The 288,358-nt window shown below is 40.8% G+C and overlaps 10 protein-coding genes across 20 annotated transcripts; 4 read left to right on the plus strand and 6 right to left on the minus strand.

The window, feature by feature from the left end:
* The first annotated feature begins 38,183 nt into the window (after nt 1-38,183).
* Nucleotides 38,184-43,980, plus strand: ifi44g (interferon induced protein 44g). 4 transcript variants are annotated; one of them, XM_069702399.1, is made up of 8 exons: nt 38,184-38,284; nt 39,975-40,144; nt 40,443-40,485; nt 40,577-40,802; nt 41,007-41,156; nt 41,996-42,167; nt 42,701-42,801; nt 43,673-43,980. In XM_069702399.1, exons 1-8 carry the CDS (start codon nt 38,271-38,273, stop codon nt 43,865-43,867), a joined length of 1,071 nt encoding a protein of 356 aa, XP_069558500.1. In that variant the 5' UTR covers nt 38,184-38,270; the 3' UTR covers nt 43,868-43,980. The 4 variants fall into 4 exon arrangements, with proteins under 4 accessions (XP_069558500.1, XP_069558502.1, XP_069558499.1 ...); XM_069702401.1 differs by having other exon boundaries at nt 38,212-38,284; nt 40,080-40,144; XM_069702398.1 differs by lacking the exon at nt 38,184-38,284 and having other exon boundaries at nt 38,787-40,144.
* A 724-nt stretch (nt 43,981-44,704) lies between these two features.
* On the plus strand, nt 44,705-50,263 carry LOC138623094 (interferon-induced protein 44-like). Of its 2 annotated transcripts, XM_069702384.1 has the most exons (8): nt 44,705-44,771; nt 46,011-46,548; nt 46,996-47,044; nt 47,393-47,588; nt 47,698-47,850; nt 47,949-48,120; nt 49,446-49,546; nt 49,660-50,263. In XM_069702384.1, the coding sequence occupies exons 2-8, from the start codon at nt 46,077-46,079 to the stop codon at nt 49,852-49,854; spliced, it is 1,338 nt and encodes a 445-aa protein (XP_069558485.1). In that variant the 5' UTR covers nt 44,705-44,771; nt 46,011-46,076; the 3' UTR covers nt 49,855-50,263. The 2 variants fall into 2 exon arrangements, with proteins under 2 accessions (XP_069558485.1, XP_069558486.1); XM_069702385.1 differs by lacking the exon at nt 44,705-44,771 and having other exon boundaries at nt 45,994-46,548.
* Nucleotides 50,264-50,860: 597 nt separating this feature from the next.
* rabgap1l (RAB GTPase activating protein 1-like) lies at nt 50,861-165,109 on the minus strand. Of its 4 annotated transcripts, none has more exons than XM_069702390.1 (26): nt 165,019-165,109; nt 158,535-158,741; nt 158,001-158,148; nt 155,134-155,341; nt 153,226-153,400; nt 150,838-150,995; nt 150,037-150,147; nt 148,304-148,370; nt 147,998-148,100; nt 146,060-146,226; nt 141,880-142,009; nt 135,842-135,935; nt 134,370-134,520; nt 94,171-94,284; nt 86,788-86,862; nt 84,927-85,052; nt 82,756-82,899; nt 77,899-77,940; nt 71,777-71,905; nt 59,888-59,980; nt 57,237-57,347; nt 56,635-56,739; nt 56,193-56,276; nt 55,753-55,824; nt 54,693-54,893; nt 50,861-53,977 (listed from the first exon to the last, which is right to left on the minus strand). In XM_069702390.1, the coding sequence occupies exons 2-26, from the start codon at nt 158,670-158,672 to the stop codon at nt 53,822-53,824; spliced, it is 3,102 nt and encodes a 1,033-aa protein (XP_069558491.1). In that variant the 5' UTR covers nt 158,673-158,741; nt 165,019-165,109; the 3' UTR covers nt 50,861-53,821. The 4 variants fall into 4 exon arrangements, with proteins under 4 accessions (XP_069558491.1, XP_069558492.1, XP_069558493.1 ...); XM_069702391.1 differs by lacking the exon at nt 165,019-165,109 and adding an exon at nt 164,690-164,739; XM_069702392.1 differs by lacking the exons at nt 77,899-77,940; nt 82,756-82,899; nt 84,927-85,052; ... (13 more) ...; nt 158,535-158,741; nt 165,019-165,109 and adding an exon at nt 73,092-73,228.
* Nucleotides 117,287-122,878, minus strand: gpr52 (G protein-coupled receptor 52). The gene has a single exon (XM_069702397.1). It carries the CDS (start codon nt 120,664-120,666, stop codon nt 119,548-119,550), a length of 1,119 nt encoding a protein of 372 aa, XP_069558498.1. The 5' UTR covers nt 120,667-122,878; the 3' UTR covers nt 117,287-119,547.
* A 581-nt stretch (nt 165,110-165,690) lies between the features above and the next one.
* fam163ab (family with sequence similarity 163 member Ab) lies at nt 165,691-187,623 on the minus strand. The gene is made up of 5 exons (XM_069702402.1): nt 187,171-187,623; nt 169,296-169,395; nt 169,119-169,140; nt 168,552-168,666; nt 165,691-167,956 (listed from the first exon to the last, which is right to left on the minus strand). The coding sequence occupies exons 4-5, from the start codon at nt 168,642-168,644 to the stop codon at nt 167,558-167,560; spliced, it is 492 nt and encodes a 163-aa protein (XP_069558503.1). The 5' UTR covers nt 168,645-168,666; nt 169,119-169,140; nt 169,296-169,395; nt 187,171-187,623; the 3' UTR covers nt 165,691-167,557.
* A 12,134-nt stretch (nt 187,624-199,757) lies between these two features.
* On the minus strand, nt 199,758-209,805 carry tdrd5 (tudor domain containing 5). The gene is made up of 17 exons (XM_069702226.1): nt 209,569-209,805; nt 209,244-209,449; nt 208,556-208,853; nt 208,302-208,477; nt 207,817-207,900; nt 207,241-207,297; nt 206,728-206,890; nt 206,475-206,644; nt 206,036-206,250; nt 205,642-205,851; nt 205,470-205,536; nt 204,759-204,950; nt 204,209-204,334; nt 203,363-203,428; nt 202,483-202,668; nt 202,206-202,389; nt 199,758-200,197 (listed from the first exon to the last, which is right to left on the minus strand). The coding sequence occupies exons 1-17, from the start codon at nt 209,795-209,797 to the stop codon at nt 200,064-200,066; spliced, it is 2,763 nt and encodes a 920-aa protein (XP_069558327.1). The 5' UTR covers nt 209,798-209,805; the 3' UTR covers nt 199,758-200,063.
* A 3,286-nt stretch (nt 209,806-213,091) lies between these two features.
* On the plus strand, nt 213,092-217,382 carry nphs2 (NPHS2 stomatin family member, podocin). Its single transcript, XM_069702212.1, has 7 exons — nt 213,092-213,407; nt 213,683-213,786; nt 214,370-214,442; nt 215,208-215,290; nt 215,395-215,654; nt 216,203-216,281; nt 217,173-217,382. Exons 1-7 carry the CDS (start codon nt 213,092-213,094, stop codon nt 217,380-217,382), a joined length of 1,125 nt encoding a protein of 374 aa, XP_069558313.1.
* Nucleotides 217,383-217,746: 364 nt separating this feature from the next.
* axdnd1 (axonemal dynein light chain domain containing 1) lies at nt 217,747-229,574 on the minus strand. The gene is made up of 25 exons (XM_069702213.1): nt 229,355-229,574; nt 228,467-228,618; nt 227,940-228,043; nt 227,502-227,595; nt 226,988-227,073; nt 226,802-226,858; nt 226,487-226,595; nt 225,844-225,965; nt 225,583-225,723; nt 225,348-225,452; nt 224,713-224,833; nt 224,238-224,339; nt 223,946-224,112; nt 223,735-223,804; nt 222,951-223,185; nt 222,048-222,258; nt 221,415-221,508; nt 220,846-221,036; nt 220,388-220,481; nt 220,154-220,276; nt 219,690-219,722; nt 219,195-219,296; nt 218,996-219,087; nt 218,335-218,474; nt 217,747-218,240 (listed from the first exon to the last, which is right to left on the minus strand). The coding sequence occupies exons 1-25, from the start codon at nt 229,422-229,424 to the stop codon at nt 218,125-218,127; spliced, it is 2,931 nt and encodes a 976-aa protein (XP_069558314.1). The 5' UTR covers nt 229,425-229,574; the 3' UTR covers nt 217,747-218,124.
* An 829-nt stretch (nt 229,575-230,403) lies between these two features.
* On the plus strand, nt 230,404-251,463 carry crb1 (crumbs cell polarity complex component 1). Of its 4 annotated transcripts, none has more exons than XM_069702386.1 (14): nt 230,404-230,607; nt 233,140-233,376; nt 234,197-234,392; nt 234,521-234,660; nt 234,980-235,162; nt 237,054-238,019; nt 239,116-239,666; nt 240,073-240,238; nt 241,796-242,729; nt 243,779-243,823; nt 244,468-244,590; nt 245,727-245,853; nt 249,792-250,057; nt 250,206-250,293. In XM_069702386.1, the coding sequence occupies exons 1-13, from the start codon at nt 230,538-230,540 to the stop codon at nt 250,029-250,031; spliced, it is 3,978 nt and encodes a 1,325-aa protein (XP_069558487.1). In that variant the 5' UTR covers nt 230,404-230,537; the 3' UTR covers nt 250,032-250,057; nt 250,206-250,293. The 4 variants fall into 4 exon arrangements, with proteins under 4 accessions (XP_069558487.1, XP_069558488.1, XP_069558489.1 ...); XM_069702387.1 differs by having other exon boundaries at nt 234,527-234,660; XM_069702388.1 differs by lacking the exon at nt 249,792-250,057 and having other exon boundaries at nt 250,206-251,463.
* Nucleotides 251,464-253,302: 1,839 nt separating this feature from the next.
* Nucleotides 253,303-284,194, minus strand: LOC138623013 (DENN domain-containing protein 1B-like; the record flags this gene model as incomplete). Its single annotated transcript, XM_069702228.1, has 11 exons — nt 253,303-257,109; nt 257,855-258,077; nt 258,425-258,510; nt 267,038-267,127; nt 268,682-268,738; nt 269,293-269,328; nt 270,693-270,733; nt 271,995-272,085; nt 278,641-278,742; nt 283,241-283,366; nt 284,125-284,194. Coding segments are annotated over 11 exons (1,765 nt in total), but the record flags the coding sequence as incomplete, so codon positions are not given.
* Between the last annotated feature and the right edge of the window lie 4,164 nt (nt 284,195-288,358).

The raw sequence follows: 288,358 nt of genomic DNA on the forward strand, positions 1-288,358 counted from the left end.
AATAATTTTTTTTGCTGACAGAATATTGATCCGATATCTATATCTTATTGTGCAACATGACTCATACGACCAAGCAAAGAGAGAAAGATTTCTAACAAACTTCCTCTTTCAGCTCTTCTAGTAACTGTCCAACTGTCCGAGTTGTTCTTTGTATTTGTAATGTGTTGAATTGGCATCAGTCAGTCAGGGTACATTTGGCGTCGCGGTTACCCGTTTTTTCTGTAGATAAAACTGACTACAAAAAGTAACATATCGGGTTACATTAGTCAAGGTTGGCGGGAGGAAGTCAGCTGTTCTGATTTCTTTTGTTGTTGTTTAACATTTAAAATCAACCAAAATTCTGAGCAGATCACAACAGGACCAGATAAACCAAAACAAGCTGCTTTTCCTTCAGCAGATTTTACAGAGCTTTGTGTTGAGTTTGAGGGGATTGCAGGGAATTTGTTGGGTGTCTCGGAATGAAGGTTCTTCCGAGGTGAAATACAGTACGTTTTGTCTTCAGGGCCAAACAGTTGACTGCAGCCTCTGTCCTGTCTCTGCATGTTTTTCTTTGCATGTGTCAGAGAAATATACAGCGCTATGAAAACAAAGCTAAAACTTAACCAGACAGTGATGACTAAAGGATGAAAACAAAATTCTGACCTGCAGAATGATGATGGCCGAAATGTTATTCAAGAAGCACTTTTTGTTTTGCAGGAAAGTTTAAATATGAAGCAGATGCTCTCAAACCTTTCAGATCATGTACAAAAACAGCTTCCCAAGCACCACTTTGTGTCGGTTACATGAAGGGAGGAGAAACAACATTGCCATGTGATTTTAATAATGTGTTTTACTAATACATACAGCCTGGCTATGAGGACTTGAAAAACAAGTTAATCCAATTCATCAATTAAACCATTAATCCATTATTAATCCAGTTATTAGAATGGCACATTTGATAAGCACATCGGAAACAATAGCTGAGGAAATTATTTGTCTTTTATGTTGATCACCAGTAAATTGTATTTAAAAAAAATTAAAAAAAATTTATGGAGTGTTGACATTTGTATTATCATATTGTGTATCATAATCACATAAAAAAAAACCGAGAACAAATGTTATGTCTAAAACTTCTCAGCAGATATTAATTCCTGCTCTCTCTGCTGTGGGTGAGATAATTGGGGTATACGTTAGTGAGTATTGTGTCATGAATTAATCCTTTGATGTCAGGACAAGCCGATGAGCTGACCAGAGACGGCCACATTCCAATTTATCTTGCTGGGACGTGGGCGTTGTGACGTCAGCGCTGGTTCCAGATCAGCACCTTGTTGACTCTAAAGAGAGGGGGGCGGATCGGATTGCAGCTCCCCTCCCTTCTCAAGATTTCATGGAAGTCAGTGTAACTTCAGAGGGGTCACAGAGTAGAAAGCACAGAGCTGCACGCCAAGCTGCTCCCCCAAATATTCTGGAAGGGGGGGAAAAAAATAAAAAAAAAAAAAAAAAATCCCATATAGGAACAAACAACATCTCCAAACAACATGCAGTGAGAGCAGCTTTGTTGATGTCTGCCCCGCCTCCAGTTGTAACCCGGAGTTCCACGAAATCGACTTGCCTCTTTGTGGAGCTTATGATCTGTCTTTGTTTAGGCGCTCTGCACGCTCTTTGTTTGTGAATCTTCCTCAGTACAATGGAGGCTCCATACACAGAGCCCAAAATGCCTGACGTGATGAATTTTAACAAATAAATAAATCTTCAGTATCGTGAAACGCCCATTGCCACAAAAAGCAGCTGGATTTGATCAGATTGAGAACAAATTCTGATGATCTCAGGGCCAAAACTCTCTGAAATAAACAAGTGTGACATTTGGAGCAAGTATAGTTCCTTAGTTTACCGGCCAAACAGTTTATTTTAGACTCTGTCCAGGCTGTTTTTGAGAGTGAATTACTGCTTCGCAGTTGTTCCTCTTATGAGGGCAACCATTGATCCATTTTTATTCAGTTCCCAGTTCTCAAAGGGCAGTATCCATTTCTTTTAACATGGACTGAGACTCGTTTAATTTGCAGTTGCGCACAATTAAGGTGTTTACTTAAATAATGTCAGTGTGTAATTGTGATGCATCAAACTAGATAATTTATAATGATGAAGATCATGCATTATAAATGAAAATAATTAATTAATAGTGCATAATTATTCAATAAGAGAATCTGTGCTGTTTTCTAAATATTATTGTCACTGAAGCAACATGTCATCGCCTGTGAAAACCAAGACTTTTTAAAACAAACTTTTTAACGACAAAAGAATAGTTGCTCTGTTTGAAGCTTTGCATGTCTTAAATCCAATGTTTGGATTTTCACTGGGCTGGAACATAAATTGTAATTCAGAATATAAATGAAATCAATAGAATTAAACCTCAACCTTTACTGTCTGGGTTCATTTGGGCCACCTCTCAAGGGTATAGATGAACTAAGTGTAAAGTTAGTCAGCTCCAGCTGTAACCTAAATTTGTATGAGAGTGCAAATGTGTTGCCTCTGTGTTGCATGGTATGTGTATGGCATTTGCAAGTTCCTTCCCCTCCTGTCCTGTGCAACGGTGCACGTGGCTGAGTTGTTTGGTTGGGAGAGCTGGCTTTCTGCCAGGTCTGCAGGGAGAAACTTTCTCCTCCATAATGTGACAAACATGAAAGCAGCGTTCAGGAATGTATTTTTCTTGGAATGAGCTCAAGATTAGCACATACTGCAGAGCTGCAGAGGAGGAAAACAATGGCGGGGGTAAGCTGATGAGAGGAGTGCGTTTTGACTTGAACGTATTGCCCAATCGTCTTGCTTTCCAGGGCCAAAAGAACATTATGTCCCACGAAAGCAAAACAGGTCAGATGTAAATACTCTTAAAGCAGAAAAAAGGTGTGTGGTTATATATATATTTAGGCTTTTGACTCCTGCTGACCTTGATAGAGAAGTTTATAGATCCACACTGTTAGCTCGACAGTATCTATCTCAAATCCCATCAGAGCAAACTGTCAGATGGTCTGATGCTACACAGCAGCTGGAACACTCAGAAAAGCATTTAATCAAATTTACACTCCCGTATTGCGCTGCGCTCCCTTCTAGGAGGAGGGAAGGGGTTTGTTTTTACACACCATATCCTTGATGTGTCATCTCTTGACATGTGGATGGGTGATTATTAGCTGAACTCAACCCTCACATCTTAATTTCAAACTATATGTGTGTGTTTACACAGCAGAAGAAACTGCCAGCTGCTGTTCTGGACAGTCATGATTGATTGGTATAGTTCTTTTTAATGTACCCTTGAAGTAACACTGACTGTGTTCAGAAGGCTTATGCTGATAACAACAAAGCGACTGAACTATTTCAACAATCAGAAGTTTGACTTCCATGCGGAGCTACGAGAACGACAATGATCACTGACTGCATGAGTGCATTTTATTTTTCAAAACAGTATAATTATTTTGTTAAGTTAATATAAAACACGTGAACAATCCAGAGCATGTGTGTGAATTTCTTAAACACTCTCTCCTTTGCTGAAACAAAGTGGCTGCAGTCTGGACAATCAACAGGGTGTAGAGAAAGACAGGCCTGAGCCAGAGGCAATGTTTTAAATCTGTTCACAGACTCGGATAGGAACTGCAAGCCGATATGTTGGGAAAAATAAAAACTGAAATAGCTCTGAAAACTAAAGTGGAAATAAACAAAAAATGAACTATATCCAGAAAGCAAAGGAATTCTCTTCTAAAAGTGAAAGTAAAAAAACTCTCGTGCTCACACAACTGTTCTTCTTGACTAAACTGGCAGTTGTTTCCATTTTCTAGTTTGCTCTTCAGTGTTGTAATAGCAACCACAAGATCAAAAAAAAAATCTCACCACAAGGAGTAAAGTTTGCAATATAAAATCTGTTTCCCACTGCATACATGTATCAAATAAACATTCAATCAAGATAGACAAGAGACAAGGGAAAGAGAAGGAAGAAGCTTCCTCTGATGAAGAGTTTGATGCCGAAATTGTTGATTGCAGACATTTTTAGGGACAGAGCCTGATAAATGGCAGTCAATCAGAGATTAAAAGGCCATGAGGCCTTGGCATTAATGGTTTAATTTTTTAAACTATAGATGAGGGACTTGTGGGACAATTTTTAATTACAATCAAAAAGTCATCTTCTTCATTCAGTCTTCATCACCAGGTTTGAGTGAGATATAAAAAAGTTGACATGTTTACTTTTGCCTCATGAAAACTGTAAATTAGAGAGTAAATAACAGTTTTATTGTAATGCATCAGTAAATGTTATTGAGCTTGATCTCAAACCTCTAGGCAACAGATTTGATGAAACAGAAATGAATGCTATATCCATTTTAGTCATAGCAGTATCAGACAGAATCGTCATTGGACGTACTTCTAAAAACATGACAACACTGATAATATAAACTTCATAGGAGAAGTATTTGGGAACAAATAGTGTAAAATATGAAAAACTTGCATACAATTGCATTCAAGTGTTATAAACCACAGGATGGATGGATGGATGGATGGATGGATGGATGGATGGGTAAACATTCAGTAGTTTATATAAGTTGTACAACAAATAAAAATATAAAGACATAAAAACACAGCAGTGAAGAGACGGTCTAGCCATCAGAACTATTGCAGAAAGTTGTCACTCTGATAGAGTGCATATTATCACCATGACAACTAATTCTCAAACACTCTTTGTTTGACGATAAATATTTTTTCTCTCTCAACATGGACATCACATCCTCTTTGGCTGAGTCTCAGATCATCCTGTCCCGTTGCTATGATGTCCCACAGGCATCACTTTAGGCCAACTTTCTTTTGTTATTGTGCCTGTAGGTTATATAACACATCCGACAACGCAAACACATGTAGAAACCATGTCTCTGTAGCTTTTGAATCATGTTCACTTCTCACAGCTCATCTTCTTATGGCCGTCCCTGGAGAGGAAGAGCTATCCTGGGCTCTGACGTCAGGCTTTATGGGTAAGTAAACAAAGACTAATCGAGGGAAGAGCCTTCATATAAACAGAGCTGTTGTCATTGTCAATAAGATTTAGATGAAGAGACAAACATGGTCTCAGGTCAAATTTGGAGATTTGAGAAAAACAGAAGATTGGCAGCAAGAGATTTAGCCTGGTATTTACTTTTCTTACAGTGAAAACGTGACTATGAATGGGAAAACAGCCTCCGTACTCACTGGACTTCCACTGATTTTAAATACATCAATAAATTAACGTTTAGAAGGATTAAGGTGCTCATGGACTCGACTATTGTAGATTACATAAATTATAAAAGTAACAGTTTTGTAACTAAAGAATTATCCACGTTCCACAATTTACACTGCAGTTTTGAAGTGACATTTCTTTCATGAAATGTTGTTCATGAGACCCGAACATTTGGCTCCTCATGCAGGCTCGTTAAAAAAAAAAAAAAATCATAAACTGGAAATGTGACACAAGCAGGAGAAAATGGTCCCGCTCAAAACCTTAACAAACAATTCAACTTAAAGTAAATAAAGCAGTTTCAACGGTGTGTCAGGAGCCTATGCAAAGATGTCAGGGCAGGAGCCCTCCGGCATGGACACATGGTCTTCAATCACTCTGCAACTTACTTAGATGATTATGATAGCTATTTATACCCCATTTCCACCTTGTGTATAACACTGTTGGTCACACCCTATTTCCTATTTATATTTATATTTTTAATTGATGTTCTTTTATAATAAATGGGCTATTATTTCTATCCATTACTTGCACTTACACATCAAGATTGCTGGGAAATGCTAATTTGTTTATCCAATGACCTTGCTGCCCATAATTTTCAACCTTATTTGCAAGAAGCTCTTCCTCAGTGGACAAGGAGTTTGCAACATAAGTTAAACATGTGCTTGAGTTCGGGGCAAGGGGAGGGGCCAAAGAAAAATGATAAGATAATTAAGGAGGATTAATGTGGTTAGAGTACAGAATCAATGTCGCTGTTCATCTGACCTGCATTCATACCGTCTCAACAGTCAATGCTTTCCTCTTGTCACATCTCCTCCACCAGATTCTTGTGAATGCACTGGGATCTTCACACACATTTAAAGTCAGTGTGTGACAGGTTGGGTCATAGTTAAAGGATACAGTAGCTGCTTTACTGTGTTTATTGCTTTGCTCTGCTATACTTTCCACACTCAGGCCCAGTTGTGTGTTAGTTTAATGTTTTCTATGCATTGTGGACTTTTTGAACTTAAACAATGTGCATCTCTGTATTAATGCTTTTTTATGTGACGTGTGGCAGACAGCCACCCACACTGAGTCTGGTCCTAACAGAGGTTTCTTCTTGTTAAATGGTTTTATATTGTTAACACGTGTTTGTTCCTGAGGCTATTGTTGGTTTTCCTCTCTATAAAAAGTGCCTTGAGATCAAGTCTGTTAGGATTTGGTGCTGCATAAATAAAACTGAGCTGAAGTAAACTGAACTGAAACTTGCATGATAAAGATAGGCATGAGTCAACACCTTAAGAAATCAACGATGGAAATGTGTTAACAAACATCCTGGGTCCTCTTTTAATCCCAAAAGATACTGCTGTGTTACTCCCCTGTGTTTCCTAACTCCTTTCTTACGAGAAAACTGATTTACGGCAGCAGAAATCAAAGTTGCTAGTTAAAATTCGGACGTTGTAAAATCTTTGCAGTGGAGGTAAATGACCAGCACTCACGGTCCTCTATGCTTATGAGCAGCACTTTTAACCCTGATTCTGGTCTTTGGTCTCATCCACCAGTTTTTACCATTAAAGCTGTCAATACTTATAAGTCAGGCATTTCTTTTGTTATTTAATTTATCTTTGTTCATGTCACCCTGTGTAATTGTGCCTTGAGAGGTGTCTTGGCTCCTGTACGGGCATGAAGAGGATAAACAAGGGCTCTCTATGCTCACTTATCAACAATGTAAACAAATAAACATGGCACTATAATGTAGAAGCAGTACACCAGCTTGTGTCGTGGATATTCATCACCTCTATGCAAAAGCTGTTCAAATCTTTGAAAAGTGTTGAATCATTTCAGAAAATAAATCCAGTGCAGTAGTGAGGTTTGTCTTGACACAATTATAACTGAATTAAGTTTCTCCCCAAAAACTGGATTTAACAAGAGCACAAATCCTATGATTTCTGCCTGTGAGAGGAATCACAACTTGATCATTCCTTTCACTTGTTCCACCTTGATACTCACTTTGGTTTGGCCCAAAGCAACGTTCAAAGTCACCTTTCTGTGATAAGACTAACAAAATGTTCCGTGACACAGAGCGTAACACAGTACCGAAGGCAGCAGCACTCATACAACAAAAGTAAAAAAAAACAACTGCATAACTGACATAAAAACAAACTCTGACAGCAGTCTGACAATCATAAACCTGCAGAAATCCTTCAGCAAGTTCAAGATGATCTCAGAGCACATTGTTGTTGTCTAATTATCTGATCAGAAGACTGACAAAGACTCCGTCCACGCAGGCAAAAATAAATCTCCCATTTTTTTAGGATGTATCTGACTTCAGTTCACTGAATTTTAAATAAGGTATAGGAAGCTGTAACAAAATATATAGTTATTAAGAAAAAAATCATTACATTATGGAACTGGCTTTTCCTTTACAGTAATTGCCTTTGACTTTCATTTCATTGGTTAAAGATATATTTTTGCTGTGTGTGTTTGCTTTCTGGCCACAGGCAGTCTTGGTATGTGGCGCTCCAGGAGACCAGAGCACAAAGGTGTGTTGTGCCTCACCCATTGGCTCATGTGAGGTGAGGTGGTGAGGGGGTGTTAGTGGTTGCATCCCTGACTCAACCCTCAGTATTTACATGTGCACATGAAGCCTTTTACTGGCTTGGTGTGCAGAGATGTCGCCGGGGTAACAATGCTGCCATGAGGTGTTTAATTAAAGAAAGTTTCCTAATCTTTCTGGTCGTTTTTTTTGCCATGTGACTCAGATCTGTGTGAACAGCAAAAATCTGCACAAAGACACACTGTTTAAAGTCCTCATAGGATACTTGGATCGCACTGGCGTGGATCCAAGCTGTTTTGCCCAGTTGTGGATGAAAGACTCATGAGATGTGATTCAAAAGGAACTTTTGCACGCTAGATTACAGTCTTTTTCCTGACGAATTTGACTCTTAACTTTCCCTGATTTAAATGCAAATATCCAATATTATATACTAAATTCAATAAAAATGTATGCATGAATAATAAAAGCAACCCTCTCTCAGAGAAATTAATTTTCTATCCAACATAATGAGTCAGTGTTTGAACTGAATGTATCTGCCAATTTGAAAAGTGAAAGTGAAAACATTTGATGATGAACATTTTTTCAAAATGTTGACACTGATAACATGAATTATTTAGTTTTTTTTAATTTATTTGTTCATCGTAACTAAAACAGAATTAGCATTTTTATGGTTGATTCTAACTAGTCAGAGCACATGAAAACACAACTTAAAAAGTCTGAAGTAACTTGAAGCAGACAACCAGAAGTAAGTAAATTAAGTAAATTAAATGAAACCATGAAACCTTCGTACACTCCCCACCTACCAACCTCTTCCTCATAACATCTATATAGCACAAAAATGGATCCAACATTGCCACTGAACCCAATCCACTGCAAGATTACACTTAAAATGTAGTTTATAAATGTAACATATGGAAGACAGAGGTGATGAATGAATACATAAAGTAAAAATATAACTGGTCCAAGTATGGACCCCTGTGGCACTCCATCAAGGGACGGGAGACAGGATCACAGAGAAAGTAAAAAAATTCCAGTTCTACTACTAAGACATAAACCCACTTAGAAGTGTAACAGATATGCCAACTAATTCTCACATGTTGATCATCACAAAACTTGAGTCTTACAGTTCAACCCGGAGGAATAGCTACGTGATGTTTTCGCTTTTCAGGATTGAAAAAGACACAAAAAAACACATCTGATAGAAGTGCAGCTGTAGATCCTTCTGACAAATGTGGCTGATGGCATATTAAGTTCTGTTAAGTCTGACTGTCTTATGTTGTCTGATAATACAGTCACACAGTGCAGTTGATGCTTGTATTTTCAGCTTTGCAATGCCTCAGTTTTCACAGATATCACCTGTGTGCATTATTTAAAATAATATATTTATTACAAGAGTAATAAAATACCTTTTATGATCGCGTCCTGCCCTTTGCACCTCCCTAATGTTAGTTTAGATGCGTGTAATACAGCAGTTAAGTAACTGTATTGCTGTGCAGGACACAGAATCCATTTAGCTATTTTCACTGACCTTGGTTTTTATGTCTCAGGTGCTTTCCACATTGTGGGAGGCATGCAGGTAATAAACTCAGCTGTGGAAAGCAGTAAAGCTGACTGATGGATGAAATTTAAACAACCGGTGGAGGGAGGAGAAATAGAAAAAGCACCTATGATAAGGAAAGTGAAAGCAGATTATTTAATGGCCCTTCAATCACATTCCTGCCCTAGAGTCAAACATGTCCTGTGTTTTTATAATTTCCAGTCCACAGACTCTATTTTTAGAGGTGAAGAGAAAACGTGCGAGCTTTGACCTGACTCTGTCGCTCGTCGACATTTTCAATATGTGAGTCTGAAAGATAACGGTGGTTGTTAGCTGTACATTTTGTGCTGTCACCACAGCATGTCAAGGGGAAATAAAGGCACATTTTACCAACTTCACCACATCCGTTTTAATAAATTTGTCATGAGATGGTGATGACAGCAGGATTTAGATTCATATCTTATCAACGGCTGTCTTTCATTTCTTTTCATGTCACACCATTATTACTTATTCAGGATCAGAGATAAATAAAGGGTTTTAAGTTTTAGAATGTAAAAATGGGTTTACAATTGAGTTGTTTAGTTAAATGTCTCAACAACTGCTGCATGGATGAATTGAAATTTATGTGATAACATACTTTTATAAAAAAAAATGTATTTGCTTCAGTCTTTGTTTTTTTTTCAGTCAATACCCTCAAAACAGAGTTTTTAGTACTATTTAGCAAATGCTCGCCTGCTTATACCTTAAACTAAAATGGTCACGTGGTAAACAAAACCTACTTAACAAAGCAGCATGCTAGAATTGTTGTTTTGAACATTTTGCTGAAAGAACTGCTGCTGTGCCACAGTACAGCCTCAGAGACACACTGTCAGTCTTGTTATATAAACAAATGACAAAGCAATAACGGGTGAGCTCAACAGAGTGTCTGAGCATTTTCCAGTTGATAATTTTTGGTTTTACAGCTCGCAATTGACCATTCTGGTTGAGTTTCGCCACTTTTATCAACACTAATTTTACTTGCTCCATCTGTTGTTGAAATCCACTTACCCTTAGCATTAGATGCGTTTAGTGACAGAAATCTATCCTTACAGATGTTGGTGTGTTTACCTCAAATTTAAAGCACCTCAGCCCAGATGTGAAACCTAAGATGAGGCCCAGCTCAAAACACCTTTCATCAAAACATTCTCACTGAGAGACGGAGGAGGCCGATGACACGGCTGTTGTGCTGCTCATACGAACTCCTAAGATTTAGTGAGCGCTTCCCATGGAAAGTACAAGCTCAAAATGGATCCCAGATGATCTTATTCAAAGAGGAACCATCGCCTGAGTCATCTGCACGGAACATGTGACATGTTACTGTATGCCTGCTTACATTTAATAATGTGAGAGGGGCAGCTGTGAGGATCATGCTTCATTTAAAGCAAAAACAAGTTTAACACGAGACGTTTAAAAATATTGTTGTATTTTGGGGGATTGCAATCATTTGGACTCCTTACTCTAATTCAGATGGTTCTTCATCGCTGCTGTTGTTGCTTGTGAAAAGTGAAACTACATGTATTTACTGTCCTACATGCTGATAAGAGATAAAAGATACTGTAAATCTGTGGTCAGCAACTTCATGCAGTGCTACAAAGGGATGTATAGCTTGAGATAAGCTGACTCGTGTTACACAGTGTGTTGAACTGAAGATGCTGCTGGTAGACTTATTGCATGTGGGTGAGATAAGACAGCTCCAGTTCTATTAGAAACTATTCCTAAATCTACTTCAAATCTCAATTTGACCCTCTTAAAGTCAAACTGTGTCAGTCTGGACATGTTTACACAGGTTATCACTGTAACTCAGAGTGAGATAAGGTTTGCTATTGTTCAGTTTACCTTACAAACGTGAGTCCAAACACACTTTTGGGCAGTTTTTAGTGTCAGCTTACTGCAGCTCGGACGCCTACTGTATGTATGTGGGCAGGTTATATATTATTTTTATTTTGAAGTACTTAGCTGATGCTCGATTCCAGAGTGCAGAGATAAAATTAGTTTTTAGTTCTACATTAATACCCCTGCAAAAACGTACAGAAAGTGTGTCTGCCCTTTTTGTATATTCAAGCTGATCAACATGGAAAGACAGATTGATGAATTTCATTTGCCACTGAGCGTTGTTCTGAGAGTCTCTAAGTTGTTACAACCGTAGTGAGCTTGTCTGATGAATATACTTTAACACAGTGAGGTAAATCAGTGGAATAAAGTTGCTGTAGTAACTGGTTGGTATAAAAACTTACACTATCTCTCTGTAGTTGAGAGCTTCTGCCGTAAACAGGCAGCTGTAAAATGACTCCTAAAGGCTCATTGGCAAGAATCACCTTTGACACTAATCACTGATCTAAGAACAGATTGTTTGCAACCATAAACACCATGCTGGGGTTTAAAGGCAACTCCCCAGCACAGTTAGTGCAGATAATATCGGTTTCTTCCAAACAAGCTATTAGCTCTTCTAGTACTGAAGAGGATTGGGTAACCAGTGGAAGACATCCAGTATTTTCCAGCATTCAGTCTTTTTAGACATGCAGCACGGGTTCAAGAACGGTAATATTGGTCTGTCGGTCAATCTGTCAACCACTTTGATCCACACTGAAATATCACAACAACTACTGAATGCATATAAGCATGCTAAAATCAAATTTGAGCTGAAAGCACGGTCAAAGCAAAGCCTCAGCTCTGCCAGTGAAGGCTGCAGATTCTTAGTGTTGTTGGCTTGTGTTTAAGATTATAACCTGCTGTCATACTTATTACTACTGCTCATTTTACTGATGCTCTTTCTTTATCTTATATCTCTGTTTCTACATGGAGCCTCCATGTTGAGAGATTAACAACAACTGGCCGTGATGTCACGACTGGAGGATTGTGGTGTTTTTGTTCAGTTCATCCCACTGGAGAGGATACGGTGTCAGAGGTTTTACACAGAAGAGCACAGCTGTTTTGGGCGAACCCGTTCAGTAACTTCAGACGAGGAACATAAGGATGTTTTTATTTACGCTTATAAAATTTTGACTATTTCAAGTCTCTGTTTGGCCAATAGATATAAAAGCAGAAACTGTATTTTATATGGACACAAAAGAAAAAGAGAAAAAAAATGTGTTGATTTCTGCTCATAACATTTTATTTCTGTTTTTTTGTTTGTTGATTTGCTAATACATTTAACACCTGATAAAGCTCTGCTTTCTATTTTCACACATTGCTGGAAACTTGCTGATTATATTTGCTGTAGCTTTTATCACCTTGATTTATTTTTCAGTTCATTCTTGTCATGTTTTTCTTCTTCGGGCACATGCTGAGGTGTTGATTTCTTTGACTACCACAGCCTCAGACTTTTGAGTGGATGTGAATTTGTGGAATTACGACCTGTTTGCTACCGATGGAGCGGGTTAAGCAGAGGACAACCTCCCTCCTCCCTCATGACCACAACCCATTGGACCACCGCTTTCTTCCCCTTTCCAGCCCCCAACCCTGACCCACCCACACACAGGCTTACAGCAAACTGCTACTTCAGAAGAAGTCATGCTGGTCCCGTGTCAGAGGGCAACCAAACAGGCTCTTCTCTCAGATAGTGAGCATGCAGCACAATCCCTCATCCTCACCTCTCTCTGTCTCCCCCTGTCTCTCGCTCTATCCCTCCCTCCCATTCAACTCTCTCACCCTGTTTGTTTTTCATTGACAGGAAAGCTGAAACCTGTTGGGTTTGTTTTTCTCCTTCTCTTGGCAGTGTGCCTGCTTTTCAAGCCCAGGTGTTGGTGAATGGGGAGTCATCTTTCAGAAAAATATGAGGTGGACTGCTGGGTCATGGGGGAGGAGTGGAGGGAGGAGTGGAGGGAGGAGGAGCTGACAAGTCTAGATTTTGAAGTCTTTCTCATCTTTTGATGATTTCATCTTTCAAACCGGTTGGACAGTCTGTCATCTGCCAGTCAAACAGTCAATAACACATTATTCTGTCTCGTCAGAGCAGTTTGTTTTCTTCCTATGCTCTTGTCATAACAAAGAAAAAAACAAGACAGTACCTTTCTCTGATGTGTGGTGTTTGAAAAAACTTTGCGCCAGAACATAAAATGTGTCCTCCATCATAGACTGTAACGCTTGTCCTTCTATGACAGACAATATAAAAGATTTTTCAAACTTACTGTAAATCAATGAGGGCTGCAAATAATGATTGTTTTTATTAATGATTGATCAACCAATTCTTTTCTTGATGAATCAGTTAGTCGGTTGTGTAGTTGGTCCCAGCATTAGGGAGCTCTTTTTTGTACTTGTGCTTGAAAGGGAATATTTTGGAGTGTATTTAAGCAGAATAAACATGTTTTGCTTACCTAACTGAACAGGTAATGATTTTAATTAGCATGGGTATAAACAATGAATTTATTACGTTTTTACCCTCGACACACACTGGGATATGGTCTCTGACTTTTCATTGTGCATTCTTGGATATATAGGCATAAATGCATCCTTTAAAAGTAGACCAAGTTTAACACAACTGAGTGACAGCAGGGGGTAGGAGGCATTTGTTGTGGGGTGGGAGGGGGATTATTTTGGCAAATTTGTCTAAAATGTGAAATTTAATTAAAAGAACTATGAAAGAAGACTGGGATGACATGAGGTCAACAGACGTTGAACTTTGATGCCCAAAATCAAATCAGTTCATCCTTGGGACCAAGTGAATACGTATGCCAAATTTGAAGCAATTCCCTCAAGGAGTTCCTGAGGTATCACTTCTACAAGCTACGGACCGACGGACAACCCGAAAACATCCTGCCTCCAGCCACAGCTGTCACCGAGAAATCTACAAATATGAATGGACTCTTTTAGTTAAGCCCTCTAAATAGCTACAACTGTCACAGCAGGTTTGTGGCCTGGACAGAAAGAAGAAACTCAGTAGGGAATATTTTGGGGAAACAGAACTGGTGAAACAGATTCGACCCCTGATGTACCCCCTGACACCCATCCACCACAACCCCATGGGAAACCCCAGCGCCGCCGCCTCCTTCCTTTCTTTGCTCCCGCAGCCAAAATCCCAGCGGGAGAGTCATGAGGTCACTCTGCTGGTTTAATCCCTCCTCCAGGTCACATAAACACAAAACACTGGGAACATGACCGATGGAAGTTGACGTGAATGTTCGTTCAGATGATTATAATGAATCTGAATTTGAGAAAAAAAAAAAGTTTGTTGATTATGAAGCAGGCGTCACGGAAACAACAGCAAGAACAGATGACGGTGAAATACACAAATATAAAGTTGTTTTTATTAATCCATCATAACATACCACGTTGCAAAAAAGCAACAAATTCTTTTGATCTGTTTCTCCTGCATTTTTTTTGCAAATTTAAATAGCTAAAATTCAAACATCCTTTTTTATCAATGCACATCCTTTAAGTTTATCTGTATTGTTTACTCTACTGCAGCTTTCCTTTTCAAACACTATTCATCCTAAATCTGCTGTCAGCCTGCATGCCAGCAAAGAGTTTCGTACAGATCTGCAGCATTATATGGAATCTGTCCTGCAATACACAATGACTGCACCATGCTCTTGTCCATCAAATATAGAGAAACGTGTACATTGCACACACCGATCCTTGCAAAACAACTGCTCGGGATTACGTAAGAAGTTTCTGGTCATGCAACGCTGACAGGAAAAACAGGGTAATTTGTACTGATGGTGGAGATAGTAGAAGTAGAGAAAAAAAAAGAGAGGAATTAGGGAAAATGAAAAAGGAGGAAAAAAGGACTTTGAAAGAGAGAATGAGGGAAAGAAAGATGGAGGAAAACTGATGATAAGAACAGAGGGCCAAAGACAAGCAAGTGTGTGTGAGTGAAAGTTGAAAAGAGGTGGAATAAAAGAGTTGAAAAATCATGAGCGAGAACGGGCATGCGTAGCAATAACAAATGTATGGAGGCTGAGTAATTGAATATAAATAGAAACTGTGAAAGCAGCAAGAGAGAGAGATGAGATAAGCTGTAGCAACTGACTTAACAACTATATTATTGTCTTTGAAAAGACAAAAATATCATAAAACTGGTGTTTAATAGAGGAACAAAGTGTAAAAGACAAAGAAGATTGAGCGACCATAAGTAAGTCTATGTAATCAATCTCAAATTACATGTGATTTGAGTTTGTGTCCTGTGTCCGTGCGTGTTGCCGGGGTACGACGAGGACTCCCTGTACCTGAAACCAGTGAAGCGCGAGAATGCCTCTGACACAGGAGGCCTATTGTGTCATATCTGATCTGAAATCAGTAAAACTAGTAACTTAGGAGAAAAGCACACTGGGTCTTGGATGGATGGAGGAAAAAGGGCAAACAGACCAACTTTGAGTTGCAGTGAGAACACACTGTACTCAGCTGCTGAGCTCTGACAGCTGGATTAGCTGACAGTAGATCCTGTCAACAAAAGCTGCTGCAATTTCGGCATATATACTTATAATTATAATAAGTATAGTTAGAATTCATGACGTCAAAAGTAGGATTCTACAAATCTCCAGACTGTACTCAAGATGTTACTCTTACTCAGCCCATTTGTTTAGAATTAGGTGCTGGTTAATATGACATTGGACAAATAAATACGTGTTGACACCCAGATGCATCTTTTTGTAAACTGTAAACAGAAGAATTGCTGCAACACATGACAAGTATTTCCTAAAATTAAATATGTTATAATTACAAATATTACACTGCAAACATTAGAAACAAGATTGAAAGTAGATAGATTATTGTTTTGAAGTTTTCACTTTTGTTTTCATTATTGAAACCATTTTTGGAACTTTTAAACCTTACTTTCAGCCTTTGAAATCTCCGTTTTGATTTCATGAATTGTGATTCAGGTTTGTCTGCATAGAAGATCTAAATATATACTGTGATTAATATCAATAATAATGCATAAATAGGTGGTTGAAGACATACATGGGACTTGAAGGGGGAGAGGTGAATTATATATGTTCCTAATCCTAATCAATACCATGGCCAGCTCTGTTTCAATCAACCAATCAGACACAAGTATTTCCTGTCACTGGGAAATCTGACCTATAAACATGTTAATAAAGTTGTGAACACCATCTGAATGATCAGTACAGTGTGTTCACTCTTATGAGGAAGTCACGTTGAACTTTATGTGACATGACTGTGATCACTGATGTAAAGATTTCAGGTGCTGTGTCAGGTGCGTTCTCCTCGACTGACTTCCTGTCAAGAGGCAAGACAACAGGCCTCAGATGCTGAGTATATAATCAGTTTATATCACAACTATACACGCACATTGGCTCACATGCTTACAAATTCTCTAATCATATTTGCATAAGAGGCACCAGATGAACAAAATAATTCACCGTCATGTGCACACACAGGAGCAGAGCAGGCAGAGTGACAACTGCTTGGTGAATGTCAGCCATGGCCCGCCCCACACACACACACACACACACACACACACACACACACACACACACACACACACACACACACACACACACACACACACACACACACACACACACACACACAGGCATCCTCTGAGCAGCACCAGCTGTGTTGAGGCTCCAGACAATTAAGTGTAATAACATATGGAGGATATGCATGCCAGTGTATGTGTGCTCAAGTGTGTGTGTGTGTGTGTGTGTGTGTATTTCATGTGGGCAGCCCTTCTGCATGTTTTTGCCTGTTTGGGCTGGTGTGCATCTGTGTTCACGTATGTGGGTGTGAGAGTTGTGTTTGGCTTGTGTGCACGCAAACTGTAGCTGCTGTTTAGTCGTCCTGTCAGTGCATGTGGCAAGTTGCCAGTTTAAATATGAATACAGTCAAAAATAAGAAGCTACACCAGCAAGAAGAATGAAAATCTATAGTGCTATGTATAGCTGAGTCTAAAAGCAAGTGTGCAGAGCTCCTCAAACCTTCCTCAGTGAAGTTTGTCTTAAAAACGTAACACAATAAATCTAAATTTCCTTCTAGTGATAGTTGCCTGCAGCAGTCAGCAACAAAAACAAGCTCTGAACGTTGGCCTCCTTACTGCAGGCTGACTAATATTTGTTATGAAGTGGTCAAAACTGATTGTACTCTGTCGTTTATTAGAAGTTGGCCAACAAAAGAGCTTTAAGTGGCTAAAATGCAAAAAATAGTATTTAATTTTTGGAGCAAACAAGCACTGACACTGTCACAGTGCATATTCTCAACATCATATATGTCAAGTCTAATTGGAACCGTTTCAGTTTCCATTCAGTGCCTTCCTGTGCAAATAAAATGCTCTTTGCAGACTTTCAGATGCACAATTCATTTAAAAAAAGACAAAAAAAGCAGCTATTTCACATACAGTGCATGTCTTAATTAACTGCAAATGTACATATTGCCTATTTTTTCATCGATCTGACTGTTGTTGTACATTGTGCAATGGAGAATCTATTTTGCAATTAAGACTCAGTACAACCTACCAACCTAACACTATCCTCTTTGCATTGTTTTGTCTTCTTTAATTGGAATCATTTAATAGATATTTTATGCTCCTCAGAATCCCCTGTCCCTCTTGAAAATGTGAAAACATATGATGCAAACAATACATGATCAAGTGTTTCACGTCGTGTACGAGCTGAATACAGAGCTGCAGAGGATTACAAAGTGCAAGGCAAACTCGCTTTCAGCATCAGCCTCAACAACAAAAGAGAAGTGAAACTCAAAACTGTGTACACGTGTGTGTGGTGTGTGTGTGTGTGTGAGGATGCAGACAGCCTGGAACATCGGGCCACGCCCACTGCTCTGCTCTTATTGGCTATGTTGTCGTCAAGCGCATTCAAGAAAACAAGGTGATGTTGAGCCAATCAGGACAGAGCTAGAATTTCCCCTCAACATGCCACAGCACCTTATCTCTGACATCATAAGGCCCTTTAAATGGCAGATGAACTAGAACACACTTACAACAACAACAAAAGTTCCAGGCTGCCACCACTGACAGAGCCGCTGTGACCGCAGTTTGACCACAGTGTATGAATGTCCCATGGAAACTTCGTAGGTGTGTTTGTTGGTTGTTGTATTCACACAGCTGCAGACTCTCAATACAAATTCAAATAGGTTTGTTTTATAAAAAGTAGGTTAGAAAATTATTTCAAGCAGACGTCCACAGTTCTAGTTACAGTCCTGGATGTGGTAGTTTAATATGTGTGTGCTCCGTCTGGGTGTAGTGTACCCATATGTGCAAATGTTTTACTAATTTCTGTGCTCAAGCCAAACATTGTTGGTCAAGATTGATATACTCTAAAAAAAGCAGCTCAGCAAATGCTCAGAAACAATAAATATCAATTGTGTTGCAGGAGCCTTGTTCATCATAATCGTCACTATAATCCACCGGCGGGGGTAACACAGGATGAGCCCGACTTTTCTTTTACACATTTATTTTCCAACGCAGTGTCATTAGATTCACAATTCCAACAATACGAATTCACATTTTTACTGAACTTCCACTGTAACTATTTATCTATAACAAGAGCACATGTTTGTGGCGTCTTTTCTTCACATCACCAGTAAAAAGCACAGTTTAGTCCACAGTCACTGATCCAAAGGCTCCAGATGTAATCAACATTTTTTTATTTGAGAAATTCCCAAGCTGGAAATAACCCTCTACACATTTGAACAGTCCTCATTATTTAGCAGCCCTAGTGCAGTTTCTCAGGGACCATTGAAGGCCAGTTACTTGGTCAAAAGCAATGAGAGCAGTGTCCTAAATACTGAGCATGCACAATCTGTAAATATCCAGAGACATAAACATTAACATAAGGAAAACATGCAACGGGAATTAAGTTGCAAGGTAACAGTGCTAACCACTGAGCAAACACTTATGATGCCCTTGATTAAACACTGTAAACAGATCATCAATGTTACAAAAGTTTGAAAGTCTCCGTATCACATCTTTGGTACCATATTTTCAACAAAATGTATTTTTTGAGCGAGTAACACAAGTGAGGGGACAGATAGTTTGTTTATGGGCTTGCAGAGGGGGAACTTTGGGATGTCCAGTCACTGGGTGAGAGGTCATGGCCAAGTGGGTCACTGACAAGCAGGACAAACTCTATTGCCTCAGTTTGTCTGAACTGTTCCAAAATTCTATTTATATCCCTTCTGGAAAAAAAAAGAGATAATAGTTGGAACTCATCATGGCAACAGTCCAATTCATGAAACTCTGTTGAGACCTTCAGTTCTATGAGTACATTATTAATTGTTTTTTTTTGTCCTGCTTCCAGGAATGTTTCAGGAAGAATCAATTTAAAGTTAAAGTAATTAAACAATACATTCAGGCATAAAATTTTTTTAAAAAAAATAAAAAAATATCAGGCTTCTGCCATTACACTTATAAGTGTGACAACAACAAGCTTTTTTTGTTTGTAGCTAAGTAGCATCACAAAGTCACATGTATTGCACATTATTATGGGACTGTAACATCTGCTCACACCAAATCTCTTTCCACATGCTTACTGGGAGAAATCAGCATTCAGGATTCCTTTGATACTGCAACATGTCACTGTCTGCCAGATGGCTGCTGGATGGGAATTTTTCAAATACATCTACTTCGTTCACGGCATTTTTCAGTGCCATTAGGCATTAATATTTAAGTGACAGTTATCCAGACTTGACAAGTGTTGGCAGTAGCTCATCTGGCTCTGGGCTGATTCGTGACAAGTGTGCACCCAAGGGAAGCAGAACAATGTTGAATTTGAAACACGCTGATTTTGCTATGTGACCTTTTGAACAGAGTTCTTTAAAACAATCTTCTGCCTGTGTTTCGTACAGTTGGAGCACACACCACCGTGCTGCTGGCAGACACACACTCCTGACACACCAACTTTCTGTGATGCATGTTGCACATGGTGAGAGGAGAGAAGTGTTTCCTGCACTTCCTGTGTTGCTTGGCTCTGAGCATGTGACTGATCAGCTTGTGTGTTTGACAGGAACACCTCCTCCACCCAGCTGTTTCACTATAGTACACTATAAACATGCTGGCTTCTGCCCTTTGTTTTCTCTGTTACTTTAGACTTGACTTATCCTTGTTAAGAAAGTATTCGCTCTTTCGTATCCGTCTTTCATTTAAATGTGTGATTTTATAACTCGTACTTGTTTGATCCGAACAGTTGTGTTTTGATGTGAGATGAAAACAGAAATGAGGCAAATGTTGGCTTACTGCATTTTTATGTTAATACGCATTTGTGGGCACCACCTCATACCAGAAAATGGCACAGCTGAATTAGTGTGAGGTGATAATTTACTGAGGTAAGCCCTTTTTCCATTGCCATCAGTGGGTCATACCATGTATTTTTCTGGATGTTGTCATCCTCAACATGATCACAAACACACACACACACACACACACACACACACACACACACACACACACACACACACACACACACACACACACACACACACACACACACACACACACACACACACACACACACACACACACACACACCTCTCTCTTTCCCTCTCTCTCTACATCCTTTCATTGGCAATAAAACAGAGAAACAACTTTTGCTGGTTGCCTTTAATTGAGTATCCAGTGAATAAAACAAGATTGTGGCCACTATAACAGCTTGACTGGCAGGTTTGTGCAGGATATCCTAGGTCACTCTCTCTGAACAATCTGTGGTTGCAGTGTTTTCACATCAACTTTTAGTACCAGCTCAGTTTGCAGTTTGAAACTCGACGAAGGCAATACCAAAAAAACACACAACTATCCTTTACTTTTTTCCATTGGAAAATTAAAAAAGGTGAGGAGAGTCGAGCTGGTTCCAGCGGCGGAAAAGATGCTGTAGCGAATGATTGTTAGCCAAACGGGTTAAAATTTGTCACTGGTAAAAGTTCACCAAAGCTGACTATGCAAAAGCACTATGCAAGTGAACTTTGCCTCCACAACTGAGTTAACTATTTAGTACCGGCTGACCTGTTTTGGAGAAATATTATGTACTTGCAACTGAAATGAAATAACAGAAGAATCTGATTGGATGCACACACAATTAATTGAGAATTTTCACAAAGGCACAATGTCATGAGCATAAAATAAGGTCAAATGCGAACTACTCCTTTTCTCATTTACAGTAAAAGGTTGCAGGACTAACAAGTATGATCAAATTACAATTTTAAACAAGACACATATAAAACCTGCTAATTCACTAATTCGAGGGAGCTTGTAGGAAAAACCTGAACAGTAAAGGAAATATTGCAGGTATTTTTTTTTACAGTTAAAGCATCTCTGCTAATTTGAGGTTCTGTCACATTTTCCCCTTTAAACTCAAGAAAAAGAGTTAAGCCAAAAAAAAGGTGTCCTTGAGTGGAAACTTAATGGGAAGTTGGCTCACCAAAATACCTCACAGCTCCACAACAACAGGAAAAGGCCTTGTAAGCTTGGACAACTCTGGCAAAACTTTGTTTGATTTTTTTTTTTTCCCACAGAGACAGTTTCTCCCATGTTTACTGTAATGAACAGATACCACTGTATACAGCAGCCCCACATGAAAAAAAGTTTGTGTGCCTCACAACCCAAAACAAAGACCCTGTAACGCTGTTCGGTGATACAGCAAGAAAACATAAGTCCACAGTATATGTAGTGTTCACAGTAGTTAATAGAAGGAGACACAAGGAAGCCATGTGGGATCTTTATTTGCGCAGTTTCAAAGATTTATAATCCAATTTTCTGCCACTGCATATGCGGCGTAAAACAGTCAGGGCTCAGTGTGTCTGGGGGACAGAGGAGGAAGTGTGTGTGTGTATCAGTGAGTGTGCAAAATACCTCAACAGCAAGAACATTTTGTGAAGTAAGGTTATTTCTAACAGACATTACTCAATAAAGTATTTATCTGTCTATCTATCTATCTATCTATCTATCTATCTATCTATCTATCTATCTATCTATCTATCTATCTATCTATCTATCTATCTATCTATCTATCTATCTATCTATCTATCTATCTATCTATCTATCTATCTATCTATCTATCTATCTATCTATCTATCTATCTATCTATCTATCTATCTATCTATCTATCTATCTATCTATCTATCTATCTATCTATCTATCTATCTATCTATCTATCTATCTATAAGAGAGAATACCCTTAGTTAAAATGATTTCAGATTGGATTAAGAGATCATTATTAGTGAGAGTCAGTTAAGATGTAAGAAGTTGCCAAAAGTTTAGATTGACCTGAGACTTGGTTTTCAGGGTAAGACTAGATTTATGATGTTTAGGCTAGGCATAGAGTAATCTGTTTTTAATTGCTGTTTATACTATGTTAAGAGTCAGACACATTCACAGGAACTAAATCAAATCAAAGCACCGGCAACGAAACACAACCAAACTTCTAATCAAGCTTGAATGTTTTGTTAGAAAAATACTTTCAAGCTCACAGAATGATGTTAAACTGAGGTTGAGAAACGACAATGGCAGGTCCTCCTAAGTACACTAATCCAAACGTGTGTGCGTGTGTGTGTGTGTGTGTGTGTGTATGCACATATGGAAGGAAGAAGTTGGAGGAAGGCGGAGGCGAGGGGGGTGATGTAGCTCCCAGCACTGGCTCATGCCGGTTTGCTCTGCTTCTCTCTGGCCCGGCACCACAGCGAGGTTGCGAGGTTAGCGGAGAGGCGGATGTATTTGGGGTGGGGTGGGGTGGGGTGGGGGGGTTACGGGGGTGTGGGGTCACTTAGCACCTCGACTGCCCTTTGCGGTGCTGGGGGCTTTGGCAGGGGTGCCCGCTGACACGTGGGGCAGATATCTGTAAGTCGGGAATGCACACTCCTTCTATGAACAGTAAAGGCTGAGATGCTCCAGCGTGTCATGTGGACACCGGTGTATGCATCTAACTGTAGACACATACAGGAACACATGCACACATGTGAAGGAGATTCATATTCACTTCCCACATACACATGGTCATTGGCATTTGATAATGTTTCATGAATTTCCTGTTTTTGGTTAGATTTGAACTGAATTCAAAAACAGAAGAAGCAGATCTGAAAGTTAAATGACTTCTGATGTGTCAAGTTCAGTCACAAGCAAAACTGATTGAAATTAAAATGAATTAAAATAGAAAATGTAAATTATCAACAATATATTCAACAAGTGCTGCCAACATAAGGCAGGATAAACGTATGATCACTATGTTTTCGTCACTCCTTTAAAGAAAATGCACCCTCCCAGATTAGCTAATCTAGTCTCTCATAGACCATTTTACGCGTAGATTATGATATATGCGTGCGGTAGCTGTATATAATCATGAGGAGAGTGATTATTTACAGAAAACTCCCAACGAAGTTATGCATCAGCGACATATGAATTCTTTGTGTTTCTTGAGTGCACGTGCGCCCGCTGAAATGCTCTGAACTGACTGAGAGGAGGGTCACTTGCACAGCTGTTAAACTCAAACAGCACCGTGAGCAGCAGCAGCAGTGATACCGCCGCGGTCGGTCGCTTTTCGGGGAAACAAGAGACTCGGCTGTTTGTCTTCACACCGTTTTTCAGGACTGCTGTGCAGTGCCGTGCATATATTCAAAGTTTGTTTGTGAAGATGTTAAGTATTTAGTACTCCTTCAGTTCAAACTCAGCCCAAGTCTGACAGCACATCATCACACTATGATGTCTATTTCTTCAAGAAATCTTCACTCATCTGATTACTAGAGAGAAAATACGCTGACACGACACCAACAGTTATTACTGTACATTTGTTTTTACTCCCTCTTCCTGCATAAATTTCTGTCTCTTGTCTTGGCAGGGCAGCCGGTTTTCTATCTGACAAACAGGCTGCTTGTGAGTTCTGGAGGCTATAGTTTACAAACTCTGCTTCACTTGTAATTGCGCAGCTTAAACAAGCCAAGAAGCAGAAATGCAACAAAGCTTTTGCACGATGGTCCTGAGAAATGAGGAGTTGGTGTTGCAGCTTTATGGTCCAAACGAACATCTGCGACGACCTGATTGTTAGTGGGATTAGAGGTCAGCTTTAAAAGTTGTGACGCTCTTCTGTAAGGCTAATAAGATATTTCACTTGTTACTTTGAATGATATATATTTGATAGAAAAATCTTGTTTGTCTTTCGTTTAAAAAGATAACATGATAGAACTTATTTTCTCGTGCAGCCTTTTTTATTGCTGTATAGCAAAGGAAAGTTCATCTAATGTAACATTGATTTAAACGACTATTACTGGAAGTCTGGCAGCTGAAATTAGAGAAACATTTAGTCTTGCAGATGAAAACGCAGCATACAGAAAGTACTGCCCTTTCAATGTACACATCTTGTATATAGGCATTTCTATAACGACAAGGGCATCTCCAGAGTAATAAATAAAATGCAGCTGGAAAGTTATGCAATGGAAAAACTAAGCGGTACCACCTTGCCTCTGTCCAGGTGGAACTGATTTTCAGCTGTGGCAGATGGAAATGTTGCCCAAGTACATTTAACTTAGATTATAGACCATATTTTTCCATTCAATGAAGTGGTAGAGGATTTGGAGATCCAGGATTTGTGATATTTATAATCACTGTTTATCCACTGAACTCACCTGTGAACTTATTCTTATAATTCACACTCAGTTGATAATTGAGGAGCCCCACTCAAATATTCTTGAGTGTCTTCAATGTACCTTAATGATCATATATGAAGGATGTCAGAATTTCAATTTGATTTTGCACAACTGTTCTTAAAAATCATCTTATGGTCAGTTTGGGGTTTTACAAAAACAACTTTCACAAACTTGTTCTGAGGCTTACTGTTATCTGACTCAGTTTGGTTGTGGTCAACTGCTATGTACCACATTTTAACAGCAATTAAAGTCAACCGCATACAAATGCTGGTGGTTTTAACATAAACAAACAAGACCATCACTGAGGAACTTGACAAGATCAAGTGGCCTCAGCTCTCCAGCCTCCAGGTCAAATGTGGACATTTGTTGGATCGTTCAACCAGAGAGAATCAGAAAAATACTGATACTGTCACAAATATTTTAAAAAAAAATATTATCACAGTTTGAGCCATTAGGTCCAATAAAAATGTAATAATCACAAAGAGTTCTTTGTGTGTGGGAGACAGCAAAAAGCTAAAAAAAACCAACAGTTTTTACATGTGCCCACGAGCAAATTTCACCAGAATTAATGGGGTAAAGGGCATTGTGCTTTTCATGCGTTTTTTTTTGGTGATCACTAATACCAGAAAGAGTGAAGAGTCGAAGATAAAACCCCTCTCCCTGGTGCTGTAAATGAAATGTAAACACTAGACTTAGTTTGGCAGAAGTCTGCAGGAAGAAACCTCAGAATGTGGCCTGGACAGACCAGAGCTCAATGCTTCCTGAGTGTGTTTCCACCTGTACTTTTGCCAGGTCGCAAATGTCCGGAGTGAAGTAGCCAAATGGAAATAACCTCAGCGAAAGAAACAAAGATCATTTTAGTGCTTTTGGGACAGCGGCTCTGGGTTGCTCCTGCACTTCACAGCAGCCTTTGGTCACACGTAATAAAGCTTGAGTCAGCACAGAGTGGTTCCTTTCTCACACTACAATGGACTGATGACTGCACTCCATGCAGCGAAGCTCCTGGCAGAGTTATGGGGAGAGGTCAGAGGTGTGGGGTCTGACCTCTGTCACCTCCCCGTTTCAGACATCTAATCTGGAGGCGCTTAAAAGTTTGATGCTGAACTCGCAACATCTACGGTGAGTAAAGAGCTGTTAATGCTTACAGTGGCTACGAAGTCATTATTTATAAAGACAGCTAACGGTATAACATCAATGGCGTTCTAATCATCGGGCATACAGTGACAAATCTCAGTGGGCTACTGCAACTGCTGCTGGTGGACTGTCAAAAATTAATAACGTGTTTTCCAACACTATCTATCTGTTTGTTTGGATGCCATTCAGGATGCGCATGGGAGTCCTCTCGCAGCTGACTGATGAGTTCAGGGCTTATTTGAATTTCCATACACAGTACACATCTGTATCACGGTACTGACGGTGTTAATAGGTTTAATTTGCTTGTTTAGTTTGTCGATACGCAGTTCAGACCAGTTAGAATAGCTGTATGTGAGTAGCTCAATTAGCTCGACATCTAGCTATCTAACAAATTGAGGCAGTTTTATGTATCAAACAAATCACGTCTACTGACCTTGTTTGGACAATTTAAAATGGATCTTTAGTGCAGTGGACAACAACACAAACTGAACTGAAAAATGGCATCGATGTATGGTTTTACTGTGGCTGTTTGTTTGATAATATGGTCTTGCTAAAAAAAAAAGGGAGATAAAGACGTTATAATATAAACGGAATCTGTTGGGTCACAGATTTAGTGTAACACCGAACTCAGGGCGGGCAGACTGCCAGGACGGGACAGCGACTCACTATCGCCCCCTAATGTGCGAAGTGGTATTAAAGGATGGGATTTAATTCTTATAAATGCCACCTTTAAGTAAGCCTTTTTTTTTTTTTTTTAATTTTTTTTTTTAAGTCAGTATCTCCTTCCTAAGAGAGTAGCTCCACTTAAGCAGGAACTTGTTTACAGCTGTTTTGTAACTCAAACTTCTGAAATGGAAACGAAGGCTAGGCGCCACAAATTGCCCGTGGTGTGTGTGCAGTGATTCCATGTCTGCTCTGATGAGTGCAGATGGGAATGTAATGTATATTAATAGATTGTGTGTGATCTCCTGTGAAGACAGAAGCCAGAGTCAGACAGATTATATCACACAGAATTTGTCCCTGAGACCGAGACGCTGCCTCTGACCTCACTGCCCCCATTGCCCCCGGTATGAAAGTTTTATAACATCGGTTTTTTATAATAAAGACTGTTTTGAAACCAATTATTGCTGCATGCATATCCTTTATGGACAACAACAAATCACACCCAATATCTAACATGTTTGAGTCAGGGATACCAAAAATCGACATCTCTCTGAAAACATCTCATGAAAAAATAGCAAGCAAAGTCATTGCTGGTCTCGTCATTAACTTGCTGCTGCAGTGTTTCTTGCAATGAGCCATGTCACTGCACAACATTTTAGTAAAGCATATTCAACTTTTTTTTTAGATTGTATATCTAGTCATTGTTTAAATGTTCGTGTTTCTCCCGTTTTCAACCCTGATGTTTATACTGAATCCTTCTTTCCTGGAAGGCAAACAGGATCCGCTGATCTCTAGAAGTGGCAGCATGAAGAAAAAATAAAAATAAAAAACAGGGGAAATGACTGATTGATGCTTTTTTCCACAGTGAAGTTTATGGAAAATTATTTTCCCCATTAGGATTAACAAATCCTAATTTCTTTATGACATGCAGATTATGTGTAAAGCATTTGTGTAATGTGCTTTTAAAACTTCTCACGCTGACTTTATAATAATAATTTTCCTTGTTCCCATGACTTGAAATGCAACATCAACTATTTTCATGGTATCGTAATGTTTAGTTGGTGATTTTCTTTTTACTTTAAGTGTATTTTTCTCAATGAATAGCCCATTCAAGGTTAAAAAATAGAATAACTGAATAAACAAAACACGCTGTAAATTACTAATTTTGCTCGTGCCACGGGCGAAAGAAGATGTACTTTATCAAAGTGTCACCATTCCATTTCCTCTTTATAGTATCCACATATAGGTCTACAGCTCATACCAACAAGTCCTGATGATCTGGGGTCAGGGAACAAACTGTCCCACTAGAGGTATGTGTGGATGTTCACTAATCCTAAGCATGTCTGCCTTATACACCCAATTTTACTCTCTGCAGACACCTCCTAAGTCCTTATGTAATGTGCAGGGGAACACCTGCCCGTCACTTTTGAGTCCTGGAACGTCCCGACATTTCCACCCCTTCCCTCAGTCAGCTCTGGATCCTCTTGCACTTCTGGGGAATGTGTATCCAAATTGTTCCTGGTGACAACCAGCACATGACGGAGCGCTAAAAGAAAAAGTTCAGTCAGTCTGAGTCAGAGGAAAGATGAGGAGGAGGGGGAGGAGGAGGAGGAGGAGGGACCGGGTATAGCCCCAAGAGTCAGCCTACGCTGGTTCAGACCGGTTTCTGCCCCCTTCCCCTTCTCCATGCTTGCTTCTCCTCCTCTTTAACACTGGTTTACTCTCTATTCCATTTCCTCTCCTGCTTTTCTGTTCATCTCCTATTTTGGTCAAAGTTTCCCTTTTTTTGTCTCTATTCTCTTCTTCTTTTCATAATTTCCCTTCCACATTCTTTTTTTCTTTGGCAAAGGTTTGACAACAGTTAGTCACTACTGTGTCCTAGGGAAAAAGATTATGGTCTTGATATTGTTAAATCTGATTTGCAAGTTTTTAAAATATACATTTTGGAAACACTTTCAGAGCTATTTTATCAGTACAACTGTAGTATAATAAGTGTCTTCACAGAAATAATGAGCAAGGACTGCACTGTGCATATATTGCACACCACAAATTAACAACATAAAAACTGTTAAAGCCAGATATGTTACATCTAAACAAATGTGTTTTCACAGTATCCTTTAAGAAAAACGTCCTTGACGAGAGGGTGAACAGAGAGAAAGCATTAGTGAGGGTTAATCAACTGGAGGCTAGGTCTGATTTTTATTGCCAGCTGTTGATATTCAAAACAGAGATGGATGGACGTCGGTATGCCCCAGCAGCACTGCAGACTCTCATGTCTCCACCGAGCTGCAAGGGTTTATTCACCCGGACGAGGCTGGAGATGTAAAAACGGAGGCTGAACAACGTCTTCTCCTCCAGGCTACCAGCTAGACGGATTAGAGACTGTCATCAATAAGATCTGACAAAGCAACAGCTCAGCCTGCTGAGATGAAGGACTGATGGAGGTCTCTTTAATCAAAAAAAGTACTTTTGTAGCATGTTCTGTTCTGTTCTGAGCAAAAAAATAAAATAAAGGCACATCTTGTACTAAAGATAAAAGCTTTCTTGCTCAATTATCTTTGGTTCCTTTCATATACAACAACTGAAATATCCGAAAACTTATTTGTGGGATCGTGAGGCAAAGTCCCATGCACAAACAAGCAGCTCTGGTGGCGAGGTGACATTTGACATTGACTCACTGCTCAAGGTGTGTTTACAGTCTGTGTAGCAGGCGGATTCACTGAGGTGACCAACACAGCATCTGATCGTCTCATTGATCAATGTCACTTTTAGTACGAGGCCTTCCTTTATCGTACAAGTCATGCTGATGCTTGGTCTGGACACACGTTGGGTTGAAGATGGTGCTCCAGACATGTCTACCTCCAAATAATTTGTCCTTAAACAATAACAATGTGTTTTTCCACCAAAAAAAGTTCAATTAATTTGAATGTTTTTTTTTGTTTTTTTTTTTTTTATAACCACAACTTTTCCCTCATTTAAAAATCCAGAATCTGCAAATATTTGTCATTTCAAAAGTTAAACTGCTAGACAGAAGATATGGTATCTTCTTCTCAGTAATGCCTTTATAAAAGCCCAGGCCCACATCAAAATGTGTAATAACGACGTCCGTACCCAGAACGAAGCAAATTAGTCTCACAATAACAGCTCACAAGTTGGTTCCTATGTTTGTCCTGGCCTTTTCTTTTCTACTGGCCCACGTCCATGTCAGGTCAAAGTGCCCCAGGTTTAGGCACCAAAACCATGTAGTTAGATTAAGGAGTTTGTGTAAGCTGAATGTTGTAACGCTGTTGACTTCTAACTAGCTGTTATGTTAAAAGTCATCTTGTATGTTCATGGATTAAATTAGATTTAAGGTGACCTCAGAGAAACCTCCCAAAATCATCAAGAAGTGTCAAACTCTACACGTACATCACGCTGCACAGTGAAAGTCAGACATTCAAGTGAAATAACAATAAGCAGAGCAGTCAATGAGCAAAACATCAGCTAAATTAGTGGTTAAAATGTCAAATGTGCACATTCCACTGCGTAGAGATGATCTTTTTTGTATAAAGATCATTTTTTCGTATATTTACAAGGTTTCTCCAAACACAAAAGCTCATGTCAAGGTTTCAACCATTTGCTCCTGAGATGCTCCAATAAAGGTTGAAGTCAAAGCCTGGTGTTTTTGACAATGAAGTTATACATCAATAAACTGTAAATGACCCTGCTTTCATTAAATATCTTTGTCACAAGTGTTTGATAATCACAGTTCGGTCAATACATAATTTCTTTCACTTCCTAATAGCAGTATCTGTACTTGCCCCAAAATCAAATATCTCTCCGGTTAAACATGCTAACGTTGACAGGAAGTGCTGTCTTTTTCTCCATTTTTTAACCAACATGTTACGATGAACTCACATTTATTGCAATTATAATTCAGCACACTGTTATCACCGTCTTCCCTCACAGAAATTAAACCTCTGATGCTGAAAGTGCTGGTGCTTTACCACACCTGTTGAACCACAGCGTGGTGTTGCATTGTAAACATGCAGCGACATGTTTACCAGACAAACGCTGACCTTACTCGTCGGGGCAGGCAGTATTTAAACTAAGTGTCTGACCACAACAGGAGTAAAAAAAAAAAAAAGAAAAAAGAATATTCATCCAGTGGGGCCGACACTAGATCGTGATGATAATAACACAAGAGGTGTTTCAAAGTGAGTCACAGGCAGCAGTTTGTCTGAGAGAGACCACAAGAACCCAGCCAGTGTCCGGTGACATCATGAAGCACTTTCTGTCACACATGACATCATTAACTGTCTCATCACAACCTGACAATTTCAATTCTCCACCTAGAAGCAGACTGAGAAAACTGTTATTCCGACTGCCATAAGTACATCAGAGTAATACTTTCTAGACAAAGACGAGAGACGAAAACAAACACGTCAACTAACAACACGTCATCTGTAAAAGAGACTTTAACTGTGTGTAAACGTCCTGAAGTGATCACAAACGCTGACTGGTTGTCATTGCAATCAAGTGCAGGAAAAACAAATGCTGCATAAAGAAAAGATAACAACACCACCACCGGTGATCACAAATTAATGACACGAATATCAACTGAAGATGATGTAATGCTTACAGACAGCATCTGAGTCCAGTCCTGCACAACATGACAAACACTTTCAGACCTTGGGTCACTGGATATGGAAAGTTACAACAGACTACCTGCGGCCTGCAGGGAAAACAGCAAGCCAGAGTCATGTTGACCATTATTACTTCTTCTAGGAGCGGAGGAGGGGTCAGAGTGCATTTACCTGATACTTTTACTCATAGTGATGTACAGGAAATAAACAGGGAGATATTTTTGTTTTGTGCTCAGGGACATTGACTACATTGGCGCTCTGCCAGCACTGAGCCACCCGCTGAAGAGGATTCAGTTACTGTCATACATGTGGATTACCCTTCTGAGTGACAGGCAGAGTCATGTGAATCAGCAGCAGCAGTAATACAAGCAGTTATCAAAAATACCTGGAAACTATCTTCATCACAGAACAGACAGTCCTGGAACACAGAGATGAAATACTGTATGTACTGTATCAACTGTAAAATGTAGAATTGAGATGCTTCAAGAGTTTTGCTCATCAGCACAATGTTTTGTATCCCTCATGGGAATGGAAAAACAAGAAATATGAACAGTTTCCTCCAGACAGTAAATCGCAGCACAGCAAACAAGTTACAACCAAATACACAGCAAAGAAAGCACACAGTCGAGCTGATACCTGCAGAGGCCTTCAGGGCATTTTCTGCCTTTCAGTCTTTTATTCTCAGAAATTGGAAAAACCTGAAAGAGAGACTCCACTCCGTTTATGAGAAGTGCCTCGTTTGATAGAAAGAAATAGCTTTGCAATAGCTGAAAGGCGTTTTGTTGGGGAATGCCGATCTGTGCTTAGCCAACTATTAACTAAATGCATGAAATGGGCCATCGCTATTTGGAGTTCATTTGTGAGGCGCATCACGAGGCCAGACTGACATCTGAAACATTGCAACCGAAATGAAATATCGCAATGCTGCGTCCATTTTAGTCGTAGTAGTACCAGGCAGCCGCTTCACTGAATGTGACACACTTGGCAACCTTTGAAAAATTGCATCTGGTTGCGTTCTAATAACGGACACCGCCTGGCCGCTGTTCCACCAAGGTGGAGAGGCTGAAATGAACTCACCAGACAAACAACTTCGCACTTTACACTGAGGTGAAGTGCTTTCCTCCGAACCCCAGCAGTCTATACATGGCTCTGTGAACATGATCAGAGGCTGCCTGCAGCACAGAACATTATGTGCTGATCAACCTGTAGCTACCAAAAAAAACAACATGTCACATTGTCACTTCCACAGCGCAACAGTGAAGAGTGTAGCAGGAAAATATGTCAGAATGAAGGAAATAAATAGACTTAGATGATTTTGAAGTCTGACAACTGACAACTCCAGCGCTCCGGGACCATTGACCATGAGAACATTAAAGGCCATAACTTCTGTTGTTAGCACTGATAAACAAAGTGACGAGCCTAAATATGATAAAGAACAAAACTAAAAAACAAAACCAAAAAAACAAAAAAATCCTACGAGGAAAGCCTTATTTGGAAAAATATTACATATTAAAACAGTATTTTCGGAGATTAAAAACTTTATGAAATAATTTTATCCTCCACCTAAAGCCTTCACCATGTACTTTTGACTCCAGTGTTTTCCACCTGCCACAATTTCCAGGTTGTTATTCTCCGAACCCTCTCCTCAGCTCCAACCTGTTCCATCCAGATCACTGCAGTGCTTTCATTTCAACCCTCGCTGCACTTTGAGCTATTGAGGCTACTGGGAGGCCTTCCAGCAGAGAATGGGAACTTGCATCTATGTGTGTCATCTAGGATGGATAAGGGTGCAGCATGTGTGTGCGTGTGTGGGTGGGGGGGAGGGGGTTTGCCTTTAAAACAGACTGCTGTGTCACACGGCTACATAGTCAGCATAGCTCCCCGTTTAGACGGCTCACCCTCCTCGTCCCCGTCCTCGTCCTCCTCTTACTCCTCCTCCTCTTCCTCTCACCTGCAGCTCCTCACTCCACTGATATCGTCTGGGGCTGCTGAGTCAGAGCTGAAGCTGTCCAAACCGTCTGAACTCACAGCCCCAGATGATGAAGAAGAGCTGCGGTAAAGGTGTAAACTATCAGTAGATCACTACTACTTTACGTTAATTTAGATATATACAGTACAAAACGTAAAAAAAAAAAAAATAAGAGGCAGGTCAGCCTCCAGTCACCCCCGCAAGTTACGTGACTGTTGGCTGGCAGTTACATTTGGCGGGAAATCTCCTGGTTTAATTTACATAGTTGAGGTCAGTTTGCATGAGTTAAATGTAAAATAGCTGATATCAAAAGCTTATTCTGGGACTTCAACACAAATGGATTGATACAAGGGAGGGAGACGAAGACAAGCTATGATGACAGAAAGTAACAATATTTATGCAACATGTATTCATTTAGAGAAACACAATGCTACATGAAACAACTTTATGATATTATATCTGAGTAAGTTGGAGTGTTGTTTGTACCTAAAATACACTCCTGAGTTTATTACTTTCCACTCACAGAAGTCTCAGCACTTTGTTTTTTGAATTGCAGCAGCGTTCAGGGTCTTAGATGCTTCACTGAAGACCCTGAGGCCACTGATCGAGGTAGAGTTTACACAGTTTCTATTTCACTTTGTATTTACCTTTACTTTGTAATTTTCTGGAAATGAGATTTGGAAATGTTTTGTCAGATGATTAGCGACTGCATTAACTTTTATTTCTAAATTTAACCTTCCACTCCAGCATCTTATAGATTCAGCTTCATGTACTTTGTTTCTAGTTGGGAACGTACTATCCACATGAGAGCGAGTTATCTAAACGTTAGACGAGCAGAAGTTATTTAAACGTACATTACACATACTCATAAACAGATCAAACACATGTTGCAGGACTGTGGAATCATCAGGTCAGCTTCTGCAGTTCCTCCACGCACAGATAACAGCTGAGCGATAGTGTTTGCTGTCAAATCACCCACAGTTACACTCATGTTTAAAGACACCCTGTCATGACCACAAGGCTGTGGTTGGCAGTATTTTTGATTTGGGTGTTACCCTCAAAAAACTAAGCAGCTCCAACTCCAACATTAACTGCTGAGTCAGACTTGTTGGAAGTTGTACGTTTCTTTTTCGGGTCATCAAGTATCCAGAAGGGTTTCTGCCAGGTTTGGACCTCATTATCTACTCTCCATCTCTCCATCCAAACAACAGCTCAGCATCTCTAAGTCTTCTTACAAGGAGCTCCAGAAATGAACACCAACGGTCCATTATTTTTGCAGACACAGCAAAAGCTTGTCATGGCCACAAGGTCATAAAGGTAACTGTGTCTTGTTGTGGACTCTTATTATGCCTGGTCACAGTCACAGGCCGCTGGCCAAAACAGCCCAGATAAAGACAGAATGAATGACAGATGACTGACCAGAAAGAACCCGCTGTTTTTTTCAGGTTTATTAAGCTTAGAGGGGAGCGCGCATTAATCTAACTTTCAATCACATCAGTCAAAAAGTGAGATGACTATTATCAATTCGATTTTAGTTGTTATTTATAATGAAATAAGTTAATAGGAAATTCGATCCCATGAAGTCAGCAGGGCAGTTTATAACAGCGGTGGTGAAACTCTGGAGAAAATCTGGTGGTATTTTACCATGTGAAGTGTGCAGTTCAATCCTGGTCTGAGGCTTCTCTGATAAACACTGGAGGTGCATCAAAATGTACTGAAACAACAAGAGAGAAGAGCCCGTTGAAAAAATAGTTTTAATGTCAGATAACACGATCAGATCATAGGGTAATCCGACAGGTTGAAGTGAAGAACAGGTTCCCCCAAAGATAATACGGTGAATATAAAAAAAATCTTTTGGATTCAGCTTTTGTTCAGCTGTATTCACTCACATTCACATCAATAGCTGAACAGTGTAACAAAATGTTGTAACATTAACAAAATGTGAAGACTCAGTAGTCTCACTGCAACAGTTACAGGGAATATTTTGATTAAACTGAGAAGGTCATGCAACATTGCCTCTGTTTGTAACACAAAAGACTTCATTTTTACCACTCAAATAATTTTTTGTGGAATACCGCGTACAAGATCCAATCTGTAGTAACCACAGCCTGCAATGTGGTGGAAGCTTAACAAATTTGCACTGTGATTTTGTATTTTGTGTTTGTCCTTTCAAGTTTAGTACATCAGAAAACCTCATGAAAACTAAAGTTTGTGGGTTTGTATGGTTCTGTCTGTGGGTTTTGAAGGCAAGCATAATTATGGAAAGTAAAGGCCAATAGTGAATGCTAAATTGATAATAAAATAAAACATTATACTTACAGACGGAATTTCTTCTTAAACAGAGCAAAACAAATAAAACCCAGTTAAACACTTTTATGGCCTACAACAATAGCAATCAAGTGTAAACAATAAAGATCATAATGTTAGTGCAGATAATAGTCTAATATGTATTGATGTAAACTTATTACAATAATAGGCCTACTGTATGTTACATTAGACTGAACCCCGGTTAAGGGTTTCCCACCATGCAGTGCAAAACTAACCTTCTCTCAAACAAGCCAAAGAAACAAACACACACGGGTGCACAAAACAAGTTTCTCATCCAAGAAACAGCAATCACCACCGTCAATTACAGGTGGATGTTCAGGTCAAAAATATTTGTTAATTATTAAAAGCTACTGAGTGATGACAGTGATAGTTTGTCAGGACATCTTTTCCTTGAGTGCAGGAGGAAGTTTTGAAAGTGAAGCTGTGGTAGCTCCCTGTGAAGGAAAAAGAAGACAGTGTGGCCATAGGTTGACCCCTGCTGTCAACCAGTAGCTGAACAACTGCAGGTTCAAACACAAGACTAGAGACCCCTCTAGTGGATTTGATGAGTAACAATAGAAATACCAAAAACATACACGTAGTTCAGCATGTGAATGTTTCCAAATATGTGAACTTTTGTCTTTTTTTAGTCATCATAAATTAACCCGAAAAATAAAGACACTTTGGAGAGAAAGTAGCCTGCACAATCCAATCCCACAGCCTGGATTAATATGACACCTGTTGTTTCCTGTCATGCCTCCGCTGTATTAAAACATCTTGCTTTCCAAACGTTGGATGACATATTGCCATGCACTAGTCTTGGCCATCACCCACTCAAAACTTTTAAGTTCATGCGTCACAAGTACTCAGTTCACCACTGCCACCAAAATCGTGTGTTTCTATATTTAATTTATTTTTGAGAATTACAGACAGTGACTCTAAAGTAAAAATATCTGATGTGTGATTCTGCTTCAGTTTTCTGTTGCACAAGTTCTGTCACATATATGTCAAATTTTTTTTTTTTTTTTTTTAAATCAAGGGTTTTCCTTGTGCTTCTGGAGGGCTTTGGTGCTCAGTGGTCACAGCAAGGAGGTGGGTTGGGGGTACTTAAAAACTATGCATTTTTATATCAGTTTGGAATATCATCAGTATGATATTTATTTTTTGTAAAACCACTGCATACTATACACTGTTCGTTTGGCTTAGGTGGTGTGCAATAAAACTTAGGTGTGGCACGAAATCATTGTAGGGCAAACCCTGATAACATTGTACAGTAAAAACAAATGTCTTTATATACAAGTTTTACATTATTTCAGGCTGTTGATGGTGTTTCTGGCCACAGGATTTGTATCCACCTCACATCTGATGTTTTATTTCAAATCAAATTTCCCATTTGTGTCTGTGATGTCCTCACAGGCAGCACAGTCTGTGTCCTCTACTTTCACATTTACCCTCTACACGCGCTCCATATTCAAAAACTGAGGTGTACATGCTTTCTTTATTATTGTTAGTGATAATCATACCAAATTTAATTGAACTTCATGGACACTAAAGATCTAAAACACAGTGACACCCATTGTAATGTAAATGTATTAGAAAATGCAGGTACAGGAGTTGCCTGAAGCCAACTTGGGTTCTGCAGCAGGACAATGATCCAAAACACCGCAGCAAGTCCACCTCTGAATGGCTGAAGAAAAACAAAATGAAGACTTTGGAGTGGCCTAGTCAAAGTCCTGACCTGAATCCTATTGCGATGCTGTGGCATGACCTTAAAAAGGCAGTTCGTGCTGGAAAACCCTCCAATGTGGCTGAATTACAACAACTCTGCAAAGATGAGTGGGCCAAAATTCCTCCACAGCGCTGTAAAAGACTCATTGCAAGTTATCGCAAACGCTTGATTGCAGTTGTTGCTGCTAAGGGTGGCCCAACCAGTTATTAGGTTTAGGGGGCAAAACACTTTTTCACACAGGGCCATGTGGGTTTGGATTTTTTTTTTTCTCCCTTAATAATAAAAACCTTCATTTAAAAACTGCATTTTGTGTTTACTTGTTATCTTTGACTAATATTTCAATTTGTTTGATGATCTGAAACATTTAAGTGTGACAGACATACAAAAAAAAAATTGGAAATCAGGAAGGGGGCAAACACCTTTTTCCCACCACTGTATATCTTAAATTGCTGCTATTCTCTTCCTTTTCAGAATAGGCAATCATCTTCAGGTGTAAAGTAAAGGTACCATCTTCTGAAGACAATTAACATTGAAAGTAGATTGCTGCACAGTTGTATCGGTACCAAGTAAATATTAATAGTGCTTTTATAAACCACGTGTTTTGGGGTTATTTTCTGTTGTTTACAAATGTAATCAAGATGTCCTTGTTGCTCAATCAATGACATAGTACTGAATTATATTCAGTATTTAACGATCGGGGCAGATAAACTCTTTATCGTTTCATAATTTGACAATCAGTACCCAAGGTCAACTTAAAACAATTTGGAGAGCTTCAAACTGGCCATCTCGTCCAAAGACATCCAACTCGGGGCTTAAATTTGATCATCTCCCCGCCTCTGACAGCTTCAGTTTCACTTTCATTTCCTAAGAAAGGAGTTCAAAAAGTATCACTTTTATTGGAAAACGGAAACAGCCCATTCGTCTCTCGTGAGCTGCTGTTGTCCGCCACGTCTACATTGCTGCGTTTAATATGGAGAACAGAGGGTAGGAATTCACGATGATTAAGTTTAAGTCGGTTTTTATTTAATTTTTTTTTACGAAGTTTGAAGTGACATCACTAACCTGTGGTAGCTTTTGACCCGCTTTGGACTGGATCCTGTGTCGCAGTCGGTCCCGAGCTTTACTTTACTTGGACTTTGTGATATTTGAGAAGCTAAAATCTGTAATTTAGCTCGTTTAACATTTGGTAACGTTTACTACTTGAATTAAGTGATTTTTTTATTTTTTTAATTCCCCCCCCCCCCAACTATGGGGTGTTTTATATACGCTAGAAGGCATGCAATGAGTGGAATTAGCGGATTTAGATTGCAGTGGCCCTGTTGCAGCCTTGCTGTGCCAGAGCGCGGATCACACCTGTTGATGTTTACGTTCACTCAGCCAGTCCGAAGGGCAGACCAATCTGACCAAACCAGTGTCTGAAAAAGCGCCTTATATGCCTCTGCCAGAAAGCCCCAGGCTCCATAGACTCCCATTCAACTTCTTTTCATGATATTTTGGAGTTGTTAGCCAAGTCGCTCTTTCTCATTAGTTTTCTTGCGGTTAATCTGAAAATAATCCCATCAATAATTAGAAAATAAGACTCAAAAAGATGTGTTTTTTTTTTTTGGGGGGGGGGGGGGGGAATGTCTGCTCTATTGACAGGCCCGTGGTGCAAGTCAGGTTGCGGCTATTGGTGGCAGGACGTTGCACTGTCAGGTCTCCAATGAGATCGATTCGGTCTGTCTGTCTTGTGTTGGGCTCTGTGAACGGCGTCCTGTCCAGGATGTACCCAATCCAAAAGTCCGCTGTGAAAGGATCCAGCTACCCCGAGATTCTGTTGAGGATAGAGTCGACATAGACCGGATGGAAGTAGATGCAGGAAAATAACTGCAAAGAAGAAAAGTGGGTTTACTGTGATCTAAAGTTTCACCACAACCTTCTTTCATGTTAACGGTTTCCCAGTTTTCCCTCTTTTAAGTAACCAAACAACTTTGAATTGTAGGAATAAATCCTAACCTTACCCGAGTCATCGTAATGCATATCTGGCACCCGTGACCTCCCAGACTTCTTCAGAAAGATTCATTCTGGCCATTGTTGACTTTAGTGTGGCAATATGTGTGCACAGCCCCAGTTGACAAATTGTTTGAAGTGGAAAGGTCTGGCTCGCTGTAAGAAAAACTTGTTCCAAATCACATTTTATGTTGTAAGACACAGCCAACAGAATTCACTCTGAACATGTTGCTTCTTAGGGTGAGCTCATTCAGAGAGAGGCATACTGGTAGAAAGCCGGCTCACTCCTGAGCAGGTGAAGATGATTCCCCAATGAGGTAGGAGGAGCCAAACATCATGGCCTGAAGAGGGAAGTACAAGTCAGGCCACATAATGTCATTTGGCCCAGGACCCTCTCACGCCCTTCATCGCAGCGGACTTTCAGAGAGGAAGAAATGTCTTTTTTTTAAACGGGGTATAATGCAGTCCAGTGAGAGGTCAGCAGCCGCATTCAGTGGCATTTGTGTGCTGCTGTTTCATTTCTAGGCTCTCTCAATCAGCGGGGCCTCACAAACTCACAATATATCGTAGTTTTGGGTCACATGTAGTGTTCAAAAAGCAGCATCATTTACAGGACATTCCAGTGGATTTCTACCCCTTTGCTTCCTCTGATGCATGTGCTTGTTTTTCTCATCTGCTTGACCAGTTTTAGTTTTACAGTACCTAAGTTCAATAGCCAATCACCTTTTGCAACTGGTCCCAGCACGGTAACTGCTCCCAAGGCAAAAGAGCTTTCCTTCGCGTCCCTCAGCCAAGTTAAAGATGATAGTTCAACAGTGATGGGGGAGGACGAAGAGCCTGCACCTTTATTCACAAGTAAGTTACAAACAGTTCTATGCCAATAACTCTTTTTTTTAACAGTACAATAAATTTGCCTCAGATGCTGGGAGGCCTCCTGAAATAAGCTACAGCTACATTGTAACTTCTGGAAAAGTCAGGATGTTACTTTACCATTAATTTTGTTTGCTTACCCATAGTATTAGACAAATTAAACAAAGAACGAATGCAAACCCACTTGAATAGTCAGGTGTAATTTCTTGCATTTCACTTGAAACAAACAATGAAAATTTCATTAAATCTTCATCAACTCTTAAACGTTTATTTACATTTCAAGCGAAGTTGGCGTGTCAATGGAGGGACGTAGAGTGGACGGAGGAGTGAGTAAAGTTGTGCTATTCAAGAAACTCAACTTTAGACAAATAAATTCCTTCTTTGCCTTTATCCTACTGATTTCGTTTTTTTCTGAAGTGCAAGTAACCATCCTGAATTCCAACCCAGGGAAAAGACAAGCCTGATGAAGACTGTCAGCTCCTACAGACCGAGCTGTGAGGAGGTGACTCCGGCCCGGGTTCTCCTCCTGGGCCCCATCAGTTCTGGAAAGTCCAGCTTCATCAGCTCAGTCCAGTCAGTGTTTAATGGAAGAGTGACCAACCGGGCCATGGTGGGCTCCTTCTCGTCTGGCTTCACCAAAAAGGTACAAGTGGGGCAGCAGCATGTACATATCGGGGTTTCGTCAGATGGAGAAGACCCAAATAGAAAAAGCCACAGAGAAGCAAGACTTGAACAGGAATGGTTGTTGTTACGCAGACAGTGTTGGTTCCAGACTTCATTCTCACTTCTTTCAACCTGGAGGTTAGGGTGCTTTCCACCCAACTAACTTTCTTTTTCTTTTTGCCAGCTGCAGTCTTTCAACATCCGTGGTCAGAGGAGAGAGGATAGCGGACTGGTGCTGTGTGATGTTATGGGTCTGGGGGATGGAGTGATGAATGGATTGACCCTTCATGACATCCTGTCTGTCATTAAAGGCCATGTTCCTGAGGAGCACAAGGTAAGCAGGATTATTATTATAATAGTCTTTTCGACACGCCAGTATCATGGCTCAAAGGATGGCAATGTCGCTGGTCAGTGGACTGGTCCAGCACTTTAGTCCCGACTGCCATATCTAAACTATACTAGATATATTTGCACAACATTTTGTTCATGTCGTCACGGTTTCCAGAGGATGTGTCATTCAGTGATCCTTTGACTTTTCCTAGAGTGCCACGATGACGTTAGCATTTCTGGTTTTATTTATATAGTGCCAAATCACAACATAAGTCATCTCAGGGCAGTTAACACAGTAAAGTCCTTACAACAGAACCTTCAAACGTAATAAAAAGGAACCCAACAGTTCAACACATTCCACATGAGCAATAGATGGAAGGAAAACTTACATTTAACAGGAAAAAAAACCTCCAACAGTGGGAACGGAAAAACTCCTTTTTAAGAAGAAGAAAAGTCCAACAGAACCAGGCTCTGAGGTGGGCGGCCATTTGCTTTGACAAGTTTGGGTGAGGGGACAGCAGAGACAGAAAATAACAGCATAACGAGTGAGCATCTCGACCAGTATCTGACCGATTGGATAGATTGCTATAAAACTTGTTCCCCACAGGAAACATTTTGAGAACTTGGGCGATCTCCTGGCTTTTCATGTAGTGGCATCAACAAGTTACAATTTCAGCTTTTCCAATTAATTGACTGGTGGCTAAATACCAGTAAAACTACTAACATGCCCATCAGCCTGTACTTTGTGTTTAGTGCTATGTAGCAAATGTTGACATGCTGACACCGCACCAGTTGTTTAAAAAAAAAAAAAAAAAATGTAATCCCTTCATTCTTCTCTCTCAGTTTAGCCCAGAGCAGCCAGTGAGGTCTGAGACTGTGGGCTATGTGAAGAAGCCAAGCCTTAAAGACAGGATCCATTGTGTGGCCTTTGTTATGGATGCCTCTAAAATCCTGACCTACCCCAAAAGCCTCAGCACCACCTTCCAAAAGCTCAGAGAGCACATCAGTGACCTGGGTGAGCAAAAGACGGACAGACGGACAGGCAGTGAAACACAATCATACTTAAACACAGACTTACTTTGAATGGAACTTATTTTGGTTGTGCAACCTAACGTTTGCCAAGTTGTAGCCACTCTTTAATTCTGCTTCTTCCATGTCAGTTTCATTTTTATTGGATGAATTAGATCCCTTGTACCCAAACAGAATGGATTTTGAATTTTGAGTGACAGAGAAGTAGTTGAGTCAGACAGACTTCCCCCCCCCTGAATTTGTTTATATTGTTTGACTTTTTTTTTTTATTATGAGATATGCGTTGCAATAAAATTTCACTGACAACTGTTTTTAGGAAGTTTTGCCATGATTAGAACTACAGAAGGACCCAAGTGCATCAACAACTTGGAGCTAGACCATTTCTTTACAGATCACTGGAAAGAATGGGATTTTGATATCTTAGGTGTCATTAATATATTGCTATATAGAGCAAGAAATAAATATTTTTTTAAATTTTACAGTGAACACTTCATGACAGCATTGTATTGTGTCTGTTAGGTGTTCATCAGGTGGCTCTGCTGACTCATGTCGACCAGATTTGTACAGAAACAGCAAAAGATGCCACCAATGTTTACAAGAGCTGCATCATTCGGGAGATGGTAAGTTGAAATGAACCATAGGCAGTTTGAGAAATGTTCATGTAGTTTTCTGTAAAAAAACAAACAAAGAAAAGCCAATACCCCGAACATAATACCATGAAAGTCGTTCTAAAAGCACTTCATGAGAAGAAATAGAAGATATTCTAAATATGCAGGGTGTCATGTAAACTTTTAATCTCAGGGGACACTGATCATCATCTAACTGTATAGAAGTGGTGCATTCAAAAATGGCATATTATATAAAATGGTTACTAAAATCAGCCGGTGGCTTACAGAAAGCTGAGATAATCATGCAGATTACACGGGGAGAAGTTCTACCCAAAATTTAGGCATCACCAAATTACATTAGAAGTCAACAAAGTCTTTGAAACAAAAATCACATGACTAATTAGTAGTATATAATTATTGAACAACTGGACAGATGTTTATTTATCAGTCTAACATGTGAGAGTTACAGCCTCTGTAAGTATCTGAGCAGAATGTGAGACGTGACGGAACAAAAGTTATCGGCTTCAGCAGTGTTTGTTCCAGTGTAGAAAACATGAAAACGCAATTAATTGTAAGCAAGCGTAGATTCATTTTAAAGTTTGGTCCCGGTCCTTACATTACAAGTCGAAGAAATTAAAAAAGTAAACTTGGAAAAAAATGCACCCAAATACAAAAACTACAAAAAAAACAATTCATGTCAAGTAAAGGGAGAAGCAGCCCACCTGCAATGTGAAACCAAAACTAACTGGATGAAATGTTTACAATGTAAGAAAAACATTAATCTTGGTCCCGACTTACAGATGTGAAAACGCCCTGAGACACGCCCTGTTCTCATCGAGCTGAAATAACTGACTGGTAAAGTTGTGCTTGTGTGTGTTTGCAGATGGGTAAAGCTGGAGCTCTGCTGGGTATGTCCACCTCCTACATCGTTCCGGTGAAGAACTACTCATCAGAGCTGGACCTGGACGTGAACACAGATCTGCTGCTACTCAGAGCTGCTGACCACATTCTGCAGTATGCTGACCTGTATTTCCAGGACAATGCACCACAACACACCGAAGACAGACTGAAATTCTGAACTCTGGCAATATTCATGACCAAATATGATTAAAGTCATCGTTTCACTTTTCAATAATCATTTATGTTTCAATTGTCATCAGTTAATGACATACTTTAGTTTAGTTTATTTTTTTTTAAATTTTTATTTTATTTTATACACTTTATTAATTCCCGAGGGGAAATTTCTTCACTACAGCAGGGGGGCTCTCAGGGGCTGCCACTAGCGCGGCGCCAGGTAACCTGACCTGAGGTGCATGTTTTTGGATTGATTCATTTTAAAGCATCTGTGTGTAGGATTTGAACATCTCTGTTTAAGCGGGATTCACATAGAAAACTTGAATTTCTTTGTAAAATGTTATCATCTTTTTATTTTTACAAAACTGTATAATTCAAAATAAAATCAAACAATTGCAATATTTTACTGGTAAGACTGTCCAGTTCTTCTGCGTCACGCACTAGGGTTCATTCAGGAACCATTTGCACAAACAAACAGAATTGTTGTTTTACCAGCGATGAGAGAAAACTTGCTACATTCACTGTTTTTTTGTCATACTTGATATTTTCCTTTAGAGTAGATGGTAATGAAATTTGAAATTAGACATTTTTTAAATAAGGTGGTGAACAAATAGCTGTTACGATGTTAGGGGCATTACGTGAATGATCAAACTCATAACGCTCACCTACTTTTAATAGACCTCACAAGGACAAAATGATGAAAGTGTGGCCAAGAATAGCTGTCCGAGTTCACCTTGAAACTAAAAAAGTGATGCAAAATCTAAAATTCTAAAAGCGCGAGAAACACTTTTATTTTGAAAGCAAAGTCATTCTACTGCGAGACTTCCACTTTCGTTTTCCGCACGGACACGCATCTGAAACATCAGACCACACCATCCTAATCTCTCAACTGCCTGAAGGAATTGGAGGTAAGACTGGAAATAAAAAAAATAAAAAAAGATATGCCCTTTTGCTGAATCAAGATGTCTGCCAGAAGGATTTTGAACTGTATTGATATATTAATTTGTTTAGGCATTACATTACATTTAGCGGACGCTTTTATCCAAAGCGACTTACAATAAGTGCGTTTACAACCGCGAGGGTACAAAACCCAGAACAACAAGAATCAAGAAAATACAATTTCTTCAAGAAAGCCAAACTACAAAGTGCTTAAAAGTAAGTGTCATTTTAAGCGCTACTAAAGTTCTACTGTTCAAGGTGAAGTCGGAAGAGGTGCGTTTTTAGTTTGCGGCGGAAGATGTGCAGAGTTTCTGCTGTCCTGATGTCGTTGGGGAGCTCATTCCACCATTTAGGAGCCGGGACATGCGGGCGGCTACTGGTAACCAGTGATGGGAGCGGAGTAGTGCGAGTCATTTAATCCTGTAGAGGGATATAATATGATTCAGAAAATGATTCACAACCAGTGAAAATGTGTTCAATTGGGTGCAGTGTATAGGCGTGGCTCAAATCAGTCTTTTACCAGACAGGAAACTGAAACTTATTGCTCTGCCACCTTTTATCTTTTATCATCTATCAGTGGTATCACTGTGCATGACAGGTTTTTAGATTTGTTTGTTTCAAGAACAGGAGACAAATTGAGGCGTAAAAAAAAAAAGAAGAGGAATGAATAGGTTTTTGTCTGCTAAAATCTCACTGCAACACTGGGGGAATGTTGCCTACTACAGTATTTTATGTTTCTTTATACTTCTTTCCCACTTCACTACATTTTGTGCTTTTTACTCCACTATATTGTCTTATAGCTTTAATTACTAGTTGCCTTCAAGATTACAAGTTTTCATACCCTTCCTGTTTATTATAACCGTGTGCGTCTCTCCAAATGTGCAGATTTGAATGTTTCTGATAAACTGACTGATTCAGTGTTCCTTTATGGGTTGATAAAGTTCTTCTACTCAAGTTAAATAAACTAGTGTATTTAAAATAGCCTACCTCTGGATTCAGCAAGTTGGATCTCAAAGCTGAATACACAGGACTGTTTTTCTGCGCTTTCTGAGCTCTTGAGCTGTGTGGTACTCCCAGGACAGCTACACTATTTGTGGAACCAGTGTTTATGTACAAACAAATTGAACATCAGGTGCAACTTAGATGATAGTTAGTCCAAATATCCTGCTTTAATTTTCATGCATTTTTTTCTTTCTTTTATACACCAGAGGGGGACGACCAAAGGTTCATTCAGCATCATTTCTACGCTCACCTCAGCTGACCAACCGTCCACGATGAACAGCAAGCTAAGCAGTAGCCAGCAGAAAACCATCTCCTTCAATCTGGGACGTGTCAAACTCCGGCTGCTGTACAAAGCCAGCGTACATGGTTTCACCAACGTAGCCTTCCACCAACGATGTGACACCTGCTCTCCCACTGTGTCTGTGGGCTATAACGCCTCTGGTTATGTGTTCGGAGGCTACACCAAACATCCCTTTAGTCAGTCAGAACAGAATGTGAATGATGACCAGGCCTTTCTTTTCACGTTCAGTGGAGAAAAGCTCCTCAAATATCTAGTTACTAACTCTAATGCAGCATTATTAATGACAAGTGCCTGGGGCCCTTATTTTGGAGGAGCATTGTGTTTTATCAATGGAGCCCAAGCAGTAGTGCACAGCAATCCAGGGTCTAATTACAACTTCAATGCTGCAGAAATGCATGGCAATGACCTCAACCTGACCGAGTGTGAAGTCTACCAAGTGGAGGGTAATTTCACTTTAAATAACCATACTTAGATTTTTGTTGTTGAGGATCAGTGCTCTGATACATTTAATATCTGATGATCTGTACATGCCTACAAACCAGTCCACCAGTATTTGATATTATCAAGTTCATGTTCATTATTGTACAAATGATCAAAAAACAAACTCGCTATCAACTAATTTTGTCTTGGGTAGAGTCTAAAAATGATTGAGGTGGGAAGCAGGGCATACATTTATATTTGCTTGACCTACCCAACTCCACTGATGTTCACTTGGCCTTGAGGTCGAGCTCTGGGACGTCTGTCAATTAGTATTGTTGGCCAACTGGTGAACACCAGAGCATTCCTTCAGAGTCGTCACCACATAAGACCTTAACTTGATTGGGTGGTGGAGGCATACAACCGCTAAGGAGGTAGTTCTAGCTTTATAATCTAATTTTGCTCTTCAACAGAACTCACTGACCTTGAGAGGCCGTGGAGGACAGTGAACTGGGAATCTGGGTAATATGGATAGAGCCCCCATCCTGCACGTGGTGCTATTAATGTTATAATTAGTATACTTTGTAGAATTTGACACAAATGAATCTGAAGTACTTGTAAGAATGTGTTCATCATTTGAATGTAATGAATGTGTTGCACGTGCAGTGACATGCAAGCGGACTAGAGCAGCTATTTATATTACAGTGTCTATGCAAAATATTATGTTAGATATTGTTTGTTATGCTTACCTGCAACCATGGCTGCCGCTTGCAGAGGTCAGCTGGCTGCACACCAATATTCTGTAACAGTCAAAACGACCAACGACCTCTTCGCTAGATGGAAACGTTTTTTATCTCCTTGTTTTTTCAGGAGGAGGAAGGAACTGATTGAGAGCATTAAAGTCTACAAACCCCTCATCAGCTCTGTGTCCCAGACTCGGGTTTTGCTCATTGGAGCTGTTGGAGCTGGAAAGTCCAGCTTCTTTAACTCAATCAACTCCATATTCAGAGGTCATGTCACCAGCCAGGCCATATCTGGCTGCTCTGCCACCAGCCTCACCACACAGGTTAGTGGCTGCCTGCTCATGATTTCTATTTGAGGCGATTGATTTCAATATGGAAATACGGCTCCATCTTTTTTTATTGTCTGTTATTCCATCACTTGGTACACGGCAGTTTCGCACCTATTCGGTGAAAGATGGGCGAGAAGGCAAACCTCTGCCAATCATCTTGTGTGATACTATGGGATTGGAAGAAAACAAAGGGGCGGGGCTTGATATAGAAGACATCAGCTGCATCCTCAGAGGTCATCTGCCAGACCACTATCAGGTACAGACTTTTATCACATTGAGCAGGATAATGAGTGTCGGAAGCGTGTTTGGCTGTAGTTAACTGTCCCTCTCTTTCTCCTCAAACGTGTGACTCAGTTCAACCCGATTGCTCCTCTGCACTCGGAGGCGCTTGACTTTCGCAAGTCTCCGGAGATCAAAGACAAGATCCACTGTGTGGTCTACGTCGTTGATGCCTGCAAGATCGCCATCATGCCTGCAAAAATGGAAAATAATTTGGCTGCTATCCGCAAAAAGGTCAACTTAATGGGTCAGTAGAATTGAGTCACCTTATCGTTCACCATCAAAGCACTAAATTTGACAATTTAGTAGATTCAATTAAATGATCTTATAGGAGAAAGGATTAGTTGTCCTTTGCGTTGAAGGCCTTCAGGAAAGGTGTTTCTAAAACTACTGTCCAGCTATCCATTTTCTGTACTCACTTTAATCTGACCAGGGTCATGGGTGGGTGGGGGTGGGGATGGGCGTTGGAGTCCATACCAGCTGACTTTGGGCAGAGGCAGGGTGCACCCTGTATAGATCGCCAGTCCATTACAGGGCAAACATAGACAAACAGATAATAACTCACATTTACACCTAAAGCCAAGTCAGAACCACCGATCAACTTAGCACGCATGCCATATAAATCCACCATTCAGAAACGCCACCGCCTTCTTTAGGCCCAAGGTTATTTAAGATGGACTGAGGTGAAGTGGAAAACTGTCATGTGCTCTGACGAATCAAAATTTGAAATTCTTTTTGGAAATCATGGACGCCACGTCATCTGGGTTTAAGGGTAGAGGGACCATCCAGCTTGTTATCAGCGCACTGTTCAAAAGCCAGCATCCTTGACAGTATACAGATGCATTAGTGCACATGTCATGGGTAGCTTGTACATCTAGGAAGGAACCATGAACAATATATGCAGGTTTTGGACCAACATATGCTGCCACCCAGACAACGTCTTTTTTAGGGAAGGTCTTGCTTATTTCAGCAAAACAATGCTAAACTGCATTCTGCACGTATTACAACAGCATGGTTCAGTAGAAGAAGAGTCTGGGTAACCTGTCACCCACTGAAAACACTTGCTGCATCATGAAACGATAAAGACGACAAAGGAGTCCCCTGAACTGTTGAGCAGCTAAAATTCTGACATCAGCCATAAAGGGACAACATTTCACTTTTAAAACTCCAGCAACCGGTCTCCTCAGCTCCCAAATGTCTACAGAGTGTTGTTCATAGAAGAGGTGATGCACCACGGTGGTAAACATGCCCGTCCCAACGAGTTGCTGGCATCAAAATGAGCATATTCTCAGTTTCAACATTTGATATGCTGTCTTTGTTCTATTTTTTTTTAATTAAACATGTCTACATTATTTTTTTGTTTTTATTTTCACAATGTCCAATCTTTGCTGGAAATTAGGTTGTACTGCAGATCAAAAACCATTTAGTAATAGACAAGTTTTAATTCAAGTTGCAACAAAATGATTTATCAAAGTAGTAAATATTGAAATTTCCCTTAAAAATGTTACAACCCCAAACATAAGAATCTACAACATTTTGGAAATGTTTTCTTTCTACTCTTGTGTTTTCCAGGGATTCCTCAGCTGGTCCTGCTCACTAAAGTAGATGAAGCCTGCCCTTTGGTGAAAGAGGATTTGGGATACATCTATAAGAGTATCTACATTAAGGATTTGGTGAGGATTTGAGGATTTTACACATTTGAGTGTAAATTTGAGGTTTTTGTTTTGTCGTTAGTAAAATGCATTCCCCTCACCTAAATTCTTTTTAACGGTGTTTTGTGATCCAGATGCAGGAGGTCACCGCTCGGCTCGGCGTGCCCATGTCCTGTGTTGTTCCCGTGAAGAACTACAATGAAGAGTTGGAGTTGAACCTAAAATGCGACATCCTGCTGCTCACCGCTGTTCTTCAGATGCTTCGCTTCTCGGATAATTACTTCGATGAGCTCAGCCATCGATTGAGGAAAATTGACACCAAATATTAGGGATATGTAATGCAATGTCCCTCTATATTGATGAACATTCATGTCATCAACATTGAAAGCGCCTTTATGCCATCGTAGAGTGTTAGCGCTGCTACAATCTTAATCTTATAGTCTCACCAGATATATGCATAAATCCTTACACTAGCTATTACCTTATTGCATTTTTATAGGAGTTGGCCAAGAGTGAAAACTGCTCCTTTTGATTTAGTTCAAAATACTTGTATTAGTTTTGATGTTAGCTTTTGCGGTGTATTTTGGGGATTGCAGAGCACCTCCAGTTTTTGGCCTGAAAAACTCTGCAAGCGGTTCCTTATGTTAACAGTGTTCCTTAGCTACAAAGTTTAAGGCATGTTTTGGTGGTTATTATTGGTTGTTTAGCTTGTTTAGTTATTTAACAAAACACTGCAGAGTTCTAGGTAGGTAGGTAGGTAGGTATATACTTTATTAATCCCCGAGGGGAATTTTTTTTAAGGATGACTACAGGAGAGAAACTGATATTCGTGGCCTTCTTTTGTTCTTTGTCCTGTTTAGAGGTCATTTAGGCTGCAGTCACTATCAGCATGTTGACAGAGGATTTTATTAGAGCACCTCAGTACTTCGTCCTTCAGTCTGATTTGTTTGTCCACATGAAACGGTGATGTTTGTACATTTTTGTAATCAAAGTTCATCAAGTGAACCACTGTGTATTGTGCTACTTATAAGGAAGTCGTTAATCACACTTTGCAGTAGCTGCTAAACAATCTGGATTCTTTTACAGTGTTTTACTTATTGGGTGTTGTTTTTTTGGTCAAGCATAAAGAAAACAATGTTCCATTTTGCTTGTGCTTTGCTTGTTTCACGAATAAATATAAATAAATATATAATTAAAAACTCCTGCTGGAAATCATCTCGAAAAATAATTTTCAATTGAAGAGAATAAACAAGTTTAAATTACTATTTCGATATTTTATCAAACCTAAATTCTGATCAGTATTGTGCTTTTCAGTAAGAGCTCAAAGTACATGAATGAACAGAAAAACTGAAATTTATTAATGCAGCTCAGACAGTAACTGTACAGCAAACAGTGCCAGAGTCGGACCAGCTGAGGCGCAGTCCCTTCCCCGTGTAACAGGACCGTGGTGTTACAGCGAACTGTGACCGACACAACACTCATCACTCCTGTGACTGACTCACCGCCTGCTTTTGCATTATTAAATTAACTGTGAATTAGAGTGGATTATAAATTGGCAGCTGTCCTCTCAGCAACAATAATCATCAGTTAAAAAACAAACACATCTTGAAATAGTGTTTAAAATATCAACGTTGTGTTAGTGCACATAATGGACGGGGAGCTCTCTCCGACTTGGGCCGCAGTTTACATTGAACTGGTTGTACAACTTTGTAACTTTCACAGACTGACCAACAAGAGTGATGCACAATAGCAAAGAAGGAATGTCCTGGAAAAGCAAAACACACCTGGAATTTAATGATATTCAGCCAGTCTACTTCTGCTTTCTCGCTTTCAATGATGCGTGTCCTCCACTCGAGCTGCCCACTGGCTGCAAACGAGAGGATGGCGGTCGTACTGAGAGGTTCCTGGTAGAAATGTGTGAAACGGGCTGCTGAAAGTGATTTTCAGCAGAACTTTCTGTAAGATCAAATGACATGTTGTTGGTGAGGTTGGTACAGATCGTTGGGGGCGCAGAAGGAGGGAGGCTCTTATGGCACAGCTGACGCTCTCCGACAGCTCAAACAGTCTGATGGCTTTTCTCTCATCGGTCAACGGCTTCAGTCATCAACAGAAAAGGCAGCCGCGTGAAAAAGAACTGTTTCAACTTCGACCACATGAATTACAGTGCAGAACACACATGTACATACATACATCCAAACACTCGCACACAAAAAGTACACATGGGACTGGTCCGAGTCCAAAAGCCGATCTTTTTTTTTTAGTGTCAACCAGCGTGGCGAGTCCAGCAGGACAGTTGGCACCTACACTGCAGCTTTCTACCTGTTAACACAAGGCAAACGTGTATTCATGTGGTAGCAAAAAAAACAACTATTTGGCTAATTGTTGTCAAAAACAAAATCATTCCCTCGTCCTTTATATTTACCAAACAGCAATCTGATAAGTAGAAAGGTCTGCGTTTTTTTCTTTAAAAATGAGTAAAGCAGATGTATTCTGTCTCTGTTGTCTTTGGTTCCATCTGCTGTTCATTGTACTTAAACCTTCCCTTGCGAAAGATAAAGTAGACTCTTGGAACTCAAAGTGCAATGATAGTCCAGGACATGTGAAAACAGCTGGACGTACCTGCACATTGTTTAAGACCTCTTACTGTTTACAGTATGTACCACTGAGCAGCACAGCCAACAGCCCTTCATGGAAGCAGGACAGAAGACTTGGGTGTCCTCATGCCTCTCACTGTCTGAAAAGTAAGTTGTTTTTACACAACAAAGAGCAAAGACAGTGTTGGCATAGTTGTGCAAATGGACTTCAGACTGGCATTTGGCAATGATGGAGCAATAATGCAATTTAATCTCGCTTGTTAAGGTTTATTGAGGGATGAAGTGTGCTATGTAATAAACTCTTTATAGCATATACTCTATTATCTGATTTATTTATTTCTCTCTGGCTTTGTGAAAGCCATGTTTTCATTTTGTAAGAGAATGAACAGCAGAAAATGGCATCTTGTAAAACAACAAGGCGGGCTGTGATATCTCCAACTAAATGAGCTGTTTACAGTTTACAACAATGAGATCACCAGGGACAGATTTAACCATTTTTCAACACTAAAAACATGCAACCACAGCCGAAATGTAGATTAGATGCATTTTAAATTTGTTTTGGATACTTGAACTGATCCACATGGTATTCTGTTATATCATCTGTAAGTTGTAACTGTCAAATAAACTGAATTAATAAAAGGACAGAACAGACACAGAAAAGGGACCAAGCACCAATTTCTGTAATGATCACAGCTCACCAACTTTTTCACAAAATAAAGGCTTCACGATCTGCCTCCAGTTAGATTAAAAAAAAAAAATAATTAAAAAAAAATAATCTAATAATTAGATACTTACAGGCCAAATCAGTGACATTACAAACCTTGAATCAGTTCTTGAAACCCCAAGGCTGAAAAAACACATGGGAAAAAAGCTCTCTACAGGTTGTCACTTTGGCTGTTCAGCGTTTGGACTCGACCAGATCGCTCACACACTGTGCTTACGTCAACATCTAGAGAGATGACATTCAATTTCCAAACAGTAGAAAAGAAATCCAAGAACTTTTCCTGGTGTTTTTTTTTTTTTTTTTCCTTCTCTTAAAGAACTGTACAAGAATATTAAAAAAATCCATAATTAGTTATATATATTTATATGACAACATTGTTTACGTTATATTACTATAAAGAAATACAACTTTTGTATTGTTCTCAGTTAAGACTGGATGCAGTATTCCTTTTTCAGAGTGTGGGGGCATTGCTGTGCTGAAGATGGTTCATGTTTTAACAGTAAATGTATAATACCACTGTGATGAAGCTTTACCACTATCATTATAAATAACCTCCAATTCGTGAGACTAAATGCGGGTTTAAATCTCAGCTACCAGGACACATAATTTTACAGTTAAAATGAGGACATCTCTGCAGTAGCCATGTCTGGGCACAGGGTGGAGCTAACAGACCTATAGGACAGACTCCATTATGGATGCTGAGTCAGCAACGTTCGCTGAACTTCAGGCCTCACCGACGCTTCACCCTCACCTCTCTCATCACCTGTGAAGCAGAGGAAGTTATCACACACTTATTAGTTCACTCAGAGACAGGTGGCAGGTCCAGACCGCCCTCTTGCTTCTTCCCTCGTAAGTTCAGATACTCGCAGTCCAGGAAGCCGGTGAGCTCCGCTTCGCCACCTGCTGCAAAAGGAATACTGCATTTCTCCGCTCAGCTTTAGTGTGCATCCTGCAGGGGGAAGAAAGGGGCAGGGTCATCTAGGCGGGCCCTTCCTTTGGAGAGGACGGGGTCTGGGACGTGGAGCTGGAGGAAGAAGACGCAGAGCTCTTCAGAGACCCCAAAGTCTTGCTGAACCAAGAGTTCTTGGCGGCTTGGATCTCGTTCATCAGGACTCCCCGTTGATGCTCGAGCTCCTGCAGAGCAACAAAAGGAGCAAAGTTCAGTCAGCACAGGGAGCGAGGAGGAGAACGAGAGCAATCTCTGGACTTTTTAATTGTCCCTTGTATTATAACACTAATAAAATGACTCTTCCTGGACGATGCATCCTTATAAAGTGTGACATGGTTGTCGGCATTTTTCTTATGGAGTGGGTTTCGTGTTTTTTTTTTTTTTTTAACGCTCTGTATAATCTTTGTTGTATTATGTTTTTATGATTAATAAGTTTCATTTTTCGGATATTTTTTGTTGTTATTAAAGAGTCACAGTAGAGATAGACAGGAAATATGGGGAAAGAGACGGAAAATGACTGCTGAACCGGGGACTCACTGTACCCATGTGATAACGTCCCTAACATCTCAGGCTACCTACCTACCTACATTAGTATGTTAAATTGTACAAGTGAACAAGTTGACAGTCAAAGTACTGCTGCTCACCAACGCAGCTTCACAGAGAAGATAGCACAGCTGTGGAGTCTTACTGTAGTCTTGTTGAGTTAAATTGTGCTTTTTTTTTTTTGGGACTGTTTCTACCTTTTTGTACCTTGTTTTATCAGGAGCACATTGATTGAGAAAAATCTCAACTAAGGGTGTTACAGCTCTGTGACTGTTTCGCTTCCATTTCCTTTAGAGTGCTCCTGCAGGCTTGGTCTGCTGCCCTGGGAGCAGTTACACTTATTGTTTTTTTGCTGACCTGGATGCGGCACTTGGCCTCCACCAGCTGTAGTTTGGTCTGTGCCAGCTCCAGCTCCAGCTGTCTCAGCTGCTCCTTCAGCCCGTCTTTTTCCTCGTCTAGCGGCTCGTTGGATGTCCTGTCGCTGCCGGGAGACGAAGCCTGGAGGGACCCCAGGGGGCTGAACAGGTCCCGACAGTGGTCACAGCCCATTACTTTGCTCTGCGTGAGGATGCAAGAAGACGTACGTCTGTTAGCAGATGTAGGTGTGTGAACATACAGTATACTGTAAAGTCATGTGACTACAGGTAAAAAAAAAATACACGTTTTTTGTACGTTCACGTCTCCATATGACAAACGAGCTGCACCACAGCTGCATTAAATGTTTACCGTGGCACAAAAAACAGAAACCTTGGTCCAAACTTTCAAGTGTGAAAATACTTTGTGACTTATATTAATTATTTGAACTGCATATATTTTTCTTTATATTGTCACTTACTTCCTTCTTTAAACTTGTTATCCCGTTTTTGTTTCCTTTTTCCTGCACTAGTATTAAAAGTTGTTTTTATTGCGTGCCTCGGGACAACAATTTAATATGAACTGTTTGGCTAACACTGGAACATTTACAGTGACGCTGATTATAGTTTATTGTCCCTGAAAAAACAATAATTAATAAACAAAAAACCATACAAGTGGAGGTTTTATATGAACACAGACAGTATTTTCTGTCTCCGGAATACTTTTGACGGTTCCCTGCTTGCGTTATGTCCCACCACAACATCTTAAATCAATGTGATTTGCTATTGCAGCACATCGCCATGGGAAGGAGATCTGAAAGGAATTTATCCAGGTGATACTCTGCTACACCCACAAAGACCAACATTGTGTGGGATTATTGGTGCAATCAAGTACTTTATGGGTGTGACAATGTACAAACCTGAGCTTGTCTGACTCCTTAATGCAACTTAAAGACAGAAAATCCTCCGTTCTCTGATGCAACATATTGCAGCCTTTTTTTGGGACTTTGAAAGTGTCCTAATTTAAATCTGCTGCTTGCTGTGCATTAACAGTGTAATCTCACCCTGACGATGTCCAGCTCTTCTTTTGTTGCCGCCTGCTGTTTTTCCAGCCGGGTGCTCAGCTGGGAGCAGATCTGAAACACAGACAGGAAGTCAGGTTACATAAGAGAAGGGAAACTACAAGGTAGGAGGTATACTGAATATCATTTTTAAACCTGTGTCTAGCCATCAAAACTCTGTACACACTCACAGTCTGCACAGATTAAGGTTTATACAGTGTATTAAAAAACAAACTGTTTCTTAAACTGTACTGGATATTTACTTCAATCCAGATCTGTTATGTTACTCTTACGACTAATGGTATTTATTCAGAGATCACATCATGTAGAAACAGTGAAAACTAACATAAATATGACCTGTACAGCTCTTCACAATTCACTGCTTTATAAATGGGCTAAATTCAAACATGAGCAAACAACAGCTGGCAACTTTTGCATCTGACCTGTTTGTACTCGGCTATGATCGCCGTGGTTTTCTTGATTTCCAGCTCTGCTTTTTCCAGCTCCCTCCTGAACACTTCCTTCAGCTGAGGGAGGCAGAAAAAAGACGACAAAACAATGAAAAAATACATTCATGAGGAGGGTTATGGTTTAATACTGCGCCTTCACGTACATTGGCCACTTTGGCAATCGATAGTAACCACCACTCATTGATCTAAAGTTTGACTAAACAATAACCCTAACAGCTCCACTAAAGCTGTAGATATATTCCGGCACTCTTTCGATTAATTTCTTCCGCTTCAAAGTCAGGTTGTGTTACAGTGTAATATACGTAATAAGAGTTTTCCTGCTCCAAACGGTACGAAATAGTGAGCTTGATGAAAATGCAGTCTTTTTTTTTTTTTTTTGCGCATCAGGGCTCGTTAACCGGAGGACAAATGTTACCTGAGCCGTCTCCTCCTCCTGTCGTCTCTTCTCCTCCTCCGTCTCCACCAGACGTTGCTTGGTGGTCAGCAGCTCTTTGTTCAAAACATCGGCCTTGTCTTCTGCCTGAGTCCATGTAAACACACACAAACACACAGACCCTTCATTTAATACCCAATTTTGAACTGTAGCTCCATTTTCACACCAGAGTGCACAAACAAACACTCAATTGCAGACCAAAACCGCCCGCACTGTTTATTCATGAACACATTTCCACAGATTGTCACTCAGGTACAGCTGTAGTCCAACAGTAAAGCCGCTTGTAAGAAACTCAGCAGAATGTTAGCGGAAAGGCTAACACGTGTTTTTCTGCCATATTTGTCTCTCTATGTTCCCTCTGGAGTCACAGTTTTTTAATTATCTTGCCATCTAAAATGACTCAAAATGCAGATTTCAAAAGAGTGCATGCATCCGGAGCGTTTGAAAAATCTCATTGCGTTTCATATAAAACAATCAGGGTTGAGAACAACTACACGTAAATACAAACTTACTACATCTAAACCATCAAGTGAGTAATTATCGTATTTCCTCTTTGATATGAAACCGAGTTGTGGCTGTATTACCTGGTCCAGGTCGTTGCGAAGGGCGATCTTACTGGTGACCAGCTCGTGTGCCAAGTCGTCATTCTCCTGTTCTAGTCGCATGCTGGCCTCCTGAAGACGACGGTTCTCCCTCTGCACACACAACACAGTCGCAGAATCTATCAGCGTCCAGATGTGTTCATATCATCATCATATGTCCAGAAATTCGGAGCGGTTTCTCAAACAGCAGAGGTAGGTTTTATTCGGATATGAACTTTAATCTTCAATCTCTTTAGTTTTCATTTACTGATGCCGAACTATGAACGCCACACAGGCACCCTCTCCCGCCTAAACACGCGCACACACACACACACACACACACACACACACACACACACACACACACACACACACACACACACACACACACACACACACACACACACACCATCATCATTATCATCATCATCCTCATCCTCCTAAAGTCCCCACTGCAGACCATTAGTGGAGCCTCATGACTTCCAGTCTGCCTGTAAACGGTCTCACATGATGGCAAGGCCTCGACGGGACGAAACAGTTGTCATGGTTGTGAGCAGTCATCTGACCCTGATATCCTGTCGCTTTTACAAGGATGACTTTCCTATCACCCCCACCCACACATCCCCCAATACACACACACACACACACACACACACACACACACACACACACACACACACACACACACACACACACACACACACACACACACACACACACACATGCATGAATGTTACAAATACAGCGGACAGTTAATCTGAATTAGTGCAGCACATTTCATGTAATTATACAAGTATAAGCAGGTCTGAACAGCTGTGAAAAAAAAATCTTTAATACCTACAACAGCAGCCGACCTTATGAGGTGCTGTCATTCAGGGATCTAATGCTGGTGAGTCCAGCTTTGGCTACACCAAGACCTCCCGAGCTGTAGTTTGTATTAAATGAATCACTTCCTGAAAGCAGAGAAGTGAAGTATTTCTACTGAAAAAAAACAGAGAGAAGAGCGACGCCGTCTCCGTTAGTGTGGATGGAAGAGTCTCTTCTGTATCAGCCAATCGTGTGTCATGTTCGAGACATGAAAGATGAACATCTTGAGCTACTTTGGTCAACTCATACCAATCAAATCAAAGTTTAATATCCAGGATCCAGTAACAATCACAAACATGAGAAACTGTACAAAATGTCTCATTTAAAAATCTTTTGTTGGAGCAGAGGCGTCTTACCGAGCTGCTGTCCACACTCACAACAACGTCTTCACATCGAGCCTCCAGCTGCACGGACTAAACTGTAACACATGATCCTGACAGGAGTTTCCCTTCTCCGCCTGACACTTCCCCAGTTTAGCTTCACTCTCTCTCCCCCTCTCCCTCTCTCCCCCTCTCATCTGTTTCCTTTTCTAAATGGTTTTACTTTGTATCCTGATGAACGTCAAAAGCCTGCAGGAAAAGGTTGCACATAGATTTCACAAATACGGAACAAATGAGAGGCGTATAAATACAAACACAAGCCACAAACAATAAAACACAAAGAGTACACACCTAATCCTGGGGTATAACACCATCTATAAATGTTGAACCATAAAATAACTAACACTATGTCAAAATGTTTCCGTGGTGCCAATTTACAAGCAGCAAAATTGCAGTTTTTTTGTGTTGGTGCTCTGTAACAAAGTCTTTACCCCGTTCACGGAGGAGCTGGCAACAGTCCAACCTCTTATCTACAATAAAAGTCTTCCTTCCTTTCTTCCTACAGCAGCAGCAGCAGCTTATACGCCAACATGTCACGTTGGGGAAAACAACTAGATGTAGTTCTGTTGATTTTCTTCTTAAACTGAAAGTTTTTCTGGTCGTTTGTTTGTTGAGATTAAATCAAATACTGGTTCTTTAATTTTACTCTAAAGATTAATAGAGCTAATAACGTTCCTACTAAAGCAGCTAGATATGTTGCTATTCTCATGCTGAGAAACATTTTTTGGGAGCTGTTAAACTTACAGAGAGATGATTTTGGAAAAATAACAATGACAGATTTAAACCAAATGGAATAGAAAGGAACCCTGTGAAACTGGAGCAGGTGAAATGAAGTGATGCTGTCTGCGTCTTTAAATACCTGCCTCACCTGTGCGGTTTGTACCTCATGAAGAAGAGACAAGATAAAGTCACAGCAGCTAAACCTCTCTCTGCAAGCCTTGTCCAAAAATACATTTCAATAGAAGTTTGGATCACTGATGATAAAAGTCAGAGATGCGTGAGAAGTCACGTTTCAAGCCAGTTTTACAAATATTAATGGGTACAGTTTGACACAACAAAGCTGCACTCACAAGAGATCTCCACAGAAACATGGTTAAATTTAACTAAAAAGGCCGTTGGAGAGTAGTTTGAATTGTGTGTCCCCACTGAGAGAAAAGAACCGCGCTTGCATCACAAACTTATCACCTCTAAGACTCAACACGGTCGAAGAAGTTACTCAGTTATTCAATTTAAAACCTTTAAAATTCGCATGAATACAAGGCATGTGACTGTCTAACAAGGGTAGGGTGTATTTAAATTCCCCACCAGGTCGGACAAATATAAAAAAAATATATATCACAAGGAACATATGTGAGAGAAGAAAGATATCTTACAGTGTTTATGTGTCAGCGTATGTGAGTGTCGTACCTGGTACCGGTCGATGGGGTCTTCCTGTTGCAGCTGGCTCTCTCTCAGCGTCTGATATTCCTTCTCAAACTTCTTCAGCTTTTTGGTTGGAACCTGAAAACAACATCAAAGTTGTTGACATCATTTAAAAAAAAAAAAAAATTCTGTAAACTTGGTGCCTGATAAAATGTCGGCCCATCAGTTGTTTGTGAGTTAGGGGGCGAATGTGCAGTCCTCACTGAGATGTCTCGTCCCGCACTCAAATTCCTTCAGAGGGGACCGGCAACTTCTCTCAGCATTCATGTTTTTTTTTCACACCGTACATTCCAAGACACACTTAACACTTGATCTGAGGTCAGCTGTAGGTCAGAGTGAGCAGGATTTTAATTGTCGTGCTCAGAAACACTTCGACAGGGTTTTTAACAACACCCGGTATCACATACCGTAAGAAACATGCTTCAGTTTTCAGATCACCAACATTAACAGGAAGTGAAAGGGACATGAACAGATATTCTGGTAACACCAGGTCAAAACTAAACACAGTAACTGTGAGTACGACTGCTGAGCTGCTGTGTTCTTGCGGTTGTGTTGCCGTTTCTAGTTTCTATTGCACAATGTTATGACCCGCACGTGTTTCTGCATGTTGTTCTCGACGTGCTACTTTCACATGAACTATGATGATAATGCAAGAGACCCACACTGCATGTACACAATGACTATTTGAAGTGCATTTGACCGTAAACCAGCAAGCCATCTTCGTTCTCAGAACTTTTCTCAGACGTTGGAGACTTCCAGTTCACACTGCGACCAACATCTAAGTTCTATTCCTGAGATGAAGCCAGCAGCAGCTGCGATAATGTAAAGACACAGTTGGCTGAACTCTGAAGTGGTCATTGAAAGAGATGAGTACTTTTACCGTTTTATCCTAGAAACAATATGCAGCCCTGCCTGTAAAGTCTGAAATACTACTGAAGTAGAGGCGAGTAATTTTAATAGTTTTCTTCTTCATACCTGTCAAAATAACTTCAAACAATCAAGTCTATCAAACCGACCTGAAAACTTCATTGTGCAGGTTTCTATCTCTTGGAAGTACGGTTCAAGTATTTGCCAAAATAATGTATAAAAATTATGTTAGTAAGCACAAAAATATATTTTTCTGAGTCGTGTGGTTGTTTTTGAAATGCACTTTTGAATCAGCAAGGTCATGTCACAGTGACTCCCTAAATACATAAAAGGACTAAATCTAAGGAGTGACCATTTCCAAAATATCAACTTAATGGTTTGAACCAAACGGCAGTGAAATATGAGATGTCTTTGATGACTGACTGATATTTAAATGCATCTGTGTGTGTGTGTGTGTGTGTGTGTGTGTGTGTGTGTGTGTGTGTGTGTGTGTGTGTGTGTGTGTGTGTGTGTGTGTGTGTGTGTGTGTGTGCACACGTGTATATGTGCGTGTGTGTCAGCTTCAGGTGGGTGGTAATGTTATCTCCTGTGTGGAAACAGCGTTGCCATGGCACCCACCACCAGGGCTGGGGATTCCAGGTCAGTCTCAGTCACATGAGCCCTCCTCTGAGACTGGCACGAGTGTGTGTGTTTGTACTAGTGTGCGTGTCTTTGACTGTGGTGCAGGTGCTTACAGTTAATTATTATTACTATTTTTCTACTTATGTGTTACATCAACTCTCATCTCATTTCATCAAGTCCCGAATCTGCTTTACTTCTTCTGTTGATTCCCAGCAAACCAGAACGATGAAAAGCGTCACTTCTTGCGCTACAGGAGTGTTTAGTGTTTAGTAAGTACAAAAGCTTTTAGAAGTTGGATCATGGCTGTTTGGGAGCAACAAAATATACATTTATCTAACAGTAAAAGTCAGAGATGATTATTTTATGCTTCATTTTAATATTTAGTCATGAAGTTCAAAAATGGCTGCTCGGACAAATAGATTTTTTTGCCCCTCAAAATTCAATAAATATCCTTCCTTCCTCCGTGTCTGTTAAACTTGAAATTAAACTCTTATTTTAGTGTGCTGCAGTCTGTTCCTACGGATGTCACACTATAAATGATAAATGGCACCTCACTTTCCCTTCACTTCAAAACTAACCCTACAATTATCCTCATTTATAATCTACAATGACTTAATTTTGTTTTTATTAGAGCATTATGTTGCAGATTCTCCTCATGAATAAAACTGGTTATTGAGGGGACCTTCCAGGACGGTCATTACCTGCCCTGCCCACTGACCTGTCAACTAACCCTTGACTTTTACGACCTGGGACCCGCTGAGGTGAGTGAACATCACACTATAATCTGTCTGACACAGTGTTCCCAGCAGATAACAGAACTCCGACCCATTCTGTCGTTATCTGTGTGGGAAGAAAGAGCAGCTTGGTCTCTGCAGGCTGGTTAATAATCGCTTTATTGTAACAAAAACAATGCAGACAAATTGAGCACGATGTTCTGCTATAGGAAACAGAACTGCCGGGGTTGGAGGCCTGATTTCAGAAGTTCGCGGTGTTTTGAGGTGTTTTGGATGCATCCAATCTATATATAAATCTAGGTTTATCCTTGGGGTGTGTATAGGTGGACAGTTTAGAGGGTTTTTTTTTCCTAAAAGTTGATATTTGGGAGAATTTGCAACTTACAGCAACAATAAATCAGATTGTGCATAATAACTGTGTTCATTTTATCTTTAGAGTTGTTTAATCTGACCATTTGAATGCCATAAACTTCCATATTTTTACTGTTTTACTATTTTTTTTACAGCTTGGATCTCAGTCCAACCTAAAATGATGTAGTTTCACACAGTGAAATTCGACCAAACAAGGCCTTTCAACATTATTTGACATATTTCAACATTATTGTAGATAAGCTTTACTGACACTCAGTTTTCTTGATAAACAACATGACAAAACATGATTTAAAAGGACCAGTTTCCCCTGGAGCCCACTTGTGTGTGTGCTGAAACAGTTTTAAATGAATGCTCAAACACAAACTGAGTGTAGGAGGTACAAAAAAAGAAAAGGAGGGACTGACTCTTGTTTCCTTCTCCAGATTTGTAATTTTAAACCCACCTTTCTCTCTCGTGTGTCTTTTCACTTCCTATTATTTACTCATTTAACCTGTTTATTTCCACTTGTCATGATTGTGACCACATGTTTCTGGAAGCTCTAAAAAGTGTTGTTTTGGGCTTTTGGAAAAAAAAATGATACTTTTAAAAGAAAAGATATATTGCTTTAATTAAAATGTATCAATGTCACGGCACTATTGTGAAAGGACCATTTTACTTCCTGTTTGAACCTCTGTAAGAAGATGTCTTACTCAAAAGGAAATAAAACACCATTAACAAATATCATATATTGTGCATGTATTCCTTAAAAGAGTCAACTCGAGACATATTTTGAGAATTAAACCCCTGCATATATATTTTGCGCATTAGAAGTATAAATTTGTAAACATTCACTAACTAAACCAATATGAAATGAAAAGGTCTAGGAAGTCAAATGGACTTAAACTATGAGAAAAAAAAAAGAATGTTAAACAAGTTAATCATTTTCCCACAGAATCTACCCAGCCAACTGCAAACGCTGGTTGTGTCATATTTTCCAGGCTTCCTGTATCTAATATGAACGTTTGACACATTTCTGTAGATAAAAAAAACAAACTGCCACTACATATTTCTTTTTCTCCATGATGTTCATTTCTCATCTTACATAGATAGTTATGTTTCCTGAATTAGGTGGAAATTGAATGACCATTGTTATGATGATGTTTTAAAAAATATATATATTTTCTATAAACACAAACTCCATTGCTGTTGTTTCTTCTTAGCAGTTTCCTTTCGCTATGCCTACGACTTTGTTGAAATTTGTCTCAATATAAGAACAATAATAATCACTATTGGTGTAAAATTACTGCACTTTCCTTAAGAACAAAATTAACTAAGTTGACATGAATGTTTAGTGTTGCTCTCTCAGAGTTATGAGGTCTAGCTGCTGATTGAAGAACTTGCTGCTCTCCAACACGGCATGACCTGTGTAATGAAATGCAACCCAAACTGGGCTGGCTTACCTGTAAGAGGCGAGGCCTTTATTCAAACATACAGTCCTGCTGTAACTACAATCACACAGGATCTCAAACTCCATGACCTTCCCTTTTTTTCCTGATGTGTTGATGTTATGAAAGGAAATATATCCATAGAATGACACAATTACAAAGGTCTGTGATTTTTTTCTCTGATACTTCATCCAATTCCCTGTCACTCCCTTCCTTCAGAGAAACTGCAGCCCTCTGCTCTGCTACTTTGTTTTAAATAATTGATCTGATATTTTTATCCACAGCCAGCGTGCAATAACTTGCATTTCTCAAACTGTCCACATTACAAGTTATCGACAGTATTACAAGAAAATGCTCTAAGTATCCTACTCTTTAATATAATTCTGACATCCTGGTTACTTTACCTAAACATCACATACCTCATTCAAACCTCATTTTTATTATTCATTTTCTGAAAGTCCCAGAACAAAGCTTAACGTGGTCTCTCAGTAACACACGTGGAGTTTCAGAGCTCAAAGCTGCAGCATTAAACTTCATGTTCAACTTTCTGTGTGAATATTAGAGGCCAGTTTAGGGACAGAGGGTCCACTCTGATTCAGAAAATACAATTAAAGCTGCCTGGTACTGCAGGAAATGGTACCAGGCCCACTTTTAGATTCCTGACCTGAATCCCTGCAGCAGAAAATGGAATTGGTCCCAAAACTCCAAGCTGAGATCACAAACTGTATTATCGTAAAAGAAAGAGTGTGTGCATGTGTGTGTGTGTGTGTGTGTGTGTGTGTGTGCGCACGCTCGCGTGGAGAAAGGTGAGCTGCTCTTACATAAAGAAGCAGTCTAGGCGTTTGAATATTGAAATAAGGACAACACCAACTGGACATTTGAGGAAAAACTTGGCCAAATAATTAAATTACCCACGTGAGGGATACACACACCCCTGCGCACACACAAGGTCTCCATTGATTCCAAATTTATATCAGTAATTGAAACAAACTGACAGCCACAAACGAGCTCTGCATGGGCTGACTGACAAAGCTATGTAATCTCAAACATCAGACACTTTTTCACAAGGAGCACAACACACACCCACACATTCATACATGAGTGTACACCATCCACCGCATGGAAAGAAACATTTAGTTTCAGTACAATCTGCATTTTCCACCTCAGTTCATTAAAACAAATCCACAAGAGTCGTCTGAAAAAAAAATATGAAACGATAAAAACAAGAAAATCAACTAACAACCAGCAAGATCAGATGAAACAGGTGAATTCCTCTTTCCATTCTTCTCTCATCTGCCTGAAATAATGGGCAGTAGAGATAAAGAGGCATCCACTCAAACAGGGAAGGAGGGAAGAAAAGACAGCGGGAAACAAATAAGCTGAAAGCCGGGAGAACAGACCTACCACCGGTCTGGGAGCTCGGAGAGGTCTGGAATGGGCGACCAAGCGAGCCAAGGCGTCTTCCTCACCCGGCCGGTCGACTACATGAGCGTCGTAAGCCACCATGATGGACACCTCTTGCATCATCTTGACTCCTGCTCACTCCCAGCAGCAAGGAGAAGGGGATGATGATGAAGAAGAAGAAGAAGAAGGAGGAGGAGGAGGAGAAGGAGGGAGAGTGGTGGAGAGGGAAAGGAGAGGAGAGGAGTGCAGCTGACAGGTTTTGTTTCTCTGTGAGAGTGGAGGAGGTGACTGGTTGCCTTCAAGAGTCCCTCAGGAGCGGAGCCCCGCCCACTGAGGAGGAGAGGTGGGGGGGGAGCGAGAGGGCAGTACAACACACCTGTTTGTTTCTCCCTCTCCCTCTGTAACGCTAGAAGTGTGTGACAAAGGAGGATGAGTTTGCTTTTTCTTCCTTTCCAGTGAGTGAGTACTTCCCCCCCCCTCTCTCTCTCTCTCATTTGTGCCTCCCCTCCCTTCCTTTTTAGGCTACAGTTCCTGCTGCTGGTAGAAAATAAAGATAAAGGCTTGTTTACACATCTGCACTCTGTGTGTGAATGTGTACTTTTGCGCGTGTGTGCACATGAGGCTACGAGAGATAGGAAGGAAGTTGTCAGATCAACCACAGTGACTTTTCGTTCCAACGGTAAAACGCAGGAAGTGAAGTGAAAGCTAATTCAAAGCTGTCCTGGACAGTGCCTGAACACTGGAGCTTCCTCCCAAAGGACCCCCGGTTTAAATCTACCCGACAACCTCTTCGTTGCGATGACAGCAGATGCCTTCTCTTCGGAGAGATGCATCAACAAGCTCTAGTTAGTCATGGTTCATCTCTCTGTATTTCTCTCTGTGTCCTCTGCTGCTACCGTTTTTCATTTTCTCCATTTGGAGAATCTTTGAGAACAGTGACAGGTAAAACAGGGAAGGTAGATTTGTCTATAAAAGTACTTTACTTTTTCTTACTGGGCAAGAAAACACTGGTTTCAGCCTGGTGTCAACTTACTCTTTCAGATGACTCCTACTAGTTAACATGAAAAAAAATTGTTTACTAGTCAACCACCCAGCAGCTTGTTTCACAGAGAGATTTTAGACTGGTCTGTCATGTTTGCGCTTAAAACAAATTAGACAGTTCCACAAAAGTAAATACTGACTTCTTTTAAGAAGTTCTAAGAAGTTAGCCACCTTGCCCCAAGGCTAAAACTCCGAACTAGAGCCATGTTCCCATGGTAACAATCAGTGACATTCGTTGACCTCTACGGCTCACATTTTGGGTTTTGCAAACAACACTGCGGAGGGAGTAAGAAGATAGGAAACAAGTTTTAAAAACAGCAGTGCAGACGTCGCCACTGTTTTCTACCCTGAGCCTGTCTGATGAGATAACCGTCCTGAGCTGTGCTACATTTGGAAGTCGCAGCATCTAAGCTCTGCCGTGGGTCTACCCCGCAGTGAAATGTCCTCGTAACCGTTGAATTCTTCCAGCGGGCAAACATTTTCAGCTGCAGCGAGTTTACCCACAATACATGTATTCTATTCCAGATAGTCAGGAGAGCGAGACATCTTAGATGCAAGAGATGACCCTCGACATCTACTTGTAGTGTGACTGTTAAGACTATTACAAGAAGACATATTTCATCTAAATAGTCATCTAAAAACAAAATCAGATGGGCTGAATGATCAGCTCTCAGTCACCCACTGTACAGTGATGAACAATGTCTGCCAATTCTGTTCAGATGGCAGAGTTGTACAATCGGAGATACAATCATTTACTGTCATCCGCTGTTGCACAAAAGTGTTGAAACTTCCAATAAGTCCTTCAACCCGTATGACCAAAGAGATCGTTTATTTCTACCCTCAGATGCGACCCGCAGTGTGTGAGTGTTTCCTCGGGCTCCGAGGGGTTAGGAAAAATAGATGGTTTGGGTAAAATTGATCACTTAGGCCATGTCTTTTGTTAAAGTTACTGCTTACTTAAAGTTATGCAAACTTTGTTGTCATGGCAACACTAAACGCGTTTTTTAAAAAAACTGTCCCGACCAGTGGTTGAAAACGGGAATCTAATCCTCCTATTCAGGAAAAACTCGCATTATATGGACGTCGTCTTCACTGCGTCACTTCCAGAGGACACCGGATTGTTGCTACTTTTACGATTGTGGGTCGTAAAAAAATGTTTGTAAAAAAGGTCACTTTTTGGAAGAGGACTGTTGCTAAACTTCAATATGTAAGTAGTGAGTAACATCATATCACCATTTATCTCTTTTCGTGCCTTTTTTGTGTGTGTGTATCTTTGCCTTTAGATTGAATTCCCTCTGATATTACTTTCTTATGTCATATTATATTATAAATTCCCCTCTCTCGCTGTCTGCCTTTTTAAAGTGTCTTTGCAGCTTCTGGGTTTTCACACATCCCTGTAAGTCTTTCCCGAGGACTATAGCTTTCCTCTTCTACAAATTATTCTGTCAGTCTCTCTCTACGCACACACTTCTCTCCTCTTTCGCCTCAGTTTGTTGAAGTTGAGCTTTTCTGTAGGAGGGATTTGAAAACAACCCAAAACGGATTAATCAGTCAACCCTTCAGCAGCAAATGAATATATGATATTTCTCTCCTTTTTCCTTAAAGTCCTGAAAAGTCATCACTCCAGCTGCGGTCCGGCGAATGTTTAAGGAGGCTGAGAAATTCAAATTCTTCCCGTAATCCCCAGAAGGGCTAAGCCACACTACTACCCGTTGTGTTCATCAAGCTAAGGTGCCAGTGAATTCTTTCGCTGTTTTAAGCAGCTTACAGAGTTCAGTTGATCGGATTTAAACGTTGACAGAGAAAAATATGTAAAAGGGGGTGAGGAGAAAGCAATGTGGCTCGGACAGGGTGGTTTGCCCTTTTTTCATGCGATAGCTGAATATACCCAGACTCTTCTATTTTGTTACTCTTTTTTTTTTTTTTTTTTACTGACTCCTTTAATTGAGAACTCACCATTTAATGACATGAATGAACAATTAGTATATTTTTTTAACGTCAGAAAGAGATAACACCGCCTGGTTCCTTTCTATCCTTTCATCTCTGATCCAGCTAACTGAACTTGATCTGTTTCCGACAAATTCATGTTGTTTAACTTCATCTAAAGATGATTTTTGTCACTTACATGAGAAAAAAACACAGGCAGCCTGGAAAGTCATGAAATCTAAAGATAACCTCACTGACCTGGGAACAGTGTGTAGTAACGTGTGTTGGAGTGTGTTGTGTAGCCAGGTGTAGTGTTAAGTAAGATGATGCCAATCAATTACGTGATCACCATTATTTAAGAATTTTAATTAAGAGTTGGAAGTTATTTTACTGTGTGAACAATAGCTCACACAGTTCACTAGCTCCTCAAGATTTACTGCTTTATTTTCTCTATTCCTGTAGTTTTAATATTATTGGGTTTCATAGGGGGATAATGGTATTTAAAGATGCTTTAAGCTGTTAAAACCCCTTTTTTTTGTAACCATTTTGTGACAGGTTAACGCGAAAGACTGAAGCGTGAAAAAAGTATGTACTGATAATAAAAATAAATATGAGTTTTAGATCTAATGTGAGGCTTTGTGACACGATGTCACATAAGTTGATGTGGCAGAGCGTAATTTCATGTGCTGTCGTGCAATGTGGCACATTACAAGATGATGTGATGAGATGTGATCTGTTGGTGAGCTGGTTTGAGTTGACTGGATGGTCAGAGTGAGGAGCGGTGGACGAAAAGCAAGACTCCTTCTTCTCTTGGTGGGTTTTATTAGTCTCAGCCTCTCTCTTCTTCATCTCCTTCTGAGTGACTGACTCCATATACTTGTATCCACAGGGAATATTCTATTTTAGGACTTAAAAGACTGGTTTAAAAATATGAGAGTGGAAAGAAGATATTTTTAAGGAGAGCTCAGACAAACACACACACATAGTTTTGACATGTAAATCAGATATTAGAATATTTGTATTTGTAGTTTTCTTTGACACCAAGTGAGTGAGTGATAGAGTACGCAATTGTTGTGATTTTCTGTGCAAGTTTCAAATTAAAAGCCCGCTCATGTTTCATATATGGTCTAGCCAAGGTTTTGACCCAGTATTGTTTTTTCTCAGAAATGTTACATTCAAGCTAATGTTTTCTTCCTAAAAGCCTGCGAGAGTAAGATTTTGAATCTCCAGCATTAGAAATTAAATTTTAACTTCACCAACCTAAACTGCAAATTAGAATAAGTAACAGGAATATAAAAATGAGTTAGTAAACACTGCTGTTATAGAACAAAAAAAATTATCATTTGTAACTCCAAACAAAATTTGATACGACATAAAATGAAGCCCCCCAAAAAATGCCAAATCCATTTGAATTATACTAGAAGGCCTCTTCTGAATGTGCCACAGTCCAAAAATGGTGGCGGTTTTAATTCAGCCTGGTCCCGGGACCTCCAGGGTGGAACAGATTAAGGCACTTCCCAGGATTCCTGCAGGGTCACTGAGCAGCAATAGGAACCAAATGAGACTGAATGGAGTGAATTCTCTGAGTTTACTGTACTGAATGTTTGCATGTGTTTGAGACAGGTGCCAAGAAAAGATACGCCAACACAAGTGGAAACTGAAGAGCAGCAGGTCTACCAGGCATGATGAAGAGATAAGCAGAAGGACACACTAAGTGTTTCTCTTTGTCCTGAGGTTACATCATCCTATTAGACAGCTTTCAGCTTACCTCATCTCACCTGCCAGCACACAGCCTCGCTGCTTTGATGATAATTCACTGAGTCTGGTGCTTCTGGTGACTCTCTCTCGTGAGCACCAAAAGTCTCGTAAACATGTTTGTGTGCACAGGAAAGTGACTTATTAATGGAATAACCGGAATAAAAGAGTGGAGGAACACGATGAATACAAATGCGTACGGGGCAGCAGGAGGCACCGAAAGGTTTAATGAGCATGATGTGGATCACACTATTTCAAAGCACCTATTGTGGGTCAACATGTTTGTGAGTGCACTCCACAAAAACAACCAGAAAAGAGAGTATTTTTCAGGAAGAATGCAAAAAAATAGCAGTTGGATTACACTCAATGAGAAGAAGCAGCACTGGAGCTGCTCTGGCTGGTGTTTGGGGCTGACACATTTGTGTGCCTTTGAAGTTAATAGCTTGTATTACTGCAGGATTTTACAAGAGAACCACAATGCTACTGAACCACCAGAGATAAACAGTGAGTCACAGCGCAGGATATCCTGTATGTAGAAAAACACAGAAATACACCAAACATGAGGGGACAGTATGTGTCCTGCCAACACGCCTCTGAGCACGATGCTACTTTACAACCTGCTCACTCTGAGCTTTTCTGGATAAAACATTCAGAAGAAAATGTAAAAACATCCACTGTATAGAGATACAGAGAGACATGGACAATGACACGGTGGAGAGAGAAGGGTGGAGGGAGGCTGATTATCTCTTCCATCTTTCTCTGTCAACTCTTTCCTTCCTCTATCACAACACAGACTGCTGACACAGACACACCCACACCCACACCCACACACACACACACCCCCCCCCACACACACACACACACAATATCACATACCATACACTGCACACTGCTCTCTGGTAACCTCAGCACATTCCCTAGATGCCAGCAGCCTCTTTAAGGTCAGTGGGAGAATGATAAATTGTACGTCGAAAAGAATGTTGTTGAAAAAACCCAGCCAAGAGTACATTTTGAAGAAAACCATCCACGGAAGCAAACTTTGATCTGCTATTTTCAGACTGAAGTTCAGACCAACGAAAGACAAAAGAACAAGAAAGACTGTTAAAAGCCATAAATATGTGGCACAAACTATAAGTTAAAGAATGTAATCACTTCCCCTATCTGTGTCAGGCCTCTCCAACACAGCAGATATCCTCCTCGCAGTGCATCAGTTTATTAAAGCGCTCTTATTTGCTGTTAAGTACTTTGTTCCTTCCTGCTTCACAGAAAGTGATACCTTTTAGGATTTCTCGAAACACCCAGAAGAAGAGAATATGCACAATCTCCATGTCGAAACAGGCAAAGAAATGACTGACTCTGAAGAGAAGTGCAGCCTTTAGAGACGGCTGATCTCTGTAAAGTGCAGAACGAATGAAACACAAGAAACCATCCTGTAACTGTCGGCACCAAATTCACAGACAATCAAGCCAAGCACACCGATAAACGGCTCGGCAGTCAATGAGATGAAACAACCGCGATGAAACAACCATACTAGACATCCCACTCGACCTCTGACCCCTTTGGTTAGATGTATTGTGTGTCTCAGTGGGAGATGCAAAGACAGAAATTCCTTATTGAGTTGTTCATACAATAATCTCCTAGAATGATGTGTGCCTTCGTACGGTTTAGTATTCAAATTGAGAGGAAGGTAAGGAATAAAGGGGTGTTTGTGTGCAGAGCTCCCGTCCTACCTTGATGTTGCAGGCCTGCTCCATGAGCCTCCGGGCATTCTCTGCAGCTCTGTATCGTTTCGGGAGCTGGACTCTGAAGAACTTGAGAGCCCCTTCAAAGTCCGCCTGCAAGAGGTCCTCTTTAGACGTCTGTAGGGAGACATGAGGAGGTGGGAGGAGACAGAACCAGGGATGGTCAGTAAGAGCCAGACATGTTTGTTCATTGAGTGTATCTTCAGGTGCTGGATGTCATTAGATTTCTATATTCAGAAGGACAGACACAAAACTGCTGTGGTCCGAACAGTTTGGTGAATATTCTGTTGATCTGTGTGATTTTGTTTCGTTAAAACGCCTTTAATCTTTAATGTAAAAAAAAAAAAAAAAAAAAATCCTATTTTTTTTTTTAATCAGTAGATTCCATACTGTAATAGCTTGTCCCCTTCAGCCTGAACTGCCCTTCACATTATCTGTAAATGGAGGCTGAAAACTTAGAAACTACCTCACAGTCCTGTCATCTGATTCACATCATATCCTCCCTGTCCTGCTAGCATTCACACTGGGACCAAATTCCAAATTGGTTTTTGGATCTAATTCTATTTTCAGATGTGTGTCCTACATGACCCGTACTTTTTATTCGTTGCTTAAAGGAGTTTGAGATTTACCACATTTTTAGTAGTAAATGTGGAGAGGGATGATTTTAAAGGAAGTTTGGAGTTTGGAGAATGGAGAGACACACTAATACTTCCACCTGGTGGTGTAAAAATGCAAAAACACTTGTGTGAATCTATCATGAGAATGTGTCTGTTATTGACAGGACAGTCTTTTGTGTCCGCTTGGTCCTTTTGCTTTGGCCAGGTTTCATTTCTAATTCTGAAAGAGGTTTAAAAAGCAACGACCATAAAATTGTAGACGACAGAAGAGAAAACAGAAGGGAGAAGAGTCGCATTTTGATTGGCCATTTGGATTCGGACAGCTTCTATTAAAAGGAGTTTTCCACAGTACCATTCATGCAAGATTTCGAGCGCGTGTCAGACGGAAAACAAGCAAGTCTTCTCGTGAATTTTAGGCACATAAATACAATGGGGCGGACATAAAGGAGCAGAATTTGAAAGCTATACTTCAAAAGACATAAAGAGTCAAAGGTCAAGCCATCATCACAACAGATAAACTGCTTTTTTGAGACATGCTTGCAAGGCTCACTTGCTCTTTCCATTTTCAACACAAGTCAAACTTCCACCCCACTCTAACACTCGACCATCAAAGCATGCTCAGTTTTCTTTCATTCAGCATCTGGATCCCTGTCCCCCCTCTCTCTCGCTGTCTCTCTCTCTCTCACCGCCAGCAGCCTGGGGACGAAGAGCCGGTGTCCCATCCCAAGGAGACCCATTACCCTGCAGAAAGAGTCCGCTGAGGCTTCACTGCTGTGGGCTCCCTCTTCCGTCTTTCCCTCTCCATCTTCCACCGCCCTGCGCACTGCTGGAAGGTTCAGGTGTGGGGTCAGGGCTGGTATAGGGGGAGGAGAGGGCGGACGGGAATGTGGAGGAGACGGTGGCGGGGTGGGACAGGGCGAGGGAGAGGGGCGGTCCCACTCCGGGGCCAGCGCGGAAGATGACTCCAGCGTGTCGTCGGAATGTCCCAGTGGGTTTCTCGGTTGTTAGAGGAGAGCCGGAGGACGGGTGCGCTGGGAGCAGGCAGGTTGGAGTGCGGAAACCGAGCTGAGATTTGTTTTGAGGTCAGTGTGCCGCCAAACTGGCTGGGTCCAAGCGAACCCTCTGAGACAGGAAGCTGATGTTGCCACAGTCACAACGGACCGATGTTCAGGAAAGAAACAAAGAGAATCTCAAAGCAATGCGCAGCACCTCAGCAGACGCAGCCGTGGCGTCCAAGCCATGTGACACTTGAGCTGATCCAGTTCATTTGTGCGCCACAGAACTGGGACAAGTGGACAAGACGTTGGTGGAGTCCACTCAGCTTGTACCACTGTCAGAGCCCAGAGACGCCCCCCAGGTGCGACAAAATCACAGTCAGAAAATGATTTATTGACGCTGCCTTCTGCATAATGCTGAGTTTTCCAGCTACCTGCCACGCTCACTTTGAAATCCAATCACACTACCCACTCTCATCTTCCTTTGGCAAACTCCCCCAACCAATTCCAATCCAGTACGCCGTTGCCTAGCAACAAAGCTGCTCAACACGTGGGCTGCTGCTCCGGTGAACAGCAGTAATGGATAAGTACTCCACCTTTTTTTTTTTTTTTTTCTATAATATATTTCTCCTTCGTTGTTAGACTTCAAAGAGGCTGAGAAACCGCTTAAGTGGCCTTAATGCTCAAGGCTCAGAGCATGCGACGCGACACATCAAAGCAGTCGATACGTTTTGTACCCTCTTTCCAAACGGGAGGCCGGCGGCGGTATGAAGCTGACCAGATTTGAGCTTTCTTTGAAATGTAAAATGGCCTGAAATAACAGCATGGATCTTTTGATGTGCTCTCCAAAGCTTCAGCAGGCAGTCCTGGAGACGTGGCAGAGGCAGACAAGACCTGGTCTGTTAGTGCTGGGAATATGGCAGTGTTGTGCCTTCAGGAAATGATGCGCTGCGTGTTTGTATGGCTGAGTGGATGTTGAACTCGTTGAGTCACGCGCCGAGCGGTGATGCATAAAAAGATGAGATGGGGTAGTAAAACGGAGAGAGCGTATCACGACAGCCTCTCTGTATCTTTGCTCTTCCTCTTCACTGATAATAACCCGTTCTTATTCTCTCTGTACAGATCCAAAGCACATGAAGCAGTAAAAGCACGGTCAGCAGCTCCAGCACGGACTCCAGCGTCTGTCCCTCCAGCAGATTTCCATTAGCAGGAGCAGCCTGACATCCGGTCCGTATCGGTCGGGAGATCTTTTCAGATGAGAAGCCAGCTCCCTCAGATAAAAAGTCTCTTCTGCCACTGAACAGCACAGGCTAAATGCATGAGTGACTGCGTGAGTATGTGTTGTTGTACTCTCAGGAGTGCTGGCCCTGGCCAGCAGCTGGGGCGAGGCAAAGCAAAGAAAGCACAGTGTTTCCCATCCACCACCTCTCCCGTTTCTACTCTCCCTTGCCTCTCTCTCTCTCTCTCTCTCTCTTTGTGATGCTAACAGCTAACGGCTAACAGCTAGTAGGGGCGGCTCCGATGCAGAGGTCTGGATGGTGGGTAGAGGTAGCGTGTTGGAGAAATACAGATCCAGACAGCAGTGAAGAGGAGAATGCAGAGGTAGAGGTGCAGGAGGTACAGCAGAGAGAGAATGAGGAACTGAGGGAGAGAAGATCGCAAGGCATCCAGGAAAGCTAAAGATGAACAGAAAAATACAAAAACAAAAACACAGAGCTTTTCTCCTTCAGGTCCAGACAGCTAACGTTATAGCTTATGCTCCTGTTGTGATGTGGATAGCGACTGCTTAGCTGGAGAGGGAGGGAGGGAGGGAGGTGAACACAGATGGAGGGAGCGGGGGGGGGGGGGGGATGAGAGCGGAGGGGAGTGCAGGATGGATGGATGGATGGAGGAGGGAGGAGGGAGCCTCGGGGGAGAATGCCGTCATGCCCGGCCAATGGGAAGCAGGCAGTGGAAGCCCCTTCCACACTCCTCCCTTTTCTCATCCTCATTTGTTCTCCATTTCCGACCATCGCGTCCCACCACATCGTTCTCCCTCCGACACACAGAATACATTATCGCTACAACATAGTGCAGGAGGGCTTTTTAAAACCGACTACGTAGGAGTCATTTAAAGAGGAAAGCCTGGCTATAGCTGCATTAGTATGTACAAGGAAACCACTCTGACTTATATTATTATTATTATAATAATTAATATGGTCCGAAGTCAATATGTGATATAGGTGACTGTTATGTAAGAAAATATAAATATTGGCAGATGCATAATATTAAAAGGGCTGTTTAAGGGGCAAAAAAGGTCATTTTATTCTTACACGTCTCTAATTTTCAGGAAAGCTATTTTTTCCATCTGTAAACATACACTGTGCAACTTAAGGACCTGGTGAGCTTTCTAACATATCGTTCATGTCAGGACAGGCTGGAAATGCCTATTGACAACAACTATTTTCTTTTTAATTAATTGGAAAAAGTCAAATGAAACTGATCATTTGAGAGTTAGAAGCAGCCATGATTTTTTTCTTCTGGGATGACATAAAAGAGTAAAGCACAAAAGTGAGCAGTGAATTTTTTTATAAACCTGTAATTAGCATAGTTACTACTTTAGTTGAAAAAAAACTTCACCTGTGTATCATATTATGACTTTAGTATGAACTAATGTTTGTTTTACCTGATTTCTACTATAGATGACTTAAAGAGGAAGATACTTAAGCTATAAAATCCAGAAAACTGTCAGTTAAAATAATGAAAAATAACTAAGAGGCTAATTGACAGATTTATTTTCTTTCAGTAAAAAGACATGCATGTACACGATGAGACAAGGTCTGCTCTTCATCACTGAGTATTCCTGAAGTTTCAGCTTGACTTCCACAAAGACTGTCGCATCAACTTAAGGTCCGCATTGAACGACCAGACACAGACATGCAATATGACACAGTCATTGCCAAAACGCGTCGATCAGTCCCACCATAAATAGATCTGATAACACAACAAGTATTACGTCTACACCATTCTGCTCTGACAGCAACAACTTTTTTTTTGTATATGTCATATTTCTTTAACTACAATTAAAATACAGACAGCAGCTGCATTTTAGAAAGTTTATCTGATGTTTAATCTTGTGCTTTTCCTTCTTCATTGCCATTAGTCTCTCCGCTACCCCCCTAATCAATATCCTCTTGGCTCAGTCATCCACTTTGGAGGGATCCAGTATGTTTGTGCCATTCACTTTCATTGATAATGATCTGAACAGTACCCGGAGGGACTGTTTAACCCCTCAAATTATTTTTGTATTCTTTTCCTAACTTGTTGCATTTCCACATTTTTTTTTTCCCAGCAGCCCTTTTGAAAGCACCTTTCCAACCATGTGAATTATTTGTGTTAAAAGTTACAATACAAGTAGTAGAATCCTAAAGGAACAACTGCTTTTATTCTGAAGTAACCAAAACCACAACAACTGATGCCAGGTAGCAGGAAGTTAGCCTGGCGTGTTATCAGGAAGTTAACAGGTTAAATCTGGGCAAGTTTAGAATTGTTCCTCTGATCACTTATCCAAACCATATTTGTTTTAATAATTTAATTAAACATTTTTTTCATTATTTTTTAAAAATAAAGTTATTCTCACTCTATTTTGGTGGTTTTAATATGTAGATACAGACTGAATAAAGCAGATTTAATCTAATTTATTTCCAAGGGGTAATGAAAAAAAGTATGGATTTTCTATGGAAGAGCAAGGGGTTAAAAGGTTGTTAACTTTAGCTGAAGGGTGCAAATCAAAAACATTGTTTAAATGTATCCAATCCCTTTACTTCTCATTACATATTATATCATAGAATAGTTTAGCATAATAGTAAATATAAACAGAAAAGTATCCCTTTAATGTGTCTGTGAAGCTTCTCAGTTATCTAGGCTGTGGTCAATCTAGGTTTTTAACCAAAGAAAACTGGAGTTCTTGTGAAGCCTCTCGTCCCAAAGACTTTTTCTCAACTTCAGAAACCTTTTGGAAACTAAGAGAAGTCCAGTTGCCTTTGGATAAAAACTTTGATCCCTTGAATCAAAGACACATGTAATATTCTGATGAGATAGTGAATAGCAGCTGTTTAACAATGAGTCTTCAACTATTTGTCTAAAATGTCTTGTAAGGACTTGTCAGCCTGCTCCCTACCAGATGCACCTTCTGATTTGAGCACTAGGGGGCAACAAATACCAACAAACAAACTGGCTAAAGTAGCCATCAGACCGAGAACTCAACACACCTCACACACACAATGCCTCATTTTGCATCATGACCCTTGCCATTAACTTGGATTTGCGTTTTTTGTTAAATCCAGATGGGTTTATCTTTGGTGCACAAAACCATCTTTCACACAAACTACATATTGTTTGTCTTTTAATGAAGCAAAGATGATCTAACAAGAAAGGATTTGGGTGGGTGTAACCAAATTTGATTTTGACATGAGAGCTGATTTAAAGAGATGGATGAAGGAATGAAGTGAGTACTAACCTTGAGTAGGGCCAGGGCTACGTTGAAGATGATGTTCAGTCCCTGGAAGAGAGAGAATTAGATGTGACTTCAGGAAAAATAGGAACAAATCTTTCAAGTGCAGGTTTTAAGAAAATGAAAACCATTTAAGTATATCAGTGCATTTGTTTCTGAAAAGTTCTGAAAATCTTAATCAGGAACTGAATTTTTACAGCAATTTATAGTGGTTCTTTGCAACTTTGCATTTTTCTAGCTACCAATAGCTAATACAGCGACACTTTTCAAAACGATTACCTAATTCTTTGAGATACTGTAAGGATACCAAAGAGAGGTGAAATATGTGATATTGACGAGAATAATCTCCATTTCTATCCTAAATTTGGATTCGACTTTTAATGTGCAAAAAGTTTTCTATCCAGCAACTATACCGCTACCACAATATACAATTTCATAGCAATGGAATTCTATGGTAACATGATCTGATTCAAAATGAAAAGAATGGACTTATATCTGAATAAAATCTGAAACAACGTTTAACAACAAGGCATTTGGCATTTTCAGTGAAAGATTCAACAGAAAAGTTCTTAAAAATGATAAGGAAAGAACAAAAAAAGTGACACAGAGAATACAGTTCTTAGAAAACTTGACTTTGTAAATCATATTTTACAGACAAGTAGATATCCGACAAATAATGGTATTTCTATTTAAATTACAGTATAAAATCCTCTCACTTTCAAAATAATCTCACTAGTATGTATACACTGATGTAAAAAATGCTCACAGTATCGAGAAGTGCAGTTACTGTACAGTATATCTTACTTGCTTGGACAGTTTACAGCATTATTGCTTAAACCATGAATGTCAATCATTTTGGAGAACTGCGGCAGTTTATCAGTAGACACATGTAAAGGTGTGGTAGCTGCAGCGCAAAGACATTTTCACTGAGCCGAGGTGAAGACGGCTTTTACAGTGCAAAAGAAAAAAAAAAGAAGTAGTACTATAAAATGAAAAAAAAATAAAAATGACATAAGGTGAAACTTCCCTTCGTTATATTTAAGTACTGCCCAGTTTATTGTGTGAAGTATATAGTGCTGAGTTGCTTTGTTGTTGTTTACTGATGCATACGTGCATCAACACCATGACAATGTATTTTTCCTCCCTCATTTATCGATACAGTGCTTACAGTGACACAAGAAGAAACGAAATGTAAAGCTGATGCCAGCTCTGCATGGGAACACCCATCTCCTAGGTCTCCGTGACAACCAGTTCACATGGCAACACAGTGCTAAAAATATCTGGACAGCTCTAAAAATAACTGGAGAAAGAGAAAACGAGGGGGAGCTCTGCCTCCACACACCTATCTTTGTAGGCCTCAAGATGGAGCTACAGTTCTGAGGCAGGATCAAAGGTGTGTATGAGAGATAAAAAGATAATCTCAGTGTGTATCCAAGCAGGACAGACTCATGGGGAAGAAGAGAGATAAACATACAGACAGGGGAGATAAATAATGAGAGTATAGAGTGGGAAGATGATGGTACAAGATACCAAGAGAGAAGTAAAGGTGTCAAAAAAGTTTCAGATGTGAGTCAAATTGTGAGGAATCCAGCAAAGTAGCTCTTTGCCACCACAAATATGATATTCATGGCTACAGTGAAATAACTACTCTGTCTAAAATGGAAGCAATGTGACCTAACAACTCGCATATAATCTGGAAAAACTGTCATGTCAAGGTGTGACAGGGATTCCCCACCAATCACAAGAAAATCCATAAAAGAGTGATACAATAATCAAAGTAAACTTTACAGGAGACTTTATCAAGGAAAGAGAGCAGCTGAGAATGAAAAGAGCAGATGACTAAAGGGATGAGAGGTCTGACAGGGACAAGGAACAAAGACAGAAGGAGATAAAGGTAAGAACAGGAAACAAGAAAAGGATGTAAAAACTTACAAGAGCCAACGAGTTAAACTGGTGAACAGAGTGAGTAACGACACATTGATGTATAAAGAGTAAGATAAAGGGGGAAAAAAAAAAAGAGAAAATAGAGCTAATGAAAGAGAAACAAATGGGTAAACAAATAAAATTGTGAAAATTGAGGAGAGATGGATGGTAAAAGAATGAAAAACACAATAAAAGCTGAGGAAATGGCAAGGGGAGTGCGAGAAAACAAACGTAACGGCAGAAAGAATAATCGAGAAAAAGATGATGGAAAAAGAAAACAAAAAAGGAGCATGAAATGATGATGGAGAGAGCCAGGAGGAGGGCAGACAGAGAGGGATGCAGGATATGAGAATCCTGGTTTAACAGGCAGATTCTCATCATGCGGCTCATTGGCTGAGAAAGACCTGGGAAACTTTTAATTGTTCTGCCGGGGGCTGATAGAGGAGGATGGAGGGAGGAAAAGTGGAAGAGAGGAAGGAGGGAGGAAGGCAGAGAGAGAGAAAAATGGAGGGGTATGGAAATATAAAGGGCAAAGAAACTTTTCAGAAGTTAATTAATGAAGACTCAAAATCCATCACCTTTCTCTTTCTTTTGTACACACAAAACTAAACTAACAATACACAAACAGGAGAGTCAGTCAATCAAATTGTGACTAAATTCTACTAAGCAATGGTGCTGATAATAAGTTCTTGTGTTTCACTTTAAGGTCGGCATTTGACACTGTGGATCATGCTATTTTGCTGAGTCATCGGGAAGAAATGGACTTCTTCAACAGTTAACATCCTTCTGACGGACCTCAAGCTGTTGTTATGGGTAATGTCTGATGCATCTGCTCACGTTGGATAAGGTGTCCCTCAAGGCTTTGTTCTTGGCCCTTTGTAACTTTAAATTTATGCTCCGAATACAATATTTCTTTCAGTGATGACAGAGATGCATGACGGCAGCATCAGTCAGACATTCCCACGGCAGACGTTAATTACATATTTGGCTGAACCTGGTCTGTGTGGCAGCTTAACCTACCACCTGATCCGACTCACCAGCAGGTGGTGTTCAGCTGAAACCTCTGTTCCTCTCTTCACCCGAGTCCCCAAATCATACGGTCACAGATCAGACAATATGATCATAGAAATACAACTTAAGCCAGGACTAATGACTTGGTAACAGTCACACTTATGAACAACCTTATGTTTCAACTTAATGTTTACAACTGACGGTCATTGATTGCCACAGGAGTTCAACGCTCTCCTGGGGCTTTGTTAAACTGTTGGTTAAACAAAAACAGCAAATTGATAGATTCAAACTCCAGTGGAAGCAAATAAGTCAAACGGTTCTGAGACCAGAGTCAAGTTGAAGCTCAACGCATTTATACCCTTCTCCTGCACGTCAGTAACTTTTTGTCCTCTTTCTTTTGTATTTTGTACTTTTTCCTCCCTGTACCTTTCTGATGTTATCTCCAGAGCTGCAGGTTTCTGACCTGCAGTTACAAACCCCACGAACAGGCCCACTGTTTATTGTGTTGTTGCTCAATGCTCATCTTTCTCCTCTCTGCTCTCCTCCCATCCCAACCGGTAGAGGCAGATGGCGGCCCACCTCTGAGCCTGGTGCTGTCAGAGGCTTCTTCCTGTTTAAAGGGAGTTTTTTTCTTTCAGCTGATGCCAAGTGCTGCTCAAGAGGGAATTGTTGGTTCTTTTTGAATAATATTGTAATTCTTGACCTTACTATGTAAAGTGCCCTGAGATGGCTGTTTGTTATGATTTGGCACTATACAAATACAATTTAACTCACAAGGTTCCCACTCTAAGTCAAATGTCAAATTTCCTGAACTTCAATGACTAAAAATGTAATTTCCATGACTTTAAATTAACGGAAAAACATTTTAGCTTTGTGCTCATTAGATAAAATCCAGCCACATTATTAAATGAATGTCCTCAGGCTGCCCCGCCTAAAGATTCTCTTCAACTGGGCTGCAGCAGGGCAGTGATGGGAGCAGCATGCTTCTTACTGGTGGCGTGGCTGCGAAGGTCTCCCTCTCCAAAATCAATGGTAGTTTTACAGACTTTACATCTGGCTTTTTTTTGTCGTCTACGCACCCAATAATTGATGTCATAGTTTTGGAGCAAAAACTCATGAATCTTTTTTTATTTTCCTCGTTTGTCCTTATTAGCAGCTACAGGTTAACAGTTTAACTTGACTGACGTGATTGTTGACAAGCAGGAAGGCCACAAAACCACTCAGGAAACAGGTTAAATAACACAATACAGAAAAATACGTCATAGAAAATATTACAGTTTGATAAATAGTGACTGAAATTTAAACAAGCCACAGACAAAAGTCCATGATGTTCCATGACTTGGCCCAAAAATGATCTAATCCCCTGACACTGATAATTCCAGGATATTACAGAAATTCCATGACCAGTGGGAACCCCGATATGAGCTCCTCACTGATCTCTGTAATTTCAGGAAAAGAGACATGTCCAGATTTTTTTGTCCAGTTTTGTGTTTTTACAATCACACAGCTCTTGCTGGAAGATAAAAATTACTAATGATGGGTATTGAGTCAAGTGGTCCTAATGACATTAAAACTTTGATAGTATCAACCCTAAAAGGCCTGAGCAGAATGCAGATGCATCAGTGATGGTGGTATAGCTTTTCCTTCAGTGCGCTTTACCCGTGGCCACTGATAGCTGGTCAGTTCAACCAACTTCTCTCCCTACACACTTCTCTCCCTCTCTCCACTCTTTGCTGTCACATCTCCTTCCTCATTCAATAATAGCTCCATCCGAACCTTCGAACACACTCCTCCCTCTTCTTCCCTCATGACCTTCTTTTCTATCTCCTCTCTACTAATTTCATGTTTCCAGATGGTTGACCCTTCCCTACATTGTAGAATAAATCCCTCTCCCAATACTCCAAGCATAATGCAATGCACTGATTTTACCTCGCAGAGCAGCAGGTCAGTGATGTGGAAAACCATGCAGAGGGGGAACTTGGCAGTGAAGAGGGTGAGGAACCACTGGGAGGCATACATGTGTGCCTCCAGGTTCAGCTCCTGGAAGTGGGACCACAGGTCTGGAAGCTGCTCCTGTAGGAACAGATCGAGGAAGAGGAGGAGGAGGAGGAAGTTGTGAGATAAAACAGAACTCGCAAGAATATAAGGACGTGCCTCTGCTTGTCATTTCAATTTCCCATGATTTCATTTTTACCCATACGTTATTAAATCATGCTGTTTCCCGAAGATGATAATCTCTATCAAGATGGAAAAGAAAAGACATAAAACGATTCAAAACCACATTGCAGTCGCCAAACAGTCAGAGACAGCGTTCATATAATACACACATTGTTACATTTCCAGTAAATAAATAAAAATGACAAGATGATACATTCTACAAAGCAACTACAGAATTTGACATTTACAAATATATAACAAGGTGCCATTTTATATCTGCAGACATTTACAGCTTTTTTCACTCCTTCTTCTTTTTCCATGCCACATTTTGTTAAAGTTTCACAGTTTTTATACAGTATATTTCTGTTTTGAAACTGGTGTAGCTTTCAGGTAGCAAAGGCTGCATGTGTCTTGACGTCCATGAATGTCCAGTGAATAAAGGTTCCAATTAGCCAAATAGTGAACCACTTTGACAGCCAACACTTACCGTGCCACACGACACCCAACTGGATCAGATAGTGAGCTCCCACTTGTATGCTAATAATTAGCCGTCAATGCTAATGTCATTTCATTGAGCGCGTTTGCTCAATGCTAACCAAGTTGATCCTTGTGCTAACAGACGACTGCTCCAAGCGCCAAGATGGATTTCAGGGCTAAATTAAACTCTACTCAGTGTGGATTTAGGCTTTAATACCTGAGTGGGATGGGAGTTTGCACCGGCAATCATCTCCCTCAACAGACAGCACGCCTACAGAGACTGCAAGTCTCACACACATAGACTTGGAATTCATTCCCGTTATATTCAATTATAGTTTGTGACCAGAAACCAACAACCAACATGTCAGAACCTGCAGATGATGCAATCGCTGGTAACACGCTCTACATTATGAATGTGATCAAACTTTCCTTGCTTTTATGGAAAATGCAAATGCATTTTGTAAGCCCATTTGCACTGTCTGCCAGTCTTTTCTTTTCGGTGTACTGGTTCGTTGTAAAAAAAAAAAAAAAAATCCTGCAATCAATCAGTAATTACATGAAACAGCTCAGATAAGGTCCTTTATCAGGAAAGTAAAAACGTTGGAAAATCAAATCTTGTGTAAATTAACGGTCCTCGAGTCGTGTCTGTATAACAAGGGTGGCTGGATATGGGAAGTGAACTTCACGGCATTTAAACTTATAAAGTAGACAAAATGATTGGATAACATTTTTAAATTTGAGCTGTAATTGTAGCGCCCCCTGAGGCTGAATCATTTAAATTTCTGCCACTAATTGATGAGATGAATCTTTTCTTCAGCTACAGCCAGAGGTGTCTAAAAATCGTGTCATGAATGGACAAAAACGAGAAACACAGATTGAACAAACAGACAGGGAGCAACGTCTGGCCAAACCCTTACAGAGTTGTAGGCGAGAGTGAATTTTATTACTATTCAGCTATCCCGATATAGTTTTACCAAACATTAGGTGACTTACAACTCAGCGGCTTGATGTGCATGATCCTCTCTTGGTTTAATTATCGGTGTTTTTTGAAAACTGAAGGTACAAGCTGGCTCCCAGCATGCAGTCGGGCAAGAAACATTCAATCATAGAGCATAAAATACCACTAAAGAGTAGAAAGCTAACGATTTAGATGTCGAGAAAACTGATACCTATATACTCAAACTGGTGTTTATATCGATTCAGGTATTAATTTGGATAAATTTAGTAACTATGGTGGTGTGTATTGTTCTCAACTGCACTGCTCACACTTTCATTCCTCTTCTTCTCCTTGCTAAAAGTGCCAGAGGCTCGTGGGTATTGTAGTATGACAAGTGTCCATAACATAAACCTGTATAATCCAGCCCATCCTTCCAGTAAAGATTGTGTTCCTAGCATTACGTTGCTTTACATTAAACTGTAATACTTTTAATTTTATTGTAAATATAACAACACGCTGAATCACTAACCTGCATCAGCCGCTCCAGCTGGTAGAACTTGCAGTGAAGATCTTCAAAGTTGTTCTTGTAGAGAGCTCTGAGGCCATATTCATACATGATTTTCACCAACACACTGAAGGCCTGCTCCTCAGGCATCTGAAACAACAGGGACAACTTTAAACAAACAGATCAAATGTGCCTCCGTGGCCACAAAGGAAACCGGGAAGTTTGTTAGGATGTTTACATGACATTTGGTGGTAATGCAGTCTTCAAGACCAGAAATAGATCCATTCTTTTATCTCCCTTTCATGCTGCCGGACCAGGATCAGACTTTAGTTTTCAAAGTTTCGGTAAACCCGACCAATATACTCCTTAAATATGACAGACAACAAATGGCACAATTTATTTTCTGACATTATTGACTGGCTCTAAATAAACAGGAGCAGGTTGAATGTGTGAAGGACACAAAGGGACAAACTAAATTTGCATGTGCATGAAATGTTTCTTTACTGTCCTCAGTGTGTTTCAGTGTGTGTGTTGTTTGGCTGGATGAAGATAAGCGGTATAACAGAAAGCTTAGTACTGTGCTTGTGTGTGTTTGTGTAGGTGTATGGGTTTATTTCTCCTCTCTCACACACAAAAACACTCGGCGACGGTGAGGTGATATTTAATCAGAGTGACAGTATGTGTTTGGGGCTGAATGGGCTCCTGCAGGTAAACCTGAACCCCTATTAATATTCCTGACATCTCCTCTATAACCTCTCCCTTCTTCCTCTTCCATAACCCCTCGTTCTTTTACTGCTGCTGTTACCTTTATCTCTCCTTCTCCCTCTTCCTTTTTACAGCCTCCTTCTTCCATAACTTCCCCCTTTTCCTCCTCCTCCTCCTCACCCTTTTCTACTCACGCTCCCCTCTCCTCTCCAGTAAACTCATAGCTCTTCTCCATGGCTCTTCTACCTCACCCCACCTCCGCCTGACCTCTCCCCTCCTCTCCTCAGTCTCCCTCCTCTTTAACCTCAGCTGCCCTTGTCATTTGGACTTCAACCAAACCAGCGCACTCTCTCCTCATCTTGGGACTCCCGCCTCCCTGTGTCAACTCTTCGGTCTCTCCTCCATCTGTCTTTTAATAACTCCCACGAATAAAATTTCAAGGGTGTTTTACACAGACAAGCGGCAACACAACACCAAATAAAGAATAGAAGAGAAATGTGAAAGATGTGCACAAATATGGTAGGTAGGTAGGTAGGTAGGTATATACTTTATTAATCCCCGAGGGGAAATTTTTTGTGAATATGTATGTGAAAGGAAAGCTGCGTCTGCCAGCGACCTTGAAATGTGTGTGAGTGACTCTCACTCCCTCTATTCATCTACATCATTTTGCCATAAACTGCTTTCTTTGAAGCGGTCAGCAACTTTCCTGTCAGCCAGACATATCCGCCTATTTTTTTGAAACCTCCACAGAGTGTTATGCCACCTTGGTTTTTCTTTGCCTTGTACAAGCTAACAGACTCTGTTTCTGTAGTTGCAGTGAAGCTTAAGAGCAGGAGCACAATGTGGACATTTTTTTTTCTTTGTTGCAGTGTTAACTATGATAATTTGCTTGACTCAAACTGTCTGTGGGAGAATCAATGTAACATTCAAGCAGCTACAGGGAGCTTTTATTTTGAAAGCAAGGGAGAAGCTCATTTGTCACAGGAGAAGAATGTGTATATTGATGTGAATTGAAAATAGTGTCAAAGGTTACTTTACTGTGGTAATTACAAAGGCTATAGTTTGTGTTATATAAGATTACATTATATTATAAAATATCAATGTTTTTTTGTATATTCTCATAAACATTGAAAAGGCAGACTTAGTGAATGGATGGATGGATGGATTAAAGTTTACTCACATGCAGCAGGAGAACAGCAGCGAGGAATGACTGACCCTGACAATAACCAATTTCCTCATCGTAGACAGAGTAGGCCTGCAAGAGAGAAATAAAACACACTGAGGACAAATTCAATGTTGTTGTTCTATCAGAGACACCAGAGGCCACTGATATCAGTCAGGTTGTTTACACTGTACAAATTAATGCTGTAATGTTAGAACCTTAGATTTTCTCCATATTTTCACTTCATTGAAACATTAAAGGAATATTCCACTGATTCAGCAGTGTACTCTAACAGCAGTGACACACTTGGCAAGTAAATTAAAATCTATGCAACAGAACCGTGGATATTTTCTTTTTTATTTCATGTAGCCATCTCCCTTATCAAAGTCTGGAGCCAACATTACCCACAATGCAAATTGTTGGACCCTCTTGAAAATGAAATGCTTCATCTCAAGGGGCTACCCATTAATAAACCTGTTTCAATTAGCCCAACAAAAGTTAAATGAGACGTTCGGGTGTGTTATGCTAATAGCAGCTAATGTGGCCTGGAGCCGGTGGCCTCACGTGGAGATGTGGAGCGGCTGCAGACGTGTGAGGAGCTAACTCCACATGCTCATTTTTTTTCTGTTCATTTTTAAACATGTAATTGTTAGGATGTGATGTCACCAGAGGGAATTGATCAGATCTTGCACAGCTACCTCTGTAGCTGCACCTTTTATCACATATGTTCTGAAACTCCATTACCTCCATAAACACTTACACCATATTCAAAAATGTGTTATGACTGGGATACTCTTAAGTAACCATCACCATATTGCTGATCGGAGTATTACTAATCTCTACATCAATGGGTGGTTAACAGAATGTACTGAGGATAAAAAATATTCCATGTGTACCTCTGCCAAGGAGGTTATGTTTTCAGTGCAGTTCGTTTGTTTTTTTGTCAGCAGGATTATAGAAAACCTTTCACTCCTTGTCTTGCACAGTTACACTCACATTCACACTTCGGGGCTGCACAGTTCAGCCACAGCGTAATACGGTTCACCAGTCAATGAACAACTCCACTCAAGCCACTGGGGATTTAGCGCCTTACACTTCAGCATCAAGGAAGTGGTCAGTGTCAGCGGCTGGTTTAACAGCCAGTCAGTTTAACTCCTACATAAAGCAATTCATTTTTTCTTTTTAGCACACATTTTATAGTGAGTAACAGGTTATCTGTGCATCATAGGGCCTTGTTGATTTTCCATTTAGTTGTATCACTGTAATGTAAATGTTGTTAGAACTTCAGCATGTACAGAAGACATTTCCTGAGAGACCGTTTCTCCCCAGCACTAAAGTTTTCCCAGAAGAATTTGCCTGAAGATTGTCTCTGTCTTTGGTTTTCTCTTTGTCAGTGTCGCTCTCTGTGAAGCTTCCTATTCTCTAAATGCTGAGCTAAGCCCCTGAATCTAATAACATAACACCAATATCCAACAGACTCTTTAAAAAACAGACTTTCCGAGAAAAAGTATAGTGCTGACAGAAGAATACATTATAAGGTCCAGAAGACTTTGCAAATCACATGTATTTATATCTATTCAATAGTAAATACGGGAGTGAAAAGCCTCGTGTCACTGGGGACAGGTCATGATTTTTAAATATTTGAAAAACCATTCAAATATAAAAAAAATTATTTGTATATGTGACTGTCGTTCTTCTTTATTTCCCCCTGGCTGTGTGCCAGCTGACATTAAACAACACAAGAAGAACACATTTCTATCAGAGCTTTGCAGGTGAAACTGTGTGTTGCTGTGAGATTAGAAGTCACAGTGCGAAGATGAGAACCGGCCAAAGACGACTACAGTCATCAAACAATTGTGTGTGCAACTCCTTCAAACCATAAATGAAGACGAGGTGCAGTGCAAATTCTACCATGTAAAGCCAGCGAACATTAAGGTTAGATGTGCAGCGCAAACAGCAATATGCATTTCAAAAATGAAGCCAAAGAGATGCTTCTCCTCAGCTTTGTCCAAGGCTCGGGTTGGATGGTATTTGTTGAGCCCGAGTTCATGGCGCAAGTGAGTCTCCCTTCCAATAGTCCAATAGTTCAGAGTGATTATTTAGAATAGTTTTGTTTTGCTTCAAATGCCTAGTTGTCAATTGGAGGGTGAAGACATGATGTAGTTTAAGTTTGAGTGTAGCATAAAAACAAGCTGTTCACACAGTATTATAGTGACAGATACACGTTCAGCTGCCTGCACTCAGTAACATGGCACCTATACAACATAAGATGTTCCTCAGAATCAACTATCCATATTAAAGGCTGATTAGTACTGCATTACACAACATACAAACTTCTCTCCACTGCAGTAGTTAAGAGAAGAGATGGCCTGTCCGACCATGAGAAACCATGGCTCGTTCGGTCATTAAAGTACGGAGGAATGACCTAGGAATGACCTTCGGATAACCATTCAGGAGACTCGCTGTCTCATAACGGTCTGTGGTTGACACACCCCACCAATCATGCTAATGAGCAAACAGACAGGCCTGTTCACAGAATAAACAAGGGTCCAGGGACATGAAAACGTGTCTAAAAACAGACGAACATTACATCACCCGGCTTGCAGTCTTTTATCTGCCCACATCGTTGCAAGGCATACGTGCTGTAAGAAACACATTAACTCTGAACAGCAAACAGGTTTCCAATACCTGCTGAAGTCTGGCAACTGAAAATGTTTGGGAGGTCAGCAGCACCAAAGCTGAGCGTGGTCTTCCATACTAACAGACAGATGTCCTCCTGATAAGCGCGACATGGATTGTAATTTGATGAAACACTGAATTTTACTTTTACATCTTTAAATATTATGTTTTGTACAGTCTTCATCCAGAACCACTTGAATTGACTAAGCTGGCAATGGTTCAAGATCTTCCCCACAGATATGTTGGCAGGATGCTCACTCTGTGATGGACACGGTGACTGTAACAGCAGTCAAACCCCCTCGTACATTGGGTTAAAAGATTGTCTCCCTTTTTTCCATGTCTGAAAAATGAGTGTTGACGTCCAGACTCCACTTCTGATCTGTTCAGCTAATTTGAGGCTTGATGTGGAGGTAATGGAGAAGGCTTGTGGAGCTGTCATGAGTGTAATCTACAAGCTGACATGCTTGATGGAGTGTGGCATTCACATGTCCCCAACTCGGCTGGGAGAAGTGCATGCTGACAGATGGATGGGGGAGGTCCTGGTGGGTGAAATCTAAATTTGTTAGCCTGAGCAGATAATAGGCTCAGAGAGGTGGATTATTTCAGTCTATGCCTAGTTTCTCATAGCAAACATATTTTTCTATTTCAATGAGTGCAGAATATAACCTTGGGAATGTTTTTAGCTTGTACAAATGTCTTGATAATCAATGTGTGGGTTTCATTGTACCTACAACCCTTAAGCACTTTGCTATGAGCACTACAGGGGTGATGGTATTTAGAGATCTGTTTGAGTGAATATCTTGAGGTCATATGTTGATCCTGCTACAGAGAGCCAAAGAGTAACTAGATCACGAAGTACCAACACTGCACTTGTGCAGAGAGCATACATCAAATTTTGTGTCAAACCCCAGAAATCAGCAACAAAGACCCTTGAAATGCTAAATAAAGCCTATGAAGCAAGGAGCCAGGCGAGGTGTTTTGAGAGGTGTTTCAAGTGGGGCAGAACATCACTCTCCAAGGCGGAAGAAGGCACGTCAGGTCAGGAGCGCAACCAAGAGCAAGCTGGTTTATTTATGCGGTTGTTGTGAATTCGTCTCAAGGTCAAACTGTCAACGGCAAGTTGTACCGTGACGTTCGGAGGCGGCTGAGAGAAAATATTCAGAGCAAACGACACAAACTGTGGAGCGATGGCACTCGAGTTCTCAAAATGACAACAGCACTTTGAAAAAGCTTAAATTCCTCACCTGCAACAGTTAAAAAAAAAAAAAAAAAAAAAGAAGAAGCTCCCCACCAACCCAACTCACCGAATTTGGCTCCCTGAGACTTCCCCAAAAATGTTAAACAAAATCTAAAGTTTGTTCTCTGCTCAAGTTCGAAATCGCAAATACCCATAGTGGTCACAACGACCATCATAAACGCAGAATGTTATTGAAAATCACAGGCCTTATTAAGTTAAAGTTCAGGTTGTGTGGAAAGGACAACAGAACAGATTGTTTATACTGAAATAAATATGAATCTAAAATACAGGTATTGATTTTCTGATTTGGTTCACATACCAGAACCTATACATTTATGAATATCAACTATGTTTTAACCGATAAGCTTTTGTATGTTTTTCTCAAAATTTTTGTGATTAATTATTTGCTTAGTGTACAACTGTTTTTCTCGCTTTTGGAGATTTTTTTGGAGGCAGCTTCAGAATAGGAAGCAGGGAAAAGTTTTATTCTAACAAAGTCACGTATACAGAAATCCAAACGGGATGGTGGAAACCAGGATGTGAACTAGTATCCTGAATAATGTGCGCTTGTAAACACTCAGTGATTACTGGGACACGCAACATTAGCCTGGTTGATGAGGCATGCTGACGTGTTGTCATGTTTGCTTGTTTTTTCCTTTGTTTAATTTCTGTTTCCATGGAAACATAGAAGATATTTCCTTTATCCCTTTATCCATTTATCTCAGAGTCTGAATCTCCACACCAGCTGGTCCCACTGCCTCACTCCTTGTGTATCCTTGACTGAGGTTAACCCCCAACAGCTCCAGAGGGCCTTCTGAGTGACCAACAGAAGATGTGTGAGGTTGTATATCTGAGCCAGAAGTCTGACTGAATGGAACATTAAGAGAACAAAACAGACTATCACCGAGGAGGAGCATGCGGCTCATGTGACCTTCCCCGGAGAGTAAAGGTTAGAAATAAAATACTCCAGGCTTATTAACTGAGTAGGATATGAAGATGAATATAAACTTTGTCCTGGATCCTCTGTGCCTGTACACCACTCATGCCTCAAGATCTAACCAACCTTATCAGCTGCAAATCTACATGGATTTGCATACAAATGAAGGCTGGCTCGCCAATGACCTAGTTGGGTCCAGACTGGATGTTAAACCTTCCTGACAGGTTCTCCCAGAGCGCTGACCAACCAGACTCTACTGTTGCAGCAGTAGGAAAATACAAAGAGCAAAAGTTCCACTTCATCATCTTGAAACAGGCTTTGATTTTACTGAATAAGCTAAATACTCCTGTGATATAGGTCGTGTATTATTTTAGGTCTATAGCCGTCACTTCGCACTACATTTACCGTCCACTATTTTAATTTTGTCCTGATTATAAATGTGAAATTTCTCAGTGTCCTTTATGTTGATCTCTCACAAGTTTGCTAAATTGCTAATTTAAGTAACACTTTTTTGAAAATCAAACATTTCTGATGTCGTTTTTTTGTTTGTAATAAAACTGTTGGGTGTATCAGTGGACAATAGAAAGTCATCTGTGCATGAAAACCGTCTTAGGTCGAGTTCACAGCTGTAGTCAGGCTAAAAGGAGGACAGTGACAGAGATTAAGACTGGCTTTAATACATTTCAGTAGTGCTGACCTTGGCTTTTGTCTGAATAAAATACACTGCGTGTCTTCACAGATAATTACCTCAGGGTGTGAGTCCACTGAGGACCCTCTACTTAGAGCACCTCTTTACTCTCTCATTTTAATGAAAAGAAGGTGCTGCTCGTTCTTTATGGTAACAGGATCGAAGCAGATCCACCAAATGTCAGCGTGAAGGGCTGTTCAATATTTTCTGTGCAAGTTTGTATGGATAGCCTAAAGATTTCAATATATCATGGTTGTATTTGATATTATCCCTGCGAGTACTTTACAAGAGTGTTGTATCTGTAAATCAGTGTAGAGGGAGTGACACGTATTTCAAGATTTACTCACCAAAGACGCTTTGCTCTTCAAAATGTGATATTGTAAACTAGTGCATGCAGGGCCTAACCTCACTCATACCTAAATATAAAATATAGTGATGTACAATGTATTTAATTATGTGTGACGCTGACATTGTACTCCTAGCAATGTTTTCTCTCATATTTTTGGCTACAACTACCACTGACACCAATACATAACAACAAGCAATACAACATAATGCTGTATTTTAATAGAACACTAGGACAATTTGGATATTCATTTTAATGCAGTTTAGTCTTTTATTACCTCTGCAAACTGTGGCTACATCTCACAAGCTTGTATTCACAAAATTTTAGCCTCAAGGTCGACTACTCAGACTTAGTCTGACAGCACAAAGCAAGAATATTTTTTAAAATTATTGAGTCATTAAAATGATGACTGCTACCTCTAAAAACATCCAAAATTAGTCAAGCTAGGCCTGAGAGATGTACCCTAAAGACACAAAACATTATGTACACCCCTGCTTAATTTGCTATTGGTCCCCAATGTGCTGCACAAAATGGCTCCAACCCACTGAAGCATGGACTCTACAAGACCTCTGAAGGTGCCCTTCTGTGGCATCGGGCACCAAGACCGTAGTAACCAACCGTCAAGTTCTGCAAACTGCAACTTGGTGCTGTTGAGACTCGTTCCAGCACCTCACCCAGAACCTGAAGATTCATGGTTCGTCCAAAACTGGATGACTGTTGGCAGGTACTCACCACAGGTGACTGGGAGCCTTGCCATTTGGAGATGCTTCAAACCAGTCCTCTGGTCATACAACGTGCCCCTTGTCCAAGTCTCTCAGGGTTTCTCACCATCCAACATGTTGACTATGAGAACTAACAGTTTACTTGTTGTCTAATATATCCCAGGCCTTGACATGTGCCATTGTAATGAGATAATCAGCATTTTTCACTTCATCTGCAAGTGGTCCATGTTTAGGCTCACTGGCATACAAAAAAAGCATGAAGGATTCTGCAACTACATGGCCTACTTTTCAGAAACCATTTTGAAGCAATATGCCACCTACATAACAGCCACTATGTTATTCAACCTAGAAAATTGGAAGAAAAGATCAAAGACCGTCCACTGAGTGGTGCGTATGTCCTATGGGTCATGTGTAGGAAGGGTTCATGTTGACGTCTCAGTAAAGGAGAGCACAGTCAAGTATACATGGTTGAGCCAAATTGAAATGCCAAGCAAATTCCTACTGAGCTATGCTGCCAGACCACAAAGAAGAAGAAGAAAAAAAGACATCTAAATGCTGGCTTTATAGGAATAAGCAACATTTATCACACATTTAAGAATTAGCTTCTCATCTCAGTGCTTGATTCTCAGCAGGACAATTTCAAAAACACAGTTTAAAAGAGAGTGTAAAGATATTCACTTTCCTTTTCATGATGCCATAAAGAAATTGGGGCAAAATACCGTATAATCAAGGCAGATTTTACCCAATTTCAGCTAATTCTGTTGCAAAATTAAAGTCACATCTCAGACTCACCTTGCAGATCTTGTACAGTGAATCCTGTCCATCTCCATCAGATTCTTTGAAGTAATCGTGTGCGGGAAAAGTGCGGTGGATGTCACGGGTGATGACACCTTCCTGAGCAGAGTCCTGCAATGCACATGGATGACACGCTTTACACATGTGACAAAACGTGTGTAACAGGCTAGTTGAACTTTTATATCTTGTTTGAGGTTGAAGGTAATGCATGCTAAATGGAGGTCATCCCGACTGATTCGCTTTTTGCAAAATGGATTTATAATATGACAAAAAAGAATCATCAGCCCTCAATGACAGTCACTAATCAAACTCTTATATATTAATACACAGTATAAAAAGAAGGCAATGTATTTGTGTTCCGACAGTCTCAGTTCCCAGCTGCGATACAAACAGGCAACACACTGCAATGCTACTGTGTTTGTTTCTTTGTGTTTGTCGCTTTTCTACCGCAACAGCACTCCAAAGGCCTCAATGTACACACACATCAACACACTACATGGTGGCTTGTTTTGCAATGTGCTTCTCACTCTCTAACATAGTACATAGAGGCACTCTGCTACTTCTCTGTCACTTCCTTCTCTTTCTCTCTCTCTCTCTCTCTCTCTCTCTCTCTCTCTCTCTCTCTCTCACACACACACACACTGATATGCACATTGTCACATACACACATATAGTGCAAACACTACCAGAGAGAGGAGGACTGGAAGCACAGCATTCACCAACAACTCCCTGTAAACTGCAGATAAACCAACGCCGAGCCTGCCTGGCCTTGATGTGTGTTTGTGTGCATCAGAGACAGAACTGGAAAGTGTGTGAGTGACGGAGAGGGAGTGAAAGAATCAAATCTTTCTTGCCTCTTTCTTGGTTCCTGACAGGAAAGAGAACAGACTGAGAAAATTTAAGCATGTCAAAGAGAAAAAGGCCATCTGCTACAGGTTTGGTGAAAATGTCCTCATCAAGAGGTCCACAGCTAGCCTGGTGAGAACCAGAACTCCATTTCACTCTGTGAATAAATGGGTCTGGACTCCCTCCATAGAGAATAATTTACAGTTGTTCCATCCTACTTGCCGGAGACCTCCGATTAATTTGAACCAATCAGTATGCGCCGAAACCGGCCAACACTGTCACGCTGCAGCTACCTACAGCCCGTGTCCACCAAAACGTTTTTTTTTTTCTGAGTACAGCACATTTTTTAAATTGTTTAAATGAACGCCAGCAGCTTGACGACGCATTGACCGATTGTTCTGCGCTGAACGCTGAATGTTGACCGTTATGCGTTTTCTTGCGGTCAACGAGAGTTACTCCTCTGGTTAAGATGCATTACTATCATTGCAATGTGCTTGGTTGAGCTCCATGTTTCCTTTCCGTTTCCATTCTATCAATATCTTTTTTTTTTACGTCTGTATATGTAACGTGTCCACGGGTGTCAAAACCTTTGCAAACGATTGTTTATATTTTGGGTTGTAACTTATTCCTCTTACAACTAAAAGCTTACGACAGAATATGAACTGTTCTGAACGGTAATGCCCGACTTATATTCACCAACCTTATGTCACGTCCAAAAAATAAGATGGCTCCCAGTGTATGTGAAATCGCTGCTAACGTAATTATTCACACATTACCTATTATTCACTAATGTATTACAATAGTTACCGATTAGCTAAATATAATTCCTTGTTTCCCACATTGCCAGTTTCCTACAATATTCTTTTTTTGTGTGTACAAATACATACATGTGGTTTCAAGTGCTTTACATATATATCCACCGCGCGCGCGCGCACACACACACACACACACACACACACACACACACACACACACACACACACACACACACACACACACACACACACACACACACACACACACACACACACACACACACACACACACACACGTTTGATAGAAGCTGCTGGCACAACTGTGTGTAATGCTTTAATGAGATTTGTAGTGTGGAGGTGGTGTATCATTCTGTGTATTATGTGCTGGAAATGGAACTAACAGTTTTACATTGTACCCGTACTGCAACAACAAAAACAAGACAGATGCAGCTCTTCAGGAATGTGTTCATACTCGTCTTAACCTGACAGCAAAGCAAATTTTTGTTAAATGAGATGGAAAAGATTTAGAACTTACATTTCTAACATCCATTACATTCAGCCCCCTTGCCAAATGATTCATACAGTATTGAATAAACCTACCACCGACAGATAAATCTGTCTGTATTTTGACAGTACACAGATTTTACATCCGGTGTCTGGTCAGACATTTCCACACTAAGCATCCTTTTGGGGGGAGCACCAGAGACCCCCCCCCCCCCACACACACACACACACACACTCCAAGTTGACTTAACTTCCAGTCTAGCTCTATGCTAACTTGAATAGGGATGAAATAATGAAATCACGTGAATCTTCTTCATTTTCTGAATATTCTCAAAGCTCCGCACTGCAAGACATTCACATAATGGGGTGTGGAATATATGTAAACAATCTTGGCTACCACTTTGAAAAGGTATTTTTTCACAGGGGTGTAAACGTACAATTCCAGTCATCGTAGATGTAGGGCTAAAATGAATCGCTGAATACTCAATAAGTCAAAGGCAAATTCCTTTGCTGCCTTTCTTTGTTTTATGTGGCTGTAAACTTCAAGAAATATCTTTGGGTTTTGAACTGCTGATTGCAAAGAAAAACTTTTTTTTTTTTTGATGACATCACATCACGTTTCGCGAAACTGTGATGCATGTCAGCAGTAGCCTTACTAACATTAAACCGAAACAGTTAAAGACTGAAGTTGAAACACCATGTCCCTCCTCGATACAGATTTATTTTAATTTCCACAAAAACTAATGATACTTAGTGTGAGAAACAGTGGAAATTATTTTTACAGTTTTCCTCGACTTTGACTGTCTTCAGGTAAAGAATACAAGGAGCACTGATTATTTTACATTGTGTGGTTTTGGAGGACAACTACACAAACAACAGTTTAATTAATTACCCATCGATTAAAAGCATTACTTTTAAAATGATTATAGATCAATGATTAATGGATTACCTTTTATTAGTTATCTCATCATGATTACCAAACACATTTATGACACTGTAATTACCATGGCAACATCAGCGAGGACCAGCAAGAATCTGGCTGACAGTGAAAGTTGTAAACACTTTGATTTAATAAACCATGCATGCCTCTGCTAATTAACAGCCTCATTACTCAAAAAACACCAAAAAACAGGGAAAAGGAGAGGACGTCCTCTACTCGGCTTAATCTCCTTCCTTCATGTCTTGTATCCGTTCTTCCTCTTTCTCCTGCATATTTCCTTCTCTCCTTGAATTTGTTGCTCCCAGCTCCTTTGTTCCTTTTTCTCGCTTATCACCTCCTTTTCTACCTCCATATATTCCCCTATTTTCTACTTCATCTCCTACTGTACCATCCATTCTACTTCTCTTTCTATTTCCTCCTCTTTCATCTTTTCTACTTCATTTCCTTCCCTCTCCTGTTTCCACCTCTATGTGTCCTTCTAAATATTTGCCTCATCTCCTCTCATTTTCATTTCTCATTTTGCAGAAAGCAAACATACAGAGATATTTAAGCCCTGTGGTTTCAGTGTGCAGGCTCACAAGACGAGCCATTGACGGTTCACATATTTCATGCACCAATGTGCTCTGCTTGCCATGAAATTAAAAGAATGCAGGTTTTTATCTGACAACAAAATTTGTTAAGGAGCCCCGCTAAGCTTGGAGAACACACACACACACACACTTTACATGGAGACATTAGTGTGTACAGTATTTATATTGTTTACGAGGTAAACCAGTTTTCACGATGATAAATTGTCAAACAATTCAACAGCGTTCGATGCTTTTTTCAGTTACTATTTTAGCATCCTTGTGGGAACATTTTGAATCTGGAAAAGGATGTAATTATCATTTTATCATCATCTCTCCAGTCCTCACTCCAACACTGGAGTGTAGAGACAGGATGCTGCAGGACTATTGTTTCAGCTCGTATTATGTTCAGTCCAACTCAAAGCAACAGTGCTACAGAGCTACAGAGCTACAGCTGCTGTTCTCTCCGAATTTGATTTATAGTGGACAGGTCCTTATATTCATTGTTGACATGAGTGAATTAGTGTATACCTTTTTGTGCTACGAGTGTTGGAACAAGGATTGTTGCGCATCTTACTGTATTTGGACAGTGCGTGAATGTGTGTGTGCGCAAGCAAGTGCTGAAGGTTGCAGCTCTTTGATCTCTGCAGGGAGGCTAAGGTGTTCAGGAGGAACCGCAGCCTCATCAGCAGCCTCAGTTCTCCATCACAGTGCCCCAGTTCAGCTTCACCGCTTCACGCCATTGTGCAAACACAAAACAAACAGAATCAACCTGAGCTCCATACCGTATAACCTTACAATCATGAGCACAGGTAGAGCCCTGCAGTAGACTCTATAGATCTGCACACTTGTTCCTGCATTGAAAAATCTTACGAGTTGAGCTAATGAGGACAGCCACTGTTTCCTCCCAGTACCAGTCGCACTAATAGCTGTCAAACCCAAACCTAGCCATAAACTTAACAAGCAGCAGGGTGACCAGGTCAGAGGACTCTGTGCTTTATGTTGTGTATTTTGCTAAAAGGCTGTATCGGCTTAACAATCCAAAAGTGTCTTTCCCGCATTGCTACGGCTTGGCCAGGGAGCCCAGCACATTATGACACCTCCAGGTCATCATCTCCTGAAACTGGAGTAAGAGCTATATGTCTGTATGTCACCGAGAGTAGCACAGGTAGAAGGTAGTGAACTCAGCATCATCACCACTATCACCATCATCCAAAGAATCTGCGGCCTGAATATCTTTCTCCGGCTGCCACAGGTGAATCAATAGAGGAGACCGTCAGGGGGATTCTGAAGGCTGGGAGCGATTGCGAGCATCCAGACAGGGGTAACAGAAGGACAGAGGATCTGTGGCTGCGATAAGACCAGAGCATCTGAAGAAAAGACAAAGCTATTTTTGGCAGTAGGTAATCCTCCAAAAAAGTAAAAAAAAAAAAAAGTAGAAGGCACTTTGGGCTGTTAATCTACACAACTGGTAACAGAGAGGACTGTTGGATCCTTTCGACAAAACCAGAACTTGCAAATTTGGATGAGCTGCTCCATAGTGAGAAGGCAAGCCTAAAGAGACAGTTGAACAGTAAAGCCTGTGTAAAAATGTATATATACTCAAGAGGGCATGCAGTGTAGTCTGAATACATACACAAATGGATTCATGAAAGCACAGTGTAACCAGCAAACCCAAACACAGAACATTTACTTACACAAAAACGAAAAGTATATCATCGGCATGTTGGAAGTAAAAAGTAAATCTTCTATCGGGAATGTCACACATCAGCACAGAAACTCTCTGGATTTTGCAGATGACATAATAAATATGGAGGGATTAAAAAGCATTAGCACAGGCAGGGGAATTACATCAACACTGTCCTCCATCAGTCTGAATCAAACGTACTCTGTGTGGGTGTGGGTGTGTGTGTGCGTGTGTGTGTGTGTGTGTGTTTTCTTCAGTATTGTGTGTACCTGTCAGATTTATCCCCTGTTGGCTTTTAAACTGACTGAAGGAGGAAAACAAGACAGAGAAGAAGAGGAGAAGTATTGGGAGAAGAGAGAGAGAGACAGAAAGATCAGGATAAACAGAGGGAGAGACAGACTGAAACAGGAGTGAAGGAAGAGAGATAAAGAGAGTGGAGTGAGATATGTACACAGAGGGGAACAAGAGGCTTCCTCTAATTGTAGCCTGGGGGCTTGTTGGGCAGACAGTCCATTACTCAGACCTCACCAACAGGTTACCTACTTAACACACGCAGCTAAAAATAAAAACTGCTGATGCATCTAAATCTGCACTCCAACTCCACATCCCTCCACATCCAACAGCATTTCATTAACCACACAGGCCTGACTGGTGCCACAGGGTCACGAAGTCAAGAGGCTTTCCTCTGCAGAACAACTTTCTGGAGACACGTGACTGTCAGACAGGAGCAACACTCCTGTGGTCAAAATAAAGTTATATATACAAGTCTAATTCTTGGCCGGGCTTTTACATATTCTTTGTAAAGCAGGTTATGTAAGAATAAAAAAAATAAAAATAAAAAATGTAATTAAAAGAGCACATTAAACTAATGTATGATGCATGAATTGAATAGTTTCACATTTTCTAATTCTCCAAAAGTGTTTCCACTCTGTTCTAAACTGTTTATTTACCTAATAACTATGTCATTTTGTCTTTTACTTCCTTTTTATTCATTAGAATGCGCAATGAATGGTTTGGCTTCAACAACACGCATCAATAATCATGTTCAACTTTATTTGTGTAGCACTTCTGTACTGGAGGAAAAAGCAAGGTGAATTTGAATTAAACAAATTATTGCGCTTGCCTTTGAGTGAACTACGTGCGGGCACGTCTACTGGGTAAATATATCTAAATATAAAAAAAAAGTTTCAGCTCAACAGGTAAATATTTGTGTTAACACAAAGCTTGTTTTTGTTTTCACGTCAACATGTCAAGGTGACACGTGTAAGGCATGATGGCTGACAACTGCTTCTGCTGCACTCAGGAAGAAAGAAGTAAAAGTGCAGATGCTTTATGGGGGGGAATTTGAATTGTTAATAACTGCCATGGGAGCTGTATCTTAACTCATATTAGACTTGAAAGCACTACGAGCAAACACCTGTCATTTTATGGTAAAAACAATTCCTTTAGAAGCTGCCACAGCTGAGCTGACACCGGAGTTTTTCCACGTGAAGAGTCTTTATGCAGCTGACGGGTTCGGTCCCCCGTCCCCTTATTGTTTGTCTTGCTGGCTATTAGGCTCTGTTAGCTTTCCCCCCGTCTCTGTAAGGAGGAAAGCTTAAACCAGGCGACCTTCAGGGCCACCAGTCACTCACCTGAGGCGAGCTGATATTTGTGACTAGTGACCTTGATGAAGTGTAGTCATGCTGACTTGCTGCAAGTGTCCGCAGTATCAGGTAGAGAGGTCGGGTTTTTCCACTGAAAGACTACCGTGCTGTACACTGGATCTACTAAATTATAATGTGGTACAGTATCAAGAGTCAGTGAGTCCTTAAAAAGAAGAAAAAGGAGCCGACATTTGCAATTTTAAAGGCATCAAAACATACTTTTAGCGCAGTAAACATCTTATATCACTTGTTATTCATAATGTATTGAAGGGATACTATTACAGAACAGTACATAATGTTTTTAACAAGTGATATTGTTTTCTCTTTGACATTTGTCATAAAAAAAAAATTCAACCCTATGAGATGGATCTGGGGCTAACATTGTTCAAAATTATAGAGGACATACTGAACTTCTTCAAGGAGGGATGAGTGTGTGGATGCAAGTGACCCACTGAGTCTCTCACCAATTCAAGACTTGACACTGAGAACAGTTAGATTGACTCTGTGGGTTTGTCTGCCTGCACTGAGGCTGAGATCAAGTTTAAACATGAGACATGTTGGCAACAAAGAAGAGAAAGCCTAGAAAAAAATTTATGGCAAGACTTATGTGTGCTTCACAGCACAAGGTCAACACGACACCATTTAGCTTTAAAGGTATGAGTCACTCTGTCTATCAACAGCACTGAATCCTGTCAAAATGTCCTTGAGCAGAATAATGAACCACCTACCTGCTCTCACATTCTCAGGCTCTCTGGATAAATGACCAAGTTAAATGCTCTACATGTAAAAATGTAAATGCAGAATCTCAGAAGCAGCTCCATCCATATTATACTATTCTGGAGAGAGCAGTGAGCTCTCCAGTTACCCTTGTCTTCTGACAGTGTTATGTAACTGCAGGGTGTGGAAGGGGCCCACGGGTGCAGGCTGGTGAGCCCCTCAACAGAGAGGCAGCCACGCTCAGCTTAACCGATGAGGCAGGGGCGAAATGTGCCGGGTTTAGACAGATGAACACTCAGAGCCCGCTAAGTCCTACAGTGAAGGCGCAGCCAATCAGAGATGCTGCTGCTAGTGTTAGAACCGCTGGAAGCAACCACGAAGACAGATTGCTGGGTATGAAGTCAAACTGTGTGTTCGGAATACTCTTGTACTTGGCAACTGTGTCCACTGGGTAACACAACCCAAATCTATAACTGGAAAGCTGTGAGTTTGTAACAAACAAAAGGTCCATCTAATACAAAAAGTACGATTGTTCACAGACTGCATTTACATTTTTCTTACATGTGAAAACATTTCCATAATACGTCAGAAGTGAGTGGCAATATATATAGTGAGATTTTCCATTGTTCTTTATATTGTGTGGTCGGCCCTTTAACACCGCTGCATGAATTAACACCTGACGTTTGGGAGCAATGGTCACAGCACTATTAGATTTTTGTGATTGGTCAATGTGATAAAAAAAACTAAAAACGTAAAGTATTCATTCACTGCACTTAATTTTTTTTTAAATAGCTTAATATATAGATTATTTATGTTTATTAATAATTCTTCAGTTGATTTTTGAGGAAATACACGACATCAATATTGTTATGACAAACTCATTTAGGCCATAAGGAGTTTCACAAAGTAATAATTACAAATTTAAATGGATATTGTGATATAAGATTGCATTCTCCACAATAGATTGTACAAAGCTACATTTAGAGCTTTATTTTAACTATATCAGCTCACTGTCTAAAGCGCATGGCTCAAGTGCATTTAGAGTTTGTCCAAATGCACTTTGACTAGTTTAGCGGTAGATAATCTCAGCATAAAAGTTTTGTGTTTTGTTTTGTGGGTTTTTTGTGTGTTTTGGGTGTGACATAAAATAAACCAATCAGAGTGTAATTTCCCATTCTCTTTAAAAGCGCCTTGGTGGATTGTCATTGTAACAGCAGATTAGTGAGAAGGAAAATAGAAGCAAACAAGTCTTCTCCGCAGAGGAAACTGATCCGCTCGTACAGATTGAGCAAAGTAATGTATACAACAATAATCTTTCACATACTATTCTTTTATTCTTTTTTTTATTTTTTTTTTTTTATTTTAAATCGTTTACAAGTCTGTGAGCTGCTGAGGGTCTCTGTGTGTGTAATAAGCAGATTGTATGCATGTTGTGCATCTCTGTATGAAGCCACATATTACTGTTATTAATTAATTAAGTTAGATAACAGTAAAAATACTGCCTTATTGACTGAAGAACAGGTTTTGTTGGTCAGTTATGCATTTGCTTTTCGCTGCCTCAAGACGTGCCAACAATGCACCTGACCACACTTCATTTTAAGACCAACATGTCGACGGGCGCCGAGGTCGGCACAAGTACATTTGCTATTTAAACAACGTGGGCGCTGGATGAAACAATTACAACTGCGTTGGTCTGAAAGTAGCAAAGACACTTGTTTTGTGCAGCGTGTAAATTAGAGTCCATGATCTTCTATTGTGAAGGTAGAAACAAAACCTTAAACAGTAATGAGCATCATGTCTCTTAAAAAAAAAAAAAAAAAAAAGACTAATCTACTTCCCTTGGATGGGCTATCAGCTCCTTCTTACCCCAAAACACACTTCTGAAGCTGATGATAGAAATCAATACAATACTGTTTATGTTACTCATCTCCATATACTGTCAAACCTAGTTATTGATCCTATTCTCAGTGAGAAGCCTCACCCCTCACCGACCCCCCCCTGAGCCTCCTGACCCCACACACACTTCTCACTCCGGCAGAGTGGTGGATCAATTGTATAAATTCTATGCACTTCGACAGCATTGTCCCTGATGGGAATGAGGAAGCAAGAGGAAGCGCAGCCCCGTCTGGGCCTGGCTACAGCCTGACCGGGGAGCGGTGCATTGTGAGTCATGTTAGAGAACAGTCGCTGTGATGAACCGACAGGATGGTGTGTTAAAGAGCACGTCTGTCGCAGGGCTGCACCCTGGATTTCATCCAGCAGAGAGTTGACTTGAAGTCAACGTCTCAAAACTGGCTGGGGAAAATGTCCGCTTCAGAGTGAAGTACCGTTTTTTTGATCTGTTATTAACGGACATATTTCAATGGGACAGATAAGTATTAAAGTCAGAAAAAAAAAACAATGAGAAAAACACATGGCAGTCATAAAAGAAACAAAGGAGAACGTAGAGACTGTAAATTTAAGGATGAAGGAATGACTTCACCAGGCAGAGAGAAAAGAGTAGGCGAGGAGACACAAGGAGAGAGGCAAGAGGTGAGTGGTATCTGAATGACTGACAGCCAGAATATTAGCAGACCTCTTTATCTTTTGGATAGATGGCAGCTCCTTCAATGGAAGGACAGTATTGAAGGTGACAAACTGGCTGTGTGTGGATTAAAAAAAATCTTCCCTAAACTCCAAAAATACAGAACGAGAGGGAGGAAAGGGTCATAGAAGATGTGTTGTGAGCAAAAAAAGATTTGATGTATTGGTAAATAAACACTCACAAATATATACTGTAGTGTATATGTGACAACAATAATAATACTTTTATGCCCCCAATTCTGACGTTGAATGTTTTCTGAATGGCTGCATATGACAAACTACCAAATGAGTGTCATACAACACAAACAAAACATCCTTTAATGTGCTTGCAGAATATATGTGAAATAAAATTGACCTAAATTTAAGTCACTTCACACCCTGTTTAAACGTGGTTTTGTATCCCGCTTACATAACCTTCTTTGCTTCTTTAATCTGCCTGACATTTGAGTTTTTTTTGTCTGTCGGCTGCCTTTTAAAGAGTTAAGATGAATCTTCCTCTGGTGGTATTATTATGGTACATCACAAACAATCACAGACACTCTGGCAAGCATGAACAGAACTCTGTCGTGCTCCAGTGAGCCTCAGAGCAAGGCACCTCAGCACCATGTGCTACAGTGCAGCTGCTCAGTTCCAGTAACGACTGGATGGTGTTTGCGTTTCCTTTTGTTGATCAGTGGAATTGTGTGGCTGTAAAGATGAGTGCTGTTATAGAAAATATGTGTGCTCAGCAAACATTTCTTTGTTGAGGCAAATATAAAATGCTTCCTAAGTAATTCAAAGGTTTACCATTAATTTCCACCGGGACACCTTCTGGCTTCCTAAACAAATGGTTTGAGGAAAATCTACAGGATCGAATGTGGTATAAAATATGTCTTACTAGACAAGAGGATCGACTCAAGCAGCTGCTAATAAAACTTCAAACGCAGTCTGAACAGAGTTGTTTTTTTTTGTCTAACACCAATTAAAAAAAACATCAGATTAAATTTTAAAGTTCCATCTTGGGAAATAAGGTGATACAAGAGATTTAAACACCGAGTCTTCCTAAAAGACTCCCTAAATGCCTGATCAATGTGGTTCCACACTATGGATCTAAAACCAATCAAACAAAAAAAGATTCCAGAGAAAGATGCTAATTGTAAAAGTATGTCAGGCAAAAAAACAGACTATATTGCAACTTCAAAGTCCAGCCTCTGGTCCGAACACATTCAGACATCAGGATGAAACAATGACACCACCTCTCCACAAGCACCCTCTCATTTCTCTTCATTTCTTTGGGATGCAGTGAGATAATCTATTGGTGTGATATTCAGAGGACGCAGCCCAGTAATTAAAAACCAGCTCCCCCCTGAGGCCTTTGTCCTTGGTTGCTGGCGAGGAAGTTTCTGGAGGCTTCCCTGGAGGGTTGAGGATGGGTGGTGTGTGCGGAGGGGGGGGCAACAGCTGGCCCGCCTGGCAAATTGTGAATTCATCTGTCTCTGTATCGCTGCCGTGGCATTTTAATGGTCCGGCTGGTTCTGCATTTCAATAAGTAGGGAGTGCAGACATTATTGTTCAGACAGAAGGCAAAAAGAGAAATTTCTCCTTTTGCTTGCAGGGAAATTAAAAACAAGCGACAACATTTGACACCTCAGTGAGCTAAAGGGGATCAGAGTTGTTTTTAGAATCAGCGGGTTTGGTTAAAGTCTTTCTAAACTTCTCTTTTTTTAACAGATTAATAAGTGCTAAACAAATTTGATCAACTTTCAAATTCATTCAAAAAAAATGCAAAATAGGTGTGTTGACTTTTATGACTTAAATCAAATGCAAAAAATAACTCTGCAACACCAACTGCCTCACTGGAAGAGTCACACTTCTTCACCCGACCTAAAACCTGCACATTGGTTTGTGTTCCACAATCATTTTTCACATGTGGTTCCAGCTCCTGAAATGTGCGAGGATTTCTTTTTTTCTATTTTTTCTGATGGGAAGATGAATATCTTTGGGTGTTTGACAGTTAGTCAGATGAAAGAGGCAATTAGAAAATATCATAAGGCCCATTTTTACCATGTTTATGGTATATAGTAAATATGGTAAATAATACATTTAAGAAAAAAATTAAGATGAATCAATAACGACTAATTGATGATTTGTTAGGATGAAGTCGAAGGGGAAATCTCTTTTCCACTCAGAAACTAAGATGTCAAAGCCTTTTTACTTTGCATGACTTGCTGAATTTCCTCCACAAGTAGACAAACTGTAACACCATCCTTTCCTGCTTGGCACTTCCTAGAGGCTTTGCCCCTCCCTGTGTGGGTGACACTTTCCACAAATCTTTTCAGCATTAAAGCCACTTGTTCATGTTTTCTATGTGAATGTAATGTAATTTAATGTATCTGCAAATCTAAAGTATAGGATACATTAACTTAACTCTATATACAAACAAACTAATGTGAACATGTTGTACTATTGTAGTTTGCTTTTGGTAAGGACACGCACGCACACGCACACAGGCTCACTGAGAGAGGTCAGTGGATAAAGTGCATCCCCCAAGGTATCTGACATTTTCTCTGTGTTGTGTTTTTTACTGGAGGGTATGAGTTGAAGCTCTGTTATGTGGGGACAGAAGACCCCGAGGGACGACAGAGGTGGAGTGGAGGGTCAGACACTTAGTGGGTCCATGAGAAAAGACAGAGACTCATGTATGGAGGTGTATGAAGTTGAATTGTTGTGTCTGCACGTCTTTCAATCCACTTGTTACTCGTCTGAAAAATGCAGCCTGTACGCCACCGAGCTGCAGACAAGACAGACACACCAGCTTATATGCTCGTCTGCATCGTCAAAAATAAAGAAAAAGTGAATGAATAGTGAAGAGGTTTTTATTTTGGAGCTAATGTTAATATCCATTTTAATTGCACCCTATTTATAAACTTCAAATAAACTCTCTGAAACCTTGTTGCTTCCTCAGACTCAGCTGAGAGTTTCCATAGCGACACATAGCCTATTTAGCCACTTCTTCAGTTGGGAAGAAGTACAGAGACAATGGAGACACTCCAACTGTAACCAGTGATGAGGAGCTGGATAGCTGACAGTTTATCCACGTTTAAGCTACAAACACACAATGACAGTCAGACTACAGCTAACCAAATATAAGGTGTTAAATACTTTGTGGATAATATACTAGTGTATACCTGCATCCTCAATCTAATATGATGCCAAGTTTTGAAATACAAAAGTCGCACTGGAGGAGTTTCAGATTTAACAGCTGATGGTTACTGTAATTAGACTTGAAGTGTAAAAACACATCTCAGCTCACAACTACACATGTATAGCATAGATCAAATGGAAGCTGTTACAGACAGCTCTACTGATTGAAACAGAAATGTATCTGTTCTGTCACACACGGATGAGACAAACCATAAGAATATCTTCACTTTGTAAAGGGTAAACAGACAGGCTGAACATTACAGTTGTGTAGTTGTGTTTAATATGCCCCAAATCTTAATCATTGACTTGATTATTAAAACAGTTATTAAAATAAATGATACAAAACCTATCAAAACGGCACATGGGCGAACCCATGTTTGAGTGGTTTTGGGCATATAATACATGGATGGAAATACCCTTAGCTGCATGTTCTTCCCCTGCTCTCTTTCCCTCAGAAAGACTGACTGACTGACAAATTAATTTATTGACTGACTGACCAACAGAGACTCCAATGAGACTCTAGTCAGCCCTGCAAACACCAGACACAGCTACTTTTCTCCTTTTATTTTTCATGAATTCACTCCTCTCCTTCCACACTGACTAGAGCACCAAGGCTAAATGCCACAGAGGAAGAACTAGCCATATCAACAATGGCCTGAGGTGAGCTGCTGGACCATCGCTACTAAATAACTGCCCAACACAGCCAGGCCTGGTGTGCATATATGGGAAACACTGCCTCAGGACAGAAAGACAGAGAGAGAGGAGGTAGGAGGAGGAATGAGATACGCTAAAGGAGCCAAGGGGGTAATTTGACTGTCTTATGGTATTTAATTCAGCCAAAATGCCCTGAGAGAGAATTAGAGAAGCTGGCTGTACATCTGCTGGCAGTGATTCAATACCTGAGGTCTGCAGGGAGGTTAACAATAAAAAACAGGTTTGTCCTCCACTGTCCATCAAGGTGTCTGTCTTTGTCCTCAGTGTATGAATAGCTAGGATGAGAATATTGTTGCAAGTTATGCCAAATCGAATTAGACAGGATAAAAAGAAATCTTTTTCTTTATAAAATCTCTAGATTTTCCTCGAGTACTGCAGTTAGAAAAGTGGATTGAAGCCTTTCCAAAGCCAATACTCCATTATGTCACAATAAAAGCCTTTTCGAACAGGAGGAGGAATGTCTGCGGTTCAGGGTGTCAGCTGTGGCGAGCTCAGAAGGGAGAAGAGATGAGAATCTATCGCAGTCTGAGAAAGATTAAAAAAGATCATTACTTAAAAGCTGCCACAACTCCTTCATAATAGCAGTTTGTTGTAAAAAGACTTATATTACATCAGCACCACTGAATCAGCAGGAAAAATGACCACTGAAAAATAAAAGCTTTTTCATATATTCAGATATTTCATGTTAATGTGATTTTACTTTTTACGCTCAAATTTAGCTTATCTTGTGATTGACCTTTTCAAACTACTCTGTAATAATTTGGCTTAAAATTACTGGACTGAAATGGTCATTATGACCAAATTCAGGTACATTTACTGCTGTTAAAATATTCAGTGCCTCTGACCGTGAGGCATGGAGAGACTGGAAAGGTGGAGGTGTGCATTAGATCCCAGCAGTTTATCAATCACAGATTTATTTAACATTAAGCTGCTTCGAGTGAATCAATAAGTAGCTGCTCAGTTCAGCTCCTGATGTGGGTGCCGTCAATCTGTATGTTTATTCTGTCAGTTTCTTGTATAATGTATAATATATGTTGGGATAACTGTGAACTTTAGGACTGACAGCTCCTCTAAAAAACAATTTTTATATGAACTTAAAGTACCTTCAAAATATAGATGATGAAAAAAAAAAAAATCAACGAATAGCCTAGATTGACTGTACTGAAGGACTGATTGCATGTTTACGCGTTTTGGTGAAAGCGTGTCTTTTAAAAAAAAAAAAACAAGCACCACAAGGTTAAAAAACAGTTTTCTCTCTCGGCCAAATTTCTCCTTCATATTTACAGCATTGCTTGAATCATTATGCTTTTTATGTGTCCTTGTATTGTGCCCATCCACTGAGGATGCTCTCTGAAAGCTTGTGGTGTGTGTCTGTGTGTGTCCACATGCACTCGTGTGGGTGACCAATAAAAGAGCCAGTGTGTGCCAACCTCAGCCAGGGCACAGGAGGCTGGCAGCTGGGTGCGCACACGCACAGTTTTTCATTACTAAATTTATGAGGGTCTGTTTTATTTATGATGTATTGCATTCCCCAGCCCACACCCTTAAGCATCATAGCAACACAGCTACATTTAACCTTTGCCTTAATTTCAACCTGATTCAAATCTGACATTAACCATAAAACCAAGCCACAGCTCTTTAAAATGTCCTCCCTTTGTTTAAAAAAGAAAGAAAGAAGGTTGTCTATTCTCAAAGTCTGAGGGCACAGTTCCGTTATAGAAGAAAATCAGCATCTCAACAGTCATTATAGGTGTTGCAAACGGTCACACTCGAAGGATCATTTCATTATGGGAATAACGGTGGCCATTTCCAGACAGTCTCCCCTGGAAGCATTCACAGCGCTGCACCCAGTTGCACACATGAAAAGTAGCAGATATAGTTGAGTGAAGAATGAAAAGGGAGGTTAAAGGATGACTTCAAACCCTGATTACTTTCTTACTTTCACACACCAAGACAATCACTGGGTTAAAGGATGTACCTGCCAGACTATTGGCTTCATAAAGACATAAATGTTTTTGGGCACTGCCTCTCAATCCGAACATCGAAAAGGTGTGAAATGCTGTTGGACTATCCGACAAGCACTTCTGAAGGAGGATTCTAGCCCCTCATGACTCAGATTTTAATTCACAAAGAACAGGGCCACAAAAGCACTAACCTTCGGAAGCATGAATAAAGTGGCAAGTGGCAAACACGACACACAAAGGTTCCTTATCAGATTTCAAATACCCCACAAAACCTTATGACCAGAGAAAATTCTTCCTGATCAGGCAGACAGAAGCATTACCGGCCAAATCAGCCAAGCAGACAAATAACAGCCCTGACCTACATTGGTCATCATGGTTGGTACTCGCCATAGAAAGGCTACGGTGCTCAGGGGTGAGGTGGGATTTCACAAAGTGGTTTTTGAGACACAAAGTCAGCGTTACTCAAGACAAAAAGAGGGAGCGATGATGCAACAGAGCCTAAAAGAACAATAAGCAAAAAAAACTGTAGAATTACACTTTTTCAAATGGAGAGTGGAGTGCTGAGCGGTACTCGCAACCAGTGAAACCAATGCGCACATTTGGGAGAGTCAAAGCACTTCGATGAGATGGAAGAGAAAGCTCTCAGTTAAAGTGGCCGGTGATGGCGAGAAAGTCTACCTACGGCAATCAGCAGGTCCACCGGTGGATGGAAGTGCAAAACTGAAAAGCAACAGATGAAGGCTGCCAGAAATTCCACATTTTTTACTCCAGGGCATTCTGCAGTGAGTGGACAGGTAAGTGTTCTGTTTCCTGCAGTACAGCATGTTGACATGATTCAGGTCCTCTGTAGGGATTGAACCAGCAACCGTTTTGTCACTGTGGCAGTTAGACAGGGAGTGACATTTATCAGAAATAAAAGACCAGGGTTCCTAGACATTTTTGTCAATGAATTCTAAAAAAAAAAAATTCCATAACTTATCCATAATACTTTAGCCCATTTGTATGACTATTTAAGTCGTTTAAAATGGGAAGCACCTGCATTCCTTGGTCAATCAGCTGTGATCGGTTGTTATGTTGTGGAAAGTTTAAAGTTTGGGTGAGCTGTGTTGAGTTTAGAGCATATGCAGGCCCTGTGAGGGCTTCTCCCACAGCCACAAAGCCTGTGAAGCTATAGATTTTAAAATAAGTAATACAAGTAACAGTTATTTCAAATAATACTCCCTAAAAATGCATTATCAAAACTTTTCCAAAATATTTTCTTAATTCCGAACCATTTCCAAGCCTGGAAAACCCTTTTTCTAATTTCATAACTTGGGATTCATGACCGTGGGAACCCTGAAAGGCATTATGATTGTGACATCAAGTCACTATTGTATGTTCTGTTGAGAGTGTCTCACAGTATTCTTATGAAACTGCAGGTATTTTCTATAGCGTCACCATGTGCTTCCGTGATCAATAACCACATAAAAACAAATACGCAGTTGTACAGATAACTCACATTACACAGCTACACAGCATATATTCTTGTCTGTGATGTTAACTGAAACCTAGACACTGAATCAAATTGTGGAAGTACTGTAGAGATGCAGCAAGGCAATAATGCAGATCGTTCTTCTTTCTCTACAGCAGCGGTAGTTAGGATTGTGTGCGTCTTAACCAGACAAAGTTCGAAAATTCTGATGATGATTTGTATAGATTATGTTACAATCGCATCTTTCTGAATATTTTGCTCCCAAAAACTGAGAAGAAGTATGTAAAAAGTATGTTGTGTACACTAAAGGAGGTGGGGCAGAAATCCCCAAAACAGCAAATTATACCAGGCTTGTAACCAAATAAATCCATCTTAAAACAACAAGGAAAATGAAGGTAAAAATTTGAAAATGGGAACCTTGTCTTCCTACAACAACTACTTTTACTGTGTTTTTGGCAGAGACCAAATACCGTTCATATAGCCGTACTGTGGCCACCAGAAGAATCTGGCTAAAAGGTGAATGTGTGAGAAGCTGTTTGGACCAAACTGAAATATCTCAACTTCTGGATGAATTACAGTGAAATTTGATGTGGATGTTAGCGGTCCCCAGAGGATGAATCCTTCTGACTTTGGGGATCCACTAACCTTACCTTTAGCACCACCATAAAGTTGACATGTTTGATTTTAGTGAAATGTGTTGGCAACTATTGAATGGATTAAAATGCCGTGAGCAGATTCATAAAACCTAATGATGTGATGACAGGGCTGTGGTCTCAGTCTTCCCTAATGGATGAATAAATGTTTAAAAATTGTGTAACACAACAGATTAAATACTATAAGGGCACACAACATCGGCTATGATGAAAAGAACACCTGTCAGCTATCAGACCACAATCTGCAGCCCCTGTTTTCAAAGAGTAAGCGAGTCCATGCAAGATGTATGAGAGTGTGTTGCTGTGTGGGTGTACGAGTGTGTCCTCCTTATGCCATCAAAAGCTTTTGGTGGCTGCCGCGAGGCTCCACCATTAGCACGCAGAGACAGGAACTGGTTTCCCCTCCAATTTTGACTTCCCCACCTCAAAAGAGGGTCAGGTGGTCCTTTCTCAATCAGGACGGAAAGAGGAGGAGGAGAGTGGCAGGATGGAAAGGGAAAGAGGAAGTGAGGCGAGTGCTGCCATTTGTGGAAATGAAAGGGAATTCCTGATATAGTGTTGGCCATGAATATTGAGTGGGCCTGGACTGGGAAGATGCTCTTGGTTTGGCTGAATAGATAGTGTGAATGCAATGCTTTCTGTTGAAAGAACAAATACGGATTTAGTTCCAAAACTACATCTCGAACATAGGAAAAGAAAGAAAGAAAAAAAAAACCTCTTAAAGTGGATGCTGGTGTGAAAATGAAATGCAGTAGATCTACACAAACACAACAAATAGATTAAATTGTTGTTCAGCTTCATGTCAGAGTGAAACCTTTCTTGTGCTTAAATAAGGACTATAACAAAAGTCTAGAGTGCTATAAATAATTTCAGCATGGTTCTGATATAGCTAGACATGCAAACCTCCTGCTAATCTATGAAGCTACTAAGGGCTGTAACACTATAAAAATGTCTTATTTAAGAGAAATACATTTGGTTCTTGATTCTGTCTTGCAAATGTAATTTGAGTGTGTAAATAAAACTATCCTAAACAAATAACTTGATCATCTTTTGCAGCCTAAGATTTTACTGAAATAGATCTTAATAGGATTTCAGAGACAAGCATGAAACTGATGATATCCTCCTAATGATGATTCTTCATCCTCATCCTTACTCCTTCCCTACTTTTTGTTCCTAAACGCTCATCCTCAACCCACATTTTCTTTCCTCCTTACTCTCTCTCCTGATTCTCTCTTTCTCTGTAACCTTGGTGTTCTCATTCAGGCTCTAACTTCATCACCTATCCTGTTCTTTTTTTCTCACTCCAACCAGTTCTTTCTTTCAAACCTCTTTCAAAACCTCCTTTAATTTCCTCTTGCTCTTCTCTCCATGAGCCTACACTACAGGGGGAAGACAGCGGGGTTATGGCTGCAGTCTAGAGGTTGAGTGTATGAATTTCAAATGACAATTTAAGACCAAGAACAAGGGATCAGGCTCTATAATGAGACTACTGTTTCATACCAACAAAGGACATGATGACGATGTGTATTAACTCCTAATAGCAGAAAAGACTACTCTGCTGCAGACACATCACCTTACAAATACTACTTAGTCAGCCATCTGCTGATTAAAAGGAGACTGTAGAGACCAAAACCTGAAAACTAAACATACTGTTTGTTCCCTTCTTTGTTACCATCGGTGTTGTCATTTGGTGTTTGCTGTGATTAGAATTAGAACAGTAATCTGGGATGTAGACACTCTATGGTTCTGCATGTATCTAATGGAACCAGAAAATGTTTCATAACTGAGATGAAGCAACCCTGAAGACAGAACTTACAGATATGTAGTATACTTATTGTGGAAATGATGAGAATCACTCGTATAGGCTTTGTTCCTCGAAGGGGTTGGAGTTGCACTGGGTTTCAATTTTCATTCCATTCTTTCTTACTAAGGAGAAGTCACATAGCTCAAATATTTGATCTACTCATTAGAGAGAAGAAAATACAAAAGATATACATTTGGTTCTTGATATCATTAGGAGGCTCTAACTTCATCACCTATCCTGTTCTTTTTTTCTTACTCCAACCAGTTCTTCAGTTCTTTCTTTCAAACCTCTTTCAAAACCTCCTTCCATTTCCTCTTGCTCTTCTAAGTATGAGAATCACTCGTATAGGCTTTGTTCCTCGAAGGGGCTGACTAAGTAGTATTTGTAAGGTGATGTGTCTGCAGCAGAGTAGTCTTTTCTGCTATTAGGAGTTAATACACATCGTCATCATGTCCTTTGTTGGTATGAAACAGTAGTCTCATTATAGAGCCTGAACAAATGATATGTCTGGATTCATATTATTCATGAATGCACACATGGAAACCATCTTCACTGACTATTTCACATTCATTACATTTCCAACATAACTGGTACATCAAACCGCCTAGATCAAAATCCAAGCTTCTTGCTTAAGGGCGCCAATATTTGCTGAAGGAGGTTATCTAATCACACAGATCCCATCAAGTTTAGGGACTCAAACTGGCAGCCAAAAAGTAACAAGTCCACATCTCCTTCCTCTTCATCATTCCTTTAAATAGCAGCCAAGTGGAGGACATATTTAGGCGACTCTGGAGAGTTCAACTGGTAAGAAATAAAAGCTGAAACACACATTTCACAAAAGCAACTACACAGATGTGAATGTCTACTATTTTCACCTTTATTAGGTTGGCAGCAACAGCAAAACCATAGCCAAAATTTCAAAATAAAAAAATAGATACTGTGTAATTTTAACACACTCGCCTCCTACTCAAAACATCAGCAGCCTAGTTGATTTAACACAAATGGGTGCACAACACCTGTCAGAATTTCTTTTTTTTTTTTTTTTTGGCTGTACAGCAGATTAAAAATAGATACACACACTTTACATACAGTATACTCATACACAGTATATTGTGTAAAGGTTTAAACATAACTTAATAAATAAATACATATTATCCTTAAACTCTTTTTGCTAAAAGCTCCTATCAATGCACTTGAAATTAAGTGACTTGTTTGGACAAGATAACAGTTTTGATTTTCTACCACTTCAGTTTGGTCAGTGTAATACAGACACAAGAACAATTTATTTTTTAAATATTCACTCGGTGGTGCTTGGATTTTTGAAACCCTGTGCCAAGACTCACATTTCACATAACCTGCTACGAAACTACCTATCAAAGGACTGAATAGTTGTGCAACTTCAGACCAATAACTGTAATCTTCACTTTAATGGAATATTCCAACTGGTACATTATATGGCAACAACTGAGCTATATTACTTCACGCTAGGCAGAATTTAGTTTTCTCCTGTCTTATATGTTGTTGTTTGTCACCACATTGTGAGGATTATACAGTACTAATTCAGATCCTATGAATTTCATCTACTACCCCACTGCACTATGCTCCAAAGGAGTACCAAAAGCACATCAAAATGAAAAAGTATATAACTGCAAGTCTAGTATTTGACACGGCTATGCTGTGGTTCCCTACTGTTATTTCTCATATTTGCCAGGTCATACGGCTACAGAGGGGAATTCACAAGACTTGGACAAATCTGCTGTCTCCTGTTATTCTACAGATGTAGACGTCAGATAGTAGAACATGTACCCACGTGAAGGCAGAAGTCAGTCATTGACTGTGATAAACAAGTGACTCGACCCAGTCTTGGTTCAAGTGGAAATCTCTCTGGGCTTATCACAAAGTCATGGAAAACTAAATCCGACAACGGTGTACCCTCGAATGTGTACAATGTCACATGGTACGTTTACATAGCTGGAAAATGTCTTTGAAAAATGCAGCATGTCCATGTAATGGTAGTTACTTTTCAACATCTTTTTTTCCCACTTTTCCTACAAAATACATCTTTAGGCACATGTACAGAACAATCTGTAATGCATTAAAGCTGCATAAAGCAATATTTTTTTTTTAATACTATCACTGAATCAAACAACTCATGGTTGTGTTTAAGGGTGTTGAACGCTGTTGGTCCCACTGAGATTCAACGCTCAATTCTACAACTTAACAGCTGCTTTTGTGACTTTTGCTTTTGTGCCATTCAATTGTTTATCTTAGTTGTTTGAACCGAAAATAAAAACAAAAAAATGCCAGCACATACAACATAAGCCATGGGCAGCCACTCCCGGCACATCATTTCAAATTAACTATAGGCTCCCTCCCTCACGCAAAAGTAGTGAAGAGTGGCTGATGAAGAAGGAGAAGCATGTAGATAACCAAGAGAGAAATATTTTTCTGTTGACTTTAAAAACAATATTGTACTTACATTCATCAGGTGACTAGAAAGACTCTCATGGAGTGATTATGTAGTTTTGTTTCTGCTGGAGGTGTAAACAGCAGATTGATCACCAACATGTCACAAAAATCAAATAAATAAAATGCTCAGAGTCTTCCTGCCACTAGAGGTAAAAAAAATAAATAAATATATATATATTTTTTTTTTAAATCACTTGATGCAGCTTTAAAATGAGGAATGACTTGCACAGGGTACAGTTAAGCAGCATAGAATGGAACAACAGTTACAATATCAAGGAACTGGGTTTACTGTGTCTCTTTGTTTCTTGCATGGACGAATAAACTACAAGCAAGGCCTAAACCACAAATGAGCGACACTACTACATGAGCAAAGAGGGAGATCGGTATAAGTCATTAGCTGGTTGTTTTATGAATTAATTGACCTTTGACACTGACCAAATGAGCAGAGGAATGTACACCATCGAAGGTAACTAGACTGGAATGATTATACTACTGTGCTGTAGCAAAGACTTGCAGCCAAAGGCAGTCTGTTGGCTGCTTTAACAACACACATCATCTTGTATAGCAAATACCCAAAACTGGGGAACAGTCACCAAGCTGGGAGGGCACAGTAAAAGAACAAAATAACTTTATTTTTTTAGCAGAATAAAGTATGAATAAAAGTACGAATAAAATTAATATCTCCAATAAAATCTTTTGAACTCCTCAGCACTCAGCTGTTGCTTGGCACAAACGTCATAAAAACAGATGGGGCATTTTTTTCAAAACCTTATTTTTTCCCTTAAATTTTGCCCAATGAGAAGTGCACACTAAATATTGTGTTCATTCACAAATGCATTGAAAAGTCTGTTAGACATTCAGGCTTGCAGTTTGAGGGCAATAACTTCTCAGCATTATCAACAACAGAATCAGTAGAGCTAAAAGAATAGGGAGAAATTAAAAGTAAACAGCAATGTCTGACCAGTAGTTCAACCACTCAAAACAAGATAAGCTGCTGATAACCTTAAACGTTTACACGAGTTAGCATGTAATTTCAGAGCCGTTAAGATTTAACCTCCAGACAGATCAGATGACATTAGTCTGAGCCCCTGTCCCCTGCTGCTGGGAAATAAAATCCACTAACCATCTTCAACACAGATAACCATGTCACCCAAAGCAGACATCTTCAAGTCTACACTGGCATCACTATAATGTTCTGTACCAAGGCAGGTTCGTGAGTACAGGGACATCTAAAAACAACTAAATCCTCAAATCAACTTATGTAGAAAATTCTGCTTCTTAAGTACTATTAAAATGTTCTCCTGCATTACAGATATCCGTAGTTGGATAATGACATTGTATTTTGCCACTTCTGTTGTGTGTTCACGATCCAGTAAACATGGCCCTCCATATACAAGGACAGTAGGATGTAATATGTATTAGCTGGTTAGAAATGTCTGTCACGGGCACTCGTGCATCAAATTGTTAGCAGAACAACACAGGCACATCAAGAATGCCAGACCAATGGTAGGAATTCTGGAGTTGATGGTCGATTATATAAGAGCAAAGGGGCACCTGGGGGAAAAAAACAAATAATATTGTGCAGGGTAGCTATCTGCTGAGAGCATCAAGTCACTGCCCTCAAACCAGGCTGAGTCCAACACATCTTTGGTCTGAACATTGGAAATAAGGTGCTTTTTGGTAAATGTGCACCAATCAATTGGTGACCAACAGTATTCAGCTGATATTTGAATTGGCAAACAATTGGAAGCAGCTTTATCTGTGGACAATCTGATACAGGTCAGATTACTGCAGTAGGCCATGTGTTGAAAGTGGCAATTTGACTATGCCCATTATAGACTAACAACCATGTTAAAGAACACAAAAAGTTGCCTTAACGTGGTTTTTATTTAGAGGATTTTAACATTTAAAGGTTTCAACACTCCTTACAAGTTTAGATGATTTTACAGTCCTGGGTCCAATGCTGCGATGAGTATGTTTGCATAACTGTCTACACAGCATTATGTAAAGTTGACTTTTTTTAAGATTGCTGCACACGCTTATATATTATACCATGTTTAGCAGAAGGTACGAGTAAGACACAACTTAATTCAAACTTCAACCAGCTGTCAGTTTGGTGGTTGGCCAATCACTCAATCATTAGAGAAAAAAAAAGTGGCAGAACACCTGACATCATGACGATGCATCTCTATCCTGTAGGAGAAGAACTGCTCACTTTCCTCTAGAAAACAGTCAACGACGTATACCGTCTCTTTTATTAGCAGCATAATGGCTGTTGTCATTGTCACTGTATGTATGTCTGTATGATTAAAAAGTTGAATATCAATCTACAACCTTTAAATGGGTTTGTGAGCACAAGTGTAGATTATGTTGTATATACTAATGATAGTCATACAAAGTATGGAGACACCCAGTAAAAGGTTGATGCAATTCACAACCACTTACAAAATGTAACAGTCATGAAACAGCGTGGTCACATTTGATGTTTGAGGAAATGTTGGTGAAGCTTTTGGAATTTACAGTTTTGTCTTCCCACTTGGTCTGGCCTGACTGATGACACGCAGTGAGATGTAAAAGCTGAGAAAGCCTCTACGCTACCACAGAATAAAAGCCATCACAGAACACCCATCTCTCATTCAATATCTCTGTTTAGACACTGTACCCATCTCCTTGAAAAGCTTGCAGTAAACAGTTTATTGTGACCAAGGCAATGTCATTGGTGTCAGCTTAAAGGCTGACACAACAGGAGCTGTTTTCCATGTGGTTAAGCCCCACCAATTTACTGCAAGTTTATGAGCTGCTAAGCTTGTTAAGTTTCATGTTTCCCATTCATAGATTCCGGGAGTATCCTCATCCTGTAAAAGTCTTCCTTTCAGATGGAGCAGGAGTTCGCTCTCTTTCTTGGTTTAGGCTCCCCAAAGTCCCGGTCATCTGCAGCACAATGGCTGAAGGTGCAAATAGTCTGAGAGAGCCTTCGCATGCCCAGGCGGAAAACACTATTGGACAGGCTGTAGATGACACAGTTGCAAAAGCTGTTGCTAATGGCCAACCAGGTGGTGATGAAGGAGAGGGCAGGACTATCCAGCACATGGGAGCTCTCTAGCAGAAAGTAGATTATGTAGGGAAGCCAAAGCATATAGAAAACACTGGTGATGCGGAAGAGCACCATCGCATAGCGTCGATCTGGTCCATGCCCTCCCTGATGCCCACCACTGGTCCCCTCACCCGCCTCCATCTCCTGGCTGGGGAAGCGTGCCCGCCGTTCACTGATCTCCCTGTTGTGTTGCTGGCAAATGCGAAAGATGTGGTAATAGGTAAAACAGACCACAAGAGCAGCAGGTGCATAGAGCAAGCACACCACAAAGCCTGTAAATAGGGCAGAGGTGGGCCAAGAGTGAGCGCACCACTCAAAAATATCCCCATGATATCCCGGCTTACCCCAACCGAAGAAGGAAGGCAGGAAAACCAGGCTAGAGTAGACCCAGATGACGGTGATGCAGCCTCGTAGCCGACACGGTGTCACCAGCTGGTTGTAAGATAAGGGTTTAGTTATGGCCAGGTAGCGATCCACACTGATACAAGCCAAGCAGGCCATTGAAACACTCTTCAAAACAGAGATGACATAGCTGAAAACCTGGCATGTGATTGGTTCCTGGACACCTGCTGGGTAGTGGAGCAAAGACAGGGTGGGCACCAGGCAACTAAGACCCACCAGCAGGTCAGCGTAGGCCATGGTCTGGATGAAGTAGCTGGTGGTGTAGTGGTGCAGCAGAGGGGCACAGTGGAACACAAAGATCACTGTCAGGTTCCCAGCAATAATGAGCACTGTCAGAAGTACAATGACAGCCGTTTCCAGAACGCAAGCCTCGAGGCCTTCGTTCAGCCCCCAGCCCAAAGGACAAGAGTGGTTTGAGGCTCTTTCCGGAAAGAAGTCTCCATGGCTGCTGTTGGCAGTGAGCACCGGGTCCGTTGTCAGTTCAGACTGGTTCATTGTTCTGGGTGCTATCCAGGTGGGTCAGGTTTGTGGTGTGCCACCCATAAGGCAGCTGGCCTGAAACCGGAGAACTGCCCGTCTCCCTCCCCGTTCTTTACCAGGAGTCTGCAGCCTCCCTCAGTTCACAAAGCTCAATACTCTCCCTAGCACACTCACGCTCTCGTTCACCTTACTCTCACATAACTGGGTCTCAATCAAATGAACACTGACTGGGGGAAAATCAATACAGCCTCTGGGAGGATAGGACAACCCGTTCAGCTCTCCTCTCCAATCACGCATGGTTACTGAAAGTAGTGGGTGGGTAACAGTCAGGAGTAGGAGGGAAAAAAACTGTTGTATTCCTTCAGTAAACCAAAAGCGGGGTAGCATTAGTGCTGCGGCCAGCATCTATCCCAAAGGCGAGTTCGCCTGCTGCTATGACTCCCAGTCTGTGGCCTCATCGCCTGATTCTAATGAGAGTTGCCACCAGGAGGCTGGGGGCAGAAGATGTCCTCACAAGGGCAGGGAGCACAGATGATGTGAGGGAGAAAACCACACGAGGTTAAACCATCAAAGAAAGTACAGTGCTCCCTTTACTTGACAGATCCTCAGAGGACATCAAATCAGCAATCAACATCCAGTTCCTATTTCACACCTAAAGAAGAGATCAAATTTTCTGGGAGCAGTTACTTTTCAAAAATACGTTATAGGTAACCCTTGTGTAGATCACAAAAAGCTTCTTAAAAGTAGTCTCTCTTCATGTATAATTACGTCCATCTCTGGGAGTCAACCCCTCAGTACATTCCAGAGTTTCACTTTGCCATGGGTGCTTGTGTGTTTACTGCGTGACAGCAGGCTTCCCTTATTTTGGTGGTCCTCTGGTCAGTGTCTGGAGCCCATGTATGCCCAGCTATTGTCTGAATCAAAACACAGACACAGGCTAGAACAACATGGGGATCTCCGCAGGAGATAATGTCACAGCTCTCTCAGCACACATGGCGGTGGGGGAAAATGTGTTTACAAGGCATCCCTCGGCAGAATGAGCAAAAAACCGAGCGCATCAAAATGTCTGGATGAGTTATGCCAATAAAGATCTATAAAGTTTAAATCCAAATGTGCAAACTTGCCTCTCAGTGCTCTGGACTGCAAGTTGCTCAAGACAAACATAAAAGTCCAATAGCTGATGAAAAGTGTTGAATGTCAGACTCCCATGCAGGCAGGTGAAAGGACTCTCTAGGAGCAATGAATGAGAGGCCAGCTGAATTACTCAGCGCTCCGCTCACTTCAACTCCTCAGCAATCCTATGGCAGACACTTGCAGAGAGGGGTTTGGGGATCCATCGGCAATCCACTTATTTATCCCTTAAACTTGTTACTTGCTTTTTCGTTGTGTCATTGTGGCAGAGGCAGTGCTTGGCAGGGGTTAGTACCTTCTCCACAAGTGCTTAATACAAACATTGATTTTCTTAACTTGTCGTAGTCCTTTCAAGTATGCATTCTGTTTAATTGTAGAGGTATGGGGTCTTATAGCCTCGCCTTTGACTCCTCTGTCAGTACGTCTGCCACCCTGAACAAAACACTGGCAGCACAACAAAGGGGGAATCCACTCTAGCAGCATAAAGAAAAGACCAAGTCCCAGTCGGAGTCCCAGTTTCAAGCACTGTCCTTTGCAAATGCCTCCTTTTTACTTCCGATCAAAAAGGACAACCCACGTTTTTCATGAATAAATCCTTAGGTCCTAGCATACAGAAAGAGATGAATGCAATGCATCTGTCCAAAGCAGCAAGTAAAATGCAAGAGAAAAAAAAGATGACTGCGCTGATGGATATGAGTTAAAACTGCAGCGAGGGAAGCGAGGGGACGAAGAGTCCCTCAGCCCTGGCGCAGTGAGGAGAGATGCTGTGACTGGCTTACACTTCCCTTCCTCTCTCACCACACAATCTCTCTAGCTTGCACACTCAAGTCTCTCTCTCTCTCTCTCTCTCTCTCTCTCCACACACACACACACACACACACACACACAAAGTCTCACACACACACACACACACACACACACACACACACACAAACCCTCCCTCTTTCTCACTCAGCTTCTCGCTCATCGCCCTGCCTCCTCCCCTCCCAGCTGCACCTGAGGCTCCCTGCCACATTATCCTGTCTCTCAGACTGGCTTTCTCCCAGAGGTAAATTTGGATACATTTCCTATTTACATATCACTTATCTCTCACAGTCTATTTTCTATTAACTAAAGCCCCCTCCCCTCTTCCCCCCCTCCTATTTTTCCTTCCCTGTTTCAGTTCCACTTCCTCCTCTCAGTTCCCCTCCTCTACACATCTACCTCACCCAATCTTTAAAAAAGCAGGACTATTTTATTCATCTATAGAAACAACCAACAGAAATAACACTAAAACGATAAAATATTGCAGCAAAACATAATAAAATGTACATGTCATGAGAATATGCGTTAACCATTGAACTGTCTCACTTTATTAAATTGACAAATTAACGTAAAAACATTATTGTATAATGTTCATGTATGCAGGATAACACTAAAACTCGATTATCCAAAGGGACATCTTGGGTGTTTAATTCTTGTAAAATGCATCCTGTCCCCTCTCCAACCAGGCTCCAGGTTCTTCAGGTTACTTTTTTTTATTCTTTATTTAACCAACAGCTTAGCACAGTTATGTCTGCCCCTTAGTTACAGTTGCCAAGCATTTCGGCCAGCTGGGAGCATCCTCTGGCCAGAAAATGATAAAAAGGATCAAGTGACAGCAAATTGGCCAAGCAGAAGGGCGGATGGAAAGAAACTGTCAAGCAACGTGGCTGGTCAGGAGAATCTTGCAACAAAAGGACATTCAGCGCAACTTTGTTAACAATATTGGTTTCTTTTTTTTAATGATTACATTCTATTAGAGCCAGTGAGGAGTGGATGACTACAAGATGGATGGAAAATGACTAGCTAGGAAACAACAATGCACCTAGCTTCTTCCAGGAAGATTACACAAGCTATTTGTACAAAACAATCAAACAAAGAAATCTTTGAAAGGAGCAACCACAACAAGAACTAAACCAATTATAGAAGTACAAGAAAATTTGGTGGCTGAGCTGCACTAAGGAGTCAGTGATGGAGCACTGTTGCTTAAGTGTACAAAACAATTGACATATAGTATACTATTACATATACTTGAGCAGATAATTAAAGAAAAAACACACCATTTACTTATGCAAATGTGTCTAATTTGACTAAATTTAAATCTAGAACAGTGTGTGGTCAAATCGACACTGAAAGTTATATATGAAACCTTGCGAGCAAAACCAAATGTGTTATCTGTTAATGTGCCTTCCAGAGGGAGAGCCAAACGATGGCTTAACCTGGACCTGACTTGACTGTCCTGGATGTAATTGTAATAAGAGGAGGTAATAATAAAGATGAGTTTTTACACATCACCTGTTCCTGACAGCGCATTCAAGGTACAGAACCAACCTAATAGAAATATGTAATTAATTCCTAAGATGAAAAGCATACTGCACATCACGTTTTAGTTCCCATTTTTTATTTTCTCACTTTAAAGAAGCATGGGCTCATGGGTAGAAACAATATAATATCAAACCACATTCTCGGTCTGTGACTGCAATATAGAACACACAGGCTTCACCTTCTCCAAAAAAGAAATGCTTTTTGTTACAGGAGTTACAGTTTGATCATTTTGTCATCAATATAAAAACAATAAAGCAGTGATGCAACTCAAATGGACGTCAGCATTTTTTTAGGTTTAGTTATGACAGCCAATGTTTATGATACAATGTTCTACTAAAGTGGTCATTGAGAAAAACAGTTCAATGAAAAAACAAAACAACAGTGGTCAGAAAAGAGCGGAGAACTAAAAATAAAATGAGACGAAGCCAGGGCTAAAAAAAAGTTCAGGGAGACGGTTCCGCTGTCACTATGGAAGGAGTCAGTCAATGGAGATCTCTCAGCACAGTGCTCTTTACCTTTGGAGGTGGACACTGATGAAAAACACCACCAGAAGGCCACCGTTAATAATTCATTCTGCTCCAAAACAAAGCCAGCAGGGCCACTAGGAAACAAAGGTGGAGGCTGATTCACCTTTCACTGCTTCTCAGCATCCCACCCTCCTCCACCCTTGGGCTCCTGCTGATTTCAGTCTCAACAGCAATGTGTCAGCAAAAGCACAGAGTTTACATCTACATTAAAAGGTGTTTGGCTTGGGGGCTTATCGAGAGCACACAAAATAATGAGGTAGGGTGGTCACCTTCTGGTTCAAAGACACTTCACCAGGAGAAGGTGAGTAATTCATAAATTGATATACTGGCATCATTAAAGCAAGCATTATATGGTGCTCAATCAATGAAAACAAAATTAAATCAATAAGCACAAAAACATCAATCAGCGTTAGTATAAGGTCTCGTCATTCAAGACCTGCACAAGTTTTGTATAAATAATGAACAAAGTGTGTAACAGCTCTTCCTATTAGGCAAGCTGATGTTGTTGTACAGTTGCTGATGGTTGATTACTGCAGGAGAAATATAAAAGTGTGTCCCAGCAGTATGAGATATTACATCACAAGTCCTTGTTCAATAAACCAGCCAGCCAGTGGACCTCTACTGTCACACTGATGGTAAATGTAATGGGAGGTTGCCAAATTGAGACTGAAAAAAAAAAAAAAAAAAAGGTACAGATTTTTTTGGGGGGGATAAATAAAGTCACCCTGGAGCAGGAATGGTCTGAGCGCGTAAAATCTTCTAACTCATAATTTAGATGTGATTAGACTACACTGACAAGAAAAAAAAAAAAAAGTGTGGTAACACACTGTGAAGTCACCCATTGATCAAGTGTCATTTTGACTGTCACCATTTAGATTTTTTTTAAATTTAGATTTTGACACGAGGGTGGCGCTGTAGATGAGAGAAGGGTGGATCTGATACTATGCACGCCCACCTATACCAGTAACCTGACTGTACCCAGCTATGTCAATCAAACAGGCAAGCCCCAAAACATACCTCTCTTTGAGGTCTAATGTCGAATTAATTATGGAAAGAAAAAAACAAACATTCACTTCGTGTTTCGTAAGAGAAGTTGACACTTTTGGAGCCAGCCCCTTCTGGCCCTCAGTGGTATTGCACTTCTGCATTGGCTTTATTTTAAAGACCTGGAGTTTGCATCTATTTATATATACACATTTATATAACACAAATATTCTTCCAATTTTGGGAGAAAGCTATGCTCCATTTCTTCTCATGTTTTGTTTACACAAGTGACTGAGGATGCAGATACAAGTACTGTAAAGTACACTAAGGCCTATTGGATGATGATCAATTACAAAAAGTCAAGTTTTTATTACTGCAGTATCACATTATACTTTGTCAGAAAGGAGACTGCTAATTTCTATGTACAATGTGTTACTCAACAACCATTTTATCGTTTCATTTTGGGAAAGAGATGCAATGGCAAGGGTCCTAATTCTATAGCTACTATTCTTACTATCATTAGTTTATCACAATTACTCCTTTTTAAAAGAAGTTTCTCAATTATTGTTTGCTGTTGTTCGCATGTAGGTGTTTGAGTATTGACTGGTGAACTGGTTCACAAATTGCTGTTTGTGGTGATGGTTATCAAGGAATTTGCTTAAAGGGTCAAATGTAAACACAGAGGTTTCTGCACTGCAGCTCTGATCACTGACAAACCTCATTCAAGAGTCTGGGGGTTGGGATACGGAGGGATACGCTTTTAGTGCAGCAGATTAACACTGGTTCGCTGCCTGGATACAAACCTTTAGCTAGCACCATCAACAGACCAACACTAAGCTTAGCAGACAGAAGCCAGTATTTAAATTTAACAAGAGTGGGCCAAGCTGTGTCTGGATTCAGTTGCCAGGTTAAAGGCCCTCAAGGAGAGGATTTTCAAGCATTGACAGTATTAGAGGTCAGTGACTTTAGTGTGGCTTACTTGCCTGTCATAAAGACTGCTCCAGAAATTTAGACTGACAAAATTTGCCAAAAATGAAATCATGGTTTTCCTGTAGATACTGTGATCCTTTAAGAACTCAATCCAATGAAAAGCCAGAATCTTGTTAGCCCTTCTGCCTCTCTTGGCTCATTGAAATCCTGGAGTAAAAAAGCATAATGGACTAGCATCAAGCTTGGATAATTTAAGAATACTGTGTGCACTTTACTGAAATGCTATCACTATTGTCACAGTCACATCTTTGAGCCATTGGGGACATTGACAACTCACTTCACAAGGTCTAAGGTGTATTCAAAAACAAAAAAAATTGTAACCACCTTAAAAAGTAATGGGTTGTGATGAAATATAACACTACGAGCAAATATCAGCAATAATGTACAACATTGGGAAGGAGAAAGTGTCCAACATAAAGACAGGAACTAGCTCACAGCATATGGAAAGCAAAGTAAGCTATTATTATCGAATCCCACATTCATATTGAGTGGCCAAACAAAATGAAATATCTCAACCATTTTTACTTCCAGCACAATGTCACCACGTTCACTGCTTACAATGGGACTGCAGCAGCTGAATGGCAAAGAAGAGCGAAAGGTCAAAGACAGGCTGCCTACCGAAATCACCATCTATCATCTTCATTTAATCTCACACCACATGGCGGTGAAGACCTGTCTGACTGCTCAGGTTGACATATTTGTATTCATTATCCTGTAGCTCCTAGTGTCCTGCTAGGTCAGGATGTAACTGTCACTGTAAACCTTGAATGTAAAAAAAAAGAAGTCTTTGTACATTTCACAAGATATCGAATTTTTTTTGGTCCAAGAAAAACAAGTGTGACACATTTATATTTTTTGAATAATTGCAACAATATGCATATATTTAGCATTTTTTTACAGCACTAACACGATAGTAATGCAGTTTTAATAGAGAAACATTTAATGCTTAGTCTGTCCTGTATTACGTCTGTATGTTCAGAGATATTCAGTAACATGTTATTATTCTAAATGGGGTTTTTTCTAGCACAAGGGAGTAGCTCTAAGTTTTATCTTGCTTAAACTGCAAATAGACAACATTACTGCTACAGCCTTCCTGGACAAATTGAGTCTAAAATTCATTCAATACCTGGGTGAAAATTCTAACGATGTTATTCATGGCAACAGATTCAGATTTATCGAATCAGGAGATGCAAGCTGGTGCGAGTAAGGAATAGAAAAAGCAGAGCACAGCTCCAGCTGCGAGGCTACAGTCGGTACGAAGACTGAGACACAGAAGTGTTGTGACCACGGAAGATGCTGGAGGCTGGATCTCCTTAATGCGAGCTGTCATATCGGTGTCAGTATGGCTAGGAGGCTATGCTAATGCCCACATACAGTAGTTCATGCACTCACTGCTGTATGGCAAGACAGTTATAACAAACACCCAATAAATCTGTTATGCCACACTTTTGGCATTACATGGTAATATCTGTCTGCACAAGAAACTCCACATTAAATGCCAAGCTCGCAGAGGGCATTAAATCTATTAACATCACTGATAACACCATTTTAAGTACATATACATTCATGCAGGGAACTGGCACGGTGTTACTCAAAATCAATTATACATTGTGTCACTTCTCTCTTGTTAATTTACTTAATTAAACAGAAACTACAGAAATGACCAATCATATTTTTGTTGGTCCATCTTTTTGAGATACAGACTTTTCTGTGACTGTGGATGAAAGGCAGTGTGTCCTTTTATGGTGCCTACTGGGTTCCTGCTGTGGATACTGGGAACTGGAGGGATGCATTATGGAGACCCACACAGACCCGAGAAGGGAGGGCTGCAGTGAATAGGCCTAGATTGTAGGGAGGGGAGAATGGAAGTGGTGTTGCCTGGCTGTATTGTGGACATGCAGTGCAGCTGGTCCCTACAGATACTATAACGGAGGATGGGATAGTGTGCTATGTATGCGTGACGCTTTGATTGACAAGGCTTTAGACCCTCGAAGGGAATTTTTTTCTACCATAAATGATGGGAGACCTCAGACCAGGGGCAGGGCACAAGTAAGACGGAGAAACAATGTTTATCTATGTGCATAATGGGTAACTATACATGAGGGCATACTGTGTTTTCATCAAAGGTCGAAAACCTTGATTCAATGTCAAAATATCAGTATCAAAAGAGCGATGAAAAACAACTTTTGTTTTTAGCTTTGATCACGCAGCATGTTTTTCAACTACACCAGCAGGCTTTTAATGGACTTCTGAGATCTGACAGAGGATCAAACATCAACTTCACCAAAGATAGAGTTAGTCCTGTGACAGTGATGCACATGTCAATGTGTATATACGGCATGTGTATGTGCTTCTACAGAAAATATCATCACATCAAATGACTCATGTTGTATAATTAGTAAAAAAAAATAATCTAGCGCATAAATTATTAGTGCACTAATGGCAAATTAATCAGCAATTATTTCAATCATTGAGTAACCTTTGAATGCAAACCTCAGGCTAGTAGCCAGGCACTATTTGGCACTCTGCATAATTATTTTTTTGTTTTTTTAGTTAAACAATGCGCTTACTTGTATTCCTCAAATGATTTGTCTTTAACAATGTTCTGCTTATAAAATGTCAAAAATGGTAATAAGTAATCCTTTTCTAATATATCTATTTAAAATAAAATAAAAATTATTGGATCACTAGCAACCCAAGGTTGGTAATAACTTAGTGAACTTAGAGAATCATGATTATCATGGGCAATTTTGCAATTTCCAGTTTACTTCATTGTGGTTTTGTCCCAGTGTTACAATGCCAAACCCCAAATACAGTGATTCAGAAGTGTGTTTATTAGACCTGCTGGGTTCAAGGTGCACTTCATGAATTTGATCATTTAAAAAGCTGTACATGAGCAATTCAGAGGACATATCTGGTGATGTGCCCTCTGAATGGCACAACAGTCAAAATCCATCCAATAAGCAATTCCCAGAGAAGTTAGAACTGATGAGCGAACGTTATACACTGTGTTATATACTGCATATAGACTGTGTTGATCCTCCTCCTATAAACACACACGTAGTCTTTGAGGTCAAATTTACAACTTTGGAAGAGAAGGAAAAAGATCCCTTGACTTCCAAATACAAATGAATGCTCTAAAAGATTTTACTTTTTTTTTCTAGAATCAGAAACACTTAAGCTGAAAATCTATAAATTTATACCGAGAGTTGTAATGACGTCATAGATGACAAAACAATTTTTTTTTTATATGTTTGTTATTGTTATTTCTATACTGAAAACAGGTTACAGGCAATAAGATTTAAATATGTGGCACAATCTGCCATATATACAGTAAGTGCAACTGGTTAATAGAGCTGTGTAATAGAAAATGTTTAAATTCAAACTAGTACATACTTATACTGTACAGTGGGCACTGCAGTGGTTGCCAGAAGGCTGAAAAAGTCCTAGATGAAAATTTATAAGTAGCTGGCCACCTACCTGGGTTCCAATTATCCAAATATCAAGTAGTTAATTAACTACAGCAGAATGTTGACACGAAAGGCAAAAGGAGACACAGAATTGTCATGGAGACAACTTCAAGCAAAGAGAAGTCCTTAGACCCTTGCAGTTACCATGGCAGCCCATCTTATGTACATTGTACTCCATGTATCTGTGTGTGGGTTATCAGGCGTGGGTGTAGTATTATTCCAGCCCGAATGCATGGCTGATGCTGCCTTTGATTGTAGACCGACATGAAATGTCATCACTAAGCTGGCACCTGGACTGAATATGACTCAACAAAAAAAGTGCAAAGCGCCACAAAGCCCTGGTATAATTTGCTCTCTGCTTTCATTACATGCTTAGTAAAGAGTTTGTGTGTTTGTTCTAGTCTTCCGAGGGAAGTCCAGAAAAGATAATGATAGTCACTGAATAAAAATGGTTGTTATTGTGTTATGTTTATGTTATGGTTGTGTTTTGTTTATGATTGTATTTTGTTTATGGTCACGTTATATTTATGGTTTTGTTGTGTTGCGTTATTGTTGTGTTGTGTTACGTATTATTGTTATTATTGTGTTATGTTATCATTGAGTTATGTTATAAGTTTAGTTATATGTAAGCTTATAACTTGGACTTATTTCTTCACTCGGTAACAAAAATGATCAATTACATCATATTCAAACTAGACACACAATGTGAGCAACTAAGTGACCAGTAGGATGAAGCACAGGGGCTGGGCCATGACACAGCCAAAGTTCCCACACAGAAGGGATGGGTACCGAGAACTGGATGCTAATTTAAAAAGGCGCCTGGATTTACGAGATTACACCAGAATCCATCTTGTGAGGCTTCAAATTGTGAATTTGAGTCCCGACCGCAGTAGTTCTGACCAATCAGCATCGTGTGATGGACCTACTGGCAGCTACGGGCGTGGTACGACAGTCAAGTATTTTTTTTTTAAAGTGCCAGCCCTTGTCTAAACAGCTGTACAACGCTTCTCAGATGGTTCTCAGATGGTTCTGTGGAACAAAGCATCTACAGCGTCAGGTTACGGATATTGTATAGAAGCACTGAAAAGAAAAGTTAAAAAGAAGAAAAAAAAAAATCAATTCCCTTTGCAAAACAATCTCCTTGGAAGACCTTCAGTTTCATACAGTCCAAGACTTCTTACAGCCTACTGTGGAAGAACCGCTGTTCCAGGCTTCTGATCACAGCCGTTGACCTGAGGAGAGATCCTGACCTCTGTTAACACACTGGCTGTGCTGTGACTGAGATTGGTTTTTGGAAAGGCAGGCCTGGAAATAGCTGGCTGAGCTTTTTTAAGCTGTGGGTTCAAGCGTGGCAGCACACCTTCGGCTTGTTCGACTCTAGGGACACGAAAAGGTTGTTCAAATGTCACTAGCAAACCCCCCCAACCCCGATCCCAAACACTGTGCTGCACCAGTCGAGAAAAAAGTTATTTTGTGAATGTCTCAAACACCCTGAGGCCATGGTGTGTGTGACAGAGTGCGTATTTGTTACCCTGTGTGTGAGGACTGTAAATTAGAGCAGTACAATACTGGACATGACACTTGCGATCTATGATATCAAACTGGCTAGCCATGGGCTACATGCTGCTAAATGCTCAGTAGGTTAGTCTAACCCAGTGCTTCTCACATGAGGACAGGACTCCTCAAGAGGTCAAAAATCTCTGAGGGCCTCGAGCAGAGGACCCATGGCGATACACGGCGCTTATTTACAACACCCATGCCCCTTCCAAAGGGACGACAGTCCAATTATTTAGAATTCAATCAGCATTAACGTCGGCACTGAGCCCAGACAGCAGACATTAATAAGTTCCACATCGCCCTCACCGTTGCTGTCATTTGCCTCCCTTTCCTCTTCCCCTCCCACCTCCGTCTTCCCTCGGTTCCATTCATTTGGTGCAGCTATTAATAGCCCAGCCAACCGCCTATCAATACCATCACTATACTCCGGCAAGACAGAAGATGTGGGCGTGGCCCAGCCATTGGAATGAGAATAAATGAGCTGAACTACAGAAGCTTGATTTTATGTAACCAGCGCGAGGGAGAGAAGGAAGGGAGGGAAAGGGGGAGAGATAGAAAGAGGCGCAGAAAAACATGGCGGAGACGAGGAAGAAAGGAAGAGTGTGTAAGCCATAAAGAGAGATGGCACACAGGACAGAGAACGAGGTAGACTAATGAAAGAGCAGAAGAAAAACTGTCCCAGTATAACAGATAAAGATGGGAGAAACAGAAGGGTTGAGGAAGAGAAAAATAAATTTACACAGCAGTGAAAGACAAGTAAAAAATATGTGACTCAAGAAAGACAGAAATCAGCCAGGTCTCTTGACATTTACGCACATTCCTTTTCTCGTCTTCTCCCCTCGGTCACTACAACCTCATATTTATGGGTCCACATTCTTAGCTGTCTCAATTTTTCTTCTTTCCATCTGCACCCCTTGCTCCCTGCTTATTGATTGAGGCAGGTAGTTTCACCCGCTTCTGTGTGGCAAAGAGAAAGACCATTTTATTATCCATAAAAGGGAGGATCTCTGTCTACTTTCAGTGTTTATATTACCTCCTCCTCCTCCGCTGCTGTCTGGTCCAGAGGGGCTTTGTCACTTTACTTACTGGTTTACAAATGTCTAAGGATGGCTAACAGACCGATAACAGAAAGATAAATACAATTTATGTAAAACTAAGGCAGTAATATAATATCTATGAAATAATTAAAATATCAATGTATCAAGAAGAAATTTTAGATAATTACTGGGTTTAAAAGTTGGATTGTTTATTTTCATCATAGTCGTGCAAATCAATGTGCGATTAACTCTATACGAGTAATATTCCCACAACTGCCCTTACTGATTTGATAAATTGGAACAGTCGCATTTCAGAACTACTAATACTGTAGCTCAGTTCAATATCTGAATCATTGTAAAATTCCTTTCATCTCTGCCCTCCTGACCTTTAATCTTGACTTTCTCATTCGTAGATGGTAATGGAAATACGAGTCTCTGTGTTACTGATTTTAGATGGCATGTTTACCATTACGTGGTTTTAGAGTTGCACATTTTGCAAGTCATTCTGGAGAAAATCATTAAACAATGTGAATTTGTAAACTGAAATCTATTCATATGTTTTTAAGTGTTGGTTGTCTAAGGATATTTTCATACCTAACCTGTCTGGTTTGGTTGAAATTAACTCTGGCATGTTCATATATTTAAACTGGTGAAGTTGAGAGGCAGTCTTGACTAATTATGCTCCCGCATTTTAAGTTCCAGTGTAGTAGTAAAATTACTACATAAACAAATGATCCCCCTCCCACCCCACCCCTTTTGAGCCAATGTAGTGCTGATAATGCTGTTGTTGATATGACTTCATTCCGGCAGCTTTCTTAGTGAGAAGTCACACAAAGTGAACCAGAACTAAAAGGCAACAATTCATCTTTTTTTTGGGGCTTCTGACCAAATGAAATAAACTACATGTTTAGTTCATGTTCTTCAGTACGCAGCAGATCCAAATTCAGTTTGTAGACAGTGTCGTTACAGTAGAGTTTGGTTTGCACCTGTATGGCACCACCTTAAACTCAACTGACCAACCAAGTGCACCGGACAGGTGATATGTGAACACAGAACAGTTAAATCCTAAAAAGGTCCAAAAAATGAACTTTGAACTCTTGCCGGCTCTTTGGGAGGCCAAAGGTCCAGGTCGAGCTGTAATAGTCCTCAGACAAGCAGCGCATGCATTTAAATGTCGATGCTAAATTAAAGTGCTCTCCGACTTGACACGCAGTTCAGAGGAAGAGCTCTAATGAACGGCAGCGTCAGAGATGTTGATTAGACACACTACTGTACACAACAAGGTCAGACATTTTCACCATAAAGACATGATATCGACACAATCCAAACCACTCATCTGGCTTCCACCATGAACACAACAAAAGCTGTCTATACACCTGAGGGAACCACAAAATACGAACCGTGTGCATGTTCAAGCTTCATATTTTGAGGCGAGACTCAGGAATGATGAGCAAAGTACTGTCAGGATACTCTCAGACATATAATAAATACAACCATGGTGAAGAACAACTACATACATCAACATGGTGTGTCAAAGTAACTCTTGACTTTTGTCATTTTTTGACCCACTGTTGAGACATGATGGTAAGAGGAACCTTTAATAACTGCTTTTTTTTTTTTTTTTTTTTTAAAGAAGTTGTCCTACCCTGGTCTGTCTGTTTGCGTGTGTTGTTTACCTTGGTGATGAGGATGCGGTAGTGCTCAAGCAGGTCATGGTTGTCGTGGCAACCGGCCAGCAGCTGCCAGACTTCGGCTCTGAGTGGCTCAGGAATGCCACTGCGAACCAATGGGGGCAAACCCTTCGGACGAGTGGACAGGTTCCCATGCCTGATACATACACAAACATACCTGATTAATGCATTATTTTACAAGGAAACTTAACTCAATTAAATCCACATTAACTATTATTTTGAAGTGCAGCTGGACAGATTTGATAATTACTGTGGGCAGTGACAGAACAGGACCAATCAAGTCAATCCCATAAATGTATGGCTGTCACAGACGTATTCATGTTGCTCGGAAATGAATACTATTTGGTTTTAATGAAAAGTTGTTATTTAATTAATCATATTTTAGAATGTATTCAAGTTTTTTCCTCACTATGTTTGCCAGTTACCTAATTATACAATCATACACATATAGACTGGGAGCAGCCCTGTACAACAGCAGACTGCTGAAAGAAGCTGAAGGGTTCACTGCTTCACACAGAAGCCCTATAATTACATTAACTACATCAGTTAAAGTTCAGATTTATTGCTTTATTAGCTACAGTATTAATTAAAGTAATCCTTACCTAACTCGTTAAATACCATACTGAGTATAATTTTATTAACTACTCCTACCACGTAGTATACTATCGTCTGGAATATTAACAGCAGTGCTGTGATCCCACAAGATAAAAAAAAATCCTGCTTTTGAAAACACACCGTCAGCTCTTTTTAATGATGCTTGAAATCTCATCATTATGTGTTTATTGAGGCCGTATGAAAGCAATTTCCCAATAAACTTCACTTCGTTGTGCTGATGCAACAGCAGGAAAACAGGCTGTGAGCTCAAATGAAAAGCCCGAAACATCTTTTATTCAGTTAATAATGTCTGTATCTAAAGCTCTATGTATCAATGCCAGCTGGTGTACAAGCATTTAAGTATTACAATAGTCGGTTTGTGTTATAGCAGATAAATTAAACGGATATACAGTCCAAACCATGAGAATTTGGACAGGTACATACACTGTGCTCTTCAGGCTCTGAGTTCAGCACATTCCATTTGATATAAGATAATTGACATTTCATCAAAGTGCCAAGTCTCAGCTTTAAGCAGGTAATCTATATAAACTGGGATGAAAAAACAATCAAACTGCAATAATGGAGAGGACCCAGCCCTGTACTGTAAATCACACTCTGCATGAGGCAGAGTGGACTTGATATACTTCTCAGTGCTTTTATAAAGTAGTTTGAAGGGCAAAAACGCTCCACAGTTCTTGAATTGTATGAGGATTTACCCAGATGTGTAAACATTCTCTTTAACCTGTATCACAGTCTTCTCCTGACCACATTCAAAATGTCTGTCCTCGTATAATTTAATCTGAATTTTTATGCCATTCTGAATGTCCACATCTATGACTTTTTTGCATCCTTTGAAGCCCTACCATCTGTTGAGGATTGCACCCCAGGACTCCAGTATTTTCTCAGGACAGTCTTTGGAAACGTCTCCTGTCCCACTGGAGATTTCACTGTCACTATCTGTAAAAAAAAAAGACACAGAAATATGAACACACATGCAGCGCATCAAGTAGATGTCGATCCTGTGGATCCTGATACCCTGTAACCTTCGTCCACATGGGGCATATAGTTACTCAGACACACATTTTGTGGGCAAGGCCTATAACACCATGTAAAATTGTTGTCCTTTCTTTGTACTTACCAGTTAAATAATTAGTCAAAGACCGCAAGATAGGCTGTGTTTGGACTTGTGAGCATTTCATCTTAATAAGAAACCCACATGAAGGCACTCTGATACGCATTGCACATTTTAGAAGCTGTTAATATTGATACCACAGCTAAATGGAGGCAGGAGTGCCTTTGCAGTGCCTACACCTTCCATTATTGCTGTTCTCCTGTCTGGTGCATCATGAAGCAGACAAGAGGCAATCAGCAAAGCGAACCACTTGTGTTTAGATGTAGAAGCACTAATTGACTGTCTGGCCTGCTCTGCTGCTGGAGAGATGAACTGATCCCCACACAGAGACCACCCACTGGAACTAGCAGACACACACGCACACACACGCAGACACACACACACACACACACACACACACACAGACATAGACACAGACACACACACACACACACTGATTCACATACTATGTTCAGAATGAGAACTTGTGGACTTTATAATACTGCTATGGCTCTACAAGTGTGTATGTATTTACTACACAGAAACCAGTGATGCAATGTGTTAACCATGGAGAAAAATAAATAAAAATGGATCGTTAAGAGTGACACTGAAGCACAAATACTCTCTTGGTAGTCTGGGTATTATTACCAAATTGTCCATCTTCTTTCTAAGTTTTTCATTTGAGGTGGATGCAGACAAAGCATTGTATATATTAATTATGTTTACCTTTAGAATACAGGTGAACATAAACACTGGGCCTAAGAAAATCTGTAGTACATTTTATGTTGAAACAATGACACTGATTTACACACTAATCGTGATTTGCACAAACTAAAAACTGAAAAAAAAAGTAGTGGCGAGGAATAAGTCCCACTAGATGTCCAAAAATAATTCACCACCATAAGAAAAACACCCAGGGGGCCAACCGATAGCAGAGTGGTTGGGGTGCATACCACATGGGTGCAAATGCCATGAGCAGTGAGTCCTAGCCGGCAGGACATTTATTGTATCGTTCTCCTGCTCCCACATTTTCTGTCTGGTTACACAGCACTGTCTGAATTCCAGAGGGGAAAGGAAACATGCATACATTGGATGCCTGGTGTTGATATTTTATTAAACAAAAAACTAAATTTGTCAGGTGCATGCAGTATTTATGACTGGTTTTCTTGATATGTTGGGTCAGTCTGTCTGTTTAGCAATCTCATTGTGCTGCAATAAAAAAAAAAGATAAAGTAAAATGAACAGACTGAAAACTCGTTGGTAAATTTCTTATGTTGGTAACGTTTTCCTTTTGGAGACAGAAATTTATATTCCCAATTCTCAGTATAATTCAAAAGTTGCAATAATTTCATATCGTGACTTCCCTATCGTGAAAAAACCTCAGAATAAACTCAAACCATCAGAAAGAAAGAACCAAGCGGCAACCAACCGTGACGTCGCCCATTGGTTCCTGAACTGCTGTTATGAAGCCTCAAGTTTGGAGTTTGGAGTAAGAAGTGACCGATGAGTCTGATTCACACTATGCCCTGCCCACCTATAGCAGAAACTGCGCCACAGGCCTGGCAATCAAACAGACATGCCCTCAAAAACACCGCTTTTTGAGGGCTAATATCTAATTAATGACGGGGTTATTTCCAAATGGACCGCCAGAAAACTAATAAGAAGGAGGGACTTTTGCCAACAACCTCATAATAACTTGCTGAAAAAAAATCTATTGACATTCTATTTCATGAAAGATATTGACTGGGAGTCTATGGAGCCAGCAGCATTTCAGAGCCAACCCGTAGTGGCCCTCAGTGGTATTGCACTTTATAGCGCTTCAGCGTTTGCCTCATTTTTCAGACCAGGAAGTTGAGTCCACTTCAACTTCAAAGAGAGAAAAACACCCAGTCTGGTGTGGCTTATATCCTTCAATCTAATAAATGACTGAGAATATCACACTGTTACAGCAAATGTTTCTTGCTTGTCTTGGTCTTTAAACCAAATGAAGGTGTGCTTGATTAAATCATATCAGGACATCTGAAGGTTTAGATATTAGAAGGATTTGTGAAATCCGGCCTCCTTTTAATCAGGGTATGTGCAAGTTGCACCAAATCCAATGGTACATTTTAAAAAGCTCTTACTGATCTCATTGAGACTGAAAGAGACATTTCACAAGTGACATAAACATTAAAGTAACACAATAGTGGCTCGGAATTTCCCAGAACAGGGTTTAAAGGCATCATTTACTCCCACTGAAGAATTTGCTCAGGCCTTGACATTTAATAATGAGTTAAGACATTTTCTTCTAGAACATGCAGCCACGACGCTCAATGCACTGCTGCTCGTATACATCCTCAGAGCCTCAGCAGGAGCTTTTCAGGTCTTTATAAATGCTTGATGAGTCCTTTCAAATGGTTTAGACCCAGCACAAAGCTGCTGCCTCTGTCCTCAGATTTGCTGAGGCCACGTGGCAGAGAAGCGTGAGTCCAATGCCACTGCCAATTTACCAGGTGATGAAAGAAACTGTGAAGATGAGGGCCATTACGGTTACCTTTTAATCTGGAGAGGGATTGCACATTCACTGTAGGATTACTTTCAAACAGGATCTCTCTGATGTTGAAACCACTGGGGAATTGGTTTTGTCTATGTTATAGCAAGCAGAAATTTCCTATTAGTATCATGAAGATGTTCCATCTTTTATGTTTCACTCTATTTAATGAACCTTCGCTTTGGACTTACACCTCTTCTCTGACGGCAGTGTACTGATTTAATCAAGCTCTATGTGTTTCTTTTTTGTGTTGTGTTATTCAGATATATTATGCAGAATTAGAACTGATAAATCAGAGGGACTGTAAAGATATAAACTTGTGCAGGTCACAGTTTGTGTGAATTTATTTGAAAAGGGAACACTATTTGTCTGTGTGCGTGAGAAACAAAAAAACAACCACAAATCATACTGTGAAAGAAAAAGCAAAGAAAAAAGAAAACGTCGGCTTCCAAGGGGGGGAAAAAAAAAATGAATTGAATGTATGTGCGCGGAGTGGTGCCATCTACACTGCGAGTGTATTCATTTCTGTACACAATGAGACTGACCTCCAGCTCCACGGCCCTGAGCGCCTCCAGTTTGCAGCTCTGGGGGAGGAGCGGGGCGTTATAGAAAAAGCCCATTGAATGGCTCCCACAGTGACAGCTGAAAGCCGCCAGCCCCAGCCTTGGCGGCTGACTCGTGACTTTGGGCGAGTCGGCAGATAGACATTGGAGAGACAATTTTTCTCTCCCGTTCTGTAAATACATTTTAGTTCTGAAAGGTGAAAAATGGGGTGCGGGGGGACCTAACTGTTTACAGCAACAAAGAAGAAAGCGAGGCAACAAAAAGATGAAGATAAGCCTCCAAGATTAGATGTTCCCACGTTGCTGTATCACAATTTTGAAAAACATTTAAACCAAAAAAAATGATTCTACTTTGGAAAATATTTTTTACAAGATATATATTTGACTTCCATAGGGACAGGCTCAATATTCCACTGCAGTGCTTTGACTGCCGTACCAGAAAACTGCAGTCATTGGTATCGTGTTAAAATGTCACAGGTTTTCCATGTAGGTGGGACTAATTAACTTGTATAATACCCACCGAGGTTATTTCTTAGGATTTGCATAAATAAAATGAATAATGCATCGGTTAGGGTGTTTTTCACATATATTTTCATAATCATATTATTTCTGTCAATGACATGATCTCTATTTGAAATCATTTGGCTGCAGTGAAGCGATATTCTACACGCTGTGAAACTTGGATGCAGAAAATCCTCTGATGCGACACAGGAATGTGTGCCTACGCATGTGACCACACACACATACACACACTCCAGCTAAATGAACGCAGGAGTGCGCACCTGCATTATTTTCATGAAGCGTGCAGTCCGAGTCGGCCAGGCCAAATCTGCAACACCTGCACCACCGCGCCCGTGGTCAGTCCTGTTTATATTAGTGGACTGAAACTGGGTCATGTTTGGGAACCACTGGAGTCTAACAGTCAGTGTTAGTGCTGTTAATGTTGCAGCTGTTTTGCCTCCATCCCTTTGGCAATGCTGCCATTACTGATGGTAAAATATCCACTCTGCTCTGGCTTGACACCTTAAACGGGTCACGTTGAAATTCATAGTCCCTCTCCTGGCATCGATTAAAACCCCAAAAAATCCTCACTGTTCATTAAAATGACATGTTTACAAATGTTTTCTTTACCATAATGCGGATCTAATATGCAAATAGTTCCTGCCACTATGTCCACCAGCCTCTTGGCTTACCCTTTCACCTTTGACTCTGCTCATCAAATGCACAAATTTCTGCATGTTTTCCATTTTACTAGCTGCTACTACTATTACTACTACTACTACTACTACTACTATTATTATATGCTGCACAATGGCAAGAGGTAATACTGGAGCTATTCAGCCACTCATGTCTGAACCCAAACAGATTCCGAAAAAAGACGAACACCTCGCAAGTTGTCAGGACTGGTGATTATCTAACCAACATATGACTTACACTGCAGTACTAAAATGAAAATATCAAGCCATGGTGTTGACTGTTTTGTTTTGTTTTTTCCCATTCATATGTCACGTGGAAATGTTAACAGGGTTAAAAACTTGATTTTCATTGCTGGGGTTCTTCAATAGATAAATTTTATTCGAGTTGCCTATTTGCAACAGTGGTCGAGAGCTATGTTTGGAATGAAAAAAATGAGAATTGTTGTTTTTGTATTTTCTGTCATGTCATAGTCTTGTATTTAAACAACAGTATCATTAGTGGCACATGAAAAAAAAAAAAAAATGCTGTAAGATCGCAGCAAACAACCCTCCATGGTTGCATCTCCTTGATGGAGGATACTGTTTACTTCAACCACAAAGGGCATGTGAGAGATGTTTGATGCTGTTGGACACTGCAGCGCTATAAGCCAACAAGCCCTGACAGGGTTGGGCCAGGCTCCATACGCTTGATGCCCGAGCACATACACAAGCGTGCATTATCGCACAAATAACTATGCAAGACCACCGAGGTTGTTCCTGCAGCTTAGAGCTGTGCACGGTGTAACACGTACACAAAATCTGTTGCAAAGCACAGAATCAAACTCATTCCACGCTGACGTCTCATGCTTTGCCACACTCACTTACACGCGACCAACATTGAGAATTTCAAACACACATATGCACATGTATTCCTGCCAATGTTTATGTGCCTCAACAAAATTAAACTTCACTTTTGATGCATGTCTGCCAGGGAATAGTATACGTGTAAAGCTCTATTTCAGACTGCGTATCTGGATATATGATCTCATTTAGATGAGGCGTTCATGCCACACAGGAGGGAAAGAAAAGACTATTGGATATATATATTGCTCCCACCAACAAGCTATTTGTGGTGAACCGAATCTTTTCTTTCTCATGCCCCTGAAGGACCACAGTGTTGTTGGGTTTTTCTCTGATATTAAAGGTGGCAAGGGATTTGTATAGCCCTGAACAATGTGAGGTCACATTTATCAACAAAGCTTTGGAGGACATTCTATGGTGAAGTTACCGCAAACGTGTCTGTGTTTATTTGTGGTAGGCTTTCTGAAGAATTGTGTCATCTCATCACTGATGTACAGAGACAAAGAAAGCCTGCCTGATATCACAAAGATTTAGATTTAAAAGATTTGTTTTTCATTATTACTGTACATGATTAATTCAACTAACATTAAGAAGGGCAGAAACTAAGCAACTGAGAAGAGAGCAGGAAATAAGAAAAAAAAAAAAAGAGAACACTCCATACCTTCATCAACCTCCTCTTCCTCAGTGGGCGAGGCCAGTCGTCCTCTTCCTTCATTGCTTCTTTCTGCCTCCCTCTGAAGACTCACCACCTCATACACAGCATCGCTCTGACCCACTCTGTCTGGTGCCTGCTGTACACACATTCATGCACACAATCAGAATCGGGTTTTTTTCCCAAAGAGGAAACAATTTCATAAATTTAGATAATTTAAAAAATATATATATATAATTCCATAATAAATGAAAAATAAAAAATAATCCGTCTTAAATAAAAAAGTTAGCTTAATGATAATATACAGTATGCAGACATCCAGTATTAGGAAACGTAACGGGGTAACAGACAATAAAATGGAGACCACAGTGTGACTGACAGATATCTGCAGTGATCAGTTCACATTAAAGTCCATTGAACATAGAGTGAAATAAGAGAATATAAACCTGTGCCTCTTGCCTATATTGTCAGCTGCTTCTAGGTTTGTTTCAGGGATTTTTTTTTATAAGCACACCAGTTATTATTATCATCATTTCAGAGATCTTCATTTCTTCCCTCTGTAAAATCAATTATAGTTGATTACATGATAACTGCACCTACAAAATATTTTTCTCCCAACTCAACTCAGTTTTATGTATACAGCACCTTTCATATTCAGTGCCAACCCATCCCAACTGCCTGCAACACAGGCTCAATTCTTAACAATCAAATCAATTAAAATCAACAATGAACTGTCAACCAGCAAACATCAGTTTTTCTGGTGCTGAACTTAGCCAGTATGACGAGACTTCCCTTCTGTTTAACCAGGACAGAAAGCAGCCCCTGATGATGGTCAGTATTGAGAGGGCAATCAGCATGACCAACTTTAGGTCCGAAATCAGGCGACACCAATAAGAGAAATGGTATTTGAAACGAGTTGAAGAACAACGGCATCAGCAGTGGGATGCAAGGAGTTTATAAGCCAAAACATCAATGAAGCCATCAACCAAGTCCAAGTGATGGTGGTGAACCACAAAAGCCATATAAAACCATGACTGGCCCGGAATGGCTAGCTGTCCGAGTAGTACAAAACGATGCCTGGTGATAAAACCTTTGTGAATTTAGGACTTTATCCAACAATAGACTTTGAATCACCTGTAATGTAAATCGCCACCATAATGAGGGATATCAGTGATTACTTTCAACATAACATGTTCAGTTTTAAATCCAAGATGTCTAAATCGCTTAATATTACTTTAACTTCTCCTTAAATGCATCATAATAGATCCAAAAAAAAAAAAAATGTACAAGGGGACAAAGACACATCCGGACTTGATCTTCAGTGTCATAAGCAACTGATGTTTATTTCTGGTCTATTCAATTACTCGAGTGCTGTAGCCCTCTCCTCCACCTGGTAGAATGGATCAATGAGCTGTATTGATCTACCCACTCGCATGGCGTCTAATGACTAACTCAAGTCAGTGATGAGAGCACAAATTGGCAGAGAATATCAAGCCTGGCCTATTTTTAGAGAAAATCAGAGGAGGTTTAGGTAACATCATTCTCTTTGCTGTGGCCTCTGCCAGTGAAGAGTTAACCTCTGGGATGGATTATTAACAGTGATATAATTCTGACAGAAATTTGGTCCAAAGAAGGCTCACTGTTCAAACACAGTTTCATCAACTATGGATATGTAAGACAAGGGAAACACAGAATTACTATTTTGTTGATATATTAAGAAAGCTAAGCTCCCTGCTGAATGTTATTGTGTGAGATGAGGACCAGTTTACTGCACAAAACACTGTAATGGTCTCTATACCTGGTACCACCACCATCTGACTGCTTCCTCTACTTTTTATTTGCTCATCTTAAATGGCAGAAAAAACAATATTTTATATTTTGTTGTCTTCTTATTTCTATATTTTGTTGCATAAAAGAGTTCATTTTCAGAAATGTCGATACAAACTTAATAGTTATTGTTTACACATCTGCTATCTTTTAGAAACTCCTCAGTTATTTTGAAAATAATGGAAAACTCAACATATTTCTAATCCTTGTCTGCACCTCAGTTTAACCTTCTTTAAATCTAATATTGACATTTGAACTTGAATTTGAACTTCAGTCTTGAAATAATAATAAATGGACTGGACCCCACTGATCATAAAGCCTGAGCAGGTTTGTTTCCAAGTAGAAATACTGAATATATTTTCCAGTGAAGCAGACACGGGAAAAATTCTGGGATATTAGTTCAGATAATGACTGTTTTTGGTAAAAGAAGACAATAGGACTACATATTTTATATGTCTGTGATTGCCATCTTCTACAAAAACCTCCACACAATATTATCTTTTAATTAGCTCTTAACCACAGCACCAGTCCAACACTCTTCCATTTACTGAGGAGATAACTAGAGAGGCAATCAGGCGGACGAGTCAACCCGCTGCTGTTAATTACCCGCACGCAAATAATGAGACTGAGCCTCTTATTAGCTTCCACAATCCAAAGCTTCCCCACACTCCACTGCTTTGCCAGCTCCCCACGGCCTACTAAAAGAGATCTGCTTTTTAACAGGGGAGAGGAAGCTCGCAGCTTAACTGTATTTTTTTAAGCACCTGCTCAGGCTGCGTGTGCTTGTGTTGGTGGGAGGTAAGTGAACGTGCACTCTCTCTCAGCACTTTTTAATCAGGAAAGTTGTGAGGAAACTTAAAAGGGCGAACGTTCCAGGGAGTTGGTGTTCGCTATGGCAAACGAACAGTAAGATACAGGAAGAGTATAGTTTAGTGAACTGCGGTTTCTATTATTCAGTTGCCAGACAACAGGGTACAAGATAAATGTGGCATGGAGTTTAGCAGTCGCTGTTAAATTTGAAACAAGGGAAATGTCGAGCTGTGTATAGTTGAGGTTTTGAGTGTTTCCATGTGAACATGGGAAGGGAATGACATGTTGAATATCAATGTGGTAGCTTGATAATTAGAGGCAGGCAGACTAAAAAAAGATGCACAGATGGAAAGAGAGAAACGGAAGTCAGCTGATGAGACATTTGTATCATTCAACACAGATCTGGAGCTTACAACAACCAAGTGTTTCAGTTCTCTGGGGTTCAGCGTTTGACTGGTCGCTGACACACCACGCCGCCTCCAAGCTGCCTGCTTCGACCTCCTCATCCACTCCATTCATCCTCCAAGCTGCCCAGCCACTCAATCCAAACACTCCCTAGACTTTTTGGAAAGCCTGGCCTCGTCTCAGAACTGATGTCGTTTGGGCTGTGAAGCCCTTTGAGACATATGTGAAACTGGGTCACATCCATAAACGCAACTTCACTTGAATAATCTTGTAAAATCAAATTAGTAATTGCAATATGGCTGACACCTTTTACAGCCAGAGATCTCTGCTGAGACTCCTTCAATTCATCCATTAATTTATTTGTACAGCAATGAGCTCTATTGATCCTCCCAGATTATCTTTTAAATATTTTTCCTAAAGTCCTATAGGCAGAGTGGGATACTTTGGATAAATCATGATGGAATGGATTGGCTCTATTACAAACACTGACGAAAAATATCAATGTTGTCATTTCCTTTGAACAATAATAAATCACTACTAAATTATTTGGAGACATCAAAGTGATGAACTGACTGAAACTCTCTTAAGCTTCCTAATCATGCAACTGAAAACTTTCAACAAACAGTTCAGCAGGAAAAGTTCTTCATCAGCGATGCAAAAATCATAAAAAACTCTGAAGTAGCTTCGCTTATTTGATTTGCAATGGTGTAGTGGGTGGAGTAGACCCCCCCCCCCAAAGATATTAAACAGATAGATATCATGTTAATAACAGTATGGACATGTCACAGAAAGTTGACAAAGACAAAAACATGAAAGAATAATACATTTTTTAACAATAAGAGAATAAAATGAATGATAAAGATTCACGGTACAGTATATATTGTTCTATTACGCAACCCTACAACCAATCAGTCAGAAACCATTTGCTAACGACCCCAAAGTGTCCAGCCCATTACAACCTCATCCACAGAGCTTCATCTTTCCCCCTAACGATTAGGTAGCCTCCTGCATTTTACAGTGTGTGGATCATATCCACTTTGATGTCACATGTCAAGTTCAATCCACCCGGACGTTTAAACGAAAACGTACAAAAAGCATGAGCGTGTGTGCAGGTTCTGTGAGGTTTTCGTAGTTTCAGTATATATACCTGTCTGAGTTTGAGGTAGAAAGTCTCACTGAAGGTCTTGCGGCTGAAGTACCAGAAGCGTTCGTTGGACGGGTAGACCCGGGCCAGAGTTTCCAACAGGAAGCGAACCGGCTCCACCACTTCAGTCACTACCAGGTCCACTGCCACTGTCATATAGACCTGCTTATCTGGAGCAAACCAGGAAGTAAAAGCAGAACAAGAAAAAAAGAAAAAAAGAAGCTAATTTTAGTGACAGGTACAAATGCTAACCAACAGAAGGTGCAGTGAAGCCTTCAGAGGATTCAAAGAATAACCAGGTTATAAACTGTCAACCGGTCCAAAACTGGTGAACAGAATTCAAGATGAATTTTTAAATCCATGCTGAAGTGATTTCACCAGGCTTCTGTTTGGCTCCCACTGAGCGGCAGTAAATCCACACCATGTAACCAGTGAGGATGCCACACCCCCTAGTGGATAAACACAAAGTCCCAAACTGAAGCTTATAAATGTATCTGTTTGGTTTATTCTGTTTACCAAACATTTCTTCAAATTACAGCAGATGTTTTGTTTTATACAACATAAAGAAATAGATGTGAGCATCAAAATAACTGATCACTTAATGCTTCTGTTCAGTATAATTATAAATAAAAGAGGAACAAGAAGAGACAGATGGTCTTGAGAATTTCACAGTACGGAGGTTTTATACTTTAATCAACTTGTTTAGAGACATAAAATAAACACAGACTACTATTTACTGATAATAAGTAAAAGGAAGTTCAGTTTTAGTAGATGAAGTATCCTAACTTTTGTACAGATTGTTACTGAGAAAAAACAACAACATTTTGGACAAAGAATTCTATAAACCTCATTTGTGCATTTCACACGCCTCAAAAGTACAATAATATGAGAACCAGGTATGTTTCACATGCTCTATAGTTTGACTCAAATCTACCTTTAAAATAATATTTAGATTTTTTTTAAATAATCTAATCTTTGTGTTTGTGTTAGTCTGGCTCCACACTCCCTGACGTCCACTAGGTCGACTGCTTTGACAGACTCGCCATCCACCTTCAAGACAAACTCTAAGAGACTTTGAATCTGCTCCGACCTCTTCTCAGAATGCTGCTTTTAATTCCATTTCTTATGCGCGTCACCAGCTCTGTTTCGCTTGCTGCACGACACAATGTGTTTATGCTTCCACGTGTAAAACATGCGAAGCTTTGACAAGCTACGCATCACAAGGCCGGCCACGACGCTATAAATTATTCCAGAGAATGGATGAAGGCAATTATCACATCCAAAGTGCGAGTGCAAGCACCGCATTACTCGCAGCTGTGCCCTTGATCTTTTGGTGGTCCACCATGTCACTTTGACAATAATGTATGAAAATAAATCCTGCTGTATTGCACATGTGTGTGTAGAGCCACAACTCCTCAGAGAGCATTTTACTGACAGCCAACAAATGACTGTTGTGTGTTCATGAATAAGAAAAAAGGACGATGAGTATAAACACTGTAGCGTGTTCAACAGTCAACAGTTTTCTGGCTTTGCATCTTTTAGTAACACACAAATGTAACGTTTCAATGGTCTGCACTGCACTTGTACAGCCTTTTATCACCTTATCGGTCTCAAAGCGCTTTTTACACGGTTTTCCATTCACGCATTCTCACGCACATTCACACACTAATGAGCTGCCAGGCAAGGTGCTCGCCATCAGGAGTACATTCACACACCGATTAATATAACATCGGGAGCAACTTAGGGTTCAGTGTCTTGCCCAAAGACACTTAGGAACGTGGACAGGAGGAGCCGGGGATCGAACCAACAACCTTCCAACCTACCATCTGAGCCACAGCCTCCCACAATGTGTCAAAGAGTTTGTAAATATTGATGAAAGTGTAGCTGCATGAACTTGTACCAACTAAAATATAGTTGAAGGAGAAAATATCCCATCCTGACCTTTGGGTGTGTCTTCATTCAGTGCCTGAAATGTTGCCATGTTGGGGTTCCATGTTCCTGTGATGATGTAGGCCTTCCCGTCAGAGCTCTTTCCCATTGATTCCTGCATACATATTAATCATTGACTTATTTTGAAATCAGAAGTTGTATGTTTTATACTGTAAACTGCAACAACATGACTTCAATACATAAATATTATTTTTCAATCAAAAACAATGAATCAAATAGTTGAAGGTCTCCAAAGTGTTCCCCAAATAAAACTGCTAAACTATGATTAGGTACTGTTATGCATCGGGTTTTGCTTACCATGTCTAGTAGATGCATGTCACTGTTGCAGACTTTCTGTCCTGGACTCAGCAGCATCCCAAAACACCTCGAGGGAAGACAGAAGGTATAATCCACAAGTCAATAACCACTAATACCACTGCAGAGTTACAGTCTGCATTCACCAGCAGAGTGAGTCAAGTTAGTCGAAACGGGAAGGAAACTGAACAGTAGAAAAAAGCTCAACTGGCTAAACTACACTCATATAGAGTATAATATAATGTTAACCCATTATGGCCTAGAGTTTCCTCTATAAAACAATCTAAAACTTAAATGCACTGTTTGACAACATCCTAAAACCAGAATTGTCAACGTTCACTAAAACCATTATTTTATATCAAATTTCATATAAAATTAGAGAAAATATATATATATTAGAAATATATATACACACACACACACACACACACATATATATGAAGTAGTTTATAGAAATGATCCAACATCATCACTTGATTCGGTAAAGTCATAAAATGAGTTATATAAATATATATATAATTATTATATGTATATATTATATATATATATATATATTTATCTTTTTATATATATATTTTATATATTTATATATATGTATATATTTATATATATTATATATATTTATTTATATAATATATATAAATATAAGTTCATAGAAATGATCCAGCATCATCACTCGATTCGGTAAAGTCCCTTTAACTTCATGCTGGAGTTTCTAAAGTGCATTACATAAGAATACATTTACAGTTGGTCCATCAATTACGCAGGATGCTTCATAATTATTTCACAAAATGCAGCTCAGGTGTCTTTTTAAGTGACACCTTGGTAATGTGGCCGTTAGCGTGAAGTGTTAAGACAACCGTTTTCACCAAAGGGGTCATCCAGCTGCTCAGTAATGCGTACAGAACATAATGTACTGGGTCCACATAATAGATGATGCAAAACCAAACAGCTTTTCTAAAGAATTAACAACGAAGACCAAGGTTATAATAAAAAAAATGAATATTAATGAAGTGCTGTCAAATAAAAAAAGGATCAGTTCCAAACACAATAGGGGTTTCCACAGGCACTAAAAATAAAGGAGAGGGCAGGTGTCTGTCTCCCTCTGATAGCAATAGGAGGCAAAGGGTGAAGATGAAAAGAGGAAGTGACCTAGTTTTTTTTTTTTTTACTGCTGCTCCAGCATACAAACACATAAAACAGGGGGAGTGCAGGATGTTAGAAGTGATTTATGGATTTCAGAATTTATTTTCTGGCACTTTTTATTTTTCTCTTTGTTTCAATGTTTTGCTGTTCCAGCATTTTAGGTATTGAATGTGTGCACTGTCCTTGAGAGAAAAAAAAAAAACAGTTCAAGCTGTCTGGTGCTGTCCTATGGAAAGTCTGTGTAATTCACTAAAATAAAGTTTATAACAATGCTATAGATTTTGTATGCTGTGTTTCTACCCAGCATGTTTACAGCAGTGTTTTCCTTTAGTTCATTTCTGACTGTGGAAGCGTGACACAATTATAGTGTTCAGAAAATAACTCTCCTGAAGGTAATTGGTTAATGGAAGGGAGGATAATGATGTAGACTTAAAGTGCAACCTGAGTTATAGAGCTGGGGAGATTTATTCCCTCCTGAACAAACAGGGTGAAGAATAAATGCAGTACAACACCTGCGATGGCCCAATGCAACAAAGACACCCGGTGGAAAGTAACCAAGACCACATCAGGCATTATATATTGATCCTCACCTCTCGATGCCCAGCTCCTTGTTGCACATCTGTTGAACCGAAACAACAACTTTCTTCTGGACCCCCTGTCGCAGCTTGAAGTAGAATTTATCTCGGTCCTTAGGCACTGCACTGCAGCGAGGAAGAAGGAAGTGTTAATATATACAGTATAGATCCTGAGGAACTTTGAAATACTCAAATCAAAGTGCAATCATTTCTGAGTACTTTCATTTTACAATGATTTCAATATTGTTGTCTGTCTGAATGCCAGCTCATTCGCTAGATCTTCCATGAAAAAAAAAAGATTACTACCTTCATATGAATGACCCAGTTATAGATGAAATATGACTTGCCTCAAGTCTCCTCCTGAGAGTATTACATCTAACGGGCATCTTTCAGAACAGCTAATCGGCTATTTTATTTTCGTGGAGAAGCAATAGCAGTAAGAAAATGAAAATCCACGCAACAATATTTCATGGCTTGTGAAAGTGGAAAAATTGTGTTATTGTGTTGATAAGTTTTAGGCTCTCTACAAGAGAACAATAAAAGATAAACTACAGATAAAATAAAGTTGCGGCAGCACATTAAACCTTTTCCAAATACGACCACATCCGTCATACCAGCAGTCCTGTGCTGACAAGAAAAAACAAACTGTGTGCGCTCGTTCGTGTGTGTGTGTGTGTGTGTGTGTGTGTGTGTGTGTGTGTGTGTGTGTGTGTGTGTGTGTGTGTGTGTGTGTGTGTGTGTGTGTGTGTGTGTGTGTGTGTGTGTGTGTGTGTGTGTGTGTGTGTGTGTGTGTGTGTGTGTGTGTGTACCAAGTACCTGTAGTTCCCTTTGCCATCATCCTCTCTGATCTCCATTGAGACAGTGAAGGTGTAGAGATCGCTGTCAGGCGGACCGGACAGCGTTGTGTCCCTAATGTCTGCTGGTCGTGAAGAACGCCGAAAGGCTGTCGAGAAACTGTACAGGATACGACTGACCTGGATGGAAGAGGACAAGAGAAAAATATGAAGGAAAACAGAAGCTTTGCAGACAAAAAGAGAAGTAGAAGTGCTTATCAGGAGGAGGAAAGAGATTATAAAATCTGAAGGGAATAGATTTATGCAAGAGCAAAAGGTGAGCAGTTTAAACAGAATTAATATAGATCATGGAGAACATGAAAGAAAAAAAAATAAGACATAAAGATGAGAGTAGAATAGACTAGAGATTATTGAGAAAATACAGCTGAAGACAACAGTGCCCCCTGGTGGTATACGAGTGTTAGTATTTATGGGTCATATTTGCATCAATATACAGTGTATACAGTGTATACAGTGTGCGTGTGTGCGTGCATGGGCGTGAGATTGACAGCAATTTGAGGCACAGGACAAATTGTGTTCATAAGTTAAGAGGAAATGTCTGTTCCTTGATAAAAATCTAGACAATACAGTACGTGTATTGTGTTTATTAGAGCCCAGGGCCTGAAATTACAGCTCTGCCATTTCCGAATGAACACGGATACTGTGGACAGAAACACAGTGAAGGTATTTTGTATCCATTAATGTGAGTGGATTATGAATGAATTATTGCACAGTCCACTCTCCTGGTGTCATGATGGCTTTAAATGTTATCTGTATCAGCAGCAACATCATATAACACGCAAGGCAGACTGTCAAAGACAGTAAAATGGTATTGTCTTTTTTCTTATCAACTTTTAAATGACAGGAAGTGTATGGAAGTTAAAATGCTAATTACCCATTTTCAAAATTATTAATGATTCTTTTCCTGTTCTGTGTGGCCATGGTAATCAGTTACACACTTTATTTCTGACGTGGTTGGACAGCATGACATACGAACCACGTTGGCTCAAACCGAGCCATTAATCATCCTTTTTTGGTAGTCAAAAAATAATGTCTATTTGTTTTTAAATGTATCATTTATTGTTTATAATTATTGTTTAAAAAGGATGAGTAAAACATGATCTGGGAAATATCAGAAATGCTCCTTGTCGCATGTGCGTGTGTGCGTGCATGGGCGTGAGATTGACAGCAATTTGAGGCACAGGACAAATTGTGTTCATAAGTTAAGAGAAATTCTGCTGCAACTCTCACCTTCTTTTAAATCAAGCTTGAAGACTTTTCTGTTTTGCTGGTGCCTTTCATTAAACCAGATTTGAGGATCTTGATTAATTTCTTGCACTACAGTGCAACATATTTCTGTATTTTATGTCCCACAGTGCACCGTAACTTTTATCCTAATTTTAGCTGGTTTTGTTTCTGCTATTTTAATTTTTTAATTTTTTTTAAATGTCTTTCTCTTTTGCCTAATGTTATGATGCTTTTAATGATTTTATGTGAAGCACGTTGAATTGCCTTATTGTTGAAATGTGCTATACAAATAAACTTGCCTTGCCTAAGGAGGGGACTTCAGCAGGATTGTTGTTGTTAAAAGTCTGTGGCTCTTGTGTTGTTTAGCATGCAACCGACTGGCTCAGTGTGAGTGTCTGTTCATGGCAGAACTGACATTACTGCTTAATGCAAGATTTGATTGGCTGTAAACATGACAAGTTGTCCAAGTCCAACCACGTGGACAAACAGGAAATGGTATGGTGTGTGTGTGTGTGTGTGTGTGTGTGTGTGTGTGTGTGTGTGTGTGTGTGTGTGTGTGTGTGTGTGTGTGTGTGTGTGTGTGTGTGTGTGTGTGTGTGTGTGTATATATATATATATATTTCCCCATTTTAGTTGTGATTCAGATTATTTTTCTTAAGAGTGAACACAGGATGAGTTAGTTTACACAATACAGTTTGAGCAGCATGTCCTGTGTGTGTGTAACAAGATTGTGTGTGTTATTCACTCGCCTTTGTAAAACACATTACTGTCTTAATAATACGCCCAACTGATGACAATGAAATACTGCACTATTGACTCAAGACCAAGTTTTTGTTGGTCAATCCCTTCTCACTGTGTTAAAGGTAGCAATGTGCCAACAATGCACCTGGCCGCACCTCATTTCAAGACCAACACACCCATTGGCACACAAATGGATACCAGTATATTTGCCATTTAAACAATTTGGGCGCTGGATATGACGAAGCATTGTTCTAAAACTGGGAAAGATATTTGTGTTGCACCGGTTTTAAGATCGGTTTATAAGATAGCTGTGTGTTGTACAGAAGAGTAAACATCATGTTGAAGTGCAGTTTGTAATGTGGACTAAACGTATCTAACTCACAGCCTCTTTGATGTGGCAGGAGAAAACATGGATCTGGAAGTCTTCCGAACTTCGGTAACTCTCCGTGAAGGAGAAACAGTCACTTTCCACCGAGCCCTCTCGGCCACGAGCACAGAACAACACCTTGTAGATGGGGAAGGAGGCGATCTCTGTTCCAGAGGCCTGGTCCGCAACCCTGAGGAGAGTTAGTTCATTTTACACAGGGAAATGATGCTCTGAGAACAACACTTACAGTCACTGTAACAGTAGATTAAAGAAAGAAAATTTTCATTTGTAAATGCATTTAATATGAACCGGTTATACTGCACTTTATTCAATGTGTGTAATAATATATTTTTAAATGTATTACCATATTTAGATAGATAGATAGATAGATAGATAGATAGATAGATAGATAGATAGATAGATAGATAGATAGATAGATAGATAGATAGATAGATAGATAGATAGATAGATAGATAGATAGATAGATAGATAGATACTTTATTAATCCCACAAGGGGACATTTTTTCACTACGGCAGCATTATAGGTACAGGAAAGCAATAAAACAACAGTAAAATATTACATATAAAAATGCACAGTATATACAATAAATAGAATAAAATAGAACAATTAAATTAAAACTAACTAAACAATAGTGCAAAGATTTAAACAAACAAGAAAATAGACAACCAACGGTGTTATTGTTGTGTGATGGATTTTGCCAGAGGTGATTTATTGTACAGTCTTATTGCAGTGGGCAGGAATGATCTCCTGTATCTGTCCTTGTGACAGCGGAGCTGGACGAGTCTTTTGGAGAAAGTGCTCCTCTGTCCCTGCAGCAGGTGGTGGAGAGGGTGGTCAGGATTATCCAATATGGATAATAATTTGTTCAGCGTCCTCCTCTCCACCACCTTTTCCAGGCTGTCCAGTTTCCATTTATTTTATATATTTCTTTTTCCAGACTGCCTCACCTTAAAAGACCCATAACATTCTGACACTTTTAAGATTGTGTGTGTTAACATGTAAAATTGGTTGTGGATACTGTACGGTTATTTAACACGTGCGGTAATAGTCTGTCTCATTCAATCAGGAGGGAAAGGCCCCCAACCGTCTCCTAGTAGTCCAGAAATGTCAACTTTTTCATTTTGGTCTCATTTCCTCTTTGGTGTATCTGAACATTTCATGTTCCCTTTTCATTGAATGACTCAGGATGGTTGAAAAGTTTCTGTTGAATCATGCTGCAACTGCTGGCTAAAAGGCTTTAAAGGAGGTGGGCACAATAAATCATAATCATGGCGATGTATTTACCCAACAAGTGGTAACGTGGTCATTTTTCTCAGGAGTCATTGTCTTCATATCATGTATTCACCTTATCTTTAAGTGCCTCTAACACAGTTGGGATTTGTTTTTGTTATGACCATAAACTTAACTCCCTGAATATAGTTATGAATATTCTCCTGCATCGACATCACCATAAAACTTTGTCAATTGTCATGATATTTTACCCAAAGTACATGACTTTAAGTAGCTTAAAATAGAAAGAACCTGCATACCCGGGCCGAGCACCTGTGACTGGCTGTTACGTTGCAGGAGGGTTAAGATTAGGGTCACGATTGAGATTAGGAACCAACTGACAAGACAGTACCACAGCCAATCACAGCAGTGTAGAATTTAGAGCATATGCAGGCCCAGCAAGGGCTTCTCCCGCAGTCAAATAGCCGCTACATCTTAAATTTATAATTCAAGAAACATATTTTACAGGGCATATTTAAAAATTTTCCAAAACTCACTATAAATTCCAAACCATATCTAGGCCTTGAAAATCTGTTTTTTTATATTTTGTAAATTTCATTACTTCTCCAGGAATGTCGGTGTGGGAACCCGGCACACTCCTAGACATTGTCTGTCTCATTTGTCTGGCTGACCTGACAGAGCCGTCTGGACCACAGGGGACGTGCAGTGTGATGGGGATGGGGATGGCACTCTCGGCTCGCAGAGTAGCCATGGCCCTCTGCGCCTCTGCCTCGTTGCGAGGGGCCTTCACCCAGGTGCAGCCCAGGTAGGACAGCTTGTTGAACTGGACGCTGTCCTCCTCCAGGACCACGGGGCTGCTGGATGGAGCTGGACATGTTTCTGTGGACAGACAGAAACGGCGTGATATTGTAATCTTTTTCTGAAAAGAAAAAGTATTGTGAAGTAAATGGATGTCTACTTCTCTCAGTTTGGTCAAATTTAAAAAGACTGATAAAATAACAACCGTTTTGCTCACATTCAACAACAACCATGGGTCTGGCTGTCAACGTGTCGTGTGACCATGAAATAACATTCGATTGATAGGCTGGATATGTACTATTCAGTTTTTCCAAGTCAAAAAGAACATTTGAAATACCCACATTATTCCTCTTCGAACAAATGATGTCACTTTTGCCATTCGGGTTTGGGTTATGTCATTACAGATATGTATAATGTACTTGTAGATGTTATGACTAATTGTAATTACATTTTCAGATGTCTACAATTCAATTCTGACTAGTCATAAGTCCCATTAGCGACATCTCAAACCGGAGATATCGTTCATTTTGCCAAGCCAAAATGTAATTACAGGTATTTTCAATTAGCGTTTGGAGTATATATCCATAATTCAGTCTGCAGATATCAGCAAATGTACATAACTGTAATCACACAACTCCCACACGTGGATGGCAAAAGTGATGTTATTTGTCTGAAGAAGAAATGATGTTATTGATATCTTAACTGTTTATTTTTTTAGTAGGAACAATTTTACTACGGATATCTGCAAAACGTATCCAGTCTACTTCTTGAATATTAAACCAGCTTGCCATAGAAACCACAAAAACACCTCTGCGAAGACGTAAAGATGAGAAAAAAAAGGTGAGACAGAAAGACACAGGGAGCTCAGAAGGGTGATCTGTGAATTGACCTTTTGACCTGGAGCTTGCTTTCACACTCACAAACAGGAAGCAGAACAATGAGCGCAGCAGCTGGACTTCCACTGCTGACGGGCTCTAATTCTGTATCATGCTAACCGTTTCCTCTGAGTTCACTGCAGCTTTGCAGCCACAGCAACACTGTTAGCATGGGAAATGTGAAAGTAGTAAGAATGGAAAGTAAATCAGTAAATAAATGTGTTTTGAATTTAAAATATTTTAAAGGTTGAACATAGAAAATGAATGGTCAGTATTATTCTCAAGCACTAACAAACAATATTTTCATTTATTACAATTTTCTAAAGCATTCAGATTGAAACTGTGTCTCAATTTTTTTTTTTTAACTTCAACTGTCTTTGTTTCCCTGCATTCACCTGCTTGAGAATATATAAAAGAAATGACAGCAGTAATTAAACAAAACGTTTACACATGCGTTGACTTTTCAAAGTTTGTGGCGCTGTATGTTTTATTCTTGACAACATTGTTAACTCTGCTATATGTGTCCAGAGGGGAAGGCATGTGCTTCCCTCCACAGTGACACATGATTTAATTTACCGTTTCGTTTTACCTGAAAGTAAAGAGCTTCACAAGAAGGGCTTAAAAAGCCACGCCTACATCATCCAGAAATACATCCAGAGTTTCAGAGCATCAGGTGCATCTGCTCTGAGTCGGGCACTGACATTTACTTTTCTTCAATGCGTGTGTAGTTCAAGTCTCTAGTCTTAAAGTGGGTTTAAATCACAGTTCAGACTATTATATTTGATCTTACACAGTAGTTGGAGGCACTACACATTTTAGACTCACTTAAAAACCAGAACCAGGAATAAACACAGATGGATATGAACCTGAAACATAAGGGCCACCATAATGGTTTTAAACATGATGAACATATGGTTGGTGAGTTGACTCCATAAATCCCAGATAATGAAATATAATTAATAATGAGTGCAGTCTTAATAATGAGAGGCCCCCGAGGGACTGGAACCTGTTAGCATGGCAGTACTAATGCCTTGCACCTGCTATTGAGCTGAACCGTGCAGCACATCGACCTCTGTTAGTCTGTTGCACTGACGTTTGTTGAACCGTCTGGGTCGACCGGTCCTCGCTAAAAGACAAAGCAGTTGAGCCAAAGTCAGAGTTCAGAAGAGTTCATACAGCAGCCTCGCTAGTCTGATATGTCAAAACTGGTTTGTGTCATGCACGGCAACATTTTTTCAAGGCAATCGGGTCAGTTTCAAATGTTTTACTACCAAGAATGTTTACACATGATTATCGCCACTCTGATGTTCAGTGAAAGAGGCCAAACATTATAATAAAGAAGTGCTTCTATGAGGTTTTGCACACACCATCAGAAGATAAACTGAGAATAGAGAGCAGATAATAAATAATAAAAGAAGTTATCGCCATTATTCATGCGGCTCCTAATTTGTTTTCCATTATGGCCAGTGTTCTGCCTCGCTTATGTTGACTCTCCACCAAGAATGTGACCCGAAAAAAAAAAAACAGCCTGCTAATGGCAAGTTTATATTTCCATGCTACATCCAGTGAGTCAGACTAACTGATTATTACACGTTACATTTTAGTAAAATATTGGAAATTCACCTCTCGAGTGAGTACAACGTCCAACGGGAAAACTCGCATGAAAACAAGTGCTTTTTTAAAGTAATATCTTGCATTGAAAGAAATTGCTACCTGGAAAGAACTAAGTGAATTACAGTATATCATACCTGATATTGAACTTGTTCGGTCGGGTGAATAAAAAAACAACAACTGACTGGCAGGTTGAAACTAGATGCAAGTCGACACAACAGCTGCAAATGGAGCTGAAAGGTTCGGAGAATTACCTGCAGGTTGAGCCTCCATGGCTCGGCTCTCTGGTTCGCTGTGCTTCTCCATCTTTTCCACGCTGCCCTTCTCTATCTTCACCTCGTCATCATCATCCAACACCTCCTCCATAGCTTTTTCAAGCTGCTCACTCCCATTCCAAGACATCTGAGAGAGAAATGACAAGAAAAAAAGAATTTGGGAAGTGGAACAAAAGATTCAAGGAGGGTTAATCATCAGTCCATCATCTTCCTGTTGTAGATTGCAGACTGTAATTACACAAAATCACTTGAATTGCATTAATGATAACAATCAACATATACTGGAGCTGTAATTAGTCAAACCAGTGGTAGCTATGAGAGGTCTGGCCGAGTTAACAGAAAAGAGAAATGATTAAATCCAGGACGGTGATGGGACAAGGCTGTTTTTGCTGCATTTGGTTTACATTTTACGACTTCAAAAATCAGGCCAGCAGCTTTTAGGCAGCTACAAAAGAGATGGCAAGGGTGGCCTCGTATTATGTGATTCGATCAATATCCGTGTGTGGTTCTGACCTTGAGTCTTGGTTTGCCCTCAGAGCCTTGTGGTGACCCGGCGGCGCCAGGCTGCACCAGAACAAACTCCTCGCTGGTGACGGTGGCCACGGACTCTGTAGAGCTGCTGACTTTGCCCAGTGAGGAGTTGTCGTCCATGATTACTCGTGGTCAGCTCGGGAGACCAGGGTTAAAGCTCTCCCCTTCCCTCCGGTCTGCCCAGGCAGCCTGGATGCACAGCAAACAGAGCAGCGTTAGATTCTTTAGGTGCTCCTCTGGTGTAAAAAAAAAAAAAAAAAAAAAAAAAGTTCTGTTTCAATAAGTTAAGGTCTATAGTAAAAAAGTGTTCAGCAACAGTTGAGTAAAGCCCGGCAGACGCAGCATTTCTAGCTTTCACAAATCAGATTTACCTCTTACTAAAACACACATAAGTACTATAAACAGACAGACAGCTGATGTCTAATAAAATAATTTGGCAATTTATAAAAGGATTTGATCAACGCTTTCTGGAAAATGACTAAAAATCTATTGAGTCAAGCCTCTAGTTGTACTTTTTTCTGTTTTATATATCATTGTAAACTAAACATCTTTGAGTTCTCGGCTGTTTGCTGAACAAACAAGACCTCTAAAGTTTCCTTAAACCTTTAAGAAATATTTTACTGTTCCAACTTAATTGAAAAGGAAAAATAATCGCAGATTCATCTTTAATAATAGATTCATATACTGAAAATGATGTTTAAAAAGAATCCATGTAATCAAATTAATACAATTTACTAGCGGGTCCAGATGTGTGTAGCCACTGGCAATGCAAATATCAGTGCACCAAGTTACTTCCATTTCTTTTATAGATGCAATTTATTGTTTAATTTGCGTTCTACACCAGCAGAAATGCATGAACGGGGCATTCATTCACACACAGTGACACGATTACAAGCACACAAAAGGCCTTCACACGCACTTAATCTCGACAAATTATATTCATACACGGGATGTGCGCACGCACACAAACATACTTAAGAACAACAACAGGGTCATGTGCTCTATTCGCATTTATTCAATTCCACAAAGGTGGAATTTCTGCATGAAGCAGAAAAGCGAACACACCCACTGATTGGGTTTATGCTCTTTGCAGCACCTTTAATAAGCAAGGCAAGATGCACAGACGGAGACAGGGCATGCTGGGAAACTACGTGATTTAGAGCAAAAAGTCTGCTTTGCCTATGTTGGACCTCATCTCTCGTCTTCTGAATCAGACTGGACCCGAAGTGCGCGGGAAACACGATCCAGTCATACTAAACTGGCTAATAATTACAGTTACTTAATGCCGAGTGTGCAAGTACAGGACATCCCATAATCACCCTCCCACACATACACACTGGTGGAGCTACACTGGTATAGAAAGGCAATGCGGCTCGGTATTTCTGGTAAGAAAAGGGTAAACTACAAGTGCATGTGATTACAAGTGCATGTGATGATAAGGGGGGGAAGGGGGGAATATATATATATATATATATACCAGATTTTGAAATGTTACGTTAACTATCACACTGTCATATCAATCCACAATTAATTTTACTGACATTTGTAAGTTGCCAGTTGGTCATTTCAAACCGGAAAAATACACAGTTACAAAATTCGTCCACACTATCTTGTTTCCGCTCTAACTCTTGCTGCTCTTGTGCGGCCGGACACTCGAACTCCAACTGTAAACACAGCAGAAAACTTGCACCCGGTCATTACCCGCCTGTTCCTCCAGTACGGCGGTTAGCAGCCCTGCTACCCAAACACGTCCCGTATGGAAAGTGTGAGCGGACAGCGGAGTAGACAGACTGCAGCCACCGGAGCTCTGTGAACCAGCAGCATTATATCCATGAGTGGACCCGCTCTGCTGTATGAACAGTACCAACAAGTCGAACACGAACTGTAATCTTTGCCACGAGAGTCAGAGGACGTGCTCCAATTACACCTCTATAAGTTTTACAAAGTGTATGCACGAGAAGAAAGCTCTGACACTTCGTTGGAGGGATGGTTGATAGGGGGCAAACCTTTCTTTTCGGTCATCTTCTCTTCATCTGGTGATAGATAATGCCGGCCACATCCCTGACGTTGTCACTCAAACTAATTCCTTCTTCTGACTTTCCTGTAAAGAACGCGGCTGCTAACTGCATGTTTGCTGCTTCTCATTCAGACATTAAGGGCCATAATTCAATTCAATCTTGTTCTATTTATATAGCACCAAATTACAACACAAGTCATCTGTGGCCACTCTGCATAGAAAGATTGAGACTTAACTATATTATAGCGAGAAACACAACAATTCAACAATTCCCACGTGTCCCACGGTGACAGAAAAAAACTCCCCTTCAACAGGAAGGAAGCCTCAGAGAGAACCGCACATAAGAGCAATGAGCAGACCTGTCTTTGCAACATAGCAAACCTGTTCAATGGGTAAATCATAATAACACCATTAGGGTTAGGGTGGATCTGATTTTACCCATTTTAAAATACGGCATCAACTTCAAACGTTTCATTTATGTGCAGGTTTTTTGTCATGTCTGTTTTCAGATTTTGGCAATGCTGGCCAGTCCACACCGTCTCTGGCATGAAAACAGGCTAACTGCTGGCAATCTATTACAACAACAACTTTGTCGTCCGAATGGGTAACTCCTTTTTCTACAATTAGGGTGTGACAGTAGCACCGACAGGGTCACGAGTTCATTTCCTACTACATCATTTGCATTTGTAAAAGATCCTGGAAACCCTTCTGTGCAGAAGCAGCCAATACACACACAAGTAACCGCAGCTTGAACAACACTGAGCGCGGTGACTCCACACAGACCCGCAGAGAAACAGTTCAGCCTCCTGAAACTGGCTTGATTGTCTCTGCCGCTCAGTGACATCTAACACCTGTCATGGAACCGCTTCCTGTTAGCTCAGGAGGCCACAGCCATACAAATTACTTTCACAGTTAAATACGACTCGGCACCTGTTGTGTTTGTTTAGGGTACAATTAAAAGTATGCTAACCACTGTGAAGAAAGAGCACTGTTCTGACCTCAAGTGCACTGTAGTGACAACATGTATAGCACACTGTGCAACACGGCATACAAGACTAGGAACAGATGTGGCATCGCAGTGAGACTGATGAATCGGTGTGAAATCTAGACTAATTCTTCCTGACACTGTTAGTATTCGGGCTGGCTGTGTAACACCACTTCTTCAAGTAGCCCTCCATGCCAAAGAAACACCTCCACCAAGACACACAACAAAAGGCTACTCTGGTTTCATGCCAGTGCTGAAGCCTGGCCTACATCAGACCAGTACCCGTTTATTCCTGTTTGTTAATACTACCACAGTCTGCTGCCAATTAACTGTGTATACAGAAGGTCCATAATTCAATCAATGCATTGACACACGCAGGAAACAATTAATGTCATCTGCTAATACATCAGCTTAGGGGTGCAATTAACAATTACTTTCATTATCAATTTACTTATTAGTTAGTATAAAACTTAGTATAAAATGCCAGAAATAAGCATTGCAGTTTCTCAACGTTCAATCACTTTAAATCGCAATGAAATAATACAGTGGAGTCCAATATGGGAGGTGTACAAATAGCATGAGAAAATATTTCTTGTTGATGAGCTGGCAGATGTCTGTCTGACTTTTTAAATTGTATCAGGATGTGTTGAACTTTGTTCTTAATCTGTGGACAATAAATAGAAAAGTGCAGGAACCAGAGCACCGACACATCTGGTTTAAACTGCAGCACCACCAGGTTCACTGGTGAAACTAACCAAACCATATTTTCTATCGACATGCTTCCACTCGGCCAAATCCTCCAACGACACGATGTATCTTTCCATTGCCATGCAGACGACACACACAGATATACCTTCCGCTGAGACCTGGTGACCCAAAGAGCCTGGATGCTGTCTTCGATTGTCTGTCTGACATTAACTGTTGGATGGCTCAAAACTTTCTTCAGCTCAACAACTCAAAATCAGAAGTTCAATTCCCCAAACAATAACACCAGTCTCATTGAGAGTCAACTTGGTCCCCTGTCTGCTTATTTAAAACCTGTTGCCAGAAACTTAGAGGAGTAATGTTTGACTCTCAGTTAAGCTTTGAAACACAGAACAAAAAAAATGGTCCAGTCCTGCTTCCTTCAATTAAGAACCATGTCCAGAATCAAACCCATACCGTCACACTGACCTGGAAAAAGTAATTCATGCACTCATTTTCTCTCGACTCGACTACTGCAACTCCCTCCTTTCTGGCATAAACCAAAAATCTATCTCCCGCCTCCGACTAGTCCAGAATGCAGCAGCTCGGCTTCTTACTGGTCTTAACAGACGACATCACATTACTCCAGTTCTGGCCTCTCTCCACTGGCTCCCGGTTTGGTTTTAGAATTGATTTTAAGATTTTGTTGATCACTTTTAAGGCCCGTATGTAGCTACATTATTGAAATGTTAGCCCCGTATGAGCCAACTCGTCGGCCTTAGATCCTCCGGTGGGGCCCTTCTGGCCGTTCCAAAGTCGAGACTTAAATCAAAGGGTGACCGTGCTTTTGCCATTAGGACCCCTCGATTTTGGAACGACCTACCCGAGGAGATAAGGCTCGCAGAATCACTGACTTCTTTTAAATCACTTCTTAAAACCCATTTTTATAGAACTGCTTTTAAGTGATGTCGTCCTTTTATGCAGTTCTTTTATTCCCCTGTTTCTGTTTGTTTATTTGATTAATTTATTTGTTTTCTATTCCATTTGCTCGTTTTGGTTAATTGTTTGGTTTTCTTGTATTCATTACCTTTATGGTATGGTCTTTTTTTTTTTTGCCTCCTGTTGTCTTAAATGTTTACCGGTGTTGACGTTATGTATGACTATGCTTTGCTTCTCTATAGAGCACTTTGTAAACTCTGTTTTTAAAAAGGTGCTATATAAATAAAGTTATTATTATTATTATTATTATTATTATTGGTTAACAACATTTTTCAAACTGAAGAAAGCCTCTGTCCTTTTCTGGAGTACAGTTACTCTGCTCTTACTGTATCGGGCTTAACTAAAGCTAAAATATAATTCATGGAACAACATCCTTTTTTTTTTGTCTGATAACTCGCCACACCACAAGTGTGACAATGCACTCAGATCTTCAACTAAGAAAAAGCAGAACGGGACTTTCAGTTATTTTTTTGTAGTACGCTAATAAACCCACTGAATTGTGTTTAGGATATATTATATCATATCACACAGATTATTTTTGAAACGCTCCAAGGGTCATGCCTAAAAAGATTTTCACACATTCCATCATGGCATGTCAATTTCAAGCATCAAGTTTCTCCTGCCAGACAGAGACTGTGGAGATGATGTCATCCAGAGCCAAATCCTGGAGCTGATCCACCAACAGTGGAACAAATGTTGTGACACCACGACAGCGGCCGCAGTAATTTCTCCCGGGATGAAGTGTGGGGGTACACGTTTCCCCGCTGCACAGCTGTAGGGGCTCCAAACGGAAGCTCAACCGTGTGGGAACAGGTCAAACAAGATACCCCCACGATCCCTTTGCTATATTAAACATGACTACAGGGTCAAATAGCACCATTGTAACACGAATACCTCATTAATTCACAAGGGGATGCTCTGACTTCGACCTGACCGGACTGTTGTCAGTGTTCGTGGTCCAAATGTGCCTTATTCTGTGTGAGGATGAAATCGCCCCACTAATTACTGCAGTACAGTTGTTGTCAGTCTCAGTGATGTCTGCAGGCCTGGACGAAGCACATCACAGTCTCTCCCAGCAGCAGCAGCAGCAGCAGCAGTTTAGCCATCTGTGGCAGCTTCTCTCTTTAAACAGCAGTTTTACGGACATGCGGTAGGTTAAATGACATTGACGAGGTATTCTGTCAGAAACGCATCTCCACAGCTGTCGGACGCACGTAACCTACGGACTTTTTTTTTTTTTTTTTTTTTTAAAAGCGGACAGTTTCCCATCGTAGTAGCCGACTAAAACCGCAAACGACACAAACAGAAAGACAGAGGCACACACACACACAAAAAAAAAAAAAAAAAAAAGCTAGCGGTAATGCTAACTTATCCGTGCAGTCACTACAGTTTTATCCTGATAATAACACAGGGTTGTTGTTGTTGTTGTTGTTGTTGTTGTCACAAGCAGACCTGTAGACGAGAAGGACAGCTGTCAAGAGCAGGTGAGGCTGAGCAGGAAGTACCTGTGTGTGCCTGGCGTTAGCTAACCAGCTCGAAGTCCAAAAAAAAAAAAAAAAAAAAAACACACACACACACACAAAAAAAAAACAGTTGGGGAGTTTACTAATGAAGCTGAGCGACCTCACTCAGCAGCACCCCGCCCGGCTCCGGGGCGACATGACTGGGGGAGACGAGACGAGACGAGGCGAGAAGGAAATACAACGCTTTCTTCTTCTTCTTCTTCTTCTTCTTCTTCTTCTTCTTCTTGTTTAGATCAACAGAGCTCGTCGTCAACTTACTTGTTCGCAGCGTTGTCGGAGTCGCTCGCAGGGTGTCAGGAGAGTTGCGGCGGAGATCGTGTGTGCTGAAGAAGATGAATCACTCGGGAGTTTATGTGACACGCCTTCCGGTTTGGAATGTCGAGCGTCTCGTCGCGCATGCGCCGTAAGCGTCTGTAGATTGTCAACCGCGCGCCTCGCATTCAGTAAGCGGCTTATTACGATTGCGCGCGTTATATATATGTGTGTGTGTGTGTGTGTGTGTGTGTGTGTGTGTGTGTGTGTGTGTGTGTGTGTGTGTGTGTGTGTGTGTGTGTGTGTGTGTGTGTGTGTCTTTTGACGTGTTTAGAAAATGAATGTATCTTTTATCATTTCATTTCCATACAGTTTTTTTTATATATATATATATATTTTCCCATCAGGCTGCATTATTTCAGCATCTCTTCTTTCTTGTATAATCAAAGTGGGAAAATAGGACGAATGTGGAAAAACGAAGCTCATGTTTTACCTAAAAGGGAATCCTTTAAGGTGAAAACATAATGAAGCTTTTGTTCTGAAAATTAATTTCACCATCCGGTGGCAGTTGTTCGCCTCATGACAGTCATTAGCTGGAGGTTTAACTTTTTGCAGCCTTCAGCATGTTTTACATTCCTCTCTCTCCTTTAACATCTTGATAAATAATCACACAAAAAGTCAATTCAAGCAGTTACAAATCTTTAATTGTCAAAAGTTAACACCATCAAATATTACGGTTTCTGTATTTATCATATACGATTTGTTTTAACCACATTTCTAAAAATCTTTTTTTTTTTAATGTTTTCAAAGATAACTGGTTAAGTACGTCTTAAAATAGATAGTTAATACAATGCCTGAATGAATGAATGAATGAATGAATGAATGATAATAAATCTATGGTGTACAGCAACCTGCAGAAACACTGGTTGTACTTCACTGAATCCAAGATGAATTTCCAGTTTGCCAGTCTTCTGTACATGTATTTGCTCATGTTAGTTATGAAAAAAGCAATTTGGAAGTAAATGAAGTAGCTGTTGATAAATTAAGTCTAATTATGCAGACTGCTGAAAAGAGGATGGGAAAGTGGATTTTTGTTAAATGCTTTAATGATAATACTGGGCCTGTCTGAAGATCTCGCAAAGATTATTACACCATGCAAGTCCTGAAGGATTCTTGCACTGCTGATTCAACTTCACTAAATCCGGCTATACGAAGAAATATAAAGACAAATATCACAAGAAATATTACCGTGTATGGCAAGCAATGCTGGGTAAGTGTCATGTAGAAAATGAGCACTGTGAAACAGTTTCCAATCACATAAATGTGTACACAGACTTTCTCACAATATGAAAAAAAAACATGAAAATAAATTACATGGTTATTTGCATTTCACCGACTTAACATGAGAGTAGTACAGGAGTATAGAAGGAGTGTGTAGACAAAATAGCACAAACCAGTAAATCACACTCCCTCATCGAAAATGTATCATGTTCAAATCCCAGCGTGCATCTCTCTCGGTCAAGAACACAGTGGATTCAAGATTCATTGCTATCTGGTTAATATTTACATTTTAAACTTTTTGCATCTCTGTCAGTAAAGAGAAATTCACTCAGTTCATTTCAAGCTTACCACGATTGCATTCAAAGGCTCAGGCATCCTTTCCACATCGGAGGAGAGACGAAAGGTTCAATGTTGGACCGACGAGCCACTGTATCCATGATCCATTTTTAAATGCTTGTAAGTCTACATGTGCAGCATCATAATATCTCACTCGGTGTGCACAGTGCTCACAATATTCCCCCCGATAGAGATGTTGAGATGAAAACTGCTGAGAGGAGATGAAGAGCTGCAGTAGTTTGCTCGACAGCTTGCATAGAGAAATCTCCAGTCGTCCATGTTTTCTCTAACTCTACCGCGCTTCCAGAGATCCACAAAACCACACCGGGGAGGCTGACTTTTCCTTTGTAACTTTTTCAAAAACATTTCAATCTCCATTCCTCTCATCATGACGAAATTGCTTTATACTTGCGACATATTTCATCATATTACATTTTGGCAGTCATTGGGAAGATATGTAGCATGGAAAAATCATAAATTATCTAAGATAGCCCTCGGTCAGTAAAGACACAGTAACAGTCGACAGACAGATTACAAGTGTATAACCATTCCCTTCATGTAGGAGCATAAAGGAGCAGTTTCTTACAGACACAGTTTAACTACCGGCAATCACAGAATTATTACTATTTTTGTGAAGATGAAAACCTAAAATGATAGTGTATAAAGTGAGGAGCTTGCTTTGAAAGGAGTCCCTTCCTGTCGCTTCAGTCTTCATCAGCTGGCTAAAGCAGTGAAATCCCTCAAACCCTAAATAAATGTGATGATGTAACCTCCAAAAACGAGGAGCCGTATCCGGCAGGTCCTCTCTGTCAGCTGCAGGAAGAGTCGAAATTATTTTTGTGGGCGTGCTAGTGGTGGTGCTGGTGTGTGTAAGTGAAGAAAGGAGTGTCTGTGTGTGTGTGAGGGTGATGGGGTGCTTTGGGGGTGGTCACACCTCGGTGCTGATGGCTCGGGTGTTGGTGTAGAAATCAGGAGGCCGGCCTCGCTGCGTCTCCCTCAGCAGGGAGCCTCGGACAGCGGGCAGCGGCATCGCCAGCGCCTGGTTGTCATAGTGCGTGGGCATGTAGGTGATGCGCTCGCCGCCGTTGCGCATCTCATCAGTGGTGCGGATGTAGAAGGGCGAGTTGTAAGGTGAGCAGCTGGGACAGTAGCTGCGTCGCCCCCCGGAGGGTTTGGTGGGATTGGAGGATTTGGGCGGCTCTGGTGGCGACAGGGACAGTGGGGTGATGATCGGACCGTCCAGGCCAGAGACGCTGCAGGCATTGCAGGCAAAGTGTTGCTGAGAGATAGAGCCGCTGTCAGACCCATTCTTCTTACAGCAGTAGTACTACAGAGAGAGATGTCAGGGGAAGCGAATGTTTAAAACAAAAATCAACACAAAATACAACTAGATAGAAGCAGCCAAATATCTCTCTTCTCGATGAGTCTCTGACAATTAGTCCATTACTGAGTCCTAAAATCTTCTTTTCTTGAAAGATCTCATCTTTCTATTAATGAAAAGATGTTCTGCTTCATTTTGGCTTCTTTTTTTTTTTTTTTTAATATACTATCACGTGTTTCTGCGACATTCCTAGTTGAAGACAAACTTCAGAGAACTTGTAGATCTTTTGCTTCATACAGGCATTCAAGGCTGCATAGTTTTAACAGTCTTTACATCTGTACTGCAAATGCAGTATTTTCAAAATAAAACTTTCATATAATTAGAAAGAAATAACAAACATTCCCTGATGCCAGTATTGAATACATTTTTTTTTATGTATTTGATGGGCCCTATGTTGACGTATTTCTCCTATTCTCTAGTAAGTACAGCATGTTAAAATGATGATGTTTTGATTCACTGATGGAAATTTGCTATGTGGTGATATGATGTAGCAACAAGAGTTTTTAACATGTGTTGTATGAAACACAGAGTAAAGGCGTACCTGGAGTCTACAGTAACAGAGCACGGCTATGATACACAGAAGTATCACTGTGGCCAGTATTCCTCCAGTTATGACAACAGTTCCAGCTGTCATCCGACCAGCTCTCCATCAAACTCTGACACAGACACAGGAAGTGACATCATCAGCAAGCGCCTTCCTACTGCTCAACAGATATAAACATTAATCAAGTCATACAAAGGTCAACATTACACACTGATGCAATGTAATAATATGTGCGAGTGTAGTAGCATAAGAGAGAAAACTCCAAAGGTCATTCTATGATTATGTGAATAATGCTGTTGAAATCTGCAACAAAGTGACGACACTTACAGAAATGAACTGCCATCAGAAAGACAGCTGACTACACATTATTATGTACACTATTATTGTAAACTACATTTGTTTTCATTTATATCCGTTGGTACCAAAGTGCTACTCTAGGTTTTGCAGCTGAAATGTTTATCTTAGTTTCTCCCAACATAAATATGAGCTTCTTTGTTTTACTTTTATTTAATGCACTGATACAAACTAGGAAAATTTCACATTCATTGATGTTGATATACTCACGTTCAGCAAAGTTGCTTAACACCTGAAAGCAGAAAAATAACAAAGGTAGTTTTATCTAAGGACGGGCAGACAGATATAGATACATACATACATACATACATACATACATACATACATACATACATACATACACAAATACAAACATACATAGACAGACAGACAGACAGATTGACTTACATCAGAAGAGTGTTTGAAGGTTGTATGGGTGAGGAGAATTCAAATCAGAGCACAAAAGTGAGAGGTCAGACTGCTGGATAGCCACACTGTATGAACATCTCTGAGGAGAGAAGTAAGCAGCAAAGATGGCAATGAGACAGAGGTTTAATTGAAGTACCCTAAGCTTTTTTTTCTCTCCACAAGGTGGCACCAAAAGAACAGAAAAATATCTCACTGAATGATGCATTAAATTCAATTTACTGAGTAGAAAAACTGGGAGTGAAGAAGAAAGAGGAAAAAAGACCCTTGCTAGAAATGAGAATAGTAGAATGGAAGAAAAGAGGGTAAGAAAGTCCTGTTTGTAACACACTGTAAATGTGCAGTGGATGAAATGTATAGATGGCAAACACAAATCATAACAACATATTTAACTGAAGAGTAATGCAACCCCATTCAATGTTTTGTCCTCCAGCAAAGAACATGTATAACAAACGCAACAAAGCCTCAAAAACACGAGTTGAATCAACTCTGTATATGACCGTGTTAAAACTGTGTCTGCCTGCTGTAACTAAACACAGTACTACCATATTTAAGGACTGCATGTAATGTCTTCTCTCTTTGATATTATGTTAACAATCATTAGTCCATTTTCTTCTCAAAACTCTGTTTCACATCAGAAAAGTAAAAGGAGAAAGGAACAGAACACAGTCGTATTAAAATGAAAATATTGACATTTACTGTACACATAAAATGTTTCAAAACCTCAGAGAGGCATATTGTTGAGCGAGGCCTCTCTCTCACACACTGAAACACACACAGACACACACATACAGCATGACGGGTCAGCTGCACTAAATGTGATTTATAGCGAGGGACCCAGTTGGTTAAGGGTTTTAGTCTGCAGGCTGAGGTTCACCCAGGTGAAAGGAAATCTATTCCTGCTGATAAAAACATGTCAAACCTAAGACTAGGGTGGAGGCGGTTAGCGCTTCGGTGTAGGAAGATAAAGGAAAGCTTTAATGAGAAAAAGAGTGAAGGAATAAATGAAGTAGCATCATGGGAACAGAGATGTGCGCAGGTTGGTGTACACCTTTCTCTGTGCACACACAGTTAATTCCTCAGCCTGTCAATTATGATTTCTGCTGTTTGACATCTGAATGGACTGATGTGGGCTTGCGTGGGATGTTTTCCTGTTTATCTTGTAAATGTAATGCGATAGATGACGTCTGACAGAACGCCATGACAGTAGAGGAGAACAGCAAACACGTCAGTGGGACTGACCACCTAGGGCAGGGCTGAAGAACTTTAACTGTGTGATTACTGCTGGAGTGCAAGACATACACAGCAACACATAAATAAAACATTCATTCAGAGCAATTTGACTTGCATCTATGTTATATTGGATTTATGTTAAACATGAGATGCCTGCAGAGTTTGAAGCGGAGATGGGGAGCGGGGCCACAGACGTCTGGTGAGCAAACTACTTTCTGTATGTGCAAAAGTGGCGAGTCCCCTTTAAGATTGTCTTTGGATACCATGATGCACAACAGGCACATAAACTGACTGAGCCTCTCAAATTTTAATACAGCGGGGACATTAAAGTCTTTCTAGGGCTGAGCTGTCTCAATGATGGCTATCGACACGTATGAAACGTATCCATATGACACATCTCAATCTTTACCGAACACAGTGTATCGAAATCTTATCAAAGTGTTGACCAGAAGCATTTTTTTGTTTCTGTTGTCATGACTGCATATGACACAGAGCTTTTGGGCCAATACGAGTCAGTGTGTCCGCCACACTACGACTTCCTCACATCCCAGATCTGTGTCTTGTGGTTTGCAGCACTGTGTCTCACTGACAGTACTGGATGAAAGCCATCTCTTTACTCTGTGTGTGTTTCATATTGTTCTGATATTTATTTTATTTTATTTTTTATTTTTTTATTTTTTTTATTTTTTTATATTTCAGTTATGTAAAGGAGAATTTTGAATATAAATACCATGTTTAGGATTCTCTTTTAAGAGAGCAGGCAGGCATTCCTAGATGATTATTACTCCTTTTTTACAGCAAAGTAAACTTCATCTGGTTGCTAAATGTAATCACAAAGATGTTTAAACAAAAATATTCATTTCTGTGATACAAAGGTTTGGTTAGTATTTCTACCTATGTGCATTTTCTGTTTGTTGTGTTCTTGGCTGATTGTAACATTTGAAAATGGATCATGTATTTTAAATCATATCAAAGTTACTGCATTGCATGCTCATGATCTCTATGACAACTGGACTGATGGCTGTGGAAGTAAATTAGGAGGGTTAAAATTTACATGATATCAGTGTTAATCTAAACTGTAGTACACAAGGACTCCTGAAGTGTGTGAAACATCAGTGTCAGCTTCTTCATCTAAAGCACAATGACCTGGAAATGCTGTAAAACTCTCCACAGAGGAGAAAAAGAAACGGTGCTGCTCCCACAGGCTGCAATCTGAACCACGACACTTGCACCAAGCTCATAAACCATGTTTCCGTCAGAAAGAACACAAGCCTTCAATTATTTGTGGAGACCAAACAGGATGGCAGCTGACAAATTCTTCTTAACATCATTCATCATAACTTTCTCACTCGCCAGCGCGTGCAATCTCAAGTTTGGCACAAACCAAACTATTTTTCATAATTAATGCCAGCACCGTGACTTGTACTGCAAGGAGGAAATTGAAATGGAGTCACCGCTGTCACCACATCATCCTTTATTCAGACACAAAATAGCACACAGATTTGTTTTTGTCTCCTGTTTACATGTTGCACTGCAAGCACTTTGTGACAAACTTATTGGGTAGATTAATTTGAGTTGACTTCGTTTGACAAACTGTAGAGGAATATTAGATAAACACACACACACACACACACACACACACACACACACACACACACACACACACACACACACACACACACACACACACACACACACACACACACACATATGCTGAGTACAGGCTGAAAGAAAGCTGGATCAGTCACTACTGGGTCCAGATTAGAGTGGTCCTCAAAACCCCACACTGCCTGAAGAGCCCTGTATACTGATAAGACTCTCTCTCACACACACACACACACACACACACACACACACACACACACACACACACACACACACACACACACACACACACACACACACACACACACACACACACACACACACACACACACACTGCACACATAGAGTACAGTATTCAAACAGGCAAACATGTACTACAGCAATACCAAATAAATCAGAGGATCCTCGTAAAACATCCATTAGAACTGACAGTGGAGTCTTCATAGCACTTAGCAACAGTGTACGACAAGCATGATCTTTTTAATCTACTAAATAACTGATACGGCAGTTTAATACCTACAAAGTCTGCCTAATCCCACTATATATGAGGAAACTTAACTCATGTTGTTTTCAGTATTGAACATACATAATGCAGGAAGGTAATAGCAGCTCAGGTCTTTTTGGATTCAGAAATTTGAGAAGTGCTTTTAGTTAGTTTCTGGATATTATTTTTTCTTTATCTCCTATGACACTTTACGCGCCTCATTGCAGCTGTCAGATGTGTGGTGAAAAAGCCACAGCGCCAGGCCAGAAACGATCTTGTGTTGAGTTATTCGATGAAGATATGCATTAACTGTGTCACCTTGTTGTGAAGCGAAGCTGCACTTTACTCTGGGCTCAGCACATTTAACAATAGATGAATTTAATAATTTTTTTTCCAGTCCAGTATCACACCAAAGTGTGTAACACACCCACCAGTCCACAAGAGGACAGCGTGCCAGTGTGACTGTTGGCCTTGGCTCTGCATTAAAAGAAGATGCACATTATATGATGCAGGTCATGTTACAGAGATGATGGGCCAAGGTCCAGTGATGAGGTCATTTAGTCACCATCACAGCTTAAATTCCTACTCTGATGCCTGTCAGTCATTTTGATGGGCTTATATCCATGTGTCTGTACAAGTCTAGAAGAAATACTGATGTGTGTTAATGTTGATATTGTGTCTAATATTGATGTGTTGAGTTACATTATAGTAAAATCCAGGGTCGTTATGTCCTATTAAATGTTTAACAATATTATTCTTATTCAGTTAGAATAATGTAATAAAGCCGTCACTGCAAGATCCAGACATATTTTAATTTGTTCTGATATTGAAATTGTTTTATTATTGTGCGCACCGTTGGCTGCCTCACCTGACAGGAAGCACCTGACTAATCAGAGCTTTTGGGGTTGAATTCGGAATAGGCACATTATCGTCATGCATAGCGACATCCATGTAAAATAGAGACAGAAAAAAACGCTCAAAAACATGGACAAGCATGGATAATTCCTTTGCAGAGACATAGGTTTTTGTCAGTGTGGAGGAGTCAGGTTGTCATTTGTGTTTTGATCGGGGGCGACCTCTTGGAGTCAGGTCTTACGTAACATCATAATCCTTTGACTGTTGGGAAAACTATTAACCACTCCCAGCAACCACGACTGTGCAGCGTCTGTGTCACCTGAAAATGACATCGGCTGGGTAAACACATCACTCGCTATTGATTGGTTAGGACAAACCGAAACACACCATCAGGCTCGGTCTGAAACAGAAACCCCCTGAGAGCAGGATGTCAAGCTGAGTGAATTAAAAGCAAATAAATGGAAGATTAGTCAGACTATCAGAGTGTATAATAGCACACTCATATACATTATAACGCCCTTGTCACAGGAATACTGTGTTTATTGTCAGTAGCAGTGCGCAGTCGCTTCTGACAGCAAGAAAAGGGACATTTTAATACTGGCAAGCATAAAATTCACGCAAAGATCAGTTTAAATATAATATATGTAGTCATGGCTGAATTATGCTGCTCTGTTTATGTAATTATGCATCCCTCCACTTCGCTGTTATATGACATTATGTTTTATGATACATGTCAGTATGTTTTGTTATGATATACAGTATACGCTACACTCTATGATGCTACATTATACCAACACAATGCAGTGCAATGCAATACACCAGGTTTTACACCTGCAATCATTGGTCTTTAATTTTTGTGGGTTTTATCAGCCTTTTTACTATGTTTATTAGCCTGTTGACGCACCATTGTACCCACTGCCATTATTGCTTTCCTTTGTCTTTGTTCTGCAAGGTAGGTAAGCCGTTCATGTTGTAAAACTATATAGGTTCCCCAGATGTTGTTTTTGGCAAATCCGAGTAATGAGAATATCTCACGAGCTCACTCACTCTCTGATGGAGTGTTCCCACTTCTCGGCCATCAGTCTTCAGGAGCATATGAAGGACCTCGACTGCCCTGGAGGGTTTTTACAAGATTGATTTTTTTTGGGAACTTAAATTGCTCAGACCACCAGTCACTCAGTGTCATTCTCTGCTCCTCCAAACGCACTACAAACTCCATCCGTGCCAGTTACATAAAGGCCATAGGTTTGATCCCTACAATGTGTTCTGCAATACTTAATATGTTTGAGCAATACATCAACCTGATTGCTCATCAGTCAAACGTCCATAAAGATTTAACCACCTATTTGTAAGACATGAATCAGTGACATCATCTGAGTATTTTAAAATATTTGTAATGTCACATGATGGACAAATAAATAACCCCCCTGAAAACCCATTAAATCCTAAAAAAACAAAAACATGCTGTAGTCATACGAAAACAAAGACTGCTTTTACTGGTTGACGTGCAACAATGCACAGATTTCACTAAAGAGAAGCATCCCTCACCTGTAACTGCAAAGACACCTCCTGTTCTGTTAACTTTAAACTCTTTTCTATTCCTAATGGTTTCAGGTGTCTGAGCAGCAGCATCTCAGAAACAAATCCCATCTATCCAGGCAATAATTCATGCACAATTTCAGCACGTATGTTATCCAAACTACAGCTCTGTGACTGCGGTTGTAAGTGAATAGAAAACAAGTCACACATCCAAACAGGATTCACAGTCACAGTTGAAATGTAATTTGTCTAATCCTGTTATCTGGTGTTCCAAAAGCTTTCCTCTATCTGCTCCCTCTCTCCATCGTCTATGTTGCGGCCCGGTGTGGGTGTGTGTTTGCATGTGTGTGTAAAATCAGTGACATTCAGTGGGTGTTTGTTTGCATGTGAGGATGTGAAGTAAACACAATTGGGGGGCGGTTCAGAAATTGTGCTACAGTATGCCTTTTTCAGGAAGATTATTCGCCGTAAGAGTAGAATCATGGGTAAAATGTCAAAACAAAGAGAGCATAATCTGTGAAAGCTGCACTGGGAAACTCGACACGGTGACAACTCCAAACGAAATCACGAGATAACTGTTTATATTATCTGATTTTTCTTAATGTTGCAAGGTCAAAAAAGCAGACAGTACACAGTTCACCTACGTTTGCTGGTTGCAGTGCAGCTCTAACTTTACAGACTTGTAAATGTAACACATGAAACAAGAGACAAAAAGTATTTTTGCACTGATGTTTTACTTATTGGCACTGAGGTGGTATATTTAACTGTGAATCAGATGGAAAAATATTGGGTGTCCATGTACATGAGTACATGTAGGAACGTGTGCTGTCCATGGTGCTGAAGTGGTATGATGAACAAACTGTTTTCTGTCTTACTGTGTGAATGTGATCTTGTCCATGTTCTTAAAACCAATACATCCTTTAAAGTTTTACATTTTATACTCATTTGGTCATAAATGTTGGGCAAATACAAATTTTGATGTAAAGATGGTGCAAGGTTAAAAGTCAGGATGAAGGCTCAGGACCGATATACGTTAAGTGAAGTTACTGTCATTCATCCCAAAAAGGATATAAATGTATTTACCAAATTTCATAACAATCCATCCAATATATGTTAAGATCTTTCACTCAAGCTTTACTGTAGTGCGAGAGGAAAAGTCACAGGAAAACTTACTGACTTCTCCATGTACAGTAGATATTAATAACAGCTAATCATTTTTTTTGTTAAGGTACGTTTCAATGGATTGGATGCAGGTATACTGCATTTACACTCTGTTTACTAAAACCACTTAATTGTTACTATTTGGTGTACAGTTTCCCAATTCAATACTGTATACAGTATACCGTTAAGATGGGCACCAAACAAAAGCTAGAGTATTTTTGTTTGTTTGCACTTGTTTGTACAAATAAATCATTTCAGTTATACGATTCTATGAAGAAGCAAACAAAATACGAAATATGGAGAAGATTAAATCATATATACAGCAATGTCAAAAAGAAATTGTGACCTTTTTAGACTTAATGCCAGTATTTAAAAAAAAAAAAGTACTCTAGAATAACAAACTCTTTTTATTAATCTCTGACTACATGTTTTAGTTGCAGTAATTCTCCTGTTGATAAGTAGATTAACTTCCTGGGTGTGAACACTTACATGTGACCTTGAAAACCTTCTTCATGTACTGAAGGGCCTACAGCAGCTCAACCAACCGTTATCCCATTTTCCCTCTTAAGCTGTCGCAGCAGTTACGGCCCAGTGGGCAGAGATTGATGACAGAGAACATTTTAGTTCAATTACTTGATTTTGCTCGAGGTCATTTGGGGCAAGGAATGCAATGAATGTGAGGAACCACTCTGCAGAATGATCCTCTTGGCCCTATAAAAGCACATGATCAATACAGACGGTAAAAACGGCTGCGTCCCCGTGAAGACGGAGCGAGATAGGACAACAGAGAGTTGGAACACAGTTTGAGTCTTTTTCTCAGTCCAATCTCGACTATGTTCTGATGCCGTATACACTGCTGGCAGATTTATAACTTGGTGTACATTATGCTATTATGCAGCTCTCCAGGCTACTGTACTCCAGCCTGCCAGCTCCTGATTCAGCCTTTCTACACACTCGCTGTGACTCAAGATGTGGTGAATACCTTTACTCACATAGCAAGTGAAAGATTTATTACTCCCAGTCCATCTGTAATTTGTATACACACATTAAATTCAATTTCCTCCCTTTTCATAAAGGAATATCACCAGATATTCAGGCCAGCGTGATGACCAGGGCTCTCCCAGCTGACGTCAACCTCCACTACACTTTTAACACTACTACACCCACAGCTGCCCCGCTAATACTACTACTACTGCTGTGACTCATATTCTACATCTTTGATAACTAAACTCAAATCTACTATTGGTACTCAATAACTATGGCTACAACTTTTTTTAGAGTTATGTTCAATCTCCTCCACTTATTACATTTTAAAGACTTACTGTCACATATCTCAGATATTTTATTTGCCTTGCAGCTATGAGTGCGGTCAGAGAACAGCAAAATTATTTTATACTTTCTTTTTTAGCCCACATCAGTGACAAAGTTGCTGTTGTCTGAGGCAGCTTTCTGGTAAGTCCATTTAAAACCACTCTGGGCACAAAACATAATCTTCTATAACCAGAAATCTTCTAAACTACAGCAGAAGGATTTTCTCAAACATGTTTAACTAAATAACAATGATGATTTTATTTGATGAGGAGCCTTTCACTACAACTGGGGGACTGACTCTTATATGTTAGAGCATCCTTCCTTTAACTCAACAAAAGTATTTGGAGTGTCCTTTAGCAAGTCATTGAACTGTTTTAAGTGCTGTATCTGCAATAGCAGATTGTTGTTCACACCAGTCAGTCCCCCCCCCCCCCAGATTTAAATGTGCAGATCAGTAAAAGCAGGAAGGTGTCAGTAAAACACACTGAATTCAAGATAAAGAGCCACAAACACATTATGATACCGAACACATGGAGACACCACAGCCTGCAGCACCGCTCAGCAAACACTAAAGGTAAAGCTCCTTTTGTTGTCCACAGCTGCTGCCTGTTTGCGTAGTTCAAACAGGGCCTACAGGGAATCTGAATTTTTTTTTTCTAACATGCAATGATATCATTTTAGGAGACCTTTGTGGTACTTTTGGTTGAAACAAACAAAACAAAAATTCCTGATTGCGGTTTAACCACATCTAGCACCACTGTTGCCCCGAGCTCAGAAACAGAAAGTAAATAGCTCCCTAATGAACAGAAAGGAGAGGAAACCATAGCAGCAACACAATGTGAGAAGGGAATTGTCTCACCTAGTCTCACTTCCAGCAAACAAAGGGCCGTTCTCAATCTGCGTTCTTCGCTGTACTTTTGTTCTTGTGAAATGCACTGAGCCATTTACAGTCCAAATTCCCAGATGTGTTCTTGCTCCATCTATTTTATCGAGGATGCATCGGGTGATGACTCGTGTGTACTCGGAGCAGCCAAGTATCCCAGAAGTAAACCTGTCGACAAACTACCATTGTTGTGTCACAAAATTAAGTTTTAGGTGAGAATATAGTTGTTTAGACTTCAACCTACAGGCGATTTATTAAGATAGAGCCTACTTGAAATTTTTCTCCAACATTTTTGGAGCTGTGAGGTCTGCGTGGTTTCCTCGGCAAGTCAAAATGTTGCTGAATGCTTTCATCCAGTGTGACTGGCTGCAACAGTGGAATCAGCATCATCTTTGAGAACAACAGGTTGAGGTCAGAGATCAAACTCACAGAGACGTATTTTGATCTGCAGCAGACATCGTCAACTATAAAACACAAGTCTGCTACATCACGAAATTATCCACTGAACTCAACCTCAGTGTCCAATTTTCACACTACATACTCCCTGAACAGTGTTTACTTTATACTAATCTTCACTGACACTGTTTTTGCAATTATTATACACACACCATGCCATATATAAAGGACATTAAGACTGTTTACAGTTGTGCAGGACAATGATGCATCAATGTAACTCTCAAAACCATTTTTATTTCACCAACTTTTTGACACATTTGTCATAATGTGTGTTTTCCTGCTTAGAGAAGTAGTATGGAACCAGAAAACTGCTGCATCTAACTTTGGGGGAACAGTTCATACCACAAAGCTACTGACTCACTTGCGCTTCAAACTGAAAGGCTTGAATTGATTTTCGAGTTAATTTATGTCCAGTTCAGACAGATTCACAGGGAGGAACTTGAGCAGGAAAAAGACCTGACATTAAACATGCAGGCTGCTTTGCGTCCCCCCCCCAACTTTACGAGATTTACAGGGATTTCATTATAGTTGCTCAGCTCCTCCCCTGCTGTCCTGCGATATGCCAGCTTCTCCTCACACTTGGCAGAAGAGCAACATCGCTGAACGCACACCCAGTGTAGGGCAGCGGGCAGCCAGGGAAGCTGTAATTACTGTACCTCCATTCTGCTGGTCAGCACGGCAGTCTCATAAAAGGAAATGAAACGGTCCAGCTTCCATTTTTGAGGAAGTAATGTACCACGAATATTACATTAGCATACATTCACGTGAACATTTTATCTGTGACAGTTAATAAAGAGAGGGAGCAGAGCCGAAGATGACAGGGCCAGCACGAGGAAGGAAGTGCTGCTAAGGTGGCTCGCTCCGGAGTAGAGGAGCAGAAGTAGAAGTTAGGGTTCAATGATATCCTTGTTTTTCTATAAAGAATTAAACCATTAACCTCAGATTTAGTCCTTTGTCTCAGCAAAATACTGTATATTACACTAATGACATGGCAGTTAAGAAATAAATATATTATAAATAATGCCGCTTCCACTGCTTCTTCTCTAAGGATTATGAATCAGTTTCCATTTTTAGATGTTGTACTGTAAATACCATTGACTGTATATAAAAGTAGACAGTAGCTTCTGGGTCTCAAAAATGACTCCGCTGCAGAAGTGCCTTAAACTGCAATACCACCGAGGGCCTCTAGGGGTTGGCTCCAAAAAGCCTCCAGCTCCTTAGACTCTCATACAACTTCTCTCGTGAAATACAAAGTCAGCAAAAAAAATTTCCAAAAGTCATAATGGTGTCCTTTGCTAAAGTCACTCCTTCTTATTAGTTTTCTGGTCATCCAACTGATAACAATCCCGTCATTAATTAGATATTAGGCCTCAAAAAGCGGTATATATGGGGGCTTGTTCCTTTGATTGACAGGTCTGTGGAGCTGTCACGCTTTCCACTATAGGTGGGTGCCTGAAAATACCTGAAATTACGGATAAAGGTCCAAACCACAGTTAATGTTTTTGTTACATTTAATCCAGTTAGTTTTGGTTTTACATTGCAATGAAGCACAATCTGGGTAATGTAAGACTTTTTCAAACTAAAAATACATCTGACCGAGCAACCACATTATACTGTTCAGCTCCAGAAGAAAATATTTACCTTTCAGAAGACTTTAAGGACATTTTTCTGGGAAAATTCAGCAAAGAGTGTAACAATAGAAAACACTTCCACATCTCCTTATATGGCAGAGCTCAGTACTCCTGCTAACTCATCAGTCAGGCTTCCTTTAACAAACAAAATCTACAATTAATGTCTTAGCAGTTACTGCAGTATCAAAAACATCATATCTTAACTGATCACTCCACCAAGTTTTTAGCAAAATACCAGAAATATGGCTCATTATTTCCCCTTTTGTTCGTCATTTGGTGCCAAAGGTCAACTGTTGTCAATAATTGTTGCCATGGAATCGATAGCTTAAATTAGTCACAATAAGTATTTATTTTTCCGTAAAAAATCTAAACTGACAGACCAGCCTAAAGCATATTTTTGAAACCAGTTCTTAATCAGTGTGGCGCTGCTGTGCAGTTTTTGCTAACCGTCAGTCCCCACCAAGCCTTTCCCACAACTTTCGAAATCCAAGACTTTGAATAAGACTGAATTTAGGTGTTTTTTATGAAATCCATTTCAACTCATAGCTGTGAATAAAACTGAATGCATGACCTTCATCTTACAGGATGGTAACTGAATCCACTGTGCCGTCTTGCCAACAGTCAGGCAGACACAAAGAGGAGGAAACACTTCCAGGACAAACAACCCACTCAGCTCTCCTCTCATCTCTCTGCATTAGTTAGATTGTGGCTCTCAGGTAAACGTTTTCCCACTTGAGACTGTCATTATGATTTCATATACTGTAAATTGCCACAACAATCCATTGGTTTTCATCAAAATAAATATAAGTAAAACTCCGGAAGGAATTATACAAATTGAATATTATATGAAAGATGCAACATGAAAGCTGTTCTCATCCCAATCTTTTCTTGGGTCAAGAAACGGTGACACAGATTGCAACTGGGTTTAAATTTATAGCATTTAATAAGCAGGAGGAAACAGATAAGAGAGATAATAGACCCTGCGGAAATCTCACAACTTTATCACACAGCCACTTCATCTTGAGAACATCGGTATCGTTACACGCACAGAGATGGGACTAATCAGCTTAAGGCGCATTCAGATTAAAAGGTTTACGTGGTTTAAAGTAATGGGATTACTCTAATATTATATTTTACATGGATTCATTTAAAGATTGGTTTGTCTGCACTTCACCATGATGCATGTCAATGAAAGATCTTCAATTTATTGTGTCTGGTGTCATCTGATGTACATTATTAGGTATTTATCACATGAAAATGTAATTTATTTTTTAAGAGAATCAATGATGTGCGGGTAAAATGTTTTTCAAATGACATCCTTGGATAAATTTATCTTAAAAGAGTACTAAAATAAAATAAATAAAATATAAAATAAAGTTGCAACATTTTCCCTAATGGATGGATATTCTTTAGAAACCTTAGAAACCCTTACATACTTATCAAGTTATGTAATATGTAACAAGCCAATTTTTGTATATATATATATTATATATTGTATATTATATATTTTGTATATATACACAGTAGATACACAATATTATAATTATATATTGTGTAAACTGATGCAGTAATATGTGTGACAGTTCAGCAGAATAAAGATTATTGAAAGATATTAACAGTGGAAGACTGAAGTGAATAAACATGGTCAGATAAAGTTATCAACAAATACATCATTTGTATTTGAAAGTCTTTGTGTCAGCAGGAATTCAGTTACATCTCAGCTAAAGCAATATGTTCTATTTATATTGAATATATAATTTAGCACATATTTCTTCCTTGTTCACCTGAGGTCACAGTAATATTATCTGGATCATTAAACCCTCCGACCTGTTTCCTCCTTACTGTTCACTTTATGCGTAGGGAAGAACTTTAGGGACGGTATTAACGTCCTTCTGAAGCGTGTGAAAGGATCAGAAAAAGTGCTTACTGCGAGTGTAACTGTTGGACCTGAGCTTCACGCTGCATTTGTGTAAGAGAACTGTTACAGGATCAGACCTACGTTTTAAATAATGATGAATAAAACAACGCTGGGGAGCTGGTGCGTGGTGACAACGACGGCCTGAAATTTCATGAAAGGAGATGCTGTCAGATGAGAAAAAGGCTGAGCAGAGAGAGAAAGTGTTTCCTCAGCAGGAAAAACATTCAGGCTTAAAACAGGAGGTACTTTAAAGTTGATACAAGTGGTCACGGTTAGACTGTGACGTAATAGTCACGGGGGAGTGGACCTGTGAAAATCCTGATCTTTAGCTCAAATGACCCGAGTTCAATTCCTAACTCAGGAGCTCAGGTTCGGGTTTTTTTTTTTTTTTACTCGGAGGGACAAAAGGTCAAATGTGTCTGATTTTTGCTTTTACCACTTTTCCAAATGTTGTTTTGCTACATAACTTTTTTTTGGAGGCATGTAATCATTTTTAATAATATCTACATCAAGAAATGTAAAGGATGAAAGTTAAAAGTAATTTCACAAGATGTTATCTGACTTCTTATTCGGTGTAAATGTCACACTGACTCAGTGAGCAGGGAAAGAGTGTGTGTGGTGCTTCACTGTGTCCATGTGCGTCTTTGTAACAATTCAGAGGATTGTATTTGTCTGTGTTTGCATCTCAGGGCGAGTCTCCAACCCTGCGTGAGCTTGTAAATGTCAGAGAGTGTTGTGTCATTTGGAGGGTGTCTTAGTGAGTGCATATGTTTGTCAGTCCAATTATGTCTGGAAGTGTGCATGTCTGTGAGTGAGTGTGTGTGTGTGTGTGTGTGTGTGTTTTTGATGAGTCACCACAGATAGAGCAGCCAGCAGCAGTAGAGCTACGTTAGCAGATAACAGCGTTTCTCTTCCAGAAGCCTCCAGCTCTGCCAACAAGCCTTCCTCTCACTGGCCTCAGTTTCACCCAGCATGACTGTGCTTCAGATCTTATGTTCACATCCACGCGACGCCACAAGGTGTGCGCAGTGTGTAACCGATTGTGATTACAACTCTCTAAGAATGATTGAAAACAAATGTCACCAGATGTTCTTGAACCTTTCCTGCTGTTTTGGAGATTTAGTGCCTTGGGATTAAACTGAGCTGCCAACAAAAGTAAGGCTGTAACTCTAAAAGGGTTTTGTGCTGTAGCTTTAGTTCAATGGAATGAGTTAATGAAGGTGTGAGGTAAGAAAACAAATCAGCAGTGGTACAAAATCCCATCGTCCAAACGTTCCAATCGGGTTTGGAACATCAGCTCCTTTTTTGGGGGGATTTTCCCCCTTTTTTCTCCTTTTCTCATTAGTTTATACTGTAAACTAATAAAAACAAAAGGTTAAATTTTAAAGGAAAATATTTAGTTGTAGAGCAGAGTAGCTGCAGCTGTAGTAGAGAAAAGTAGCGGTAACTTTCAGAATAGGTATTCATCTTCATTTGGGTCAACGAAGAAGGGCCTTCCCTCAAGTAGAATTCACTAAGATACAGATTGATAAATTCGCAATAATTATTGTACCAGCAGTGCTTTTGATGACAGAAGCAGATTATTATAAAGGAAGGGGTGAGCTAGGCTCCGCCAGTTCATTACAATGTATACCAAGATGCTAGTTTGGTGTTGTATAATTCATCTGCCATGCTGAGCCAGAAAAACCCAAATGTTAAATCATCATATGCATCAGAGACTTTTGGTCTATGTGCTGCATGAGCAGTTTGAATTGAAACAAATGAATACCTCATTCTTTGTTTAACACGTCTTTCTCCTCCAGACACTGAAGCCAGAAACCAGCCATCACTGGAGATTGTAACCGAGTTTTAAATTTTACCCGGCTGATCATGATCGATGTTAAACCACACCGGTCTGACAGACTGAGGGCAGTGTTAGACGCTGGAGCTTAGTGTCCCCGTCCTGCTAAAGCTGCTCTGCAGTTTGGACACATCTCGTCTCACCTTTAATGTGTGACTCCGGTACACTCGACTCGCAACTATACGGCGAGATCTACCGTTCCAGCAGCCACGAAAACCTTGAAGGGCTAATGAATAATTCACAACGCACTCCTGAAACACTGAAACACTTTCCCCTTCCCTGGGTAGTTGGAGACTCCCCCCCCCACACACACACACCTCCCCAACAGCAACCCAACAAACACGCACACACGCATGTACTGTATCCACCACGAGCACAACTTGAAAACACTGCCATGCATGTTGTCCCAGAAAATACACTGAGCGGAGTGTCAGCTGGAGGGAGCGAGATGGGACTTTACAACCAGGTTGAGTACAGTCGTCTAAAAGCAAGAGGGACTAAATCTATGACACACAGGCCTTCCCTGTGGTGACTGTGGCTTTACTTTGATTTTTAAAAAGTGGCTACTTTAAATTCCACAAACCGCAGAGCACATTTGAGACTGCAGGAGCTAACTTCTACTTTATCCTAATTACAGTATGCATTATGTTACACACAAAGCCCACAAACCTTCAGATGTTCATCTTGTGTGGACATGATGCAAGACTCTGGGTCCGCTTAACAGCAGAATTCGACCACTTGAGCTTGACTGGATGATAATTTTGACCAGCCTGCCTCGCTCTATAATTTGACGTTTTTTTAATGTATTATTTAGTCGCTGATCATGACTCTTACTTAAGAATGTTGCAGGAACATTTATCCATGAACAGCACAAAACTTTTAAAGTACAGATGATTATACAAGGACAGCCTGATTGCTTGTATTGGGATAAAGAGCAGGATCATAGTGGTTTCTGGAGGCCGTATTCTGATCGATGCATCGATTCTGTCCTGAAAGTTTGTCCAATACGTTTTGAAAATCTTTTATCGGTCCGAATAAGGTCAAACCATCACTGCTCCTGTAGCTCCAGCAATAACGTGAATGTCACAATCATCTGTGATCCAATGGCAAACAGTGATCATGATAAGTCGTAAGGATTTGTCAGGTTTAATAAGGCAGCGTAGGCAAACTGTTTCCTAAATTAACTGAGGTCCATTAAATATTTAGTTTCCCAGCCAGAGAGGCATTTACAGAACTTCGTACTGATGAATCAAATGTTGCTGGCAGCTAGTTGTAATTTCCCACAGTGTTTTGAACTGTTGGCACAGCGCACCATTATACAACCTGTGTATTAAATACATTTTGTCTGTTGCTGCTGTGTTAGCTGTGACAGCCCTGACTGCAGACTCCTCTGGGAAATCAGCCCACTTCCTGTTGTATCACAGCCACTGGAGGTGGAGGAATTAAGAAGCGTGTGTGTGTGTGTGTGTGTGTGTGTGTGTGTGTGTGTGTGTGCGTGCGTGTGTGCGTGCGTGCGTGCGTGTGTGTGTGTGTGTGTGTCTGGGGCGGGTGGAGAAAGGAGGATATAGAGAGGCTGCTCTACAGTTATTTAGTCAGGCTGTATTTTTCAGCCTTCCTCTGTGAGAAATGGGTCACAGAAACAAGGCACCTGCTGCTGAATGTTGATGTGGGAGATCAATGCCCTTCACTCGCTGCACTTTAGCTGCCATGTGCACAAAATGAAAGAACATCTAACTTAGAGACGAAAGTTTGTTCACATTTTAGACATGAATATATTTCCACATGTGGAAAACACTAGTTAAACAGCCGGCTAAGTCACCAACCATTTTGCTACAATGCTGGAGAGCAATGTTTCGTTCATGACAGTCCTTACTGCACGTTTGAATCAGCTTCATTTGAGAGACATGAGGTGGAACAACAACATCATATACTGCATCTTCTCAACAAACTCCACAGGACATGAGAAGTTTTGAACATGTCCTGTTTCATCTATTTTAAAATGACACAAGAAAATAAAAGCCAGGTTTAAGGAGAGAAAACTGAATATTTATTTGTAAAATGGGGTCCTTCAAACAGACAAATTAACAGAAGCTGGAGTATAGCTGGGTGATATGGTCATTTAAACCCGAAAATGTGTCTTCTCTGTTCGAAAAGCTGCATTACAGTTGATATATACTGGATGTATGAACTTTTTACCTAGGTGACATGACATTTAAATGCTGTTTGGTTACAATATTCCCATTTATGATACTTGCTCCTGTGTTTTTACAAAAATATCAGCAATCCTCCTTCCAATAGTGTCATATCATCAAGAGGTGTCGCGTAAAACACAGTCAAGGACTTTAAACAAAAACATTTTCAACTGGAGTGACCCTAGTGAGCATTTAACCTTTAAACCAGTGAGGGAGCATTGCTCAACCCACTGACTCTCTGGACCCTCACCTTTACTCTTTCTTTCCAAAATGCTGCAAGTCTGTTTAAATACAGGTGACTCTAGAAGGTATACTGTACAACCCCTGGCTGTAATCTACACGTCATCTTTTTAATTAGATATTTCCCCTTTTTAATGAAATGCCACCAGAAGCAGACAACCCATATCACACTCAACCAGAGTGAAAGAAGATCACAGCAGCAGCAAAATGGCAAAACCCCAGGACTCCAACTCCTGCTGAGCTGCTCCAACATCACTTCATCTCCTCTGGCCGCCAGACTAAAGGCACATTTCAGGCTGCATTCGGAGTGAAAAGACAGCTGAGGTCACACAATTCTTTGCTGGGCTATGTGACATATTTGCCATGTAACTTAATGGGGGCCACTTCTTAGCATGAAAGAAACATATCTACAACCACCCACAATATACAGTCTGAGGAATTTCTCGACGTTTTCCTCGGGTGTTATACAACAGAAAATCATTCCCCCCCATTTTCATCATTGCACATACCTGATCTAGTTACATGGTCCGTTAGTTGATCTCGGGCTAATCCTGTGGAGTGTGACCATGAAAAGACACCAGCATCCTTATCGCAGCAGGAGGAGAGCAGAGAAGCGCTGTGCATGGGACTGCGGCGGAACTTCTCCAAGGATGAGCCGGAGTCCAGGGCGCACACCGCCGCCAGGGAAAAAAAACACTGCCGCTGTGGTACCAGCAAACTAGAGGTCAGCTAGACGGCTGTGGAGACAACCACAAACAGAGGACGCCGGAAAACGGAGCATAGACACAGTGTAGCGACCGGGGCAGAAGAACAGGTAAGGACGAGGACAAGGCTCCGGGATGAGCGCTTTTTACGCGCATGTAACCTGCTAGAACGTTTTCACCTTCACACACAGCAGTGGTCTTCTCACGACTCCAAGAGGGCAAACAACCGCTAGGAGGCTTGAAATCAATGAGATTCAAAAGGACTCATCCAACAAGTGCGGGACGCGGACGCAAAATGACGGAGTCGGCTGCTGGGCGGACTGGGAGGAGGCGGTGGGAGGAGAGGAGCCGCCCCGCTTCACACGAAACCTCCCTGGGGAAAAAAACGCGATATGGAACATGTCAGGGGCTTTTATAATATATTTGTGGAAATATGAGGTGCAGTTATTAGAGGAAATATTAATATCACAAGAGCTCGGCTGTGGTGATCCCACACATGCTGGTTCCACTTGATGTCTCGTAGAAAATTATAGAATAGTCACTGAACTCCATCAGACCACAAATCATAAAATCCAGTATAACCGCATAATGTCCAAATATGACTGTCATAGACACATCCTGTATACCAGGGGATTTATACACGATATATGAAAGCATAAATCAACTAAATATGTGTGAACATCATTAGAGTGAAACACTATATAACCAAAATCTAACTTTGATGCTTGGTTCAAGATTAAAGAAGAAGTCTGGGCAATGTTGTAGTGCCTGGCTTACAGAAAAAAAAGATTTTAAATAAAGGCCACTGAGCTAAAGTAATTGATTTGCCCTCAATCACCGGTCCCTTAATCTACTCACTGTTGTAACCAATTCGAGGCAAATATCAATGGGGAGGGGAGGCCTGGCTGACTGCACAGGGCTGACACACTCATACAAGTGAACCACAGAACCAGATGAGAAGATGTAGGTGCTGAAAGTCAAAGGAGTCTTGTTTAGAGTTCACACAACACCATATGCTGCAGTGTTCATAAAGCCTCCACAAAAAGGAGCAGGATGAGTTTAGAAAGATACAAATTAACCTCTTGTAAAAGATGCTGCAAAACATTAAACATAAGGAAACTTTTTTCTTTAGGAACAATTCACTGAATTCATTTTGCATGATAATAATTTGTTTACCCTACTTGATACTGCTGATAAATGTTGAATGTTTAACTCTTTTTGTTGAAACCCATCAGCTTACACAGATCTACAGTGGTGTGCTGCCGCAGAGTAGCTGCCTTAAACCTGCTGCTGCACAGATTTGGCTAAAAGTGAAAGTAGGTTTTTATGCTGGTTTGCTTCAGAGAAAAAAAGTCATCGTCTAGCTCCTAGTGCAAGCTCATGTTGTCATCTGGCTTAAAGAGGTGAGAGGTGTGAACAGGAACAGGACAGGAACACAAGGTATCTTTAGACAAAGTGGATTCTGAGCCGACACTCTTCAGCGGTGAAACATATCACTGTATCAGTGTCACCCCTAAAGTTTTTGCTCCAATAACTGCCATTTAACTTAATAAAGTTCCATCTGTTCAGAGGCTTATGTTAAACATTTTTGAACAGTTGATGATTTTGTCGTTTCAGCTACACACAGACTGGTCATGATAAACAGGCCCTGTTTACTTATTATACTTCTGAGATAAGAGAATGACGTGTCTGGGAGGGAGTTTGTGATTCTGAATTATGAAATGCTAATAATGAAGATGAGAAACCTTCCCCTGAAACAGCAGCTTTTAGTCACGATAGTTCACATTTACACAGCGCAGAGAAAACTGCAGGGAGGACTGGTAGTACAGTACAGCTTCACTTCATCTGTGTTCAGTCAGCCAGAAAACTGCCTTTACTGCAGCAGAGTGATTTTACCCTTAGTTGCACAAAATACAGATAAAGATTGGGCTGATGAAAGTAAGCAGGCCTTTTATAGTGAAAATATATCTGGTACAAATGTTAAATCAACTGGAAATATCTTGGGGGAAAAGGTGAATGCAAAATAATCTCTGGTTCCCTCCTTCAAAAGATACACTTTTTCCAAAATGCTTCACACAAATCTTCAAGCTGACAACACAGAAGATAAAATCACCGCAGTTTCAAGGTGGAGACCCGAGATTAGTGTCACCAACCCAGTATCTAACAAAAGAGGATATATGGTCACAATCTCCCCTTCTGATCCAGAAATATGGCTTCACGTTTACAAAAATGGGACAGACAAGACTTCACAGTTACCTTTAACCACTAAAATCAGATCAGTTCATCATTGAGTCCAAGTGAATGTTTGTTCCAAATTTAAAGAAATTCCCTGAAAGAATTCCTGAGATATCACATTGACAAGAATGGGAAGGACCAACGTATGAACAACCTGAATACATAATGCTTAAGCCCACACCCGGCGGGGCTTAAACCTCACAAACACAGACCTTCACACATACTTTCATGTAAAAAGTCAACCAGCTCACCTGGACACGAGAAGGAGAGCATCCTCAGTGCAGACCGAGCTGGTGTAGAGGTATTGCCAGTATCTTAGGGGTGTATTTGATTTAACTGGTGGTATTGACACTGGGGGAAGTGCAGACACTAGATCTGAGCTTCAGATTGCTGGATCAGTCAGCAGTGACCTTCCCTCTTTGCATCCAGGATCGCACTCAGTATTACAGTATTACATTTTAGCCAGACTGGCAGTGGCTGATGCACGAAGATCACAGAAAGTGCAGAAAGGTCAGAGATCACAGTGTCCGGACGATATGGGTGACATTTATTCCAGAAAATATAACAGAAAAATACCTCAAACATTGAACAAGCCCTCAAAGAGAAGATAAAGTGGTGGTTTGACACTGTCAAAACATGTTGGGAAGCAGGAAAACAATTTGTGATGAGTATTAATGAGACTGATTCAAACCATTTATTTTAATGCAGATATGCTAAACATGAGCTTGTTTTAGTTGTTCGATCAGTCAGTCAGACAAGCAGTCCATTACGGTGATGAGCTCGAGCTAGAGGTGTGAGTCTCACTCAAGTTCAATATGAAGACAGATGAGGGGAAACAGGAGACACTGTCACACTGAAGGACTATCTGAGATCCTCTTCTGAGCAAGAAATGTTTTACATCATGTTTGAATTTACATTAAAAAAAAAAAAAAGGTACCTAACAGAAGCAGTGATAGCTGCTATGGCTGAACAGACAAAGACACAAAAGTGTTGTTAATAAAAAAAACACATCAACAGAAAATCCAGTTCCCTCAGACACTGGTTGATTAACTGATGGGTTCTGGGGGGGTGTACGGCTGCAAAACATTGCAATGAGTAGTTGACACAACAGTTGCTGATTAAAAAAAATCCACTAAGTACGGTAGCTGATACTGTATAGATATGAAATATAGCATGAACATAAAGCCAGAAACAATGGTGGAAGCAGCTTTCACATGGCCTGTTTGGGAGGGTGTACAGATGGAGAAGTATCTCTATGGTAACCTGGGGAGTAAGAGTGCACTGTGTGTGTGTGTGTGTGTGTGTGTGTGTGTGTGTGTGTGTGTGTGTGTGTGTGTGTGTGTGTGTGTGTGTGTGTGTGTGTGTGCGTGCGTGCGTGCGTGTGTGTGTGTGTGTGTGTGTGTGTGTAACAACAAAGCTAATGTTATTTCCTGTGCTGGGAGGCATCTCTGACTTGATACTTATCTGGACTTGCCCATCCCCAGTATTTTAGTGTAAGGACTGTTGTCTCTCAGGAGGGCCACACTCACGTGAATTTCTATGTCATTTGTAAGTTTCCCATCCACACAGAAAAACACTGTTTAAAATCAATTGAAGTGGACATTACAATTTCAGTGGAGCCACTTTACTTTATATTGTTGAAGAGAAAGTTGTTTACAAATCAGTTTAGTACTGCTAATGGAAGCTAAGGTAGAATTCTTTGGGAACTACGTATGGGCACTGCATACTAATACAAACTCAGTAGAAGCCGAGTGATGCAGCAGGACAATGTTTCTGAGCATCAAAGTAAATCTACCATAGAATCAGAAAATCGGCACAAAAGCAGTTTTGTAAAGAAGAATGATAAAAAAATTCTTCTGAACATTGTGCAGATCTGATCCTCAACTAATGTGAATTTAAGGCTATTGGGGCCAAAGGAGGTTTGAGCAATTTTAAAATTCAAGGGTTCACTTACTTTTTTCAATACCAATGTAAATACTTAATGCATGTGTCCAATTAAGACACAGAAGGTTATAACTGCTTGTGTGTTATTAGCTTAAGCACAATTTGTTTGTCTATACTTGTGACTCAATGAAAATAACATTTTCACTGAATAGAAAGTCAGGTAATTCATAAGGTTCTCATACATTTTCTTGTCACTGTATTTGTCATATGAGTGACTTAAGGGGTCAACAGTACTCAAAACCTTTTCCGATATATAATGTGACGGTTTTCTGTTTTTTCCCCAATGTGGATGGTGTCCCATCATCGCTACCTTCACCTGGAACATGTAGACAGGTCTTGATCTTCTTCTGTTAGTCATGGAGCAGCCCAAACCCTCATCTTTACCACCTGGCAACGTGCTTCACCAGCAGGGTCCAATTTGTGCCTCTTCTTTTACATTTAGCCTTTCTCAGAGTGCCTAAAATGATCTCGCTATAACAAAAAAAAAACACCTACAAGTTCAACTGAACCAAGGACAATGTCTCTATCCTCCCAATATAGTTTCTTACAACTTATCATGTTGTACAATATTCAGTGCTTTAATTTCCAGCTGGTCAATATCACTTTAGAATATAATTAGGTAAACAGAATGATTACTGATAGCATTTCAATTTCCTCTGTCTCTGCGAAGATAAACCACGAAGAGAGGGATAGAGGAAAAGGAAGGAGTAATTAAAAAAAGATGCAACAGTGGGAAAAGAAGCAGATGAAGGAACCGGGTACACAAAGGACAGTAAAAAAGGACGAGAAAAAAGAAGACAGCACGGCAGGAAGAGAAACAAAGATGAACAGAGGACACCGAGGGAGAGACGGGAAGGAGAGAGGAAGCATGTGTGTGATGATAGATCACGACTAAGCATTACGTTGTTGGCTGTAAGCAAAGCCATTCATCAGGTGACCTGTAGCTCTGTCTGCTCTTCATTCAGTGCTGCTTTCTCTAAATATATCGTTTCATCACCGAACTGAAGAGAGACAACGCTGGTATGAGATCCATTACACATAGCCAGTTAACATCAATATCTATCCATACTAACTCTAAGTGCAGATACGCAACTTCTACAAACAAATCACCATAAATGATTCAAGAACATAGTAAATGATCCGTCATCGGCAATCTAGCGTCGTCTGGAACTGGTATTGATACTGGGCGCTTTTTTAGGGAATACCTTTTTTCATTGAATGAAATTTGTCACCAACAGCAACAAACAAACCTGCCTGTTAACTTTATATTCGCTACCTCTTACCCTCAAGCATGAACAAGACACTCAGGTACTCTTAACTTCGCTGGAGGCAACAATTTTCTTCCAACTACTCTTTTTTGATAGAGTACCATCCCCACAGAGTCAGAGGTTGTGATTCCCAAACCATTTGACTCAAACTTGACTTCAAACCACCCTAGGCTGTGTTGTGGGTAACAGTTTGATAAAGCCTGCAAAGGTACATCATCAGGAGCTAGAATTACCGCCTTGCAGCTGTATGCATCAGCCAACCAGTCATGTTGCAGTTGAAAGTCCTGTTTGTCATGTTTGAAATGTAATCAATTCATCCTTGAGTCCAAGTAAACAAGGGACAGATGTGAGGTCACAGTCACAACTTGACCTTTAACCTTTGAATACCAAAGTCTTTTCAGTTCATCCCTCAGTCTAAGTGAATGTTTGTGCCAAATTAGAAGAAATTCTCTCAAGGTGTTCCTGAGATAATGCGTTCATGAGAACGGGATGAACAAATATGTGAACATATGAGTTCACAGTGTTCTTGACCTTTGAAAATGTAATCAGCTCAGTCTTGAGGCCAAGTGAAACGTTGTACTAAATGTGAAGAAATTCCCTTGAGATGTCTTGAGATACCGTGCTCAAAAAAAGGGATGAAAATGAGGCCAGTGGGACCTTGACCTTTGACCCTCAAAATCAAATTAGTTCATCCTTGGCACCAAATGAACATTTGTGCCAAATTTGAGGGAATTCCATCAAGGAGTTTTTGAGATGTGGTCATGAGAACAGGATGGACGGACGGACGTATGTTTATAAAAACATAATGCTTATCCAATATCACTGTTGTGTCACTTTTGAGACCTTTTATTTGGCTTTTATGGAACTCCACAGTTGTCAAGTTGTACACTGTCCTTCTCCTGGAAACTCTCTTTGGTGGAAACCTGAAGCTGTATGTAACAAATGGCTCAAAAGAAGGTTGAGTCGTGCTGCTGACAGTTACAGCGCTGAAGCTGCTGGACGTCATCTATATGAATGGATCTGAGCCTGTTCATCCCAGATATGTTGTATAGCTGACTGTCTTTTGTCGTACAAATCCTGTGTAATGCACCACAGGGACTGACTGTAGCGTGAGCAGAGAGGGGTTTAACTCCAGACATTTACAGCACACTTACTGGAGGGCAAACACTCCTCACAGAAGCATTTATACATATTGTATACCTTTCTACCTCATGTGCTAATATGTATATTTTAGTATCTATCGTAGAGTGTTTGTTCAAATAGAGAGTAACAAACGAGACAAAGAGCAGGAGGCTGGGGTAAGGAAATGATGACTTTGGAGGAGGAAAGACAGGATGAGCAACAGAGAGAGGGGGAGGGGTCTGTGGGGAAAAACTATATCCAGTGATGGTGCGTATTGTCTCTGTTGTCACTGAGCATGGCAGTTTGATGCATTGCACTGCTGGACCAAAAACAATTCTGTGAATGTGAACAGCCTGGCATATCTGCATATCAATTATTTGTGGCTGCCATAAATACGGTTTAATGGAACTGTCAGTGTGTGCCATCGCATATTAACTGAGTCTGGAGCTCAGCTGCAGCTGCTGGCAAACAATACCGGCCACATCTGCATCCAGGTGGAGAACAACAGGAAGTGAAGCAGGTGATTTGAGGGGCCTGTATGGACTTGAATATGAATAATGGATGTGCAAAACGATTGGTCTTCCTAATACTTCCTGACATTTAATTTCAACAACTGCTCTGTATGTTTCCACCATGCTCACTACGAGAATATGTGAATATAGACTGACTATAGCTCATGTGTTTAATTCCTTGTTACAATAATAATACAGCACCAACTCATTTTTTTCCTTCCTTCCTTTATTCCTTCCTTCCTTCCTTCCTTCCTTCCTTCCTTCCTTCCTTCCTTCCTTCCTTCCTTCCTTCCTTCCTTCCTTCCTTCCTTCCTTCCTTCCTTCCTTCCTTCCTTCCTTCCTCCCTTCCTCCCTCCTGACACTAGAGTTTATATTGGTGTTATACACGGTGGCACACCAACATCTGGAGTAGCTTTTCTGAGGCTTATTTAATATAACTGCACTGGGAAAAATGGTCTCCTCTGAGCTGCTCTGCTGTAGGACTTTATACCAGTAACTGTAAGAGAGGAGGACTCAACACTCAGAAACGAAGACCCCAAAACATTTAAACAGAATATGCGGTCATAGGGGCGGCAGCAACTACGAGAAACAGAAATGCAATACAGCATTAGCCTTCTTCTGTTCTCTACCTCCATCCTTCCAACAGGCAGCCCTGCTCTCCTCCCCAGGGTCTCTTCAAGGCCCCCATTATTTCACACAGTCATAAATTCTCACACTGAAGCTGGCAGAGGTCAGAGCTGAGAGTCTAAGGAGGGGTGTTCTTTCTTATGAATAAAGCCATAATGCAAAAAAAGATAATAAACTACGAGCAACAGCCAAACATATAATACATGATCAACTCAGACTCCCACAGAAGACGGTAGAGCTCAGTGGTTCTATTGGAACAACTTATGATCAGTAAAAGGTGAGTGTCTCTCCAATATATTTAAAACTACGACCATACATTTACAGAGCTAAGGAATGCCACTGGTTATTTAATATGAGAGCCCATTTAATATACACAGATTATAGTTCAAACCACACAGTCTTATGTAAGCTGAACGGCGTCGACTGCACTCTGTCTTCCATAAGGCCCTGATGTGTTTGTTTATGTGGGTTATCTCAACAAGACAAATTCTTGCAAAGGCACTGGTGAGTAACGTACAGTTTGTTTTGAGTCCATATCAGGAAAAAGGAAACTTAAAGTGTGTCATATAAAGCTTCAATGAAGGTGCTCATTCTGCTGGTATATCTGTTTGTGTATGTAAAAGTAACAGAGCCGGAGCCCTGAGGGATGAGCAGGAGAATAAAGCTTCTCTCCTCCAGTCGTCCTGAAATTAATACAGAAGATAAGGCTTTCAACACAGGAATAAAAATGAAAGGCTCCTCTCTTCCAGAAATTATTTTTCAGTTTGTGGGTGCGACGCAATACTCCCTCATTTACATACAGAATAGAAATTCACATGCACAGGCCGCTCTCACACACACACACACATTAACATTCAGAAACACAAACCATGTAAAAGCTATTAAACAAAAGAAGATTTCAGTTTAGGTTTGGACATTATTATAAATCCCATGAATGGACTGTAGAATTGTATTCTTGTAGTTGTTTGTAATGGATATTTAACTACTAAGCTAGCTAACATTATACAGATAGTTAATATGGTTCAGTTGTTGTCAATCTAGGGGCCAGGTCCTTCCAAAGAGTCGCAACATCCACCTGAGGGGTCATGACAAAAACTAAAATCTGCAAAACAATTTAGAAAATTAACTTTTATACTATCAAAACTTCTACAACAAACAAAAGCAGAAATTATTTGCGATAAAATGTTTTTGTTACTTTTGACCCTGCTGACAACTTTCTAATTCCAATGTTACACCACAGTAAAGAAATGACTCTGTGGTTAAGGATTGTGGGTTTTCTTTTCACTAATTCAAACACTACCTAAATTTTTCTAAAAGAACACCATCATCAAGCCTCAACAAAATGCTCCAAATATGGATGTAAATATGTGGCGACAGACATCTAAATTATCCATACTACCTCTCACCTGACCACCAAACCAAAAGCCTGTGGAAAAAAAACAGTCTGGTTTCAGGTCTCGACTTAAAATCAAAACCATGAGATCGTCATGCTTCATTCAGCACACAGATGCTCTGCTGCTGTTGGCTGCTAATTCAGCTGCAACCGCATTACTTCCCTCCTTAATAAGGTTTACCGAGCGTCTGTCTTGCCGAGCTTCACCCTCCTCCACCCACACAAACACCCTAATGGAGCTTGAAACAAGCGAAGTCTTGCAGTATGTATGTGTGTGTGTGTGTGTGTGTGTGTGTGTGTGTGTGTGTGTGTGTGTGTGTGTGTGTGTGTGTGTGTGTGTGTGTGTGTGTGTGTGTGTGTGTGTGTGTGTGTGTGTGTGTGTGTGTGTGAGTGCGTGCGTGCGTGTGTGTGTGTGTATGTGTGCGCGTTCACGTCTTTGCTTTTTGCAGTGTGCTGGTGTTAATAAATGAGTGTTGTGTGTTTGATTATGTGCGTGAATGTTTGAAAATGAGGCAAAGCTCAGTGTATGCAGGCAAATGCTTGTCACTTTGAAATGTGTCCTAAAATATAAGTGAGAATGTGTTTTTGTTTCGGGGTTATTATGCAGTACACTGACCAAAAAAATGAATGTGTGTGATTGTGAGTGGGGATGCAAAATTAGAGATAAAGTTTGTCTATGATGTAACGAAACAAGGACAAGTGTTTGTATACAAAATTCCTATACATCACGTATGATGAAGTTTATAAGTTGCACAGCTGTGTTGTCAAAGAAATAAATGTGCGTGTGCGTGCAGTATGTAGGTTAATGCTCTATATTGAGTTTGAGTGAGAGGAAGAGCCATTCTCGTTATGAGCCTTTTAAAAAGCTAATTGGTTGAGGCAGTAAAGGTCGGGGAGCCCAGCAGGATGCAGACAATGATTCAGGACTCCACATTCCGCTCTGACCTTCATGAATCAGAGCAAACCGAGCTCCAGCTTCAAGTTCGAGCCTCTCCGACGGTTTCAGAAGAACACATACATTATATTATTACCGTATTTACCACATTAAAAATGAAGCGAAGGAGAAGGCGCCAATAACTGTTGGCTCTGATTACTAAACCGCTTTGACTGACAGCAATTAGCGTCCTTGAGAGATGTTGCGTTCTTTCTTTCGACCTGTGTGCTAATCTCTTGGTTTCTTTATTATTTGTATTCCTTCTGAACACAGTTTGGAGCTGCTGCTGTTCACGTGCAGCAGCATTGGAAGAGTGCAAAAAGACTTTACATCCAGAGAAGTGCGAGTGAGTCAGCAGGATGAGGCGAAGTAAGGATTAAGTGCCATGCTGAACGTTATGGTGACATTGTCCTGATGAGGTGAGCGGAGCCAAGGAGGAGCAAGACACTACAGCCGCAGAATTACAGGACCAACAACATTGAAATTACAAAACAGACTGAGACATTTAAGAAACTGAAAGATGTTGACTTTTTGTCCTTTTTGAAAAGACCAAAGTTCAAAAGGTAACAATACCAAGATGCAATATGTTTTGGTGCTCTTAAAATTTCCTGCCGTATTCAGCATGAAAACAAGACTACAGCTACACCAAAGGCTCTGTGAGGCTGCTCTTATCTTCAGTTCAGGCAGCTGGGATTTGAGAAAGTTCCCATTTGGGAACATCCCACTTCCTAGTTGAGAGCGTTCACAAACAGGCAACATGTTTGCCCCCAGAAAATGTGCTCTATTTCTGCTGTAAAAAATACAGAAAAGAGACAAACAACCACTTCATCATCCATATAAACTAACACACGGGTGAAATAAGGATCAGGAGGTCTGGCTATTTGGCCTTATTTTAGGAGCAAGTACATTTCATCCTTTCACCACAAACGCTGCCACGTCAAGTGACGTCAAACCTATTTCACAGAGTTCTCAAAAACGCCCAACTTTCCTGGTGGTATATTCCCAGTTCAACAGATGTTCAGGTGTATCAGGTGTACATGTTGCGTTTACAACAGCTGCCAATGTTACAGTATATGATCAGTACCTTCTTTTCTCTCTGCAAACATTAGGCTGCTTCTTGTATTTTTTTTGTTGAATGGATTCTACAAGGAGAGACTTGGCAAAGGGAACTGTGTGCAATGCATTGTAGGCACTTTCTGTGTGTGGCTTTAATTAAAAATGTACTCTTCTCACAGGTTTTATATTCTTTCTGTAATCATTTTCCAACAATGAGAATTGTCCAAATATTCAACAAAACGAAGCTAAAAGGTTTTGTCTTTATGTTAAGCATTGTGTGTCTACATACGAGGGTGGATCCATAATTTCCGAGACTGCTCCTGTTGCGCGCAAACAGTTCACAGCACTGTGACGAGCACGTAGCAGGAGGAAGGTGTAACCCTAATGAGTAAGTATTCCAAGTTAAAAAAAAAATATATATATATATAATCAAAATTAGCACCCGAGTTACACAAGCTTTTCAGAGCAGTGGTCTGGGTGCGTCTGCAATGTTTTACGTACCTGAAACTTGAGCAGACAGCGCTCATCAAAGCTTGTGGCAAATTATCGGGGAACAGAAATACGTCGTTGGGAGTTGGAGAGGTGGGGAGCAACGATTGTCTTGCTGTGGGCAAGACATCTTCAAAGGGCTGTGATCGGGCGCATTGTCATGTTGGGATAAAGTGCCGTCGCGCCACTGTTTAGGTCATTTGCGGCTAATATTTTCCCTCAGATGACTCACATCACAGTAGAAGCGTTGACAGTCTGACCCTCGGGGATGAATTCACAACCCAGTGAATGTCACTGTGAAACCCACCTAGTTGTGTGCCTGACCTGATGCGGCTTTTCCAGTTTAGGACAACAACCTTCCGCCCCAGGGAAACACAAATGTCACTCAAAACACCTCTCCAGGCTCATCGCTTTACTGCCGCAGATTTTCTGAAGCATTTTCAAGAGTCTCTGCTGCTAATTTCCAGAGTTTGAAACAAAACTTGATTTGCGCCCTCCGGTGTAATGTCCAGGGTGAAATCGCAGATGTGTCTGGACCAGTGCTGACAAAAATGTGTGTAACTCGAGTGCTGATTTCAATCAAGTGACAAAATTTGTAACACTACCTCATTAGGGTAATACCTTCCTCCAGCTCCGTGCACTTCACGATGCCGCGCATCGCTCACACGTAACAAGGAGCAGTCTCGCAACTTATTGATATGTTATTGACACCCTCATATTTATGTCCCACATTGTGTCAAATGAGGTGAAGACAAACTGTGGAAAGAATGATCCCCTGCTAAAAATGACATCCAAATTGAAATGATAAAACATTGTATCAAATAAGATTTATTTTCCAAAATAAAATTACATCCGTCATGACTTACATGTTTTCTTCGTTTTTCACTGTAACAGCATTTGAGATGTTTTAATCCCATCAAAACAGAAACATGTATAGGTAAATAAAACCTTAAAAAAAAAAAAAACCAATAAACATAACTGTTAGAAAAGTGTTACAATGACACTCGTATCAAACTATTAAACAAAGCCTAACATAGAGTTGAACAATTTGTCAACTGCATTCTCAGACCGTCAGATTATTTTATTAGCGGAGAATTTATTAGGGGATAAATCCTCCTTTATCTTCGTTCGGATTGATTCGAGCGGTTGGTTTGGGGGAGGAGAGAAGAGCGTAGGATGTGTGACCCACCTGACCCAAACAGAGGAAACACAATGCCAGAGTTTCGCAGGCAGAGAGGTGAAAAAGGTCCACCTGAGAAACAGAATCAAACACACGTTTAACAACAATTTCATATTTACTATTACTATTCTGTGAAATAGTACAAGGTTACCACGTCCACCATCAACAGTTACAGACTCATGAATAAATAACGTGACCTTGATACTGCGGTTGAAAAATCCGTTGTAAATTACCGGACATAACTCCCTCACTGACCTTCATTACGCAATTCTCAGGTCACAGCAGAATCTCTCTTATGCTACTAAGAACAAACACCCTGTTGGTCTTTTTTGCTACATGTCTCTCTTTACTGTCACCATAAAACAAGAGGAAATGCCCAAAAATTCAACCACCGAAGGTCAGCAAAGGCCAGAATCTCATCTGATGTTAATTTACTCAAGATATTTCCATAATTTTAAATCAATGAGCCTGGAAATTGTTTTCTTCACTTGTTATTTCATATTCTGCAGTGTTTTCTCTGAGGAGCAGCTCAACAACATGCTGAGTATTGGCCCTTTTGTATGAAACAAATCTGCTTCGCTGTCAAACTCGGCTGCAGACGCATCAAGAGAGATACAAGATCATCTTGACAAGGCACAAGTGCAGACTTTGCAATTGTAAGTGATGATATTGGGTTTTTTTTGTTTTGTTTTTTTTTGGGGGGGGGGGGGGTCAAGGTTTTGCAATGTCAGCTTTTTGGGGGGAAGTCAGCAAACAAGTCTCAGGGTATGCTGGGAAACAAAAGACAGGTGAGAAAAAAAAAAAAAGTATGCGGGGAAAGAATTTGCTACGAACTACAGGGAATACCGTCAGGAAGTTGTAAAATTGTGCAGTCTGGATGTAGTTGCACGTTTTCAGAACACAATAATAAATCCTCTAATCTGTCATGTTCCCGTTTCTTATCTTGTGTTTTTATCTGCGCGCAGTGTCGTGTATGCTACAGCGGAGATAAATCTGCCTTAATCCACTCTGCTTTGCTTTCTTCACTAATACGGTGCAAGTGGAATGGTGGTGGAGCAGCAGTGTATCGATGTCGGGACAAACGCAGTGGAAGCAGCTCGTTGGGTCAAATAGCTCTGGTAACAGATCTAATTGAATCTGTGTCAGGTTCTCACTGCAGGTACATCCACCACTGCAAGCAGCAGGCTGGAAATCAATACGCCCTCTCTGCATCCATGGACACACTCTAATTTCATTGAAGGCTTTCCTCTGTGTGTATGGTAGAGAGACAGAGACGGACACAGAGCGAATGAGTGTACATGGTCAGGTTAATGAAGGTCATTGTATAATCCTATTAGAAAATTAGTGTGTGTGTGTGTGTGTGTGTGTGTGTGTGTGTGTGTGTGTGTGTGTGTGTGTGTGTGTGTGTGTGTGTGTGTGTGTGTGTGTGTGTGTGTGCAGGAGTAGACAAGGCTTTGTGTGTGCATTACATCTTTTGTTCTGTAATGTTTGCTTTCTACAATGAAAAGAACGTGTTAACTACTCTTCTCGAAGGTAAAAGATGTGGTTTATATTATAACGTGTAAAATTTTTTTTTTAAAAAGCACAGCTGATTCTGGGTACTTTAATTCAAACAAATAAAAGACTAAAAACAACACGGCTCAAGTTGTTGCCCACAGCTAACTGACTGCATTATTCTACCCGTTTACACCCCTTCCAAAACCTGGAGCATGATTATCCCTCAAATAAGTGTCGCGCAAGGAATAATAGGAGTGACAAGGTTGAAATCTCCTGGTTTACTGGATTCCACAAAAAAAAAATCTAGTGCCATACAAGGTGTAGTGCAAGATTATAAAAATGTTATCCGTCAACAACAAATTCATATGGGAAAATAACTTTTGCGAAATTGGCATGACCCTGAATCAAACTCTATCTACAAACTCTACAAATGAAGGCAAAGTATATGTCTATATGAATCTGCTGCTGTTACTCTTAACATTTCAGCAGACTGGAGTTTGTCTTTTTCTCTATGTGCATATCATGTTCTTATTTTTTTTTTTTTTTTTTTTTAAATAATAAATCGCTATGTGTGTATCTGTACCCTGCATGATGTCCTGCCGTTGGCCCCAGTCGGGATTGTAGAGACTCAGCATCCTCTGGATTAAAGAGTCAGACTTGACCAGTGAAGGAGGGGTGACCTTGGGCCGGTCCACTTCTGGTGGTGTCGAAAAGCAGCGGCTTGAATCAGCGCTGGATGGAGTGAGTGGAGGAGACCTGGTCACTGTCTGAGGACAGAATCAAGTTTCTTTGTTGGACAAAAAACACATACGACACAAATTTTGCTTCCATAAAACTAAATACAAAAGAAGTGCTCCCACTTGAAGGTCGGCTTCACAGAGAGCTGGGGTTGCTTTGATCTGGATGAGATCTGGCGGAGCGAGAAGGCTGCAGGTTGGGCTTGTGGTGCTGGTAGGAGGCGTTTCGTTGGTCAAGGCCGGGCCCAGTTCACTGCAGCTGAGGGTTTGGTCATTTGGCAGAGCGCTCAATGGGTTAGCCTCATCACCCTGAACATAACATAGAAGGAAACTAGTTTTTATTCATTTGTTACCGTCTATCTTTTATATAAATTAGGTCAAACTAAGCAATCCAAAACACGACAGGTCAGTTAGGTTTTACAGGTACCTTTAGATACATATGATTTATCCCTAATGCTGTATGATCAAGATATTATGGATCCTATTGATTTTAGCTCGGCTTATAATGCCATCATTCCACAGAAGCTAATGGAGAAGCTCTCCCTTGGCCAAAAACACCTCCTTTTACAAGTGGATTTTGAATTTTCTGTCAGGAAGACCACGGACAGTCCGGGTTGGCAGCGCCAGCAAGACATCACGCATCATCACACTGAGCACGGGGGGCCCCTCAGGGCTGCCAGCTTCGTCCGCTGCTCATCACTCGGCTCACCTATGACTGTACTGCCAAATACAGCACAAACCAGTTCATTAAATTTGCTGATGATACCACAGCATTGGGACTCATCAGTAAGGACAATGAAACGGCCTACAGAGCAGAGGTGAAACAGCTGGAAGGTTGGTGCAAAGACAACAACCTATCTTGAACAACCTACCAGAAGGATCATGTATAAACTCATCAGAGTGAGACTCAGCCCAGTTAACACTGACAATCAGCTTTTGCTGATATACAGACAGCAGATGATGAACCACAAAAAAACAAAACGTGATGAAGCGCCATACATACCTCGATGTGGGGGATGTCTTCAATGTCTTTGATTAACTCCAATTCAGGCATTTGTTCCTCTTCAAACTGGGACACCAAGAAAAAGACAATTTTATTACATAATTTTGTTTCCAACTTTACTTCATGCAAATAAATTAAACGAAATTTAAAAAAAAAAAATCTAGATTGTGTTTTATGTCGCCTGTCGTGTATGTTCAGTTTTAACAACCCACCACTCATTAACAAAGAGACAAAGAGAGACAATCTTGTAATTCAATATCCATTAAACAGCCCACTGATTGGCTGCCATCTTATTTACTGTCTGGCAACAAGCTGTGACCTTCCAACAGTACGACTATACATTAAGCAGCATTGGACGGCAACTCCCCCTTCAGCGAGATGGCGCGTGTGCGTGTGTGTGTGTGTGTGTGTGTGTGTGTGTGCGCGCGCGTGCTGCAGTGGGCCTGTCTGCATTGACAGTATGGCTGGTAAGATAAGAGCTATGGACATTGGAGAATAAAAGCTTTACAGCAACATTAAAAGACCGGGTAAGAGACATGAGACAAAGAGAGTGCACTCATATACAGAAAACAATGGAGACAAAGCTCCAAATCCACCACAAACATCCAGATAACCCAATACTGACACTAACGTATTGTTTGGCTTAATGATTTTTACATCGAACAGCAGCATTTGCTTCCTAAGAGCTGTGTGTCGACTGGTAGAACAGCTTTTGAAAACCCCAGCACCGAACACCGCGGGGTTGCATCCGATAATTTCTGTATCAGTCAACACTGTCTTTTAAGGCCACCGCCACAGCTGTAACTTTTCGAACAAAACCGTGACCTCTTAGTGGGTTTGGGCTACCTTCAGTGTGGACTGCTCAGGAGTGTCTGCTGGTTTGGGGGACGAAATCATCTCCTGTTCCACCTCTGGCAGGTCAACCATTCCCTCCCCCATGTAGAGACTCACTGGCGTGACCTGGGTACACAACTGAGGGAAAAGTACCAATGAGTTAACTCCCGACCGAGCTTGAATTCAAAATAATAATGATACATGTAACTAATATAATTACCACTCTGGATTATGCAGTACGGTGATATAGGACACTGAAAAAATTGTTGCCCATATAAATGGTCCAGCTTTAACATTTACACATTTTATTTACACCTGCCAGCTCATCAAAAACTTTTTTTTTTATTTTTTTATTTTTTTATCAAGGTACAAATATAATGAGTATCTTAGTGTGTGGCTCACTGCTGCAGGCTGACCCGTGGCCTTGGCTCAGCAAATGGTCCAGCTTTAACATTTACACATTTTATTTACACCTGCCAGCTCATCAAAAACTTTTTTTTTATTATTTTTTTGTTTTTTTATCAAGGTACAAATATAATGAGTATCTTAGTGTGTGGCTCACTGCTGCAGGGCTGCAGGCTGACCCGTGGCCTTGGCTCAGCAGGGCAGTGTGGATATACATGTCTTTCTCAGTGCGTGTGTCACACAGGTAGATTTGCAGCACATCTCCGGCGTAACAATCCAGCGCTCCCACCAGGGTGTGATCAGAGCACAGTTGCTGGAAAGAAGCTGTGGCCTCAGCAGTCCAGATACCCTGTAAGAGACCAACCACAAGTGTCCTATTCTTAAAACTAAATGGTAACAGCAGTTAGCAGCAGCTGGACAGTTTTCACAAGCTATCTACACAATAGACTAGACTAAAGTTTTATGCTTTGGTCAGTGAAAATGAGCTGATTTTATGATTAACCTCACATAAAGGTTTTGTCTCACATAACTCCATTTTAAGCTGCAAGCTCATTCATTGTTTTACTCTGGTCTCTTCCACAGGAGAAATTTTAGGCCCATCGAGTTTGCTCTCAAAGATCACAGGAAGGAATATTTCTCAACAAGTTGCTAAAGAGATGTGATGTGTGCTCGGAAAATCCCACTGATGAGGTCATACATCGCAGGATGAATGCATGCAGAAACATGTCATTAAACACTGTGTAGAGCACTACAGAACAGCTGGATGTAGCTGACACTGTGGCATTGAGAAGAAGTTGGTGTGGTTATTTTTAAGAAGGCTCACATTGTCAGAAAACAGAATATTTTCTTTGATAAACTAAAGACTCACGGTTGTGGGTTTAATTCCAGTGAGTGTTGATGGAACCGCTTGTGCTGGAAGACCTGAATAACTGGATCTGTGAAACAGAGAGATGAATGGAGGGCAGCAGGACACACATACCCATCAGCTCTGTCATCGCACTTGTATTGTTTTACTGCTTAAATGTTTGACAGGTACTTACTTGAGGAACTTGAGGTTGGCCCTCTTCACCACTGCAAAATCACCAAAGTCAACGTAGAACACCTGAACCTGCGCGGGGCTGATAACCTGGTGGATCACCACCCGGTAGAACCACATTCCTTGGGGTGACACGCAGCAGACCTGACCCCGTCGGACAAATTGCTCGGGAAGGCGGTAGCGCTCTGACACCTCAGGACTGGTGTAACATCGTCTAAAGGACAAAGGAAGAGGAAAAGGATGATACAAAAACAAAACAGAGAGAGAAGATGTCATGGTTCGTAGAGTAGCAGGCATGATGGATTGGTAAATATAGAAGGACATAATACAGTTGGCACAACAGAAACAAAAAGTGTTTGGACAACAAACTAAGCTGCTGCTACTAACACGTGCACCACCTCAGATCTAACATCATGTCCTCCATCGCTCGGGCCTCCTCACTCTCGCTGAAGCGGAGGTAGAAATGTCCAGGCGACTCCACATGTTCCACCAAGACTTCCACCAGCTCTCGAGCTCTGTGGCGCGTCGGTGGTTTAAGTCGCTGACTCCGAAGGGCGTCCGGGGGGACAATAGGGCTGCAGTGCACCTGAATGGTCGGGTACATCCCAGCCATCTACAGGCAAGACAAATAAAATGCAATACACTCAGCATTTAGTATTAATCTGTAGCACTTTTACCTAGTGCGAGATGTCAGTGTTGTCCAACTTGTACATAGATAAAAATCTATATTTTACTGTGGGTACTGAGACCACGTGAGACTCTGATCACTCTCTCTCTGAAAGATTGTCTTTGGAATTGAGTATGGTGACACAATATGATGAAAAGATGTTGCCGAACCATTTCATTGGTCGTGGAAATGTTACTCGTCTCCAGCTTCTCCTTCTGGTCCTCTCCTGGGGTATCACCATCGTCGTCGTCTCCTTCCAGTTTACCCTCCCAAGGAGAACATCCACCGCTGAAGTAGTAGCTCCTTCTCGACTTCCCACCATCATTCCAACTCTCAATCTCTTTTGAGCCGAGAAAATAAAGAAAAATGAATTTCCTGCGTAGATGAAAGACTACTGTTACTTGAACATATGCCCACACACACCTGATTCTGTGTTGTCACTGTCCTGCATGTACATGATAATGCAGTGCTGTCCGTTGTCACCTTCTGTTGGCTTTAGGTGGAATATGTCACTCATGGCACCAACCAGTTCTGTGACACTGACAAAGCCGCTCTCAAGCAGAGGCAAGTCCTCTCCAAAAAACCTCTAAGGGGCAAAAAAAGCGCCACATGCGAGATTCCCAACAAGATCCATCATCCATCTTTCGTGACTATCTGAGCTCTACAGTTTTAGCCTGAAACTGATCGTCTTCCAGATAGCCAAGAGGGGCAGGCAGAGTAACTGTAAATTAGTGACTTAATGGCTACTTTCTAGATCCGCAATGTACATCGAAAAACAAAACAAGAACAGAGAAGCCAATAATTTAAACTTCACTGGTTCTGAAAATCCTGGATCAAGTTCCTCTGATGAATGAGGTTTTTGGCTCCCAGTCACATGACTACCTTGTTTAAAATTCATATATGAGCAAAATGTACAGGACAACTTCTTTTATTTACCTTGTATTCAGCAGGCAGATCATGAACTGATATTCCACCAGTCGTCTGAGCTACGACCTGCAGAGGGTTGTTCACATGCAAAGGGTTTCATTACAAGACCAAAATAAGTAGTTTAAATAGTGTAGGACTGATGTGATTGCCTCGCCAACATATATATTCATTATTGTCATCATTGTAAAATTGTAATAATAATTTTTTTTTTTAAAGCACTCATTCTGTTGCACCTCTCTGTGCCAGTCAGACAACAACCATATCATATTTTACAGCAGTGCTGCATTTCTTTAGCTGTTGCTGACATCCATCACTGTGATTGACAGGTGTTTGAGAGCAAGGAGACCAGTGAGGTGATGGGCTGAGAGTAAATGTATTGAATCGCCGCACCTTTTGACTACTTCACTTCACCCAGCCCCGTTGCACTTTGTGCTGCTACATATACATTAACCAAAATGTACGTCCATTTGGAGACACCCCCACAAGATGAGCGCCAATTGCTGACTGCCTTGTGTTTGTTGTTGTGCTTGCATTACCAAAACAGAGCCCTAAGACATATGCTTATAAACCGGTGTGGAATCTGACCTTTTGCAGTTTGTCCTTCAGCTCCTGACTAATGGTGCCAGCAACTCCATTTTCCAGGATTTGCTGGCGCAACTCCTCCTCCAGCTGATTTGGAATTTAAGTGCAAAGAAAAAAGATAACTGGACTTAAAGCAGACGACCTTTTTCCTCGCAGCTGACATAATTCTGTGAGGTGAAACTATTTGTTGTATTTTTGCAGTCCTATGTCGTAACGAATGTTGACCAATTACTTTCTGAAGGTTTGACAAAACAAGAGTCTAAAAGTTAAACCACAATTTCACCAATGTTCTTTTGCTTCTAATATTTATTATAGATACTAGTTTTCTGTAAGCTGTCATCTGACAAATTTGTTTATGTGTCCAGTTTATACAATAAGACCTGAAGATAATGGATTATTGAAAACATGTTCCTATATGTTCTCATGTCTTGTATTAAGCAGCTGTGTTCATTGGCAGATACCAAGTTTGCTTTTAAATGAAAACAAACCTTGAAGACACGTTTTTGAAAGAGCTGACCCTCTTGGCAGTCCACTGAATTAGCTTTTGGGTTCTCCTCAACCATCCCTGGATTGCTACTGACGGTTGTTGGCTCATAAGGGACAGGGTCAAAGGTAGCGTCAGTGGACCGCTGGTTCGGAGGACTCTGCTTGATTGGAACTTTAGCTGGAGAGCACAAGATAACAAGTTTCCGGACACCGATGCATTTACCGCCTACATAAATCCGTCTCCTTAATAACACACCTGAGGGGTTTGTTGGCATCTGAATTAGAACGTGTGGCCGTGTGGAGGCCCGCCGTTCAGGTCTGGGTTTTACTGCTCCGGTCCTCAATGGCGAGCTGACCGGTGTCAGCAGCTGCTTGGGCATCTTGTGTTCCCTCAGCCTCAGAACTGAGCCTAGCCTGCTTTGCTGGATGACGATGAGGTCCGCCACCGCCTCCAGCATCTCTCCAGTGGAGCAGAAGCCATAGTTGTGGGAACGCAGCGGGTAGCCGAAGCAGCGGGAGAAACAGGTCTCAAGGTCAGACAACCTAATTGGACCCTGGGAGATGTGTCGCATCATTACTCCAAATGACAGCATCACGTGATTTGTTCGAAAAAAAAAAAAAAAAAAAATACAACCAGAACAAATTTAGAAACACTAGTCATGCATCAACTTCTCTTATTCAGGGGGTTTGCTTGAAAACTGCAAAGCATTATGAAGATAAAAAAAAAAAACAATACTCACAATAATCTCAGCTCTCATTTCGTTGATAGTTATCCCATTTCAGTAATCAGGGTAAGCTTATACAGAGTAAACTTCAAAAACTAAAAAAAAACAACTTCTGGCTTAAAAAGCTCCGCTTACTATGGATAATACCTACAACGCATCTTAGTGAGAAACAATATATAATGACATAAGAACTTTGACAGGATGTCTTGGAAGTCATACCTGGGAGAGCAGGACACGAAGCTGTGCTCTCAGCTGGGCAGGGAGGGATGGAGGAGCGCAGCCTCTTCTCGGGAGGACCACAGGCGGATGCACATGGCTACTGTAGCAGGGCGAGGCGTGGTTCCCGCTTCCCTTTTTGACCTTCTTAGACACGCGCTGCTTGGCCACCAGCTCCTCAATGTTTCGGGTGGACTCGTCACCAACAGCTGCGACGAAGATACAAGAGGTGAAAGCATGAAATATCCAGACGTGTTCACGTGTTTGAAGGAATGAGAAATTTGGACCCCGCCTATTTTAAACATGAAAAAAAAAAAAAAGACTCTACCTTTTAAGAGCAAGCTACCATCTGCCTGGCGGTGAACAGACACCACGTCGGACATCTCCTTCACCATATCCATGATGTTTTTGAAGCCTAGGGTTTTCAGGGGCATCGGATGCCCCAACATGGTGACATAGTCTCCCCTGAGCTTATCAGGGTCCAGCCCCAACTTAGATGAAATGAGCAAAGAGCGAACATCCCTCTTCAGCTTTGCCAACACATCTTCCTGGTTCATCTTGCCTGCTTATGTCTGGAGAACACAGCAAGAGGACAAATGGAAGAAATCCATTTTTATATTTTAATTTGATTTTGTGTTTAATTTTATGCATTCGATCCGTTCTTATGCTTTTAATCTGTTCTCATACGTCTCGTTATTTTTTCTATATTTTTTTTTTTAAAATCTTCTTTTATATCTATTTTTTTTTCTTTATGTGGAAACACTGCATGTAATGCTCTTGCTGTAAAGAACTTTGAGCTGCATTTCTTGTATGAAATAAAAGTTTATTATTATCATTCAAACATACCAGCACCAGGTGGCACTGTGAGGGCCAGATGTGTGTGTGTGTGTGGTGTGTGTGTGGGTGTGTGTGTGGGTGTGGGTGGGGGCGGCATGTTTGCGTGGGACACGTAGACCAACGCAAAGAGGTAGTCGACCCAATTCACCACGCAAGGTTACAGGTTAGGCCCGTAGCATGAGGAGGACTCGTGTCTTTAAATAACAACGTAAGCAACATAAACAGGAGGAGGCACCGCCGTGGTTGGCTGCCGTAACCAAAGGCTCGTAACTGGTTAAAAGTAGCACAAGTTCCGTTTGAGTAAAAAGTCAAGCTGATTAACAAAACAAAAGTTTTCCTCGGTGGACGAAGCGTTACGTTACCGAAAGCGCCCCGGTATCTTTACGCCATCGTACCGCGGTGTCCGGGCCCGGTCTCCGCGTCACCTCGGCTCTCCTCCACACCTGTCGCCAGCAGACCTCCGAACACGTTGTTGGACGGCAGCACGAATGTGAATAACTTTAAAAAAAATTTAAAAAAAAAATACAACAACAACAACAAAAAGGACCCTTGTCAACGTGCAACTCGTGTTCGGAAAAACCTTTCATCAGATCAAGTTTACATCAAAGCACAACGCCGGTTCAGTTAGTTTGCAGCCAAGTTAAGTTTAAAATTTTAAAACGAATAAAAACTTCGCCAACCTTCGTTTCTGCGGCAGCACAACGGACTCGGACCGTCCGTTGCAGAAGCACGTGACCCGCTCTAAAAAAAAAAAAAAAAAAAAAAAAGACCGCACGGTGATTTCGACAACCACTTCTACATTTGACTTGGTGTTGGACTCAGGCTCCTGCTAGTACAAAGCCAATATGTGTCAGCCCCCAGTCCTGCGTGTTCTTTAATGAGGCAATAGCAGAAGATGTCAGGCTTCAAGATATTTATTTAACAGCACCAGAATAATCAGTTTACAGAGCTCTGGGGTCCAGACTATGCTTCCCTGACCTCAACAGAGTATGTGTCAGTTCTCTGATCTCCTGACTTTCCCTCACCCAGTCTTCTTATAGTCCAGACACCAAAAAGTCATGTGTATTGATGTGTCCTTTGTTGGTTGGTGGAGGTGGTGGTTGTCTTCCTTCACCCCCTGGAGTCCCTGGAGTCTGTTCCTGTTAATGCCTCAAAGAACCACAGTATGCGACCCCACAGGTTGCAGACCCCCTCCTGTGACCTTTTGGTTTTCTCATTCACAAACACAGCCTTTTGTCTACACCTTTATTCACAACCACACCCAGTTGTCTACACCTTCATTCACAACCACAGCCTTTCATCTACCCCTTAGGATTAATAGTTGATAATACGACCTATATATAAGTAATATGATATGGCATATATATATGTTGTATTATTGTAAACATAACCTAGCACAGAATCGCACACTTGTTGGTGTACCTTGACCTTTTTCTTGAACACTGGCATGTATGTCCTCTCCATATCAGGTTAACTTAATGATCTCAAATGAAATGCGTTTCCTAGGAGGCACCAGGTGAGGGGTCACCTGTTCTGGTCAGCATGCTTTTCTCTGTTAGTCTACAACACATAACATTACATACATTTTTCTGTCTGAACATCTTATTTATTGTTTCTCCTCCCTGAAATGTCCCTGAAACACATTACAGGAAGATGTTTAATATCACTGCAGACCCCCGTGAAAACATGTATATCTAGTATCTACTAAGAACGTCTGCAGCAACTCCACTAAAATAAAGCCTTCCAAAAATGCAGTTGTTTACAGAGAATAATAATAACGCGGAACAATAATTCCTTGAAGAACAATGGGGCTTTCGCACCAATCGGCGCTCGGGCCCTAAAAAAAAAATGACTGAACATGGTTAAACTGTGAACATGTTTCCCTTCAGCTTCAGGTGGGGTACCGAAAGAATATTCAGTTTAATTAAGGACACATTAGGGAGGATGCTGTGCGTCTCTCCCTGTCAAAATACAGAACAAACTACATCAGCTCTTTCACGGACTGAGTCTGCACATTCCCAGCGAAGACACAAGGTGACTCCCTGAGCTCCACTAACACAATTAGTCTCAACAGTAAAACCCTCAATGCTGGATTCCACATCTGGATGGTACTGTTATTTTTTTACCAGGGAAGAAATGCAATGGACCCAAAGAGTTAACTTAAGGTTATAAAACTTTTAATGCCATTTGCGTGCATGTTCTCCATGAAACATATTAAAATATCCTGCTCTATGCATTATTCAGAGGTATAAAACCTAAGCCTTTCAGCACCAGTTTATGTCTGTAACTTTGTAACTTTAGTGGGCTACTTATATAGAAATATGTTTCAGGTATACATGGCCCATTTTATACTTGGGGACTCTCATAAGCGGAACATTTGCGGTTCTAAGCTGTAATGGTTAGTGAAAACATTGGAAAGTATGAACAGGGGAAAAAAAATTTATACGGCTGCAATTTCTTTGCCCTTGTTAGAGCTTTTGGATGAATATTGACAAAGAATAATGCAAATAAATAAAAATGTAATATTGTTGAAATAAATGTATCCAGCAATGCTTTCATTTTACGTCTAACAAAGGCTCTCTAATTTTCTGAAAAAGAGGTAGACATGATATTTTTCTTTGCTTGAAGACCAAGACGTGAGCTTCCCTTGATTACCATATTTTGATGTTTTTCACAATATTACAATATAAAAAAATATATATATTTCAGGTTTTTGAAGACACTACTTTAAAAAAAAAGACATTAAATGCCTTGCTCACTAAAGTACACTGACTTGAAATGACTTGAACGTACAGACACGGTGGTAAGTGGCACTCCCACTGCTGTCCAACTCCCACAGTCTCATTACCACAGTAGACAGCGGCACTCACTTCACTTAAAGACCTCCAGCCAGAGGAACAAACTCCCAGTAGGAAAAGTCCCAAAATTTCTTCTTTCCTCCACCAACCAATTGGCCTTTAAACATCCCAACATCTATTAATCCTATGCTGCTTGCTGCAGAGCTTCCAGTCAGTATGGAGAAGTCCTTCAACGTCCAGCCCAATCACCCACCGACATCCAGAGTGATGCCCGGGAAGGAGAGGGAGAGGGGAGCCTTAATGCCGCCAAGAAGTCAACGTCAAAGGGCACCCAGGGCAGCTCGGCTCCCTGAAGCACCATCAGGGAGGAAGGGGAGGCTGCAGAAGGAGAAGCCGGACACAAACGAGGTGAAGGCGGAGCAGGACACAGAGGTGAAGTTGAAATCTACTGTGGTGGACATAGACAGTGTGAGAGACGCCGAGGTCAAGGAGGAGAACCTGGTGCTGCTGGAGGCAGCGGAACAGGAGGACGGTGAGTCCAAGCTTCAGGAAACACCTGGTCGTGTTGTGGAGGAAAGTTTCATGGTGTTTTTATTTTTCATTGGTTTTTATTTCTATTTCCATTATAGCATTTTTATGTTGAGTTTTGAGTTTGTTTCTCTTATGGGTTTTGACATAGCATAAGTAAATCTGTGATTTATAGCGATCCTTAGAGTTAACTAAAGCTTTTGGTCCATTTATGGATGTAAAAATGTCTTTTACAGCTTTGTTGGAATACGTCACATTAACCACTGTGGGTCTCTGCAGGTCTGAAACGCAAGAGCCTGGGAGTGTTTGAGTGGCTGCTGATGGTCTTTGTCTTGGCTCTGGTTCTCCTCTTCCTCCCTCTTTCCATCTGGTTCTGTGTCAAAGTACGAACAACTCCTCAGACCAAATAGACACACGATACCATACAATAACCTTCTTCACAAAAATGAGTGTGATGTCTTCAATTGAAATGAGTTAAAGAATTAAGTAAAGGATAACCTACATATGCCGTCTGTGATGAAGAAGTAAAGGGTGTGGATGTTGATGGAAGGATGAAGTTTATGTTTAACACCAAAAAATGAACTCTGCTTTTTTATTAAGAGAGAATTTCATATTCATTTGTCCAAGCTGCAGTGAAGGAAACCGCTTGAATCCATTTCAGTAGCCCGGTTTGTTGTGGAACGGCTGGATACACAAAATTTCATCATTTCACAATGAGTGAACACTGAGGCTCCGTAGCATGTAAATTGACTATTTTATAGGGTCAGAGTCAGCATTTTCATCTCATCTCTAATACAATGCGCTGAAGTACACAGCAAAATCAACTCTGACTACCTTGTACGATATTATATACATTATTTGATAAAAAGCTGAGCAGTTGTGTTAGATGTCAATTGGACACTTCAGCCATCAATGTCTTCCATTCACGTGTCCTGTTTGAGTGAAGGCTATCATTTCTATTTACAGGTAGTGAGAGAGCACGAGAGAGCCGTGATCTTCAGGCTGGGTCACCTACTGCGAGGAAGACCAAGGGGACCAGGCAGGCAATGATTATCATTATTTATTTTTTGAATGCTCATCCGTTGACAGTGATTAAAAAACTGGAACGAATGAAGCGTGAAATGTAATTGTTATCGATGGGAATGTTTGCATGGCAGCCATTTTTACTTATCATAGCAGGATTAGCGTAACCAATTTCATTAATGGCGGTTCAGACAGTTACATTACATTAATGGTCCTAATGAACAATTACAGAAGGGAACTATTATTACTAATATCAGCACCTGTAAAAGATGTATAATAGTTTGACAAAATTAATTTCAAGTGAGGGTCCACTTGCATTTCCTGCAGCGATATTCACCGATGAAGTGGTTGAAAGCTGTCAACACTATTTTCTTGATTCGGCCGTGATCTATTAGTCAGCCTACATCAAGGATATACCATAACACAAAGGACAGGAAACCATTTGTGAGAATGTGTTCTAGTGTTGGTTTCAAGCGTGGCAAATTTGAGAGTAGTGGTTATCAGTCATACAAAAAAATGTATCAGAGAAATTGTTATTTTTTTTTTTTTTATAAATAAACAAAAGTAATGTAGTTTATGTCCATATGTGTTGGTGAGAAATGTCTGATTATCATATCCACCAAAATGCTGTTCCTTGATCACAATCACTCCCAGCAATCAATAGGAAGGATAGAAAGCATTGTAGGTCCCAGCTCATAAACACTAATGAAGTAAATATTCCTGAGTGAATGTTCACTAAGGGCACATCTAATATCCCCCTGCCCTCTCCTCCACTCTCCAGGCCTCCTCTTCTACCTCCCTCTTCTTGATGTGTGTCACAAAGTCGACATCCGACTGAAAATGTTGAAGGTTCCTCCTCACATGGTACAGGGACACTTTAAAATTCCGAAAATATAAGTGACAGTGATATGTCTGTAAAAAAAAAAAAAGTGAAGCAGACTGATGTTGTCTCGTGTGTTTGCATGCAGGTGGTGACGAAGGACTTGGTGAGGCCCGAGCTGAGTGCAGTGTGTTATTACCAGATAGAGAATGTGGCTCTGTGCAGTGCAGCTCTGTCCTGTCTGACCACAGTGCTGCAGAGTCTGGTCCAGGCAGCGGTCAGAGACGTTCTCGCCCAGCACGCGTTCAGCCACGTCGTGCCGCACAGGCGAAGGATCGGGGAGCAGATACAAGCAGCGGTTGACTCTGTTGCTTGTCGCTGGGGCATCAGGGTGGAGAGAGCAGACATGTAAGACTAAAGATGAAAAAAAAATCTCTTTAGTTGCCTTGTTGTTTTGTGATTATTTGTTGTAATATAACTTTTTTTTTTTTTGCATTAACCTTCCTCCACTGTATCTATCTAAGTTTGAGTAACTATATTTCACTGGAAGTCAAGATGAAAAGTTACTTGATTGCGTTAGATCTTCCAGAAAAGGATCTTGGTGTTTCTTCTTCTCTTGTGATTGTTGAGCACAGTGCAAAACAGTTACGTCCAGAAGAAGTTCTTACAGTCCTGAGCGTAAAGCCTGATTCTAGGAGCTGATGCTTTGAATGAGTACCTAAAATCAAGTTGAGTTTCGCGGAAACATATAAGCCCAAAAGAGAATGAAGCTAATTTATACAATACAATATGAGTGGGGGAGCAGAGCCATTGAGAATTTCATCAGTTCCTGAAAAGGTTTTTCTCCTACAGATAATGATTTTTCCTGGTAAACAGCAAAGAGGAGATTTTTTTAGTGCACTGTGATTGATCCTGCTGACCAGGCTGGGTGGTGCTTGTGTTTGATTTTCTGTCAGAGATGAGCTTAGTTTTCCTGTGGAGTTACAGCAGAGTCTGGCTGCTGATACTGAAGCCAAGAGACAACAGCAGGTCAGAGTAAGTAAACATACCAGGTTTTATAATTTTACAATCTTTGTTTAACATCTTAATGCTTGTTTTTGTTTTTTTTATTCTGGTCAAATATGACATTTAACTAAAGATAAAAACTAACATTTGGAACTGTCTTTTTAGCAGCATTGTTTGTAAAACAGTATGTTCGAAACTGTAAGGCCTAGTTTTTGTTTCATTAGCTATGAGAAATCACCATAAAATCTCCGTTGATTACTTTATGAGGAACATTTTTGTATTGCAATTTTTAAAATTTGGATAGCTCAAAATGCACATGACACGCTATCTAATTATGTAAATATGTGCTATTTTCCATTTTGTTAAATTATTAGTCAATTTTAGATTTTCTATTTATCACTCCATTAATCACAAAATGTCAAAAGCCATAATTATATAAATATTTTCAGCATGTTTTTTTTTAATAAAATGTTGTTTTTTTTTAGATCTGGCTATAAATTATATTTCAACCAACCTCTTAGTAAAAACCTCCATAGTATAGATAGGAATAGAACTAGAAAGTTCGGTGAAAGTGCTTTTCATTAAGGAGAAATTTAAGAATTTAGGAGAAATCCACAAACACGAATACATACCGTGTCGTAAAATAAACAACTATATGTGTATGTTGAACGTTTTCTTTCCCCTAGTCTAAAAGGAGACGTGTGGTGGAAGCAAAACAGCCCCGCAGTAGTGGGTCTAAAAACTTACTGAGTCTAAAAACGTACTACTGCATGAAAAAAAACTCTTTTGCTGACATTGTTTTGCCCGAAGCTACAAAACAATAGTTCTTCAGACATGTCAAGAGACATACCTCTTCCACCTGGGTAAATATCTACATTCTTTGTCAGGAAAACCTGTTTCAGCAGCCCTTCTCTTCTCCAGGTAAAAGCTGCAGAAAGTGAGATAGCTGCCTGGGATGGATTTAGGGCCTCCCTCCGTCTCCTCCATCCGGCCTTGGTCCTTCCTCTCCCTCCAGATGTCTTCAACCTGAACTCAGACCTTTCATTCCTACCACCACCTCCTCCCCCTGCTGTGGAAGGAGAGGGAGGGCTGGCAGTGGGGGAGCCAGAGAAAGACTCACCAATGATGTGACAGACTGTTAAACAGCCGAAATGATGATCATATTATTATTTAAAATATGTAAGGTGAGTGTGAGCCAGTAGTTCTCATCTTTTGGAAGAGTTTCCAGGGATTTTAATCAAAGACCAAAAAAAACTAAATTGGAATTTTTGTGTATAGCAGGCACAATTTTAACGGTTTCCACCAACGAGCTTTAGCACTTAAGGATATGAGTTTCGATGTAAACCAGGCTTATGATTTAAGTTTAGTTTTCTTTTAATTTCCTGTGATAGGTCAAATAATGAAACTCTTATGGGCCTATTGCATATTCTCCAGCCTGATTATATAATGCATCAAATGATTTCACAACTCAGTACTGAAATAAAGGTCCAAAAAAGTTTGACTTCATGAAATATCTGCAGAAACTTTCATTTTTGGTAAGGAAGCAAAAAGCACATTTGAATTGGATGCAGTTAAAAAAAAACATGTCGTGAGGTGAGACAAAGCCACAGCAACCAATACTATTATTGATTACACTTATTTAAAGGGATTAACATTCTCATACAACAGTTGTGCAAGGTGAATGAGGACAGCCGCTCCATACTTTAAACATTCAATATTTGGATGTCATCGCTGGTGAATAATCCTTCTTTCCTTCTTTTTATTCCTGTGTCACTTTGGTAACTCGTCAAACATGCAACACAAAGCTTTACCATTAACTGAACAGTGACAAACATATATACAGAGTTGTGACATGTTGCGATCACACGTCAGATCACCGTTTCTTGGTCTTTTTGGTGCTGGTTATTGGTTTGACTTCAGATATGCTTTTCTTTCGAGGAGCTCGCGTAGGTACAGGTGGTGGGGGAGGTGACAGTGGTTTCTTTGTCTCTGAAACACAAACAGAGAAATCACCTCTTTGCTTCAATATTGTGGCATTGTCTTTTTGCAGTGGATAGAATTTGTTGAATTAGTCACTCTGTACCTTCATCAGTTTTGGGTTCCAAACTGAGTCGACCCTGCAGTTGTCTGTTCAGGTCTAGAATCTTCTCCAGTGCTTCCTGCAGGGCCTCCTCAGCTTTCAGGGCTCGCTGCTCAGCGGTCATCACTCGCACCTCAGAATCACTGGAGGACAATAGATAAGAAATTTGGCTTGGAAGTCCTTTGCATATGCACACATCAATAGAGGCCACTTTCTATTTCTAAGGCAACCATGCAAACGTGGCTGATTTTTGGACATTCAAAACAGCATATATACTGTGTTTCCTTTCCACACTTCTGATGCGAGTTTGCCTAATAAATTCCACTTAAGCCTGCAAGGTGTAAAATATATTTTTGTTTAACTTTGTTAACGGTTACTTATGCAAGCTTCCTGGTTCTTAATATAAACAAAGAGAAAAAGTTGCTTGCCATGTGGACAGAAGGGTTAATAGGCAGAGCCTGTTTAAAAAGTGCTTGGAAATTCTTACAGAACAAGATATACATTACTATCATCGGAAAAAAACATTGACGGGGAGATGATAAAAGAAAAAAAAAGAAAAAATCTCAGATGTTTGCAATAAAAGGTGACATGAGTATATTATCACAGTAATGGTAATATTACAAAAGTATGATTGTACCACACAACAATAAGAAAGTAAACTTACTGCAGTTCTTTCTGCAGGAACCCGACTGTCGTCAAATCACTAAAAGCCCTCTGGGCATCCTCTGTCACTGGACTCACAATGAGCTCATCAGTCTGGTACACAGACAGACAGATGTTCAGAGGGACAGACACACGGACTGTGAAGTTCTATATACAGTGAAATATTAATACTGAGAAAGTGTAGGATTCAATTGTCTGACCCCGCTCAGTTGAACGTAGCTCTCTCCCAGCTTTCTTTGTACGATACTTCTATCATAGCTTATCTGCCTTACCACAGGGCTCACACAAACCGTTAGTTCCCCCTGCAGGACAAGATAAGATAACACTGTTCATTTTTAGTCCGTCTGGTTAATACAAAGTGAGTTGAGCTCCTTAAAAAAATAAAAAAATAAAAAAATAAAAAAATCATTTGTAAAGATAATTGTCTTTAAGTCATTCAAACTGTTCGGTCCAAATTACAAGATACTTCAAATATTTCAAAGCTGAGGGACTGCAGGTGTTAAATAATGTTTTGAATTTTGTGTCTCACATCACACAAAGCTCCATAATGTTTGCAATTACCCATAAATGTCTAATTTACCTGTTTCAGACAACACTGGAATTTTAGTTTTTTTTCAGATCATATTTATTCTTGATGTGCAGAGTATAATTTATCTAAGAACATTTCATAGAAATAATATTAATACTTAACAAACCTCTTGTTGTGTTTCATGTTCTTCAGCAGTGCTCTGATAAGAAAGAACAGTACACTCATCATCATTATAATTATCAGTAAATAATCTGGTGAAATTGGTGAAATTTATAAAAATAAAAAAAATTAATATTATAGCAAATAATAAAGCATGTTCTTTGACGGGAATACATATAAAACCAAATAAAGCTGGCAAAAAGAAATTACATAATATATAATTTTTTATACTTATATTCAATGCCATGCTAATCAACAAAGCATCAATTTCAGTTAAACTAAAAGCAAAAATGATTTTAGCAAAGATAAAAAAAGGACTCATCAACAGCACATGAACATGAACCTTCATCCTCTGGTTAAAGGACATGCCATCTTACCAGAGTGAAAACCTGCTGTCCTGTATCTTAACTCACAATTATGCCCTGTTTCACCAACAAATTTGTGTGAGCTGTATTGGAGTTGAATCCTCACCTGAGTCTCCATGTCGTCTGCTGGACAAACCAGGACATTACTGTCGGAAGTGAGCTCCACAGGACCACCATGAACCCCTGAGAGCAGTATGACACTTGTCTCCACCCACTGAACACGCTCACTCTGTGGACAGGATTAAAGGTTTGTAACGTGTAAAATCATTTCAACAACACTACCTCGATATTACTGGTGATTCTTTGCTATTATTTCAATCTGTGCTAGGTCACTGTCTACCTGTAGCTTTCTGCACAAGTCCATGCACTTGTTTTCACACTCAGGTTCATCTAGGCTGAGTAAAGACTGTTCCTCCAGAATCAGGCTGCATGAGCTGGAATCAAAAACAAAGATTTCCTGATGAGTTATTCCCCCGGGGGGGGGGGGGGGGGGGGGGGGGGGGGGGGGGAGATTCTCCTCTGTTCATATTCCCCTAGTGAGAAATCCGGTGTTAAAGCTACTCTATAAGGAAGTCATTTAGTAGTGTGAAGAGGTTAAGATTGCACTCTGTGGTAAAATTCAACACCTGTGTTGACACACACACACACACACACACACACACACACACACACACACACACACACACACACACACACACACACACACACACACACACACACACACACACCTACCGTTAGTTATTGTGGTAAACAGCATCGGTCTAAATGTAAACTATAACAGCAGGTAACTTCTGGTACCTGCTGATGTAGCTGGATAAATATTCCAGCTTCTCAGACAGCATTTTGGCATCCTCATCCACAGTCTGTCGTAAGATCATTGTAATGTGATCATGTGCCTGTTCCTGGTTCTGCCCCTCACTATGGTCAGGTAGCGTGAGGAGCAATACTTCCAACATCCAGCGAGTCTGAGCCATGTGAATAGAATTGACCTGGTGGGGGAGGAAACAGCACCCTGTTACCTTACGGTTTATCATTTGAAAAAGCAAAGAAGGAAACTCTTTAAACAAAACAAACAAAAAAAAAGCCAGTCAGTCAACCAGAGAGTATCAGTTTCCTGTCCCTCAACAACCATTGCGGACATCAGTGGTCCCTGGTCAAGGCTCTTAGATCACAGCTGCTCTGGTGCAAGTTCTGGTGCTGCTCAGTGACAGTGTAAAGACAACAGTATAAGAGTGTTACTGAGCAATGTCTGAGCAACACATTCATGGAGTGGATGTGTTTGTTCCAAAACACTGATGAAAATGTACTTAAGTGTCCAAATGTGTAAACTTCCCTTGACAGTATTACTGAAGGTGGTTGGTACTCACCTCCTCATGGAGTCTCTGGTTCTCACCGACAGTGAATTCGGACAGGTTGGTTTTGAAGTCCTGCATTTTGTCCTGTGCCTTTTCTATCTCTGCACTGTTTGAACAAAGCCACACAACAGAGAATCAGACTAATGATAAAAAAAAAAAAAAACTGCAGGTAAATATATGTTTGAATACACATGTAGCCTTGATTTTTCTGTAAGTCGTTCGGTTTTTCAATCTGCTAATTAACGAAACTGCATCCCGAGTAATAATTACAATTAGCTTATAAAAGACTGGAGACTTAAATTGTCTAAGAAATTCCCAATTTTATAAAAATTGGTAGACTGTTATCAAGTCCTTTTCCAGAATCCATTAAAGGTCAGAAAAATAACAGTGATAAAGAACAAATTAAGATGGACAAATTTACTTTGCCGAGATTAGCAAACACGTGTGGATGTCCTTCTAATAACAAGTCATAGATCAGTCCCTTTGTCAGAGCATGAATTATAAAATATGCATGAATTTGTTTTACAAACACACATACCTTAGAACAGGCATCAGTTTTTTTTTCATTAAATGCATTATTTAAAACTTTGAGAAACATCAGTTTATCATTTTAAACTTGTTAATACCACTGAGTAAAAAACGTACCATAAGTCTGCGTTGTTTTGGTCCTTTTTGTTTTCCGTTTCTGATATGAGCTGTAAAGCTTCTTCAGCCAAACACAGCCATTTGGTCAGGGCTTTCTCCAGCTTCAGCCAATCAGACTCGGGCATCATTTCTTGTTGTTCAATCACTGCACCAATTTTGGAATTCCAGGACTCCATCATCCTGAGCAGTGACATGATCTTTCCGTGGATCCCTGAAACAGCGTGGCTGGATTAGCACCTTAGTCCATCCATATTTTAACAACCATCTACCACAATGGATCTCTATAAAACTACTGCCTCGCTGTTGTCCTTCATCAACCGCCCCTAAAATCTAATCGTTTGAAGAAATTGCCTCGACACATTCCTGAGATACTGTGGCCAAGAGAACATGACAGGCAGATGGGATGGATGTGACCTTCGACCACCAAAATCTCATCAATTCATCCTTGAGTACAAGTGTACGTTTGTGCCAAATTTGAACACATTTCCTCGAGGAGCTCTTGAGATATCCTGTTCGAAATGTCACAGTGACCTTGACCTTTCACCCGGAAAACTTAATCAATTCATCAGTGACTTCGAGGGAAGGTTTGTGCCAAATTTGAAAAATAAAAAATCGTCGAGGCGTCCCTGATATATCATGTTCACAAGAATGGGATAAAGTGAAGTAACAGTGACCTTGATCCTTGACCCCCAAAAATCGAAATCATTGATTCTTAAGTCGAAGTGAATATTAGTGCCAAATTTGAAGAAATTCCCTCCAGGTGTTACTGAAATAATGTGTTCACATGTGGTAGGGATGGATGGATGGACAACCCAAAAACAAAAAAGACAAGAGACAGACGCATGAAGAATTTGTGAGTATAGTTTGCGTGTGGCAGTGTGTGGATGCTCTATCGGCTCTCACCAGTATCCCCATTGACTTGTGTGTCCAGCTGTTTGAGGAGTTCAGATAAGAGCCTGTGCAGCTCTGTCAGGGCCTGCTGGCCTTCAGGGGCGTCACCATTGGGAGACGGGTGTCTTCTGAGCAGCTGAAAGCTCAATTCCAGTATTCTTCTCTGGACCCTGCTAATTTCTTTCAGCGTCTGCTGGCAGCGAAGCTGTTTCTCACCTTGGTACGGCTCACACCAAAGTGCCAACATCTGCAGAATGAGGGGATACAGAGGCACTTTGCTGTTTACTGCACACATTGTGTTGCCCTAAATTGTCTCATACCCACTAGATTTTTGGAATAATATAGAAATGGGGGGGGGGAGGGTTTAAAAAAATAGCCACTACCTTAAAACATATAAAAATGGCGGCGTGCTGTGTTCAAGGTTGTTTGAATATCAAGCCAATTGTTCAGATAACCTTTACAGTCAATTCCTTTTCATGTTTGAAAACAAAGATTTTCAAACGGATGACAGAGGTGAGACACAGCAGCCGAATAGCAAAACTGACATGAATCAAACTTGACAAGTGATGATAATTATGCAAGATGAGACATATACGATAGATAAAAGTGATGAGATGATGTGATTAGATCAATGATATGACCGAGATGAAACAGATCAAATACATGACAATCAGATAATTGCAAGAATACAGAAAGATGTCAGAAATCAGAAAAGAGAGTCGGATGGACAACGAAGGTGGGATATATCAGACAGATAAAATCCATAATAACAGAGTAAATAAACATATTGTCCTACATCTGACCACTGCTCCAAATCAGCACGAATCTCTTCCACTGATGTGCTGTCATATTTTGGATTAGGACGCCTATAGATAGAGAAAAAGAAATCAGGAGGTGTAAAGTGTCAATAAAATTGCTAAATTAGGTTAATACAGTTTTCCAGAAAATTACATGAAGGTTGTTTTTTTTCACTGATGGCTTGGCTATCATACGTTAGCTTTCCTTACCTATTCTGTACGGTGCAGAAGCAAAGCCACTTGGCGATGCCCTCCCTGGTGGCACTGATCTCTGCACACTGAGTATCCTCAGTCTCCTTCAGCTGGGACATGAAAACGGCCAGCTGCTTTTTCCAGCAGTCAGCAAGCTCTATGACATCATGAAGGTCTTCTGTATCCTACAACAGGAGGGTCACTGTCATCGTCAGACTCTAACCGAACCAGCAGGAATATTTACATTAAGGGATCTGCCTCTGTAGCATTAGGTGTCAAGAAAATGCCATGAAATAAGAAGCGTTTTTACCTTGGACGTGAGGTGGAGGGTGCAGTCCTCTGCTGTCTTGAACCAGCTTTGCTCGCTGACATGCAACTGACTAAACAGCTGCATCTTCTCCAAACTGATCACCTGTCAATCATAAAAACAAACGGAACTCTTTTCAGCATGTTCTTCAACTCATTTTGTTTTTTCCTGAGCATCTTTGAGCAGAAATGAAATCTAAAGTGGTAAACATTTTAACTGAATGCATTCCGTCAATTATGAGCAGCTTTGATCATCCTGTGAAATCTTAGCCACTAACACACGTGGTGTGACGTAAATCTTTGCCTCATCAACTTCATCACTGTATTTTCTAAGCTGTCACCTCCAACAAAGTGGGTCACAGCTATCCACACAGGATGCTACGACAATCCACGTTAAAAACTCTCTCACTCGGTCAATTAATCGACAGTATAACCACCACATGAAACACCACATGAGAGATGAGTCCATCCTTACATACCTTGAGGGCCAGACAGAAGGTGAACTGTGTCCAGTAGTCTCTGTCCTCAGTGATCTGGAGCAGCTGAGCCTTAAGGCGAGCCCTATGCAGCTCATAGAACTTGTGGTAATCCTGGACCACACTGAGAAGAGCACACAGATCATATCAGAGGTCACATTTTGGGCTTTAACACTGCATGCTTACTGGACGGCTGCTGTATTTAAACTCTATGTTTCTTCTTCAGAGGAAGATGTTAGGAAAACAAAAACAAAAAACAACAACAACAAAAACAACAACAACAATAACAACAACAAACAAACAAAAATCGCTTCTTTTTTTTTTGGCTCCTGTTTAAGTGTCTAAAATTCAGGGTAAAAATGAAGGATGCAGTGATCACAGATGTGTCCAATAGGTATGTACTGTTAGCAATACCAGGTATCTACCAAATGTATTTTCTTCTACAGTAAAACATGGCAACATAACTCTGTGTTTTGGGTTTGATGAAGGTGCTTTCACCTTAGGTTGAAATAAATCACTACTATTGACAACATAAACATGGTTCATAATCCTGGCGAATATTCGGATGCATCAACTTGATGACTTTGTGGCGTGAACTGAATAAGCTGCAGTTAATTTCATTCTTATAATGGACCGACTCTGAGTTGTTGTTAGCCTGGTTGAGTGCCTCAGCCAGGTGCCGGTAAGCGTGCTCCGCCTCCTGGGAAGCAAAAGCATCGTGGTCTCTGATTTTGGACAGCTCCCTGTGAAGAGAACAAACATGCGCAGATACACACAAAAGTGAGCGTGTCTGTCATAGTCACACATTTATAATGAGTGCTATTGTTTTATTTTCTTGCATTTATGATTTCCTCTTTACCCCGACCTACGTACGTGCTAAGCAGCTGGAAGTATGTCTTGATGCGTTGAATCTCATCAGTGAGCCGGCGGTCCAGAGCCCGCTGCGCCACTGCCTCACTGTGAAAAGCCTTCAGACGGAGGCAGATTTGAGCCAGCAGGGACTGGTAGCGCTGTCTGGACAAACAAACACACGAGCTGCTGGGAAAAAAAGCCTCATGGAGTCACGACTGGAAAAGATTCTCTGAAATGTCTAATTTCTCTGCTTCAGAAGGTTCATGAAACTCCTTCAACAACCTGAGTTTGGCGAGTAGTTGTCCTCTCTCAGCGCAGCCCACGCTGACCTGCCTGATCACTTCATGGAAAATAATGTTGTAGATGTTCTGTTCGACCTTCACCAGGTCCAGCAGACCCTGCAGCTGTAAGACAAGACATTGCGCTCTTTCTGATATTTACAGAGGGCTTATCAAATACAAATACAAATCTATGTGTCTATGTGCATTACATTATTGATGAGGCAGGAAGAGACGCACATAAATATTCAGATCTGTAGCACAGAAGTCTGATGAAGTACCGAGCAAAACCTTTTACTCTAATGACACTCTAATGATGCGTTTTATTTCCTAAACCTAATCACGTGGTATTTAACACCTATGCGAGGCAAAATCATGGCATTGACACACTGTCCTCTAGTGGACTGGCAGGCACATTACATGCATTCTTGTGATACCGGGTTGATACGCTTCATAAACTTCCTACACAACATATTTATGTATATTATATATAGAGCAAAGGCATGTTGACCTTTATTTTCAGGATCACCCTGGTATTCTCCAAGTTTTGGTACATTTTTCCATTTTTAAGTTGTGCCAGTATGTTTTTATCTCTAGCGCTAGAGTTACACGGGATCACGGTATTTTCCAATCGCCTGTCTGCATACTTGGGAGGCCTCAGTCGACTCCTCAGTCTGCTGATCGACTCCGGCCTTCTCCAGCATGTCGTCCATCATGCTCATCAGCTGGAACACTTCCAGCCGGCCAGTGGGCTTCCTGGACACAGAAGATACACACAAATCTCTATTATTACACATTTATGGGCTTCATTCAACCCTTATCTTACCGGAACTTTATCTACCTAACGGTGCACATTACTTTTACTAACACGCTTCACTAATACAGGCAACAAAATCTCCTACTGAAGACTATTCAACTAAAGCTTCTCTGTCAATTCGATTCATCTATATGTTTGAACTCACATTGAAGGGAGGACTCGTAGCTTCTGCTCTTCATCCTTCACCTGCACTGTGAACGCACTGAGGAAGAGAAGCGACAAGGGTTGACAAAAAAAACCCCAAAAAACTAAGCTCAGCTTTAAAGGACAATGATAATATCAGGCTGCACGGAGAAGATGGACAGAATGGACTGAACATGACGAAGCTCACTCCTCATAGAACTCGAGGCACCGTATCCCTTTGTTTTTCACAAAGTGATATTCCTCTGGGAACAGACTTTCTGAGACACTCAAGTTCTGAAAGACAGAGTGAACATGATTATCAACTCACTGAATACTGTGTGCATGATGAATAGATAAATGGCAATAAACGTGAATTTATAGTCAGTACTAATACAGTAAATTACGGTATTTTAAGGCAGCTGTAAAACCTTCTATTACATAATGGGATTTGACAATTTCAATGTAGTTCAAAGATAGTTATGTTCATTTACGTAAATGTACAACATGGCAAAATAAAAGTGAAGATCATATTTGAACCTTTGGAACAAACTTTGCTGTGAAACTGAAGATCCACACAATATCGTTTTATGTTTGACTTTCTTTTTTGCTTTTGGGGGCCTGAACACCACGCAGCACTGCTTGTGATTTTGTGTTACACCACGTACTGTATGTAAGTTATGATGAATTAAAAGGTCCAAAGCAGATCGGCTGAGGCAGCTCACCTGTGTCTCGCTAATGATACTCATCTCAGTCACGGGTGGGAGAGGCGTTGACCTCCTTTGGGATACCATAGCATCACACAGAAAAGAAATATCCCTGTATGGACACCGACAATAAAGAAAAGAGATTTCCTTTAGTCTCCATAGTTTATTAGCTTTTTGCAGGAAGAAAAATGTAAATCCTGTTGAGACATTTCATGTTGCCGTGATTTAAGATTAATCATCAGATTCAAAAACGCTGCTTGTTAAAATAGTTTTTAAAACACTTTTAAAAGGCCACAATATTGCTATTTATAGTAGTTTGGCTTAAACTGAGTTATAAACAGCAGAATCAAACCAAGCATGATTGGTAGAAGGAAGAAAGACCAAAAAAAAAAACCGCTGACTAAGTTTCCGTCCAAGCTGCATATGAGCAGAAACTGGACAGTCTGCCTAACCGACCTGCCGGCTCCAATCAGGGACATTGGCTGCTCCAGAAGGTGTTTGTATTTCTCGCGTCCGAACGGATAATGCCACACTGCATCTGGTCGTCGGATTCCAGAGTCCTGTGTACAAACTCATCTTAAGAACACCGGTCACAACTGCCACACAGAAAGAAAACGTTTTATGCTCTGTTTTTCAAAGTTAACAAGTGTGATGCTACAACTAAACCTATCTTAATTTATATGAATTATGTAGAAAAAAAAAATATTTTCAAAAGTAACCCAGACTGTATTAATCCACGGTGTTGTGCATAATCAGATAGAAGATTTATAGTCGTATCAGATATTATTGTTTGTGTTATTCCAATTCAACGAAGGTGAATTGAACTCGTTAGTGGTGGACTGGGTTGGTGGTTTGTAGGTCTTCCTATTTACATCTTAGTGTCCTCACAAAGAAACTGAACTGCCCCTTTATGTGGGCATGTGGGAAATGCGTAGGTATAGAAGGATGTAAATTAGTGTCATGTAAATAGAGTTTGAAGGTACCTCGCAGTGCCGATGGTGTGTGGTTTTCCCCAGTGTGCTCCTGTTGCCAACAGTGGAGGTGAGGCCGACCAGGAATTCATGAGGGATCCCCTGGCATTTGACAGGAGCAGGCTGCGTCTCTATGCACTCTGCCGCGACTTGAAAATTGAATTCTGCCACGGGGAAAAATAAAAATCAAACTCAAACGAACCAGCAGCTGTACAACTCTGACCCTGACCGTTATATTGTTTTAAGAAGCTACGCCTCTCACACTTTGATATTAATAACGGGTCTGTATTTTTCTACCTTCACGCACAAGGCAAGGAGATACGACACCGCTGGCTTCACATCATTGTTTTTGGTTTATCACGAGGTCTGACCTCAGAAATACATTTGACTTTAAATGAACGTCAACTTTAACTTTAATGTCAATCCACCATATGGACGAGACATACAGACAAATCAAAATAGTGTTTCTCACAGTCCCACGGTGTGTAAAATAATCATAATAATAATAATAAAAAAGATAAAACAAGAAAAGTATAACTATGTAATAATAAAACAGACAACAACCAGGTAGGTAGGTAGGTAGGTAGGTAGGTAGGTAGGTAGGTAGGTAGGTATATACTTTATTAATCCCCGAGGGGAAATTTTTTCACCACAGCAGCATACATACAGGAGCAATAATAGAAACAATAGAATAAAATAATAATAGAATAGAATAATATAATAGAAAAGCAATAAAATAAAAAATATATATATATATATATATATATAATGTAGTGCAAATACGGGTCCGTGGATGGATATGTTTTGCGGATATGTTTAGACATGGTTTAGTTTGTTTGTCGTGCGCTGTCACGTTAAGCTGGCCTCCCCCGCTGAGTGTCGTGCTCCGGTTCCCCTCACCTTTGGTGTCCATTGATGGCTCCGGCCTCGATAAACTCGGCACCGAAGTGGCTCTTTTGGACGCAGGCATGTTGGACTCACGGCGATGTTTTTCCCACACTAATCTTTTAGCAATAAGACACCGCAACTTTGACAAAGTAATGTGGCCGAGAAGCTGATATTTGTATGTTTAAAATAAAAAATAAAATAAAAACTAAAAAAAACAAACAAACCCGTCTCCCCCTACTTTCCTCTAGGCTTCAACTTCCTGGTTGCGTTGCTATGGGAACGCTGGCGCTTCCCTTGTACACGTTGCTCATTTTAGCGGCAGTCGTTTGTTTTCTGCTCGTAATTTAAGCACAATAAAGACTTAAAACAGCCTACTTTTTTTTTTATATTGAGATGTTTCTACATTTGTTGTAGTCCCAACAGCACAAAGCAATAACAAGAAGTATGAAAGGAACTCATATTTAGTTCGTTTTGGCTCTCTATTCCTTGAAATCTTTATTTGCAGATTGGCCTGTACGCCTCAGTTTCATTGATCGTTTAATATCATAAAATAAATTGAGATACCGTGAATGTAGCTTAAGGCTTGATAAACATTCAAATATATAAAACAAAAATCGATTTGTTTACTTTTTATTCGTTCGTTGAATCAATCTGTAATTCAGTTTTAATCATCGAGGTTTTAATCTGTGAAGTTTTTATTTTATTTTTAATTAATTAATTAATTCAATTAGTAATTGTCTTATTTAATTATTCAAGTGTACAGACACGTGGTTAATATAGGCTATAACCAGATATTTGGCCATATAGTTAGGTAGCGTCATCATTTATTTTTATTTTTTTTGCGATACTCGTTATTTTGCAATAGCCAAATTATTTATTATCTGCCACAAGTTGTCCCTTTTCTTTCTGTCATGACTTGCTGTAACTCCCTCCCACGTAATCCTCCCTGTATGGGTTGGTGGGAGTGAGCAGCCCATTGAATGCACGATGTAGTCTTTCTTTTGTTTGTTTTCATTTCATGTGTGATGGAGGCTCTTGATGGTGCTCCGGCCAGATGAGAAGTGTGCATCAAGTGCATCTGGAGTTGACAACAGCTGAGTCGCCGGCGGCATATGCAGCGCAGTCTAAGAAAAAGAGAGATCCGCGTTACGACTAGACGTGAACACAACGACCAGGATGGTTTCCTGTCGTGAATATGGATTTAATCCGTTATCATCATTTTCTTGCCTGCACAATCCTCATCTCATCACTGCTTAAGATAGTTGGTGAGTGACTGCGCTTTTTAAAAAAAAAAAAAATTAATTTCCTGAGTCTCAGTTTTTGTTTGTAAATATTTAGTTTACTTCTTTAATGTCATGCTGCAGATCATCAGTAACGCATGTGTAGACCTGTGTATTTCAACACTTTTTCCATTTGTCTAGCTTTGAAACCAGGTTCCAAGAAGGCTAGTTCCTCATGCATACTCTCCTGTTTACAAGTGCAACACTAAAGCAAAATAGGCTGCTTTTATAAACACTGCTATGCAAATGTTTCACCAAACCTTAAAAGTAATTAAACTATGCAAAAATGTGATTCTATCTTCTGTGTGTTGAATTTGAGTTCGGCTTGCATTTCGATCAGTCCATGCTTGGAATTTCAATTACCAAGAATGGTGACATCATTGCCAATAATCTCTGCACATTTTCTAAAGACTGAAAAGCCAAAGATGACTAAAAGTGATCTAACAGTGGGGGACAGCATCTTGACCCTGCGGGGACAGTGGGGGTTGGGGTGGGGGGCAAGTTAGGGCACAAAAGGAGGGTGTAATACATGCGTATGTGGCTTTCCAAAACAACCCAATAAGAACATGCGTTCTTATCACCACTGAAACAAACAGGCAGAGACACAAAGCAGCAACATGCATCAGTCTGGAGATGTCAGGTGCCCCCACATGTGCTATTTGAGGGCCTCCAGATAGGGCCGAACAAAGACCCCTTTCGATGTAATTTGCATATGAAAAAAGCCTTACATGCTGTGGGAGGGGATGTGTGGTTGGATGGAGCTGTGCCTCAAACAGGCAGCAGTTCTGGCTCCGAATCTTTCGGACTCAAGGGAATATTGAAAGACCGGGACTCAGTAAAGAGCAAAACAGACACCAACTGTTATGACCTCCTTTAAAATACATGTCAAATTCTTTCCCAAAATAAGATCTGTTTTCTTATGAGCATAAATGTCTTATATGTATGCTACCCTCTGGAAAATGTGCCTCTAATTTGGCGTGAATTTAAAGGCTGATCCTTGTTGTAATAAGTGTTAATATACTGTAGGCATATGGTCAGCGCATTGCCACTGATACCCTTGATCTCCATCATACCCTCCGGGCATATGGCCCATACCTCAGTCACACTGAATCCGAGTCTAGACATTCATAAGCTGTCCAGGAGAACCATGCTGGCTGTCTGTGAAATTGATTGACCTCCACCAATGACAGAAGATTGGTGTCTGAGTTGGGGAAGATGGAGCACCATGTCTAATTGCCCTCTTCTACGTCTTTATAGTCTCTCAGCCTGATTGTGCTCTTGTAAGATGATTACCGCGCATCATTATTGGAATATCTCGCTTTCATCTCAGCAGGGCTACATTTATGGCCTCATAATGATTTTGAGTCTTTTTTGCACCCATCATGCAAAACACACTCCCCCACTTTCAAGTAGGCTACTTCTATATCCAGAATGCATTGCTTTCAAGCTGCAGTCTGATTGTCATCTAACAGAAGCAACACTTGTTCAGTTGATTTGAAGCTTCCTTTTTGTGTCATCACGCCTCTGTGTGCACACTTCAACACGTTCCACGGATTACGAGGATCATTGCCTCTGAGCTGGTCCCATTTGTTCTGCCTGGAGTACGCCAGCTTCGAGATGCCTCGCCGGTAGCTATTTATCTTTGATGTTGTCTGGCATATGTAGGAGCTGTAGGGAGCAAGTCTCAAAGCAGACGTGATGTATGATTTTAGTCTCAAAGAGTAAAGAAAAAAAAAGCAATGCTTCATCATTGGGTTGAGGTGTTCAAGAAGTTTGGCTGTGAAGGTCACAGAGAAGCAGTTTGAGTTTTTGAAGCTCGCCCGACCAGATCCTGCCCAAACAGATTTAGAATTTATACAAATACTATGTTATACTGTATAGAAGTTAGAGACATTTCAGGGGATGTTTAAGGGCTTTACATTTTCCAAAAACTATTCGGAAAATGCATTTCTTTTTTTTTTTTTTTTTTAGCTGTGAAGATTATACCATCCTTGCCAAACTCGATGCACCCATAACGTCCTTAAACATACGATTTCTATTGTTGTTCTAAGTCTTATTATTAATTCCAAAAAACACAAAATTTACGAGACGTTTGTGAGACATAAACTCAGAGCTCTGCAAGTAAGTGTTTAATGTCCCGCTGATTGAAGCACACCACAATGTGTAAAAGGAAAAATGCCTCAAATCTTTGGTTGGATGTGGTCACCATGGAAATAAATTGAAAGCTGAAGCCAAACAGTGGATTCGGTTACCGTGGCAGCACCCACGACGCCTTGAGAGGCCCTTGAATACAAATTCCTTGTCGCAACAACTGCTTGCCAGTGTTTTTTTTTAGTTTGTTTTTTTATCAAAGCTGAGAAATAAAAGAGCTTCATGCCAGACGTGATCAAGCTTAAATAGCAATCAAGAGCAGATCTGCTCCGTGAGGGAAATGGAGGTCATCCGAGTGATTGTTTGGACCTTATGCTGAGCGGTCATCATCTGACATCAATATTTCAAAACATGATCTGTTCTTAGGTGCATCCTCCGACAACCTGCCTCTAACTGTGGACCAGTGCTACCCAAACCCGTGCCAAAACCGGGCCCTATGTCGAATCCGCGGCGACGGCTACTCCTGCTTCTGTGTGCCGGGTTTCCAGGGGGCTCACTGTCAGATTGATGTGAATGAGTGTGTTTCAGAGCCCTGCAGGAACGGCGCCACCTGCATGGACAGAGTGGGCACATTCTCCTGTCTGTGTTCTCCCGGGTTCAGCGGTGAGTATGGGTCACCCGTGAACACCTTCGAAGCGAGACCACATCATTTAAATCCTAAAATAACAGACGGTTTTGTGACGTTTATGGGACTGAGAGATTTCTAGACATTTTACACTATTTGAGAAAACTACACAAGTGTTACCTCAGTTTGTTACATGTTAAAGGATCTAAAATGTGTCAGCTATATTGGCCAGAGTCTTCAATACATGCTCTATCTGAGGGTTTTATTCAGTCTCAATGAGAGTATGATGTGAAACATGAGAACTGAAAGTTCATAAGGGGCCCCCCCCCCACTGCATCTGATAAAACAATGAATTCTTGGGATAATTAGGACAACCATTGTTTTAAATTCATTGATATTTATTCATGTTTTATGTCTCTCTAAATCTAGGCCACTTCTTTTAATGAAGTGAACTTGTTTAACCATTACTTATGAATCAGTCTGCTGAAAGGACCATTATAGTATTATGACTTAGACAAAATTGAGTATGAGGGACTCATTAGTTATCTAATTAATCATGCAGCTAATTTTGCCACATTTAGGTAGCAACATTTTTATCGTACTAGGGTTTATCTATTCATTCTTGTTGTATGCCTCCCACTTTTTTTTAGAACGGTACTGTTGAGAAAAATTGAAGTACTATATAAAATGTTTTTCAAGTTTAAGTGCAGGGAGAGGCCTCGCTGTGAGATTAAAGAACAATCCACACATGATCACAGCTAAGCCACATAAAAGCCGTATTCCTTTTCAACCTCTGCCCTCAGTCTACGTTGCAGGCTCATCTGCCCTCTGACATCTGCGTGGCTTTGATGTTCACAGGGGCCACTTGCGAGGTCCAGATTGATGAGTGTCCATCAGAGCCTTGTCTCAATGGTGGAAGTTGCCATGACTACACTGGTGGCTTCACTTGCACCTGCCTCCCCGGTTACCAAGGACAACGGTGCGAAATCAACACAAACGACTGCCAAGAGGAGCCATGCCAAAATGGGGCTGTGTGTATAGATGGGGTGAACGAGTAAGTGGCCCATCTCTGGTCTTTGAAAATAAGTCTCTCTTGATGAGACTCTCACCTGTAAACACAGACCGAAGGTTCGTAGTCTCATCAATATGAATCATAGCCGTCTTATTGTGTGATTGTCTCAGCTACAGCTGTGACTGCTCTCACACAGCTTTCACTGGCCGAAACTGTGAGACACCTCTACCACCATGCCACCCTGAACCCTGCTTCAACAGCGCCATCTGTAAGGACCACCAGGGTAACTACACCTGTGAATGCTGGCCTGGTAAGTCAAGCAACTAATGTATAGTTTCATGTTATGGTGATTTTAAAGGAGACTGGAGATAAGAGGGAGAGATGATAAATGAGTAAAGCACAAGAGTGAACAAAGAGAGGAAGCAGTTTACATTAAATTTATAGTGACATACAGCTGCTGATAAATTTGTATATTCACTGCAGTATCATAATGATCACCCCGTGTGTGTTTACAGGCGTCTATGTTCACATCACCTTATCTATGTATCCGAATGTATCTGCCCAGGACAATCTGACCACCATTCTTATACATTATTCCTACTAAAACACCATCTGCTTCATCATTCCAGGTTTTGAGGGCCGTCACTGTGAGATAGACGTCAATGAGTGTAGCAGCAGTCCTTGCATGCATGGCGGCAGCTGCATTGAGAGGTCGTGGGAGGCCTTCTACGGCAGAGAGCCTCTGCTGCCGGATCCTTATGACCAGCGACACGCTGCAGGTTTCATCTGCGTCTGTCCTCCAGGAACAACAGGTCGTTTTTTTTTCAGATTGACCAAATTCAATTGATTACTTGTGGTTATTTAGTCCTTGTTAGCGTTTGGACATTCTGCTGTGTGTAGGGACTTGTTATTCATCCTGACACGCCAACAAAAATCACCCAAGTTGTGTGTAAACTTGTGTTTTAATTAGGGGAGTTTCTGATTGGAGCAACAGCAGGGTGGGAGGGTAAACTTAGGCGGCGATGCTTTGATATTTTTTTATATTACATTTTTCAAACGTTCACGTGAATGACAAGTGTAGAATCAGTACCACGGACAGCGGTCGGACCAGAATAACTGTGACAGTGCAGGCTCTCGAGTCTGTCGCTGACTTTGTGATTTTGGTGAAGGGAGCCTTTAAAGGGAATATCTGTCAGGTTTGGAAATTTACTGACCTTTTTGCCCCCTAGTGGTGGTATAAAAAAAAAAAATGACAGGGTGGCTAACTAATTCAGAGTGTGTGCCAATTTTCACTGGAATGTCTCACTTTTTGCAACAAAAACATAAACTATCATATTCTGAGTTTTATAAAGCCGTTTTCATCTTATTACTGTTACAGCTGTGTAATGCTCAAGTGATGAGTCTGTGGGATGATTTTGCACTATCTATTTCATATGAGCAAAGTTTGCATTAAAAAAAAAAAAAAAGCATTTGGTTAGCAGATAAAAATGACTTAAAATACTCTATAAATTAGTATCATTCACATATATAACATACATTTTTGGGGGGCTTTCACGTCCACAGAACCATTGTTTGCAGTGACGGTTCATCAAATACAACTGTTTTGGTTGCAAAAGCATAATATTCTGCTTACACAAGACTTGATCGGCCGGTGTAGGTAAGACTATGAGCTTCTTAGAATTGTGTTCTAAAAATTAACTCTCTGCCAGTTGCAGTGGCAGTGACTCAGTGAGGGGGCCAAATAGCATTAGCTTAATCCGACGGATCTGGCTTTGCTGGTCTCCTGACTGAAGCTATTCAGCCCTCTGTCGTTCAGACGAGTAGACAGGGAGTAAAACCTCCACCAGGAAGGCCTGTATGCACACGCAGACTACTATGGTGCAGCTAGACAAGTTTGGGGCTGTTCTGGGGGAAAACGTGACGGCATGATGTGGACACCCGCACCATGGATTTGGGGGATTTTGTTGCTTGGAACAGGTAACACCACGGCTTGTTGTTTATAAATAGAATTTGTATAGCTATTACACAATACGCATTGAATCACTGTGTTCTTTTATCTTTCTTTCCTACGACATTAAAACAGGTGACTTCATTGAGATGCACCGAGTTCACTGAAGTAACAATACAGCTTTTCCACAGCACAGAGTACTGCAGTGTACTCAAGTACTTAAACTAAATGGCTTAATTAATGCATTCTCTTTGGATTTCAAATCTTAAATCATTGCCAACAGTATACATTTCAAATGCCGATTTGGCATCTATAGCACAATAACGCTTGTAAAGCCTTCTGGAGACAAACATAAACAAACAGACAAACAACACTAAGAGGATAATACATGGACAAGTTGAACGTGTCTAATCATAGTTACTCTTATCTGTGTGGTGTAGAGAGTAGAACACAACAGTGGCATCGAGAACTGGGTTTAATACCTGACAGTTTTAGGTCAGATTGGGCGAAATTGACTATGTTCAAAGGTATTTTTCAGGCGCTAAAGATAAAGAAGATGAATAAATAAGAAACCCGGATACCAACAAAATATCAAAGACGCAAATCTTTTTTCTTACAAGATAAACAACAATAATAATAGTAATCATTTTTACTGAGCAGAATACTCAGTAGCCAACCCAAATTATATCTACAAACTTAAGTCGTAACCAAGTTAAGTGTGTTTGTGTGACTTTACTTTATTCTTCTGCTGACAGGTTCCCTATGCCAGGAGGTGATAAATCACTGTGAACCCAGTCCATGTCAGAATGGGGGTCGATGTGAGAGCCACGTTGGAGGCTACGTGTGCCACTGCCTCACCCAGAGTCACGATGTTATTCTTTACGGCGGTGTTAACTGTGATGTGAAGTTAGTGGGCTGCGAGGGCCATGAATGCCAGAACCACGCCTCCTGCTCTCCTTTTCTGTTGGACGGGACTCACGTATACACCTGCAGCTGCTCACCTGGGTACACTGGACCTCTCTGTAAGACCCCCACCACCTTTTCCTTTGAACGCAAAGGCTACTTGCTGCTGCAGAATCCCCTGGTGGATGCTGAGGTGACCTGCAACATCACCCTGAGCTTCAAGACTGTTCTGCCCCGAGCGGTGTTGTTCCAGCGGAGCACTGGGGGCCTGCTGCTGAGCCTGGAGCTGGAGGGGAGGCAGCTACGTCTTACATTGACGAGGAAGGCCTCCACTGAGGATGAAGCAGGAAGCCAAAGCCAGGTTCTGCAGCTTCAACACAATGTCACGGATGCAGAGTGGTACACTGTAGAGGCTGTGCTCGGAAAATGGGTGCTGAGCCTTAAACTGCAGGGTAATGCTGGGAGCTGTGCGAGCCAGTCATGCCACAAGGTGGCCCCACTCCAGAGCACCCTGGCTTGGCTTGTGACGCCTCCTCAGAACACTTTCATTGGAGGAGTACCTCAGGACTCAAATGGCCCCAGTGAATACTCTGCATTTCCTGCATTCATTGGCTGCATGCGGGACGTGTTCGTGGACGGGCAGCTTGTCGTCCCGGAGGAATGGCTGAGCGACTCTGCTGTTAACGTGTCCCCCGGCTGCAGCCACAGGGACCGCTGCCTGGATGTGCCTTGCCAAAACAGAGGACAGTGTGTAAACCTGTGGCAGAGCTACCAGTGCCGGTGCCCGAGGCCTTATGAGGGGCAGGACTGTGAAGAGGGTATGTTCACAAGTGTGAAATGATAGACTTTGATATGCAGAGAAATTGGTGGGCCAAATAGCAGAAGCACAGTGTATAAATTGGGAGTGGAGTACCAATATTATATATTTTTTTGTGAACACAAACAAATCCATACACTAAAAGCCGATACGAGACTAACAAGAGTCTTTAGGCTTTACGCTAACGTGATTAATTAAGATGGGAGAAAGAAGTACCAGGTCATTTTCACCACATTTCCCAAGTGGGTAATTAAATATAACTATCAGTTGCTGGTGTGTAACTGAAGATAAGGGGCAGAGGTGAGGTCAATCAAAACTCACGCTAAAGGACAGAAGAGGACATCCTCTTATCGTGCTGGATTAAGGATGTAAGGGATTCTATTTTGGAAATCGTCAGCACATGCAAGGAAATGCCACACTATCTAATCGACGACTGGGATCAGCGTGTCAGATGCAGCAATGAAAGAGTTATTCATGAACTAGTTTTAGCTTTGGATTTCACTGCAGTTTCCCCTGAGAATATTGTATACTTCCGTTTTTCCACTGTGGATATATAAAGCCTTTTGAGTCTATCTAAGAAGATTACAGATTTCTGAGGGGATGTTGGCACACATATTTACTAACACGTGAACAATTGCAAAAAGCATGCACACTCGAAATATCCACAAACACACACACACACACACACACACACACAGAATCTTACATAAGGTTTTGGGTTTAAGGACTTGTCGCCCTTTCTGCTTGAGTCTGTTTTTGTTTCAGTGTCCTGCCTGTGTAATAACCCACAGTGGAAAATGCTGACAGCAGACACAGACCTTACACTTCATGGGGGCTGGTGGCCGCTTAAATTTCATCTTCCTCAGCCTGTTCTTTAGAGACCTCAGCAGAAAGTGCTTCAATGTAGTTTTCTTTCCTTTTCCTTAGTTGAAATTATGCAGAAACCCAAATCTATCATGAAGCTCTTTTAAATAAAAAATAGGTTCTGTGGTCAGCACAGATACAAAAAAAAAAACCTTTCCCCCTCTGTTATCAAGCTCTTAATGCATGTTGTCCAAGCTGAAGATGTTTTCCTTCAACCTTCTCCCTTTTTGCAGAACATGTGACCGCTCGCTTTGGGAACGAGGACTCTCACAGCTACGCAGCGTTCACCATCACCGATGATCTGGGTCACAACCTCTCCATCTCGCTCTTCCTGCGTACACGGAGTTCCAGCGGACTCCTCCTGGCGCTGGCCAACAACAGCAGCCGGTACCTGCAGATGTGGCTGGAGGACGGCGGGGTCAGAGTTCGGCTCAATGACTTGGAGAGCCTGAAGGCAGAGAGTGCGATTGATGATGGAGAGGTCCACTTTGTGAGTGTAGAGGTGGTGAACGGTCGTGTGACTCTGTATGTAGCAGCTCAGAAACAGGGTGACGTGGAGGTTAGGACAGTCAGCGTCCAAGCAGGCGATACGGTGTATGTGGGAGGTTTGCTGGAGACGAACGCGACTGCATTGTTTGGTGGTTATTTCAAAGGCTGCATCCAGGACCTGAGGATCAGTGACAGGAGGCTGCAGTTCTTTGGACTGGACACCTCAGTGAGATCCTATCCTCTTGAGTTCATGGAAAATGTGACCACTGGCTGCTCTGGAGACAACGCCTGCAGTGTGAGTGAACACCTGGACACAGAGAGTGTTGGTGCCTCGTACAGAGCTGTTATTTTGTTTTCATCTTGTGTAACTGCTGGTAAATCTGCATGTGCAGACATTAACACTATTAATTCAGGACCTAATCTGAATGTAATTTTTCATCTTCACTAAAGTCAAAGAAAGTACTCACATGTTCGCAAATATTAACTCACATATCACACCAACTAAGAAAATAATCAGAATTCACAATGCATATGTAGTAAATTCTTCAAATGTTGACAAAAAAAAAAAGTTAAAATAACTGCAATACTAATACACCAAGTAATCAAAACAAACAGTAGGTAAATTAAGATTCTTTCAAATAAAATGAAAAAAAAATGAGTAAATTACACCCTAAAACAGACTTTCTCTATTACTTCCTCAGAGGAATCCCTGTCTGAATGGGGGGATGTGCTTTTCCAAGTGGGACGACTTCACCTGCACATGCCCGCCCAGCACTGCAGGGCGGCACTGTGAAGAAGTACAGTGGTGCGAGCTGTCACCGTGCCCCGTAGATGCCGAGTGCGTGATGCTGAACCAGGGATACGAATGTAAGTGACCTCCAAGAATTCAACAGTCACAAGCAGGGCTGTTTTTTTAATAACTCGAAACGGCCATAAATTAAGTCACAAACTGAAGGTTAAGCTGCAAATCTGGTTTAAACCAGAACAACGGTCTCTAACCTTTTTTTCCTCTAAGATCTACTTTGACAAAAGGAAAGTGTCCGAGACCCACTTGTGTTTCGTACCATTTGTTCACGTTGCTGAGCTTCACCCAAATCAGCTCAATAAGCTTCTCTTATGTGAACAATAACAAATTTATACCCTTCACACACACTTTGAAAAATGTCAAATGAAGCCGTCTTATATAAGATCTATTAAGGAAAACAGAGTGTTTCCCCTTCGATTGGTACCCCCTGCTCCAATTCTAAAACACAATTCTAGGTCAAAACCTAGTATACGACTGGACCCTGTTTGAAACTGGAGAGCTTTTAATTTAGAAGAGTTACGTCATTCAGCTAATCTGCGGTGTTACTTTGATCTCTCACTAACGGTGACAAACACTTCCTTTACAGCTCTGACCCCGCCGTTGCGGTCCAGCCGAAAATATTGTAGGCTATTTATCTTCTTTACCTAATTTATGAGCACTGTTGTCTTTCCAGCTCAGTGTGCGAGTCTCTGCTGTATTTGGCAGGCTCGTCGCAGGTCGCTCGAGTTAAAGTCCTCTGATCTCTGTACGTAAGTCACCCTGTGACAGACCTCTGCTGCACTCAAGGGGCGATTATCCACTCGTTAATCGATGGCGTTAAGAACGCCATTTTCTCTGGAAGGTTAAAAAAAACAAAAAACAAAAAAGCTTAAAAGGATCGCCAAATACACCTGGGCGACCCGCTCAAGTATGTCTATAAATGGGAAGCGCTGCATGTCTTTTTGAACCTTCTGCGATCTGCTCAGATCTACTCGCGTCTTACTGGTAGATTGCGATCTACAGGTTGGAGACCCCTGGACCAGAGCATTAACATGGCACAGCATCAGAACATGTACCCTTTGTATTTGTGGAAATTGTTTCTTTTTCCATAATTGAGACATTTGAAGGCTCTGGGGGGGGTATAAATGTGTCGCCTTCTTAGTTACATTAAAGCCCTTAAACCCAAACGTGGAGTTGTTTATCTCTATTTTACGGTAAATGCATGTTACCTAATCCTTCACCTTTCGAGTGTAATCAGTCATGAATTGGCCACTATGTAACCGAGTGATACAACACTGGTAATTATATACCGGCCTCAATCTGTCCACACGGTGCTCTCTGTGTGCTCCGTAAGTAGGTTTGGCCAGAGGCCAGCTTATCCCTTTTTTTTGCTGGGATTAGTGATGATTTGCCGTGTTACCCGTCTGTTTTGTAAGCCTCTTCTTTTCCATTGAGGACCAAATACCTCCTCCTTGACGTAATTCCACTAAATTAATTTCAGAGCTATCAAACAGTGCTAAATAATGTCTGTTGACTTCAGGATCTTTAATTTCGAGATCCCCACTCTTGCCTCATGCCCTTGTGTGAAATCAGATGCCAACAAAGTGGATAAAGATTTTTTTTTTCTTTTGGTTTTGTAGGTTACTCCAATGCAACTTTCCTGAATGACGCCACTGTGTTTTCCTACCGGGGAAATGGCCACATATCCCGCAACCTAACTAACCTCTCCCTAAACCTGCGCACACGGAAGCATAACGCAGCAATCCTACATGCAGAGAAGGGCTCATCTTTCATCACGGTCTCGGTCCAGGATAGCTACCTCTTCATGGAGCTTCAGAGCACCTCTGAGGAGGTGGAGGAGGGACAAGAGGGGGTGTCTACAGTCAGCCTGGGCAGCAGGCAGAGTGTCAGCGATGGTGAGTGGCACAGTATCCACTTGTTTATGGCAGCACCGTGGGTGCAAACCTCTCGGTGGACTTTGGTGCTGGATGAAGAAATAGAGGAAGCCAGTACTTCCAGGAGACAAGGAGGCAACCTGGACTTCCTCAGAGAAGGCGTGGACATCTTCTTGGGGGGCCTGGCCCCTGATGCCGGCTGGTCCCTGGCCGGTTGTCTGGGCACGGTGGAGCTGGGTGGCATTCCCCTGCCTTACTTCAGCTCCTCTGACGTGAACCTGCCGCGCCTGCAGAAGGAGCAGTTCATCCAGACATCGCTGAATCCAGCACTTGTTGGCTGCAGGGGAGCCCCCGTGTGCGAGCCCAGCCCCTGTCTGAATGGGGGGGGTTGCCAGGACCTCTTCAACACCTACAACTGCAGCTGTGCAGAGGGTTGGGCCGGGAGACGCTGCGACTTCTTCATAGACACCTGTGCTTCGAACCCCTGTGTTCACGGAAACTGCAGCGTCAACGGGCTGACCTACGAGTGCGCCTGCGACTTCGGCTACGCGGGCGTGGACTGTGAAGAAGAGGTTGACATGTGTGAAAACCACCTGTGTGCCCACGGAGGCACGTGTCTGCATGGGCCAGACAGGTACGCCTGCCTCTGCCCCGAGAACTACACCGGACCCCTCTGCGGGTAAGTCCACATGAAGAAACAAACCCATTACATGAAGGGGAATCAAAAAGTTCCGAAACGGCTCCCGTTGTGCACGAATGGAGCGCAGAACCGTGACGTTCACGGATCGGCAGGAAGCTTTAACTTTCATAAGTAGCTATTCCAAGTTATGTTGCTTTCTCAGAATCAGTGGTACCTGCACATTTGCAATTTCTCTATGGACATGAGTAGAGACATGCATCAAGGCAACAGAGACCCTTGAAATGTTTTACGCAAAATTTGACGTGCATTCTTTGCTCAAGTTTCAGGTCCGTGGTGAAATTGTGCACGTACCAGTGGTCACAGAAACGTGAATAACAAAAGGTGCCGATGTCGATCGAGAGACGTAACCTGCATGACTTACTCACGAAGATCATTGCCTCCCTCCGTGCGCGTCACTGCGCTGCGCTCAGTTCGCAAACTAATTGTTTGAACCACCCTCGTGAATATTTCACGCTCCGTCGATGGCTTTACTTTCCTACGAACAACACCAAGGGCTTAGTTAGTCGACACAAAATACACAAATGATTGCTCCAAAATTGCAGAGACAAGGGACCCGCGTCACAACAACACAGACAAGATCCTTCACTGTAAATGTCTCCACATCTCTGCCTCTGTTCAGCATTTCAACCACGCCTGCAGTGAGCGCCTCAGAAGCTGCATTTCTATTCTAGTGTCAGCCAGAAAAGGCCTCAGTCTGCCGTGGTGTCTCACTACACAAGGCTCTCTGGTTCAGCGCCAGTTTCTTCCCCCTGTCATCTACCGTTTGCCTCGGAGAACCAGCAGGGGAACGCCTCCAAGCATTTATCCTGTAAACACACAGCCTCTTGCATTTTTGCCTCTTTTGCACATGGAAAACCTTTGCAAGTGTCGCGCTAAGCAAGACACCAGTCAAGCGATCTCCCTTTACTGGGAACATCTCCGCTGTAAAGTTTTCATCAAAATGACTTCCTTGTTGCTTGTCTCTGTTTGCGCCTCTTTCTTCCTCCTTTCACCATGTTTTTTTTTTTTTTTTTTATGTTTCTCTGCAGTGAACGCATTGAAGAGATTCCGTGGTACATTGTTCTCAGAAATATGTGAGTTTTTATTTTTTTTATTTCTCGTGTTCCCAGGTGTTTGTTTCCTCTTTGATATTTGTCTCTCAAATGTCATGTACGATGCCTACTGTTTTTTTGTTGTTGTTGTTCAGTTGTGTGCAACAAAATGCCAAGCAAAGCAAATATTAACACTCCCTGTGATATTGCTTTAAAATTAGCCAAACACTTTTTCAAATGAGTGACAGCTGCAGTTTAAAATGATTCCTATCATCTACATCCAAGCTTCACCTACTAAAATTGTACATTTTCCAAAGTCAGTGTGTATTTTGTAACTATTAAGGGATGAATCTCAAGTTGCCAAAAGACAGAGCTGCTGCGCTTCAGGCAAATATGAGGTTCTAGATGTCGAAGAGAAATAGAGATTTGACATCCTGCTGGTGAACAGTGGCCAGAGATCTTTAATCTTATTATCCCGGTCGCCTCCTAAGCCTCTTTGTCTCCCCTGCTGGGACCAGTAAGAGACCAAGACAAGTACGCTCCTGCCTGGCTGAATCTTCTACTTCCGGCAGACATAAAGCCGCAGAAACTGCTGCACATAACGTGAACATATTGATACCTGCTACAGCTTTAAGCAAAAACACAAACAACACATGTATTTACCTTCTTGTTTTGTCTTCTTCCAGACGGCCCAAGCTTCCCGTTTCCGTGTGCGGAGATGACACCAGAAATTACACCTGCTTCAACGGAGGCAACTGCACCGAACGAGAGTTGACCTGTGACTGTCCACCAGGCTTCACCGGCCACCGGTAAGAAAGACAAAGAAAAAAAAAAAAACACGCAAACAATTGGAAAAAAAAAAAAACGTGAATAAGTAAACGGATCCAGACCAGAGGAAGAGACTGAGAGTAGAGATGTATTGTGATTGATTTAGTACAGTGGCACCTGCATCAGGTGATTGGCATTCACTCATTCACTGACTGACGAGCAGCGGCCATTCATATTCATGCAGTTAAATGTAGACTGTTGCTGCCTTCAAATGGAGTCATACTTACTGTGTTTGCGAGAGGAGTTCGTATAACCGTCTCCCTCTTGTGGTATTCTTAACTTTACCTCGTCATTTTCTGAAAGGTCACGAGTTGTGATGTTTACACAAAAATCCTGCAGGCAATGAAGTTTATTTTTTGTTGGATAATAATCTAATATTGTAATTTTTTTCAGTTTTTCTTTATAATTTAATAATACTGAGGAAAATGTTGACGTTCCGACGGCCTCTGTCGTTGCGCCTTCGCATATCCTGCATTACTCTTGTGTTGCAGTGGTTAGCACTGTCGTCTCAGCTATAAGGTTCAGGTTCGAGCTTTGGCTAAAAGGATAAAGTAGGTATTGATAATGGATGGATGGATATCCTGCCTTACGTTACCAGCCTGTGTTGGATTGCTCGACTGCTGCCGCTGTCCGTGTTGTCGTTGTCTACCGACGTCGTTCCACTTGAAGGCAGCAAGTGTCTCAAATTGCATACTGTATATATTTTGGTCAATTTATTTAAAGATAAAAGTTTATGTCCTCTGTTTCACGCACACTAGAAACATACTGGTGTTTTCTAACTCACAACAGAAAACATAGACGCTTTTGTGTGGACGTGTCCAACTTGTATTTGTAAACTGCAGCGTTCTGCAGCTTCATCGGCCACCGATTTCAGTAGTTTGAATAGGTTGGTGGCTCGTCCTTTTCCGCCACGGAGCCGAGATGGAGACAGTTGAGAGTGAAATGTGTCCAATATTTCACAGATATGAGTACCCCACCCTGGTACCCGTAGCGCACTACATGACTTAACTAAGATTTAAAATGCCCGTTTATGAGGTGGAGCAGAGCCAAGATTCTTTGAGCTCTTAAAGATCGGAGCTGTTCCTCTCAACACTCGGCTGTGCTTCTGTGTCTGCAGGTGTGAGCGGGAGTTGGATGAGTGCAAGTCCAACCCCTGTCTGAACGGAGGCTACTGCCGCAACCTCATCAACAAGTTTGTCTGTGTGTGTGACATGAGCTACGCGGGAGACGTGTGCCAGACGGACGTAAGCGACGTTTACTTTTATGTGGCTGTGCTGCTGTGGCAGAACCTCTTCCAGCTGCTCTCCTATCTCATCCTCCGGCTGGACGATGAGCCGGAGGTGGACTGGGGAGGGAACGACTGAGTCTGTGATTGTGTGTCTGCACTTGTGTCTGGGACTGTTTGCGAAAGCGGGCGCGGAGAGGGATCTGAAAGATTTCTATCGATGATTGATTGATGGTAAAAGATGAAAAAGGCCGGTAAATTTCCATGCAAAGCAAAGCGGAGATATTTATGAGCAGCACAGTAGGGATTTCTCTAGTTTGACTTCAGGTTAACGGTAAAACAGAACTGTTTTGTGCCTTAAAATGATACTTTGGTGATCAGCAGCACCTTATTCAGTATATGTGATGTTAATGCTTAATGATAGTATCTAAGTAGCCATTTAACACTAATCAATAAGCAATTACCTCTTATAAAACCAGCTCATAAGAATTAGTGTTTGCAACTACAGTAAAGGTCAATTTTACTGTCATGTTCATACAACTTATTATATCGATGAAATAGTCCAAAAAAAAAATTCAATTTAAATTGGGGATTTGCTTCAAAATTCAATCAATATAAATTTGTTATTAAACTTGGTGGCGATTAATGTCTTGCAGATTAATCAAATAATCGTTAAAGCACAAACCTGCGCAGGAGAAGTATTATTTAAAGGGAAAGATGGTCTACATTTAATCACTCACTTTTTGGTGAGGAAGGGAGCGTTATGACATGCGAGTTATTTATAATGCTCCCCGCTGAAGATATCCTGTCAGTCTTGTCTGAACTGGATTTTGGGAGCTCCACACGGATGAATTTGTGAACTGTGAAAAACAGTGTTGTAGTTGCAAAGGCACCTGGAGGGGCTGGAAGACGACAAGATGTCTCGCTTTGTTCTTGATGTGCGTTCAGAGCACTGCGGTGACTGACTGACTGACTGACTGCTGTGTGTTGTTTTGTACCAAAGAAGAAGCTCTGCATCTCTAAACCTTCCTGTCGGAGCCAAAGATATTTTAAGCCCATATTCTCCGCGGCTCTGCTTGAACGCTACCTATCGACGTTTACCTCCCTGTTGTGGTCAACGTTTCATACGCCCTAAATCATTGCGCTGCATTGCATATGTGTCTCATGGTAGACCTGTGTGTGTTACTGTTTGTCTTTCATTCTTGTTGTGCTGACATCATGCTGAACGATCCATGTATGACTGTACCTTCTTGCTTGTCCATGTTTCCTCCATCATATTCGATCTCTGCGTCCTGTCTGCCCCGTCTCTGTCCGTCTTAGTTGTTGTCAAATAAAAAGACAAATTATTTCTTATCAGCCTTGATTTGTTGTCTGTCCTCTTTTCATCACTGCTTTTTCTCTCCCGCAGCCACACGCTTGTTTCATTTTCTTCCATTTTTCACATCTAGTACAAACTGCAGATGAAGGTCCAAAATAATTTCCATTGATTTTCGAACTGCGTATCAGTGTGTGCGTGCGTGCGTGTGTGTGTGTGTGTGTGTGAGTGTAAAGGTCAGCTGGCGACATCAAACATAGACACTTAATCCCCTGTAAGAAGATGTAGTGAGTATATCCCAGAATAACCTGAGTTCATAGACACACAGTATTCTCTCTGACACACACAGACACGCAGCGAAGGCCCAGTGCTGCAGTATTTGTTCAGAGGCTATTTTGTTTTATTAGCCAGAAGGCTCCGTCCTTATTTAACGTGACCACGCCCCTGTGGACGAAGCAGTTTTTCTTAAAAGTCTGGTCTTAAAATAGTAGGCAGGTATCTGTGTGAAATTTAAAACAAGTTTTGGCTGACTGTTATCATTTTCCATTTCATACCGGTCAGTAGGAAATCTGGCTGATGCGCTTTTAATTGAAGGGATGGAAAAATGGTATTGTAAAACCTCAGCTGAGGATCATACGAGGCTTCAGCAGGCCTCAACAGACCTTCTAGTATAAAATTCCTTCAGTGTTTTCATTACAAGCTGCAACATTACAGAAATAATAATACAAGGATACAAAAGTTTATACAACAGAGACTGTAATTACAGAAGATATTCTTCTTGATTTGGAGAGCTGAATCCTCTTATTAACTGCAGGTACAATTTAGAATACATTTGAAATTGCAGGAGGATTGATTCTGTCCCCACTCACTTAAATCTAATAACCACGATGAGAAGGGGGAAAAAAAAAAAGGATTCAATGTAACAAAATCACACATTGATGTAATGTACACTTACTTTTCAGAATATAGTGAATATGCAGTGGCATTCGTCCCTTGTACACCTGCCACCTCTCTTCTATCTTGTATTTTTCAGCTTGTGTGTGTGTGTGTGTGTGTGTGTGTGTGTGTGTGTGTGTGTGTGTGTGTGTGTGTGTGTGTGTGTGTGTGCGCGCGTGCGTGCGTGTCTGTGTTTGTCCTTTGCAGGCACAGGTAGCCTTAATGGTGAGGAAAGAGGAGGGAGGAAATGGGGAAGCAGTTTTTCCGTGTTGGCACTGATGTGGCCATCCTTTGAGAGCTCAGGAAGCAGAGAGGAAGAAATGTGCTTTGCCAGCAAAAAAAAAAAAAAAAAAAAAATCAGCATCTGGTGCTGAAGTGCAGTTTCAGCAGAGAGCTGGTGGCATTCACAGAAGTTCGGTCTGCTTCACAGAAACGTATGAGGGCAGCTTATCTGGCGCGCACGCACACGCACACACACACGCACACACACGCACACACACACGCACACACACACACACACACACACACACACACACACACACACACACACACACACACACACACACACACACACACACACACACACAGCAGGTTGATAGTGCTGACAGCAGGGAAGCATTGCTGCCGTCTCCGTGCTGCTCTGCCGAGGCTTCAGGGTGGCCTCTCCGTGTACCTTAGAGACTGGTTAGTTAGACATCTCTGTGTCGGTGTGTGTGGCAGTCAGTGACTGATGGCGGGTCCTGGCTGCAGGCTCCTCCGGCTCGCTCGTGTCACACTCGCTCTGACAGCCAAGTGTGCTGCAGTGACAGGTAAGCACTTTCCAGGAGTCAACAAAAGAACCTGTAGCGAGGTAGAGAAAGTCTAATGTCTACAGCGTCAAGCACGAGTTATTTTCTGCCTCGGGATATGGATGGTTGTATTTTCATTAGAATTATGTTTCCCTGTTGATTGCTCGCTGTAAACTTTGCTGACTTCTAAGATTATTTTTCGCAGCCTTGTGTAACCTGACAAGTTCAGTGAGAAGCTTTAGTTATGAGGAAGCTGTCAGCGAGGACTTCATGTGTTCTGCAGTGAGACTTACAGCTGTTGTAACCTCGCAGCAGCCACTCAGAGCGTCACAACTATCACTCCAACCACGACCGCCGATGTAAGTGCACCTGCTCTGCTCTCTGCTGCCGGCTAATGAACATTAACAATCACTCACCTGCTGCACTCGGAGGCTTTGATTCATCTTGATTCACTTGGGTCTGATTGGTGACAGACATCTGTGTGTTGGGACACTGTAATTGCGTTTCTAGTCGGTGCTGAAGCTGCTCGTGTGTGTTTTGGTTGTGTGTGTGTGTGTGTGTGTGTGTGTGAAGATCAAAGGGCCACAAAGCTGTATGTTAAATATGAATGTTAGTAGGTTTCACAAGTCATTAAAGCGCCTGGATACAAATCAGACACTTCATGTAAAGCAGCTTTTATTCCTGCTTTAAACGAGTGAGTGCCTGTGTGTGTGTGTGTGTGTGTGTGTGTGTGTGTGTGTGTGTGTGTGTGTGTGTGTGTGTGTGTGCATGCGTGCATGTGTGTGTGTGTGTGTGCACGTGAGCTATTTTGGGTGTGTGAGTGTGTTTCTGGCAGTTTGTTGTGTATGTGCGGACGGGATCATCAGGCAGCATCTTGCCTCTATGTGTGTGTGTGTGTGTGTGTGTGATCCTTCACAGACGGAGCGTGCTCCATACAGCTCGCGGGTGGCTGCCGTGCTGGCACCGTGTCTGGTTGGCTTGGCGATAGCGGTGATGCTGGGGCTGGCGTTCGCCGCAGCCAAGCTGAAAGAGAGGCGGCAGACGGAGGGAGGTTTCGATCTGCAGCAACTCGAGGCTCCTGGTGGTCGCAACCCACCTGCTGAGCTGGGAAACACATCCATCAGCACTTTGGCAGCACGCGTGGAGCGCCTGGTGTAGTGCAAAGGAGTCGGGAGAGGAAAAGTGTGAGAGTGTGAGGGGAGGGACGGGAGGGGGGGGGGAAATAGTGTGTGAGAGAGATAGAAATAAACCATGTGCGAGTATGTCTGAGCATCTTGTTTTAAAATTTCCAGGAGACTCTTACCTCTCCGACTCTGTCTCACTTCCCTGCAGCTGACCTCTGAGGGTTTGACCTCTGACCTCTTGCTGTCCATCAGTCTGGCATCCGTCATCCTGCTGCTGGTGCTCGTCTCCACCTCCGTTGGCCTGGTGATGGCGCTCAACCGCCGCGCCACCCACGGCACCTACAGCCCCAGCCGGCAGGAGAAGGAGGGTTCGCGGGTGGAGATGTGGAGCATCACTCAGCCTCCGCCTGTGGAGAGACTGATATGAGAGGGGGACAGTGTTCACTCGCAGGACGATAGTACCGACAGTTAGAAAAGAAAACGACACCATGAAACACGCCTGATGTAAACCTGGCTCAGTTCGGACTGACAGTCAGGTACCCGCATGGAAACATGGCCGCCACCTCACAGCGCCTCCCCCTTTTAAATCCCCGCCGTCTTTCTTCATTTGCATATACGCACATGCAGGAATACTGTCGGAGATCCAGCGACACCATTTTGGTGTGACTGTGTGGTTCAACCATCTTCCTGTGATGTTTAACACCTGGGTTTCACGGTGCAGAAGTACATCCATATAAGTGAAAAGTTTTGAGTGGTGAAGGTATCGAGTGAGCCACATCTTCGTGTCTGAGCCATACTTTTAGGATTGATGGACGAGCCAGCGCTCAAAGGAAAAACTGGTTGGACTTTGGTGCAAACGAACAAGTTGAATTCATTTCAGGATGTTCCTGATTTAAAGGATAAAGCGGCATTATTTTATATTTCTCTTAACTGTAAGGGAATCCCATTGTACGATCAAAACCAGCTGTGCTGCTCCTCCTCTCTGTAACCGACAGAAGACATCAAATATGTTTAGGGCCACAAAGTTACAATAGTTGTTTTGTTTTTATCTTTTAGTGGCATTTATTTACAATAGGAACAAACTATATCATCAGATTTCTGATTTCCATCCATAATTATTTATTGCAGGAAAATGCCTCATATAATTCTTTGTATATTACATGTTCATACAGAGTGCTGCTGCCAGTATTGATTTATTTTCATTTTCAGTGAACAATACCTTTCGTCACCATTTTTAAACAGTCCAGTTTCAGGATTAGCTGCACGAGACAGGAGTCGTTTCTTAGAGGCTGATTGTATATTGATAGAAACAAGAACTGTCTAGACTACATTGTTGATGATGTGTAAATACTGTCATGATTATTTTGTATTTTAAACTGTGAATTTTATTTTCTACTTTTGATTGTTGGTAACTGTATATCGAGAATCTGCTGCTTCATTAAACTGAATTCATTTGTTTTAATTTATTTCATTACCAATATTTGGAAAATTATATTTTCATGTTTGCTTAATGAATAAACCAACACGATGCTATTCACCCTGACCTTTTCCAGCAGACCGGAGGTATCTGCATTTTGTTCAGGGTCGGATTATGCAGGGAGGTCAATGGTCAGGGAGTCAACAGCTCACCAGTACTCTTGTACTGAACTCTGCCTTGGATGAAACACAATGTTATTGAAAAAAAGGCACAAAGGCACAAAGGTAATAAAGATGTTCGAACTAGATTTTGACACGGCACCTTAAGATACATAAAAAAGCAACACCCAGGAGATATTCTACTTAATATGAGCGGTGAAAAACAAAAGATCAAATACAAACCGATACACAAGCAAACCTTTTTGGGTCTGCTCCGCTTGGTTTCGCCTGCAAATACACTAAATATTATCATGACTATTAATTATTAGTCAATAACACACTGTTTTCCTCTAAATAATACAATTCTATCGGTGTTAATACAGAAATTTGGTTCGTAAAAGAGGTCCGAGATGCATAAGCATGAAACAGTATAATTTATTTTCAGTTCACAGTGCATACATCGTGTGCATTTGTACCAAGTTACTCATCAATAGCACGTTAGATTGACCTCAGTTGTTTAAGACAGTTGTTTCCTCTGTAATGAGAACATGCAAGTGTGCACAGCATCAGAAAATCAATGAATGGCATATCAAAGAGTTAATCATCATTACAATACCCAAACAAGAGAGACTGAGAAAAGAGCTGCTGACTGCAACATTCAGAGTGCCCTGTCACTACACTGGAAATGTCCAGTTTGAAGGAAGTGGTTAACAGGAAGTGATGTTACCATCTTTGTAAAGTTAGAAATGTGTCTCTACTCTGTATTTAATTTAAAGCTGCTACATAACCAGTCACCTTCCACTCACTCCACATTTGCAACTTCAGGACAATTATACTTCGTATATATTTACTATAACGTTACCACTCCTGTTAGAAGAGTATCGGGCGTCCTCAAGCTGTCACAAGCCTGCAGACACTGAAATGCGTATCCCCTTACAATTATTCCTTTGTGGTTTTATAACATTTGCTTAAATGGGACCAGAGTCACTAAAGCTTTTTTTTTTTTTTTTTTTTTTTAACATCCTCGACAGCAGCTGACTGCGCAAGTATTCCTCCTCACAATCCTCTGCAGTCAGAGTTACAGTAGCTAGAAACAACAACAACAAAAAAAAGCAGACGTGTTTCTTTTCTTTTCTACATAAAACGTATTGCTGGTGACGTTAAACTATATACTTATACTCAATGCAAGGCAGAATGAGTGTACCGTACGAGATCCGATGTTAATTTCCACCAATCTAGGTTTGATGGAAGGGCTAAATATTGAAATCATATTAATACCAACAGAAGACCACCTCTGTAGAACAAAACTGAATCATAGCATACAGCACAAACAGCTACATACATGCAGATACAACAAGCAAGCGTCAGTCTGCTAATTCTGATTAGAGGTTGTCAAATGCTCCTGAACATGGAATGGCTACATGGGACATCTGTTAATATTCTCTTTTTTTTTCTTTCTCCAAAAATAAAATCTAAAACATTCAAATATTAGGTGTCATTTTTTTTTTTACAACACACAACACCGATCATATATTATCCATGTAAAATATACTCAAGCCAGCAAAAATACACGTCTATTCAGTTGAAAATAATTTTTCATCAATATGAAATTAACTAGAGAAACTTCTCAGAGATATTTTTTTAAATACAATTAGCTCAGAGTAAGTGTTCGAAGTGTTTTAAAAAAAAAGAAAAGAAGAAAAACCGAGCACAAACTATACAAGCAATCAACGAAAGTACTTAATTTACAAAAGGACTAATAACCCAGAGAAATTCAGAGATCCTGTCTTAAATACGAGCAGGAAGGTTTCCACCGAGCACCGCAGCAAAGAAAAACACTGAGTGACTCCAGCTGGCACCGAAACTCCAAGACAAAACCGCTCGAAAGCAAAGCGAGAACCCGAGTTCATCCGAGGTGAGTTTCTCAGGTCCGAGCCGAGCTCTCGAGTCTGCTCATCGCAGAAGCGTTCAGTGTTTCTCGCCGTGATGTGCGGCGGTCTGAAAACATTGCATACTCCTCCGGTCCTTCTCTTAATACTGTATCTTGTGATGAGACTGGGTGGTACTCTTACCGTATAAGGCACGCCATACACTCCATCATTAACCCACCGCAGCTCACACACATTTGAATAGTCTGGACATTTATTCATTTGGGGACTCGTGAGGCTTACTTCCACCGGAAAGCAACCAGACTGACTTTTTATGGACTCCAATCCTGAATTATAACCTGATTACTGGTAAAGAAAACTGACCTTATGGAGAATTTTAAATATTTGCATAGCACATAAGTTTATTTAAAGTGTTTAATGAATAAGGCCAGCTCAGAGATTGTTCTGGAGTCTGTCTCTTTTTTTTTTTTTTTTCTTTTTTCTTTTTGGAATTACTAGGACTGATTCTTGGGCTTTTAGAAGCACGCCAAAGACTTTATGAGCCAATCGTTAACGCAGAGCAGCACTCAAAAAGTGGAGAAATAGCTGCTATTAAACTGCCACACTGCCTGGCGTCTGGCATAAATCATAAGAACAACGAACCATAAATGTAATAATCCCGACACAAGCACATGAAGGGAAAAAAAAAAAAGCGCTCTCCTTTTTCTCTGGATTTGCAGTGACGCAGAGAATGATGGGAAGCCACAATCTCTGGACGCCTCGTTTCTCTCCACGGGAGAGTCTGTTATAGAAATACTTTAGACTCTGTACACATTACATCCACGTCGCTACTCTGAGGAGAACTATATTGCTTCATTAAAGTACAATCTTCAACCACTGCATCACATTACAGTGTGTGACTCCAACCTACATGCACAGATGGCATTTCCTCATGTGAAACAGAGAAAGGCAAAGAAAAAGAGATAAAGAAAGTTATATTATATATTTAAGTCAACAAATCCTGGGAAAAGAACAAAACCTACAATTACTTTTTCAACAATGAATTCAGCTTGATAAATAATCTGCAGCTAAAAAAATAAATCGTCCGCAACAAAGAGACTGTTTACTCCTGTGATTTGCGACCCAAACCAATGTTAGTTTTGGTCTTTTCATGGGATTTGTTGGTCATAAAACTAAGAGTATTGCCAGCCACGCCCCTTAAAGTTCACCTTTTCCACCTCCACGCCAAACCTCGTAAACTCGGCAACAACTGGCCCCAGTTTTCAAGGTCGCGAGTGAGAGTTTAGATGTGCTGAGAGTCGTAAAAAAAAAAAGGCAGAGCTGTGCGAGACAGCGTGAAGAGAGGAGTGGTGATGGTGGAGAAGGTGAAAGAAAAGGGAGATGACGCATGGACACTGGCTTCTTTTTTTCTTTTTTTTCAGGTGATCCATTTCAACTTCTGACTGTATTTGCATCTCTTCAGAGTGACAGAAGTGTCCTGAGGAACACGAGAAGAAGAGGAGGGGAGGAAGAGAGGTTCCTACATGCACATCTCATTGTCTGGGATGCCATTAAAACAGCAGCTTAAAGCACATCATATATATTAAGTCTTCTATTCATCCAAAGAAACAGCGCTGTTTAACAACTATTAACTGCTGTTATGTCAAATCTGACCGTATCAGTGTACCTGCTGTGGCATCTAAGTGATTAATACACCAGAGTATCAAAAACAAATCACATGTCCAAATAAGGCATAGTGATTTAAAAAAAATTAAAAAAAAATTAAAAATATTGTAATACAGAGTATAATTAGTTTCAAAGGCCCAAGTGTACTTCATGTCCGTCTCACTTGTTTTTCCTCATTCGATTTTAGTACCAGGTAGAAATAACTGAGTATTATTTGTTAGTTTACAAGTGCAACTTCCTTTTGTGAAAATGTTGAGTTAAAGATCGACATGATGTGTTGAGGAGATGTTCTTGTCCCTTCTTAATCCTGACAAAAGTACCGAGCCTTTTCTAAACTCCTTTGCATCGAGATGAAAAATTCGTTCGTTACCTGTTGGCTATTAATTTACCCAAAATGCAATTCATGCGTCTTTTTTGGAGTATTGCATTGTAAATATATCCTATAATGATAAGTACATGAAAATACAAGTGTTCGGAAATTTAGATGATTACAGAGAGAAATCTTATATTGAGTTGAAAACACTGCAAAAATCTCCTTTTTACTGAGTAACGTTTCTTTGTAATGAAATTAAAGTTGTATTTTTTGAAAACAAGTGAAAACTCTTCCATCAATTGGGATTTCAAAATGTAACAACAGCAACACAAAAGATAATACTATGGCCTCAGTTTGTGGTTTTGGAGTCCTGTGATCACAGTTCACAAAACCTGATTTAAAAAAATTAAGAGTATTTGATTAAAGAAGAGGAAAAGATCCAAGTCCCCTCAGTGAGATTATTTGACCTTGTTTAATTTGTATGTTTTCTCTACTTTTAACACTGGAGTAAATTTACTTTGGTTTCATGATGCACAAATGTATTTCAGGAAAATTCCTGAATCCTTTATAAATGGGATTTACATTTTAGAACTATAGAGGAGGATGAAAGATGGAGAGTTCTGCAGTGTTCCCTGATCTGTGGCAGTTTGTTTGTGGTGACATGTATCAGATTTGTTCATAATTGTTCTTCACAGCTGAGTGTTGAGATAAAAAAAAAAAAAATTAAAAAAAGGTTCGAAGTGATCCCTGTTCTCTGAGACAGCTGCTGCTAGTTGTAATAGAAGAGAACCTGTGGCAGCTTATAGACGCCGAGCGCTCGACGTCCCTCAGGACTTGTCGGTGGCTTTGCCCTGGACCTGGTGGTGACTGTTGTTGCAGTGAACTTGTGAGAGCTGCAGGCCGGTGTGGAGGACTGAGCCGAGGCAACACATGGACTCAATCTCCTCGAGGAGGCCTGGATCCTGCACCACAGCCGCCCCCGAGCCTTTACCCTGACCCAGGCACAGGCCGAGGAGCCCCTCCTTGGACACCTCCTTCTCCCACGGGACCTGCATAGCTGAGTGGCTGTTCCTCGACGTGCTCCCCTGACCCTCGGGGTGACCCTTGTTGCACTGCCTCTGGAAGGCCTTCTCCTGGTGCCTCACCGCCTCTTTGGACAGCACCTTCCTCCTCAGGATGTTGGTGGAGGCGGTCTGGTTCTGGGCCTGAGGCGGCTCCGCGCTGCCTTGAGGGTCCGAGGTGGTCCGCGGCCGGCCCGCTGGTACGGGAGAAGAGTTTGGGCGAGAAACGGTTGCTGGAGAACTGTAGGTGTGCGAGAGAGTGGGAGATGGCGGCATGGGTGTCACCCTGTGGGACAGTGAGGGCGAGTAGGAGTAGCGGTCTCCTGGCTGTCGCCCCGGAGGTAGCAAGTGAGAGTCGGGGTGAGACCTGGAGGGTGAAGGTTGACGGGCGGGGGACGTGGCCGTGGTGGTGGGCACCGCAGGATACGTTGAATGTCTTTTTGACACCTTCAGGCTGCTCTTGTTGGGCTGTCGGCGTGGGGACGGTGGGAGGTGTTTTCCGTGGACAGCGCTGTCGTCCTGGCCCATATTCCACCCGCCCTGATCCCCAGCTCCGCCACAGATACTTTCGTCTGCGGGCTTCGACTCACCGCAAGCTGCGGGCTTCATCTGGCATAAAACAAAGGAGGAAACACTGTAAAACGAACACTAAAAGACACGGGTGTCATCAAACATCTTCCTCCTGAAGTCTGTAGGTGACAGATGTATTTCTTGTTTTTTATCTCACACTGTTTAAGGTTGACACATGCACCAGTTGCTTTATCAAGCTAAAAGTCAACATATGAAACGTATCACAGCCCTCGGTCCTTCTGAGCAGATTCCTTTGTTCTTTATTGGTTATGATGCATTTATGAACTATTCCCATTCTACGGCAGGTGTTGACCCTTGACTCCTATAAAGTCAGAGAGGTTAGTGTTGAAGCCAAATAAAAGTTACTTTGAATAAATGAGGCTGCTCTAAGCCTTTAGTTTAACCAAAAACCTCACAAATATCACTGATTGGTTGGATTCGGGTTTGAATTATTCGTAACGCAGCATGAAAATACATTTTGAAGTTAATTATTTTCACAAATATTTCTCAGTAATTTGGTTTTCCTGATAAACAAAATAATGGAACAGAATTTGAAACTGAATGAAGACTCTGAGGGGGATTTTCATTTGGGACTTAAAGATCAAACAATAATTTGAAGAGGAATGAATTAATTTAAAAGTTCTCAATTTTATTTTCTAGAATTTTCTACTGATTGTCAGAGTCTGTACTATAAATGTATAATTTCATAGTTTTCTGTAAGATTTGTGACTAAAAAAGGGTTAGTCCTTCTTAAAATCTACTGTGGTCTTCTTCTCTCGCATACCGGGGCTTTGTAGTCTAAATCATCCATGGACCTGAAGAAGTCCAGGCTCTTGGCACCGCTCAGTTTTCCTTGCTCCATCGTTGTGGTGTTGAGCGAGTCCAGGATTTCCTCCAGCAGGTTCATCTGTCCTGAGCTGGAGGAGTCGATGTCCAACTCAAGGGAGTAGGAATCGTCGCTGTCCTCAGTGTACGAAGGGACGTCCCCGCTATCCTCTGAGGAGATCCTGTGGTGGGACGAGACGGCAGGGTTTAATCTTCCCTCTAACAAGTGCGTATGCATGTGATACGTATCATTTTTCACAAGATAACTGAATGTGATACTTAATATGTGCTTTGTTTTGCTACACAATAATAGCACAGGAAGAGGTCAACAACTGGATCCCCGGACTGCTACTTCCATCACCTTCTGCCGTGACAAACGTGTCCACTTGGGGGCAGTATTATCATGAGTAAAAAAAGATGATCTGCAGGCAAAGCACTTTTCTTCCTGCAATCAACTTTGGAATCGATCAACAAAAGCTTTCATATAGTGACATATATGTTTAAAATTAAATGAAACCTAATGACTCACTTGCTCGCACTGTCCAGCTCATCATCGTCAAGCCCATAGCCAAGATCTCGAGGGCCCATGCTCATGGGAGACTTGTTGAAGTTATGCTGGTAATGAGAATAACAAAGCAAGTGGATGTAGTTGGCCACATAGAATATAATGATAGAACAATGAACGGGGACCCGAGGGAAGCTCAGCTTATTAATATAAGACTCCTGATAAACCTGGATTCTAGACAGAGTGCTGTTCTGCTGAGCTTTTCATAAAACTACCACTTGGGATTCAACAGAAGAAAAAGAAAAGAAAAGATGCAGGGCTGTGTCTGGTGGGTCCCCATAAGACAGGACTAATAGCTCATTGTAATGAGCCTGGACCCGAAGGGTTGAGACTAAATTTGTCAAATTTGGGTCTAGGGATAAAAATCTTTAAGATCCCCTGCAGTGTTTGATCAAACTCAGCTCTGTATGTGAACGACAAGATGCTTGAGAGTTAAGACATGGGAAGCTACATTACATTATTACATTACATGTAGCGGACGCTTTTATCCAAAGCGACTTACAATAAGTGCATTTCAACCATGAGGGTACAAAAAAAACCCCAGAACAACAAGAATCAAGAAAATACAATTTCTTCAAGAAAGCCAAACTACAAAGTCCTAAAATTACACTTTTAAAATGACACTTTAAAAATGACACATTAATCACTCGCATTATGGCAGCAAGGCCTTATATTTGTCACGTCAGAGTGTTGAATGATCAGTGTGTACCGTAGTTGTCTGACACAGTGGGTTTAATAAGCCACCTGTGTACCGTGTTTAATGGGCGGGTTAAGGAAGAGACAGAAGCTTTACAGAGCAGGGCAGGACTCTCCCCATGGGAGCCCAAATCTGCCCCAGGCCACTTATTAACATGCCTTCCACTACGACGCACATGTTCCTCTCACTGTGTGTTCATGTTCACTGATGTTAACACTATCTCTCATTTTCTAATTTACACTCTTTGCATTTTATCTCCTTACATCTTGCTGCTGACCTCCAGAGTCTGTTTTTTTTTTTTTTTTTTTTTTTGGGGGGGGGGGGCGGCAATATCTAATCTAATTGTCCTTCGGTCTCTGTGTTTTTTTTTATACACAAACAAAAAGTCATGGGGTACAATTAACATGACAGCACTGCTAACAATCAGTGTGCATAACCATTCGCAGGCACTGCAAGTTTCTTTTTTTTTAAAATTTTTTTAGGCTGGTATAGCTCCACCTATCTGTTCTCTCTGCATGTTTCTCTGTAAACTCATGTTAGCCACGTTATCAAAGCCTGTCACAGAGAAAAAAAGATCCTTTACAACCCTAAAGATGAGCACAGCGCAGGAGGTCTAAGAAGTAAAGACAGTCGTGTTCTTGCGTTGCGGTTTTGGTAGCGAGAAAATCAGAGAATCAAAGGTGAACACAAAGACCAAAAGAACAAAAGAGGAAAGAGATGAATGAAAAAAGGAAGGAAAGGAAATGTAGAGAGGTGAGGAAGGATTCCAAAGAATGATGGGAATGGTGTGTGTGTGTGTGTGTGTGTGTGTGTGTGTGTGTGTGTGTGTGTGTGTGTGTGTGTGTGTGTGTGTGTGTGTGTGTGTGTGTGTGTGTGTGTGTGTGTGTGTGTGTGTGTGCCGACGCAGTGCCAGCCAGACAGGCGGAATGTAACGTGTGGCTGGGCTGGCCTGGCCTCATTTAGGGCCTGTGTTCGGCCAGGGAAGACGCACACACACACACACACACACACACACACACACACACACACACACACACACACACACACACACACACACACACACACACACACACACACACACACACACACACACACACACACACACACACACACACACACACACACACACACACACACACACACACACACTCACACGCGCTCAGTCACATACGCACTCTATTACAAAAAAAAAAAAACACAAAGAGTTAAAGTGCCATTTTCTCCATAAAAGTCAGCGAAGGAGATGTGTGCAGTAGCCACTTAAGTCTCTCAGCCATCGGGCTAAACACGAACACATGTGGTGGCACTGCTGATTGGCCGAGCCACTCCCCTTCCATGGTAGCTTGGAGCTATAATGAAAGAGATTTCAGAGGGGCTCAGGCCTGGGATCCCTAAACAGCCTTTAATGGATTCCTGTGTCAGCGCAGTAAATCTGGGGCCGGGCCGACATGCCAGCCAGCCAGAGCGGGCCAGCAGAGCGGAGATGCACCTGTGAGATACTCGGGGAGGGTCGGCTTTGGACAGACATACTTACACACAAACACTGCAAGCACATGCGCCCTGTGCTCGCGCTTATTTACACTGTTCATTTGTGCAACGGGGCTGTGTTTAAGAAGGCAGGGCCTCTCTCTGCGTCTAGGTGTTTATTAAAGCAAGGTGAACCCAAACACAAGTCATGAAGCCGGGAACCCTCTGATCTCCGTTACAGCTCTGGTGCTGTCTGACCAAAAGGAAGTTCCACAGGGAGCAGTAAATGGATGGTGCCTCACTTCACTGCTTTATCAATTTGTCACTCCCTCTCTCCACTGTGAACCTCCAGCGCAACAGTAAAGATTAAACTATTTACAACAATCAAGGATTTTACGATAGAAGCGGCAAATTTGGTGCAGGAGTCGATTTGTCAGACCAACATACTGCATTCATTTCCTAATAATGTAAAATACAAAGTATGCTAATGTCACTCACTTTATGAAAATATTACTGGTTCTCCGGAGCTGTCAAAACCAACAACTGCAGTTATGTCTGAGCTCTAAAATTAGACGCACTGTATATCGATGTAAACAACAACAACAACAACAACAACAACATAGAGACACTCGCAATGAGATATTATCAACCGGAACAAACAAGTTCCCTGTTAGAGCTGTGATAGCTCCGTCACCGTCTCGGATCTCCCTGGGCCTGACAGGACAGTGGAAAGCATGAAATAGGAGAACAACAGATTATCATACTGCTCCTTCATTAGCTTCTCGCTGTCGGCTAATGGGAAGCTGAAAGATGAAAATGAAAAAGTGATCCTCGCTCCATGCCTCCCCGTCTCTCGTTTTCTCCCTCCATCACTCCGCTGTCAGTGACAGATGTCACCGTTTCTGTCTGTCTGGCTCTCGATTCTTTCCTCTGCACCGCGTTTGCCACAAGTGTGACTACGGAAAACGCAGAGAGTGAAAAGAGACGGGAGGAGATAACAGTCGTGGAAATAATAAAACTGGTCAGGTTATTTCAGTGAAACTAACTTGATCCGGTGGTTTTGAAGATGTAGAGAAGCCTCTTGTGTTTATTAAATAAGGAAAAGATTTGATATCTCAGCTTCTCTTGCGAAAGTCACGAGAGGAATCTATTTTTTTTAATTTTTTTATTATTATTTTGTAATTGTATTACTTTGATTTGTGTCCTTGAGTAGCTGGCTGAAGGAGTAAAAGAATCCAGACTCGCTCCAGTTTTAGCAGCAGACGTTAAAAAGCAACACAGACTGGAAGTCTACAGTCGTGGATTGTGGGCAGGGAGAGCAGAATTGTAAACATGACTAAGCTATCCTTAACTCTAACTCTTCATACCCAGGGCCTCTAATGCAACACAGCAAAGGTATGAAACATATGAATGAAAAAAAAAAACCTGCTCAGATTCGATAAAAAATATATTTCATTTCTGTGGTTAAGAGGGGAAAATAAACCTCACCATCCATTTTAGTAGCTGCATTTGGAGAAACAAACTTTCCCCTCCTCTTGCCTTCCTTCCCTGCATGACCAGTTATGCGGAACAACTACGCCTCTCTGTGACAGGGCCAAACGCTAGTGGACTTTAATAGCTGGTCTTACATTATACATTTCATATGGTATTTCTGAGTGGGCACTGATCTCACAGCTTGGCAGTGTATGTAAAGAGATGCCGGTAAAATGCAAACAAACCTTGGGGAGAAGCAAAGCCTTTGCAGAAGGACGGCCAAGTCTGTGTCTGCCTGTTTAAGAGCTGTTCACTGGAAAGGAGGGAGGGGGTGAAAAAAAAAAAAATGCTTTTGAGGAGAGATCCACTGCTCCTCTGTCCAACTGGCTGTTGCTTAAAGCCTGCAACTTCCCCCTTAAAACAGGAGCCATAAAAGAAAGAAGGAGAATGTGCATTATGCTCATTCTGTCAGAGCAAACCAAACTCATCCAGTAAAATCACCAGGTGTCTTTCTGTGAATGGGTGCGGTGCAGTACAGTACTGAGAGGCTGCCAGCAGATGGCACTTTGGTTTCAGCGAGGAAGCTGGTTGGTCTCTGAAGATGGCTGTGGACTGAGCCACTGTACTTAAATCACCCTGTGATGCATCCTAACTCTTCATACAACAACATATATCCACAATATTTATCTTACAATCAACATTATGCGAATAACTGAGCTGTTTCCCACTTGGAATCACATCCAACATTTCATTATGAGTTATGTCAAACACAGACTGTGCTATATAGTACAGTAATATACTGTGAAATACTTAGCGATTTACTTTACCCAGAAAGTATTGCCTTCACATACTGTCCATATTAAAGCATTTTCAATCATATACCTAATATAATGCACTCACAAAGTCTATGTGATGCATTATGGGAGATACTTCAGGAGTTAGGAGTCGGTGCACTACAAATACATGTCAGTATAAGGATCAAAACACACTCGTATGCATTTCTCACAAAACACAAACACGTAGTACACGCGTGTCCACTGGCCAGAAACACTGTCTCCCACTGATGGGGCGCGCACGCACACACACACACACACACACACACACACACACACACACACACACACACACACACACACACACACACACACACACACACACACACACACACACACACACACACACACACACACACACACACACACACACACACACACAGTAGCCTTTACACACTTGGATATCCAGGTGACTTTGTTTCTGTTTTACATCTTTGTTGGCTCCCTGTTTCCCCTCAACCCTGAGCTGTTTTTCCAGACTGGCATCTGTCCTGCCTCACCAGGTGAAGAGTCCAGAGCCTGCGGCTGAGCCCATCCACAAGCCTGCTGGCTGTCATTGTCCATAACACTGCCCCCAACCTCTGCTCTCCTCTGTGCTCTTAACAGCTGCCATTCTCTTGCCTCCAACCTGAGGCAAACTGATAAATGCATGCATGTTTGTGCACATTGAGCACACACACGCAGATACATCTTCATGTACTGAAGGGATGAGGTACTTTCTTTTTGCAGAGGCTTACAGCACAATACCAAAAAAAAAAAAAAAAAAAAAAACCACACGCGCACACACAATGTGCCAAATCTTAAACAGAATCCGGCATTCACACACAAAAGCATACAGGAGCCAGAACAATGGCTGTTGTTTGTTGTATCAGACGAGAAGTCAGCAGTCCAATTCAGTCTTGTTTTTGTCAAACGAAAGGATTACTCCTACATTCTTCATCAACATGCTCACCAAACACTACAAATCACCCACATTGCCGGATACGGCTGAAATATGAATGCATATGACAGCAGCACTTCCACTTTGCTACATGTGTTGGCTGATCAAATAGAATATGAATTTCAGAACTCTGATTATTTCGCTATGATTAATTAAAGGAGCTTCTCCAGGATCATTCATTTCATTTCAAGGACAGACAGAGATGTTTGTTGAAAAAAAATCAAGAGTGATAAAAATGTATCAGGATTTTTTTTCCCCCTTCATTCAGGAGTGTGGAACATCTCTGGTCAATTCACATGTTTAGAGCTTTTGGTTATGAATTTGTTAAACAGGTGAGCAAGACTTAGTTCGTTACTTGGTTAATATATATATGTTTAGTTTAGATTATGTGACATTAAGTCTTAATGGAAAATAAACATATATAACCTAAAAATATTCTGTTTATGAAGGCTATGTATAATCAGTTTTTGCTCTTTTAGTGAGATGCTGATCCCACTTGTTGTTCAATACAGTAAATAAATTGTTAGCTTCTTCAAAAAATCTACATGAAGCCTGGAGTCATTAAATACTTCCCAGATTTTTCTAACAGTATTTTATGAACAACAATTATTCTCCTTCACCAAACTTCTTATTGTTAAAGAAATGAGGTTTCTTTTTTTTCTATTTTGAGTTTCTCAACACACTAAATTGCCAGTTTAATGGGTACACCAAAGTCAAATAAATGCAGTTCAATAAAAGAAATCCCATCTTCGTTTCCAATATTTAATCTACCTTCTTTGATACAAATGGTATGAAATACCCGAAAATATGATTTTTTATTTTTTTTATTTTAGGTGACATATTTTTATGTATAAAATTTTCAAGACTGTCATTTTAAAATTGAGACAAATATTGTATTAGTGGACTGCATGGACAGAGACAGGACCTTACAGGTTTGTCTACAGAGACACTGGGACATATATATATATATATATATATATATATATATATATTTTTTTTTCTAATGATGAGTTAAGAATAAGGCTAAACCAACCAAATGGAGTCTGTGTGTGTGGGCACGAGAGGTAGGGGAGGTACAGTATTATAGATCATTTGATTTAACCTTTATTTAACCAGGTTAGTCCCACTGCGATCAATTTCTTGTGCAAGGAACACCTGGTCAAGACAGTTGTGGGCAGAACAACAGTATGAACATTTCATAGGAAGCAGGCTCCGAAACAAACAGATAGAAAGGTGAGAGACACAAAGAGAAGAAGAACAATAGCTTTGTTTTTCTCCAACTGAAATGTAAATATGTTGTGCAATAAACAGTCAGGTGAAAGTAAATAAGAAAGGAGCTCCTTCAGACAAAACCCCGCAAGAGTCTGTATTTCATTATAGACTTGAAAAATAATGTTGCGGTGGTAATTTATAAACAAAAACATTCTTCCTGAAACGAGCGTACATTTTTTGTGAGAATTATTTTCTTCTTCTGTTTTGAGTAATGTGCCTTAATAAAATGAGAATTTACAATTTCCACCTCAAACTCCGAACAAATGTTTTGGAGAGTTTCAGTCTTTCCGATGTTACTGCACACCGACAGGCCATAAATTATCGAGGCTTTCCTGGCTTCAGTTGACACAAAAGAATCTTGGGTCATCAAACTTTAGACGCAAAACCCAACAGGGTTTGTAAATGTTGGAATAATGTACTCATGCACCTATGGGTTCTGAACTAGAAGCAATGTTAGGAAGACAATGAGAAAACCGAATGGGACGAGCTTCGTGTATGCTTAAAGAGAAACTGATTGACTCTATATAAACGAGAACACACACAAAAACCGTGCTGTGGGACGCGCTATTCTGTGTCCTGCGTGTCCCTCCTCCAGTGGTCTCCAGGGACCCGTTACGGTGGCAATGAATAAGCCTCAGTGGCATGAACAGGGGCGTGTGAGCGCGTGCATATCTTGAGTGTGTGTATGTGTGTGCGCAACCATCAACTGCATGTTGGCTGTTAATCTGTGTGTGCGTCGGCCCGTCTTTGTGTGTGCGCTGGCTGGGGGGGGAGGGTGTCCGAGGAGGCCTTTAGAAAAGTCCTAATTGCCGTTCCTCTCCGCTCCCCGGCCGTCACACCTTCCTCTGCGCTAAGACTTTCCAGCCTCATCACACACATAGGAAACACAACACTAATTAGGGACAGCACAACCTCTCCTAATCAAACTCTAACATGACTGTGACCAAAATGTCAGTGTGTGCACGCAGCCATGGTTTTCAGCAGGGTTGGGAAGCGTTATTTTATACTTGCTATACATTCATTTGGCAATAAAAGGTGGCGAAGCTCCAGCTGGGACTACAGAGGTATAGATATGAGGTGGGAGTATCCACAGGTCTGTACGTATGCGTTTAGTGCAGAAGTGTGCAATTTTAATAGCATCAAACTAAACTTCCTACACAAAGAAATAGATGTGCACATTTCCATTTACGCTACCACTAAGGTGTCTTATAATTAAACTAGAAAATATTTTGAACTTCCCTCATAGACAGTATTTATTGATGAATGTGTGTTTTGTGAGCGTGCGTGCGCTTGCACATCACATACCAGCTCTGCACACACAGTAAAAAAAATAAATAAAAAAAGTGCTATCCACTTATGGTGCACAAGCAAATTCTTCAGAGGAAATGCTGACCAGCAGATGAGTTACTTCGACTGTCCGTGCTGTTCAGAGGAAAATACTGAATGTACAACATGAGTGCGTTGAGAGAAAAAAAAAATGCTTATCATTACATTTGGCAGCCTGACAAACTACTGTACTTCCAAGGGCTGTTACAAGAGAGGTGGGGGAGAAAGGGAGGAAAAGGAGAGGGATGGACATGAAAAGAGAGAAGAAGATCTGGGGAATAAAAAAATAAAAAAAATGGGAAAAAAGCAATGAGAACAAAAAGTGGACAGAAAAGAGTAGAGAAGTGGAAGAGTGAACTCATGTCGGTCAAGTGAAAACTGAGCTCTGGTATGATCAGTCAGTGTAAATGTAGTTAACTCATTTACTGATGTGCATCTGTGTGTGTGTGTGTGTGTGTGTGTGTGTGTGTGTGTGTGTGTGTGTGTGTGTGTGTGTGTGTGTGTGTGTGTGTGTGTGTGTGTGTGTGTGTGTGTGTGTGTGTGTGTGTGTGTGTGTGTGTGTGTCATACCCGTCTCATCTTCTGCAGTCTCCTTGGAGACAGGCTCTTGGTGCTGGTAGGAGACCCTGCACAGACCATCATCCCCTCTTCTTCTTCTTCCTGACAGAAAAGATGAATATAAATCTTAAGTTCTGTTGTAAATGTTCGGAGAATAATGTTGATGTCTCCAATCATCATAAAAAAAAAAACACACCCCACCACAGCCAATGAATATTTGCCTTATTGAAATGAAACAATTTCAGATTAAAAAATAAAAGAGCTAAAGCGGTGAAGCCCTTTGTCCGGTTTGTTGCCATTTCGCCCTCAAATTGAATTACGGCACGGAAATGACTCCGTTGACACTCAGCATTTATATTTTTTAAGACAAATCTCATGACAAGACTAAAATCAACAGTGATTTAACTGAACTAAAATTATTATTTGTCAAGCCACTGCTTTATCATTTTGCCACAGAGCTCCTCTTTTAAACTGTAAAAACCGTTTAAAAAGTGAGACACACAATTAGTGACGCGTTTGCTTCATTAAGGTGATCGTGACCACTGCAGTTTGTCTGAGTTAGTCTTCCTGCTGCAGTAAATAGATAGATAGATAGTTACTTTATTAATCCCCAAATACGTATCAGTGCACCAATGCAGAGCAAAAAATAGTAAAAAAACAACAACTTATATTTGATAACATGAGAAAAACTACAGCGTACAGAGGCTCTTTATGTCTTCAGCAGGAAGGTACATGATAGTGAAGATGCAAAGTAATGAGAGACATTATTTACTATAACTACTGCATTGTGCATCGGGTAATTTATGAGGTTTAGAAAATAGGATATAAAGATAGCTCTGGCTTAACCTTTTAAAACATTTTACTATGATGCTTAGAAAACAACAACTACGGTAAACATCTCTGACCAGATAAATATCAACATGTTTGTGCTTTCAGGGTCCTCGTTCAAAGTCTGCAGCTGGCAGTAAAAGAAGTGTATCACAGATTAAGTGCAATCATAAATTAATTTCTCTTCTGAACGAACAGGAAATCTGTTTAACTTCAAAATCGAATACATTTCTGCACCTCTGTTTGCCTCCACTCTGTGTGTGTGTGTGTGTGTGTGTGTGTGTGTGTGTGTGTGTGTGTGTGTGTGTGTGTGTGTGTGTGTGTGTGTGTGTGTGTGCGCGCGCGCGTGCATACACAGTGCAGAACAGAGCGTATCACCTCTTGCTCATCATCAGTGCCCCCTCTCCTCGGTTTCCCACTGACAGATCAAACTACTATTGCCTTATCAAATCCATCAGGCTTATGGAAACATACACCTCGTTACATTAGCTTTGAGGAAATCACAGGCTCACTGATGAAATATGCAGACAATAAAAGAGGAAGAAGGGCCACGGCTCAGATGACATGACAGGCCATAGCCAGAGGGGCGCTGGTTAAAAATGTACACCCCTGAACAAAGCGTTAAGCAGGCTTCAACAGTCATTAAAAGGCCCCTACGTCAGAATCACACACTCCATGTAAAGCAGGCTTCCTGTCTGTTTCTATGAGGGAGGCATGTGTCTATCTGCATGCCCCAGAACAGAATTATGTGTACATGTGTGTGTTTGCATGCCTCTAAGAGCATGTGTGAGCGTGTCAGAGAGAGGTGTGAAGGTCCATGCAGCTCACCCTTGCTTTGAGTCTGCCCTTAATGTCTCGGATGCCCCTCTTGGCATGAACCTTGGCCTAGGAGGAAACAAAAAAAAACACACACACACACACACACACACACACACACACACACACACACACACACACACACACACACACACACACACACACACACACACACACACACACAGATTACTAATCAAAACATGTTGCATTAACATTCTGTTCTGGTTTCATGTAACATCAAGAAATGCTTTGATCCCCGTGGCAAAAACACAGAGACAAAAGGCTGGATGAGAGAGCCTCGCACACGAACAGGAGGCGAGAACACGAAAGGGCACCCTGACCACCTATTGTACAGCACGTAACGACATGCTACTGCTCATCAAACATCCACTAGTCATGAACAATGCTCCCATTAGCTCAACAGCCAATTACAACAGACAACTTTTTAAATATTGAATTTCATATAGTCAAGTACACTGATTAGTTTTCTACAGAAAACCTACAAAATGTCATCTTAAGGTCTATTTTCATTCATTTTCTTGATGTGATGGTTCTTTTTATGTATTGAAATCAAAGCACATATTAAGCTCTGCTGATAGGACTCCTCGTGAAGCAGAAAATACCTTTGTCACAGCTGTGTTGAAGAACGCTCCTCCTCTCTGGAATAGACACGGACAAGTATTTGTCAGTCACTTAAATGCATGTTGTGCAAGTTTCTACACAAATTAAAAAATGTTTTTAAATGAATTATTGCTATGGGGACAGAGGAAGGGCAGGGCAAATATTGTTGGAGAACAATTAGAGCAAGTTGAAATTAAAATCTAAAGTCTCGTGTAAAGCATAACAGGTGACCACAACGCATTATTTTGGCCATTAGTTTGATTATTTTCAGCTTTTTTTTTTTTTTTTTTTTTGCACACATTTGCCACGCTATGATTGTTATCAATAATGTGATCAGTATTTCTAATCCACAACCAATCCCCCACAGAGCACACACAGAAACAAATGTCACAACAGAACCACACCTCTGCAGCTGTTCATAGTATTGTAATACAACTTCAGTAAAAAGTGGTGACACCAGTCAAAGTGTCGCTGATCCACGATAAGCGGCGTGATTCATAGCATCCAGGAGGTTTTTATTTAGAAGCAGCCTGAAACAACGATGTACATGATTGATTTATACTTTGAGTTCTGCAGACTGACATTATGGTACCCAATATCTCCCTGCGCCTTTCTTCTTTTCTCTCTTCCAGTTGCTGCTCTTCTCTCTGCCTGGTCTTTAGTGTAAGCACAAAGCGCCGGCTAAACGGCTAAACAGAGTAAATGGCAGACAGCGTTTCAGAAGTTGGCAGAGGGAGAAGAGAAGAGGGGCCGAGGTGAAGGCCCCTCTTATAGATCCCTGTCAGTCAGGAAATGTGAACTTTAACAAACCTTTGAAGAGCACTCTAGAGAACTAATTCAGCCTTAGCTGACGGCGTGGAGAGAGAGAGAGGGAGGGAGGGAAGGAGGGCGAGGAAGAGATACTCAGTGAGTGAAAGAGAGAGAGAGAGGGGGGAGGATGGCGGGGGGTGTGACAGAGATGAAAAGAGGGAGAGAGATAAAGACAGATAGATAAGGGAAGAAAAGGAGAGGAGGAAGGAGCCAGAAAGAGCTGAAGGAGGGAGGGATGCATGTTCTTGGGCTGGTTCAGTGGAGTAACGCCTGTGTTTGCTGCCAGATCAACATGTCATGTCGGAGGACGTCTTGTCACGTCAAATCACTTCTGTCTCCTTCCCTGTCTGTCTCCACTGTCCTGCTGCACGCGCCGCTTCACACACCAAACTGCACTTGCGCTGGATCTGTACATTCAGGCAGCCCCCCTTCATTCCAAAGGCAACAGCGGGACTTCAAACGCTGAGTCATGTCAATCACGCTTTCAAATAAATACAACTCAGGAATAAAATGAGTGATAGATAAAAAAAAAAAAAAAGCACACGATAAAAGCTTTTAGGTAAGATATGGAGATTGGACATTCTGTGAATACCTTTACAGTGTGCATCCATTGTTGATAGGACCTCGAATTACCTGAAGGGATGTAGAAAAGACAGGAAATATGAATTAATCAGTTTGCACTCAGTGGCCCCAGCATTAACATTGCGATGCAGAGGTAACTATGTATATTACACTGTGACACAGACAACATATTGCACAATAATGTGCAAGTGTGTATCCACTTACACATTATTGAACACTTCAATTTGTAGAAAAAAACTATAGTGACAAAGTACAGACTTGCATGTGATACAGCTGATTTAAAAGCATGAAATAAAGTTTTATTATACTGACTGCTTTTGTTTTATTTATTTTTAAGTCTCTTTTCAGTAAAAGTTGCAAAGTCAAAGATGTTGTGTTTGTTGTCTGTTCTGTCCTAAATAACAGTTGTTTGCTGTTGGTGGTAATATGTTGGACATTTTTCTGTGGTATCCAGGGTTTACTTTCAAATACTTAAAGACCATAATTACAGACGACAGCATGGGGTTTGAAAGCTGTGACATCTGAATAGGATTGCTTTTTATTTATTTTTTTTACAGAGTAAATACAGCTAAAACCTAATTTGTCTGAGCACTCCTGTGGGAATTGTGTTGTTTTCACACTTAAACTTACGACATCTCGTGCACAATCAGCACAATCCTGCAAACATGTCGTTAATTCTTTTGCCACATTCAATCAGGTTTACATGCAGCCTTTGTGTCAGATCCAATAAGGATTTTTGCAACAAATAACAGTCAGGATGCATGTCAAATACAATATATGAAAAAAAAAAAATAAAGAGCCAATTTAAACTGAGGTTCAGTTTTACAGCTTAAATGAAAATAGCTAAGCGCTTCACTTTAAATCATAGAGGAGAATAACGCAATTTACATTAATAATTGAATAATAATCAAAGCATATTCTCCAAAAAACTATACAGTTCTTCAGTAAATTAATATTTGAAACCCCTTTTGTGGTTGTAGCTGACATTTTACAGCAGCCTTCAAACATGACAGAGACGAGTAGTCAAAGACCAGAAATGTTTTAAAACTAACATATCATAAAGCTTCTTCAAGATCACTGCAGTTTACAAGGAAATTGAGAATATTTTTAATCAATTTATACAAGTTTGAGAGAATTACATTTTATTTGACCATTAAAAAAAACACAACTTATTTTAATAACTCCAAAGGTTTCTCCTTGTTTTGTTCACCGTTTTCACATTTATAATAGCACAATAGCTTCTGTGTGTTACATTAAATATGTCAAAGAAATATAATGTGACTAACTGATAGGCAAGTCTAGCACTACTCACTTCCACAGAAGCCACCCTCTGTGATCTCCTCTTCAAACACGTCGGTGAAGCCGCGGCCTGCGTTCAATTTGGCCAGCCGTCCGTCGATGAACTACAACCATAAATTACAACATGCTTAATAAAGAAGGGAGGGAGGGGTGGGGGGGATGTGGACACACTCACACACATACACACCAATTCCAAACACTCCAGCCACAGAGGGGGTGTTATTAATCCTACCTGACGGAAACTACATCCCAAGATTAGGTGGGCTGCAGGTAATAGGGATTTGGTAATGTGGAGCAGGTGAGAGATTAGAGCAGCAGACTACATGCTGCACACTGTCTGAGACATGAGGAAGTTTCATTTCCTCCCTTTGTAACATGGAGTGCATTAAACTCCATCTCATAAATATGGACTTAACAGCCAAGACAGATACACATTTCATGAGTGCAGTCACACAAGCACATAAATATGTTACGCAACCATACGCTAACATACGCATTGACAAACACATAATTCAGCATTAGAGATTAACAGAATAAACTAACAGTTTTCTGAAAAGCTGGTGAGTCTTTATAGGCCTTGACAACGTAAAAGCGGGGATGAGATGAAAAATATAATATAATAATAATATAAACAACAAAGGCTTTATTTTTCTTTTCTTTTTGGACCATTATAAGAGCTCTGGTGTCGTATATTCCTATTTCTGTGACTGTTGTCTTATGTCAATGTCATTTTTAGCACACAAAAAAAGTGTAAATCATCTCTTTAAAATATTGAACATGAAGAAAATGTTTGAATTTCACCAAAACGTTTATGAGAATGTAGATCACTCTGTCACACACATGGTGCACTGCTTTCAATTAACTGAATCCAACCACACTGACCCCAAGTTGCTGTTAGTTTCCTGTCCCATTGTTTATAATATCAGCAAATCTCTGCATTGTGGCATATTCGGGTTAACTCTGGCACGTTAAAAAAAAACGTGAAGTTGCAATATTATAACAACCACTGTACAATTTTAAAAATCAACGCTGCCTGTACACAGAACAGTTAACTCTTTACAGGTTACGATTTTTTGTTTTATTGTCTGACGATTTCTAATGTTTTTTAACATTCAACAAAATTCTCTTCAAGCTGCTCAGAGTTTTTGTGTGAAGGTAGGAGGGAAAAGCCGATAACAATCTGCAATTGTCTTTCAAAATAATTTGCATATATACATATATATATATATATATATATACATACATATAAATAAAGCATCTGCATTAAAAAGCATATATTTTTGTAATAATTTTGTTAATTAGTGATCAACACCTCCTGTGTTTCAAATATTCTTTTAGGTTTCTAATAACAACAACAACCAATGGCACATTATTCTTTTGAATACAAAAACTTGACAGCAACATATTGTCAGATAATTTATTTTAACTGTAAACATCCCACTGCCACCCCCTGCAAGTGTGTCCAAAGTGTAACAACAGTGTAGGTTACTCTGGGGCGCATGTCCTCGGGGACAGCCAGCTAACTAGCGACCGACACGGCCACTCGCTCCTCTGGTCAGACGAGCTGGAAACTCATCATTAGATCATTTTAATGAGAGGTGAGACTGCAGGTTCCAACCACTGCTCTGCTACATGGCTGGCCCAATTAGCGCAGATAATCAACCCAAATCATCACCAAGCCAAAGCCTCCACTTTTACCACCCTCTCTCCCACCTCCCTCCATCCCCAGCCAGATTACCTGCCTCACTGTGGGCCTTAATTAGACATTACTCAACAATGGCAGACTGTGATCCCCACACTCTCACAAACATGCAAACCAACACTTAAAAAAAACACTCGCTTGGGTACATGTGGCAAGGGCTCATTTCCTTTGTTTTGAGAGAGACCACATAAAATAGGGGAAAGAACTCCTTCAGAAACAAAGAAAAACCAATATGCTAGAACAAAAATCAGGACCAGCCTCCTTCAAACAAAAAGCAGGAGAAAGATGAAATGTTTACAAAGTTTTATGGGTTTCTCAACAATTTTGAATTAGTCCTGAACATAATTTTTCTCAGACTGGTGATCACTTGGACCAACAAGATCCAGCGAGGTAACGTGTAAATATAGTCATGCTAAACTATGCAGGCACATAGAGTTCCACACTGGGAGGCAGATCCTGTTCCATCACTTCATGTCTACATATCATCCTGTTTCCTGTTGCACACAGAGAGGAAGAGTTATCCCATCTGCACTGACTCACTCAAAAGGTCCGTCAAACTGGTGGAGATTTATTTGAACTCTTTGGAGCCAGAAACAAGGCTGTGGACTCTAAATGTTCCATTTAAACAGCTGTACGAAGAGAGCCCAAAGGAACAGCACTACGTTTCTTATGTGTTTAACGCCAGCCAAGTTTTCATCATGTGTGTAATCACTTGAGACTACTGACAACTGAATGGTTGCGTTTTCCATCCTTAGACTGAGCACTTCATATATACATACGGAGCGGGTCTTCTTCCATGCAATCTGCAACTTCACCGCTAGATGCCACTAAATCCTACAAACTTCTTCCAATCAAAGATTTTCTACGGGATTTAAATCTGGAGACTGGGAAGGCCACTCCAGGACATTCTAGAAATGATTTCCTAAAACCAAGCTCTGGTTGACTTGGAAGTATGCTTGGGGTCATTGTCTTGTTGAAGAGTCCAATTATCACCAAAGTTCAAGTTCGCCACAGAAAAGACACCATTCCTCCTGAAACTGTCTTTCTATGAATCCATGATGCCTGTCACATGACCCAGATTACCAGTTCCTGGAGCAGAAAAACTCCCCAACGTCATCACTGACCCACCTCAATGCCTGACCTTGGGGATAGTATTCTTCTGGTCATAAGTTTCGCCTTTCTTGCGCAAGAGAAACTGCTGATCCATTTTGTCAAACAGTTCCAGTTTTGTCTCACAACTCAGGAGGCCTATCCAAATTCCTTCTGGTATACGTCAGGATACCCTGCTTGTGTTTCTCGGCCAAGAGTGGAGTGCGTTGTGGAGCCCGGCCATGAAGTCCTTGGTTGTTAAAGGATCTTCAGCAGGTCACCCTCCACGTTTTTTGCACTAACACGGTTAGTTTTATTAGTTTCCTGATGAGATGGCTAAGACCTCTTGACAAACGTTTTTGCTTTCTCCTACGGCCAGGCAGGTTTGCTGCTGTACCAGAAGTTTTTAACTTCTGTACAGAGCTCCCCATGGTGACTGGGAGTGTTCAAGTTTTTGGAACCATTACCCTTTTGGTGCAATGAAATGCTCTCCTCTTCCAGCTTTTGTGACAGCTCCTCAAGTCTTCACAATGGTTGCTTGAGCACATCCCCGGGTGCTTTTCATAGGAACACATCACAGCTAAAGCAAATTATTGTTCGTTATCGAGTTCCCACTCGATTAATCATGTTTTAATCCAATTTAAAAGTTATGATAATTAACAGCAGGTTTCAAAATTAGCAATTGAATAATTGTGTTGTGGCAGCATTAACAAAATATCCTCTAAAATACGACATAATTCTTTGTATTTGTTCATTTGCTACATCATTAAGCCGGTAAAGACTTAGTTTAAAGCTTAATCTAGCTCTGAAAAGTTTAAAGTTATTAATCCTTACCGTCTTTAGGGGTTTGAATATACTTCTGATTGCAACAGTGTAAATAGTGCATAGATATAACACATCTGGCAGTAAATCATTGGAGTACAAGTCGCCCTCCAGACTGAATGAGAAAGTGTATGGCTTCGTTGTGTCAATAGGAGGAAGAGAGTTCATTGACTCAGTCTCTGCCAGCATAATACACACACTTGACCATGTGTGTGAGAGTTTGTGAGATTGTAGGAGCTGAGGATGGTTGATAGGAAGCAGGTTAATGTTGACAGATTTCCCCCCGCATTCTTTTGGAAGATTTCTCCCACTTGTTCTGTTTTGAGCAGAGACGAGCTGATGGACCGAGCAGAGAGGAGAAAGTCTGAGAGCAGAAATGTTCGAAGGTTCAACTGGAACATTTGAAGAAGTCTGTAGCCTTTGTGTATATTTATTTTAGAGCTGGCTTGGTTTCAATTACTCAAAGGTACAAGCTTAAAAAAAATATATATATATATATATATTTTCTGCTTTTGATCACCTAAACACAACTGCTTAGATCTGTGAGGAAAGGGCCTGTTTACATTTGAGTAATTCAGTGTGTGTGCTTATCCAAAACAATTAACAGTAAGAAATGTTATATTAGGGATATTAAAGGCTATTGTTGGCCTTAAATGTCCACTCGGTCATTTAGCTCCCCAACTATTAATAATGTGCTGCTGAATTTGCATTAACAACTCCATGTTGCTCACGTTATGAGAGTGGTACTTGTGGCTGATTATGGAACAAAAGAGGTGCTTTTACAGGGAATGAAAACAGTCAAATCAATAAATAAAGTACCTGTAGAAAAGCAATTTCCTGCGGAGATGGTAACACCTCTGGCTCAGGTAACACCTCCACATTGTGCACATGTGGTTCAGCATGTGTGTAATATGTGTTGTGGTCCATCAAGTCCAGTAGTATGGTTTGAATTTTGGGAAGGTTAACCTCGTATTGCAAAAATAAAGCTGAATCCCACACTTTGGTAATAGTTTTCAAATGAATATATAATTCACTGAATATGTTCTATTATATTGTTTCTTTCTAGTCGAGCGCTGAGGACTGACTGGCTGCGTGATAATTGAGCAACCCAACCTCTTTGTTTACACAAACCAAGCTCAAAAACAGTAGCAACGATGCCCTGTGGTTCCCCTCTGTCAACAATCCCACTGGGAGATAAAGCATAAACTGTTCATTTCAGCTGGAGAATAAGGACAAGAAACAATAAAGCAGAAATAATTAATAAAATAAAAGTTTCTAAAAGTCACATGCTAATTCCTACTCAGTGCAACATTTGTGGATTTGAATCTATTTTATATATATATTTAAGAATATATATATAGCAGCCTCTGTTTATGACTCACACTGTTTGTGAGCAAATTATATTTATGTTTTTTTGAAGAGGAAATACTGAAAAATCTGTCATTAGTTCATACATGTCTGATCAATGTGTAATCATGTGAAAATATAGACATATTGGATTAAAATAAATGATGGGACAAAGGCTTAAACCACAATAACAGTTGGCATAAAAACATTCAGTAACAAAACAATGAGCAGAAGTACTGGAAAAAAATCTCAAATATCGCTAGTCCTAGCGTGTGTACTTATCCATATAAAAATGTATGCGTGTGTGTGGCCATGCAAGTGGAGTGTTGTTTGCATGTTTGCGAGCGGATGTGGGTCATGGTCGGAGCAGCTCTCGGGCGAACCACTGGCCTCTCTCACTTTAGTAGAAAGAGGAGTGGAGGAGATAAGCTCACCCCATCCTCTGTGCTGGAGAGGAGGAGCAGATAAGGGCCTGTTTCCCAATGCTACCGCTGAGGCAGGAGCCGGCTGGGAGGAGGCTTTGAACTGCTGCTCGCTATCTGCTCTGCCTGGGAAAATTATAAATGGAGTGTCCAGAGAAACAAAAGGCTGATTGAGGGCCGCAGTGCTGTACTCTCGGGGGTAAATCACACTGCTATCACGGGTCAGAGAGCACAAAGAAAAATTCAAGGGGTGAGAGGAAATTTTCTTCGGAGCCAGAGGTGTCTTTCCGCTCAGCGCTGCCTCTGCTAAGTTTAGTCGTACTGAAGGGATTTGGGGGGGAAAAACATATTAAGTATACATGAGTGATTTTTAAGGGAAACCACACATGAATAAAGGATACCTCCTCACTCTCTAACACACACACACACACACACACACACACACACACACACACACACACACACACACACACACACACACACACACACACACACTATCACCACCGTGGAGATGACCATATCTATTAGTGGTGGATATTCAACTTTCTGAGGAGCAAGTTCAAATTCTGACCGCATTATTTGCAATTACAGGCTTCATGCTGATATGGTTTTGTGCAGTCAATATAGTTTCAACAGGCCTCACTTATCATGGTTTTCTTTGTACACCAGATAAAATTGAACAAACAGAGAAACATTAAGATGTGCACCCAGAGATAACCGCAGTAAACTGTTTCTAGGGGTCAGGAACCGTCCATAACCCCCGGCTCCTCTCTTCTACATTCCTCCTCATTCTCAACGACTAAACTGTCAAGATACTAAATGCTAAACTTTACCCAACTGACAGTTCGCAGAGCACAAGTGGAGCCGGGAGACAACTTTCTTCTGTAAAAATGAAGACTTTCACCCTTCTAGATACGAAATCAGCTCAAAAAATAAACAGCTCAAAAATAAGATGATGCTGATGGGAGAAGACAGAGGGAACGCACAACGCCAAACATCTTTTCCTATCTGTATTTGCTGAATAGAGCTGCGCATCAGTCAATGTAGTCATAGAAGTTCCGGCAGATGATTAAGGTCCTCTTTTTACACAGAATAATATAATATTAATATATAAAATGAATATAATGTCTACAATTTCCATTTTTTAAATGATCAAAGCATTCTTTACAGTTATAGTATATTACATCAGCAGTGAGTACTGCTTTAGAGAAACAGAAACGCACACAAACACACACACAAAGACACACACAAACACACAGACACACAGCTGTTTGTACCTGTTTGAAGAGCTGCAGGTTCACAGCCATGGACAGGAAGTTCTTCATGGTGCTTGAGCGATGGTTCACGTAGCTCTCTTCACAGAACGTGATTGGCTCTCCCTGCAGAGTCCATAGAGACGTTATTGGCAAAAATGTAAATAAGCAATTCATTCTAATTCTTTTTGGCTCACTTTTGTTTGTACCAATCTGTTATTCCCCGTGTTTACTTAAGCAGCCACAGGAAAGAAGGCAGATGTGTTTGGTGCTTTGAAAGGCAGGGGTCCAAACTAAACAATGTTGTTTACAATATGATTCATAACACGAAGGCGTTCACATCATGTGTATTATCATTATGCACTATACAAACTTTGATCGAACCAATGAGTATTTCATCTGATTCCTTCATTAATGAACAAAAACAAACGGAACACTCGTCTGAAAGTGAGACAGGAAGGAAAGAGGAAGAAAGAAGAAGAAGAGGGAGGAAGAGTAGAAGTAAAAAAAATAAAATAAATTAAAAAAAAACAGAAAACATTCTCCTTTTAAACTGGCAGCGAGCACATGATCTCCCCCGGACCAGAAGACAGTGTTCCAGTAAACTCCCCAGTCTTCCACAGGAACACATTATCACATTATTACTATTTCTTACATCATGCCTATTGGCCTGTGAGCTATAGACACGGAGGATGACAACAGAACCACTGCAGGCCAATCACGCACTGCCCCACGGTAATTTCTAATTCATGTTTTCTCATAATTAACATAATTCTCACAGATTTCAATGATGCTCTAAATTCTTCTGAAGTAAAACAATGTGCTTTGTCTGTTTAAGGCTACGAGCACAGTGTGGCACATAAAAACAACTTAACAACAGCGCAGACTAACCCCATTTTCAGGGATGGGCAGATGATACCAGTGGCCCAAATTACATCACAGGAGCACAGCTCCACTTACATCACTAAAAGTTTTTGAGACGTATTCTCTCGTAAAAGTTGAGTTGAAAGTAGCTTCTCTTATGGTTTAATCAGCCTAAGATCACACTGCAACTAACAACACTGAATAGCATACTGAACAGCTATTGGCTAATGAAAAAAAAAAACGTTCCAAGTACACAGTACTCGCAGTACTCTAACAAAATCCTTTGGTTGACACAGGCCTATACTGAACTGCTGCTGGATTCTTCCAACTAAACTACTTTCAAGGACTAAAAGAAAAGAGCAATAATGATTTTATTCCTTTTAAGAGGGCTATCAAGTTCACCCAGGACAAGAAAGATGTCCAGGTTAAGCAGAAAAATGTTTTAATTGTATGTAGCCAATAAAGTTAGCTAAAAGCGTTCTATTTAGAGAAACAGCGTGAGGCTGGGCTGCAACTGTAACTGCATGAGAAAAAGAGGGCCATACGCACTCATAACTGTATCTCTCTAGAATAAAGATTTTAAGGATGAGTAATTTTAATGTAAATATAGAGTAAGCACTGCTTGGTATATTCCTCCAATGCTGCTATAATCAGCACTTCCTGTGTGGAATCATAATCAATATATTCAGCACTAAAATGTGTTCTTTTAAGGACTCCAGGCTTGATTTTATCATATTATTTACACATGACAAATACTGCTCCGTCCTCCGTATATGCAAGCATGACGCTCATTTTGTAGCACATATGTTGAACCAAATATTTCTGCACTTTAATAAATAAATGGAACAATGGCGTAAAGTTGTTTTTTAAAATCAAATTCAAAGGATTAGTCAAATTTGAAATATTCTATTGAACAACATACTTGTGTAGAATATTGTTTTGTATGTCATTGATAGTTTATGTTTAATCGTATTTTGTGCTTTTGTATTAATTATCTATGTCTTTTTGATTTAAGCGCGTATTTGTACAGACATCTTTTTCCCAAACCAAACTACACCTCGATATCAACAAGCATTTTCTTTGAACAAACTGTATTTTTTTGGTAAGAGGAATATGCATCGAAAATGGAAAATACTACTTTTAAATATGTGATGGCACCCCGACCAACCCACCCAGAGGTTTCACATCTGGCTGGATGATCTGAGCAGGTTGCGTGCCTGCATGAGTAGAACTTCAACTCATTCTGCCTCTAAATAGTACAGAGCACACAGCCATGAAACGTGAATGCCCACCTTCCCAACGCGGCGGCGTGAATGGTGGTAAAAACTAATTTGAATTGCTATTTCAGGTTCTTTTGTCAAACACATGCTACTCGGAGCGAGTGAGAAGCACCTGGGGGAACAAAGACGTGAGCTGAAATTGATGACCTAAGAAATGCCCGTATAATCAGCTGATTGCTTTTCAACTCATTATCATTTTCCAGTTTTGTTTCATTTACAACTCAGCAAGACTCACACCAAGCATCCACACCCCTCCTTCTGTCGAGGCATATGGGTTTGTGAACCACAGAGCGCAGCTCAGCTCTCACAAGGAAGATCTTTTCTTCAGCTCAGAACAATGACTGGCAGAGTGATATTCCACACGTTATAACGGAGGGAATATCAAGAGTGTATTCATTAAATCAGATGTGCAGTTTGTGCATGTTTATGTCTTATCATGTATGTTAACTCAGACTTTTATACAGACCCCGTCTAAACTAAAAAAGTGTGAGCGTGAGTGAACAGAGAAATTACTGCATGTTGTGCTCACACACATAAACACACCAAGTCTCAGTGCTTGTGTCAGAGGGGAGGCAGTTTGTTCATATACGGTCTGTATACAAAGAAAAGAGAGACAGCATCAATAATGTAGCATCTTGACTCAGGGAGTCCACAAAGTCCAATTAATCTCAAAGCCAAAGGAACAAAGGCTTCGCTATTTGACAAACAGGACATGGTGTAGTTTGCTCTGGTCTGACTCAGACTTGATAAGTAGAAAAGATCTAGAAAAGAAATGTTAGGGGGGCTTAGTAAAGGAGAGTTAAACACCAAAGGTGGCTAAAAGGAATCTTCAAAGGGAACGTCCTGACTCTTTTCAGCTCCTTTGACATTTCACTGCCTCAGACAGGCCCACCTTAGCTCTGCGCTCCAACTGAAAACACACCTTTTACCTTCAGTCAAAACTGCCCCAGTCTAAACAGACGCCAGTGAAATTTGACTCAGTTCATCCAAACTGAGATCACTGCGATGTGCTACACATTCTGAAGACAAAATGTATTATGTTCACGTCTGCGAATACTACTGCTTGAGGATACAAATGGTCTGTGTCCTTACATGCTCCATATACAGACAGGTTAAAAATAGAAGAAGACAAAAACAACATAAAGTGTCAGAGTAAGGTGTTGGGACACAACTAGCCGCCGAAACAGCCTCAATGCACCTTGGCATTGACTCGACAAGTCTCTTAAAAAACTCTACTGGAGTGACAGAATACCAGTCCATTAAAAAAATATTCCCTCATTTGGTGTTTTAATGACGGTGGAGGAGAGTGCTGTCTATCACATCAGCCAAAAATATCTCATTCGTGTTGATTGGGTTGAGATCTGATGACTCGAAGGCCATAGTATATGAATCAGATTAGTTTCATGCTCATCAAACCATTCATTGGTCTGTCATGTCCTATGGATGGGGCCATCGTCATCCTAAAAAGACACCACTCCCATTGGGATAGAAATGTTTCATCACAGTATGAAGATGATCACTCGAAACAACTTTATACTGATTTGCAGGTGACCTTTTCCTCTGAGGGGACACGTGGACCCAATCCCTGCCAGCAAAATGACCCCCACAGCATAACAGAAGTAGAACCACTGCTGAAAAGTGATAGGAAATAATATTTGGGGAATTCTGTTTATAAGTGGCCTATTCCCATTGAAATCAACAATTTTCAGTCTCAGAAAACCCACAGACCCACTTGATTTGTCTCAATTCGACTGCAGCCGCCTCATCATAGCTTCACTTTACCTCTGCATGGCCACCACTTACTTAGTTATGTGAATCATCCAAGTTGTTGTTTTTTTATTATGAAATCTATGTTTGTGTATATATGCGAGTATGAAACCAATCATGAAAAAGATGTGTTTAAACGAACAAATAGCAGTTATGTGCATGCTCTATAGGCAGAACATAGGCAGCAGAGACTTCGGCCAGCCCAACAGCCAAACTTCCAGTTTGGCCTCATGGTAACTTGTATGGGTATAAAGTAACTCAATCATGCATCTCTTCTAGACTTTCCAATTTTATGGATCAACTTCTGGTGGTGAAACAAGTCATTTCGAGAGAGTTGTGACACCTTTTCTTTCATTCATCATTTCCTTTTCTTCATTATCCATCGAGTTCCACACTGCAGGTTTAAATACAAAATTTGAACGCATTAAGCACCACAACCCAAATTGCTTTCAGTCTTTTGTACTGGCATGGTGACAGAATCCCTAAAGACGGATATCTGAAAATAAGGAAATGTTAAACCAAAGTTAGCTGGTTCTACTACTGCAGGAAAGTGTTTGTCATCTTTCGAGTGAAACACAAGTAGCTAAAACACTGTGCCTAATTCTGGGTTTGATGTGCATATTGCACAATTCATTTTAATATAAAAGAGTCTGAATATGACACAGCAGGTTTAGTAAGATAACGGGTAGTGATTGATGACACTGGATCCTTACAGGCCTGTATCTGAGAGCATCTCGGTAGGATCCAAACAGAGCGGCCTGCGCTCTCAGGAAGGCCCTCGCCACACCGCTTCCCGTTGCTGTTGACTGCTTCTTCAGCTTGCTCTTCAGAGAGGACACCTGGTGAAAAACATAAAAAGGGAATGTGGGTGAGAAAGAGTTAGAGAGTGAGGGCGGCAGAGGGGTGTGTGTGTGTGTGTGTGTGTGTGTGTGTGTGTGTGTGTGTGTGTGTGTGTGTGTGTGTGTGTGTGTGTGTGTGTGTGTGTTGGGGGGGGGAGGTAAAAGTTAAATTATCACCTCTGAAATTGGTGGAGGAAACAGCTAGCCCATTCTGGGTGTGAAGTATCACATTTGCAGGTCATCTCAAAAAAGGAAAGAAAAGAAAGGGAAAAGCTTCAGCCTTTCCCTCTAAGCTTATCTGCTGTGCTGCTGGGAGCACCTGCTGCTTTGCTAATTGAGCAGAGCATGGGGGTGGCAAGAGGGAGGGGACAGCAGAGAGGAAATGGAAAGTCGCAGCCTCGCTTTTCCTCTCTCACCCTCTCTTCTCCATGCTGCCCCCCCACCTTCTCCTTCTAGCGGTTTTTTTTTTTCATTTCTCCCCCCATGTCGTACTCTCCTCGTTCTTTCCCATCCTCCTGTTTCCCCCTCCCCTCTTGGCTCTCCCGGACTCCCTCTAGAAAGGGATTCTTGACATAAAACGTCTTTAATTATTTTCCCCTCTCCTGGCTCTGTCTCCAGGACTCCAGGCGAGAGTGGAGGAGCAGCAGGCCCGAGCTTGTTTTAGGATGACAAAAGATTCACCCTGGCCACCGGGCCCTGGGGAGTCTGGGAAGGAAGTTGTCAAGAGGCTCTCCTCACCTGCTCAGCAGTAGTCTGACTGTGTTGTGGCAGTGCGAGGAGGAGGCAGAGATAGTGAGGGACTGCTCCTCTCTGTGTGGGCTGTGCCAGCTTAGCACAAATGCGCAACGTTTGATTGGGTTACACAGGAGGTCCAGATTACTGTAACACAGTGGGCTGTTAGCAGTAGCTTTGGCTTGAATCATAAATTTACAAGGAAAACAATAAGTTTAACCTTCTACCTCAATTAGTGAAAACACAATTGATCGCAATTGTAATTCTGCATTGTTTGTCTATATTCTACAACGTATGCAAACATACAATAAGCTAAAAATTCTAAAATCAATGCTGAATCTCTCGCTCTCTCTCTATTAAACTCAGAAGAATGTCGCCTATAGAACTGAGCCTGCAGCTCATATCAATTCAATGTCTTGCTCATGGGCACATCAACAGGGCAAACTAAACCACATTTCTCCAGGTAAGAGAGTCCTACTTTTCTTACATCACCCATTTACTTTCTGAATATGGGGAGAGAAAACATGCAGAGCTCATGTGAAATGCAAAAGTGAGTGTGAAAGAAGTAGGAACAGAACAAATTAACATTTTCCTTTAGCAGTCTGCCTATTCGATTTAACACTGCATTGCATATTTCTCCAGTCTATCTCCAGTGCAACATGTGGTGTGTGCTTGAGGTGCTTCCGTGTGTTTCATATGCTCGCGTGTTAATCGTCCGGCTTGTTCTTGTCTGTAAAGCAACATTTAACATTTATCAAATTTATCAGTATTATTAGTTTTAATGATGTAAGTGCTAGTAGCAGTATTTTATGGGCAGGAAGATAAGGAAGAAAAGATGAAAGCAGGAAAAAAATTGAGGTTGTGTCTACAATTAAATGACCCCAGTTCTTCTCCAGTGTGATGAAATTTTGATCAGGTCTATTTCAATCAAAGGTGGCCAGATATATCACGCTGTGAAGCTGCCGCGTTGGTGGGATAGCGCAGTCTGGCATCTGCAATTAGCCTATCTGAGAAACTTAAGGGAGGAGAAGCAAAGTGTTGGCACAGCTCATACAGAGGACGGGCAGAGAGGAACAGAGAGGCGGAGAGAAAAAGAAAGAAAGCAAGACCGAGAGAGTGGCAGTCTTAAACTGGGACAAAGACAAAACGAACAGTGTTGATTCCGCTCCCCTGGGCTTTCTCACTCTCCACAACGTCCCTGTGCTGCCATTGCAAATGCTCCCAGGCATCAAACAGAAAGTTTATCACGGTTAAATTAACAAGTGTCATCTCCATATTCACTCATTGTGCTAAATGCTTTTATGTTTATGTAAAGCCCTTTCTGTAATTAATATTTCATGTTTATGTGCATTTTCACAGATTTTTTTTCATCCTTGCAAATCATTAAACTTTCTTTTTTTGGGGGGTGGGAATCAAAGCAAACACAATGTCAGTCTAAGAGGGGGAGGCATACCCCCAAAGACTGTCAGAGAAGATGGGATAGCGGAGTTTACTGTGCGCACAGCAGACTTCTATACAGCAGCTTTGAACGGGTGAGAGCACTGCAGTGGCAAACACTTTTTAATGAGGTGGGGACACAATCACTTGTGTTTGGCTTCCTAGTGTTACAAGAATGGGTGATAAAGCGACGAGTTCAAAGTTTCACGTGTATTCATGGGAAGAACTAAGCATGAAGAAAAATATTCTTCTTTAGTCAAATGTAGTGATTTATTCAATTGTCACATAACAAATCAAATATAGTCGCGGCGCATGAGAACGATTACGGTTTTTGCTAATAGAAATCAAAGCACACACACCACACTGAGCTCCCTCACATACCCAAGACAAAAAAATAAATGTGTGTTTAGTAATTGGATTTTGAATATGGCGCCTACGCCACAATCATCAGGTATGCCTCCACGGTAATGGCTCTGTCAAACTAATTAACTTCTACATTTTGAGTGAAGCTAACGAGATGCGTACAGGCATCAGAGGAAGGCCAGGCTCTACAGGTGATAACCCTATTTGGCAGTGACATTTTTTAGTGTAAAGTCACAGTGGCGGTGATGAGATCAAAGGCAAAGAGTCCCCCATTGGGTCCAATTAGAACTATAGCATTGTACAGGGAAGGGGTGGCAGGAGGAGAGAGGGAGTGGGTGGTTGGGGGAGAGGGAGGGAAGAAGAAAAAAAAACTGTTGAGTTATGATATTCATAATCTATGCAGAGAGGCCTTTCCAGTACAGGTCTTCTCCCCATAGCTATGATCTTTTCAATTTACATCAAGGGAAGATGGTCGGGGATGAAAGCAGGGCATCCAAGGCGCACAGCCCACAGAGGGCAGACATGGGGCCTCATTAAGGCCCAGCCCAGCCAGCCCCAAACAGGATTTGAAGTGCGTCACATAAAGAGCATGGGGTCAAAGGTCAGACATAGAACAGATCTCCATTTAACTCTCCAGCTGGAGATGGTAATTAGCAGGTGCAATGATGATCCCTGCCTGACTGAAAGGGATGATACCACTGTAGGTGACACCAGGCATCTGTGTGAACGTGTGTGTGCATCCGTGAATGTCTGCGCACACACCTACTCCATGCGTAGATATATACACGCCAACGTCCATCAAAAGACCCCAACTCGTATCATTCTCCTATGCACGTGTATACCAGGCGTTTGGGGAATTTTAGAATTAAAAGAAAATGGATGTGAGGTTGCTGCTCTATTCGAAGAGCTCAAATTTCACTAAAATTAGAGTTTTGTCTCTTTATTTTGTGCATGACCACGATGAATATTTCTAGAAACTGAGGATATAAACAGATCACACAACATGTGAAACCTAGTCACTGCACAAACCATGAACCCCCACTGTTAGTTAACAACAAAAAACAAAACATGACAAACTGTAGGCGACTGGCTGACTATTATTTTACTTTTAAGTAAATGTAAATAAAAACAGAAAATGAAAAAGAAGTTGCACACAAACCCTGAATATATATTTAGAATTTGACTCCAAATTTTCACTAGAGCATAAAAAAAAAAAAAACCTCTCCTAAATAATGACCCTGACACTTGTCTGTTGTTAAAAAATGAATAAAAAGTTGGGTTTTCTTCTCACAAAAAAGAATGTTTTGTTTAAGATTCTGTCCAGGGAAAGAAAGCCATGGGGACGCAATTAAAGAACTACAAAGAAAAAAAATAGTTATGAAAATCTCCCACTTTCTTTTGATGTGCTACAGTCTGAACTGTACACACACACACACACGTACGCAAACACACACACACACAGATCTGAACCAAGACACACAGAAACCAGACATATACTCTCACACATGTACACAGAGCATGCAAGTTGGAATCTATGAAATTCATTCATTCGTTCAATTAAAAATAAATATTAGATATCTTGTGCTTTTCTTTTCATTAACCTCTATTTTCCAACAATAAAACTGCACAATAATGCGGTTTATTACTTAAATTGAATGGGTGGAGTCAGCTACAATCTCTTATAACTAACCAAATAAGATCACTAACTACTAGTCTGAGGTATGATTACAAAAATAACTTCACTGAATATTAAATTAGCAAAGCAAAGGGATGAAACAAATATATATAAATGAAGAAAAACTAAAATGGATAAACTATTAAGGCATAAAGCGTTTAATTCTTATCCGTTCAGCATGTTGATGTGTTGTTGAGTACATGCAATGCAAAATATTAGTCAGACCAAATAAAAGAGAGAGGGAAAGCAAAGGGGAGAAAAGCTGCGAGTGTGTGTGTGTGTGTGTGTGTGTGTGTGTGTGTGTGTGTGTGTGTGTGTGTGTGTGTGTGTGTGTGTGTGTGTGTGTGTGTGTGTGTGTGTGTGTGTGTGTGTGTGTGTGTGTGTGTGTGTGTGTGTGTGTGTGTGTGTGTGTGTGTGTGTGTGTGTGTGTGTGTGTGTGTGTGTGTGTGAGTGTGAGTTTTAATAGGGCTATCTCGTTGCCATGAGATTCTCCCCGGTGTGGGGTTACTTTGTCAAGCTGACCTCTTATAGCAGCTGAGCGACTGAGTTTTGCATACATAATTAACTACAGCTAAATGTCATCTCTCACTTCAATAACTAACGCAGTGGGTGATGCTGCTCTCCCTTTTTGACTTCTAATCCAGAGTGAACCGCTGGCAGAACGACTGCGTGAAAATGAAGTGCAGCTTTTAAACTCCACACGAGTAAATGAAGGGCTGCTAACACTGCAGAGAGAGTACGTACGCACAGTTCGGCGCCATTTAGATTAATTACCACGTGCAGAA

Source organism: Brachyistius frenatus, unplaced genomic scaffold (assembly GCF_029030835.1).
Source record: "Brachyistius frenatus isolate BFR_SWC_R1_liver_20210118 unplaced genomic scaffold, ASM2903083v1 Contig_41, whole genome shotgun sequence".
In the NCBI taxonomy this organism is placed as follows: domain Eukaryota; kingdom Metazoa; phylum Chordata; class Actinopteri; family Embiotocidae; genus Brachyistius; species Brachyistius frenatus.

What these genes read in the sequence shown, in the direction of transcription:
- ifi44g (XM_069702398.1), top strand. Translation starts at nt 39,940, where the DNA reads ATGCATGTGCTTGTTTTTCTCATCTGCTTGACCAGTTTTAGTTTTACA. An exon ending in GCCTGCACCTTTATTCACAA is followed by an intron (nt 40,145 to 40,442) that starts GTAAGTTACAAA and finishes TTACATTTCAAG; the next exon opens with CGAAGTTGGCGTGTCAATGG. An exon ending in GACGTAGAGTGGACGGAGGA is followed by an intron (nt 40,486 to 40,576) that starts GTGAGTAAAGTT and finishes TTTTTTCTGAAG; the next exon opens with TGCAAGTAACCATCCTGAAT.
- LOC138623094 (XM_069702384.1), top strand. Translation starts at nt 46,077, where the DNA reads ATGAACAGCAAGCTAAGCAGTAGCCAGCAGAAAACCATCTCCTTCAAT. An exon ending in TGAAGTCTACCAAGTGGAGG is followed by an intron (nt 46,549 to 46,995) that starts GTAATTTCACTT and finishes GCTCTTCAACAG; the next exon opens with AACTCACTGACCTTGAGAGG. An exon ending in GTATCTACATTAAGGATTTG is followed by an intron (nt 49,547 to 49,659) that starts GTGAGGATTTGA and finishes TTTGTGATCCAG; the next exon opens with ATGCAGGAGGTCACCGCTCG.
- gpr52 (XM_069702397.1), bottom strand. Translation starts at nt 120,666, where the DNA reads ATGAACCAGTCTGAACTGACAACGGACCCGGTGCTCACTGCCAACAGC.
- rabgap1l (XM_069702390.1), bottom strand. Translation starts at nt 158,672, where the DNA reads ATGGACGACAACTCCTCACTGGGCAAAGTCAGCAGCTCTACAGAGTCC. An exon ending in CATGGAGGCTCAACCTGCAG is followed by an intron (nt 155,342 to 158,000) that starts GTAATTCTCCGA and finishes GTCTGTCCACAG; the next exon opens with AAACATGTCCAGCTCCATCC. An exon ending in AGCAGGCCTGCAACATCAAG is followed by an intron (nt 59,981 to 71,776) that starts GTAGGACGGGAG and finishes TGTTGTTTTCAG; the next exon opens with GTTCCAACCAAAAAGCTGAA.
- fam163ab (XM_069702402.1), bottom strand. Translation starts at nt 168,644, where the DNA reads ATGACAGCTGGAACTGTTGTCATAACTGGAGGAATACTGGCCACAGTG. An exon ending in TCTGTTACTGTAGACTCCAG is followed by an intron (nt 167,957 to 168,551) that starts GTACGCCTTTAC and finishes CTCTCTCTGTAG; the next exon opens with TACTACTGCTGTAAGAAGAA.
- tdrd5 (XM_069702226.1), bottom strand. Translation starts at nt 209,797, where the DNA reads ATGAACCAGGAAGATGTGTTGGCAAAGCTGAAGAGGGATGTTCGCTCT. An exon ending in TTCAAAAACGTGTCTTCAAG is followed by an intron (nt 207,901 to 208,301) that starts GTTTGTTTTCAT and finishes ATTCCAAATCAG; the next exon opens with CTGGAGGAGGAGTTGCGCCA. An exon ending in TTTCCACGACCAATGAAATG is followed by an intron (nt 206,251 to 206,474) that starts GTTCGGCAACAT and finishes TCTTGCCTGTAG; the next exon opens with ATGGCTGGGATGTACCCGAC.
- nphs2 (XM_069702212.1), top strand. Translation starts at nt 213,092, where the DNA reads ATGGAGAAGTCCTTCAACGTCCAGCCCAATCACCCACCGACATCCAGA. An exon ending in CCATCTGGTTCTGTGTCAAA is followed by an intron (nt 213,787 to 214,369) that starts GTACGAACAACT and finishes TTCTATTTACAG; the next exon opens with GTAGTGAGAGAGCACGAGAG. An exon ending in AGGGTGGAGAGAGCAGACAT is followed by an intron (nt 215,655 to 216,202) that starts GTAAGACTAAAG and finishes ATTTTCTGTCAG; the next exon opens with AGATGAGCTTAGTTTTCCTG.
- axdnd1 (XM_069702213.1), bottom strand. Translation starts at nt 229,424, where the DNA reads ATGCCTGCGTCCAAAAGAGCCACTTCGGTGCCGAGTTTATCGAGGCCG. An exon ending in CTACGAGTCCTCCCTTCAAT is followed by an intron (nt 226,596 to 226,801) that starts GTGAGTTCAAAC and finishes TTCTGTGTCCAG; the next exon opens with GAAGCCCACTGGCCGGCTGG. An exon ending in CAGACGACATGGAGACTCAG is followed by an intron (nt 219,723 to 220,153) that starts GTGAGGATTCAA and finishes CTTTCTTATCAG; the next exon opens with AGCACTGCTGAAGAACATGA.
- crb1 (XM_069702386.1), top strand. Translation starts at nt 230,538, where the DNA reads ATGGATTTAATCCGTTATCATCATTTTCTTGCCTGCACAATCCTCATC. An exon ending in ATCACTGCTTAAGATAGTTG is followed by an intron (nt 230,608 to 233,139) that starts GTGAGTGACTGC and finishes ATCTGTTCTTAG; the next exon opens with GTGCATCCTCCGACAACCTG. An exon ending in CACCTGTGAATGCTGGCCTG is followed by an intron (nt 234,661 to 234,979) that starts GTAAGTCAAGCA and finishes TCATCATTCCAG; the next exon opens with GTTTTGAGGGCCGTCACTGT.